This window comes from Cervus canadensis, chromosome 15 (genome assembly GCF_019320065.1).
Source record: "Cervus canadensis isolate Bull #8, Minnesota chromosome 15, ASM1932006v1, whole genome shotgun sequence".
NCBI classification, from domain to species: Eukaryota; Metazoa; Chordata; class Mammalia; order Artiodactyla; family Cervidae; genus Cervus; species Cervus canadensis.
In genome coordinates, this window is record NC_057400.1 from 68158113 (window position 1) to 68384393 (window position 226281).

At 40.4% G+C, this 226281-nt stretch overlaps 4 protein-coding genes and 1 non-coding gene across 13 annotated transcripts; 3 read left to right on the top strand and 2 right to left on the bottom strand.

Annotated features, from left to right (window-relative positions):
* Nucleotides 1–6955: 6955 nt before the first annotated feature.
* Nucleotides 6956–44075, top strand: C15H2orf88 (chromosome 15 C2orf88 homolog). Of its 4 annotated transcripts, none has more exons than XM_043488088.1 (2): nucleotides 6956–7275; nucleotides 40294–44075. In XM_043488088.1, the coding sequence occupies exon 2, from the start codon at nucleotides 40464–40466 to the stop codon at nucleotides 40749–40751; it is 288 nt and encodes a 95-aa protein (XP_043344023.1). In that variant the 5' UTR covers nucleotides 6956–7275; nucleotides 40294–40463; the 3' UTR covers nucleotides 40752–44075. The 4 variants fall into 4 exon arrangements, with proteins under 4 accessions (XP_043344023.1, XP_043344024.1, XP_043344025.1 ...); XM_043488089.1 differs by lacking the exon at nucleotides 6956–7275 and adding an exon at nucleotides 7286–7561; XM_043488090.1 differs by lacking the exon at nucleotides 6956–7275 and adding an exon at nucleotides 7602–7721.
* LOC122453831 (ATP synthase subunit g, mitochondrial-like) lies at nucleotides 16966–17404 on the top strand. Its single transcript, XM_043488087.1, has one exon. The coding sequence runs from the start codon at nucleotides 16981–16983 to the stop codon at nucleotides 17290–17292; it is 312 nt and encodes a 103-aa protein (XP_043344022.1). The 5' UTR covers nucleotides 16966–16980; the 3' UTR covers nucleotides 17293–17404.
* Nucleotides 44076–46511: 2436 nt separating the features above from the next.
* Nucleotides 46512–154438, bottom strand: HIBCH (3-hydroxyisobutyryl-CoA hydrolase). Of its 3 annotated transcripts, none has more exons than XM_043487855.1 (14): nucleotides 154270–154438; nucleotides 143810–143852; nucleotides 129274–129414; nucleotides 127414–127498; nucleotides 122197–122277; nucleotides 110942–110994; nucleotides 81972–82050; nucleotides 72632–72777; nucleotides 69267–69353; nucleotides 64789–64847; nucleotides 64003–64084; nucleotides 54058–54177; nucleotides 49648–49677; nucleotides 46512–46852 (listed from the first exon to the last, which is right to left on the bottom strand). In XM_043487855.1, exons 1-14 carry the CDS (start codon nucleotides 154302–154304, stop codon nucleotides 46847–46849), a joined length of 1047 nt encoding a protein of 348 aa, XP_043343790.1. In that variant the 5' UTR covers nucleotides 154305–154438; the 3' UTR covers nucleotides 46512–46846. The 3 variants fall into 3 exon arrangements, with proteins under 3 accessions (XP_043343790.1, XP_043343788.1, XP_043343789.1); XM_043487853.1 differs by having other exon boundaries at nucleotides 49648–49681; nucleotides 154270–154435; XM_043487854.1 differs by lacking the exon at nucleotides 143810–143852 and having other exon boundaries at nucleotides 49648–49681; nucleotides 154270–154418.
* A 19614-nt stretch (nucleotides 154439–174052) lies between these two features.
* On the top strand, nucleotides 174053–203475 carry INPP1 (inositol polyphosphate-1-phosphatase). Of its 4 annotated transcripts, none has more exons than XM_043488254.1 (6): nucleotides 174053–174076; nucleotides 193129–193396; nucleotides 195578–195638; nucleotides 198491–198691; nucleotides 201207–201381; nucleotides 202742–203475. In XM_043488254.1, the coding sequence occupies exons 2-6, from the start codon at nucleotides 193193–193195 to the stop codon at nucleotides 203301–203303; spliced, it is 1203 nt and encodes a 400-aa protein (XP_043344189.1). In that variant the 5' UTR covers nucleotides 174053–174076; nucleotides 193129–193192; the 3' UTR covers nucleotides 203304–203475. The 4 variants fall into 4 exon arrangements, with proteins under 4 accessions (XP_043344189.1, XP_043344187.1, XP_043344188.1 ...); XM_043488252.1 differs by lacking the exon at nucleotides 174053–174076 and adding an exon at nucleotides 177047–177420; XM_043488253.1 differs by lacking the exon at nucleotides 174053–174076 and adding an exon at nucleotides 177055–177416.
* On the bottom strand, nucleotides 190545–190617 carry TRNAE-CUC. Its single transcript has one exon. It is a non-coding gene; the product is annotated as a tRNA-Glu (tRNA).
* Nucleotides 203476–226281: the final 22806 nt, after the last annotated feature.

Here is a 226281-nt window from a genome sequence, read left to right on the forward strand (position 1 = left end):
TCTTGAATCTGTGGCTTCATGTTTTTCATCAGTTTTGGAAAATCCTCTATTATCTATTCAGATATCACTTATGCCCTATTCTCTATATCTTCTCCTGGAACTCTTAATTTCACCTATAATACATATTTTCCTCTTAGAAGTCTGTTACATTTTTCATCTTTTTAAGATTTGAAGATTTAGTCTGGATATTTTTTGTGGTCCAATCTTTCTCTTCATTACTCCTCTTATTGTTGTGGTTTAGTTGCTAAGTTGTATCTCTTTTGCAACCCCACGGACTAGACCCCACCAGGCTCCTCTGTCCATGGGATTTCCCAGGCAAGAATACTGGAGTAGGTTGCCATTCCCTTCTCCAGGGGATCTTCCTGGACCAGGGATCAAACCCACATCTCTTGCATTGGCAGGCAGACTCTTTACCACTGAGCTACCAGGAAAGCCATTTCTCTTATTATTTGTATCTAATCTGCATTCAGTCTATCTGAGTTCTTAATTTTAGTTATTACCTTTTTCAGTTCTAAAGCTTCTATATGATTTAAAACAAAGATTCTGTGTGGGTTTCTATTTTTTACCTTATTCAGTTCAGTTCAGTTCAGTCACTCAGTAGTGTCTGACTTTTTGCAACCCCATGAACCGCAGCACGCCAGGCCTCCCCGTCCATCACCAACTCCCGGAGTTCACTCAAACTCATGTCCATCGAGTCGGTGATGCCATCCAGCCATCTCATCCTCTGTCATCCCCTCCTCTGGCACCCAATCCATCCCAGCGTCAGGGTCTTTTCCAATGAGTCAACTCTGAGCATCAAGTGGTCAAAGTACTGGAGTTTCAGCTTCAGCATCAGTCCTTCCAGTGAACACCCAGGACTGATCTCCTTTAGGATGGACTGGTTGGATCTCCTTGCAGTCCAAGGGACTCTCAAGAGTCTTCTCCAACACCACAGTTCAAAAGCATCAATTCTTCGGCGCTCAGCTTTCTTCACAGTCCAACTCTCACGTCCATACATGACTACTGGAAAAACCATAGCCTTGACTAGACGGACCTTTGTTGACAAAGTAATGTCTCTGCTTTTTAATATGCTGTCTAGGTTGGTCATAAATTTCCTTCCAAGGAGTAAGCATCTTTTAATTTCATGGCTGCAGTCACCATCTGCAGTGATTTTGGAGCCCAGAAAAATAAAGTCTGATGCTGTTTCCACTGTTTCCCCATCTATTTCCCATGAAATGATGGGACTGGATGCCATGATCTTAGTTTTCTGAATGTTGGACTTTAAGCCAACTTTTTCACTCTCCTCTTTCACTTTCATCAAGAGGCTTTTTAGTTCCTTTTTACCTTATTAATCATAGTTATTTTATAATCCGTGTCTGGAACTCTTGTAGATCTACTTATTTTTCCCATTTTTCTCTTAGTCTTTGGTCTTTGTCCTCAGAATATGTGTGGCAGTAATTAATTGAATCTCAGACATTGTGATTTGAAAATTTTAGGAGTAATTCGAGACTCTGGGTGGTGTTTTGCAGTCTGCTAGACTAGGAAAGACCTACATAATGTATTGAGCCAATCAAGACTAGGTTTAGTCTTTGTGAGAGCTGATTTACTTTCACTTTATTTATGATTTATTCTTGCTATTCCTGCGATGTGCCACTTCATCAGTTCCAACTCCCAAACTCTGTGAAATGAATGAAAGCTTCTCAGTCTCTTGGCTGTTGTTTATGAATTGGCAAAGGCCTCAAGTGGACATGCTGCACAAAACATCAGGTTCACTTTTTAGCATCTATATTCAAATAAGGATCTTGGTTCCTTGAGTCTTGACTGCCCTGATAGTTTTTGGCTACTTCTAGTCAATTTTTTAAGGTTTTATCCAAATTTTATACTTATTTCATGGGGAAAGTTGATATAATATAAACTAGTCTGCTGTAATTGAAAGTAGAACTAGCTTGTTGTTATTTGCTCAAGAAGTATTAATATTTTTAGTGCCTACTGAATCCCAGGTACTATTATCCTGCTGCTGCTGCTAAGTCGCTTCAGTTGTGTCTGACTCTGTGAAACCCCATAGACGGCAGCCCATCAGGCTCCCCCGTCCCTGGGATTCTCCAGGCAAGAACACTGGAGTGGGTTGCCATTTCCTTCTCCGATGCATGAAAATCAAAAGTGAAAACAAAGTTGCTCAGTCCATGGTGTCTTAGTGACACCATGGACTGCAGCCTACCAGGCTCCTCTGTCCATGGGATTTTCCAGGCAAGAGTACTGGAGTGGGGTGCCATTGCCTTCTCCTAGGTGCTGGTAAATAATGGGGGTTTTCTTGTCTTCTAAATTATTTATTTATTTTGGCCACGCTGGGTCTTTCTTGCTGTGCATGGGCTTTCTCCAGTCACAGCTAGTAGGGCGGTATGCAGGCTTCTCGTCATGGTGGCTTCTCTCGTTTGGGAGCACAGGGTCCAGGGATGCAGGCTCAGTAGTTGTGGCACATGGGCTTAGCTGCTCTGTGTCATATGGATCTTCCTGGGCCAGGGATGAAATATGTGTCTCCTGAGTTGGCAGGCAGATTCTTTTCCACTGTACCACCAGGGCAGTCCAATAATATTTAAATGCTATTAAAAGTTACTCTTTTCATGGATCTCAGATTCTAGAGAAGGCAGATAAAATAAAAACAAATAAGGTAATTTCAAGTAATGATAAAGGCTATGAAGGAAATAAACAGTGTAATGTATAAAAGAGTAGCTGGTTATAGAGAGAAGGCTGCTTTAAGAAACAGTCATGAAAGTCATCTCCAAAGAGGGGACACTTGAAATGAGACATGCAAGATGTGAAGGAGACAGCCAAGTGAGAAAGTAGGAAAAATAGAGTAAATGGGAAGTATGAGGGGCCCTGAAGTGCACAGGTAAGTGTGGCTAGGACTTAGTGAGAAAAGGAACCACATGTTCAAGGTAAAATTGAAGAGGAGGTAATCTAGGTAACAGCTAGAAAACTGTATATAATAAGAGGAGGGATAATACAAGTAGGAGAACTGAAAATGACTCCTAAGTTTGATTTTATTAATAGCCACTAGTTACCATTTACTGAGTTGGAGAAGACCAGAGGAGGAACTTATTTGGAGGATAGGTGTCAAGAGTGCTGTTTTTGACATGTTAAATTTGAGGTGCCTGTTAGGCCTCCAAGGCAGAACATGTAAATTTGGGATACTGGCAGAAGGATGATATGAAAGCAGTGCAAATGGATAAGCTCCTCTGAAGAAATACTGCGGAGAAAGCAGAGAACCTACACCAGACCCTGGGTGACAAGAGTATTTAGATTAATCAGAAGACTAGGAGCAGTTAGAGACACAGGGAGGAAACCAGCATCATATAATAGTGTTCCAGTTCTTATGAATGCACTAAAAATTAAGGCCTAAGAAATGTCCCTTGAATTTTATGATGCAGGAAACATTGGTGACTGGCAGGAACAGGCATCTTAAGAGTGGGTGGAAGAGAAGCCAGGCTGGAGTTTGCTGAAGAGCAAATGGGGCCTCCAATTCTCGCAAAAGGAGGACTGAACTGATACGTGACTCATTACTCTCTAAACACATAGCCATGCTAAATTCAAATAACAAAGTGAAATGTAGAGTGGCCTCACAAGAAAGGAACAGAAATTACCTGGTACCTCCCTCCAAAGAAGCAACTGAAATCTAGAGTTGTATGCATAGCAGCTGACATCAAGAAGGGGTGGGTATAAGTGCGGCAAGAAGGGTAGGGTCATCTCAGCCAGAAAGAGACCCTAAAGCTTAGTAGCTTAGGCTGTAATTCACTCATAGTAATAGCAGGGCTGGTCTTGGTCTTCTGCACTGGAGGAAATGGGAGCTGAGATCCATGCATAAAACTGAGATAATGCAGTTGTTGTACAGATGTTCTGTTGTACTTTACTCTAGGTAGATTCACTCTTTTCTGGTCTCTTTAGACTTGTAGAGTCAATCTCAGTTGTTAGATCAGGCTGGAATCAGATTAGGAATCTGTGATGTTGATTGTAGATTATGTGTATTGCACTTCCTTATCCATAAAGACTGAGTAATCCTAGATCTAAATAAGTAGTAATGTCCCAGAAATTGACCTCTTTCTGGAAATGAGCTAGGCATTCTCCTGGGAAATAACTGATGGGCTCCCAGTAACCGCTTTTAATTGGAAGCTAATCCTTTAATTTGAGATGATCAATGTAGCTCAATTGCAAGTAGTACATTAGGTGGAGGAGGGGTCATAGGAGGAACTCTGGGAAGCCAATGAAATTATTTAAAGCATCTAGCTCCTTTGTTTTAGGTCATAGGTTATCCATAAATTGCCTCTTGCACCAATAATTCTAATTTTCTATTACAACATGTAAATTAAAAAATTTTTTAATGTAAACAGTGAAAATACTGTCCAAAATATTTTACTGAAGGTCAAGCAAGGCCTGATAAAGAAGCTAAAACTGTACTAGCTAAAATTTTATTAAAACTAATAGCTAATTCCTAAACAAGGACCCTGTAACATGATCATGGTTTCTTAGAGGTGGCCTATAACTATTCAACTTTTCTTTTCAAACTGTAAATTGTCTTAGTGGGTTTTTTTCTGACTCCAAATGTAATCAGTGTTCATTACAAAAAGGTTGAGTTCTCAAAACAAAAGCCTTTCTCAAATTCCAGTAATTTCAGTCTCAGCTAATAACTGTGTTATTTTTTTACTGAGCAAACTGAGTGATTTCTTTAACTCCACTCTAGAAATATGTATGTGGTAGATACTTTTTATTGCCTGAGCAAATTTCTTATTATTGAAATACTTAAAATTCAGCGTATACTTAAGTAATACTTAAACTCCAGTAAGCTTTAAGTGTTTCAGATCTTGGTAGTTCAGATCTTGGCAAGAATAACCACAGATAAAGTTTATGAATGGAACATAACAAAGCATCTTCTATGAGTATATTTTCATTCTCAGGCATTATAGTAGGCCAGGTCATGGTATTTTTCCATCTGGATTTCTGCAGAATGATTTGCTTGTGCTACAAATCTCTACCTAATGACTTAGAGTTGCCAAATTAACCCTAAATCTATTCTAGTCGAGGACAATTTTTATTACATCACTTTACAATTTAAGAACTTTCAGTGGCTAATTTATTTCTCTAAACAAAACAAATCACTGTTTCTCATGGATTCATTCTCTTCCCATTCATATGTGTTCCAGGCTCACTGCCACCCCTGTGGATATAGCATCAATTACACATCTTCTTGCAGCAATTAAAATTCTATGCTTGTCTCATGACCCTAATCAAAACTTACTCACTTTTCGCTGACCTCTTATGATTTACATTTTACAGTATATTCTGTCCTCTATCCACTGGCGTGTACTTACTGGCTGGTTTGCTTATAGCTCCTCTTTAGTTATTTCATGACTATAGTATATCTGTGGCTGGCTTTATGGAGGTATTGTGTGTACCTTGAGCACATGGTGAACTAACACTGATCTCTCTGTGTGGAACCCAGAGGTCTCTTACGGATCACTGCAGCACAAAGTTGGTAAGCGCTTAAAGTGTGAAGAGGGAGGGCAAACAGTGACACCTTCAGTGAAGAATTAGGCCTAATGGTGGAACCTTGCATTTGATCCTAATTATTTAGCATGATATGCCTGAAATATTTAGAACTAAATACATGTTTTATCTTAGTGTGGTCAACTGGTATACATTAGAAATTAATGCTGATCAGACAAATCAATTAATATAAGTATTTAATATTCTAAAATTGTCAGAATGTGACTACTCCAATTCCATCAATATTATGCTGAAGGAAAATTGTATTCCTGAGCTACCATCTTTGTGTATAAAAGTTACTTAAGTTAATTTAAGCATTGTAATAAGTAGGAATGTTTCATTCATTTAAAGTCTAAAAAAGTCTGAACTATTTAGATTTTGTATAATTTATGCTTCTCCACCACTCTGCAATCTAGACATATTCTTTACTATACCTCTAGAGAGCTAAGCCTCATGTTAATCTACAGACTGTGAGCTGTGTAGGTGCCAGCCTTTCTTTTTCACATTTAGTTTTGCCACTGGACTCTGGGCCTCTGTCCTCACCTGTTATGTAAAGAAGTCAGGTGAAGTTATCACCAAAGTCTCTTCAACCGTGAGTTTTGCATGACTAATCCGTTGTAAAACACAACTAAAATAATGGTTCTTCTGTAGTTCTTTTGGGGCTTTTATTGTTGCTAGGAATCACGCTGGAAAGATAAAGGCATCACGGGGAATGTGCACGGAAATACCACTGGATTATGGCCATGTTTTGAGATGGAGACTTAAGCACCAAAAAGAGCTAGTAAAGGATGCTTTGTTAGTGGTGTTTTAAGGAGAAACATGCTTGGGAAATGTTGAGTATTTCTGGATAGAGAAGTACCAAATGGATGTGTCCGTTTAAATGTTTGATTACATCAAACACTTTTGCTCCGCATTCTCAGCGTGCCCGCTAGTTAGGAAGGGCAGAGCCCCCGACCTAGGCTTGCGCGGTGTGAGGTTCTGAGGTCAAAGTGGGTTTGGCTGCTCAGCCTAGACCGGGGCGCCGGAACCCTTAGCTGGGAAGACCTCGATGAGGCTGCTGCGTTTGTGCACGTGGGCTCCTGTTCTCCCCACAGCCCTACAAGGGACCAACCCCTCTTCTCATCTGGGCAGAGCCCAGAGTGTTAGCAGTCCTGGTGGCTCAAATCAGGGGCCAGGGCAGTGAAGTGACTTGCTCGTTTATTTGTCTTTGAAATTTGGGGGGCTCTCATTCCTGATGGATCGGGGACAGCCGCAGTCTGGATAGTGTACAGGGGGTGGGCACGAGAGCGGTGGCCGGACCCGCCGGCCTGATGCGCTGGCCTCACGGCCCAGCTCCGCCCTTGCCCCCACCAGCGCCTGAGGACGTGATCCCGGCTGCCCGGCCGCCCCGCCGGGCGCTGGAGTGCCGCCCGCAGAGGGCGTGCCCTGGAGCCGAGCGCGCCTCTCCGCCGCCACCTGCGGGCCGGCCGGCCGGGTGCTGGGCGCAAACCCTTCTGGAGCGCACGGCGGGCGCGGCGGCGGCGAGAGGAGGAGCCCCGAGCCGGGCCGAAGGACACCCCGTCCTCCAAACGCTGCCACTTGACTGAGCCGGCCGCTGGCGAGAAGGCGGCGCCACTGCCCGCACAGCTGGACGGCACTCCGCGCCGGGCCCGGCCTCAGCTGCCCGCGCCCTGACGCCCACCCGCCTCGGACGCCGGCTCCCGCCCTGCGCCAGCCAGACGCCCTCGAGAGGCGCGCGCCTGCCCGCGGTCCTGTCGTGTGAGTGAACTCCTGGGAGGTGGGCGACCTGTCCGTCGGCCTCTGCTCCTCCGTTTTGCCTTTTTGATTTTGAGTGACAGAAATCTGAGTTGCAGGAGGCTTTGATTCAACCGGACCTTTCTTGGCCAGCTGCCTGCTAGAGCCTCGCGTTTCCGGCTCCTAATTAAGAACTTAGCCCCCGCCCCATCCCCCTTGTTCTCAGCCCCCAAATTCAAAGCTTTGCATTATGAATTGCAGTTTCACCTTCTTCCCTCCTTCTTACCTGAAGAGTGAAGAAGATTTTCAGGTAAAAGATTTGCCTATGAACGTTTAATTTGTATGCCAAGCTGTCAGGCTTGTGATCCGAATGGCATGTCAGGAGCAAACTGTGAGCTCTCCTTGGAGCTGTGGGAGGCTGAATCTGGAGGTGAATTATATTGCAAATGGGAAGTGAAGCAGAGCTGACGGTAAGATCCTCTGGCTGTTAGCGAAGAGGTCTGGGAAGCAGAGCAGAACAATTAGGTTCTCTCCTGCGTCCCGTCTGCCCGCTCCCATCTCTTATGAAAATAGTAAACATTCTCATCAAAGACCCCATCGTTTTCGGATCGGAGATTTATGGTGTTTATATTAGGGAATATTTTAGTTAAGAATTCAGAGGAATAAAGGGTCTATTTTTATTATGACAGTGTATAAATCACATCAGTATCAACAGTTGAATATACCTTGAATATTTGGATGAGGTAGTTTTCAAGTACTTGATATAGATACCGTATAAAAGTGGGAAATAACTAATGTTTAGATATTCAGCAGAATAGTCTGTTAAAACCATAACTTCAGTTTTTAACTTCTTGGTTTTGCCAGCAAACAAAAACTACTTATTAGGCCCACGGTCTTACAATAAAAGGATACTTTAAGATCGTTGACCAAGCTCCGGTCCGTTTTAGCATTCCCTCTGTTGCTCTCCTGACAGGCTGGCCACACTTTGCAGGGAGCACTTCGGTGACAGGAAGCTCACAGCATTGTGAGGCATCCCTCCTTTCTGTCACTGTCAGCAAGGCCTTGTTGACACTGAGCTGACAACTGCTTCCTCGGACCAGCTTCTCATTAATCCTGCTTTTGCCAGTAGCCCTCTAGTTCGTGAAATTATATATAGAATTTTTCAGCAGAGAAGATCTAAGACTTTCATCCATCTGAAAAAGTTTGCGGCCAAAAAATTGTTAAGAAATGGAAAGTCTAAAATGGTTTAGAGTAAGACTTTTGTCCCCTTTACTTGACAGCTTTGGCTTCCTCATCTGTAAAATAGGAATGATCATATACTCTGTCTACCTATAGGGTTTTTGTGAGAATTAAATTAGATAATATTCATAAAGTACTTATCATAGTTGCCTAGAAGTTAGTAAACATTTGTTATCGTCACTAAATAATGTTCATTTTGTTTCCCCTTACCTAAGACCTGTCTCTGTGCTAAAGATCCTTAGTCCCAAATTGAATTCAAAAATGCAGTCTAGTCTGAACAGTACAGACTGCAATGAGTTCCTATCTTCAAACAAAATCGTCTGATTTTTAATCGGCTTTTGTAGTAAATACAACAAAGTTGACTAAAAAACCCACCTCCAGGACCATCCACCCACCCCGCCCCCTGCCACCCCCACAAACACTTTGTTGTCTAGGTAGGCGTTATTCATTTTTAGATTATGCAATTGATTTCTTGAATATGAACATTTTTTCTCTTGTTGTCTATTACTTTAAGTCTCTCTCCAATTTCCAGCTTGTTGTTGTTGTTCAGTTATTAAGCCCTGTCTGACTTTTTGGAACCCCATGGACTGCAGCACGCCAGGCTTCTCTGTCCTTCACCATCTCCCAGAGCTTGCTCAAACTCCTGTCCATTGAGTCGGTTATGCCATCCAGCCATCTCATCCTCTGTCGCCTCCTTCTCCTCTTGCCCTCAATCTTTCCCAGCATCCGGGTCTTTTCCAATGATATGTTTTAATCTTGATTTGTGGCTTTCATCATGTTCACTCTGCCTCTGGTTTTGTGTTACCTGCACATGTGGGGAGTTTGTTCACTAGATATTTATATCATTGATAATACATGGGACAGGTCCTTTTGGCATGTGGCATCTATAGAAGCCTGTGGCACATAGAAAGATGTGGACTTTTGGATCCTGGTTTTGGAGCCTGGCTGCTAGCTTTGTGACAGTGAGAAACCTCTTTTCCATATCAATAAATTGAGGTTAGGAATTTCTGCCTTTCAGGTAATTATTAGAATTCAAAGTAATGTACTGAAAGTGCCAACTACAGTACTGGTTGGGAAGATGTATTTGGCCTTCAGTAGGTATTGCTGAGACTATTTAATCTGCTGAATTTAGCACTGTCCTTCAGATTAAACTCTTCTAGCCCACAGATCAGTCTTCTTCATACAGACATTATGAGACTAATTTTAATCAAATGCTTTGCTAAAATTAAAGATCCTGCATATTCTCTGATCTACCACAAAAGTAAATGATGTTAGCTTAAAAATGATTGATTCTCAGTAAAGTCCTAGTTCTTTGAAACTCTCAGTATTTTTCCCCGTTTTCTGATTAAATCTTGAATTTTGCTGGAGATTGATATTATATTAACTGGTTTGCCTAGGAATTGGAATTCTTTCCTTCAGTTTTGAATTCTTTTTTAATTAGGGGAGAAAAAGTATGTTTCAGTCTCTAGTCTATTGAGACTTCCTTCCTTCTCCATGTTTTCCTGAGGTTGTCAGAATATTTTTGTGCTTACATTTGCCAATTCTCTCTGGAATGTGATTCACCAGATTTTGAAGACATGAATTCTTTTAAAGTGACCTCTTCTGCTTATGCATTGGTTCTCTCTTAATGAGGTTTCTTCTGTACTTTGCAGCTTAAAGATCATTTGCTTTTAAGAAAGCAAAACAATTGCTGAGCAGTTCTGTTTCCTTTCCCTAACTAATTAACATACCATCTGCCTTGGATTGGGGATTTCTTTTTTTTTTTTTTTTAAACTGGAGCCTATTTTCCATAGTAAGACTGATACAAACAGAATGGTGGTGGGGAAATACTACATTATCATGTTGCAAGTTTAGGGAGTAATAAATTACTAGTCAATATATGATATAGGAAGAGCCTGTACTTTAAGAATTTATTCCTTATAAATTAAGAGTTGTGAAATAAAGGATGTTTCACAAGGGGTGTTGAGGGTAACATAAACTAGGGAAGCGGATGGGTTCCAAACACAAGAGAGCGACAAGAGTCCTGCAAACTGGAGAGTGAGTGCCCAGCTTAGAGCTATTCTAATTCAGAGCAGTTGGAACATTACACGGGTCACAGGAAACACTGGCCCTAACACTGCTGTGAGTGTGTGGCTTCTGCCTGCTGCAAGTGTCCTGAAAGAGGTAGAACTGCATGGAGTTTCACTGTTTTATCCCCAGTATCTAACACACCTTGAAGCACATGGGTATTTGATAAAGAGCCAAACTTTAATTAGCATTCATTAAGTGCCTCTAGGTAGAGAACTGTTCTCTGCCAAATAACAAAAGGAGAAATTGCTCCTGCCCTTGAGGAATGTTTGATCTCATTTGAGGAGGCAGCACTTGTAAATTAATAGGCTGGACACAAGTTCAAGAAGAATTCTGGATAATGGTTTGGGGAATTCCAGGAGGTCTGCACAAAGGAGACAGCGTTTCCTCTGGCCTTAAAGATGGCACAGATTTGGTTTACGCAGGGAAAAGGGAAAGGGTGCTGGAGATACAGGGAAGGTGGTGTTTTTCAACCTAAGAGAAAGTCGGAAGGAGAAAAGAATGATGTGTGTGTGTTTGTGGTAAGGGTAATAGCTTGATGGGGGAGGAAGTGTCCTTGGATTAGTGAGAAATTAAATCCAATAGGTAAAAAGAAGATTTTTTAGAAATGTTTAAATGTACCTCTGCCATACCTTACCTCCACCACCCATCCTGAAATACTGTACCAGCAGCTACAGAGACTAGGGTATAATCACTCTATAATCACTTCTTAGTAGATTGGTATATGTATCATGAGAACGTTATAAAAATTTAAATAGCAAAGCTTTCAGAATTCTTGGTTATTTGACCTAGAGTCCAAGTGGACTTGGATACCATGTTTTCTCATGTCTCTACATAAGAATAATGGTTCTTTTAGTTATTCAAAATTATGTGTACTGCTGCCTGGAATTTAATTCAGTGCATGCAATTAACACTCATTATTTATGCTTCCTACTTGTTCTAAAATATTTGAGGTGGCTTCACTACATAACATTAGGACTAATGTATTTTGACTATGTAGGGAAGAAAAAGAAGATCATCTGCTCTCTTAGGGTCATTGGCTGGGCCTGCAAATCAGAATGGTTAACAGGAGAAAGGAATTAATTGCCTCTGTATGCATGGGAGTTCACAAAAAAACATGTTTCAAGGGGGTGGTTAAAATTGCAGACTTACGAATCATTTTAACAAAGGATGTTAAAGTGTGGAAAGAGGCTAGGCTAAAGAAAAGGGCATGACAGTGAGTTCTGTGAAGGTGGCTAGGAAATATATGATAAATAGGGTTGCTTGTTCTGCAGAGAAGAATTGTCTCCAGAGTGGCACTCTTCTTGGTATAGGAAAGTAAGACACCTTTACAGAGGTGCTTTTGCCCTGCTTTTGGACAAAAAGTTGGAGGGCAGAGGCCTAATTGCCTTTGGCTCAAAACAAGGCTTGGGCAGTGTGGCATATTTTGGGGTGACAAATTCTAATCCTTCTCAAATTCCTTAATGACAATTAAGATAAATAAAATGTAATGGCTCAGAAAAAAATGTCAGTTAAGATTATTTGGTCAATTAAAATGATTAAGATTTAGGTATTTTGGACCAACCTTGATTGGACACTACATATTAAGGTTCAGGCTTGACTAAGGCAAAGTGTCTACCCTCCATGAATTCATAGGTTTGTGAAAGAGCCTGACAGACCCACCGTCCATCCCACTAGAATGGGAAATGCATTCACAGTGAAATGTAATTCCACAAGGACCAGCATTTTAGAATTGTTTTGGAGTATATGGCTTCCACCTTTAAGGGAAGTTTTGAGGTTGAGGAATCTGATGTGTTTCTTATGGGTAGATTTTTGTGGAGGAGATTGGAAGAACTGTTCAGAACCAGGAAATGTGAGTTACCCAACATAATCTACTCAACAGTCATCTTTTCCTTCCTTTTCACAGTGTTTTCTTCCTTCTTTTTACCTCCTTATCAGTTTAGTAATAATAATAGCAAAATAACTGCTGCATTTCTATGGTGCTTTCTGTTTTTCCTTATCACTGTTCCCGATGAATTTGGGGCAGGCATTATTACATTTGGTATAAAGATGAGGAAGCAGAGTCTCAAAGAAGAAAAGAAAAATTCCTGTGGTTGCACTGCTAATTAAATTCCTCTACCTTTTTTTAGACAGAAGTCATGTGAAGAGCTCTCTAGTTAGAATCTATTGGTTTTTCTGACTTTTCTGAGTACAGAATGACACACGTTTGCTGGGCATGATAAATTTCTCTCCTTAAGCTCATGATGTTCAAAGGAAACTCTGTGAGAAAAAGATTTTATGCATTGATTTTGAGGGTAAACTCATTTTGTTTAGTGGAGCCTTTTAGGTTTGATATTTTGTAATATCTAGGTATCATTTTTCAAAAGAACTTCGTCTGGGTCTTGGATGAATGACCTGTCTGCACTCAGAGAAGTGAGAAATGGCTCAACAAAAATTAATTTTACCAAGTCCTAAAATCTGAAACAACTTTCCCCTTCTCCCTATATGTAAAGCTTTAATAGAATACACACTTTATACTGTACAGAGAAAAAATCCTCGAAGTTGATATGGGCTAGAATGTAAGATTCAAGCATATTTGGGTAAATCATGCTGCTGCTGCTGCTAAGTCGCTTCAGCTGTGTCCGACTCTGTGTGACCCCATAGACGGCAGCCCACCAGGCTCCTCTGTCCCCGGGGTTCTCCAGGCAAGAATACTGGAGTGGGTTGTCATTTCCTTCTCCAATGCATGTATGCATGCTAAGTTGCTTCAGTTGTGTCCGAGTCTGTGCGACCCCACAGACAGCAGCTCACCAGGCTTCTCTGTCCACAGGATTCTCTAGGCAAGAATACTGGAGTAGGTTGCCATTTCCTTCTCCGGGTAAGTCATAGGTGATAAATATTGAGTTTATGGGAGATGGAGGAGTTTCTCAGCTCTTTGATGTTCTAGTTTGTTAGTAACCAGTACCGTGGAGCTCGTCTGTAATATCCCCTCACAAATTCATTCCTGCTTCTGAACCCTGCATTAACTCAACTCTCACCTGACTCTCAGCATCGAGGCTACTTGTTCATCTTTTTTTAAAAAAGAAATTTAGATATACTATATTATTGATTTTTTACTTGCTAATTGAGTGCTATCCCCTAAATCTTAATATGGGTTCAGTGCTATTATCCTCTCTCTTCATAAACTGATTGAGTCTTTTATTCACATTAAATCTTGGTTTGAAGCAGTTAAAATGTGTTGCATCAAATTATCAGTTTGACTTTCTTAAAAAAGATGTATTTGATGATAAAAAATAATATATGCATTTGAAAAATTGGGGAGCAGGTAAAAGTGCAAAGAAGAAATTTAAATTACCTATAATTCCACCATCCAAAGAGGAACACTTGTTGTTTTATATTTTTTTAAAAACTCCTTCATGGAATTGAGTCCATCTTTTAAAATTTTATTTATTTATTGGCTGTGCTGGTCTTTGTTGCTACATGGGCTTTTCCTTAGTTGTGGCAAGTGGGCACTGCTCTCTGGTTGCAGTGCTCAGGCTTCTCACTGCTGTGGCTTCTCTGTTGTGGAACACAGGCTCTAGGGCACAGGCTCAGCGGTAGTTGTGGCACATGGGCTTAGCTGCCCCACCACATGTGGGGTCTCCCTGGACCAGGGATCCAACCCACATCTCCTGCACTGGCAGATGGATTCTTTACCCCTGAGCCACCAGGGAAGCCCTGTTTTCTATTCTTTCAAAACCATATGTATTTTAAAAATTAGAATCATACATGTATATTATAGTCTTCTGCTTTTAAAAATTAACTATGATTTCTAGAGACTTAGGAGAATCTTCTAATCTTTGCAAATTTTTCTTTATTTTAGGCAGCAGGCTGTAATATCTTCAATGTTTGGTGTCATTTCTTTAGCAAAATGCTAATTACAAGTAAGATTATATGATATTACAAGGCAGGCTTATAACAGTCTTGAAAATATTTTCAATAAATAGAAATATTATAGGAAATTATTAGTTCAAGTAACAAATATGTGAGTGCACAGTCTGTTTTTAAGCAATATTTTTGTTATTTACAGCCTGAGTTTTTTCATTGTTTTGCTATGGATAAATAACCATTTGACCAGTAATTTAAACAATGAACATATGAACATTTTCTCATGTTACTAAATATTTTTAAAGTTATTTTCATATAATGAATTACCCTATAACTTAATTGCTTAAAATGACAAACATATATTTATTTCACAGTTCCTGTGGATCAGGAAACTGGATATAGCTTAGATGAGTAACTCTGCTTCAAGATCTCTCAAAATCAAGTTGTCAGTTGGGGCTATAGTCTTATCTGAAGGCTTACCTGGGGGAGAGTTCTTTAGAAGATAGGTTTATAAAATAAATTGTTCCATAATTAGGAAATTAATTTGAATTAGCACAAGTCATGAAATATGAAAGGAAAGCGCTGTGATATAGCAAGATCCCTGAAATTAGAATCAAAAGATATGGATGTTAGAAGAGGCAGTGCATTTGAGTATCATCATACAGTATCATCAAGGTCACATGCTTCCCAAGGTAGGATAGTTAAGCTGCTTACTTACAGAATTATACACCAATGTGTTTTGTACAATGAGGAAAAATAATCCCTTTTAGTTCTATAAATTCACTTACAAGATACCAGGAAAAGAAGAAAAGAGAAAATGCAAATGAAATATGCTCAACAGAAATAGAGATAGATGGGTAATTTACTCTGAAAAACTCCAGACACTTGGTTATCATTTGTAACTCAGGACTATACATATTCTGTTGCTAAGAGTATTGGACTTTTATTTAAAATATCTAAACTTAAATTATTTACATCAGTTATGGACGCCCCTCACTGTGCTAGGCATATAAGAGTGAGATACAGAGATGAACAATTACTTATTACCCATCTTCTTTCACAGAGAATTTAAGAAGACTCTTTGTCTGCCTTTAAGAGTCTAGCACACTTATAAACAAGCAGAATAGGAAAAGTACAGTGACAAAGATAACTATGTTATGGAAACCCAAGAGAGGAATAGAGTACTATCAGGTAGTGAGAGGGCCTTTACACTGGAAGTGTACTTGGGATGGACACATAAGAATGGGTCTATCTGGGGATTTCCCTGGTGGTCCAGTGGTTAGGACTCTGTGCTGTCACTGCCAAGGGTACAGGTTCAGCCCATGGTTGGGGAACTAAGATCCCACAAGCCACAAAAGACCTATATATAGAAAACTAAACACTGATGAAAGAAATCAAAGGTGACACAAATAGATGGGGAAATATACCATGTTCATGGATTGGAAGAATCAATATAGTGAAAATGAGTATACTCTCCAAAGCAATCTATAGATTCAGTGCAGTCCCTATCAAGCTACCAACAGTATTTTTCACAGAACTAGCACAAATAATTTCACAATTTGTATGGAAATACAAAAAACCTCAAATAGCCAAAGCAATCTTGAGAAAGAAGAATGGAACTGGAGGAATCAACCTGCCTGACTTGAGACTATACTACAAAGTTACAGTCATCAAGACAGTATGGTACTGGCACAAAGACAGAAATATAGAGCAATAGAACAAAATAGAAAGCCCAGAGATAAATCCACGCACCTATGGACACCTTATCTTTGACAAAGGAGGCAAGAATATACAATGGAGAAAAGACAACCTCTTTAACAAGTGGTTCTGGGAAAATTGGTCAGCCACCTGTAAAAGAATGAAACTAGAACACTTTCTAATACTATACACAAAAATAAACTCAAAATGGATTAAAGATCTAAATGTAAGACCAGAAAGTATAAAACTCCTAGAGGAAAACATAGGCAAAACACTCTCTGACATAAATCACAGCAGGATCCTCTATGACCCACCTACCAGAATAATGGCAGTAAAAGCAAAAATAAACAAATGGGACCTAATTAAACTCAAAAGCTTTTGCACAACGAAGTAAACTATAAGCAAGGTGAAAAGACAGCCTTCAGAATGGGAGAAAATAATTGCAAACGAAGCAACTGACGATTAATCTCAAAAATATACAAGCAGCTCATGCAGCTCAATACTAGAAAAATAAATAACCCAGTCAAAAAATGGGCCAAAGAACTAAATAGACATTTCTCCAAAGAAGACATAGAGATGGCTAACAAACACATGAAAAGATGCTCAACATCACTATCAGAGACATGCAAATCAAAGCCACAATGAGGTACCATCTCATGCCAGTCAGAATAGCTGCTATCAAAAAGTCTACAAACAATAAATAAATGCTGGAGAGGGTGTGGAGAAAAAGGAACCCTCTTACACTGTTGGTGGGAATGCAGACTAGCACAGCCACTATGGAGAACAGTGTGGAGATTCCTTAAAAAACTGGAAATAGCCCTTCCGGGTGGGTGACATTCAGCCAGCCAGTCGGGGCGACGGGCTCTCCATCCTAGCACCATGGCCCAGTTTGTCCGTAACCTCCCGGAGAAGGCCCTGGCGCTGGTCAACACTGCTGTGACTTACTCGAAGCCTCGATTGGCCACATTTTGGTACTATGCCAAGGTTGAGCTGGTTCCTCCAACCCCTGCTGAGATCCCTACATCAATTCAGAGCTTGAAAAAAATTATCAACAGTGCTAAAACCGGTAGCTTCAAACAGCTCACTGTTAAGGAAGCTCTACTGAATGGTTTGGTGGCCACTGAGGTGTGGATGTGGTTTTATGTTGGCGAGATCATAGGCAAGCGTGGCATCATTGGCTATGATGTTTGAAGACCAATTTTTAACATGTGATTATATTTGCTTTATTATTCAAGTGTTCTTGGACCATGTGTGAACAGACTGCTATTTGAATAAAATAAGACAATGTGTCAGAAAAAAAAAACAAAAACTGGAAATAGAACTGCCATATGACCCAGCAATCCCACTGCTGGGCATACACACTGAGGAAACCAGAATTGAAAGAGACACATGTACCCCAGTGTTCATCGCAGCACTGTATACAACAGCCAGGATATGGAAGCAACCTAGATGTCCATCAGCAGAAGAATGGATAAGAAAGTTATGGTACATATACACACTGGAATATTACTCAGCTATTAAAAAGAATGCATTCAATCAGTTCTAATGAGGTGGATGAAACTGAAGCCTATTATACAGAGTGAAGTAAGTCAGAAAAAAAAACACACCAGTACAGAATATTAATGTATATATATGGAATTTAGAAAGATGGTAATGATGACCCTGTATGTGAGACAGCAAAAGAGACACAGATATAAAGAACAGACTTTTGGACTCTGTGGAGAAGGCGAGGGTGGGATAATTTGAGAGAATAGCATTGAAACATGTATATTACCATATGTGAAATAGATGACCAGTCCAAGTTTGGTGCATGAAACAGGGCACTCAAAGCTGGTGCACTGGGACAACCCAGAGGGATGGGATGGGGAGGGAGGGGGAAGGGGGGTTCAGGATGGGGAACACATGTGCACTCATGGCTGATTCATGTCAGTGTATGGCAAAAACCACTACAATATTGTAGTTCAGTTCAGTCACTCAGTCGTGTCGGACTCTCTGCGACCCCATGAATTGCAGCAAGCCAGGCCTCCCTGTCCATCACCAACTCCCAGAGCTTACTCAAACTCATGTCCATCGAGTTGGTGATGCCATCTAGCCATCTCATCCTCTGTCGCCCCCTTCTCCTCCTGCCCCCAATCCCTCCCAGCATCAGGGTCTTTTCCAATGAGTCAACTCTTTGCATGAGGTGGCCAAAGTACTGGAGTTTCAGCTTCAGCATCAGTTCTTCTAATGAACACCCAGGACTGATCTCCTTTAGGATGGACTGGTTGGATCTCCTTGCAGTCCAACGCACTCTCAAGAGTCTTCTCCAACACCACAGTTCAAAAGCATCAATTTTTCAGTGCTCAGCATTCTTCACAGTCCAACTCTCACATCCTTTGTTGGCAAAGTAATGTCTCTGCTTTTTAATATGCTGTCTAGGTTGGTCATAACTTTCCTTCCAAGGAGTAAGTGTCTTTTAATTTCATGGCTGCAGTCACCATCCACAGTGATTTTGGAGCCCCCAGAAATAAAGTCTGACACTGTTTCCACTGTCTCCCCATCTATTTCCCATGAGGTGATGGGACCAGACGCCATGATCTTAGTTTTCTGAATGTTGAGCTTTAAGCCAACTTTTTCACTCTTGTCTTTCACTTTCATCAAGAGGCTTTTTAGTTCCTCTTCACTTTCTGCCATAAGGGTGGTGTCATCTGCATGTCTGAGGTTATTGATATTTCTCCCGGCAATCTTGATTCCAGCTTGTGCTTCTTCCAGCCCAGCATTTCTCATGATGTACTCTGCATATAAGTTAAATAAGCAGGGTGACAATATACAGCCTTGATGTACTCCTTTTCCTATTTGGAACCAGTCTATTGTTCCATGTCCAGTTCTAACTGTTGCTTCCTGACCTGCATACAGGTTTCTCAAGAGGCAGGTCAGGTGGTCTGGTATTCCTATCTCTTTCAGAATTTTCCACAGTTTATTGTGATCCACACAGTTGAAGGCTTTGGCGTAGTCAATAAAGCAGAAATAGATGTTGTTGAACTCTCTTGCTTTTTTGATGATCCAGCGGATATTGGCAATTTGATCTCTGGTTCCTCTGCCTTTTCTAAAAGCAGCTTGAACATCTGGAAGTTCACAGTTCATGTATTGCTGAAGCCTGGCTTGGAGAATTTTAAGCATTACTTTACTAACATGTGAGATGAGTACAACTGTGCGGTAGTTTGAGCATTCTTTGGGATTGCCTTTCTTACGGATTGGAATGAAAACTGACCTTTTCCAGTCCTGTGGCCACTGGTGAGTTTTCCAAATTTGCTGGCATATTGAGTGCAGCACTTTCACAGCATCATCTTTTAGGATTTGAAATAGCTCAACTGGAATTCCATTACCTCCACTAGCTTTGTTCATAGTGATGCTTTCTAAGGCCCACTTGACTTCACATTCCAGGATGTCTGGCTCTAGGTGAGTGATCACACCATTGTGATTATCTGGGTCGTGAAGATCTTTTTGGTACAGTTCTTCTGTGTATTCTTGCCACCTCTTCTTAACATCTGCTTCTGTTAGGTCCATACCATTTCTGTCCTTTATCAAACCCATCTTAGCATGAAATATTCCCTTGGTATCTCTAATTTTCTTGAAGAGATGTCTAGTCTTTCCCATTCTGTTGTTTTCCTCTATTTCTTTGCATTGATCCCTGAGGAAGGCTTTCTTATCTCTCCTGGCTATTCTTTGAAACTCTGCATTCAAATGGGAATATCTTTCCTTTTCTCCTTTGCTTTTCGCTTCTCTTCTTTTCACAGCTATTTGTAAGGCCTCCTTAGACAACCATTTTGCCTTTTTGCATTTCTTTTCCATGGGGATGGTCTTCATCCCTGTCTCCTGTAATATCACGAACCTCCGTCCATAGTTCATCAGGCTCTCTGTCTATCAGATCTAGTCCCTTAAATCTATTTCTCACTTCCACTGTATAGTCATAAGGGATTTGATTTAGGTCATACCTGAATGGTCTAGTGGTTTTCCCTACTTTCTTCAGTTTAAGTCTGAATTTGGCAATAAGGAGTTCATGATCTGAGCCACAGTCAGCTCCCGGTCTTGTTTTTGCTGACTGTATAGAGCTTCTCCATCTTTGGCTGCAAAGAATATAATCAATCTGATTTCGGTGTTGACCATCTGGTGATGTCCATGTGTAGAGTCTTCTCTTGTGTTGTTGGAAGAGGGTATTTGCTATGACCAGTGCATTCTCTTGGCAGGAACTCTATTAGCCTTTGCCCTGCTTCATTCCGTACTCCAAGGCCAAATTTACCTGTTACTCCAGGTGTTTCTTGACTTCCTACTTTTGCATTCCAGTCCCCTATAATGAAAAGGATATCTTTTTTGGGTGTTAGTTCTAAAAGGTCTTGTAGGTCTTCATAGAACCGTTCACCTTCAGCTTCTTCAGCGTTACTGGTTGGGGCATAGGCTTGGATTACCGTGATATTGAATGGTTTGCCTTGGAAACGAACAGAGATCATTCTGACGTTTTCAAGATTGCATCCAAGTACCGCATTTCGGACTCTTTTGTTGACCATGATAGCTATTCCATTTCTTCTAAGGGATTCTTGCCCACAGTAGTAGATATAATGATCATCTGAGTTAAATTCACCCATTCCAGTCCATTTTAGTTCACTGATTCCTAGAATGTTGGCAGTCACTCTTGCCATCTCCTGTCTGACCACTTCCAATTTGCCTTGATTCATGCACCTAACATTCCAGGTATCTATGCAATATTGCTCTTTACAGCATCGGACCTTGCTTCCATCACCAGTCACATCCATAACAGGGTATTGTTTTTGCTTTGGCTCCATTCCTTCATTCTTTCTGGAGTTATTTCTCCATTGATCTCCAGTAGTATATTGGGCACCTGCTGACCTGGGGAGTTTCTCTTTCAGTATCCTATCATTTTGCCTTCTCATACTGTTCATGGGGTTCTCAAGGCAAGAATGCTGAAGTGGTTTGCCATTCCCTTCTCCAGTGGACCACATTCTGTCAGACCTCTCCACCATGACCTGGCAGTCTTGGGTGGCCCCACACGGCATGGCTTAGTTTCATTGAGTTAGACAAGGCTGTGGTCCTGTGATCAGATTGGCTAGTTTTCTGTGATTATGGTTTTAGTGTGTCTGCCCTCTGATGCCATCTCACAACACCTACCGTCTTACTTGGGTTTCTCTTACCTCGGACGAAGGCTACCTCTTCATGGCTGCTCCAGGAAAGCACAGCCACTACATTAGCCTCCAATTAAATAAATTATTATTTTTTTTAAATCAGTCACTTTGTAAAGAGAAAAGATCAATGTGAATTAGAAGGGAAAAAAATAAGAAAGCCCTTTTAGAACAGAAAGCATTTTACAAATGTGATATAGGAGTCCATGGAGTCAGTAATTGACTTAGTATAAAAGAATGAGTGGATCATGATTTTCAGATTACAGTGAATTGAGGACAACATTCATTTTTGTATTTTGTGTTTTATTAGTTTCATGTTCTGATTTGGGCTCAGATTCTTAATTTCAATTACAAGGTCTAAATAATAATCCAGTTGTAACAAACTAACAATATTCTGACATTGTTACCCAGTACCCACCACTCCCCACCTCCATTTAGCAACAGTTGCTTAAGGAACTGCCTTAAGAATTTTACAGAGCTTAATTCATGTGTCATTAGTACAGTTGTGTCATTGAATTAGAACATGACATGACTGGGAAATGAATACAGAATATAAAGTTTTACCATCTTAGTAGTGATCTAGATCAGGTATTCTTCAACTAGTTGATGAGGAGCTACTTGTCATTTTCTACAGGGGTTTAGATTACAGGGCTGGAGACTGAAGTTCAATATTTATAGTCGTAAATAGGCATGGTCAGGTGAAGCAGACTTGCCCCCAGAACAGAGCCTGTTTCCTGTCACCACCTGGAGAACCTGGTCATTGAGATGGAACATTGACACCTGACATAGGTCGATCACCTGATAACTCTTTAATATCCCAAATGACTGTCAACATTCTTGGGCTATAATTCTCTTTCCTAATTATAATTCTGAAACATGACCCTATATGTGAGACCGCAAAAGAGACACAGATATTGTCTCTCTTATCCATTCGTCTAAAGCACTTAAAATAGTTAATAATTTGATTTTTGTAGATTTAGGAGACAATCTAAGAGAGAGAAGGAAAAGAAATCTTACTGAACACCTTCCATGTTCCAAGGCAGTTCTAGATGCTTTAAGTGTAGAAGCGCATGTAATTTTTAGGATTAACATCTGAGGTTGATTCCCAGTTTACAGAAAAAGACACCACATGGCTCTACTCAGGTTTATGAGACTCTCAGATATCATCCTTTCACTTCTCAATGTGGTTTTCTGTGCCTCTCCATGGAGAAGATTTGGCCCCACGTGTGACTTCATGAAGAGTCCCCGTGACAGTCTGCTCAAGACCAGCTGCACAAAGCGTGTGTTCTGCGTGTCTGAGGACGAAACCAGCTACTCAGTCTCCAAGACCGTACAGTGGTGCCCTTCAGGTGACCTTCAGACGGACCAAAATCACATCTGCTAGCTTTTCTAGCCTTTACTTTTTCATCAGAGTATTAAATTTGAGTTCGTTTCTGCTTGCCAGTTTAGCTGGTGTCATTTGATCTGGTTAAGAATTTATAGTCAGTATTACCAATACAGAGTCCTCTGTTAACTGTCTGATTTTCATGGACCTCTACAAGAAGGAAAATATACTCTTAGTATCCCTTATTACAGAACAAACAATGACAAACATGCTGTTAAGAACTTTGTTATTTTTTTTAATGAACTTTATATTTTTAAAGAATTGGCATTTTAATTAACTGCATTAAACTTTGAAAGACAGTATATTCATTCAGCTTTTAAAGACTACAATGTGGTTTTTATTATATAGATATTTGCATTAATTCAGGGCTAGGGCCCATTTAAAGCTATAGCTTGAGATATGAAACCTTAAAACCTGTTTAAAGGCTTAGAATATGATATAAAGTAGGACAACAGCAATAACCATTTCTGTTAATCTAGTATTTAAGAAAGGCTCTCAAGGATTTAGCAGCCTGTTCATTCCCAGGGCAGATTTTGGAAGTTTTTGTGTTCTTTCTTTGATAGAGCTGTGTGTATTGGCTCCACTCATATTCAAGTTGGGTATTCCCCGGTGGCTCAGACAGTAAAGAGTTTGCCTGCAATGTGGGAGACCCAGGTTCAACCCCTGGGTCAGGAAGATCCCCTAGAGAAGGAAGTGACAACACACTCCAGTATTCTTGCTGGGAAAATTCCATGAATGGAGGAGCCTGGCAGGCTACAGTCTGTGGGGTCACAAAGATTTGGACATAACTGAGCGACTTCACTTTCACTTCACTTTCATATTCAAGTTGTAGCTTTTTGGTGAACCTTCCCTGACATATACCCAAGGAGCTTACTCACCAGGCTCAATCTGATGACATTGAATCCAGGATGGAGGGCCACAGCTTCAAGATGAAATATACAGAATGAGCTACTGTAAACTGCATCTTCTATTTAAAGGATCTAAGATCCACTAGAGAAGGGCATGGGTATCCATTCCAGTGTTCTTGCCAGGAGAATCCCATGGACAGAGGAGCCTGGTGGGCTACAGTCTATAGGGTTGCAAACAGTAGGACATGACTGAGCGACTAACATTAACACTACATTAACATGGAGGGAACCAAGTAAGAGGGGCCTTCTTTTCTTTATGTATGACTCTAATGTATGTGTATGTATATGTTGGGATTTGGGGAAGGAATGGTGGGGGGGAAAGGCATCTTTGTATTTTATTTTTGCTGGCAGTGGCATGAACAAATGGCCACTTCACATATTGGGACAAAGATAATGCTAAGGATCCTTTCTGGGCATTTGCACTAATTATAGCCTGAATGAGCTGTCATCTCATTCTCGCTCTATCTCCCTTTGATTTTATTTTGTTAAGTACATTTTGAAAGCACTTATATTGATGGTCCTGAACACAGAGAAACTCACTAAATACTGGCTAGATGGTTGAAGAATGTTCTCACTGACAGCTCTTTATGTATCTTAAGATGTTAAACTATAGTATAAAAGAAGTTGATTTTCAGTATTTTTGAAAAGTGTATTTTAAAAAACATTTTATACTCATACTTCTGTATCAGCCAGTTACAATGACAAGAGAGCCAAACAACTTTTCTTTGCTAACATCCAGCATTAAATATATCACACCTTTTTTTTTTTTTTTTTTATCACACCTTTAACTGATAGCTGTGTTAACTTTCTATCCTGTCAGATGAATAATAGAGTCTAAGAATTAACTTAGGAGAACTCATCGTAAGGCCAGTCCTTAGAAGGCCAATTATATCTGCTCAACTATTGGCATGCATTAATAGTGAACACTGTTGAAACTATTGCTTCATTATGAATCAACTGTCTTATTAGAGGAGACTGAAATTATATAAAGGTTATTCTTCAGTGACATACAGGTTGGGATTTCATTGCCTTTAAGGTAATTTTATTCACATTTCTTTATTCACCTCTGTAATTTTATTTATTTTTGGCCATGACACACAGCTTGGGGGATCTCAGTTCCCCAACCAGGGACTGAATCCGGGCCACGTGGTGAAAGCACCAAATCTTAGCACTACTCGAGACCATCAGGGAGGGCTTCCCTGATGGCCCAGTGGTAAAGAATCCACCTGCAATGCAGGAGACATGGGTTCGATCCCTGGGGTGGGAAGATCCCCTGGAGAAGGAAATGGCAGCCTACTCCAGTATTCTTGCCTGGGAAATCTCATGGATAGAAGAGCCGGGAGGGCTACAGTACACACAGTCACAAGGAGTCAACAACAAGACCACCAGGAAACTCTCTATTTCTGCCTTTTACCATGTCTATCAAGTGTTTGGACAGCTGTTACCATGAACAGAAGTAGCATAAACTTTTTGTTTTTGGCTCTGATTTTCTTTTCAGGATCACTCTTCCAGAAAACCACAGAATTACAGTCTGATTAACAAACATATGAGATTAACAGTCCTGTTCTATCAGGGCAAGTACATCTTTTCTAAGCATGTGACGATAAGAAATTCCATTAGACAGTTACTGGACCAGTTGTACCCAATGACATGAACGTATCAGTGTTATTTTATCCCAGATAGGCCCTGAAGACCAGAGCTGACAGCTGGTCCTGGGTAGTGGTCCCTGGGAGCCTTGGAAGCTCTGAACTGTAATGTCCCTGCTGATGGAGACCAGATCAGACACTGGGCCAGTGAGCAAAGAGAAACAATAGAGCCTCGAAAGGAGCTGTATTGGTCTTTGTCAGAATTAACTTCAAAACTAGAGGTGGGGAGGGAGGCTCTATAAATTCAAGAGGGGGAGGATGTTTAACACTTAAAACCTATAAGTGTTAAACACTTAAAAACTATAAGATAAAGTATTATTGGAGCAACTGTTATTCCCAGAAGAACCTGTAATGAGGAATGGGAGCTCACACTGGGAAGTGTGACCTCTCTGGGTCAGTTTCCTCTGCAAGTGGAAATATCCAGGCCTGTCTGCTTACTGGTTCTATTAGTTGGAAAGAAGCAGATGGTAAACATGATATAAATTAATGAACTGAAGTGATTACTATAGAATATTCTATCCATGATAGAAGCACTATTGCTAAACCTAGTTGGTGGCATAAATATTTTACCACTTAGATATTTTGTGGTCCTGTAGATAATCAAGATAATGTACTCAAACTAAAGACTGTATTGTAGGGAATGGAGTATCACTAATTCATTTCTTTAGAAAGGCTGTCTATTCCTCTCCCCACTCCACTCCCATTAGCTACAAGTTCAGGAACCATACTGTCAAGGACAAAGGACCCTCATATCCAATTTGTAAACTGATTTCTCTTTTATTGACATTATTTCAAATCAAAGCACTTGACATTTCCATCAAGATATAGAACATTTCCATAACCTATACATTTCTTTCATGCCTCCTTCCAAGCAGTCCTTACCAACTCCCACTCAAAAGAACTGCTCTTATGATTTCCATTCATAGGATTAGTACTGTTCATTCATATAAATATGACCAATCTTTTGTATCTGGCCCAATGTATTTCTGAGATTCATCCATGTTGCTGCATAGATTGTATTGATAAGTAGTATTCCATTTTATGGATATCCCAGTTTACTCATCCATTCACCTATTGATAGACATTTGTTTTCAGCTTTCAGTATTATGAATAAAGCTACTATGAACATTGGACTAAAGTTTTTTTGCAGACATGTTTGCATTTGTAATAAATAAATACCTAGAAGTAAAATGGTGAGTTCAGTTCTTTAAAGTGGTTGTACTGTCTTCCACTCACACCACAATATGTGCATTCCACATCGTCACCAACACTAGGCGTTGCTGGGCTTTTTAATTTTAGCAGTCCTAATGAGTGTATAATGGTGGTATTGTTTTGAAAACACCTTTTTAATTTTCATTTTACATACAGCAAAGCTGACTTTATTTTGGTGAATAGTTCTATGAGTTTGGATATATGTATAGATTCATATACCACTATGACAATCAGGATACGTAACAGTTCTCAGTTCAGGTTATCACTCAGTCATGTCCGACTCTTTGTGACTGCATGCATTGCAGCATGCTAGGCCTCCCTGTCCATCACCAACTCCCAGAGCCTGCCCAAACTCATGTCCATTGAGTTGGTGATGCCATCCAACCATCTCATCCTCTGTCATCCCCTTCTCCTCCCGCCTTCAATCTTTCCCAACATCAGGGTCTTTTCAGAGGAGTCAGTTCTTTGCATCAGGTGGTCAAAGTACTGGAGTTTCAGCTTCAACATCAGTCCTTCCAATGAATTTTCAGGACTAATTTCCTTTAAGATGGACTGGTTGGATCTCCTTGCTGTCCAAGGGACTCTCAAGAGTCTTCTCCAACACCACAGTTCAAAAGCATCAATTCTTCAATGCTCAGCTTTCTATATGGTCTAACTCTCACATCCATACATGATTACTGGAAAAACCATAGCTTTGACTAGATGGACCTTTGTTGGCAAAGTAATGTCTCTTCTCTTTAATACACTATCTAGGTTTGTCACAGCTTTTCTTCCAAGGAGCAAGTGTTTTAATTTCATGCCTGCAGTCACCATCTGCAGTGATTTTGGAGCCCAGGAAAATAAAGTCTGTCACTGTTTCCATTGCTTCCCCATCCATTTGTCATAAAGTGACAGGACCAAATGCCATGATCTTCATTGTTTGAATGTTGAGTTTTAAGCCAGCTTTTTCACTCTCCTCTTTCACTTTCATCTTCGCTTTCTGCCATAAGGTGGTGTCATCTGCATATCTGAGGTTATTGATATTTCTTCCACCATCTTGATTCCAGCTTGTGCTTCATCCAGCTGGCATTTCTCATCATGTACTCTGTATATAAGTTAAGTAAGTGTAACAGTTCTAACACCCCAGAAAAGTTCCCTTTTGCTGCCTCTTTGTAGTCACATTCTCCTCTTACCCTGACCCCTAAAGACCACATCAGTTGTCTGTTCCTATAGTTTTGCCTTTTCCAGAAGCATGCACTATACAATAAGTAAATTCATGCAACATAAAACCTTTTAAGACTGGGATCTTTCAATCAGCATCATGCCTTTAAGAGTCATCCATATTGGTATCAGTATCTTTGCTACTTTCAATTTTTGGCAGTCATGGATAAAACTGTGATAAATATCTACATAAAGCTTTTTATGTGAACACAAATTTCATTTCTCTAAATACCTAGGTGTGTTGGGTTATACGATAAGTGGATGTTCCAGCTTTATAAGAAAATGCTAAGCTGTTTCCCAGAGTAGCTGTGCCATTTTGCATCCCCACTAGCAATTATGAGTTTCAATTGCCCTGCATACGTACCAGCACTTGATATTGCATATTTTTAATTTTACCCATTTTAATAGATGTACAGATGTATCATATCATGGTTTTCATTCTTCAGATGGCCAGTATTGTTGAGCATGTACTGGTAGGCTGCATGGGGTTGCAAAGAGTTGGACATGACTGAGCAACTTCACTTTCATTTCATGTACTTACTTGCCATCCATAGATGATGTCTTGCATGAAAATTCTGTTACACATTCTTTAAAAATTGGTTTGTTTTCTTACTGTTGACTTTTGGTGTTTGACCATTCTAGATTGAAATCATTTGTTGGGCAAATGATGTGCAAATATTTTTTTCTCCATCTGGGGATCATCTTTTTATTTCCTTAACTGTGTTATACTCAGAACAAAAGTTTTCAATTTTCACTTACTTAAGTTTATCAGTTTTTTTTATGGTTCATGCTTTTGGTGTCATAGCTAGAAGCTCTTTGTCAAACCCAAGATCATGAATATTTTCTGTAATGTCTCGTAAAAGTCTTACATGTTTAGATTTATGACTCCCTTTGAGTTAATTTTCTATATAAAGGGCAAGGCATAGATCTTTGAGGGGGTGGATATGACTGTCCAGTTGTTCTAGTTCCAGTCATTGAAAACATTAGCCTTTTTGCACTGAATTATTTTTGCACAGTTGTCAAAACTCAATTGACCATATTTCTGTGGGTCTATTTCTGGACTCTTCTGTTCCAAAAATTTGTGTGTCTGGCCTTTCATCAATATAGCACTGTCTTGATTATTGTAGCCTTTTAATCATTCTTAAAAAGTGTGAGTATTCCAAATTTGATCTTTCTCAAAATTGTTTTGGCTATTCTAATTTCTTTGCATTTCCATAGTGAGCTTAGACTTGGTGTGTTTATAACACATCCTGCTGGGATTTTGAATGGAATTTTAGAATCAGTTTGTCAGTGTCTACAAAAAAGCCTCCTGGGATAGTGCTTATATGTAAATTTATATAAATTGGGGGAGAACTGACATCTTAGCAATAATTTGAGCCCAGAGATTTCTTCTTGGGAAAGAATTTCCCAAGAAATTTCTTCTTAAGTTATAAATACAATTTATTTCATTTATATAGGGATGTCAGACTTTCTGTTTTCTCTTGTGCCAGTTTTGGTAATTTGGTGTGTACAAAGTTGCTTATAATATTCCGTTCTTAGTCTTTTAATGGGTAAGGAATATATAGTAATGTCCTTCCCCCAATCACTTCTTGGTTATGGTGTCCTCTCATTTTCTTGATCAGACTAGATACAGACTTAGCTATTTTATGAGATTTTTTTTAAAGAACCACTATTGGTTCCATTGATGTTTCACCATTATTTTCCTTTTCCTTTGCTTTTTTTTTTTTTCTGCTCTCATCTATACTATTTCCTTCCTTCTGTTTACTTTGGGTTTAATTTACTTTTCTTTTTCTACCTTTTAAAGGTGAAAGCTTAGATTACTGACTTAATGCTTTCTTCTTTTCTGTTACAAGGACTTAAGTCTTATCAGTTTCCCTTTAAACTTTCAACAGTGCATTTAAAAATTTTTGATATGTTGTGGCTTCTATTACTTGGTTGAAAATATGTTAATTTCCTTATGATTTCTTCTTTTCCCCATGGGTTATTTAGAAATTTGTTATTTAGTTTCCAAGTATCTGGGACTTTCCTGGGTATTTTATTATTTATTAATTCTGTGATGGTTGGAAAATATACTCTAAGATTCCAAGCTTTTGAAATCTGTAGAGACCATCATGTAGTCTATCTTGGTGACTGTTCTATATTCATTTTATAAGAGTTTATCCTACAGTTGTTGGGTATAATCTTCTATAAATGTCAGTTAAGTCCCAGTGGAATTATAGTGTTGTTAAAAAACTGAATTCCCTACTTTTTTCCTTTGGGTATTCTTATCAGTTACTGAGAGAATACTGTTTCTGCCTTTGTCAGTTTTTCTTAATGTGTTTTGAAGCTTTGTTATTAGTTACCTATACACTTATGATTATCATGTCTTTTCCTCATTGACACATAAAATGTCCCTCTTAATTTCTGTAATACTACTGGTTCTTTGAGGTTTGATTTGTCTGATATTCATATAGCCACAGCAGCTTTTTATACTTCTTGTTTGCATTATATATCCTTTCTCATCTTCTCATTGCAACTGGTATATTTGTATGTAAGGTATATCTCTTATAATTAGCATACAGTTGGATTTTTTAAAGAGACTTCCTTTTTTAGAGCATAAAACTGCTCTAAAATAGGTTCACAGCAAAGCTGAGCAGGAAATACAGTTACCTTCTTCCCACTCCCCTCACACCCTCCAACACACACAGCCTCACCCACTGTCAACATTCCAATCTAAACGTTACAGTCAGTGAATCTACATTGACATATGACCCCTCCAAGTCTTTACTGGACGTTAGGGTTCATTCTTGGTGCTATACATTCTGTGGGTTTGACAGCTGGCACATTATCCATCATTATAGTAGCATACAGAGAATTTCACTACCCTAAAACTTCTCTGTGCTCCACCTAGTCAGTCTTCCCTCCTCTCTACTTGCTGGCGACCCCTGGGCTTTTTAGTGTCTCCATAATTTTCATTTCTTCAGACTGTCATACAGTTGGAAAGATTGTCTTCTTTAGAGCTTAGTAAAATGCATTTAAGGTTTTTCAGTTTCTTTTCATGACTTGATAACATATTTCTTTTTAACACTGAATAATATTCCATTGTCTGATTATTCCACTGTTCACCCATTCACCTACTACTGAAGGACATCTTGGTTGCTTCCAGTTTTTGCAATTATAAATAAACATCCACATATGAGTTTTTGTGTAGACATAATTTTTTAGCTCACTTGGGTAAATTCCAAAGAGTGTAACTGATGGGTCATATGGAAAGAGTACATTTAATTTTGTAAGAAACTGCCAAGCTGTTTTCTGCAGAGGCTGTGCAGTTTTGCATTTCCCCTAGCAATGAATGAGAGGTCTGTTTCTCCACGTCTTCAACAGCATTTTGTGCTGTCAGTGTTTCGGATTTTTGCCATTCGTATAGATTGTACTGATATCATAATGTTGTTTTAAAATGCAACTCCCTAATGATATATGATGTTAAATATTCCTTCACACGCTTATTTGCCATTTGTCTTCTCTGGTAAGTATGTTTGTTCAGATCTAGTGTCCATTTTTTAATCAACCTGTTTTCCTACTAAGTTTTAAGAGTTCTTGTATATTTTGGATAAACAATCCTTTATCAGATATGCTTTTGCAAATACTTTCTCCCAGTCTGTGGCTTGTCTTCTCGTTTTCTGTGAAGTGTGTTACACAGAAATCTTTACTTTTGACAAAGTCCAATTTATCAATCCTTTCTTTCATGAATCATACCTCTGATGTTGTATCTGAAAGGTCATTGCCAAACCCAAGGTCATTTAGATTTCTCTAGATGTAACTCCTGGATTTTATCTTTTAAGTTTTACAGTTTGCTTTATATTTAGATTCACTTTGAGCTAACTTTTGTGAAAGGTGTTAGGTCTGTCTAAACTTTTTTTTTTATAATGAATGTCCAGTTGTTTCAGTACATACTGAAAAGACTGTCTTTGCTCTATTATCTTTGCTCCTTTGTCAAAGATTAGTTGAGTACATGTGGATCTTATTTACCTAGTCTGCCTTTTAATTGAAATTTTTAGTTCATTAAGTAATTTTTGATATCTATGGTCAGCGACTCTGCTGTTTTCTAATTATCCCATTATTTTTTTCCTCCTATGTTCATCCTTTCCTGCCTTCTTCTAGGTTAAATATATCTAATGTCTCATTGTTTTTAAGTTATATTTACATTATCTTTTTAGTGGTTTCTCTGTTCAGTTTTTTAAAATCTTTCCCCCTCTTTTTCAGATTGGTTGTATCTATGGATTTATATTCAAGCCTACTAATCTTTCTTCTCTAATGCCCAATAGCCCATATAATGAGTTTTTCATTTGTTCTTGAATTTACTTCTTGTGTGTTTTGTTACAATTTCTATTTCTCTGCTGAGATACTGTATTTGCTCACTCAGTGATCATTTTTCCTTTATGTCCATGTGTGTGTGTTAGTTGCTCAGTCGTGTCTGACTATTTGTGATCCCATGGCCTGTAGCCCACCAGACTCCTCTGCCCATGCAATTCTACAGGCAGTGATACTGGAGTGAGTTGCCATTCCCTTCTCTAGGGTATCTTCCCACCCCAGGGATTGAACCTGGGTCTTCTGCATTGCAGGCAGGTTCTTTACCATCTGAGCCTTGAAATTATTTACATTGCTGTTTAAAGTTCTATTAAGTTCTGTTAATTACCAAGTGCTCGGTCATCTGTGGATCTGTTTCTAGTAACTTTTATTTCTTGAATAGGCACATTTTCCTGTTTATTTGCATTATTGGTAATACTTTATTATGTGGTAGACATTGTGTATAATTTGTAGGAATTTGGATTATGCCATCTTCCTCTAAATAGTGTTGAATTTTATCCTTTGTTCAGATGGAACTGTTTGTGTGAACTTAGTCCAATATGGCCCATTGGACTGGCTGCCTAGTTTTTAAAATTTAACTTTTATTGGAACTTACTCCTTGCCCATCTGTTTACAAATGATCTATGGCTGCCTCTGCACTACAATAGCAGGCCTGAGTAGTGTAACATAGGCCATATGGCTCACAAAACTAAATTATACACAGTAAGTCCCCTATATGCGAAACTTCAAGTTGCGAACTTTCAAAGATACAAACGTGTCTTGTTAGTTCCCATGTCTGGCCTACATGTGTAATCCTCTGCAAGTAGTTCTCCTTTTGCATATTTTAATGCACAGTACTGTATACAGTTGTAGTACAGTATCTTTATTTCAAGTTTAGGATGTCCAGAAGCAAGCATAAAAGCAGCAGTGATACAGCTGGTATGGTTAAGAAGTACCAGCTATTGTTACTGTACTATTGTACTTTTCAAGAAAAAATGTTTTACTTAAAAATATACATATATTTTATTGAAGTATAGTTGACTCACAATGTTTCAGGTGCACAGCAAGGCGATTCAGTTATACAAATACACATGTATTATTTTGAAATTATTTTCCATCATAAGTTATTACAAGATATTGATATAGTTCCCTATGTTCTAAAGTAAACCTTTGTTGCTTGTTGTATATCTAGTTTTAATTAGAAACCAAAATTATATTCATACTAAATCAAACAGAATCAAAATGTCATAATTAGGCAAAAATTCATAAGTTTTCTAATATATATATTACACACATTTGTGTGTATATATATATATGTATACAAAAGCTTTTCTTCTACACTTGTTAAAGGCTTGAGAAAGAACATCAAATAAAAAGAGAAGGAGAAATTGGAGAACATAAACTAAATGAAATGGGAATGCTGAATATGAAATAGAAAAAGTAAAATAAACTATATAAAAATAAAAGATCATCATATAGTCCAGTTGTTTTTAAACATGACTGCTTTTTAGAAACATAATATCTGGAGCTCTGGAGAAAAAAAGCAATACCCAGCATTGGTATTTTTCAAAAAATTTCAAGATAATTATGATATGCATCTGGATTTTAAAAACTGATTACAGGTTTTTCTATTAGATCCTAGTTTTGGTGATATAAAGTTCTATTATTTTTCTGTTGACCAATCATGATACAGTGGTATTAAGTGAGTAATAGTTACATAATCACAATAGTTAAAGATGTTTATCAGTTTTCACAATCAATAGCCAGACAAAAAATAGAAGATAATTATAACTGTAAGTCATAATGGGAACATGATTAAGTTAACAATATAAAATAATTACATACAATTGGAGGGGGTGTCAAGCAGAGTGATGTGGTAAGTTGAAGTGCATACATCCACATTTTTTCATCCAATAGTCAGTCTAAGTCTTTTGGTTGGTGTATTTAACCCATATATATTTAAGGTAATTATCAATATGTATGATCCTATTAGCATTTTCTTAATTGTTTTGGGTTTATTTTCATAGGTCTTTTCATTCTCTTGGGTTTCTTGCCTAGAGAAGTTCCTTTAGCATTTGTTGTAAAGCTGGTTTGGTGGTGCTGAATTCTCTTAACTTTTGCTTGTCTGGAAAGCTTTTGATTTCTCCATGAAATCTGAAGGAGTCTTGCTGGGTAGAGTATTCTTGGTTCTAGGTTCTTCCCTTTCATCACTTTAAATACGCCATGCCATTCCCTTTTGGTTTTGTATCATTTCTGTTGAGAAATCAGCTGATAGCTTGATAGGAGTTCCCTTGTTGCTTTTAATATTTTCTCTCTGTCTTTAGTCTGTCAGTTTGACTACTATGTGTCTCAGTGTGTTCCTCCTTGGCTTTATCCTTCCTGGGACTCTCTGTGCGTCCTGGACTTGGTTGACCATTTCCTCTCCCACGTTAGGGAAGTCTTCAGCTATTATCTCTTCAAATATTTTCTCAGGTCCTTTCTTTCTTCTCCTTTTGGGACTCTTATAATGTGGATGTTGATGTGTTTAATGTTGTCCCAGAAGTCTCCTAGGCTGTATTCATTTCTTTTCATTCTTTTTTTTTAATATTCTGTCCTCCCAGTCATTTATCTGTTCTTCTGCCTCAGTTATTCTGCTATTGATACCTTCTAGTCTATTATTCATCTGTTTGCTTATTCTTTAGTTCTTCTAGGTCTTTGGTAAACATTTCTTGCATCTTTTCAATCTTTCCCTCCATTCTTTTCCTGAGATCCTGGATCATCTCTACTATCATTATTCTGAATTCTTCTTCTGGAAGGTTGCCTATCTCCACTTCATTTAGTTGTTTTTCTGGGATTTTATCTTGTCCCTTCATCTAGAACATAGCTTTCTGCTTTTTCATCGTGATTAACTTTCTGTAATATGGTTTTTGTTTCAGCAGCTGTGAGGCTGTTCTTCTTGCTTCTTCTGTCTGTCCTCTGACAGATGAGGCTAAGAGGCTTGTGTAAGCTTCTTGATTGGAAGGACTGGCACGGGAAAAACTGGGTCTTGCTCACGGGACAGGGCCTTGCTCAGTAAAGCTTTAATCCAATTGTCTGCTCATGGCGGGGGGTGGGGGGTGGGGGGGTGGGGGGGTGCGTTGCACTCCCTCTCTGGTAGTAGTTTGGCCTGAGGAGACCCAGCCCTGGGGTCTACAGGTTCTATGGTAGGGTTAATGGTGAACTCCAAGAGGGTTTATACCAAGGGGGACCTTCCAGTGCCCCATCCCTGTGGCGAGCCTATGCCGACCCATGCCTCCACAGGAGGCTCTCCAACACTAGCAGGTAGTTTTGGTTCAGTAGTCACTGCTCCTCTCCTGTAGGTATTGGTGCATGCAACATTTTGTTTGTGCCCTCCAAGACTGGAGTGTCTGTTTCCCTCAGTCCTCTGGAAGGCCTATAATCAAATCCCACTGGCCCTGAAGGCCAGATTTCCTGAGGAATCCCAGTCCCTTTGTTGGATGCCCAGGCTGGGGAGCCTGACTTGGGGTTCAGAACCTTCACAATAGTGCAAGGACTTCTTTGGTATTATTGTTCTCCAGCCTGTGGTTCACCCACCCAGCAGGTATGAGATTTAATTTTATTGTGATTGCGTCCCTCCTACCAACTTGCTGCAGCTTCTTCTCTTTGGATGTGGGGTATCTTTTTGTGATGGGTTTCAGCGTCCTCCTATCAATGGTTGTTCAACAGTTATTTGCAATTTTGGTGCTCTCACAAGAGGAGATGAGTACATGTCCTTCTCTGCCATTTTCAAAAATGTTTTATTTTTTATGTATTTTTTGTGTGAAAAGTATTATAAACCTATTACACACAGTACTACATAGCTGATAGTGTTAACTGAGTACCTAGGCTAATTTTGTTGGACTTAGGAACAAACTGGACTTACAAACATGCTCTCAGAATGGAATCTGTTGGTATGTAGGGAACTAACTATATTATCTAGCCCTTTAGTGAAAAGTTTTATTAAACTCGGCTCTAGGGTTCACTCCTAAAGTGTCACACATAGTAGCTAAATGCCTCAAGTGTTCAGTGAGGTTTCTTTACTTTGGCTGGTGTGGAACTTCAGGAATTCCCTAGCACTATTGAACTTATAGCATCACTGTTCAATTCTAAGTCCCAGAGCAGGTATTCGTTTGCTAAGTCTTGCAAATGTTTTCTGTATGTACACACCCCAGCCCTCAACCAAACCAGATTTAGGTCTACTTTTCTGATACACAGAAAAGCTAAGCAACTGACACCAGGTTGTGGTGAAGAAAGCAGTGTTTATTGCAAGAGGCCTAGTGTGGGGCCAAGCAAGGAGAATAAAACAGATCATGGTCAAAATCCCTGAACTCCTTGATGGCTTTTGGTGAAGGGGTTTTTGTTTTTAAGAAGCTTTATTACCCGTGTTCAGATTAATTAAGGCTGCTGTAGCAACAAACACACAGAAACACTGTTTAAAACATAGTCATTAAATAGAAAAGTGTCAAGTTTATTTTTTATAATCATTGAACATTTGTCTTTAAGTTTTTATTTTACATTGGAATAAAGTTAACTAACAATATGTTAGTTTCAGGCATACAGCAAAGTGATTCAGCTAGACATACACAGGTATACATTTTTCAAGTTTTTTTTTAAGAGGCAGGGTGAGGGAGAAGGTCTCGGAATGTGTGATCACCTCATGGACATCCTTCTGATTGGTTAGTGGTGAGGTAACTAGGTGGCACTTTGGAGTTAATATCATCAACCTTCTGGTTCCAACCAGTCTGGGGTCTGCATGCTGGTGGTCAGCAGACAGTTAACTTCCTTCACCTGATGGTTTTAGTATCTGCAAAGCAAGAATATGGCTCAAGGTATTATCTATAGCACTTGAAGAGGAGTTAAAGATCCTTGACTTTGTTTCATGGCTATTATTATTTTGGCTTGCTTGACTGTTTTCCTTTATTTTTGCATTTGTTCTTTGGAACTCAGAGAAGGCCTTGGAAAAGGCAGAGGACCCACGAGTCTCTCCCGAGGAAGGCCCTGCAGGGTCCTGCTTGGTTTTAGTGAGACCTCATGAAAATTTCTGCCTCCCTCCCAACTCCCTTTTCTCTTGAATTCTCCTGTAATTTTATCTGCTTCAGTAATTCAGTCTCTGCCTCTGTAACACAGCAGAGTTGCCACTCTGCTTGGACTCAACCTTCTAGTGTTAATCTTGGAAGATGCCCCAGGCAGAATTTCAAGATGATCCTTTTTTTCTTGGTGAATCTGGCTGAAAGTTTATCAGTTTTATAAGAAAGCCAGCTTTTTTTCCCATTGATATTTCTATTGTTTTCTTTGTCTCATTTATCTCTGGTTTTTATGACTTCTACTAACTGGGTTTTGTTTGTTCTTTCTCTAGTCGCTCTAGCTGTAAGGTGAGGTTTGTTTCCTGATGTAAAATTGTATGGCTATAAACTTCCTCTTAGAACTGCTTTTCCTGCATCCCATAGGTTTTGGATCATTGTGGCTTTCATTTTCTCCGATTTCTTCAGTGATCTATTGATTTTTTAGTACCATACTGTTTAACCTCCACGTGTTTGTGTTTTTTACAAGTTTTTTCTTGTAGTTGATTTGTAATCTCTAATGTTGGGCTCAGAAATGCTGCTTAATATGATTTCCATTTTCCTAAATTTAAACAAGATTTGCTTTGTGGCCCAGCATGTGATCAATCCTGGAGAATGCTCCATGTGCACTTAAAAAGAGTGTGTATTCTGCTTTTGAATAGATTGCTCTATAAATAGCAATTATCTTCCATCAAGTCTGATATGTCATTTAAGGCCTGTGTTTCCCTATTGATTTTCTGTCTGGTCTATTGATGAAAGTGGGCTATTAAAATCTCCCACTATTATTGTTACTGGCAATTTCTACTTTTATAGCTGTTAGGAGCACCTGAATATATAAGGCAAATACTATTTTGGGTGCATACATGTTTATACTTGTTATATCTCCTTGGATTGATCCCTTTATCATTATGTAGTGTCCTTTGTCTCTTGTAACAGTCTTTCTAGTCTATTTTATCTGATGAGTATTGCTCCTCCAGCTTTCTTTTGATTTCTATTTGCATGGAATATCTTTTTCCATCCCCTCATTTACAGACTGTATGTGTCCCTAAATCTGAAATGAGTTTCCTGTAGACAGCATATATAAAGGTCCTGTTTTCTTTTAATCCATTTGGCCAATATACTTCTTTTGGTTGGAATGTTTAATCCATTTACATTTCAGGTAATTATCAATATATATGGTTCTTATGGCCATTTTGTTAATTGTGGTGGATTTTTTTTGTAGGTTTTTTTTTCTCCCCTTCCTCTTTTCTCTTGTGACTTTTCGTACTGTATTTGGATTCCTTTGTGTGTGTGTGTGAGTGAATTTATTGTAGATGTTTGGTTTGCGGTTATCATGAGGTTTTGATATAGCATTCTATATATAAACAAGATTGTCTTAAGTTACTGGTCTTTTAATTTCAAATACATTTCCAGTATCCTGTATTTGTACTCTGCTCACAATCACTGGCTGTGATATTGTATTTGTGTCAGATGATTTCCTGCCTTTACTGTATGCTTGCCTTTACCAGTGAGCTTTTCCATTCATAGTTTTCTTGTTTCTACTTGTGGCCATTTTTTCTTTCCTGCTTAAAGAAGTTCTTTTAGTGTGTTACAAAGCTGGTTTGATAGTGTCGAATTCTTTTTGCTTTGTTTGTCTGTAAAACTTTTGATTTCTCTGTCAAATCTGAATGGAGAGACTTTCTGGGTAGAATATTCTTGGTTGAAGGTTCTTCCCTTTCATCACTGTAAATCTATCATACCCTTCTGGCCTGCAGAATTTCTGCTGAAAAACTTTATGGGAATTGCCTTGTATATTATTTGTTGCTTTTCCCTTGTTTTAATATTTTATGTCTTTGATTCCCACCATTCTGTCTTCCAACTCACACTTATCCATTTTTCTGCCCATTTATTCTGATGATTTATTCTCATGTATTTTCAGTTATTGTCATTGTTCATCTCTTTAGATCTTCTAGCTCTTTACTAAACATGTATGTATCTTTTTGTACTGTGCCTCCATTCTTTTCCGGAGACTTTGGGTCATCTTTACTGTCATTACTCTGAATTCCTTATTTGGGAGTAGACTACCTAGCTTCACTTCCCTTGGTGGTTGTTTAGGGCTTTTATCTTGTTCATTGTCTGGGACATATTCCTCTGCCATCTTCATTGTGTCTGACTTTCTGTGACTGCCCTTTTCATTTCACAAGCTGCAGGGCTGTGGTTCCTCTTGCTCCTGCTGTCTGCCTCCTGGTGCATGAGCCCGGGGTAAGAGCTTGTGCAGGCTTCCCGGTGGGAGGGACTAGTTCCTGTCCATTGGTGGGCAGGGCTATTTCAACGGGTGTGTTTAGCTGGCAGTTATGGGTTCATAAAGACTTTAGGCAGCCTGTCTGCTGATGGGTGGGTCTGTGTTCCCACCCTGCTGGTTGTTTGCCTTGAGGGTTCCCAGTACTGGAGCCTATAGGGTCATGGGTGGGGCCAGGTTTGGGGGAGAAAATGGCCACCTCTAAACTTCCCTCATGGCTCAGCCAGTAAGGAGTCTGTCTGCAATGCAGGAGACCTAGGTTCGATCCCTGGGTTGGGACAATCCCCTGGAGAAGGAGATGGCAACCCACTCCAGTATTCTTGCCTGGAAAATCCCATGGACAGAGGAGCCTGGCAGGCTACAGTTCATCGGGTCACAAAGAGTCAGGCATGACTGAGTGACTTCACTTCTCTCTATGGCCACCTCCAGAAGAGCTCACTGTTGTTCTTCAGACACTCAGTCGTGTCCAACTCTTTGCCACCCCATGGACTGCAGCATTCCAGGCTTCCCTGTCCTTCACTATCTTCTGGAGTTTGCTGAAACTCATGGCCATTGAGTCGGTGATGCCATCCAAACATGTCATCCTCTGTTGTCCCCTTCTCCTCCTGCCTTCAATCTTTCTCAGCATCTCACCTGGCCAAAGGAGCTCATACCAATGAGTTTTCCCCAGTACTATGGCCACCAGTGTTTTTGTCCCTGCAGTGTACTACAACCAAAGGCTATATATCATTTGCTGAACCCTGGTGTACATAAAAAAAACTAAGGTAACAACAGTTTGACTGTTTTCAGTTTTATAAAATTTTCATGATCTTGAAAAAATGTTTTCCTATTTCTTAATTGCCAGTTTTGAATGATTATCTTTTCTATTGGTAAGATAAAGCTGTTGATACCTTAGTAAAGTGGTAAAGATTTGTTTCTACTTGCTACCGAATTGGGCAGTATTTGCATTATATGACTTCAAAATGAAATTTACCTTCTCTTGACAGATAAAACACTACATGTGAAGATTGGTGAAAGGGAATATTGATTTCTGAAGTGTCCTGGAGAGGAAAAACACTGGTCAGTATCAAGTGGACAATGCTTGGTGTTTTCCAAAGATGCTATTGAAGTAGTCTTTGCTACTGCTTTCCTTCACTCAGTCAGAGCTCTTCATAACATGGGCTGCATGAAATCAAAGCAAACTTTCCCATTTCCCACCACACTTGAGAGTGAGAAGAGGCATGTGAGTGAAGAAAACTTTATGCCTGAAGAGAAATTTCTACCCAGGAGACCTTCTCTAGTTAGTGTCAAAGAGGAAGTGAAGGAACCCCCAGGGCCTCAAATTGTGGTCTTCGAATTTGCACAGCACCTGTCCCAGGAAATCTTGAGTGATGCCTTGCAGCAGTGGGCAGGCAACAACCTCAAGTACCATGACATCCCATATATTGAGAGTGAAGGGCCTTGATTCTATGTGTAAGATGACAACACTTTCTTGAACTGTGGATAAAGTTGGTGCTAGTTTAAATACATGAAACAATAACAGAAACTGGTGTGAATAAATACAAATAACTCCATCTGGGTGTAAAGAAAAATATTACAATAGCTTCAAGAGTCTAATACCTAAAATGAAGTGTTTTAAGCAGTTCTACATTAACAGCAGTTTCTCTCTGCGTGGTCTTGGATTTTAGTCACTAAAGGTTTAAATGTAAGTCCTCTGGAGCCACAGGAATCAATCAGCTGTGTGTCACACCACTTCCTTCCAGAGGCAGTAATGCCATCACCAAAGAAATAAGAATTTTAAAAGCACCTTGGGTTTACAACTGGTTATTTTAAAGACATTTCTTTAAAATAACTGTCAGTTTAAACAAAAACCACAAGGTACAAAAAGATTTTTCTTGAAATGCTTGGGTAAGGGAATGGCACTCAAGTCAGAGTGGTTAACAATGGGTTTTGTTTGTCAAAACCTTTTGGGTCAAGGTTTGGATCCCTCCTTAACACAAATGGTCAAACATAAGAAAGCAACCCATGTGGAAGAGGTCTACCATGAACCTTGTCCTTAATTAAATCATTACTTATGTAGATGAAAAGCATACCTATCACCTGGATAGTTAGTCAGGGCCGTAACTAATCACAGCTGTTATTGGATGATTCAGACTTTGCATATAAGCATCTTAACAAGATACAATTTATAGAAGTCATGACAATGTTTACTGCATTGAATTAGGTAGCCCAGTGATATTACTATACAAGAAAACCAGCATGCCTAGCTTTTATAAACAGCAATCCAGAGAACTATAAAGTAACAGAAGCCCTAGCTGACAAGGTGGCAAGAAGAGCCTGATCTCAGCGCCACACGTGTGTTAAGTGTTACTGTCTCACAGACACAAGGGACTGGTACATGGACAGGCACCCTTCAGATTACTATTCGGATTATGCATGAGATGTGCAGTTATTACAAAAGATCAAATATTCCTCTAAAGGGAATACTCACATATGTATTTTTACTGGTAAAAAAGCCCATGGGGGCATCTACAGCCATATGCTATACTATTTTCATAAATTTGGCTTTTTTGGAAAGTTTTCTGAAAAGATAATTAGTTTAAGATAGTGACGGAAAATTCAGGAAAGTAGAAAGAAGATACTGAGAAGACATTAGCTTGCAAGAAAACTGATACATTATAAGATACTTTTACTAAGATACAGTAGACCCTTATAATCAAAAGTGAAGAAAGGCAGAAAAAAGCTTGTGACCTCTAATGACATAAATGTATATGACCTTATGAGCAGGCAGAATTGCCACCTCTAATGTTAGCATTATACTCTGAAGCCCACAGTCAAACAGACTAAATTCTCCACGGTAAATGGGCAAAGAAAATTCTTCGAAGCAACAGGTCTGTCACCTTTCAGTTGCATTTGTACGGCTGGTCATTTAACCTTCACCCACTCCCGGGTTTGTACTGTACTGCTATACTTATAATTAGCAACTTTACAAAAACCACCACCCCGTTCATACAAAGATCTGAAGTCACAAGGCTAAGAGTAGAAAGTTTCCCAAATGTGCAAAACATATTTCTAGCTCATGAAGAAAAATTTAGTTTTATGAGTGTTTATACTAATGACTCAGACAAAAGCCTAGATGTTGTCATTTTCCTTCATTTTATATCTCGCATCATATACTTTCACTACAAGGTCACTGCTGTTTAAAAGATATAAGTATATAAGATAATACATATTATGGTGAGAACACAAAGCCATATGAAAGTGCATTACACTAGATTTTTCAGCATACATAGGGATATAGACTAGTAGGCTTAGATTACACCTAAATATTTAAACCTCAGGTTCCCCCTTTGCCCTAGGCCTTTACTTCCTAGGGGAGTAATACAGGATGTCTGCCAGATCGGAATCTAGCTAGAAGCCTAATCTCTGTTGCCACCCTCTCTGATACTATGGCTTTGTCACTGAGCACCACCCCCTTGCTCCCAACTCATTTTAATAGAGTTATAGTAGCTTGTGACACAGAGACTTAAAGCTTGCATAATCAGTGAGTTAGTGGATAAACCATGTTGGGGCAGGCAGGAAACAGCTGGATCAAATGTACTGCATATGACTGTTATCCAGTTATAGTTTGGTGTGATGGCAACATAAATGAGAACATCTTTGACAGGATAATTCAACTTCTAACCTGCCTTCATGTTTAAAGATCAGATTTCCTCCATTTGAAGGTCTTTCATGAACAAAGTTAGAAAGGCTGTTTTAGAAGGAAGGAGACATACATTATTAATAAAGCAAGACTGAAAGAATTATTAGCTACTGGAATTGAAAACATTTGTTCCAACTTAGATCACGAACATGAAGAAATAAGAATAGTGACCAGATTATAAGGGAAAGGATAGTGGGGAAAAGAGGGACCAAGAAACAACATTCCCATCAGGCTCTAAAAACAAGCTTCCAGTGTTGCCATGTGAGGGCAAGACTCCCCACACTCCATTGGTTACCACATGACACGTGCGAAACCATTCATTCTTTTACCTCAAGAACGTCCAGGGGAGGGGGCGATGAGTGCCAGCCGGTGACGGAGGGTACCTGCAGGGGCAGCTGTGGAAGCAGCAGATGAGCCGAGAAGAGGTGCCACTCCTCACTTAAAACCCACACCCCCACAGATGTGCTTCCGCCGCCGCCTTCCCAGGGCAGTGTCTCTTCAGCGCTAGTTATCACCTTTCAGTCACAGGCCTTTGATCTGAGACCTCTCCACTTTTTGTTGCCTTATCAGTTCTTTGCAAACTACCTGTGGTTATTAGCACTTAAAGCACAATTTTGAAGGGGATAAACGTGATCTTAGTCCCAAAGGAATTGTTTGTGTCAGATTGCCTTATTAGTATTAAACAGAGACATGCTGAATGATCAAGTAGCATGACATGCATATAGCCCACTCGGTATTGGCATTTATGAGATAGGGGAACTATACTTTTGTAATTATATAGTTTTAGAAATCAGAAGTTAAGAGACAAATTATAATATCAAGGAACAGTAATTTAAAAACAAAGCTCTAACAAATAAATGGCTTGATTAATCATAATGCCCTCATCCTGTATCTTTGTGACCAAACTGGACATGTCTTCCCTGGAGCAGTGGGCACGAGCTCAGACGTACTCCCTACATCTTGAAATGATATTTGTTAGCAAATTCTCTTCACTGTAAGACTTACCTATGAAATGGTATATTTTTTCCAAGTATTTTTGTGAAAACACTTTCCCTAACTGTACAATAAAAGTCCAGTTGCAATTAACTAGTTATGAGTTCTTATTTAATTGATGCAAGCAACTGCTTTTTCCCATTGTGTGATTTCGAATTTTTTAACATAAAGGACTTAACATTTTCTGCATTTATAGCAAATACAAAGAAAATAAAAATCCATTTATACAAAATATTTTCTTAGATCATTTGCATCCACATTTAGGAGCTTTAAAAATATAAATGTAGGACTTCCCTTGTGGTCCAGTGGCTAAGAATGCATGCTTCAACTGCAGAGGGCATGGGTTTGATCCCTGGTCAGGGAAGCCCTCATGCAGTGGAGGGCAGCCAAAACAAACAAAGAATATAAATTTAAACATGTTCATTCATTACTATGGCATCTTTTTTCCAAATATGTTCCTAATTTTGGGGGAGGGGAGGGATGATTCATGTTAAATATATTGAGAACAGAAAATGTAAAGCAAATCCTTCTGGACTGCAATTTCCTCATCTATGAAAAGAGTGCTAGATATAATCTTTGTCATTTTCAGTTCTGCCTGCTTTTCAGTTTTCAAAAGTAAAGTTCTCTTAGTTCTGAGGGGTTTGGAATGAAGGAAAAACTGAACCAAGTTATAAAATAAATTATAAGCTGATCTTTAAAAATGATTCTTACCTGGACATTAATGTTCCAAGTCTGGGACATTCACAATTGTGTTGTTGTTCACTCAGTCATGTCCAATTCTTTGTGACCCCATGGACTGAAGCATGCCAGGCTTCCCTGTCCTTCACCATCTCCTGGAGTTTTCTCAAACTCATGACGATTGAGTCAATGATGCCGTCTGACCATCGCACCCTCCATCGCCCCCTTCTCCTCCTGTCATCAGTCTTTCCAAGCATCAGGGTCTTTTCATATAAGCTGGCTCTTCACAACAGGTGGCCAAAGTATTGGAGCTTTAGCTTCAGCATCAGTCCTTCCAATGAATATTCACAGTTGATTTCCTTTAGATTGACTGTTTTGATCTCCTTACTGTCCAAGGGACTCTCAAGAGTCTTTTCCAGCACCACAGATTGAAAGCATCAGTTCTTCGGTGCTCAGCCTTCTTTATGGTCCAACTCTCACATCCATACATGACTACTGGAAAAACCTTAGCTTTGACAGTTGTGTACCTTAAACTTATTTTGTCAACAGTAGCAATTACTGAAGGTATTTCATAGAACAAAAGGGTTTCAAGTATTTTCTTGAAACCAGAAAACCAGAGGGTTTTCAAGTTTTTTCTCCTGATTTGAACTACTGTAAGGACAGATTAGTGTTATCACACCAAAGTCTGAGGTAAATTGCAGAGTGTCTATCTTAAGTGATAAGAATTTTCTAATGTCTCATTCTGCCAGATTAGCAAATATTGCAAGCAACAAGAAATAATGTTTTTACTTTCACCATAGGAAGGGATTCTGATTAACTTCAGGGAAGGCCAAGGCTGAGTTAATAATGAAGAGACAATCTCACAATAACCTTTTCCTCTCTGCTTGAGATTTCTAATGTTATAAAAGGAACACTTCAGCTACAGTAACTCAGAATTCTTTAAAATAGATTTTTAACTAATAAAAATAAATGGAAAAATAAAATAGATTTTTATACTATGAAATTCTATGAAGTGTTAACAAAGTATCCAAAAAACATTTTATAACCTATATATAAGTTTACTTAACATTAAACTTAACATTAAAAGCTTACTCCTTGGAAGGAAAGTTATGACCAACCTAGACAGCATATTAAAAAGCAGAGACATCACTTTGCCAACAAAGGTCTGTCTAGTTAAGGCTATGGTTTTTCCAATAGTCATGTATGGATGTGAGAGGTGGACTATAAAGAAAGCTGAGCACCGAAGAATTCATGCTTTTGAACTGTGGTGTTGGAGAAGACTCTTGAGAGTTGCTTGGACTGCAAGGAGATCCAACCAGTCCATCCTAAAGGAGATCAGTCCTGGGTGTTCATTGGAAGGACTGATGCTGAAGCTGAAACTCTAATCCTTTGGCCACCTGATGTGAAGAGCTGACTCCTTTGAAAAGCCTCTGATGCTGGGAAAGATTGAGGGCAGGAGGAGAAGGGGATGACAGAGGATGAGATGGTTGGATGGCATCACCGACTCAATGGACATGAATTTGGGTAAACTCCAGGAGTTGGTGATGGGCAGGGAGGCCTGGCGTGCTGCGGTCCATGGGGTCGCAAAGAGTCATGCACAACTGAATGACTGAACTGAACTGAACATTAAAAACCAATTTCCAGAGCCAAAACATAAAATTCCCATTTCAGTTAGATATACTAACCCAGGAATCGCTAAAGACCTTCAAATTTTTCCATCTTTTAAAATAGAGGTTGGCAAACTTCTTGTGAAAAGGACCAGATAAGTAAATATTTTAGGCTTTGCAGGCCTTACAATCTCTACTGCAACTACTCAAAGCAGCCATAGATATATAAACAGATGAGTAAAACCATGTTCCAATGAAGTTTTATTTATAGATAATGACATTTGAATTTCATGTAATTTTCACATGACATGCCATACTGGTCTTTGATTTCTTTTCTCCCAAATTTAAAACGGCAAAAACCATTTTTAGCTGAGCGATACATAAAAAAACCGGCAGCAGCTTGGCTTTGGCCCATGTGCCATAGTTTGGCAACCTCTGCTCCAAAATAATATTTAAAAATCCAATCATTTCAAAATATCAAATCATTACTTCCCAGAGATTTGAAGTAATCATTCAAATCTTCATCAGTAACTTCTTTTAGGTCAGCTGGTTTCCACTTTGGACTCTGGTCTTTATCTATTAAAACTGTCAAGTAGAGACATAAGAAATGTTAATTTTTTTTTTATGGTATTACCAGATATTAATTATTGAACTGACACAAACTCCCTTGGACTAGGCATATTTTTCTATAGCACATCTTTTCCTGCAAAGTTGAAATTTTTGTATATGTTCCTTCCCCTACCCCCCTTAAATTGAGTCCCCACAGAATTTGGATGATGACCTAACATGCTAAGCCTGATGCTTCTAACTTGAACATAGCCTACTGAACTAATCCAGTGATTTAAGCCTTCAAACTTTTTCTAATAAAATCATAAATGAAATCTCTGCTGTATAAAGCTAGAGTTGGTGTGGTTTGAAGGGAAGGCAGGGGAGGGTGGAGGGCCCAGATCTGTCTTCTAACCTCTACACTGAACTCAGGAAAATTACTTAAGGTACAGGGAAAGAGACTTTATACATAATTAATATGCATCCTTCTGTTTTGCTGAATCATCTAGCTCACACTGAATTAAAACACCAGACCACCTCAGGTTATCACGAGCTCTACTTCTCTTATTTCAAGTGTAGTTATCACTTAGCATAGCCACACAGTATCCCCGCAGGATTTTAGGTATGAAGCAATCCATAACCTCCTTCTAAAAGGGAGGAAAAGGTCAGTTTCCTGGTTGTGATCACATCCTACAGTTACACAAATGTTACCATTTGGGAGACTGGGTGGAGGGTATGGAGGACCTCTCCATATTTCTCACAACTACATGTAAATCTACAATTATCTCAAAAAAATTAACAATAAGAAAGAAAATGAGGCTATACTTGGTATGGCTGTGGTAGGGAATTTCAACCATACTTAGAATGTGCATAATTTTTGTGAGGAATGAAAATATTTAAACATACAAGGCCAACCGGCCAACTCATTAAAAAAGGAGTTTATCACTAAAAGGCTAAATAATTAAAGAAGCAATCTGGGAACCAAAGGCAGCAAGTTGCCTCAGGAGATAGAGGGAAGGGGGATTTATGCATAATTAAATGTGGATACTTGAGGGTTCCAAGGTTTGGCCGCCTGCCTACAGGATTCCAGTATCTGATCAGTGGTGATACTGAACACTGATGCTATGATCCCAGCCAATTTGAAAATTTTACATTCCCTGGACAGAGTAAATAAAAACAATCCTGGAACATTCTACAAGAATCTCTTTTATGCACTCAAGTCAATGCTATATACCTTCTTAACAGTCTACTGAAGGACAAAAGGAAAGAGAATATTAATCAAATCTTCAAGGTTACTTAATTTCAAACTAACAACATTTTTAATCCAGCACAGGTAAAACATTCTTGCCATGTAGGAAACTCAGGTTTTTCAGAAGGTTTCATGAGGTACCCACTCAAAACTCCAGTTGGTAACTCTCCAGCAAATCTGAGTTAATCCTTTTAAAATTCTTTTCTGTAAATTCTAAAGGAAGAAGTTTATTCTAGATGTTAAGAGCATTTCTGACAACCATTCCTCTAATTTGGTAGTTTAATTAATTTGCTAACATACTTTATAATTAGCAAATTGTAGCAAACATTTGGTTATGCAAGAACATTTTAACAGTTTTACTCAGAATAGATACTGCTTTCTGAATAAAGAGGTTATGCTGAAAGATGAGGCTGCATACTTAGTTTTCATTAAAAAGTAGCTTGATAAGCCCCTGCCCTGTGAATTAGAACTTTGATGTCCCTTGGTTTCAGTCCTTTTTCCTTAAAATATCTAACGGTATATCTAAAAATAATACTTTTCTTTTTTAAGTGAAGAAGGGCTTCTATTAACATACACTGAATACTTTAGCAGCATAACCAAGTAGCACACAGGTCCTCCTCACATCAGAGGTCTAAGCTCTGATCCACACGCAGCAAGTGTCTGCAGGGAATCAGTGGGAGGAATGTATATTTTCTATAAAACATATAACCATCTCTGCTGACTCAGCTCTATGTGTTCCCTAAAAGGACTTTTTACTTCTTATACTATATCATGCCAGAAATGAAGAGAATTCTACCATAGTGACCAGTGTTTACTGAAGCTTACCACTCAGAGAATATAACCTTTTATTCAGATAGAGTATATCCAGAGTCTGTACTATATTAAAGTGATAAATAAAAACACAAGAAACGTAGATATGTAAAATACATGCAGAGGGAAAGAACTCATTTTATACAACATAAATGACATAACATAATGACAGCTATTATTTATAGGGATATGAACTCATACATTAAAAAAAGATTGCAAATTTGCTAGAACAAAAATCAATTGCTTGCTTTTTCTTAATATTCTGACTGAAGATGACAAGCAAAAATAGGAATTAATACCATTTGCAGATGCTGCTAATTATGTCATGCAGTTTTTTCTCAAGGCAATGTTGAGCTGCTAGGTACAGGCAAAGTGGTAGATGGCAGAGCTCAAAATGGCTGGGGTTTCCCCAGGCAGTACAAAAGAAGAACAGGGGCTTCGGGGCTTTTTGCAAGAGAACAAAGGCACCTTTCAGAGGCTGCAGCTGCAGAAAGAGTTGACAAACCCACACTGCTCTCAGCAGAGGTAGTCCATGTGACTGCTAGGAGCAGGATTACTTCTCATAGAAATTAGGGAGTAGTGACAAGGCTACTGGAATTTTTAAAACAATTTTGGTTTCAAAGATTGATCTTCCCTCATATTGGTAATATTAAAAAATTTTTTCAATCTGTACAAAAGTTTGATTTTGACTAATAGAACAACTGTCTTTTTAAAACAATATATGCCCCCAAATCCTATTTCCATAATAGCCAGGAAGGAAACAAGTGTCACTTACCTGCCCTAACGCCTTCATGAAAGTCATGGCCTTTCTGAAAGAAAATCAAGATTCAGTGAGGAATTTCTGGGCATCCTCCTTCCTGATGAGCCCTGCTCTTCCACCCACTTTAGTGCCCACTCTCGTGGCCACACCCTGAGCCACAACATTCAGAGACTGGACCACCTCTGATCACCTCCTCCTATTCTTATTTGCCAAGTATCTCCACTGCTTCAAACCCCCGATCTTACTGAGCTCCAGTGACCCATGACTCTCTCACCATTTGTTCTGGCTTCACTTTGCTCTTCATCCAGCCCGGTTTCCCCAGTTATTTAATGCAGTCATTATTTTCTTGAAATGCCCTCATCTCCCTCAAGCCTTCTTCTCCCATTTACTCTATCCTGCCAAAATCTCAGCACCAGCTAAACCCTACCATTTATCTCTGCCTGTGTCCACACAGCTAAATCTCACTGCAGAAGAACCATACAGCTGTGACTGGCTTCGTAAAATTCATGATCACACATCTCAAAAGGCACAGAAAACTGTGTCACAATCCATGCTCTCTTTCCCACTGCTGAATATGACTTCCACTGTCTTCATCCTCTCAACCTCTACCCCTAGGCAAGTTCTACTCTCTACACTGGATTCTCAACTAATGATTTAACCTCCTACACTAGATTCTCAGCTAATGACTTAACCTTTATTTTTTAAAAAGAGAGATAGAGAAGCCCTAAGACATGAACATTCTCTTATTCCCACTATCAAAACACCTGCAGTCCAACTACACCATGTAGCCATCTGCACCATGCCTTCCGATTCCCAACTAAGGCAGAAGGGACTCTCCCCTGCCAAAGGCCAGTCCTCCCTGCCTTCCCATTCATCTGCCCTCTTCTCGAGGGCTATGCCTGAGGAGGTCTCTCTCTCTCTCTCTTTTCCTGGCATGGTCAGTGTACACAGTATAACTCAGTGGTTAAATGCATGCACTTCAAATAACTGGGCTCATCTCCTGGTAGCTACATGACCCTGGGCCAGTAATTTCTCTACTTCCCAGTTTCCTTATATGAAATGATAATATCAATACCTCCATCCTAAGATTATTTTAATCAATATCCCAACACAACATCTGACGGACAGTAAGTGCTCAGTAAATGTTAACTATTATTAGTAGCATCAACATAATCCTTTTCCCCTGTTGGATCATTCCCAATCATTTACAAACATGTTTTAGTAACTTCCACCTTTCAAAATAAAAAAGGAATCTCACTTGATTTCACAGCCTCAGCTTCTCCCCTGTTTCTCTTTCAAGAAGAAAAGGTTATGAACACAGTCTTAGCTTCTTCACATCCAATTTACTCATTTCCCCTCCCCTCCCCAACTTACCACACTGTAACTTTTGCCTCAACACACCCCTGAAATGGCTTGCCAAAATCACCTGTCACTTCAGTGTTGCCATTGCATAGTATGCCTTTATTCTTGTCTACTAGAGGCGTCGCAGCACTCCTCCTCCTCGGAGCACTCCTCTCCGGCTTTCACGACACCATGCTCTCCTGGTCCTCCCACCTCTGTCCTCCTTCTCTTCCACTGCTCATTTTCGGTCTATATGATCTTGCTGTGGTCATTCAGTCACTAAGTCATGTCCGACTCTGTGACCCCATGGACTGCTCCAGGCTCCTCTGTCCTCCACTCTCTCCTGGAGTTGGCTCAAATTCATGTCCATCGAGTCAATGATGCCATTTAACCATCTCATCCTCTGCTTCCCCCTTCTCCTTTGACCTTCAGTCTTTCCCAGAATCAGGATATGATCTTATCCACTCTAAACTCAACACAGCAGTGCCTAAATAATCAATTCTGTTAAAATATAAGATTCTGGCCCTCCACTGCTCAAAGGCACATCCGGTGCCTTCCCATTTTACTCAGAACAAAAGCAAGCAGTTGCCAGAGCTAAAACAGATGACTACTGCACAGGACATGTTCAGGGAAGATTACTACCCCACCTGCAGCCACATGTTGAGGTGAAGCGAAAAGGAGAGAGAATCAATTACGTCTTCTATGAATTTAACTTCAGCTTCGCAGGAACTCATTCTTCTGCCCTTGGTGCTGTATGGACATGATCCCATAAAAGCCATGATAGCAATCCTACTCCACGTTCCTGCCTTTCTGGGTGCAGGCCATGAGAATTAGGGCACCCCTGCAGCAATCGTATAAAGTCTTAAAAAGACCTCCAAGGACATATATGCTCTGCACAGCCGTTCCCTACCCTGTCAGCTCTGATCTCCTTTCTCTCGCACCCACCGACCACCCTGCTCCTCTCAATCCACAAGGCCTACCTGCATTTCCTAGAACAGGAAGGCCACCCCTCACTCACCTCAGAGCTTTGTACTTAGGTGCCCTCCAGATATGTGCATGACTCACTACCACACTTCTTTCAGGTTTTCACGCAAAGAACATCATCTCAGTGAGGTCTTCTCTGGTCATCCTATCTACAAGTTTAACTTCTATCCTCCTTATTCCATACCCTTCTTCCCAATTTACTTTTTCTCCTTAGTATTTGTAATAATATACTACATATTTAACAAATTTATCTATTTATAGTTTATCTGCCCCACTGTAAAGTAAGTTCCATGAGAGGAGGGAATGTCTGTTTTGTTCACCTATGTATTCATGCCGAGCACATGGCAATAAGCACTCTTATTTGTTAAGTAAATAAGTAAATCTCCAAAGTTTTGCTTGTTTTTAAACTTGTGCTGTCTTTCAGACTTAAATTTCTAACCCACACCTATAAACTCCAGCTCCTAAATGCGTTCTGTCCTTCATATCCATCAAGGCCTATCTATCTCCTTCAGTTCAGTTCAGTCGCTCAGTCATGTCCGACTCTTTGCGACCCCATGAATCACACCAGGCCTCCCTGTCCATCACCAAATCTATCCCCTACATCTATCTCAAATCCACTTATTCCTCACCACTGCCACCGCTTGAGTCTAAGCCACTACTATTCTGCACCTGGATTACTGCAGTAAACTCACATCTGATCTTCACCCCCACTCTGAAACCCCTCCAACCCCATCATCACTCAGCAGGAATAATTACCTTCTTGAAACAAATCAAACCAAATCACTCCCTGCTGAAACCCACAAGGCGTTTCAACATGCTCATGTCTCACCCTTCAGGTCACAGGTGAGCTAACAATCTCAAGATGTTTTCCTGGACCTACTTATCTCTACTTATTCCCTCTTTTCCCCACATCATTCTATCACCAACCTTGTATGTTTCCTTTAGAGCACTTACCACAATTGGTAATTATTTTACTTATTCTATTTGTTCTTTATAGTCTCAGGAAGCTATAAATTACATGAGAACAAGGACATACAACAGCGTAATACGCAGCACAGTGCCTGGCGTTTGGCTAATGCATTTGCTGGAAGAATGAAGGAAGGAAGGAGTCAACCCATCCAGTCAGTGCACTAAATGTGAAAAACAGGGACTGGGTGAGTTGTTCTGGGTGGCCGTCAAGACTCTGCCCACCTGGCTTCACCTGCCATGTCTGTGCCACTTAACAGCTGCATCACCTTAGGCAGGGTACTTTTCTATGCCACTGTTTCCTCAGCTGCAAAGTGGAAACAATAATCATACCTGCTTTCTAGAGACAAGTGTAATATTTAATGGAGAGGATGCATATAAAGTACCAAGCATAGTACTGACTCATAATAAAAGACCTCACTGCAATTTACATCCTATGTAGTAACCTCAAGATATGACTAATAGAGCTTAATTTATGATTGTATGAACTATTTTGAGTATCTTCACAATAATATTCCAGGACATGGAAGTCCATTAGGTATATCTGCTTTCTAGATATTAAACATAATATTTCCTTTAGGCGATGAGTTTATTAATGCAAAGGTTCTCTACACATAACACAAAAGAGATAATTTTGCTTTAAAAGAATTTATCTGGAAGAAGAAATCACTATGACTGAAATATTTCATGAAATCAATAATATTCTATGTGATTATTGCCTATTTTAAGTGTATCCATAACGGTATTTTAATGCTAGTCTATTAACTGAAACATGTAACTGACTAATAACTTCCCTTTGTGCATTTTATATATATTTAGATTTAGAGAATTTATGCTTCTTGCCTATGCCTGAAAATGGCATATAATTTCTGAAAATGGTTATAATTTCTATTTGAATTTCAAGAGGTCAGAGTCCTTCTTACAATTACATGCAAATGTAACTGCTATTTCATAAAGGCTTAACAATCTAGTATTTCCACACACCTTAAGCTAACTGGCCTACTGTATTTTCACAGAGTAGGTTTACAGACAGTTTCAATTTTCTTGTTTATAAATTTTCTATATTTATCATGTTCTATAATGAACATATATGACTTTCACAACTAGAAAATGAAAATAAAGAAAAATTCTTACCATACAAGCTTGACTCAGCCGATATTCCATAGTTAATACTTCCGGCAAGGTCTTTGAAGACCCCTCCAAGAGTTGCCTTAGTGTGATCTTTAGCGAAGTTGGAGACATTTTATTAATTACCTATTAAAGAAAAAAAAGAATTTTTTTTACTAGCTTTAGCCCAATACTCCGTTTACTTTTTAATAATAAACTAGCTGAGTTTTGATACAAATCACATTAAAATTTGCTCCTTAACAATACCTTCATACAACAAAATCTCACAGAAGTAAGATTATGCCTTAGCCTAATCCTGGCAAAGCACCAAACAAAAGATTTTAGTCCAGTACCACAAAGAAGATCATTTTTTCTTTATTAAAAAAAAATATGTAAAACGTTCTCTAAAGTTTAAATTCTGTCAGATTTAATCTCAAAAGAAGGAACACTAACAGAAATTCAAGTAAATTTAGATCATTTTACTCTTTAAAAATGCATTAAAAGTAGAGCTGATACTGACATTAAATAGAGGGTAAAGACAATGAACAGGAACTGAGAGCTTAAGAAGCTAATTAAAGGCAACAAATTGGCTTATTCTTCACCTAACTCAAAAGAATACATAAAGGTATAGGAAAAAATATAAATGCATATAATCCTGCTCTCTTCTGATAAAAGACTACAGAATATTCCCAATCTATTAGCATACTATGAGATGAACTTTCTAATCCTTCCATTAAAAAACAAAAATCACTATTTTAAAGTCTTTGGGGCCTCCCTAGTGGCTCAGCGCTAAAGAATCTGCCTGCCCCAGCCCAGGCTGGATGCATGAGACAAGTGCCCGGGCCTGGTGCACTGGGAAGACCCAGAGGAATCAGGTGGAGAGGGAGGTGGGAGGGGGGATCGGGATGGGGAATACTTGTAAATCCATGGTTGATTCATGTCAATGTATGACAAAAACCACTACAATGTTGTAAAGTAATTAGCCTCCAACTAATAAAAATAAATGAAAAAAAAAGAAAAAAGAGAAGAATCTGCCTGCCAATGCAGGAGACACAGGGTTGATCCCTGATCCGGGAAGCCCCCATGTGCGGCGGAGCAACTAAGTCTGTGTGCCACAAAAGCTGAGCCGGTGCTCTAGAAGGCTGGAAGCCACAGCTACTGAGCCCATGAGCAGCAACTACGGAAGCCCGTGCACCCTAAGCCCACGTTCTGCAACAAGAACAGGCACCGCAGTGAGAAGCCCATGCACCACAACGAAGAGCAGTCCCTGTTTGCCGCGACCAGAGCAAAGCCCCATGGCAACGAAGACCCAGCACGGCCAAAAATAATAAATAATAAATAACTATACAAAAGAAAAAAACAGCTTCAGTTCAATTCAGTTCAGTAGCTCAGTCATGTCTGACTCTTTGCCACCCCATGAATCACAGCACGCCAGGCCTCCCTGTCCATCACCAACTCCCAGAGTTTACTCAAACTCATGCCCATCGAGTCGGTGATGCCATCCAGCCATCTCATCCTCTGTCGTCCCCTTCTCCTCCTGCCCCCAATCCCTCCCAGCATCAGGGTATTTTCCAATGAGTCAATAACTATACAAAAGAAAAAAATAGCTTAAAAATAAATTAATTTAAAAAATATAAAAAAAGAAAAACTTTCTTTGAACTGTTAATGCCATGGAGAAAAGCTTCAGTAAGTCACAGGTTGCAGCTGCTGCTGCTGCTAAGTCGCTTCAGTCGTGTCCGACTCTGTGCGATCCCATGGACTGCAGCCTACCAGGCTCCTCCTTCCATGGGATTTCCCAGGCAAGAGTATTGGAGTGGGCTGCCATTACCTTCTCGAAGTCACAGGCAGTATTCACTTAAGAAGTATTCAATATAGTTTTCAAATTACAGAGGTCAGAGAAGAAGAATAAATCATTTGTTCATACAATAGAAATTATTTAATCATTTAATTTGAATAGCTGATATTTTAAAATACTTGCAAGGCACAAGAGAAATAAATCAGTGCTAAACAGGTCAAAACAAATTATTTGAAAAAATATAGAAACCATTTTGAGTAGAAGTAATGTTTTCTACAAGGGGAAATGACAGAAAATGAAAAGTAAGGAATACTAATTAGAGACACTGTATACAGTTGGATTTTTAAATTTTTTAAGAAAAATCTAAAATAATATATCCAATCACTTTTTAAGAAGTTAGTAAGAATAATAACATAGTTAAAACAACAGATATCAAAACCCCCAAATAACAAACTCCTGTCCTACATTATGGTCGATTAATGTAAAGAGTCTTTAATGAAATCTCCCATTTATGGGTCTGCCCAAATCTTCAGGATACCTTCTTCACACATTTTGAACAGAAATAAATGCCACCATTAAGAGAGAAAAAAGGCAAGTAACAGATAGGAGGAAGATATATGTAGCTTATGTACTGGATAAAGGACTTAATATGGATAGAAACATCCACATCCATAGAAATAACTCCTACAGATTAACAGTAATAATAAAAGATTTAATAGACACTTCACAAGAAAGGATACCACACAGTCAATAAAGGTATGAATTGATACTCAACCTTATTAGTCATCATGAGAAATGCAAATTAAAACCACTATGCAATGCTATTTTACATATATCAAAGTGACTAAAATGAAAAACACAAGTAATCTCAAGTATTGGTGAGAATGTGGAGCAACTTACTATGCAAGGTAAATTGGTACAACCACATTAGAAAACTTCTTGACAGTAACCAACATAAATGTACATACTGTTAAATTAAACAGAGGCCATCCAACTGAAGTGCTCTTAATGCTTTAGTAGCCTGTAAGCAAACCAAATTCTAAGGCTGTAATGCCTCAAGTTTAAAAATCTAAACTTAAAAAAAAAAAAATCTAAACTTAAGGACAACCAATCATAAACAACCAATTCAGGCTTTCCCAAATAAAGCTACTGCTTAAGCGCTACAGCCAATCAAATAAGCTTTGCTTCCACCTCCTTTCCATAAAAGACTTTGCCCATTTGGATCAATTTTTGCTCAAATAAACTCTTAAAATTTTTAATATCCCTCAGTGTATCTTTTAACAACACATGTAATTTTGCAGAACTACTCCTAGGTGTATACAGAAATGCATATCTTTGTTACCAGAAGACATAGACCAGATTGTTCACAGCAGCATTATTTCTAACAGTAAAGACTACAAATAACCTCAAATGTCCTAGAAAAAGCAAAACTGCAGCAAATTTAATGCCCACTTCTATAGCGCAAACTTTAAAACACAATTTGGCATATCATTTTATTTTTTAAATAATTAGCTTTACTGAAGTATAATTTACATATGATAAAATTCACTCATTTTAAGTGAATCTAGGTCTACAAATTTTGAGGTATACAGTTGTACAACTACCTCCACAATAAAGATGTAGAACATTTCCATCACCCCAAAGAGTCTACTTCCCTCAATTCTACTACGGAACAACAGTTTTCTGTGCCTACAGTTCTGGCTTTTCTAGAATTTCATAAAAATACAATCATACATTAAGTAATCCTCTGTGTCTGCCTTCTTTCACTTGGCATAATGCTTCTGAAATTCATCCAAGCTTTTAATGTACCAACTCATCCCTTCTTATAGTTGAGTATAATATTCCACTGTATGAATTTATCACAATCTGTTTACTCATTCAACACTGCCAGGGATTGGATTGTTTCCAGTTTGGGGCAACTACAAAGTTACTATGAACATGTAAGTACAAGCACCTGTGTAGACATACGTTTATATTATTCTTTGATAAATCCTTAGAAGCAGGATTGTTGGATTTTTCCAGTAAGTGTACATTTAACTCCATAAGAAACTGCCAAACTGCTTTCCTGCCAGAAATATGAGATATAAGTGCTCCACATCTTTACCAACACCAAGTGTTGGTACTATCAACTTTTTAAATCTTAGCCATTCTAATAGATGCTCAGCAGCATCTCATCATGGCTTTAATCTGCATATTCCTAAAGATTAAAGATCTTGAGGGACTACCCTAGTGCTTCAGTGGCTAAGGTTCCATGCTCCCAATGCAGGGGGCCTGGGTTCAATCCCTGGTCAGGGAACTAAAAATCCATCAAGCCAAAACTAAAACCTGGCACAGATATATTTTTTTAATAACAATAATAATAATAAAGATGCCGAGCATTTTTTCATGTGCTTCCTAGCCATTTGCATATTTTCTTTGGTGAAATGTCCACATTTCCCATTTTTAGTTGTGTTTACATTCTTATGTCATAAGAGTTCTTCACATATGGTGGATTTAAGTCTTGTTATCAGATACGTGTCTTACAAATATTTCCTCCCAAAGTGTTGCTTCATTTTCCTAATAGTGTCTTTCAAAGAGGAAGTGTTTGACTTTAAATAAAGATTTATCAACTTTTTTTTCTTTTGCAGTTCCAGCTTTTCACATTAAAAGATAATCTTATCTAACCCAAAGTCACCAAGATTTTCTCCTATGCTTTCCTTTAGAGTGGTACAGTTTTAGTGCTTACATTTAGGATTGTAATCCATTTTGAACTGCATCTGGTGTGAAGGACCTCAAAGCATGTTACCCCAAGATATGCCACCTTGGCATACTGATTATTTTGAGTTAAAGGCATTTGGGAAACAATAGGTATAAGAAGGGCACTTTGACCCTCCTTTTCTTCCTGAAAGCAGGAGATGCAACCCCCATGTGAAAGGTACCCTCCCTGTGCCAGGAGGAAGGAAGACATCCTGATCACCAGAAACAGGGAATTTGGGGCCAATGCATGCATACTAATTTGCTTCAGTCATATCTGACTCTGAGACCCCATGGACTGTAGCTCGTCAGGCACTTCTGTCCATGGGATTCTCCAGGCATGAATACTGGAGTGGGTTGCCATTTCCTTCTCCATTGGGGCCAATAAATCTGAACAAATAAGCCTTGCTTACTTCTTCACCATGTACTACTCCTAACCAAAAGTTCTTTGTCTTGTCAATTCTTCACAAATGTATTGTCTTTTTTATCTAAAAGGTATGAAAGCTTCCTGCTCTGGTCATCCCTCATGTCTTCATTCTCGTGTACAGACATCATGTACATGTAAAAATTTAATAAAATCTGTATATTCTTTTCCCATTGATCTGTCTTATGTCAGTGTGATTCCTAAACCAGCCAGAGAACCTAAGAGGATGGAGAAATTTTTCCTCCCTATCAGGGCAAAATAAGAGCCAATAACCGTTTTTTTCTTGCATATGGATATCCACTTGTTTTAGAGCCATCTGTTGAAAAGGCTTTCTTCTCCCCACTGAATTATCCTGGGAGTTCAGAGCAAGTTTCACTCTAGTATTAATTTATCCCCACTGCTCAAGTGTAAACCTTCTGGCTCATGGCAATGTGAACACTTCCCAGACCTGTGTGAGCCTTGCTAACTATTCAAACTATTGTTTTCCTGTGACTCTTTGCCTGGTCTTGTGGAATTTTACCCATAACGTTTACAGATCAATATCCTGGAAATTCCTCCAAGAAGAAAGCTGAGTCAGTCTTAGGGCTCACTTGTTTGTTTCCCTTCTCTCAGGAATCACATGTGCTGCCTGCTTTGTCCGATGTTTATAAATACTTGTTTCATACATTTTGTCCAGTTCTCTAGTTGTTTACAGCAGAAGAACAATTCCTGTAGCAAATTTTCTGAATACAGGTCACTTTATTCTTAAATAGTACAGTGTACAGGTAATTCTCAAAGCTTACAGAAAGACTAGTAACCTTTTAAGTTTCTCTTTTTAATACTTTGCTACTACTCTTTCTTAAAATCTATGCCCTGGTTAATGTTCTCAGTTTTCCTATTTTTCCTCCAATTTTTCAGTGCACGAATTCTTTAAAGAGGCTTGTCATATTGGTGTATGTTAACTTCTTCAAGTAAAAACAGTTTCATTTTATTCTTCGTGAAATGAGCATTGTAAAATAAAAACACACATAAATCTCACATTGGTGATTAGAGAGAAGAAATACCTAAGACTCTAATAAATTTTCTAGTACTAGAAAAGGAACGTACATGCCCTCTCTCTAAGCCTTTTACACAGCAAGCTGTCCCACATCAGTAACAAGAAAACACCTAAAGGACAAGTCAAAAGCAACACTGGATTCCCTGGTCATTTGCTCAGACCACCTTCCTGAACTCTAATCTGACTCACTGCCCCCTGCTCTTGCTTCTCTGCCTCTCTTGGCCATGAACCTCATTCCTTAGTGCTCCTAAGGCTTAGCATTCTTGCTGAGAATTGAGGTGAGGCGGGTAGTCTCAACCTCTTCTGCTTATGATTCCTTTGATTACTGACATCACTTGTAATCCTGGAAAAGAAATACTTCTCTGATTGGCCCCCAAGAACCTTCTTTACTTTGGCAAGCCTGAATGTCTCATTAACAGAAAAGGGAAATTGAAACAGGAAAGCATGACCTACAACTGAACACCAAGAAAACAAACAGCTAATTTAAAAATGACCAAAGAACTTAAACATTTCTCCAAAGAAAATACAAATGGTCAATATGCATAGGAAAAGATGTTCCATATCACCAACCACTAGGGAAACGCAAATAAAAACCACAATGATGTATCACCGCCCAGTCACTAGGATGGTTATGAGAAAAAAAAGAAAGACAAAATAGCAAGCGTTGGCAAGGACGCAGAAGAACGGAAACCTCCGCGTGCTGTTGTCTGTGGTGCACCTGTTCTGGCGAGGAGTACAGAGGTCCTCAACACGTTGAAAATAGAAACCCAGTGATGCAGCAATTCTACTCCTGGGTGTGTACTCAAAGAGTTAAAAGCAGGTATTCGTACACCCATGTTCACAGCAGCATTATTCACAAGAGCTAAAAGGCAGAAGCAACCCAAATGCTTCCAGATGGATGGATAAACAAAATGTGGCATAAACATATGATAGAATATTATTATGCCTTAAAAAGGAATGAAATTCTGGTACCAGCTACAACATGGATGAACCTTGGTATCTCATCATGGTAAGTGAAGTAAACTAGTCACAATAGGAAAAAATGCTGTATGATTCCACTTATGCAAGGTGTCCACTGTAGTCAAATTCACAGAAAAGGAAAGTAGAATACTTGTTGCCAGGGACTGGGAGGAGAGGGACATGAGGAGTTACGGTTTAATGGGTATAATGTTTCAGTTTTGCAAGCTGAAAATATTCCGGAGATTGGTGGCACAACAACGTGAATATACTTAACAATGCTAAACTGTACACTTAAAAGTGATTCAGAAGGGACTTCCCTGGCAGTCCAGGGAATCTGCCTTGCAATGCAGGGGTCACCGGTTCGACCCCTGGTGGGGGAACTAGGATCCCATATACTGTGGAGTAACTAGGTCCTTATGCTGCAACTACTGAGCCCGTGCACTCTAGAGCCCGTGAAGCACACCCAGAGAGGCCACAACAAAAACCTCACATGATGCAGTAAGGATCCCACGTGTCACAACTAAGACCCGACACAGCCAAATAAATTCTTGGCACCATGAACAACATACCCCATAAGAAGGACAGGAGGTTTGATGAATTCCAACCTTAAGCATTATTTAAACAATGAAAAATGGTATACTGGAACTTAAGAGGAAAATCTAAGAAAGCACATTAGAAGCCATAAAATAAGGTACAATGAAAATTCCATCAGTTGTAAAGAATTTACCACTTCCCTATATCATTTTTTAAGCCCATATGTTATCCTATAGTGAAAGTCGCTCAGTCGTGTCTGACTCTTTGCAACCCCATGGACTATACAGTCCATGGAATTCTCCAGGCCAGAATACTGGAGTGGGTAGCCTTTCCCTTCTCCAGAGGATCTTCCCAACCCAGGGAGTGAACCCAGGTCTCCCGCATTGCAGGTGGATTCTTTACCAGCTGAGCCAACAGGGAAGCCCAACAGTGATTAGTAGTTAAAAATCTAAAGAAAGGATTAAATAAAAACCTTATATTACTTAATGATAAACAAGTATGTTGAAAAGAATTCTGTCCTTCCTCATGGACAATCCAGGAGAGAAAAGAACCCCTAAGACAGAGCAGATGTTTGCAACTTCCAGCATCAACACAGCCTAGATCACTAGGGCTTGCAGAAGAAAGACGGGAATCCCGGAAAAGCCCACAGGGTTAGGAGCAATCCTTGAGGTTTACTGACACCGAGTTAGAATCTTCTTTAAAATTTGTTCAAACACATGATCTGCAAACCTGTCACTGAAGCACTAACAACTATCTCCTCCTTCGGGGTTGTTTTCTGGTGTGTGTTCTGGCTGACATAATTAAAAGGAGCCCTATATCTAAACTCTGTCAGGGGAGCCTCAGTGGGAACTTTTGATCCCCATATCATGTTATGCCCAGCAGATACTAATATGTGGAGCCATATTCATTCACCAGAGCAGGTCAACTGAATAAAAATGAACATCGGTCCTTCCAGTGAGAGCGCTCAGCGCTGATCCTAGCTGTGATGGGTGATTTGCCAAGTAGCCTCCTCTGAATGCAGAATAAACATGCTGCCAGAGGAATGGGAGAAAAACTGATCAGAGTTCCATCCCTCAGTTTTGGGGTAGGCCAGCGGTTTTAAAACAATGTGGCTAGTTGCTTTTCTGTACTGCCTTAAAGTGGTACTATATAGCCTATGAGATAATATGCTGCCCCATGACTACTTTCAAATGAAACTGCCGAGTGCATACTTAACGCTGGCGGGGCGGGGCGAGGTGTGGCCAGGAATGCTGGTTTCTGTGTTGCTCTGAAACCAAGAGAATCAACTTCCAAGTCAGAATCCTTGAAATAGAAAATGATTACCAACATTTATGCAAACACTCCTGAGAGTTGTTAATGGTAACATTACTTTTGTGAATTAGGTAAACATATGGCTGTTTGGGGCTTCCCTTGTGGTTCAGCTGGTAAAGAATCCACCTGTAATGTGGGAGACCTGGGTTCAACCCCTGGGTTGGGAAGATCCCCTGGAGAAGGGAAAGGCAACCCACTCCAGTATTCTGGCCTGGAGAATCCCATGGATGAAGGAGCCTGCTGGACTACAGTCCACGGGGTCGCAAAGAGTCTCACATGACTGAGCAACTTCACTTTCACTTTAAAAGTTAATAAAATCCCCATACTAAATAAGATCCTAAGAGACAAATTAACATTCCCTCAAAAATGAGGAAATGTTTTCATCTTTACAGGTAAGATTTAACTTAAACTTTTGTCAGTAAGTTATCTGACAACTGAAATGCTATACCTATAAATTGAAAAATACTATCAGACAATGAGAAACCACCTTGTCTTTTCAGGATAAGGAAACATACTTTTTCTTTGCTTTGTCTAGAAGTCTAAAATAAGTGTAACAGTCACATGATGGCTCCACAAATGTCAGTGTCCAGTGTGCACTCATTTACACAGAAACAGCTTTCTTCTGCTGTCACAAGATGAGTCATGTTGAAGAAAGACCAAAGTGTACTAACATGGGAATACCACTCAGCACTCAGCTACGGCTGAAGATGGAGCCTCTTGCTAGTTTAAAAGGGACCACTTTCTTATTAAACTTTCTGCTAAAAAGACCATATCCTGACATGTTGCAAGTTTAACATAACTTACATTTTAATGTCACAATTGCAATAAATTATAAGGTGACTGTTGTCCATCAATCCAACCCTTCTAATAAAAATGTCCCTAAACATTTCTCCCTCAAGACAAAAAGGACTACTGGAGATGAAACATGCTTATGAAGTCCTTCTCTGTTCCATTAAAAGAACCTAAAAACAGCTTAGCTTTGCTGTCAATATCCAGTGGGTAGACAAGGCACTTGAGTTTAGGTAAAGGTTTTGTGGAACCACTTTCTGATGCTCAATGGAGTTCAGAAAAAACACTGTGCAGTGGGCTACGTCCACACCACAGAGCCCTGACACCCCTCAGAGGCTGCTCTATCACAAGAATTCACCACACTCCAGGCAGAAACAATCTATTTATTACCTTCAGCTGCTCCAGGGCAAAAGATGAACCGTCTTTCTGTAAATTGTCAACAATCTGTTCCACAGTATTAGCTGAGAACCAACTATTAAAAAAAGGAAACATATGACTTCAGTAATATGCAAGCGATTTCTTCTTTGCATGATAGCAATGAAGCTAAACATAGATTTCCCTTAAACTTTATTTCAAAAATGAAAAAAAATTTCCAACCTATACTACAGGATGATGAAATAAAATACTGCCTCTCTGGGTATGTGTTTGCAATCTACCTTCACTAATGTGAATAAAGCCTAAATTTTCTCTTCTGCTTTCTTGAATCTATTATATATACATAAATGACATCTGAACTATTAAAAAAAACTGATGCTTCTAAAGTATAAAGCTGGTTGCCTTACATCCCAGCGGTTTTTTCCCTCCCCCTATGTTTCAGTCAATCTGTCAGTCTCTCAAACATTGCACAAAACTTTTTGCTGACCAGCTTGATAAGACCTTCAGAGAAGATGACTTCACGAAGATAAAAGACAAGTTAATTGTTATTTTCTAGCCTCTCTTCCCCATTAAAGAAAAAGAAAGATGTTTTGCGATAAAATGAAACAGCATGATAGATTACTTAAATATAATGAATTTATTTCCCCCTGAAAGAGTGGGCAGGAAGCCACTTTCAAACACTATGTTATCTGATCTCAGAATTCGGTGCACTGTCAAACAGCACAATTACAGTGTCAGTAAATTCAATTTAATATAGTCTTTCCAAAGGAACAGATATAATTGAGATCTCTCTTTAAGTACCTGTTTATTTTGTCCATGTGTTCCTCAAGCATAAAAGGCTTGTCTTGATCAGTCTTTGACTGTTTGAAAAGAAAACCTTTAATTAATTTGAAGTAATACAAATCCTTTTAAAACCTTTAAAATTTTCACCGTATTTAATGATATATTTTGATGGAAATTATAACTTTCAGTCAAAATTACATCCAGTCTCATAAATAACTACCACTGTATGTTCAAAAGTCAGACTATGTATTATTCCAGACTAGCACTTGATAAAAGTATCAACAGCAAAAAAAACTATTTTTGTATTTTTATTTGTAGGCATTATACATGATGATGTCATCATCAAAGTGTGTCAGTGAATTTAAGGATTGCAAGGGACCTCAGAAGTCATCCTGCCCCAATTTCTGATACAGAAATTCCTACCACATCTCTGATGTCCCCACAGCATTGACCTCCAGGGGAAAAACACTACCTCAGAAAAGAACTCATGAGTGCGTGAAAAACTATAAATAGGATTAAAAAAAAAATTCTGGACCAAAAATTCACCCTCCCCTGTTTATAGTTCTAGTTAATCCCCCTGAGTTAATCTTCTTGCACAGCGCAGCTTTGAGTCCCCTTACAATCCACAGCCACCTTATGTACTAACGGGTATGAAGTTCATTCTCCAGGACTGTGGTACAGTACCTTAGCTGCAGGCGTGGCTGAATCACAGCACAAGGATCTGCATACCCCTGCTTGTTTTGGAAACAATGCTTTATACAACGGGACTAACTGTCAGGGGAAGCACACTAACCGAAACTACCCACCCTGGCCAGGCACCATAGTACCATTTGTGTGAGATGTTTCAGGACAGGAGGTCCTAGTAAGGAACACAGAACCAATAATTTACTACCAACCAGAAGAGTTCAGAAAAGATCAAAAGGAGATGCCACGTGTCTACCATCTCCCAGAATCCTTCTCACTGGCATCCACCTTGGCTGAGCAATGTGGAGACCACCGGGAAGGACTCTGAATCAGAATGACTGACCAAAGACAACCCAGAAGCTAGTCCCATACCATAAAACCCGAGACTGCAAGCCATGGGGCAGGGCAGTTCTGGGCTCCTTTACCCTCCTGCTCTCGTCAGGGCACCCCTTGCCAGTAAAATCTCTTGTTTTGTCAGCACCTGTGTCTCCTCAGTAATGCATTTCTGAGTGTTAGACAAGAGCCCACTCTCAGGCCCTGGAAGGGGTCCCCCTTCCTGCAACAACTCTGGCTTAGTTTGGGCGCAGTCTTATTATGCTTCTGGTTTCAACTGAACAGTTAAGACTTTTTTTAAACTGGTGCCATTGTAGGCTACATTTCTCCCATCCTGTACTTATGAATTTGGTACCCTGGACTGAAATTCAATGAACTCTATTGTGACATTGTGACTTAAAAAATATGTAGCTGGTCTTCACCCATATATTTGGCCATTTATTCCAGGCTCACAGTTCCCAAAAACCCATGGAAATCCATAAGTGGAGCATCTTTTGTTATAATATTTGGTCTTTTGTCCTCATGAAATGGGTGTCTTCTGTTATTCACAACAAGCCCTTTTCAATCATACCTTTGTTTATGTTCCTGAGGAAAGCCCCCAGGTCCCAGGGGAACCAACCAAGGGAACTTTGAGTTGAATCCCTCACTGTCCACACTCTCCCACACCTCCCCCTCCTCCACCTCCAGTGAAGGGAAAGGGGCTGGAAATTGAGTTTGATCACCAATGGCAATGACTTAATCAACTGTCTCTATGTAATGAAGCCTCTGTAAAAACGCCAAAGGATGGGGTCTGGAAAGCTTCCAAGGTGATAAACATGCAGGGAGAGTGGTTCACCCCAACTTCATGGGGACGGAGCTCCTGGGCTTGGGCCCTTCTGGACCTCACCCAGTGTATCTGTTCTTTGAGCGGTGCATTCATATCCTTCATCATATCCTTTATAATAAACCAATAAATGCTATGTGTGTCCCAGAGTTCTATGAGTCATTCTAGCAAATTAGCAAAGCCAAGGAGGGGATCATGAGAACCCCAATTTACTGCTAGTCAGTGAGAAGTAGAGGTGACAACCTGGAGTCTAAAGGACGGTCCATCTTGTGGGACCGGGCCCGTGAGCTGTGTGATCTGATGGTAACCTCAGGTAGGCAGTGTTAGCACTGAAATGAGTCACAAGACACCCAGCTGGTGTTGTGGAGAACTGCCTAATAGGTGGAAAACAAACATGTCTGGCGTCAGACGTGTTGTGAATATGGTAGTAGTGAGAGAATAAAGGAAACACATGGAATGTTTCCCCGTATATCGTTCAAATTTCATATTTTTACTACTAAACATATTACTCTGAACTTTAAGTGGTTTTTTTTCCGCCCACATGTTTACCTAACTATTTTCTTAGTTTCAAATCAATCTGATCAAAATGCCATCAACATTCTTATCCAAATAACTGAAAAAAAACACTGAATAAGGCCAAAATGACTTTACTTACAGACCAACAGCCACACACTTATCAGAACTCTCTGATAAGGCCCTTCAACCTCCACATACTATAATCCATCCCACATTTATCCAACTTGGCAACATAAGAGACTGTCAAATGCTTTCACAAACTCTGATGAAACCCTCACATGCTTGCATTCATATTCACAGCACTAAGTATTCAAGGCCCATGAATCTCTACTCATGTTTTTCAGTTCTAGGTAATTTTAGGGTGAGGGGGAACTATTTCTCTAAATATTTCCTATCCTCTATTACAAATTCCTGACAGTTAAGATATTGGATCTCCTGGAATAATTTTCCTTTCTCTTCATTTTTCATCTTCTGATCCTCTTAGACTTTTCCTCATCCACCAAGTTTAGTCTAATCTATTGTGGGTTTTTCTTCTCCCTTTCACTGTCATATTTTAAATATCTTTTTTATTCTTTAACTATTTCTCTTAGTAACAACTGTTCTTATTTCACAGATAAAATATTTTCCTCCTATCTGAAGACTAAAAAAAAAAAAACCACAGCCAAATCTATAATTATTTAGTTTCCTTTTCCTTGCACTGTCTACTCCCTTCGAGTATCTTTTTTGGCCAATCTCTGGTTTTTAATGCCTGGCAGTCCTTGTTTTTCTGTGTGAAGTACTAAAATTTAGAAGCTTTGTAATGTCAATTGCAATTACAGAACTGTCAATTATGTATACATTATGAGGTGATCACACAAAGGCCCGAATGTTTCTTTCATTAGCGGGGTCCTCGAATGTCAACAGCTACACATTTTCTTTTCCTTCTAATGAACTGCTTGGGAGTGGAATGGCGCTATGGACTAAATGTTTGTGTCCCCACAAAATTCACTTTGAAACCCTAACTCCGATGTGATGGTATGTGGGGGGGTGAGGCCTATGGGAGGTAACTAAGTCAAGAGGATGGAGCTCTCAGGATGGGATTAGTGCCCTTATACGCAGAGCCCTGAGAGAGCTTACTTTCTCTGCTGTGTGAGGATACAGCAGGAAGGCATTCATCTGCAGAACAGAAGAGGACCCTCACCAGGAACCTAATCAGCTGGCACCTTGATCGTGGACTTGCCAACCTCCAAAACTATGAGAAACTTCTGTTGTTTAAGCCACAGGTCTACAGCATTTTTGTTATGGCTGCCCAAACTAAGATAGATAGTATGTAAGAATTCTAGGAGCCAACCAGGAAAAGAGGCCAGCATTCTTCCCATTTAATATGTTCTGCACCTTTTCAGTAGAACATCTGTCCTGCCCTTAGCCAGCGAGGCCCTGTCAGAGGCCTTGGTACCTACAAAGAGTCCACAGCAAGAACTGGTTTGCTTATTGGCTTCCCCCATTGAAGGATAAGTAGCTGCCCTCATCCTTCCATTTTCAAGCTTCCAAAATAGTGACATCTCATACCTGCCACTGTCTCCTCTTTTGTTCTGCTTCTCTTTGTGGATTCCTGCCTTTTCTATCCCTTTATTATAATTTTAGTGGGGTTCAGGAGAGAACATACATTCAATCTATTGATATCATTTTTAACTAGAAGTCATGTAGCATGTTTATAGATTCTCAGTGCTCAAAAGAAAACATAAGGTAGGCTACATAAGCAATTAAAAGAAAACACTGCAACGTACTTCATTATTATATTCAGACATATACCAGAGTTTCACTTTAGCAGCTCCACAAGTGGCATCTACATTGAACCTACATTATAGAAAAGTCACAGTGTGTTGTAAAAAGCCCTTGCAAGGGCCAGTCATGAGGCTGTGCCCTGAAATTCACCAGCAACGAGAAAACAAGCCATGTAGTTGCAGGTAAAGAAGTCATCTTCTCAGATGGCTATCCTAACAATTGTGAAACACTGACACTCCCATCAGGTTTTAACATAAATAAATCCCAGTGTGTTTATTTATATTCACAAACTATAATATTCATCAACTTCTAATTTTTCAGTCACTCCCCCTTTCCCCTGAGTTAAAATCTGAGGTTAGAATACTGACAAGATTACCTTTGCGTGGTAAGTTTCTAAGACATCTGCAATATTTTCTTTTGAAGGAGATTTCAGGGCTAACAAATCTTCTTCTAACATGCCCAACTACAGGTGGAAAAAAAGGAAAACATTTAAAAACCCATAGAAACACATTTTTTTTAAAGAAATCTTATTCTTTAATAAAAATCCTTGTCTTAAAATTATGACACTCTCTTTTCAGCTGAGTCAATGAAGGCAATTTTCACTTACGTTGAAGGCACACACATTCCCACAAAGCAAATGCTGCCTTGCAAGGAATGGATAAAGATGAAAAAAACTGAAGAGGAGAAAGACAGACATTCATCTTTGTTTCCCTCTGGCTATTGAGCACTCGAAATGTGCTACTGCAACCAAGGATCTTAACTGTAAATTTTACTTTAATCAATTTTAATTAAAAACTGCCACATGTGACTAACGGCTACTGGAGTCGGTGCACAGCTCTATAATACAGCCACACTTAACTCTTGAACAGCTGTTAACATAACTGATGCCATCTTGCACCCATACAGTTTCTTCTGTTCTCCCACTGCCCCTACCAGGGCTGTGCTGGGCAGTAACCCCTTCTCTATCAAGTGCTCTGTAGTTAACAGACATCATTTAATAATCATTAAGGCCAGGTGGTCTCCAAGCTCTGTTAAGTCCCCAGACGATGATGAAGACTCTCGCTAACATATTCCCAGTGCCCAAGAGATGCCATGGAACTCATGAGTGTGTGCTAAGTTGCTCCAGTCGTGTCTGACTCTTTGCGACCCTATGGACTGTAGCCCGCCAGGCTCCTCTGTCCATAGAATTCTCCAGGCAAGAACACTGGAGTGGGGTGCCATGCCCTCCTCCAAGGGATCTTCCCCAGCCAGCGATCAAACCCACGTCTTACATCCCCTTCAATGGCAGGCAGGTTCTTTACCACTAGCACCACCTGGGAAGCCCACCATGGAATTCCCCAGGCAAGAATACTAGAGTGGGTAGCCATTTCCTTCTCCAAGGGATCTTTCTAACTCAAGGATAGAACCTGTTTCTCCTGCACGGCAGGCAGATTCTTTATCATCTAAGCCACCAGGGAAGCCCAGAAATGAATTAACCATTCATAAATCCTGATTTAGGAATGCATGTCCTGTTTCTAAGCACACACTCCCATATCCAAAGGTCAACTATAAAACTGTCCCAGTGGCCCATCAGCTGTGAATGCTGCGAGATCCCTGTCCGCCCGATCCCACCCTGAGAGTACATTACCCTATGATAAACTGACCCAATGATTATACGGAGACACTTGCCTCAGTGTTTTGGTCTCAAGATACTGTCCGTATCACAGTTTGGTGGGTACTTTTTGTTCCCTCCATCTTCCAACAGTTCTCCATCTATATCCCTCACATACCTATTCCTAAGCTCAGCCAAATGGACTTTTTACTGTTTCTAAAACAAAGCTAATGCTTTCCTACAGCTATGGGCTTGCTCATTAAAGCTTCCTCTATCCAGAAAACCTTCTCCTGACTTAAGGCCCAGTTGGCCTGTTAAGATTCAAGTTGAACTGCAACCTCTATGAGAAAACTTTCAGTCCTTTTTTATAAGTAAGCTCTTCCTCCTTTCAGTCCATTGAATCCTTTCCTTGTGTTCTGTTTGCAGACTTATCATACTTTACTCTGTCAGGTGATACAGGTGGTTTTTTATCTTTTCTACCTCTAGCTCCATTCCCAATGTGTGTTACTCATTTCTATTATCTGCTGCAGGCCCTGTAAATGGCAGCCGATGCACTGCAGATACTACTGGGCAGGTTGACAAAAAAAGGAAGGGTTGTGGTTCAGTTCTCCCCACCAGCCTTAACCAAATTCCACTATAATCAAGAGTGTCCCTCCAGAGTAGATAATGGAGTGCCCCTGTTTGCTCCCTGTTACAGCTCGGTGAAGAATAAGACAGCCACCTACTCAATGTGACCGAAGATGCCCATAAAGATCTGAAAACTCAGGCAAACATGATGAAAGGCCCTCATGTCAGCGTTACAGGGACAACCTTCAACTTTGTATACTTTCACACATTTTAATAACATTCCCTCCGCTATCTCCTAACACTCCTCCCGCAAGATCAGAAATCCCTGAGTTTCCTGGGAAGCTGACTTTACCCCCACAGTTCCAGGAGCTGGGAGAGATTAGTCAGTGTATTCCACCCACCCACGCGGTTGAGGCATTATACAAGCCAGCTGAATCAGACTGAGCTAAACTAGTTGAAGAATAAATCTCAAATCTCTTGCTGAGAATTCTGAGGCAAAACCAACTTGAACTGTGGTTTCTGTTACATTTAACACAATGAGTTTCAACTGCTATGATAAGACTGCTGTCCTCACTTTGGAGATGGGAAAACTGGAGCTAAAGAGGCTAAATTCAAGCTAGGATTTAAAACCAGACTGTCCATCTGCACATCCTTTGCCACTATGCTATCCCGTGCTAAGAAAACTGACCGTGTGGCTTAAAAAAAATTTTTAAGACAAAGATAAGTTCCTTACAACAAATACCCTTTTAGAAGAGTTTTTAAGATCATATTTTACAAACTTTTAAATGCACTGGGGAAACTAACAGGAGAACCTTTCAAAAATATCTTTACAAAAGCCACTGTTGTCGTTCAGTCACTATGTCCAACTCTTTACAACCCCATGGACACAGCTCACCAGACTTCCCTGTTCTTCACTATCTATCAGAGTCGGTTCAAACTCATGACCATTGAGTTGGTGATGCCATCCAACCATCTCCTCCTCTGGCGCCCCCTTTTCCCCCTGCCTTCAATCTTTCCTAGCATCAGGATCTTTTCCAATGAGTTGGCTCTTCATATCAGGTGGCCAAAGTACTGGAGCTTCAGCTTTAGCATCAGTCCTTCCAATGAATATTCAGGGTTGATTTCCTTTAGGAGTGACTTGTTTGATCTCCTTGCTATCCAAGGAACTCTCAAGAGTCTTCTCCAGTACCACAGTTCAAAAGCATCAATTCTTCAGCATCCAGCCTTCTTCTTTTATAAATTCAGATTTTTATATATTAGACTTTCTTAAAATATTACTTTTTTTTTTTTTAACACAGACTATAATTATTCATTAAAAGATACTCACTGGAGGTACCAGGCAAAACAGCCCTGGATCTAGATATAATTATCTCCATTTTGCATACAAGAAAACTGAGGATTGAAGAGCTTAAGCACCTTCCCCAAGGTCACACAGCTTTAAGGGCAGATGCAGGATTCAGACCCATGTTTGCCAAACACTTATACTGTTATACGGTTAAACTTTTATCCCAAACACTTATACCACCTCCCCATGCAATATGAGTTATTCCAACAACACAAAGTGCAGCCATCCAAGTAATTACCTTTTCAAAATCTACAAAGTGTGTAGCAATTCCTGCTGTGTACACATCTCTTCCTTTCAGCCTGAATCCTGTTAATGCAAGGAAGTACCCAAGTTTTCCTTGAAGTCGTGGCAAGAAATAACCTCCACCCACATCAGGAAACAGCCCTGTAATTAAAAACAAAAAGAGATAATGACTCAAATGAAAGAGATAACTGCAGCTCTCTTACTTTATATCAAAGAGCCATTTTCCTCTGGAGTCTGAATCTATATTATTACTATACCATGGTACTATAACACAACACACGCAACACAATATCACAAAAGACTTGCTATAAACTGTGCTAACTTAACTGGGATATCTTTCAAATTTTTCATGTTTCATTTCTATAGAAGACAATAGAGGATTTGATGACACAATGTTTTTACATGTAACTACTCGATAAATATTTACCTAAATTTCTTATCTCTACTACTTCTTTTTAAGAATCTCCAAGGATTTGAAATATTTGAAAACAAATATTTTCTTTCCAAATGATTAGCACAGAAAAAAATAAAATCTGTGGCTATTATGTGATAAATTATTATTAGCATTTAATCAATTTCTATACAGTCAAATATCTAATAGTCAAGATACTTAAAGTGATGTGAAAACCATTAGTTCTAGTACATGAACAAGTTTATACCTAATCAACAGAACTTGCACCTATTCTTTCCTTAATCATGAGAATTAAAAAAATTCCCTTAAAAAAAAAATTCCCTTATTCTCTCTACTGGCAACAACTAAAAACAGCAGATATGCAAATACTTGCCAATATCCTACTTTTTGGTGCTTAAGAGCTTCTTAAACAAGCTTTACCCTCTAGGTTTAAAAGCTATCTATTTCAAAATCACTTCAATTAAGTAAGCTGAGATAAAAATACAAGCATTCAAAAATTCTTTCCAGGTCTACTTGCCAAAAAGTTCCTAGACTTGAAAGAATCAGTGGCATGTTACTGTAAATAGAAATATCTCTCAACATCTCAAACAACATAGGTCTAAAGTTGAATTCATAACCCCTGCCCACCCCCCCCCAACACCCTCGTCCAGTTCACCCAGCCCAATAAAGGGTGCAACTATCCAGACTCAAACCTCCTCATGTACCACCCCTTAACCCTCCATCAACAACTATGATCTGTTGCTTCCTCCTCTAGACAGTTCTCTACACAACAGCCAGTGATCTTTTTAATAACATAAATCTTTTTTTAATGTTCTTGTCTGACTGAATTTTTTAAATTATCTTAATAACACAAATTTTGATGAGTCTTGCATTCCACTGCTTATAAGTCTTCCATGACTGCCCATTTCTTTTAGATTAAAACTAACGCTTTTATCAGTCTTCCCCAGGCACTTTGGTCATCTTTCTGTTCCTCAGTGTTCATCCCTACTTACCCCTGAACCTCAGGAGCACTCTGCCCAAGCAAACACACCTCTATCCTGAAGCGCTCTCATCTGTTCCAGAGCCCCACATTCTCCCTCGCCCCTTGCGTCAGTGGCTGCCTCCTTCCAGTGCCCCTCCTGGCTTCACTTCCCTTGGGCCTGCACATGCTGCTGTACCTCGGTCTCATCATAGACTATCCGCTCCCCACTACACATGTTTCCTTAGCTCTGACAGCTTTAGATAACATCGATGTGATGAACTGAATTGTATCCCAAATTGTGTCCCAAAATCTTAAGCTGATGCCCTATCCCCACAATGTGACAATTTGGAGAAGGGGACTCTAAAGAAGTAACTAAGATTAAATGAGGTTTGAATGGTGGGGCCTTATCTAATAGGACTGGTGTCTTTATAAGAAGAGGAAAGACTCCAAGACAAAGGGCCGTGTGAGGACACAGAGAGAAGGCAGCTCTCTGCAAGCCTAGGAGAGAGGCCTTGGGTGAAACCAAATCTGCCAATACTTTGATGTTGGACTTCCTGCCTCCAGGGGGAGGAATAAGCAGGAGAAATAAATGTTGTTTAGGCTACCCAGTCTTGGTATTTTGCTATGGAAGCCCAATACAGACCCAAATCTATCTATCTAGTTATGATTTTTCCCCTGGATATGAACTCTCATATCTGCAATTAACCACACAGATAATAAACATCCCAGATACAACCTGGCAAACACAACCCTTGAGTCACATCCCTCCAACCACACTGCTCCTTCTCTAGTGGCCTTACAGCCATCTAGCAGCACTAGCTAAACACCTTGGAATTATTCCTGATTCACTACATCACAAGTTAACTCCAAAACATTTTCCAAATATGTCCTCTCTATTCTAACTTTACAGCTTCTTATCACTCCAAGCCTAAAATTATCTCTCTCTAGACTTGTGCTGCTCAATAGAATTTTCTATGATAAAAATGTTCTGTAATCTATGCTGCCACTAAACAGATATGGGTATTAAACACTTGCAATGTGGCTGGTGCAACTGAGGAACTGAATTTATTTAAATTAAATAGTCATATGTGATCAGCGGCTACAGTATTAGATAAGAGAGCTCTAGATTAATGTAATAACCTTCTAACAAGCCTCTCTGCCATTACTCTTGCACCCCTACAACCCATTTTTCCTTAAAGCAGTCAGAATGGTATCAGAATGTATACCAGACCACATTACTCTCTGCTTTAAACTCTCCCACAGTTTCCCATAATATTTAGGTTTAAATCCAGACTCTTTACCTGAGTTCCCTGTGTATCTCTGGAAGAGCACAGTATATCACTCTGCCCCCGATTCAGGCAGTAGACTCTATTTGGTTCTTTGAGCAAATAAAGTAAGGCTTCATTCTTGCTTTAGACTAACTATTCTTAATGCACAGTGTTCTGTTCTAAAATATATTAATATACCTGCTTGCTTCCTGTTATTCAAATCTCAGCTTAAAGATGTCTCCGTGGACAACTTCTGTAATCATCTAAGCTAAAAGAGACCATTCAGTTATGACCTAAAACAAATCCCTCACGATTATACAGTGGAAGTAACAAATAGATTCAAGGGATTAGATCTGATAGACAGAGTGTCTGAAGAACTATGGATGGAGGTTTGTGACCTTGTACAGGAGGCAGTGATCAAGATCATCTCCAAGAAAAAGAAATGCAAAAAGACAAAATGGTTGTCTGAGGAGGCCTTACAAAAAGCTGAGAAAAGAAAAGACGCAAGAGGCAAAGAAGAAAAGGAAAGATATATCCATCTGAAGGCAGAGTTTCAAAAAATAGCAAGGAGAGATAAGAAAGCCTTCCTCAGTGATCAATGCAAAGAAATAAAGGGAAAAAATACAATGGGAAAGACTAGAGATCTCTTCAAGAAAATTAGAGATACCAAGGGAACATTTCATGCAAAGACGGGCACTATAAAGGACAGAAATGGTATGGACCTAACAGAAGCAGAATAGAAGAGGTAGCAAAAATACACAGAAGAACTATATAAAGATCTTCACAACCCAGATAACCAGGATCACTCACCTAGAGCCAGACATCCTGGAATGTGAAGTCAAGTGGGCCTTATGAAGCATCACTATGAACAAAGCTAGTGGAGGTGAAGGAATTCCAAATGAGCTATTTCAAATCCTAAAAGATGATGCAGTGAAAGTGCTGCACTCAATATGCCAGCAAATTTGGAAAACTCAGCAGTGGCCACAGGACTGGATAAGGTCTGTTTTCATTTCAATCCCAAAGGAAGGCAATGCCAAAAAATGCTCAAATTACCACACAACTGCACTCATCTCACACACTAGCAAAGTAATGCTCAAAAATCTCCAAGTCAGACTTCAACAGTACATGAACTGTAAACTTCCAGATGTTCAAGCTGGATTTAGAAAAAGCAGGGGAACCAGAGATCAAATTGACAACATGCGTTTGGATGATTGAAAAAGCAAGAGAGTTCCAGAAAAATATCTACTTCTGCTTTATTGAGTTTACCAAAGCCTTTGACTGCAGATCACAACAAACTGGAAAATTCTGAAAGAGATGGGAATACCACACCACCTGACCTGCCTCCTGAGAAATCTGTATGCAGGTCAGGAAGCAACAGTTAGAACTAGACATGGAAAAATGGACTGGTTCCAAATCGGGAAAGGAGTCAAGGCTGTATATTGTGACCCTGCTTATTTAACTTATATGCACAGTTCATCATGAGAAATGATGGGCTGGATGAAGCACAAGCTGGAATCAAGATTACCGGGAGAAATATCAATAACCTCAGATATGCAGATAACACCACCCTTATGGCAGAAAGTGAAGAAGAACTAAAGAGCCTCTTGATGAAAGTGAAAGAGGAGAGGGAAGAAGTTGGCTTAAAACTCAACATTCAGAAAACTAAGACCATGGCATCTGGTCCCATCACTTCATGGCAAACAGATGGGAAACAATGGAAACAGTGAGAGACTTTATTTTCTTGGGCTCCAAGATCATTGCAGATAGTGACTGCAGCCATGATATTAAAAGACACTTGCTCCTTGGAAGATATGTTATGACCAACCTAAACAGCATATTAAAAAGCAGAGACATTACTTTGCCAACAAAGGTCCGTCTAGTCAAAGCTATGGTTTTTCCAGTGGTCATGTGTGGATGTGAGAGCTGGAGTATAAAGAATGCTGAGCACCGAAGAATTGATGCTTTTGAACTGTGGTTTTGGAGAAGTTCTTGAGAGTAACTGGGATTGCAAGGAGATCCAACCAGTCCATCCTAAAGGAGATCAGTCCTCAATATTCATTGGAAGGACTGATGTTGAAGCTGAAACTCCAATACTTTGGCCACTTGATGCGAAGAACTGACTCATTTAAAAAGACCCTGATGCTGGGAAAGATTGAGGGCAGGAGGAGAAGGTTGATGATGAGATGACAGAGACGACAGAGGATGAGATGGTTGGATGGCATCACAGACTCAATGGACATGAGTTTGAGTAAGCTCCAGGAGTTGGTGATGGACAGGGAAGACTGACGTGCTGCCATCTATGGCATGCTGCAAAGGGTCGGACAGAATTCAGTGACTGAACTGAACTGAAATGAAGCTAAAATAGCCATCCAAGAGAATTACACTTTGAGTAAGATGCTGTAAGAGGGACCAAATTTACTCTTCTACCTGAAATAAGTATAGAAAAACAACTGCAGTGTATGAAATAAGTTTTCAACATACTGGACCACCAAGCAGTAAAGGAAAGTGATGTCTGAATATCTGAAAACGAATGAGGTAAACCCTACTTAAAAGCTTCCTTGGTGGCTCAGTAGTAAAGAGCCCACCTGTTAATGCAGGAGACATGGGTTTGACCCTGGGTCTGGAAGATCCCCTAAAGAAGGAAATGGTAACCCACTTCAGTATTCCTGCTTGGGAAATCCACAGACAGAGGAACCTGGCGGGCTGTATAGTCCATGGGGTCTCAGAGAGTTGGACATGGCAAAGAGACTAAACAACAACAAGCCCTACAAAGCTCCATCTTAATGCCTGGAGAGAATGTCCAGGCCCAAAACAGTCCTAGATTTGAGGGGAATTAAGCTAAAAATTCAGGGAGACAGAGGCAGAAAGAATTCCCAGAACAGAGTACCAGCGAGGAAAGAGCTGCACAGAGAGAAACCACTGGAGATCTGCAGTGTCTCCCATAAGTCCCCAGCTTGGTACTGATAACTACATGTGTTCAGTGAAGAGACTGTGAGGTTAAGGAAAGAACCACAGGGAAGGATTACAGAGAACGGTACTGGGAACCTACACAGGGCTGAGAACAGCACCTGTTCCCACCAACCAGAACAGGAAAGCTCAGGATTCGTGGAGGCACAGAGCAGAATGCAAAGAAGGGTCTCTTCAGCAGTAGGAAATAATTAGCCCTAGTCTGAGCACTGTTCCAATCCTACATTAAAAACAAACAAAAGACCTAAAAGACGAACAAACTATTTCCAAGTAACTTAACCTCATCCCAGAAGCAAGGTAAAGAACATTTACAAGAATACAGATCTTCCTCAACTTACATTGGGGTTGTGTGTGTGGGTTACATTCTGATAAATCCATCATAAATTGAAAATACCATAAGTCAAAAATGCATTTAATACACTTAATCTATCAAAAAATCATAGCTTAGCCTAGCCTACCTTAAATGTGCTCAGAACACTTACATTAGCCTACAGTTGGGCAAAATCATCTAACACAAGGCTTATTTTATAATAAAATATTGAATATCCCTTATAATTTATTGAATATTATACTGAAAGTGAAAAACAAAATGATTCTAAGTACCAGATATATATCTTAGTGATTAGATGACTGCCTAAGAGGTATGGCTCGCTGCTACTGCCCAGTATCACAAGAGTATGGTACCAGATATGGCCAGCCAGGGAAAAGGTAAAAATTCAAAGAACAGTTTCTGTTACATGTATATTGCTTTTGCACCATTGTAAAGTCATAAGTCAGACCATCATAAAGTAGGAATCATCTATATAAAGGTAGACAGCACCCAACAAAGTAAAGCTTACAATGTCTAGAATCCAATCAAGAAATACCAGGTATCTAAAACCAGGAAGATGTTACCCACAATGACATGACAAAACAATCAAAATTGACTCAGAACTGATATACACATGAAAATTAGCAAACAAGGAGATCAACAGTTATAATAAACATATACCATATATTCAAAAAGTTCAGCAAAAACAAAAAAGATATTTTAAAAAATCACCCACATGATGGTACTACAGATGAAAACTAAGATGAATGTATAAGCTAAAAATAATTACCTAAATAGGATTTAGGACAATTTTAACTTTGCAAAAGAAAGGATTAGTGAACTTCAAGATACAGGCATAGCTAGTATCTTGGCAACTGAACATCAACAAGGTGGAAAAAAGAAAATTTTAAAAAATGAACAAAGCATGAGTGAGCCTAAAAAAAAAAATTTTTTTTGAGAGTCTTCCAAAAAAATTTTAAATGGAGTTCCTGAAAAGGAAACAGTGGGACACAAAAATATTTGAAGAAATAATGCCAAACTTTCCAAATCTGACAAAAACTATAAACCTAACTAGACAAACAAACACAAGCATTAAAAAACATATACAATACACACACAAACATAAGAAACAAGAAGAAAGCTACCAAAAGTACATCAAAATCAAATGATCAATAGAAAATTTTAAGAGCAGCCAGAGAAAGTAAAAAAGAAAAAGAAAAAAAAGACATAGAGGAACCAAGATAAGGGGAAGAACACATTAAACGTCAGAACAGAATTCTATACTTGAGCTCAGGTTTAACCTTAGCAGACTAGAGAAAGAGGTAAAACTTAAAGTACAAGGAAGTAATAAATATCAGAGCAGAAATCAATAAAAGAGAGAATAAATAAAACAAAAAAAAATTTTTGAGATCAATAAAATTAACAAATCTCTAATTAGATTGATCAGAAAAAAACAGAAGACACAAATTATAATATCAAGAATGAGAGACCCAGATACTACTATAGGTTCTACAGATACTGAAAAGATAATAAGGATATTAACTTTATGCTAGTAAATGGACAAACTCTTTAGAAGACTCAAATTACCAAATCTTGTGCAAGAAGAAATAGACAATTTGGAAAGTCTACATCTATTAAAGATTTTGAATTTGTAGCTAAAAAACCTTCCAAGGCCTAGAAAAGGAAACTCCAAGCCTAGATGGCTTCACTGGTGAATTCTACCAAACAGAGAGGGAGAAAAATAAAAAGAACCAATTCTACACAAACTTTTCAAGAAATGAAGCCAGCATTACCCTGTATCAAAATGAAGCAAGCAGGTTTCCAGAAAACTACAGACAGTATCCCTCATGAACTCAGATGCAGAAATTCCAAGTAAAACTTCAGTGAACCAAACTCAACAACATATAAAAAGCAGAACACGTCATACTAGAGTGATATTTATCCCAGCAATGAAGAGTTAGTTTAATGTAAAAAAAAACAATCAAGTAACTCACCATTAATAAGAAACTAAAAAAGAAAAACTAAAAACTAAAAAAGAAAAACCAATGGTCACCTGAACAGATGCAGGAAAAAAAGACAAAATCTAAAATCCGTTCCCAAGCAACAGAAGGAAAGTTCCCCATCCTGATAAAGCGCATCTATGAAAAACCTATACCTAACATTATACTTAATCAGTGAAGACTGAATGTTTGAAGTTCCACTTTCAACATATCTGTTCTAGACTGTATTAGAGGTTCTATCCAGCAGAATTAGACAAGAAAAAATAAAAACTATCCAGATGAGAAAGAAAAAAGTAAAACAGAATTTATTTGTAAAGAACATAACTATCTATAGTTAGAAAATCCAATTCAATCTACAAAAAATCTATTAGAACTAATAAGTGAATTTATCAAGTTTGCAGGATACAAAGTACAAAAGTCAATTTCTATACATTGGTAACTAACAATTAGAACTAGATTTTTAAAATATCATTTATAATATCATTGAACAATATTAAATTCTTAAGGAAAAATCTGACAAAGGATGTATAAGAAATTGAAAACTACAAAATTTGGCTTCAAGAAATTAAAGAAGATCTAAATAAATGCAAAGAAACACCTTGCTCACAAGTTTGAAGACTCAATATTGTTAAGATGTCAATTCTCCCTAAATTGATAGATCCTAGACAAGCCAAATAAAAATTCTAATAGGCTTTCTTGCTGAAACTTACAAAATAACTCTAAAATTCATATAGAAATACAAATGATCTGTATAGCCAAAACAATTTGGGAGGGAAAAAAACAAAGAACAAAATTAGAGGATTATCATTATCAAGATTTACTGTAAAGCAACAGTAATCAAAACAGCAGGGTATTGGCACCACGATCGGCACTTACAAAGGCACAAAGGCAATCAGTGGAGAAACAGTAGCTTTTTCCAAAAAATGATGTGGGAATGATTTAATCTCCCTAAGCAAATAATAAACTTTGATCTATATCTTTGACCTAAACTTTGATCTGTACCTTTGAGCCACACCTCACACCTCATAAAGTTAATTCAAAACAGAGAATAGATCTGAATGCAAGAATATTTCCTCTAATAATTTTTTACCTAAAATCAAGTAAATGTACAGCAGAACTTAGCACAGTTGATTGCAAATCAACTATACTTCAATAAGAATAAATAAATAAAATCAACTACAGTGTGCTAGTTTTTCCAGTTAAATATGCTTGCTTTTGCATTTTCAGATAAAACTATTAGCTAATATAAACTTTAAGGTATCTTCCTATTATAATTTTGTTTTAAAAGTTCTTTCATTGCTGTAGCTCACACAAAATTCCATCAATTCCTTCAATAACAATATAATCTGAAATGTATCAAAAGATGATAACTCTAAAAGTAATTATGAAAATTTTGGTGTTTTTTGTTTTAATTTACCTATTGCTGTTTCAGGCATTGCAAAAAGAGACTTTTCAGTAGCCACTCGGAATTGCCCATGAACTGAGACACCAACTCCCTAGGAAAAAGGCAGAAAATCATTTTAAAATAAAGTGGGGGTAAAAAATAAATATATAAAACTCTCACATTTATAAACATTAAAAGCCAAGTAAATTATCCCTATATATTATATATAAAGATATACATAATATGTATTATATACAACTCCTCATAAAGCGTATCTATAAAGGAATTTCAGGAGACAAATGAGAGGGAAAACCTAAACCACACAATTTCAGAACTTGCTAAGCAAAAAGATACATGGGTGTCCCTGATACCTGGAACAGATGTGTTTTAGCTAAGTCACTTTCCATCAGGGTCCTGTGTTATGCTTCACGTCCTCTCCCCCAATTCCTTCTCGTATCAAACTAGACGGAGCATTGCAGCGTACTGACTGTTTCCAGCACCACTGTTCTCAGTGGAACCAATCATCAAAAAAGCATAACCAAACTATTCTAGCAAATTTCAGTGGCCTTAAATAGAATATTCACACATTTATTCACATTATTTCATCAAATAAAATTAGCAACATTTTTCTCAGACACACAGTTAGTAACTGTTTAACTCTTAAAATTGGTAAGCAAAAATTTTACAAAATAAAAAGATTTGGCTGAAAGTCTATTTCTGATTTGATAAATATCACTGAAAATGACAAACTTAAGAGACATCTCTGAATAAACAGACATATTCGAATAAAATAAGAGGTATACATGTGATAACAAAGAATCCAAGTTTGTGTCAATGCTCACATTTTGACATACATTTCCTATGTTACGTTCTTTTCACAATATTCAAAACATCTACTCATTCTTAATCCTTTTGAACCAGTGTATTCTATCTTTGGCTTCCCTGGTGGCTCAGACGGTAAAGTATCTGTCTGCATTGTGGGAGACCTGGGTTTCAACCCTGGATTGGGAAGATGCCCTGGAGAACAGCTACCCACTCCAGTATTCTGGACTGGAGAACTCCATGGAGAAAGGAGCCTGGCAGGCTACAGTTCATAGGATCACAAAGAGTTAGACACGAGTGAAGTGAGTTGGCATGCACGCATGCACTAGTTTTATTAATAATTTTTTGTATTATTGTAAGAAACCTTGCCTCACATTCTACTCTCCACTTTTGTTTATCACAATGTTTTTGCTGTTGCTCAGTTGTGTCCAACTCTTTGCAACCCCATGCACTGCAGCGCACCAGGCTTCCCTGTCCTTCACTATCTCCCAGAGTTTGCTCAAACTCATGTTCATTAAGTCGATGATGCCATCCAACCATTTCATCTTCTGTCACCCCTTCTCCTCCTGCCCTCAATCCTTCTCAGCATCAGGGTCTTTCCGAATGAGTCAGCTCTTCGCATCAGGTGACCAAAGTGTTGAAGCTTCAGCTCAGCACTGAAGGTGCTGTCAGCACTGAAGCTTCAGTCCTCCCAATGAATATTTAGGGTTAATTTCCTTTAGGATTGACTGATTTGATTTCCTTGCAGTCCAAGGGACTGTCAAGAATCTTCTCCAACACCTCAGTTCAAAAGCCTCAATTCTTTGGTGCTCATCTTTCTTTATGGTCCAACTCTCACATCTATACATGACTACTGGAAAAAACACAGCTTTGACTATACGGACCTTTGTCAACAAAGTGACGTCTCTGCTTTTCAATGTGCTATCTAGGTTTGCCATAGCTTTTCCTCTAAGGAGCAAGTGTCTTTTAATTTCATGGCTGCAGTCACCATCTGCAGTGATTTTGGAGCCCTCAAAAGTAAAGCCTGTCACTATTTCCACCGTTTCCCTATCTATTTGCCATGAAGTGATGGGACCGGATGCCATGATCTTAGTTTTTTGAATGTTGAATTTTAAGCCACCTTTTTCACACTCCTCTTCCACTTTCATCAACAGGCTCTTTAATTCCTCTTCACTTTCTGTCATAAGGGCGGTATCATCTGCATATCTGAGGTTATTGATATTTCTCCCCACAATCCTGACTCCTGCTTGTGAGTCATCCAGCCCAGCTTTTCGTATGATGTACTCCGCATGTAAGTTGAATAAGCAGATTGACAATACACAGCCTTGACATACTCCTTTTCCTATTTGGAACCAGTTCGTTGCTTCATGTCTGGTTCTAACTGTTGCTTCCTGACCTGCACACAGATTTCTCAGGAGGCAGGTCAGGTGGTCTGGTATTCCCATCTCTTTCAGAATTTTCCACAGTTTGTTGTGATCCACACAGTCAAAGGCTTTAGCAAAGTCAATAAAGCAAAGGAGATGTTTTTTTGGAATTCTCTTGCTTTTTCTATGATCCAACAAATGCCGGCAATTTGATCTCTGGTTCGTCTGCCTTTTCTAAATCCAGCTCAAACATCTGGAAGTTCTCAGTTCACGTACTGTTGAAGCCGAGCTTGGAGAATTTTGAGCATTACTTGGCTAGTGTGAGATGAGTGCAATTGTGTGGTAGTTTGAGCATTTTGGGGCATTGCCTTTCTTTGAGACTGGAATGAAAACTGACCTTTTCCAGTCGTGTGGCCACTGCTGAGTTTTCAATATTTTCTGGTATATTGAGTGCAGCATTTCACAGCATCATCTTTTAGAATTTGAAGTAGCTCAGCTGGAATTCTACCACCTCCACTAGCTTTGTTCATAGTGATGTTTCCTAAGGTCCACTTAGGGCCTGTTCTTTCCTGGAGAATTCCATGGACAGAGGAGCTTGGTGAACTATAGTCCAAGGGGTTGCAAAGTCTTACATAACTGAGAGACTAACACTTTCACTTGCTATTGAAAACTAGCTTAATTCCATTGGGACCAGAGAACAGCCTGTAAGATTAATCCTTTGAAATATGCCAAGACTAATTCTGTGGTCAATTTTGGTAAATGCTCCATACACACATGAAATGAACATGAAAGTTACTGAATACATATAAACTGGATCAAGTTTTCTGAACAATTTTCAAATCATGTGCATGCATGTAAAATGAATGTGTATATACGTTTATATACTGTTTATATGTGTTTCATCTGTTATTGAAATTAGTATGTTCAAAACTTCTCCTAGGGTTGTGGTTTTGTCTATTATTCCTTTAAGGACTCTCTAGTTTTTTGAAAGACCACACATTTTTAAATGCTTGAAAATATCACACCAGTAGAGTTATCTCAAAGAGGCAGAGGTTTGTTCCCGCTGTTCCTCAATGTCATATGTTATGAAACTCATTAAGTCTGTTCTGCTTCACTGCTATAAACAGTCTTAGACAAGTATTTATAAAATATCTTTCTATAGTTGATTATAATCCATAAGATTACTTTCAGAATCTGATCTCACTGATCTTAAGAAGAAAGGCTGAACAATTTTCAATGAACTGAACTAAGTCCTACCTGCTGAGAGAACAAGAACTGAAATGTAGGGCTTGCTGAATTGAGCCCCCAAATGTTACACGTTATGAGTTACAGTGGCCTGGATTCAAATAATCCTTCACATGAAGGGAAGATCAGCTTCAAAGCCTCTCATTCCTGACTGAATTGAGATGATCTGGGATGCTAGTGCCTTTAGCCTAGATACTACTAGAAACAAAGGTCGGAAGATTATATCTTAGGGCTCAAATAATACTGAAGTAGAAATAACTCAATCAGAAATAACCAGCACTTGATTAGAAATAATCTGACATACGACCACATGACTAAAGCCTAAGAGAAAAAATACACAATAGGAAAGACTTACAGGACATACAAATTTAGATTTGTTATACCTAACTATTTTTATAACTGTGAAATGTCCTTCTATACCAAGTACAAGTTTTTGCCATAAAATGTACCTTATCTGGGCCTTTGCAGGTGGCACTAGTGGTAAAGAACCCACTTGCCAAAAAAAAAAAAAAAAAAGAACCCACTTGCCAGTACAGGACACGAAAGAGATGTGGGTTCGATCCCTGGGTCAGGAAGATACCTGGGAGGAGGGCAGGGCAACCCACTTCAGTATTCTTGCCTGGAAAATTCCATGAATTGGCGAGCCTGGCGGGCTACAGTCCATGGCATGGCAAAGAGTCAGACACAACTGAAGCAACTTAGCATGCATGCACGCGGCTACCTTATTTGATATAAAAATAACTATCAGCTTTATTTTGTATTGGTATGGTACCTTTTTCTAATATTTTACATTTAATCTTTCTGGGTCTTGTATTTATGATATTGCAAGCATCCTGACATTCTTTGTTTTTCAGTTGGATTATTATTAAATAATCTTAATTGCAGTACTGTAGGAACACTGTGCAGATAAAGTAAAATGAGTCTGATCCATATTTATAATCTCATATAGAGAATACCAATGTGGGTAAGCATGAATACCAAATATATGAATGTACGCAAACTTGTAACCTACTTTAAGTTTCGCATTTTTAAAGGCAAAATTTAGGCAATCTAAAACTTTTTTTTTAAATAAGAGACATAGCTAGATGAGTTTCCAGACTGTTTAATAGAGGGGAAAGGCTGGTGTAGCTTTAAGACTTTTAAAGATCTCATCATAAGTACTTAGAAAAGCACAATTTTGTTGTTGTTTAATCGCTAAGTCGTGTCCAACTCTTTTGCAACCCCATGGACTACAGCCCGCCAGGCTCCTGTGTCCTGTGATTTCCCAGGCAGGAATACTGGATTGCCATTTCCTCCTCCAGGCGATCTTCTCAACCCAGGGATCAAACCCGCATCTCTCACATTAGCAGGTGAATTCTTTACCACTGCGCCACCAAGGAAGCCCCAAATTAAAGCCTTCAAAATGCAAATCTGTTGATCAGCAACTAGAAATAAGCATCGCTTCTGTATTTCAATATTGCTATTCTAGACAAAAAAGCAACATTAATTTTTAAAAACTGATAATTATACAGATATTTAAAGTTAATTTAATAGAGCCAACTGTTCCATGATTTCTACTAAAGACAAGACTAATCCCCCAACACAAGCAAACAAACCAACCACATGTAGAACAATTTAGTTTGGTGCCTGAAAAAGAAATGTTCCAGATATTTCAGTGTTAAATTTCCTGATTTGGGTGTCCTTATTCCAAGGCCACCAAATTGTAAATTTGAATAATTTACAAATAGAGAATTATCATGTCTTCAACATTCACTCAAATGGTCCAGCAATTAGACACATGTTGGAGAAGAGAGAAAATAAAACAAATGTGGATATAACAGGGAATATGGATGAAAGATATATTGGAGTTCTCTGTACTATGTTTGCAACTTTTCTGTAAGTTTGACAATTATTTCACAATAAAACAGTCTTTTTAACCAAAATGAAAATAAAAATAAATGTTCCAGAGTAACCAGTGCCAACAACTGCAGTAAAGAAAACAACGAAGTCAGGAAGGCATACAATGGGGTGATGTAACTAATGCTCACACGAAGAGTCATGAATTTAAATTATAATCAGAGAGAATGAGTAAGCGCCTGTCCAGAATGAACACTGCACCACAGTATCAGACAGTATGTGAGGGAGTCTTCTATCACCATCATTCATGATTATAAATGGTGCTTGGAAATTAGATATTTTTGTTAGAAATTCAAACAGATTTTTCATCACACATTATCTCACTATGGTATGAAAGTTAATATTGTAAATATCATTAAGTTTCATAATGTATCTTCCGGACTACATGCTTTAAATTAGCAGCCTACACAGTAAAAGCAAAGACTTTTTATTACACTTCTCACATTAATATTAACAGGCTAATACTGCATATTAGTAGTAGTAACATATTGATTATGTAACATTAATGTATACTGATAGACTACAGAGATTAGCACCAAACACATTTTTTTATTCTGCTTTGGATGCACATAATTCATGCTATTTTTAGATAAAACATACTCAACAGAAATAATTGAGGTAGAAATATCTAATTTATTTATGAATCAACAATCTAACATCCTTGGAGGTACAGTTCTGCTTTAAATGAAAAGAGAGATGTGAAAGTTGCTAAGAGGATAAATCTTAAAAGTCCTCATCATAAGAAAAAACATTTTTTTCAAGTATGCGTAGTGATGAGTATTAACACTGTTTTACAACACATACATAAATCACATTATTATGTTGTACACCTAAAACTAAAATTATACATTAATTATGACACACACAAAAAAGCCAGTGAGTAGAAATATGAATTTTGGTACATCATGCTTTAAAACATAAATTAGAAATAACTCTTATACACCTCCTAAACTCATACTCAAGGTTTTTACTTCAATAACCACATTTTCCCAATACAACATTATCACATATTATATTTAAATGTCTGTATTTGTGACCGCATGGACTGTAGCCTGCAAGGCTCCTCTGTCCATGGGATTCTCCAGGCAAGAATACTGGAGTGGGTTGCCATTTCCTCCTCCAGAGGATCTTTTCCACCCGGGGATCAAACTCAGGTCTCCTGCATTCCAGGGAGATTCTTCGTCGTCTGAGCCACCAGAGAAGCCCCTATATATTTAATAGATGCTTAAAAAGAGAGGCTCTAAGAAAGCACTGCCTCATATCATATATTCAAACAAAAAGGATTATTATAATAGAGGAACTCTTAATAGACCTCAGATTTACCAAAGATTTCTATTAACTCCATAAAACATTAACTAATATCCATATTAACTAGCATCCTGAAAGCTACTCTCTGATATGCCTGATAGAGGGCTTCCCTGATAGCTCAGTCAGTAAAGAATCTGCATGTAATGCAGGAGACCCCAGTTCAATTCCTGAGTTGGGAAGATCCCCTAGGGAAGGGATAGGCTACTCACTCCAGTATTCTTGGGCTTCCCTTGTGGCTCAGCTAGTGAAGAACCCACCCACAATGCGGGAGACCTGTGTTCGATCCCTGGGTTGGGAAGATCCCCTGGAGAAGAAGGGAAAAGTAACTCCAGTATTCTGGCCTGGAGAATTCCATGGACGGTATAATCCATGGGGTCGCAAAGAGCTGGACATGACTGAGCGACTTTCACCTCTCTGATCTTTTGAGTTCAGAGTTTACCAAATAACAGTCATAAATAAAGAATTGTTTCATGAGAATCAAATACTCTCGGAAAATATGAAAAAGCTAAGTTACTAAAATAAATCGGTATAGGGCAAAGATAGCAATTATCTCAAGTGACTATTCTTCATAATAATGTTGATATTGTTATTCTGAAACTATTACACACATTAGGACAAAGCAAATTTGTCACAATGTTATTTTTTAACTTTTTATTTTCTATTGGGAGTTTCAGGTGCACAGCAAAGAGACTCAACCATATAAATGTTAGTTTTTTAAAAAACAAGATATTCAACATACATGGGAAGAAAGATACAAATATCAAAGGAGTAAGAATCTAAATTTGAATAGGAAGTATTCAATTTAGGATCTATTTTCTCTTAAAAACAAAACACATTCTAAGTTCTCTTCAAAAAAGCCTAGAAAACAATTACAAACTTAACTAGTGCCCAGGCTATTACTGGGGCCTCCCTGGTGCTCCATGGTAAAGAATCTGCCTGCAATGCAGGGCATCTTGCTGGAGAAGGAAATGGCAACCCACTCCAGTACTCTTGCCTGGAAACTCCCAGGGCACAGGAGCCTGGCGGGCTACAGTCCATGGGGTTGCAAAAGAGTTGGACACGACTTGGTGACTAAACACCAACGGCGAAGAGTATTATTGCTAACCATCCTTGGAAAAACCGCTGATTTCTAAGTCTGGTGAGTGAAATTTACCAGATGAGCCTGGAACATGGTTCTTCACCACAGAGTAAACCATCAAAGGTTTCTGGGGGTACAGAAACCAACAGGAAGGTTCCCAGGACAAGTCCATTCTTCCAGTTTCCCTGCAATCTTCTGGGCTCTCTTTTCTCAATGTCTTTTATAGGGTCCTTGTTCTGCCTCGGGCCAATAAACTTTTGTATTCCATTCTGGACTTATTTTGGCTCTCACTCTATTTCATCACATTTCCTTGCACAATCTTTTCTACTGACAAATTTGCAATCCAAGTATCTCTGCTATAACATGAGTTACTGAAAAAATCCTCAGGTTCTACAAAACTGGACAGATCTGATAAGAAAAATAGTTTCAGCAGTCTGCTCAAAGCCTACGCAGCTTTGTAACCTGAGTGCTAATATAAAGTATACATGGTCCCAGGAACTTGATTAGGACTGCCAGCTCAATATGAATACAGAATGCCACAGCAATATTTAAAATGCACAAAAATAAAGTGGAAAGAATGACAAAACTTTAATCAGAGCAGAACTAACAGATAACTGTGACAAAGTGGTGGAAGTGTAGCTATGAGCCAGTGGGCCTGCCATTAAACACCAAGTGCCAGGAGGTGGGGGTTCGCCTGATGGAGGAGGTCCCCCCCCAACTACAGGCATTTGTTTCTGTGGGTTTGTTTTTCTTTCCTTAAAATACAGACAAGAAAATTCCTATTCACTGTACAACGACTGAGCTACTTAAGTGCTCTTTTCCTGTCTGAAGTGAAGTGTTGGTTGCCAAGTCGTGTCCGACTCTTTGAGACCCTATGGACTGTAGCCCACCAGGCTCCTCTGTCCGTGGAATTCTCCAGGCAAGAATATTGCAATGGGTTGCCACTTCCTTCTCCAGGGGATCTTCCCTGACCCAGGGATCAAACCCAGGTCTCCTGCATTGCAGACAGGTTCTTTACCATCTAAACCACCAGGGAAGCTCCACTAGAAGATTATGTATCTACTGCCTATCCTATCTCTCCTTGCCTAGGAAAAAAAAGAAAACTGCACTTGAACCAATCTAATTTTTGCATTATCCTAATATCATTTTCCCATTACCAATCACTTACGACTTAATTCACGCTGCAGAAGCCTACATCATGAAGCATACTGTGCCTGAGTCCTCAAGTTACACTTCCTACCTAGGCAGCACCCCGAGCTCCAGACCTGCAGAACTGATGAAACACTGTTGTTCAGACAACACCCTCCCACATGGATAAGCTCACAGGCATTTCACCCTGAGCTCCAGACCTGGAGAACTGATGAAACACTGTACTTCAGACAACATTCTCCCACATGGATAAGCCCACAGGCATTTCACCCTGAGCTCCGGACCTGCAGAACTGATGAAACACTGTTGTTCAGACAACATTCTCCCACATGGATAAGCCCACAGGCATTTCACCCTGAGCTCTGGACCTGCAGAACTGATGAAACACTGTTGTTCAGACATTCTCCCACATGGATAAACCCACAGGCATTTCACCCTGAGCTCTGGACCTGCAGAACTGATGAAACACTGTTGTTCAGACATTCTCCCACATGGATAAACCCACAGGCATTTCACCCTGAGCTCTGGACCTGCAGAACTGATGAAACACTGTTGTTCAGACATTCTCCCACATGGATAAACCCACAGGCATTTCACCCTGAGCTCTGGACCTGCAGAACTGATGAAACACTGTTGTTCAGACATTCTCCCACATGGATAAACCCACAGGCATTTCACCCTGAGCTCTGGACCTGCAGAACTGATGAAACACTGTTGTTCAGACATTCTCCCACATGGATAAACCCACAGGCATTTCACCCTGAGCTCTGGACCTGCAGAACTGATGAAACACTGTTGTTCAGACATTCTCCCACATGGATAAACCCACAGCCATTTCACACCTAACAAGGCCCAAATTAAATTCATCTCCCTTCACTCTCTCTCCAACCCACTCCCCAGCCATACTTTCTTCCAAATCTTAAACAGTCCATTGTTCATCTCACTGCCCAGTCTAAAAATCTGGGATTAATTCTTGCCTCTTTCTTCCCGTTATCTCTCACACCCAATACATCACTGAATCCCACAAGTCTCCTCCTAAGTATCTCCCTTAAACCTAATTTTCTCCCCCTTCATTATCTCTACCTTAGTGCAACACCACAATCACTCACCTGGATCCCTGCAATAGCTACCTGAATAATCTCTTTACATCTGATCCTACCCATGCCCCCTACACCTGTTCTGTCTAAATTCACCATTCAAGCCATTTCCCTGGCTAAAAGCACTTAAAAATGGCTCTATCTTTTGATATCAGGATAAACAACTTAATATATTTTATACAAGAGGACTGACCTGGATTCTTGCTTTCCTCTCTAACCAAAGAACTGAACCACTTTCTCCTTCACAATCTCAAATCTAGGCACATTTAACTTTTCTCAAACATGAATTTTCTCAGCTTCATATATACCATTAATATTGTCTTCTCACACACTATCTTCTGTACTCCATCAACCTCTTAATGCACCTGCATCAACTATATCACATTTCTCCACTATCCCAACTTGTTTGTTCCTGGTTGATTTTTCTTTAAGTCTCAGCTTAAATAAAGCTTCCTCCAGTATCCTTTCCCTACACCATCCCCATTACTAAAGTGCTTGCACATACATACACAGTTAAGGCTGGTACTCATATATTTCCAGACCACCTTATACCCACCTCACAAGACACATAGCTCCATAAGGAAAGAAAACAGATTTATCCTGCTCACTATCTTATCCCCAAAGCCTAACCAGTACATCCAGTAACTCTTGCTAGTTGTTGAAACAGCTGAGAGCATCCCCATGTTATGGCTAAAGTCATAATGCACCTCTAGTTAGTCTTAAATCTCCTGTGTCCATATATCTTAGAAGAATGAGCTCATTTTATGGGCAAGTGGAGCTCCCCTGCCCCTTTCTTCTCTGGGAAATAATCTGATGCATCAATAAGGCACAAAGCCCTCTAGACCACAAATCATCCCACTCAGCACAGTGAGGGTAAAACAGAGGCAGGATGAGAATGGCACAGAGGGAAGGTGCCTGCCACGTGACCAAGAACCTAGCATGCTTCCCTGGTGGCTCAGGCGGTAAAGAACCTGCCCTCAATGCGGGAGAACAGGGTTCGATCCCTGGGTCAGGAAGATCCCCTGGACAAAGGGAATGGCAACTCACTCCAGTATTCTTGCCTGGAGAATCCCATGGACAGAGGGTCCTGGCAGGCTACAGTCCACGGTGTCGCAAAGAGTTGGACACAACTGAGTGACTAACACTTCCACAGTTAAAAAGGAAATGAACCAAAATCCTGACCATTAGGACCACAGGAAATGGCCAAGGAAAAAGGAAAAGAATTCTCTGTAGATCTGAGAATCTGCAAGTCTACGAAAGTTGCCAAGAATACCCACACTCTTGGAAAGTTAAAAGTCCTACTTCCCAGAAATCAATACCTAAAAATGAGGATAGGGATTGAGCAGAGGGCAAGCAGTAAAGTGAAGTTCCTGGTTAGTAAATGGAAGCACTCCCCAATTCTGTACTAGATATGTCTGGGCTAAAAGCCAAGGTGAAAAGAGTAGAGGAAAGAACAGACTAAAAGGCCCTATCTAATAAGACAGACAATGGGTGACATGGGGTTAAACGATGGAGATACATTTGTTAGAGGGTAATCCATCATGTCTTGAAAAACAGAACCCCATGCTTACCTATGAAAAAGGCTTGCTGAGAAATGAGATAACCCTAAAAATCTATTATGAGAAATTGTGCAACTAAAAGCAATCTTTACTCTTTCCTAAAAAAGCACAACAAAATACAAGTAGAGAGAGTCCTATGGGGGAAGAGTAGGAACCTAACCATCTCTATCAAGAAAAAGATCTCCACCTCTTTGAAGAAATTTCATTAGTGAACACAAATGAAAATGAATGTACAATTTATTCTAAAGACTTATAAATCCAAGGAAAATTTCCTCTCTTTCTTTCATAGATCCTGCCATGTTACCAATCTTCATTCTTTAAAGAGGCTTTTTTTCTCTTTTTTTGGCCATGCTACACAGCTTGTGGGATCTTAGTTCCCTGAGTAGGGATCAAACTCGGGTCCTGGCAGTGAAAGCACCCAGTCTGAACCACTGGACCACGAGGGAATTCCCCATATCCTTTCTTGTCTGATTATTCTTCCTCTCTTAATACACTTTACTGTTTTCTCCATAAGACAACTTTACCTATCAATACAGTTCTTTTAACTTCCCAGGGCAACTTCACTGCAATACCTTCCTTTAGCCTCTGACTAATCATCCTTTATCCTTGCACATTCAAGTCTAGTTCCATCATACTTGCAACTGACTGCTTCCACCCTAAACCCATAAAGGACAATCAGAGTTCAATGCATATTTGTCTCAGATTCATGTGTCTGAAATCAGGTAACCTTGATCTACACAAACAGGCTTAGCAATAAAAATGTCTATCATTCTGATTAGACAGAAACACTATAAGAAAAGAAAATTACAGAACAATATTCCTGATGAACACACATGTGAAAAACAAAATATCAGGAAACCAAATTCAACAATAAAAGAACCATATATCATGATCAAGTGGGATTTATTCCTGAGATGCAAGAATGGTTCAACATATGCAATCAACATGATGTACAACATTAACAAAATGAAGGATAAAAATCACATGATCATCTCAATAGATGCAGAAAAAGCATTTGACAAAATTCAACATTCTTTTATGATAAAAACCCTCAACAAGTTAAAATATAGACAAAATGTACCTCAACATAATAAAGACCATATATGACAAGCCCACAGCTAATATCATACTCAATGGTGAAAAGCTGAAAGCTTTTCCTCTAATGATCAGGAATAAAATAAGGATGCCCACTCTCACCACTTTTATTCATCATAGAAAGTCTAGTCCAAGCAATTAGTCAAGAAAAAGAAATAAAAGGATCTAAAGCAGAAAGGAAGTAAAACTATCTCTGAAGATGACATGATCTTATATATAGGAAATCCTAAAGATGCCACCAAAAAATTGTTTAAACTAGTAAATAGATTCAATAAAGTTGCAGAATACAAAATCAATACACAAAAGTCAGTTGTGTTTCTGTACACAAATAACTTTCAGAAAAAGAAACTAAAAAACAATCCCATTTACAACTGCATAAACAAAAAAATACCTAAGAATAAATTTAACCAAGGAGGTGAAAGAGCTGTATATGCACAAGCATATATATACATATATATACACATATATATACAGCTTATATGCTGTATAAGACACTGATGAAGGAAATTGAAGAAGACACATATTATGGAAAGATATTCTGTGCTCATGAATTGAAAGAATTAACATTGTTTAGATGTCCATATACCCAAAGCAGCTACAGATTCAACATATCTCTTAAAATTCCATTGGCATTTTTCACAGAAATAGAATAATCTTAAAAATTGTATGAAACCAAAAAAGACCCCAAACAGCCAAAGCAATCTTGAGAAAGAAAAACAAAAGCTGGAAGGATGATACTTTCTGACTTCAAATCATATTACAAAGCTACAGTCATCCAAACACTATGGTATTGGCATAAAAACAGATGCAGGTATCAATGGAATCCCACTCAAAACAAAAAAAAAAAAAAAAGGGAAAGGGAGCCTACAAATATTAATAAAGCCACACAATATGGTTGATTAATTTTCAACAAAAAAGTCAAAAATCTACAATGGGGAAAGGACACTTTCTTCAATACATGGTGTTGTGAAAACTGGAATGGGAAAAAATGAAACTATCCACATGGGAAAAAATGAAACTAAATCCCTCACACCATACACAAAAATCAGCTCAAAATGGATTAAAGACTAGAATGGAGACCTGAAATCATCTACCATCTGAAATGGGAGAAATATCATATAACTGATAAGGGGTTAATATCCAGAATACACTTAACTCTCCATACCTGCAGATTCAACCAGCTGAACTGAAAATATTTGGAAGAAAAAATTTCAAAAAGCAAAATTTGAATTTTGCTGTGCAACAGCAACTATTTACATTATATTTACACAGCATTTACATCATATTAGGCATAAGTAACCTAGAGATAATTTAAAGTTTATGAGAAGATATGCATAGGTTATATGTAAATACTATGCCATTTATGTGAGGGACTAGCCGCTCAGTTGTGACTCTCTGTGATCCCACAGACTGTAGCCCACCAGGCTCTTCTGTCCATGGAATTCTCCAGACAAGAATACTGAAGTGGGTTTCTATTCCCTTCTCTAGGGGATCTTCCCAACCCAGGGATCAAAACTGGGTCTCCTACACTGAAGGCAGATTCATTACCATCTGAGCCATCAGAGAACCCAAAGGGGACTGAGGCTGCATGCACTGGGAATCAAACCCAAGCTTCCCATGTGCCAAGCAAGAATTCTACCACTGAACCACCTACACATCAGTGAGCATCCATAGATTTTAGTATCCATAGCAGAGGGGAGGGGGCATTGTCTTGGAAGCAATCCCCTGTGGATACCAAGGGGCAACTGTATACAAAAAATTCACACAACTCAATAGCAAAAAAACAATCCAATTGAAAAGTGGGCACAAGACCTGAACATTACTCCAAAGAAGGTATATAAAATAGCCAACAGGTACATGAAAAGGTATTCAACATCTGTTAATACATATCAAGGAAATGCAAGTCAATACGACAATGAGGTATCACCTCACATCTGTTAGGATGTCTATCATCAAAGAGACAAATGATAAATGCTAGCAAGTATGTGGAGAAAAGGGAACCCTTGTACTGTTGGTGGGAATGAAAAATGGTACAGCCTCCTAGTATGGAGGTTCTTCAAGAAATTAAAAGCAGGGTGGACTCCGGGAGTTGGTGATGGACAGGGAGGCCTGGCGTGCTGTGGTTCATGGGGTTGCAAAGAGTCAGACACGACTGAGCGACTGAACTGAACTGAACTGAACCATATTATCTAGAAATTCCACTTCTGGGTATATATCTAAAGAAAATGAAGTCATTGTCTTGAAGAGTTATCTGTACTCCCAGGTTCACTGCAGCATTATTCACTATAGTCAAGACATGAAACAACCTATGTGCCTGTCCATAGATAAATGGATAAAGAAAATGTGGTGTGTGTGTGTATTCACACATATATATAATAAGAATATATAACATATTACATATAGTAATTATGTAATATACTTATAGTATAAATTACATATATATATAAAATATGGAATATCATTTGATCTTAAAAAAGGAAATCCTGCCATTTGCAATAATACAGATGAACCTGGAGGGTGTTATGATAAGTGAAATAAGCCAGAGGAGAAAGGCAAATACCGGATAATATCACTTATTTTGTGGAACAACTACAACAAAAAGTATGATTCATATACTCAGAGCCTTGAATTGAGGTTGCCAGGACTCGGCGGTGGGGAAAATATGAAGACACTGTTTAAAAGACACAACCGAAAAAAAAAAAATAAAAGACACAACCGAAAAAGACAAAAGTTATAAGATGAATAAGATCAGAGGATCCTTTCATAATATAATCTTTTCACAATGTATTTATATATCATCGAGTTACATACTTTAGTTGTAATTTACCTATCAATTACACCTCATTCTAGTTGCAAGAATTATTATGATTTTTATTTCACTGGAGGAAGGCTGGCCATTCTAAACTCTTTTTTTGTAACACGGCTAGGCCTCTCAATTAGTCTTCAAACAAAACATCACTAATGAATGGTGTGCAAGAGCAAATACACGATCAATTTTCTATGCATAGCCCTTTCTATCTTTATTGCATGAAAAAGAACATTCTTTGGTTGGTGGATGACAGCCTTCACAATGAAAGTCTCAAGCATGAGCAACTGAAATGGCTAAAATGTAAATTTAGAATGTTTTCCAGGCTGTCATTATTAAGTCATTACTAATGACTTAATAATATCTAATCTTTTGAAAGCTTCTTGGCAAAAAAAAAAGAAAGCTTCTTGGCTGGTTTCTCATTTAAAACTGGCATGGCCCAAGAAAGTCTCACTGTTCTCATCCTACTACAACGTACACACATTAAAGAGTATTATAATAATGTTTTTTAATTAAGAGATTTAAATGGCATGGGGGGAGAGGTGTACCAAAGTTAAAAGCTTCTTTAAAAATCTTCTTTAACATAGTTAATAAAGAAGACATACGGATGGCTAACAAACACATGAAAAGATGCTCAACATCACTTATTATCAGAGAAATGCAAATCAAAACCACAATGAGGTAACATCTCACACTGGTCAAAATGGCTGCTATCAAAAAGTTCTCAAACAATAAATGGTGGAGAGAGTATGGAGAAAAAGGAACCCTCTTGCACTGTTGGTGGGAATGCAAACTAGTACAGCCACTATGGAGAACAGTGTGGAGATTCCTTAAAAAACTGGAAATAGAACTGCCATATGACCCAGCAATCCCACTGCTGGGCATACACACCGAGGAAACCAGATCTGAAAGAGACACGTGCACCCCAATGTTCATTGCACCACTGTTTACAATAGCCAGGACATGGAAGCAACCTAGATATCCACTGACAGACGAACGGATAAGAAAGCTATGGTGTGTATACACAATGGAATATTACTCAGCTATTAAAAAGAATGCATTTGAATCAGTTCTAATGAGGTGGATGAAACTGGAGCCTATTATACAGAGTGAAGTAAGTCAGAAGGAAAAACAACAATATAGTATATTAACACAATATATATGGAATTTAGAAAGATAACAATGACCCTATACATGAGACAGCAAAAGAGACACAGATATAAAGAACAGACTTTTGGACTCTATGGGAGAGGGCGAGGGTGGTATGATTTGACAGAATAGCATTGAAACATGTATATTATCATATGTGAAATAGATCACCAGTCCAGGTTTGATGCATGAAACAGCACTCAAAACTGGTGTACACTGGGACAACCCAGAGGGATGGGAGGGGGAGGGAAGGGCGAGGGAGGGGGAGGAAGGGGGAGGGAGTGCGAGGGAGGGGGAGGGAGGGGGAGGGGGGGTTTGGGACAGGGGACACATGTACACCTGTGGCTGATTCATGTCAAAGTATGGCAAAAACCACCACAATATTGTAAAGTAATTAGCCTCCAACTGAAATAAATTAAAAAATGAAAACAAAAAAAACAGACTTTCCCGGTGGCACAGTGGGTAAGAATCTGCCTGCCAATGCAGGGGACACAGGCTCAGTGCCTGGTCTAGGAAGACTTCACACGTCACAGACAGCTAAGCCTGAGCGCCACAACTACTGAGCCAGCCCTCTAGAAGGAGCTCTGCAGCCACCGCTACCGAGCCCGTGTGCCACAGCTCCTGAAGCCCGCGCGCCTAGAACCTTGCTCAACAAGGGAAGCCACCACAGTGGGAGGCCCGTGCGCTGCAATGAAGAGCAGCCCTCATTCACCACAACTAGAGAAGCCGCACAAAGCCAAGGAAGACCCAGAGCAACCAAAAACAGATAAGAAACAAAAAACATAGTTAATGAAACTATTCCATCTCTTCTTTCATAACTGCTCAGATTCTATTAAGTAACTAAATGCCGTTGTATGAAAAATCTAGCATTTCATCATAATAAAAAATGGTTTCTTAAAATGTCATCTATTCAAATCGTCACTAACAGCAGCAAAACAAAGTATCCTTTAAAACCAGTCTTTTGGACTCTGTGGGAGAGGGCGAGGGTGGGATGGTTTGGGAGAATGGCATTGAATCATGTATATTATCATATATGAAATGGATCGCCAGTCCAGGTTCAATGCATGAGACAGGGTGTTCGGGGCTGGTGCACTGGGATGACCCTGAGGGATGGGATGGGGAGGGAGGTGGGAGGGGGGTGCAGGATGGGGAACACATGTACACCCGTGGCTGACTCAGGTCAATGTATGGCAAAAACCACTACAATATTGTAAAGTAATTAACCTCCAATTAAAATAAATAAATCTATTTTAAAAAAAAGTAATGCAAGAAAAAATAAATAAAACAGAACAAAGATGTCTTACGTCTTACAGATCTTTGCAGTACATCAAGCTAATTCAATCTGTGAGACTATTAATTCTTTTTACAAGAACATGTCTCAGTGACATTAATCAGTGGCTAAACTTAATCTGATTCAGCAGATCCCATCTAACTGAGCACTAGTCAGTTTTCTGTGCATCTGGTTTGTGGCCCAAAAAGTCTTTCAGAGATTGTATATGCTCAGCGCTTTCAATCCAGTTCCTACTTCTTCTCTATTCATTAGAATACACCCCCCCTTCTAAAGTATGCCTTGAAACCTTAATTTTCCATTTATATTGATCACAAACCCTTTTGCTGGCAGCATCTTCAGGACACTTTGAGAAACACAAAAGCAATACCATATTGTATACATATTTTGAGTTAGGGGAACTAATTTTGTTTCCAGGGTAAAATGCATTGGTGGAAAGAGAAAAGGGAGGAAGGGAGAGAGGGAGGGACAAAGAAAGGAAAGAATCAAAAGTTCTTTAAATTCAATTCAGCTGGGAAGGAAATGGGGTTAGTACTACATATACAAAATAAAAACGGGTTTTTTTCTCTTCTATATATACTTAAAATTAATTTTAATTTTAAAGCAAGTTTGCCTTCCTGTTATATATTAACTTAAGAAAATATGACTTTAGATGTTTAAAATAAAAGGTAAAGGAACTTAAAATTCTTTCTTCCTGGAAACAGAATAAATTATTCTTTCAAATTGCTATCAGAATAATTTGGTATATTTCAGAAACATTGTAAAGATAATCTTAGATAGTTTTGATTAACCAAGTGGAAAACCACTCAGAAACATTTTATTTTACAGCATATCAAAATATCAAATAAAAATTTGAATTTCTGAAAGCTGAAACGTAATAGGATATAGTCATCCCCTCTGCATAATGCATCCCCTCTACTCTTCATGGTAAACATTAAGAGACTGTAAAACTGTCATTTTCCTTATTGAAATTAAATCTATAGTAAAAAGAAAAAAATAAAAATCAAGCTCTATGGTGCCATCTTTTGGACTGTTCAAGTTTTCTTATAATTCATTCTTATAGGAAACAATTTATTGATCAGAATCAAGATAAAGACAGAGACAAAACTATTTGGCTACCTTTTTTCTAAGCTACATTTGCCCTATCTTATTCTCATACTTTTGTATTAGGATTTAAAACATATCCATAAAACAACTACATATAATACTAAAATTCTACCAAAAATTCTGAAAATAAAAAGGCCTTTTGCATAAAAACTATGTGCTCTCAACACTTTTAGGCAGCAGTTCCAAAAGTGAGGTGCGCTCACTGCCGCCAGCAGCAGCGCAGCCGGGACTTCTAGAAATGCAAATTCTTAGGCCACCCTTCAAACTGACTAAACTGGAATTCGGAATGGGAAATCTACCTTTTAACAGGTCCTTGGATTTTGATTCAAGTGGTAAAGAATCCACCTGCCAGAAGACCTAAACAGACATTTCTCCAAAGAAGACATACAGATGGCTAATAAACTCATGAAAAGATGCTCAACATCGCTCATTATTAGAGAAATGCAAATCAAACTACAATAAAGTATCACCTCACACAGTCAGAATAGCCATAGTCAAAAAACCAACAATAAACGCTGGAGAGGGTGAGGAGGAAGATGAACACTCTTGTATTGTTGGTGGGAATGCAAATCTAGAAAGATGGTATTGATGAGCCTGTGTGCAGGGCAGAAATAGAGACACAGACATAGAGAACAAACCTGTGGCCACAGAAGGGGAAGGAGGGGGTGGGATGATCTGAAAGAGTAGCACTGAAACATACACACTGCCATATGTAAAATTAGATAGTCAGTGGAAACTGCTATATAATGCAGGGGGCTCAAATCTGGTTCTCTGTGACAACCTGGGGGGGGGGGGTGGGGGATGGGGCAGAACATGGGAGAGAGGTTCAAGAAGGAGGAGATATATATATATCCAGGACTGATTCATGTTGATATATGGCAGAAACCAAAAGAATATTGTAAAGCAATTATCCTCCAGTCAAAAATAAGTAAATATGAAAAAAAAAAGAAGAATCTGCCTGCCAATGCAAGAGATATGGGTTCGAACCATGGGTTGAGAAGATCCCCTAGAGAAGGAAATGGCAATTCACTCCAGTATTCTTGCCTGGAAATTCCTACGGACAGAGGAGCCCGATGGGCTACAGTGCATGGGGTTGCAAAAGAGTTAGACACCACTGAGCAACTAAACAGCAACAGCGGAAACTTGTAAGAACCACTGTCTTCGGGGAATTTTGAAAAAAGTCCACAGCTAACACTGAACTACTAGTTAGAAATCACTAGTAGATCAGCAGTTCATTACCTTATGTTTCACGTTGGAATTCCCAGAGAGCTTTAAAAATGCCTCAGACCTGCTCCAATATCTGATTAATGGTTCTGGGAGGTAAGTAAAGCCAGGACACTGGGATTTCTGAAAGTCTCTCAGGTGATTCTAAAAAGCAGCCAAAGTTGAGAGCCACAGATCCAGGGGGTTACATTTTCAAAAGTTAAAAGTTCACTGAGTCTTAGGTTAAGCAATGTTTGTAAATGAGACATGAAAAGTTAGCCTTCAAGAAAAAGCATAGCCAGAAGGAACAACAGAAAAACAAGAGTCCTCAACAAGCTTTCAGATTCCATCTCATGAGTTAGCTAGCCAGAAAGACCCTCAGAAAGACGTAGAGACTAGAACAACAGACTGAGAACACTGCACACGCGTTTTGTTCTCCATTCAAGTCAGGCAGCACGGTGCCCATGACCTTTTATCACTAACTCTGATGGAAAAGTGGACCACAGAGCAAGGATTTCAGTTTCATATTTCTCAGGGTATACAAACATTGATGTCTAATGTTAGTAAGCCATTTAGTGCCAGCGTAAAGACCCCCACAAGCCAGAGTTACAGGAAAGGTCCAAAGTGTGACCTGGCTGGAGGTCTTCTTATGTAATTTTATTTTGAGAACACTGCCATGTTAAGAATAACATAATGCCCTTTCAATGCAACTTTTCATATCTACTTTATTTCCTTGGCGTGATTTTAGCTCTGTGTGTATTATTATTTTCAACCAAAATCAAAGATTAAATAATCTGACATTATTTGAAATGTGAAAAAATATAACAGTTAGCTTTCAAAACCAAGATACATACAAAATCCCATTTTAAGAAGAACTGCTTCATGTCCAGTCTGTAGATTTTACTCTTTCAAAGGCTACAAGATGTTTACTATCTAAAGTAGAATTTTCAATAAATAATTTGTTAAATATTTACTGTGTATTCACTAGTTGCTATGGAAATGTTAAAAAGTAGTTGTTGCCTTTATAAACCATCTAACATACTTAAGCACATTTCATAATAACTGACAACAAGAATAAATGCCATATTTGCAGTAAAGTTTGAATGCACCAAGTCAATGAAGAAAGAAATCACATCAAACCATAGTGGTATTTAAGACTTTAAAAAGATAGGGTAGAACTTCAGTCTTTAAGGATGAATTATATGTAGAGTACATATGGGGTACTGCAGTTGGCAGACCAAATGGAAGAAAAGACATGTTTTTGTTAGTCTGTTTTAAAGGGGCAGGGCTGACAATATGTTGCCGTTGTTCAGCTGCTAAGTTATGTCCAACTCTGTGAACCCAAGGATAGCAGCACGCCAGGCTTCCTTGTCCTTCACCATCCCCCAGAGTTTGCTCAAAACTCATGTCCACTGAGTTGGTAATGCCATCCAGCCATCTCATCCTCTGTCATCCCCTTATCCTCCTGTCTTCAGTCTTTCCCAGCATCAGGGTCTTTTCCTGTGAGTGGGCTCTTCACATCAGGTAGCCCAAGCATTGGAGTTTCAGCATCAGTCCTTCCAATGAATATTCAGAGTTGATTTCCTTTAGGATTGACTAGTTTGATCTCCTTGCTATCCAAAGAATTTTCAAGAAACTTCTCCAGCACCAGTTTGAAAGCATCAGTTCTTGGGCACTTGGCCTTCTTTATGGTCCAGCTCTCACCTCTACATATGACTACTGGAAAAACCATAACTTTGACTATATAGACCTTTGTTGGCAAAGTGATATCTCTGCTTTTTAATATGCTGTCTAGGCTTGTTATACCTTCTCTTCCAAGGAGCAAGCATTTTTTAATTTTATGGCTGCAGTCACGGTCTGCAGTGATTTTGGAGCCCAAGAAAATCAAAACTGTCACTGTTTCCACTTTTCACCCATCTATTTGCCATGAAGTAATAGGACTGGTTGTCATGATCTTTGTTTTTTGAATGTTGAGTTTTAAGCAAGTTTTTTCACTCTCATTTTTCACCTTCATCAGGAGGCTCTTTACTTCCTCTTCACCTTCTGCCATTACGGTGGTATCATCTGCATATCTGAGGTTATTGATATTTCTCCCCACAATCTTGATTCCAGCTTGTGATTCATCCTGCCCAGCATTTCACATGATGTATACTCTGCATATAAGTTAAATAAGCAGGGTGACAATATACAGCCTTGACCTTCTCCTTTCCCAGTTTTGAACCAGTCTGTTATTCCACATCTGGTTCTGTTGCTTCTTGACCTGCATACAGACTTCTCAGAGACAGGTAACGTGGTCTGGTATTCCCATCTCTTGAAGAATTTTCCACAATTTGTTGTGATCTAAACAGTCAAACGGAGGAGGCAATGGCACCCCACTCCAGTACTCTTGCCTGGAAAATCCCATGGATGGAGGAGTCTGGTGGGCTGCAGTCCATGGGGTCGCTAAGAGTCGGACATGACTGAGCGACTTCACTTTCACTTTTCACGTTCGCGCATTGGAGAAGGAAATGGCAACCCACTCCAGTGTTCTTGCCTGGAGAATCCCAGGGATGGGGGAGCCTGGTGGGCTGCAGTCTACAGGGTCACACACGTCAGACACGACTGAAGTGACTTAGCAGCAGCACACAGTCAAAGGCTTTAGCTTAGTCAGTGAAACAGAAGTAGATGTTTTTTTGGAATTCCCTTGCTTTTTCTATAATCCAGTAGATGTTGACAATTTCATCTCTAGTTCCTCTGCCTTTTCTAAATCCAGTTTGTACATGTGGATGTTCTTGGTTCACGTACTATTGAAGCCGAGCTTGAAGGATTTTGAGCATCTCCTTGCTAGCATGTGAAGTGAGTCCAGTTGTACAGTAGTTTGAACATTCTTTGGGACTGGACTGAAAACTGACCTTTTCCAGTCCTGTGACCACTGCTGAGTTTTCCAAATTTGCTGGAATATTTGGTACAGCACTTTAACAGCATCATCGTTTAAGATTTCAAAGAGCTCAGCTGGAATTCCATCATCTCCTCTAGCTTTGTTTGTAGTAATGCTTCCTAAGGCCCACTTGATTTCACACTCCAGGATATCTGGCTTTAAGTGAGGGACCAGATCACTGTGGTTATCCAGGTCATTAAGACCCTTTCGTACAGTTCTTCTGTGTATTTTTGCCACCTCTTCTTAGTCTCTTCTGCTTCTGTTAGGTCCTTGCCATTTCCTTGCCATTTCAGTCCTTCATCATGCTCATCTTTTGCATGAAACGTTCCTTTGGTATCTCCAATTTTGTTGAAGAGATCTCTAGTCTTTTTCATTCTACTGTTTTCCTTTATTTCTGCTCATTGTTCCTTTCTTATCTCTTCTTGTTATTCTCTGGAACTCTGCATTCAGTTGGGTTTACCTTTCCCTTTCTCCTTTGTCTCACTTCTCTTCTCAGCTATTTGTAAGTCCTCCTCAGACAACCACTTTGCCTTCCTGCATTTCTTTTTTCCTGGGGATGGTTTTGATCACCACTTCTTGTACAATGCTATGAACCTTCGTCCGTAGTTCTTCAGGCACTCTGTTTACCAGATTTAATCCCCTGAATCTATCTGTCCCCTACACTGTATAATTATAACGGATTTGATTTAGGTCATACCTGAATCGTCTAATGGTTTTCCCTACCATCTTCAATTTAAGCTTGAATTTTGTGATAAAAAGCTCATGAGCTGAGCCACAATCAGCTCCCAGTCTTGTTTTCGCTGACTGTATAGAGCTTCTCCATCTTGGCTGCAAAGAATATAATAAATCTGATTTCTGTATTGACCACCTGCTGACATCTATGTGTAGAGTTGTCTCTTGTGTTTTTGTAAGAGGATGTTTGCTATGACCAGTGCAATCTCTTAGCAAAACTCTGTCAGCCTTTGCCCTGCTTCATTTTGTACTCCAAGGCCAAACTTGCCTGTTACTCCAGGTATCTTCTGACTTTATACTTTTGCACTCCGATCCCCCATGTTTGGATGTCGATGTTCACTCTTGCCATCTCCTGCTTGACCACATCCAATTTACCTTGATTCATGGACCTAACATTCCAGGTTCCTATGCAATATTGTTCTTTAGAGCATCAGACTTGACTTTCACCACTAGACACATCCACAACTGGGCATCGTACCTGCTTTGGCTCAGCCTCTTCATTCTTTCTGGAGCTATTTCTGTGCTCCTCCCCAGCAGCATATTGGACACCTACTGATCTGGGGAGGTTCACCTTTCAGTGTCGTATCTTTTTGTCTCTTCATACTGCTCATTGGGTTCTCAAGAAGAATACTGAAGCAGTTTGCCAGTCACTTCTTCAGTGGACCACATTTTGTCAGAACTCTTCACCATGACCCATCCGTCTTGAGTGCATAGTATGGCTTATAGCTTCACTGAGTTACACACAGTTGTGATGTATGTGCTCATTTTGGTTAGTTTTCTGTGATTGTGGTTTTTATTCTTGAGACTATGGGATTATAGCTCTTGCTTCTTCTGTCCTGCCCTCTGATGGATGAGAATAAGAGGCTTGTGCCAGCTTCCTGTTGGGAGGAACTGGCTGTGGGGAAAACTGGGTCTTGCTCTGGTGGGCAGGGCCATGCTCAGTAAATCTTTAATCCAATCGCCTGCTGAGGAATTGGGCTGTGCTCCCTCCCTGTTAGTTGTTTGGCCTGAGGCAATACAGTCCTAGAGTCTACAGGCTCCACGGCAGGGCTACTGGTGACCTCAAAAAGGACTTGGGCCAACACATGCCACCCAGGACTGTGGCTGCCAGTGCCCCGTCCCTGCAGCAGGCCACTTCCAACCCATGCCTCTGAAGCAGGCCCTCAACAGTGACAGGCAGGTCTGGCTCAGTCCCTTGTGGAGTCACTGCTCCTTTCCCCTGGGTCCTGGTGGGCACAAGATTTTGTTTTTGCCTTCAAAGAGCCTCTGTTTCCCTAGTCCTGTGGAAGTTCTGTCATCAAATCCTGCTGTCCTTCAAAGTCAGATTCCCTGGGGATTCTCAGTCCCTTTGAGGGGTTCCTCATCTGAACCACAGATCACTACAAATGACCTATTTTCTCAATTTTCCCAAGGACAGTATAAAACTAGAACCATTCTAGAATTATAAGGCAGAAATAGGAATGCAGTTGTTTGTGCTAAGTCACTCAGTCATGACTGACTCTGTTGCCCCATGGACCATAGCCTGCCAGGCTCCTCTGTCCATGGAATTTTCCAGGCAACTGGAGAGGGTTGCCATTTCCTACTTCAGGGAATCTTCCTGACCCAGGGATCAAACCCACATCTCTTGTGTCTCCTGCATTGGCAGGCAGATTCTTTAAACACTAGCACCACCTGGGAAGCTAGAAGGAGGGAAGTTAAGTCACTACATAGATGGCTTGGGTACTAGTTCCCACTTAACATGACTCAGAATCACTTAGATGGTTTATAAAGACACATACTGCTGGGCTCCACCCTTGGAGTTTGACTTGGGGGGTAGACCTCAAGAATTTGTATTTTGGGGCTTCCCTGGGGTCCAGTGGTTAACATTCCATGCTTCCAATGCAGGAGGCACAGGTTCAATCCTGGTTGAGGAGTTAAGGTCCCTTATGCTACACAGAAGAAAAAAAAAAGAATTTGCATTTTAAGAAATTCTATGCTACTGATATTGTTGGTACAGGGTTAAGGCCTTGACAATCTTACCTCAGGGCAGTAAAATTTAATTATATGGTGGTTTTCTGGTTAAGAATAGCGGATATAAAGTAAATTTTCATTTTGAAAGGCATTCATACTTCTCAAAGTAAATACAGAAAACAAAGACCCGTAGGAAGAAGTACCATCCCCGCTTACTCCCTCTATTCAAGACAACGTAATTTTGGTCTGTTTTACTGCAGTCTTCTTTTTGCAAATAAATGGAGTATTCTCGGCTGTTACCTAGGAATGTATGCAAACACTCTAGCAATCTATACATGTCACTGAGGCCAAAAGGCATGGTGAATTCATTTACATGTGGTATGCCAAGACAATAATTTTTCTCAGGTTCCTATGAAAAGAAGTAGTTCTGTCCACTGATAGCAGAAAAAGGGCAGTTCACCAATCCTTTCTTATAAAAACTAGCCTTGTGTTATTCAATTTGAGCAGTCTCTCAGTCACCTAGACCACATATTTTCTGATAATATTTTCAACAGTGGTATGTTAGCAATACATTTTCCTTTCATTTCTGAGAATTTTTCTTTTATACTAAATGATAATTTGGTTGGGTAGAAAATTCTTGGGTCTCAATGACTTTATTTCACAACTTTCTGTCTACTGACTTCTGGCACTTGGTGCAAGAAAGTCTAAAACCAGAATGATTTACGCTCCTTTGTATACGGTTGGCCAAAATTTTCATTTGGGCTTTTCCATAACATCATATGGGAAAAACTGAACAAACTTTTTGGCCAACCCAATACATAACGTATATCCACTAAACACCCATGCATGAGCAGCAGCGCTTGGCCTGAACACCTGCATTGTTTCCTAAAGTATACAATTCAAAAAACCTTACCTGAGTTTTTATCTAGGTGTGGATCTCTTTTCACAGGTTTTTTTTAACCTGAAAAGCTGATTCTCCTTTGATTGTACATATCTTAGGTTTGAGAGGGTTTTGTTGTTGTTTTTAATTAAATAAAAGAAAGTAATCTTTAATTATGTATGATCATTTGTGTGATTTACTTCCCACTGAATAGTTATTTCTTTGTTGGGTTCCCAATATCTTTCTTTCATATTCATTACCTTAAAATATTTGGTCTCATCATTCTTATCCTTGTCCTTTCTTGGTGAGAGCTTGTCAAGTTTGTCCTCCACAGACACAGCTTTATATCTGTAATATTAAATTCAACTCCTAATCTATGGCCTTCAAAGTGGAATGGCAGGTTCTGCTATTGTGTTTTAGTTTCCAGTCAGCCTTCCTTATGTGACCTGTTCCCCTGTGTAACCTGCTGCCCTTTCATCCGAGCCTGTTGTCTCCTTACAGACTATCTTTCCTGTTTTATTGGAGCCACATCATTTACACATTATTAAGTATGCCCAATGGTTTTTTTGTTTGTTTTCATTTTTTCCTAGTTCATTTCACATTCACAGGGGGCTCTTTCTTCAGTGCTTCCAATTATGCTCCTTCCCCTTGTTCTGCAGAATTTTTTCAGAGACTTCTCATTTTTCCCATGGTAACATTTCATTGGCAAAAAAAGGCACAATCAACTCAGGCTTAATACCTGCCACTAACAAAGATGTAGATTGCCCTTGATCCTGTTTCTAACCACATGCGCTAATGGAAGCCCTTTTCCAAAATCATGTACAGAATCTAAGCAATTCCAGTGTATAGGGAGTTTGTGACTAGCAGATGCAAACTATTACATACAGAATGGATACACAAAAAGGTTCCACTGTATGGTACAGGAACTATACTCAACATCCTACGATAAACCGTAATGAAAAAGAATATGAAAAAGAATGTACATATGTGTATAACTAAATCACTCTGTTGTACAGCAGAAATTAACACAGTATAAATCAACTATACTTCAATAAAATAAATTTTTTAAAAATCTGAGCAATTCCAAATGCCCAAGAGACCTCATCTAGTGTGTGGTTTTCCTAGAAGGGAGACTTTTCCCAATGACAAAACCTTTGAAACACTTAACAAGTTCAAACACTGAAATTTCACCCTCCAGCTTCCTACCTTCTTAAACCCTCTTTTCCTGCCATAAAGACCCAGTGTGACTTCTCACTTTAAAAGTTCGTCTTTGTCAGTGTCATACATTTGAACAGTTCTTCTGTAATTATTTCATGTCTTCTCCAACTCCTTATAAAGCTATTCAAGGAAAGTGACATCTAAGACTTATTTATTTTGCATCTGTGTTATTAAAAGGTGTGTCAATTGACAGAAATGTACTTTCTTCTCTGGTGGCTCAGACCTTAAAGCGTCTGCCTGCAATGCAGGAGACCCGGATTCGATTCCTGGGTCAGGAAGATCCCCTGGAGAAGGAAATGGCAACTCACTCCAGTACTCTTGTCCGGAAAATCCCATGGACGGAGAAGCCTGGTAGGCCACAGTCCATAGGGTCACAGAGTCGGACACGACTGAGTGACTTCATTTCACTATAAAGTATCCAAACACTTTCACTAAGGTGAGATTTTGTGCAGTAGATATAATCTAGGTAACTACATCCTATAGAGTCTAAAAAAACCTCAACATTCCAATTTCTTTCATGAAACTGTTGAAAGCAATCAGTTCACTTGTAAGCAGAAAAAGGGCTCTACATAAGAAAAAAGACTCAGTCATTTTTGTCAGCTAAAGCGAAGTGAAAGTTACTCAGTCGTGTCCCACTCTTTGCGACCCATGGACTATATAGTCCATGGAATTCTCTAGGCCAGATTCTGGAGTGGGTAGCCTTTCCCTTCTCCAAGGGATCTTCCCAAACCAGGGATCGAACCCAGGTCTCCTGCACTGCAGGTGAATTCTTTACCAGCTGAGTCACAGGGGAAGCGCAAGAATACTGGAGAGGGTAACCTATCCCATTCTCCACTGGATCTTCCTCACCCAGGAATCAAACTGGGGTCTCCTGAACTGCAGGTAGATTCTTTACCAAATGAGCTATCAGGGAAGCCCATCTGTCAACTAAAAAAACTTACTAATTTAAGAAGCAGAAATAGCATATAACATAGTCTTCTGAATGAAGCAAATATTACATCCCAAACCTGCAAGTCTCCAAATATGATTTTGTTTCAACAAGTTCTATTGTATTACATTCATCATCTCACTTCTGCTTAACAATCAACTTTTTTTGAATACCACTCACATAACAATGATGAGAGTGAGCAGGCTACTTACCCCACCCATTGTAATTCCATGAATAAGTGCAATATACGGTTTCTGGCAAGAATCTAAAAGAAATGGAGTTGTAATTAGTTACAATGTTTAAAATACATTTGATTTTTCCAAAAATCACATGTTACATAAACTGTGAAATATCAAGTAGACTAAATACAAAGCTTATAATACAAACATATTTTTTAAAACACATATTCATATACGATCCTAATCAGCTATTCATTGTTATTAAATAACTCAATACCTCAATTTGAAACAAATGAAAGCCCATATAATTCAGCTATTGAGAAAAACAATGTTTCCCTTATAAGTCATGAATGTATATCTAACACAGTTCAGTTCAGTTCAGTCGCTCAGTCGTGTCCAACTCTTTGCGACTCCGTGAATCGCAGCATGCCAGGCCTCCCTGTCCATCACCAACTCCCGGAGTTTACTCAAATTCATGTCAATTGAGTAGGTCATGCCATCCAGCCATCTTATCCTCTGTCGTCCCCTTCTCCTCCTGCCCCCAATCCCTCCCAGCATCAGGGTCTTTTCCAATGAGTCAGCTCTTCGCATCGCATGAGGTGGCCAAAGTATTGGAGTTTCAGCTTCAGCATCAGTCCTTCCAATGAACACCCAGGACTGATCTCCTTCAGGATGGACTGGTTGGATCTCACTGCAGTCGAAGGGACTCTCAAGAGTCTTCCCCAACACGACAGTTCAAAAGCATCAATTTTTCGGTGCTCAGCTTTCTTCACAGCTCAACTCTCACATCCATACATGACTACTGGAAAAACCATAGCCTTGACTAGATGGACCTTTGTTGGCAAAGTAATGTCTCTGCTTTTTAATATGCTATCTAGGTTGGTCATAACTTTCCTTCCAAGGAGTAAGCATCTTTTAATTTCATGGCTGCAATCCCCATTTGCAGTGATTTTGGAGCCCAAAAAAATAACGTATGACACTGTTTCCAATGTTTCCCCATCTATTTCCCATGAAGTGATGGGACTGGATGCCATGATTTTAGTTTTCTGAATGTTGAGCTTTAAGCCAACTTTGTCACTCTCCCCTTTCACTTTCATCAAGAGGCTTTTTAGGTCCTCTTCACTTTCTGCCATAAGGGTGGTGTCATCTGCATATCTGAGGTTATTGATATTTCTCCCGGCAATCTTGATTCGCTTGTGCTTCATCCAGCCCAGCGTTTCTCATGATGTACTCTGCAAAAAAGCTAAATAAGCAGGGTGACAATATACAGCCTTGACGTACTCCTTTTCCTATTTGGAACCAGTCTGTTCCATGTCCAGTTCTAACTGTTGCTTGCTGACCTGCATACAGGTTTCTCAAGAGGCAGGTCAGGTGGTCTGGTATTCCCATCTCTTGAAGAATTTTCCACAGTTTGTTGTGATCCACACAGTCGAAGGCTTTGGCATAGTCAATAAAGAAGAAATAGATATTTTTCTGGAACTCTCTTGCTTTTTCGATGATCCAGCAGATGTTGGCAATTTGGTTTCTGGTTCCTCTGCCTTTTCTAAAACCAGCTTGAACATCTGGAAGTTCATGGTTCATGTGTTCCTGAAGCCTGGCTTGGAGAATTTTGAGCATTACTTTACTAGCATGTGAGATGAGTACAACTGGGTGGTAGTTTGAGCATTCTTTGGAATTGCCTTTCTTTGGGATTGGAATGAAAATTGACCTTTTCCGGTTCTGTGGCCACTGCTGAGTCTTCCAAATTTGCTGGCATATTGAGTGCAGCACTTTCACAGCATCATCTTTCAGGATTTAAAATAGCTCAACTGGAATTCCATCACCTCCACTAGCTTTGTTCATTGTGATGCTTTCTAAGGCCCACTTGACTTCACATTCGAGGATGTCTGCTTCTAGGTGAGTGATTATCTGGGTTGTGAAAATCTTTTTTGTACAGTTCTTCTGTGTATTCTTGCCACCTCTTCTTAATATCTTCTGCTTCGGTTATGTCCATACCATTTCTGTCCTTTATTGTGCCCATCTTTGCATGAAATGTTCCCTTGGTATCTCTAATTTTCTTGAAGAGATCTCTAGTCTTTCCCATTCTGTTGTTTTCCTCTATTTCTTTGCATTGACCACTGAGGAAGGCCTTCTTATCTACCCTTGCTGTTCTTTGGAACTCTGCATTCAAATGGGAATATCTTTCCTTTTCTCCTTTGCTTTTCGCTCCTCTTCTTTTCACAGCTATTTGTAAGGCCTCCTCAGACAACTACTTTGCCTTTTTGCATTTCTTTTCCATGGGGATGGTCTTGATCCCTGTCTCCTGTGCAATGTCACGAACCTCCATCCATAGCTCATCAGCCACTCTGTCCATCAGATCTAGTCCCTTAAATCTATCTCTCACTTCCACTGTACTGTCATAAGTCATGTGTTATCTAACACATAAAGTCATGTGTTATCTAACACAGCTGTATTGAACATCATTTGTTTTTTATGCATCTAAAGAAGCATCTGGATATAAAGAGAAGCATGGACTGAGAAAAAAAAGCATGGACTGAGAGTGAGAAGACCCAGATTTTAGCCTCTGCTTTGTCATTAACTGGCAGTTCAACAATATTCAATATATATGTTGGTATTAAATCCTTACTGTTGTTGTTGTTCAGTCGCTAAGTCGTGTCCAACTCTAGCAACCCCATGAACTGCAGCATGCCAGACTTCCCTGTCCTTCACTGTCTCCCAGTTTGCTCAAACTCATGGACATTAATGCTGTTATATAACCATCTCTCCAGTGACAAAATGTGGTCCACTGAAGAAGGGAATGGCAAACCACTTCAGTCTTCTTGCCTTAAGAACCCCAAAAACAGTATGAAAAGGTAAAAATATGACACTGGAAGATGAACTGTGGACAAGAATCCCTTAAAAGATATGGAGTAGCCCTCACAGTCAACAAAAGAGACCAAAATTTAGTGCTTGGGTACAATCTCAAAAATGACAGAATGATCTGTTTGTTTCCAAGCCAAACCATTCAATATCACAGTAATCCAAATCTATGCCCCAACCACTAACGCTGAAGAAGCTGAAGCTGAACAGTTATATGAAGACCTACAAGACCTTCAAGAACTAACACCAAAAAAAAGATGTCCTATTCATCATAGGGAACTGGAATGCAAAAGCAGGCAGTCAAGAGATACCTGGAGCAACAGGCAAGTTTGGCCTCGGAGTACAAAATGAAGCAGGGCAAAGGTTAACAGAGTTTTGCCAAGAGAACGCATTGATCATAGCAAACAGCCTCTTCCATACACAACAACAGCTCTACATATGGACATCACCAGATGGTCAATAGCGAAATCAGATTGATTATATTCTTTGCAGCCAAGATGAAGAAGCTCTACACAGTCAGCAAAAACAAGACTGGGAGCTGACTGTGGCTCAGATCATAAACTCCTTATTGCAACATTCAGATTTAAATTGAAGAAAGTAGGGAAAACCACTAGGCCATTCAATGGTATATATAGGTATGACCTAAATCAAATCCCTTATGATTACACAGTGGAAGTGACAAATAGACTCAAGGGATTAGATCGGATAGACAGTGCCTGAAGAACTATGGAGAAAGGTTCATGACATTGTACAGGAGGCTGTGGTCAAAACCATCCCCAAGAAAGAGAAGTGCAAAAAGGCAAAATGGTTGTCTGAGGAGGCCTTACAAATAGCTAAGAAGAGAAGAGAAGCAAAAGGCAAAGGAGAAAAGGAAAGATATACCCATTTGAATGCAGAGTTTCAAAGAATAGCAAGGAGAGATAAGAAAGCCTTCCTCGATCAATGCATAGAAATAGAGGAAAACAACAGAATGGGAAAGACTAGAGATCTCTTCAAGAAAATTACAGATACCAAGGGAACGTTTCACACAAAGACAGGCATAGTAAAAGACAGAAAGAGTATGGAGCAAACAGAAGCAGAAGATATTAAGAAGAGGTGGCAAGAATACACAGAACTATACAAAAAAGATCTTCATGACCCAGATAACCATGATGGTATCACCTAGAGCCAGACATCCTGGAGTGCGAGGTCAAGTGGGCCTTAGGAAGCATCACTATGAACAAAGCTAGTGGAAGTGATGGAATTTCAGCTGAGTTATTTCAAGTCCTAAAAGATGATGCTGTTAAAGTGGTACACTCAATATGCCAGAAAATTTGGAAAACTCAGCAGTGGCCACAGGACGGGAAAAGGTCAGTTTTCATTCCAATCCCAAAGAAAGGCAATGCCAAAGAATGTTCAAACTAGCACTCAGTTGCACTCATCTCATACGCTAGCAAAATAATGCTCAAAATTCTCCAAGCTAAGCTGAGACAGTACGTGAACTAAGAACTTCCAGATATTCAAGCTGGATTTAGAAAAGGCAGAGGAACCAGAGATCAAATTGTCAACATCTGCTGGATCATCGAAAAAGCAAGAGAGTTCCATAAAAACATCTACTTCTGCCTCATTGACAAAGCTCGAGCCTTTGACTGTGTGGATCACAACAAACTGGAAAATTCTTCAAAAGATGGGAATACCAAATCACCTGACCTGTCTCCTGAGAAATCTGTATGCAGGTCAAGAAGCAACAGTTAGAACTGGACATGGAAAAATGGACTGGTTCCAAATTGGTTAAGGAGTATGTTAAGTCTGTATATTGTCACCCTGCTTATTTAACTTATATGCAGAGAACATCATATGAAATGCTGGGCTGGATGAAGCACAAGCTGGAATCAAGATGCCAGGAGAAATATCAATAACCTCAGATATGCAGATGACACCACCCTTATGGCAGAAAGTAAAAAGGAACTAAAGAGCCTTTTGATGAAAGTGAAAGAGGAGAGTGAAAAAGCTGGCTTAAAACTCAGCATCCAAAAAACGAAGATCACAGCATCCGGTCCTATCACTTCATGGCAAACAGATGGGGAAACAATGGAAACAATGATAGACTTTATTTTGGTGGCTCCAAAATTACTGCATATGTAACTACATCCATGAAATTAAAAGATGCTTGGTTCTTGGAAGAAAAGCTATGACCAACCTAGACAGCATACTAAAAAGTAGAGATATTACTTTGCTGACAAAGGTCTGTCTAGTCAAAGCTATAGTTTTCCAGTAGTCAGGTATGGATGTGAGAGTTGGACCCCAAAGAAAGCTGAACACTGAAGAATTGATGCTTTTGAACTGTGGTGTTAGAGAAGACTACTGACAGTCCCTTGGACTGCAAGGAGATCCAACCAGTCAATCCTAAAGGAAATCAGTCCTGAATATTCATTGGAAGGACTGATGCTGAAGCTCCAATACTTTGGCCACCTGATGCAAAGAACCGACTATTTGAAAAGACCCTGACACTGGGTAAGATGGAAGGCAGGAGGAGAAGGGGACGACAGAGGATGAGATGGTTGGATGGCATCACCTACTCAATGGACATGAGTTTGAGCAAACTCTGGGAGTTGGTAATGGACAGGGAAGCCTGGCAAGTTGCAGTCCATGGGGTCACAAAGAGTCAGACACGACTGAGTGACTGAAATGAACCATCTCTTCCTCTGCCACCCTCTTCTCCTTCTCTCAATCTTTCCCAGAATCAGGGTCTTCTCCAGTGAGTTGGCTCTTCACATCAGGTGGCCTAAGTATTGGAGCTTCAGCTTCAACATCAGTCCTTCCAATTTTTCAGGGTTCACTTCCTTTAGGATGGACTGGTTTGATCTCCTCCTGTCCAAGGGACTCTCATGAGTCTTCCAGCACCATAGTTCGAAAGCATCAATTCAGCTCTCAGCCTTCTTTATGATCCAGCTCTCACATCCGTACATGACTACTGGAAAAACCACAGCTTTGACTATACGGGCCTTTGTTGGCAAGGTGATGTCTCACTTAAACTTATATACTAGCATTTCCATATGTGTACACATTTGTATACAAATATACACACATAAGCTATATGTATACATGCCTATCATACATTTGTATATCATGTATATGATACATAGATAAGTTTTCTCATCTATTAAATGAGACTTGCCTCAGAAGTTCCTTCCAGCTCAAAAATTCTGCAAAGTGTTACTCCACTCCTTTCCCTTTTTTGTTTTTCCTTCCTCCGAGAGAGGGAGTTACCCACAACATAAACACATTCATCACTGTACTTCTACTGCAGCTTGTTGCCAATCTAACTTCCTTACCAAAGACCAATATTAAACTTCAGTTTTGATCCATCTAGCAATTCTGTAAATATTCCCAACCTACCAAATGAGCCACCAAACTACAATTCTAACTTCACATAAACAAGCATGTCCATAGCCCTCAATTTTTAACTATAATTCCCTAGAAACAATGGAAACTAATGTCTCTATTGATTGGGGTGGAGATACATACAAATACACCATTTCAGCTACAGATGCATATATTTTAGTTATAAAGTATTAAAAGCTAACTGATGCAAGACACAAGGCCAAAATTTGTCAAATTCCTTAATGATTAAGATAGGTCATTATAATGTACAGAAATTACATCTGCAAGGCTTTCTCTTGTATATTAATATTTTACCAAACTCTTTTCAAACTAGAGGTTTTCTCCCCTCTTTTATTTAGTATAGAACTGCACTAATATACCAGCCAACAGCCAATTGTAGTTAAATTAATTACAATTAAATGAAGGTAAATTTAGGCTTATTGATCACAAGTATCCCCATTCCAAGTGCTTGTTAGTCACGTGTGACTAGCAGTGGCCATATTACACGGCACAGAAGCAGAATATCTTCATCACTGCAGGAAGTACTGTTGGACAGCACTGGCAGGAATTTTTAGAATGAATAAAACATTCTAAGTGAATCTGATCGGTATAATTTTACAGATTATTAAAGAAATGAGAGCTCTCCACTAAAAGTGGCTCATTTAGTTAAATTGGAAAACAGCCCCCTTTCCCCACTGCTACTTTAAAGACACTGAAATTCTAGAAAAAAATTTTTTTCAATGTATATCCAAGTTCAAAGCCAAACAAGGAAAATCTCCAAGTGCCAGAAACATACAAGAAACTCAAAGTTAATAGCTGTGTGGAAGCTACAGCCAAAGACTACGAGTGAAGGTGTGTGTGTCTGTTCTGAGTCAGGAACAAATTCTAGGCCACACAGAACATGCAATGAGCTGCCTACATAAAGCCTTACAGTAATAAGAGCTATGTGGTTTGTAAAACAGAGCTAGGAAAACTATCTGCTGATACTGGGAGTCAGGAAGTTCCTGCCCAGGAGAGAAGAGAAAGAAGTCAGAAAAAGTGGATGCTCAAGTACTGGACCATTGCAATTGAACAAACAAAAGAAAGTACCCCGAACAACTCTGGAATAGAGATAATGTCTGTAACTTGGTGAAAGAGTGTCTACAAAAAGATTATACTAAAGAATGAAATTTTAAAAGCTTTCCCATGTACATCAGAAATAAGACAACACTACAATCATTCAGTATTATAACAGAGGTTCTAACCAAAGGTAACAAGAAAAGTCATAAATATAAGGGCTGGAAAGAGATGGGGGAAAGTCACGTGCAGAGGGTAGAACTGCCTATATAGAAAAGCCAAGATAATCTACAGAAACATCTATAGAACTAGCAACAAATTTCAGCAGGGTTGCTGGTTATAAAAACAAAATACTAAAATCAAAAATATTTCTATATGCTCAAAATAGTCAATTAGGAAATGTAACAAGTAACATAACATAAACTACTTAAGAATAACACTTTAAAAAATATTTTTATCAGCAAGATCTTTATAGAGAAAATTACAAAACGTGAAAGGACATGAAAGTCAATCTGATGAAAATGTGCTAAAACTGGTTTATGGTGATGTCTGCATAAGTTTACTAAACATCGAAATAATTTTAAGGTCCATTTGGAAAATCAAGTCCAAGAGTAGCCAAGACAACCCTAAAAGAAAACAAGGGTAACTTGTCCTACCACATAGAGACGTATCTCAAAGCTATAATAATTTTGACACTATAGTTTCATCGTAAGTACAAACAGACCAGTGAATAAAGTTGTCCGGAAACAGTTCTGATCACAAAGAAGAACTTGATATATGATAGAAGTGTCGTTAAAACCAGTGAGGAAGACAAGGCCTATTCAGTCAGAGACATTACACATCTAGTTTTCTAAAAAGAAAATAAAAGTTAGATTGTGTCACATGCAAAAAAATTCCAAGTACATTAAGGACTTAGAGTATAAAAAACAAACTATTAAAAGAAGATATAAAAGAACATCTTAAACACTCCCATGTTATTGTATTTTTTTTTAGTGCAAAAGAACACAAATCATAAAGGAAAAGAATGCATACATTTCATCTCAAACAAAAACTTGTATATATGAAAAGATAAAGTAGCAGACTGAGAGAAGTGTGTTTATAACACACATAATCTACCAAAGCAGAGAATTCGGAATACATAAAGACCTATAAAATCAATTAAGAAAAACAGTCCATAAGAAAGAAAAACAAAGGATGAAACTGAAAAGAAAATCTAAACGATTAACATAAAACACCTTCTGCCTCATGCACTTACAATGATGCACAAATTAAAACCACAATAAGATATCAAGCATGCAAAGTTTAAAAACAAACAAATGATAGCAACGACATGCAGAAAAAAGTCTTGTACTTTGGAGAGGAATATGGAAACATATTGAAGAGGTATAAAGTATGATCCATCCATTTGGCTTCTGTTATTTCTAGAAACTTTTGCACCTGGGCACCAAGGATTTACATATAAGGATGTAACAATCTGTATTAATAAAAATTTGAAATAATCTAAAATATCCATTAATGTCAAATAGATAAATAATACTGAGTAGCTGAATAATATAGAAGAGTTACATTCCATGCTATTAAAAAAACTTTTGGCATATGCAGTAAGAAAGTACTTATGAAAAGTTCAAAAATATGAAGTAATACTACTTTTGTTCACAAACATGTAGTAAAAATATAAAGTATAGCCTAATCAGATGTGTTAAAAATTAATGGCAATGGTTCCTTCTGAGGAGGAATCAGGCTGCTTCTGGAGAAAGAAACGGCACTGAAGTGAAAAACGAAGCAGATTGGACAATAATTTAAAAAATTCTTAGTATTCTATTTAACTTAAATAAGTTTCAAAACATCAAACAAAAATAAAATATAGAGGTCTATTCATTCTGAGCTGATGGGTATACAAGTATTCACTGTATTATCCACTGTAATTTAACATTTGAAACACATGCTAGATAAAAGTAACTACTACTTCCCTTCCAATGAAATCTGGAATGATGACTATAAAGAAATTTCATCCCAGAGTTTCTCAGGAATTAGGAAATGATACTTCATTTTATAGAGAAAACTGGGACCCTATTTTTTTGTTTTCCAAGAAACCCAACCATATGATCAGAATCCATGATTCCATGTTGGTTGTAGGGTAAACAGTAGCTAAACCTGGCTATAGTCCAAAACAGGCTCCTCTGTCCATGGAATTCTCCAGGCAAGAATACTGGAGTGGGCAGCCATTCCCTTCTCCAGGGGATCTTCCCAAACTAGGGACAGAACCTGGGTCTCCTTCATTGCAGGCAGATTCTTCACCATCTGAGCCACCAGGTAAGCCCATTTAATAATAAAGTGTGAATTGTCTGGAATGAGCAGTCAGACTTTGTCGGCAAAGTGATGTCTCTGCTTGTGAATATGCTGTCTAGGTTGGTCATAGCTTTTCTTCCAAGGAGCAATGCTTGCTTCCAAGGAGCAGGCATTAAAGACATTTCATGGCTAGAGTCATTATCTGCAGTGATTTTGGAACCCCAAAAAATAAAGTCTGTCACTGTTTCCATTGTTTCCCCATCTATTTGCCATGAAGTGATAGGACCTGATGCCAAGATCTTAGTTTTCTGAATGTTGAGTTTTAAGCAAGCTTTGTCACTCTCCTCTTTCACTTTCATCAAGAAGCTCTTTAGTTCCTTTTTGCTTTCTGCCATAAGGGTGGTATCATCTGCATATCTGAGGTTATTGATATTTCTCCCGGCAATCTTGATTCACTTGTGCTTCATCCAGCCCAGCATTTCACATGATGTACTCTGCATATAAGTTAAATAAGCAGGGTGACAATATACAGCCTTGATGTACTCCTTTCCCAATTTGGAACCAGTCTGTTGTTACATGTCCAGTTCTAACTGTTGCTTCTTGACCTTCATACAGATTTCTCAGGAGGCAGGTCAGGTGGTCTGGTATTCCCATCTCTTTCAGAATTTTCCACAGTTTGTTGTGATCTACACAGTCAAAGGCTTTGGCATAATCATTAAAGCAGAAGTAGATGTTTTTCTGGAATTCTCTTGCTTTTTCAATAATCCAACAGATGTTGGCAATTTGATCTCTGGTTCCTCTGCCTTTTCTAAATCCAGCTTGAACATCTGGAAGTTCACAGTTCACATCCTGTTGAAGCCTACCTTGGAGAATTTTGAGCATTACTTTACTAGCGTGTGAGATGAGTGCATTTGTGCAGTAGTTTGAGCATTCTTTGGCATTGCCTTTCTTTGAGACTGGAATGAAAACTGACCTTTTCCAGTCGTGTGGCCACTGCTGAGTTTTCCAAATTTGCTGGCATATTGAGTGCAGCACTTTAACAGCATCATCTCTTAGGATCTGAAATAACTCATCTGGAATTCCATCACCTCCACTAGCTTTGTTCTTGATTACTTTGCCAAGAAAGGCCCATCTAATCAAAGGTATGGTTTTTCCAGTTATCATGTACGGATATGAGAGTTGGGCCATAAAGAAAGCTGAGTGCTGAAGAATTGATGCTTTTGAACTGTGAAGTTGGAAAAGACTCTTGAGAGTCCCTTGGACTGCAAGGAGATCCAACCAGTCCATCCTAAAGGAAATCAACACTGAATATTCATTGGAGGGCCTGATACTGAAGCTGAGCCACCAACACTTTGACCACCTGATGCAAAGAACTGGCTCCATGGAAAAGACCCTGATGCTGGGAAAGATTGAAAGCAGGAGGAGGAGGGGACGACAGAGGATGAGATGGTTAGATGGCATCACCGACTCAATGGACATGAGTTTGAACAAGCTCTGGGAGTTGGTGATGGACAGGGAAGCCTGGCGTGATGCAGTCTTCACCGTCGCAAAGAGTCAGACACGACTGAGTGACTGAACTGAGCAGTCAGACTAATTGAGTTCATTTCTGTCACAAAGTATATAAAAGACTAAATAAAGAGTGTTGACTACATTTTAATAACTCATTCTATGCAGCTTTTGTCTTTATTCCATTTTCAAAGCTCTCAGCAGAGCACACATACCAATGGCGTTGTTCAGAATATATTCCTCTCGGAATAAATCTTGAAGCATTTTCTGGTTTGTATTTCTAGCTTCTGAGAGTGCTAAAATATGAGAAAAGAAAAAAGGATTACAAATATAAAAAAGTGTTTTCCAGTCAATATAGTCAGGTAAATTTAAAACACTGTGATAGAAAGTACCAAGGGGAAAGTCTAGAATGGTTTCTTAAGCTTCTGAAGTCACCCATGCCACAGACATATTATAGTCAGCCCCAAATCCATAGTCTAATGTCAAAACTTCAAGGCAAAAATTCTTATTTAGAACAACTTACAAGGTGTTATAAATTATAAGTTATATATTGGTACCAAATGCATATAATTTTGGCTATTTTCTATGGCACCTGAATAAACATTTGCTGGATATATGTTTTCTTTGGCAACATATCTTAACACAAATACATTATACAGGGAATTCCCTGAAGTCCAGTGGTTAGGACTCCACACTTGCACTGCAAGGGGCACAGTCCCTGGTGGTGGAACTAAGATCCCACAAGCTGTGCAGCACGGCCAAAAATAAAGTACATTATACGTGTACACACAAAGAAATAAATGCACACATAGAGTTCTGTATATTCTAACTAGTTAAATACTTCCTCCATATTCATTTCACGGAACATTTGTTGAGCATCTATGCCGGGAGCCAGCTCACGAGATCCTACCCATGACAAGGTCATGAGAGAGAAAACCTGACGGGCAAGGCGGATCAGGTTTTCAAGGATTCCGAAAAGGCTAGCTCACGAGATCCCACCCATGACAAGGTCATGGGGAGAAAGCCTGACGGGCAAGACGGATCAGGTTTTCAGGGATTCTGAAAAGCTGCCCCAAAGCTGACCCCGGCGCTCACCTTAAAGATGGTATCTGTTCTTCTGATGCTTGCTTTAATAGACTACTCCCTAATTTCTGTAACATAGGCAGAAGGCCTTCCCAGATTTCTTTCCAAATAAGAATCAATTTAGAACTTTAATCTATAAGTTTTTTGGGTGGTGGTATTTTATGAGATTATTTAGGGTGAAAGGAGTGTTTTAATTTAAGCTCCTTTGCTGGTAGTTTGTCAGCCAAATGCATTTATGCGCTTGGTACTAATATGCATGATTGCTTATAATATCCTAATCATAAAATAGCGTAAAGAACCTGATTATATAAAAGCCCTAATAGACACAGAGCCTTTTTAAGGGGTAAAGGAGTCCTATTAGAAAACAAGAAAAATTATTCTATAGGTGGTTATTGGGTTGAGATTTGCTTGCTGTGTTTTGCTTGCTGTGTTTTGCTTGCTGTGTTTTTGCTTTTAATGTGCTAAGGTTGTGTTATAGAAACCATTGTTAATATAGTTAAAGATCTAGAGAAACAAGGACTTAGCCCTAGTGTGGTAACAATGAGATGGTTGTTAATCGTCAGCCAGGAGTGCTAGGCAGAAGCTGCCTCACCAAAGTCGCAGAGTCAGTATGGGGTAAACTTCTTAGATAAATGCAACTGACAACTTTTGCAGAAGGATTAATTTTTGTATTAACAAGGATATAATTCTACTCTGTACTATTTCCCTATGAGACTGCTACCTTTCAGTTAAGGTCACCATAGAAACAGAAAATAGGTTTACATTCACCTGACCTGCATAAAATGTTAATAGGCCCCACGGCCAGAAGATAATGTACAAGACCCTCATAAACAAAGAAGTATGCAGAAAACACCCTGGTTTCGTGAAGGACAAGCTGACGTAATGTTAAGCTATCTTCCCCTTAGAAATGTACTAACTTAGGGTATAAAAGCTATGGTAAAAAATAAAGCATTGCCAGACTCTTCCAGACTCTCTGCACCCCCATCTGGTCATTCTCTCTCTCTCTCTCTCTCTCTCTCTCTCTTTCTCTCAGACTTGGCCCTATCAAGGCTGGTCTCACATGTCTTCTATCTCTCGCCGACGCCGTTCATCCTGAGGGTGTCCCCTGGATCCTGCCGAGGCTGGACCCCGGCACATCTACTAGGTACCATACGCTATTTTCAGTGTTGTTATAAGACAGCTGCCTGGAGTTCAGACTAGTAAAACAGACAATTAAAATATACTCCCTTTGCTATGCCCACTCTAAGGTTAGGATGCGACAGGAATGGAAGCAGAAGAGATATGATTAAAAGAAGGCTTTCCAGAAGAGAGACATCTGAGCCAAATGTGAACAATAGGTAAGGGTTTCCTAGAAAATGATGGCAGTGGGGGGTTGGGGGCTCTGAGTAGACAAAGGAGTACCTACAAAGGCAAGCAGGCAAGAAAGAATAAAATCAAGAAATAAGTAAAGAAAAAGAAGTAGTTTTAAAAGACTAAAGGAGAATGGTAAAAGGTGAGGCTCAAGAGGTAAATAAGATAGTAATATTCTTATTATATTTTCATGGATATTAATAAATAAGGACGTTAAAATCAAATGGTTTCATTTCTGTTGCAATTTTCTATTATCCAGTGTTCACATCCATTACACTCTCACTATAGTCAATGTCAAAACTGCCATCAAAACTCTCTTCCACATACTACCAAGTGCATATGCTTTTCCAGTCTTTAAGTCCTATGAAAATTACCTGCTGCTGCTGCTGCTGCTAAGTTGCTTCAGCCGTGTCCGACTCTGTGCGACCCCATAGACGGCAGCCCACCAGGCTCCTCTGTTCCTGGGACCCTCCAGGCAAGAACACTGGAGTGGGTTGCCACTTCCTTCTCCAAAGCATGCATGCATGCTAAGTCGCTTCAGTCATGTCTGACTCTGTGCGGCCCTATGGACAGCAGCCCACCAGGCTCTTCTGTCCACAGGATTCTCTAGGCAAGAATACTGCAGTGGGTTGCCATTTTCTTCTCCATGAAAATTACCTACTAAAATATAAACTAAATATATATACATGTTTCTTCTTTTATGGGAAAGAGCTACATAAAAATTGGTGACTATTAGATTTTTAGACAAACTTCAGAACTGATACAGCTTCCTTCAAAATGTTCCAACCAAATAGTGACTTCTTTTCCTGTTTTTTTTTTGTTTTTTTTAAATGATTGGGAACTCCCTGGTGGTTCAGTGATTAGGAGTCAGAGTTCACTGTCATGGCCCAGGTCCAACCCCTGGTCAGGGAACTACCCACACGCCATGCAGTGCAGCCAAATTAATTACTTACTTGATCATTAAAAGTGAAATTAAAAAGATAAAAATTTTAAAAAAGGTTTGATTTGAGCCTCATTCTGAGGCTTTCACTGATAAAATCCCTAAAGCTCTTACCTATTATCTTTTTTCATTTCTTACCAATTCTAAAAGAAAAGGAGTGCAAATTGTATTGCTGGTGAAATAAATCTCTTTTACCTCAGAAATCCTCTGAGGCTGCCTTCTAATCTTATTCTAATCAATTATTAACAGTTCCATATAAATTAAATGACATTTTAGTAATATCATTTAAAAATTTTTTTCAGAATGCTCACTGTCTTGGACTATAATGTTTAAAGACACTACATTTCTTGGAATTGAAATCTGTTACTTAATACATGTAAATGAGAATAATTCTAGAATTTGTAAATGTATTTCCAAACAGCAATATAAAGTTGAAATTCATGGGCAAAAATAGAAGGTGCTAAAATCAGCACTCTGCTCATTTGTAAACCAACAGGATCAAAGGCCCAACTCTAGAGCAAAAGTTAATTCTAGGCTGAAGAACAGGGTTTTAAAAATGCTTCAGTCGTAGCAAAACAATAAATTCAAAAACAATCCAGTTAACAAGTCAGTCTAGGACTTCTCTGATGGCTCAGACAGTAAAGAATCTGCTTACCGTGTAGGAGAGACCTGGGTTCTCTCCCAGGGTCAGGAAGATCCCCTGGAGAAAGGAATGGCTACCCACTCCAGTATTCTTGCCTGGAGAACTCTACAGACAGAGGAGCCTGGTGGGCTACAGTCCATAGGATCACAAAGAGTCAGACATGACTGAGCAACTCACACTTTCACTATGCAAAGGACATCAGTTTGATCTCTGGCCTGGGAAGATCCCACATGCGGTGGGACAACTAAGCCAGTGTGCCGCAACTACTGAGGCACAAGAACTACTCTAGAGCCCAAGAACCACAGTTTCTGAGCCCATGTGCAGCAACTACTGAAGCCGCATGCCCTAGCGCTCATGCTCTGCAATGAGAAGCCACCGCAAGAAGCCCCAGCACCACAATTGGAGAGCAGCCCCTGCTCACGGCAGCTAGAGAAAGCCCACAGCAACAAAGACCCAGCACAGCCAAAACTGAATTTTTTTAAAACAGTCTAAGCAGCTGAAAATTTTAAAGTGAGGTTTTAAGATTCAGTTCCTTTAATAGATATTTGAAATTATGTCCTGAATCAAGCTTGTTTCTTTCTATTACAAATGTAATGGTTTACATAAAATAATAAATTTGGTAAACAGAAGAACCCTAACATCATCTTAACACAATACAAAAAAATCAAATATAAAAAAATAAAACACTAAAAAAAAAAAAAACAATCCCAGGAGCCTACAAACTCAACATTTCTTCTCTCTTGTCTTTAATTGTTAAATGTGTACAGACTGACCTAAATAATTAGCAAGATAAGGAAAATTAACCTTTTTGTCTACCTCAACATGTGTATTTAAACATAAAAACATTGATAATATAAATAGGATAAATACTATAATTAAGTGCATCCTTGCTTTGGGATCATGAACAGTGGGAAAGCACAAAGTCATAGATATATATAAGAGTATGTTATATCTGGAGAATGGCAAGTACTCAACATAGCCAGATTGTCAGGCCTATGAGTGTTTAGGGAGAGGAAGCTGAGTTACAACCAGGAAGCATTTCTGGCAAACTGCCTAAAGAAAGGGCTTCCCAGGTGGCTCAGTGGTTAAGAATCTGCCTTTCAATGCAGGAGATGTGGGTTCAGTCCCTGGGTTGGGAAGATCCCCTGAAGGAGGGAACAGCAATCCAATCTAGTGTTCTTGTCTGGAGAATCCCATGGACAGAGGAGCCTGGTGAGCTACAGTCCATGGGGTCACAAAGAGTCAGACACGACTGAGCGACGGAGCACGCTTGCATGCATCCCTGTGATAAACTGGGCTGCTTAATAAGAGCTATTCAAAAATAAAAAGTGAATTCACAGACCAAAAACTAGACATTTTGTTCAAGATGATTCAGGGGAAATAAAGTATTTAGGTGAAAGGGAGAAACGTTTTTACCTCTGATATCACCTCCAGCACAGAAAGCCTTTTCACCAGCTCCCTTTATGACGATCAGGAAAGTTTCTGGATCTTGTTCCCACTTCTAGTCAAATGTAAAAGATGGTATAAGCATATTATAAACACAAACTCATGACCTGTGGCTGATTCATATTGAGGTTTGACAGAAAACAAAAAATTCTGTAAAGCAATTATCCTTCAATAAAAAAAAATTTTTTAAATGAATGATATATATCCATATACACATAAACACATGTGTATATATAGACATATATGAATATATACAAAGCATAAGCTTTATAAAGCATATCCAGAAGAATGGATTCTAACTTCATTTTTTTTTCTGATATAAATTAAAGGCTATTCCAAAGTTGCTAAATGAGTACATTTTGTGATCCATATTTGATAATGACAATTTTGATACCAAGGTGAAAAAAATATGGGCCTAATAATATTATGTTACATAAGCTTATAAATCTGATAAACAAATCAGCCCAGAGATTGCAGATAAACAGCAGTAATCTTTCTACTGTGGTGATAAAGGCTCTGTCCTACTGACAAATCTGTAAATTAACAGAGTGGAAACACTTCTCCTGATCAAATCTGGAAGTGTTTTGGGGTTGGTAAGGACAGCTAATAAATAAGCAGGATGAAAGAATCAAGACCTAATGGATACTGAAAAGGCTAGAACAATGGACTAAATAAAAAATTAGTTTACCAGAGTCAGAAGAATTAACCGGGGTTCCATGAGTTCTACACTAGAGAATGAAAGTATACAAGATAAAGAAGAGATGTACCTGGGAAGAGGTGGTTGTCCAACAGGTTAACACAATACTGGATCACATTAATAGAAATATGGTATTCTAACATGGAAGTTTCTACCTTTCTTCCACTTTAACCTGGAACACCTGATTTATTCCTCTATATCACAGTTAAGTACATATTATAAGGTGGCCCAAACAGATAAAGAAGAATGGAAGAGACTCATCAAATGAAGAATTAACGAACTGGTGAGCAGGGGAGAACTCATCTTTAACCCCTATGTGGCCAAGTGTATCAGGTATACTATTTCACTTCATCTTTACAATAACTCTATGAATTACCATCCCTGTTTCACAGCTGAGGAAAATGGAACACAGAATAATATTCTCAATCTATACAGTTAATAAATAGAAATTCAAAATTTCAAACCCAGGTAGTGTGACTAAGTCATGTTTTTCCACTACACCATGCAGTTTTCTTAGAATAGGAAAGCTTAAGGCCTTCTCCAAGAAAAGGCTGGACAAGCACTTCAAAAACTGTCATCTTCCCACCAAAAAAGTTGTCATATAGAAGCAGACTATATGTGTATACTCATGACCCAAGAGGCAGAACCAATATTACTGGTCAAAAGGCTGGAAAAATGAAGAGCGGCAGAATGTAAGAAAAAACTTGTGTGTGCTTAGTCACTCAGTCGTGTCTCTTTGCGACCCCATGGAATGTAGCCCACCAGGCTCCTCTGTCCATGGGGATGCTCCCGGCAAGAATACTGGAGTGGGTTGCCATGCCCTCCTCCAGGGCATCTTCCCAGCCCAGGGATCGAACCCAGGTCTTCTGCATTGCAGGCAGATTCTTTACTGTCTGAGCCACCAGAACTTGGAGCCATGTAAGTGGAAGAGAATGTCTCATGCAGCAATGAACTCTCGTCACTAGGGATGTGCCAGAACAATCACTAAGGAAAGAATTGAGGGCTCCAGAAACAATGGGGCTTGGGCACTGCGCCCATACACCAAGTGACTCTGTGCGAGGAAACACTAGGAAAGGTCTATAAAGACACACTTTTAAAACGATCCACATGACTGCTTGAAGAAAACGACAAACCTTTAGCTGTGCGTAAATCTGCCGAATCATATTAAGAGTCAGTGTATTCAGAAACCTTGGTCTGTTCAGTGTTATCACTCCTGCACAACCTTTTCTTTCCAACAGGACTTCTGCTGCTGCATCTGTGTGATTAGACATTTTCTGTGTAAACAAAAGAATAACTTTAGGATAAAATTCATTAAGCTTTTGTCACGCGTCAACATCAAAACACACATTAAATGAAAATCTTTCACACAACGTTAAGAGCAGCTAATCAAACGGACAACTTGGTACATCTGACAAAGCGTCCTAAAATTATTTACACAGTGTAGATAAACAATTCCAAAGCAAACAACATATACCTCTTAAATCTCTTAATTTTTATTTGAGTAAACTTAGTGAATTGATTAGAACCCAGTCCTACAATTTCTTAGACTATGAAATACTCTTAACCCTTTATTACTGTATACCAAGCAATATGTTAGGTACTTGGAAATCAAAGATGAATATAGAGGGCAAGTAATTCTGACTATAGTAGCTAACAACAACTTAGAAAAAAGAAAAAACAATGATATTTGAGCTGGACCTTGATGTACCCTAAGAAAAAAAGAAGTGAAAATCCTGGAGAGTAGCACATGCTAAAACATGAACAATGATTATCTGGAAATATTAAGTTGTTAAACAGGGGTGGAATAAAGGCTGACTGAGAAAATGACAGGAAAGTAGGCAGAAAAAGTGCTTTAAGGCCAGATAATAAAATGAGATTACAAGATCATATACAGAAGTAGTGAAGAACATGCCTATACAGAAGGTCGTAGGGCCTCACCCAGGCTTCCCAGGCAGTTCAGTGGTAAAGAATCCATCTGCCAACACAGGAGACTCAGGTTCGATCCCTGGATTGGGACGATCCCCTGGAGGAGGAAATGGCAACCCACTCCAGTATTCTTGCCTGGGAAATCCCAGGGACAGAGGAGCCTGGTGGGCTATGTATAGTCCATGGGGTCATAAAGAGTCAGGCACGACCGAGCGACTAAACAACAAGAAGGGCCTCACACACCACGCTGAGTGAGGCAAGTGCCACATCTTGGGGTGGCGCATTTTGCTCCCCTTCAATACTCACTGGTTCTACTTCCTTGATTAAACCCTTACTCAGACAAAAAAACAGATGATAGACCAAAAGAGTTGCAGTTTTCAGATACCTACATCATTCTAAATTTTAAAGTAATACAGATAAAAGTTTTCATATTATACAACATGCTACATACAAGTATTAATAAATTTTCATCTCTCCACACTAAATTTCTTTACTTAAAACAAGTCAGACTTGCCAGTCCAAAAAAAAAAAAAAGTTTCACTGAACAACAACATAAATTACCGCCTAATATCAGAGACAATCTTAAGACTACTATTTGGTTCTAGCTCAGAGATGCTGAGACTGAAAAGATGCACCTTCTGACCTTCTAACAAGACAAAAGGGGGAAGAGACTGCAAATTAATGGCTTTTGATGAACTCAATCAGATACAGGAGGTCAGAGGGCAAACAGTCCCATAATAAAGTCTGGAGACAGAGGTGTCTTCAGGGAGGTGTGCTGCTGCCAAGTCTCTCCAGGCGTGGCCGACTCTGTGAGACCCCATAAACGGCAGCCCACCAGGCTCCCCCGTCCCTGGGATTCTCCAGGCAAGAACACTGGAGTGGGTTGCCATTTCTTTCTCCAATGCATGAAAGTGAAAAGTGAAAGTGAAGTCGCTCAGTCGTGTCCGACTCTTTGAGACCCCATGGACTGCAGCCTACCAGGCTCCCCCGTCCATGGGAGTTTCCAGGCAAGAGTACTGGAGTGGGGTGCCATTGCCTTCTCCGTCAGGGAGGTGCAGGACCAGTATATTTGCTTACCTCAGGCAGAAGCCCTAAGGAAGATTAACTAGAATGTTTAATGACTTGCTAGAGGGCAAGTCACTGACTCAATGGACATGAGTTTGAGCAAGCTCCAGGAGCTGGTGATGGACAGGGAACCCTGCATGCTGCAGTCCACGGGGTTGCAAAGAGTTGGATACAACTGAGCAACTGAGCTGAACTGAGAGGTCAGTGTGGGCAAACTGATAGTATGAAGTTCCTGGGGGGATGGCGGGGGCAGGGGGGGGGGGGAGTGGTCACATTCATGGGGGAGCTCCTACTCTTGCCGGCTCTTCCTCCTGGAAACCAATCAGGTTCTCCCAGGGAAGACTGGAGAAAGCTCCCCTGTGTGGGGGTGGCTGGGGGAGGGAAACATCAAGCACAGCAAAATCCCCTCCCTCATCTTCCAAACAGAGCAAAGGGCTAACTCTGCAGGGGAGAGAGGAAGGCTTCAAAACCAGGTTCTAGGGGAGCGCTTCCACAGTGGGGAAATAGGATAGAGGTTTACAAAATAACCTTAATCCCAAGGGAGAAGCGTTGCAAAACCACAGCCTACTGATCTTAGTGTTTACCACCCAGAGTTGGAGAAAAGGAACAGGAGTCAAAGGAAAAGTAGGGGAAAGGCAACCCATCCCCAGAGAAGGGACAGGAGCACTTATAAGGACCATACCCTTGGTGTATGACTCAGTGCCTTCCAAACATTAAGGATTAATGGGCCACAACATTAAAAGCGTGATGCACAAAAGAATATAGTGATAAAAAGATACTTCACAAAGTACTGGAGTTTCAGCTTCAGCATCAGTCCTTCCAATGAATATTCAGGACTGATTTCTTTTAAGATGGACTGGCTGGACCTCCTTGCTGTCCAAGGGACTCTAAAGAGTCTTCTCCAACTTCACAGTTCAAAAGCATCAATTCTTTGGCACTCAGCTTTCTTTATAGTCCAACTCTCACATCCATACATGACTTCTGGAAAAACCATAGCTTTGACTAGACGGACCTTTGTCAGCAAAGTAATGTCTCTGCTTTTTAATATGCTGCTAGGTTGGTCAAAGCTTTTCTTCCAAGGAGCGAGTGTCTTTTAATTTCACGGGTGCAGTCATTATCTGCACTGATTTTGGAGCCCAGAAAAACAATCTGTCCCTGTTTCCACTGTTTCCCCATCTATTTGCCATGAAGTGATGGGACCAGATGCCATGGTCTTAGTTTTTTGAATGTTGAGTTTTAAGCCAGCTTTTTCACTCTCTTTCACTTTCATCAAGAGGCTCTTTAGTTCCTCTTCACTTTCTGCCATAAGGGTGGTGTCATCTGCATATCTGAGATTGTTGATATTTCTCCTAGCAATCTTGATTCCAGCTTGTGCTTCATCCAGCCCAGAATTTTGCATGATTTACTCTGTATATAAGCTAAATAAGCAGGGTGACAATATACAGTCTTGATGTACTCCTTTCCCAATTTGGAACCAGTCTGTTGTTCCATGTCCAGTTCTAACTGTTGCTTCTTGACTTGCATACAGGTTTCTCAGGAGGCAGGTCAGGTGGTCTGGTATTCCCATCTCTTTCAGAATTTTCCACAGTTTGTTGTGATCCACACAGTCAAAGGCTTCGGCATAGTCAATAAAGCAAAGGAGATGTTTTTCTGGAATTCTCTTGCATTTTCGATGACCCAGCAGATGTTGGCAATTTTACTGCTGGTTCCTCTGCCTTTTCTAAATCCAGCTTGAATATCCGGAAGTTCATGGTTAACATACTGTTGAAGACTACCTTGGAGAATTTTGAGTATTACTTTACTAGCATGTGAAATGAGTACAAGTGTGTGGTGGTCTGAACATTCTTTGGCATTGCCTTTCTTTGGGACTGGAATGAAAACTGACCTTTTCCAGTCCTGTGGCCCCTGCTGGGTTTTCCAAATTTGCTGGAATATTGAGTGCAGCACTTTCACAGCATCATCTTTTAGGATTTGAAAGTGCTAACTGGAATTCCATACCTCCACGAGCTTTGTTTGTAGTGATGCTTCCTAAGGCCCACTTGACTTCGCATTCCAGGATGTCTGGCTCTAGTTGAGTGATCACACCATCATGGTTGTCTGAGTCATTAAGATCTTTTTTGTATAGTTCTTCTGTGTATTCTTGCCACCTCTTTTTAATATCTTCTGCTTCTATTAGGTCCATACCATTCCCGGGAAAGACTAGAGATCTCTTCAAGAAAATTAGAGATACCAAGGGAACATTTCTTGCAAAGTTGGTTAGGGAACTAGATACTAAATGCTGCAACTAAGAGTTCACAAGCTGCAACTAAAAATCTGGCATGCCACAATGAAGATCAAAGATCCTGTGTACCACAACTAAGACCCCATGCAGCCAAATAAAAATGGAATAAATATTTTTTTTAAAAAATCAGTGGGAGAGATGAGATGATCTCACCCACAGAAGAATTTAAATAATTTATGGAAATCCCTCTTCCAGAAGGTAAAGTGTAGTCCCCCTCACCCTCAACTTACCGACATGCTTCCAAAACACAGAGTAGAAAAGGGTAAAAAACGGTAACTTCAGAGAGCAGTGAAAGTCGCTCAGTTGCATCCGACTCTTTGTGATCCCATGGACTATACAGTCCATGGAATTCTCCAGGCTAGAACACTGGAGGGGGTAGCCTTTCCCTTCTCCAGAGGATCTTCCCAACCCAGGGATCGAACCCAGGTCTTCCACATTGCAGGCCGATTCTTAACCAGCTGAGCCACCAAGGAAGCCCAAGAATACTGGAATGGGTAGCCTATCCCTTCTCCAGCGGATCTTCCTGACTCAGGAATCGAAACGGGGTCTCTGGCATTGCAGGCGGATTCTTTACCAGCTGCTGCTGCTGCTGCTGACAAATACCACCTTAACTACATGATAACGGTCAGCATCACCACCTTAACTACATGATAACGGTCAGCATCACCACCTTAACTACATGATAACGGTCAGCATCACCACCTTAACTACATGATAACGGTCAGCATCACCAGCTTTCATGAGGATGTCCTGTACTCCGAGGCATAGTCCCTGATATGTGATGAGAAGGGGGCTTTCCCTTGTAATATTCTTTCCAAAAACTTTTAACTGCAGTCTAGTTATTAAAAAACAAACGGAAACAACAGATGCAAGCCAAGATTAGAGACTATTCTACAGGCGACCTGACAGTGCTCCTCCTAGCTGCCATGGTCACGAAAAATAAGGGAAGACTGATAAAGTGCACAAACTGGAAGACTAAGAGGACACGACAACGAAAAGCCATGTGACATCCTGTACTGGATTCTGGAAAAGAAAATTAAGGGAGAAACTGGTGACATCCAAAGTCCAAAATTAATACTAATACTAATGTTGCAATGTTCTTAATTTTGACAACTGTAACATGGTAACCATATTCCTTTGCTAGGGCTGTTGTAATAAAGCCCCACAGACTAAGCCTCGGCTTAAACAGAAATTTATTGTGTGGAGACTGGAAGGCTGAGATCAAGGCGTCAGCAGGACCAAACCTCCACTGAAGTCACTAGGCAAGGACCTGTCCTAGGCCTCTCTCCCAGCTTCTGATAATTCCCCGGCTTGTCACAGCCTAACTCCAAATATTCACGTGGCACTCTCCTGTGTGTATCTCCAACTTTTCCCTTTCTATAAGGACAAGCGGAGGACAGAGGAGCCTGGCATGCGGCAGTCCACGGGGTCGCAGAGTCAGACATGACTTAGCGACGGAACAAGTGATACTGCATTACTCCAGTACTTCCTCCTCCAGTATGACCTCTTTTTAACTAACTGCATCTGCAGTGACCTGACGGGCTGTTGGGAGAAGCCACCCACCGTGGGCCCTGAGGTTTCCCTGCACGTTACTGCTGTGTGTGTCATGTATCCAAGGGCCTGACTGCTCTGCTCCTGGGTCATTTTTCAGATTTGTATTTGCTGTGAGAAACTTTGAAGAAAAAGTAAAGTGTCCCTCTGGGACAGACAGTAGCTTGCTTACAGCATGCTACAGACTGGCAGGTTCCCCCCAAATTCAGTAGCACCGTCTTGTAATGCAACTCACTGCATATGAACTCATTCATTTGGGCCTCTTCCTACCCCGTGGGGCTTGGGGAGCAAGGGGAACCATAACTAACCTGAAGCTCAATGCTGCTTGTTTGGTCACTAATAATGATGTTCTCCATCTCTAACTCAAGAGTTTCATATCTTTTCCCAGCATCCATGGAACGCTAACAGGCTAACTACTAGTTACCAGACTATAACCTATCCCAAACTCTGTTATCTTGCCAGCTTCGCTTGCCCCAGCCCGATCATAGGCTCCTCCTTCCCTTCAAAAGTAACTGCCTTGGTTTTTATGATAAACACAGAATATACATCCATAAACGTCATCTGTTCATTTTTTAAAAGTGGGTGTATCTTTCGAGTCTTAAAATCTCAGGTTCAGTCTCCATTCCTTTGTTTTCTCTACAATTTGTTGCGGGGGAGGGAGAAGAGCATTTAACCTATAATATTTCTTAGTATGCATTTTGCCAATTGCACACTCATGCTATCCACTTATTTTTAACAGTTGTTCATTCTTGATATTGATTTAGTTAGTCCCCTACTGATCAGCACTGTGTCTAATTTTTTACTGTTGCTATTACAGTGATGTAGGAATATCTTTAAGCATGGACTTAAGTGAAATATTTCTGCAGGACATTTACACAGGGTCAAACTTCAAACAAAGAATATTACAAAATCTTCTGTTAAAAGCCACTAGAATGATAAAATTAATAAAGGATCCTTTTTCCTATCTGAAAAGTTCATGGCCTTCTTAAAACCTGAAAACAACTATTGGTGCATTAATCAAAAACATTCATGCAAAAGGGAGGAAGGGGAAAAGATGAAGTCCTCAGTATTAGCGTCTTTTATGTATACGTTAATTCTGCAGAAAAAAAGCTCTTTTCCAAAAATATCATTAACTTTTAGCTAAAACCTAGAAAAGGTTTCCTATGAAGAGAAATTTCTCATACTAGGAAAGATTACAGAGAACGAGAGTCAGAAATGAAATTCACATACAACCCAGATCTCGGGGTGGGGAATTTCATTTCTGACTCTCGTTCTCTGTAATCAAGTCTTTCCACATTTGACTCCGGGTAAATTCTCTAGACCCACAGCACTCCTTACCAAGGATACAGAGAAAGCCCTGAGTGTAATCTTCACTCTCCTATCTCACAGTTCTTTCCACAGGAATAAATATATTGTGTAACAGAAAGAAAACAGATTTTGGAGTCAGATGACCTCAAACATTAGTTTCGCCACTCACGACTATACACCCTCAGATAAGTTCATCTCAGAACCTCAATTTCTGCGTTTGTAATAGAAATCACCTTAAGATAGAGAACAAAATCATCCTTTAGTGTTACTATGTAAACTCCCACCACTTCCCATCTCTACCCTCTTGAAACCCTAACCACGCTTCAAGGCTCAGATCAAAATAAATGTTTTTTTATAATACATTATTAGTACGTATTTATACCTCTTTCATTAGATTATTCATTTCTGAAGTCAGGAATTGTCTTTTTCATAATAACGTTCCTAACTGCTTACAAAGCAAACATTTAATGTATGTCTTTTCAAGAGGCATAGATTATAAATTGGTTGATACTGATTCTAGATCATCTGGACATACAGAATACAAAAATGATTGCTGTCATGAAAGTGATATATGCAGTATCAATTCATGCAGTCCAACCAGCATGACTTCATACTGAAAAGAACTACTTTCTGAAGGAAAAAATTTTTTCCATGTCCAGGTCAAACTTATGCGGAAAAAAAATGAGCTTCTGCATTTTAAATTAAATTCTGTATATGAGTTTTAAATATAACATTATGAACACTCATTCAGCCTATGAACATAAATAAGACCTCATTAATAGGTCCCACTGGCTTGCATTAGCTTGACAAACCCCATCTGCAGAGATGCAGAACCTTGACCTCCTTTCCAGGCTCAGTTCAGTCGCTCAGTCGTGTCTGGCTCTTTGCAACCCCATGGACTGCAGCACGCCAGACTTCCCTGTCCATCGGCAACTCCTGGGGCTTGCTCAAACTCAGGTCCATTGAGCCGGTAATGCCATCCAATCATCTCATCCTCTGTCATCCCCTTCTCCTCCTGCCTTCAATCTTTCCCAGCATCAGGGTCTTTTCAAATGAGTTAATTCGTCACATCAGGTGGCCAAAATATTGGAGTTTCAGCATCAGTCCTTCCAATGTATAGTCAGGACTGATTTCCTTTAGGATTGACTGGTTTGATCTTGCAGTCCAAGGGACTCTCAAGAGTCTCCTCCAACATCACAGTTCAAAAGAATCAATTCTTCAGTGCTCAGCTTTCTTTATGGTCCAACTCTCACACCCATACATGACTACTGGAAAAACCAAAGCTTTGACTAGAAGGACCTCTGTCAGCAAAGTAATGTCTCTGCTTTGCTGTCTATGTTGGTCATCGCTTTCCTTCCAAGGAGCAAGCGTCTTTTAATTTCATGGCTGCAGTCACCATCTGCAGTGATTCTGAAGCCTAAGAAAATAAAATCTGTGATTATTTCCATTGTTTCCCCATCTATTTGCCAGGAAGTGATGGGACCGGATGCCATGGTCTTTGTTTTTTGAGTGTTGAGTTTTAAGCCAGATTTTTCACTCTCCTCTTTCACTTTCATCAAGAGGCTCTTTAGTTCTTCACTTTCTGCCGTAAGTGTGGTGTCATCATCATCTGAGGTTATTAACATTTCTTCTGGCAATCTTGATTCCAGTTTGTGCTTCATCCAGCCCAGCATTTCGCATGATGTACTCTGCATATAAGTCAAATAAGCAGAGTGTCAGTATACAGCCTTGATGTACTCCTTTTCCTATTTGGAACCAGTCTGTTGTTCCATGTCCAGTTCTAACTGTTGCTTCTTTTTTGTTGTTGTTGTTGTTTTTTTGTAACTGTTGCTTCTTGAACTTCGTACAGATTTCTCAGGAGGCAGGTAAGGTCCATATAATATTTCTGAAGGGTCAAAAGGAATGTCACACTATTAACACGAGTCAGTTCTATCCATTTCTCATAACTCTGCCTAAAGTTCTGCCATCAGTGACATATTTCCATCATTCCACTATGAAGTCAAAACGGCGCTCAGCCCTGAGGTCATGAGAAGGGTCACAGAAGGACTTCCTGGGATACAGCTTCCCTATTTCTGTGTGCGTATGTGCTCAGTCACGTGAACTGTGCGACTCCACGGGCAACAGCCTACGAGACTCCTCTGTCCACGTGATTTTCCAGGCAAGAATGCTGGAGTGGCTGCCATTCCCTTCTCCAGGGGATCTTCCCGACCCACGGATCAAATTCATGTCTCCTGCACTGGCAGGCAGATTCTTTACCACTGTGCCACCTGGGAAGCTCCTCTCTCCCCAGATCTGAGGACATGTAAAAACCATCACTGGTACCTAGAACCATTCAGCCCTCAGGCCTTGATGAGAGTCCAGTTTACATTCCTTTGCTCAAAGTGGTTTATACCCCAGGTCACACAATCCCAAGACATTTGGATTGCCATGTCTTTCTATTCCACTTGTGGTGGTGGTTTAGTCACTAAGTCGTGTCTGACTCTTGCATCCCCCTGGACTGTAGCCCAGCAGGCTCCTCTGTCCATGGAATTCTCCAGGCAAGAACACAGGAAGTGGGTATTCCACTTGTGTGCGTATCTAAATAAGAATCTAAATATGAAAAATAACATTGTCCTAAATTGTTTCTCCAGGGAACTCCTCAGCCTCTGTGTAAGTCAGCTGACTTAAATAAGCAAGGGTGAGACTCCAGTTTTCACATGCCCTTCTCCACTTAGGCTGGATGGAGAAACGCGCTGCAGTGGTTACTCTGTTCCCAGTCTGCCACAGGCTCTAAAGTGCAGTAGGCAGTCCATGGAGCCAGATAGCCTGGATTCAAATCCCATCTCCCACTGATGAGATGTGGATATTGGGGCACACTATTTAGCCTCTCTGTCCCTCTGATTCTGATTCAGTAAGTAGAGATAAGACCATAGTCTGTTTATCAAAACTCCTTGGGTCCAGATGCATTTCAAAATTCAGAAAATTTTCTAGACTTTGGAAAAGTAAAAGTACATATCACTGAGAGTCTGGGTCAGTACACTGTAACCAAATGCTTTACTACCTCTGCGCCAAACCATGAATATTTACACTAGTTAGGATAAAGACAAAAAGAGTTTCAGAAGTGTGTTCCAGTCGTACTTTGCCACTGTGGGGAAACTAACACGATGGCACCAGTCCGGCTCTCTCACGCCCTGCCTCACACCCTCTCGCCCGTGTCCTGCAAACAATGACTGCGTGCCTGTGTGACGGCTGAGATCACTCCCAGCACTCTGCATGCACCTCACAAGGTGCTCGCTTGGTTGCAGGCTGGAGTGTGCAGTACACCTGTATGAGCTTCACCATCAAAGCCTTGGCTACCGCTGCACCAGGGCTACATTGGAGCAACGCAGTGATTATGTTATGTGAGTCTGCTACGGTTACATCATGGTTATGTTGTGGCTGCTACAGCGGCTGCATCAGCCAGGAGAGAGGCTGTGTGATGGCCACCGTGCCGGCCAGGAGAAAATAAACTTGTCTGCAGTTCCCACAGCTCCTCGAGTCTCCCTCCAGCCTCTCAGCTCACACCTTGCCTACCCTGGGTTCAGCGGACAGTGGGGACAGTGTGAACAGCAAGACAGCTGGTGTCAGGAACAGGATGAAGAGCAACACAAGTGGTGTAATTGGCAGGATACCCAGCAGGAAGAGGAGCCTGAGGCTCCACAGAAGAGGCAGCAGGATACCCAGAAGGGAGAAGAGCCTGAGGCTCCACTGGATGGAGGAAGCCAGTGGCCACCCCACAGCACGTGGTACTGTGTGGCTGCGATCCTCCTGGCGTGGGCTCCGGTGGAAGACCGCGAAGTGGTGGACGTTCACTGGATAGCACTGAAAAGGTGTAACAGGTGGTGAGTTCCCGTCTGCTGGACAAGGCGGCATGGACCGCCACTGGCACCAAATGGCGGATCTCCCCGGCTGCCTTGAAGGCAAATACGGATGGTGCTCTCCGTGATGCCACACCGGAGTGCAATGTGCAGAGATGCTTGGACGAACTGGAGTAGCGTGTACTGGTGTCGGAGCAAGAACCCCGTGGCCCTGGGGAACCCAGCATCTCTGACAGTGAGGCGGTAAGTGACAGTGATGATGAAGGCCATGAGACTGCGGGTCCCTGCTCGGCAGCGAGGCCCACTGTGCAGCAGAAGGTAAACATGAGCAGCCTGTGACCTAGGGGCGGGGGGACATCCTCAAGTGGGCCCCAATGTGACTGAGTTAATGAGGTGTCCACCATATACTCAGGTGAAGTTGGTTGACTTGGGTAAGCAGTTTCAGCAAACGCACAGGGAACCCTTGGCAGTATGCTTTTGCAACTCTGGGATACCAGGGTAGATGGCATCTTGTGTTCCGGGTACAAGGTAGAAAGACGGGCATCTATAACCACTCACCCCTCGTGGAGACAAAGGTTACAGAATGCTAGGTGGCTCACGCAGGGTGCACCTAACAAAACACACACCCTGATGGAATGGGATTAATGTGCCATCTGTACCCTGTGGTCGAACACGGGAGAGCTCCCGGACACTCTAAGAGGCATACCGATCCCGAGTCGACCCAAGTGGCAAGAGAACTGGGCATGCAGCAGTAGATATCTAACCCAAATGCCGAGGCCTAGATGATGAGCATTTTACTGGCAGCCTTTGAGATGCCATTTTGAACAATGCCCCATCTACCACTTTGGATCCCGGACTGCTATTCTTGCGCCCTATGTGGGCCGTCCCATCTGTGCGGTGACCTCGATGGTGGCTAGCTTGGGAGAAATAGGGATGGCCACAGGCACGGGGGATCAGAAGTGTGAAGACTCTGAAGGGGGCTCAAGCTAGTAACAGCCCCACCCAGGTGATAAGAATGCAAATGTGGGCTGATTTGCTGGCAGCAGGAGTTGACAAAAATAAAACTGACAGACAGCCCAAAGCTCTGCTCCTAGAGAGCTATGGAGGCAACTGAGACTGAAGGAGCAGTCGACCAAGTTCGGGAAGCAAGAGAAATAGGTGGTTCGGTTAGAAGATTACATGGCACCCAGGATGTTCCTTTAGATGATGCCCTTTTTCACTGTGAATAGGGCTCAGATCAAGGCACCCTCCCGAGCCCAAACAGGGACTGGAGGCCCCAAGGAGAACTTGCAATTCACTGGTCACTAGCTGGTGTACAAAGGGTAATGGCCCTGGGTGACACTGGTGCTGAGTGCAGCCTTGTTTATGGCAAGCCAGAGCAGTTTCCCGTTCCTAGTGCCTCACTGATAACGGCCAAGTGATGTAGATTCACAACAGTGTGCTACAGAGGCTGTGTCTGTGATGCGGATTGTGCTGCAAAGGCTGTGTCTGTGATGAGTATACTGTAAAGGCTGGGTCTGTGATGTAGGTTTAGAACAGTGTACTGCAAAGGCTGTGTCTGTGATGCGGATTGGGCTGCAAAGGCTGTGTCTGTGATGAGTATACTGTAAAGGCTGGGTCCTGTGATGTAGGTTTAGTAGGACAGTGTACTGTAAAGGCTGTGTCTGTGATGTGCTACTAACCTCTGATTCTCTTGCAGATTTAGAACAGTGTGAAAGCATCTGGAATCATGTGGGTGATCCATGAATACCACACAAAAAAAAACCCTCCTAGAAGGGGTGGGCCTGGCGCCTGCGGGGGAGGTTTGTGGATCCTTAATAAAAAAAAAAACCCAGCAGGGGTAGAGTTGCTCCTGGAGGCTTTCCTGAAATCTCACCAGGACAGATGGTGGACTGGACTCGGCCATGGAAGTAAAAGGCACTCCGCGTGCAGTGGGTGGCTCTTTTGGCCCCATGAGGGCAAGGACTGCAACATGAGTTCCAGGTGATACCTGGCACTGGGTTTCCTGTTTTGGGGATTAACTGTTGTTATCGCTACTGCTGTTGGGAGATGTAACTTGAAAGATCAGCATTACTTGCCAAGGGAATATCGCGGAAGATGGACTGTGCATAGATGGTGAGGTGAGAGACCCTGAAGGGGTGAATGTGGCTTAGTCGCCAAGTCATGTCCGACTCTTGCGACCCCATAGACTATAGCCTGAAGGGGTGGAATGTGCCCTCTTGCCCCATGTCCCGTGGACAATGACTTTGCACGGTGTGTAACAGCTGAGATGCTTACGGTACTGCGCATGCGCATCACGAGGTACTCGCTCGGCCACAGGCTAGTGTGTGCCGTGCACCTGCATGAGCTTCACCAGGAAAGCCCCAGCTGCTGCTGCGGCATCGGGGCTACACTGGAGCGACGTCACGGTTATGTTATAAGAGGTTATGCTATGGCTGTGTCACAGCTGCCTTCTGGTTATGTTACGGCTGCTGCTACGGCTGCTGCATCAGCCAGAAGAGAGGCCGTGTTATGGCTGCCGTGCCAGCCGGGAGAGAATAAATGTGTCTGCAGTTCCTACGGCTCCTTGAGTCTCTTTCCAGTCGCTTAGCTTGTGCCTTGCACACCCTGGGTTCCGCGGTCACTGCGGACAGTGTGAACAGCAAGACAGCCACCAAATGCATTTACCACAAATATCCACAAATGTCTGATTTTGAGGTTTCAGAACTACAGATGACAGATCTATAGTTATTTATCCCATAAGACTATGAGAATCAACTGAACTATTAACAATAAGTATCAGTACTTTGAATAGCACCTGGCATGCCATAAGTGCTACATCAGAGTGACTTGTCATTTTTATGTGCAAGGTGCTTGTCGGGTTGTATGAGGGTGCCTTAGCCCATTCAGGCTGCTATAACAAAAATACCATAGATTGCATAGCTTATACTGCATTTGATTCTCACAACTCTGGAGGCTGGGAAGTCAAGATCCAGACGCCTGCAGATTCAGTGTCTGGTGAGGTCTCACCTCCCAGTTCTCGCTGCATCCTCCCTCAGAAGGCAGAAGGGTGGAGGGAGCTCTCTGGTGTTTCCTTTATAAAGGTACTGATTCTCTCATGAGAGCTCGGCCTTCCTGACCTAACCACCTCTTAAAGGCCCCATCTCCAAATATCAACACATTGGCAATTAGATTTCAACATATGAATTTGGGGGGACAGATTCAGTCTATAGTGGAGATATAGAAAAATGAATAAAAATCATTTCTTCCTTACAACATGATAAACTAAGACCATCTAAGCTCTGGAAGGGTACTATTGGTACAATAGTAGGTAACATGTATTAAATGATTATCATATGCCAAGCAGTGTTAGATTTTTTAATGAATTATTTATTATTCATAAGTGCTCTAAGGTGAATACTAATATCCCTCTTTTTAAAATATCGATAAAGGAGGCTGAGAGAGATCAAGTAATCTGCCCAAGATTAAGTAGTACACCCATTATTTAAACCTAAGCATTCTGACCTGAAGATTCATCCTCTTACCTATAACCTTATGCCACCTCCTACAAGTTATATGTGTCAAATTTGACACTATAAAATTGGAAACCACAGTGTATCATGGTCAACAACATCTGCCAGTATTTCTCTACTTCCTTAACAATGACATTTAAAATTACCCATCATAATCTAATAATGCCAGCAAAACAAAGTCCAAACTTACCAAATGCTGCAGTATGATATTAGTCCTTTTGTATGAATTAAACCTGAAACAAATGTAGAATACAATGAACACAGTAATGTGGGTAGTCATGTTTCAGTGTATAAATACTACATTCCCTTTTGCTTGCTTTAGCTTCTTTGAACAAAAGTTTAAACAAAAAGAACAAAAAGTTAAAAAAAAAAAAAGTTTAATTCTCAGTCATTGTGGTATGAACGCAAGACAATACAGCCATTTTCAAAGAAAGTTTGGTGGTTTTGCAAAAAACTAAGCATACCCTTATCATATGACCCAGCTACTGCACACCTTGGTATTTACCCAAATGAGCTGAAAACTTACGTCCTCCTACATGTGAATGTTGATGATGGCTTTATTCATACTAGCCAAAATGTGGATGTAACAAAGAGGTCCTTCAATAGCTGAATGGATAAACAAACGGTGGTATATATACACAATGAAATACTATTCAGCAATAAAAAGAAACAACACTACTCCATAAAAAAAAAAAAAAAAAATAGAGAGGAACCTTAAATATACACTGCTAAGCAAAAGCAGTCAATCTGAAGAGGCTATATATTGTGATCCCAAGCATAGGACATTCTGAAAACTATGGTAGGGTACAGACATTGTGTGTCCTAACACAACAAAATAGGACACATATTTTGTTTGAAGCTCCTCCTCAATGATTCCAAAGTGCAGACAAGTTGTCACTAAAACCAATACTTCACAAAAATTAACCTGAAGTGACAGATTCTAGCTTTAGAAGTATTTCTAAAATAAATTTCATATAGACTTTTAAAATCTGAACTATACTTACCCTAAAGCACCATTTCTAAAACTTTTTTCAACTTAATTCAAAAACTTCCAGAAAGAAAAATTAAGTATCAAAAAAATTAAGTGCTAATTTCTTTAGATCCAGAATAACACTGAACTCCTTTTTATTTGGTTAATATTTATTTGGCTGTGCCAGTTCTTAGTTGAGGCATGTGGGAACTAGTTTCCTCATCAGGAATCAAATCCAGGCCTCCTGCATTGGGAACCCAGGAGTCTTAGCCACTTGCCCATAGGGAAGTCCCCCAGAATAACTCTGAATTCCTTAATGTTGTTGTTTAGTCACTAAGTCATGTCTGACTCTTTGCGACCCCATGGGCTGTAGCCCGCCAGGCCTCTCTGTCCATTAGACTTCCCAGGCAAGAATACTGGAGTGGGCTGCCATTTCCTTCTCCAGAATTCCTTAATGGCCAGTACCCAAATGTCACTTCAAGGCTAACGCTGCCAGACGGGCAAGTTTTATGTAATAATTGAAGGACTACCTGTAGCATAAAGAATAAACAGAAATACAAGGCCTGGCTTCAAGTCCCAGTTTTATTGATGAGAGAGAATTTTATTTCACTTGGGACTTCCCTGGTGGTCCAGTGATTAAGGCTCTGGGCTTCCACTGCAGGAGGTGTGGGTTCCATACCTGGTTGGGAAGCTAAGATCCCACATGCTGTGTGATGTGGCCAAAAAAAATTGTTTTTAAAAGACAGAAAGACAGGGGGAAAAGTCAGAAAGATGAAAATGAGTATCATATAACATTGCTTATATGTAGAATCTAGAAAAATGGTACAGATGAACTTATTGGCAAAACAGAAATAGAGTCACAGATGCCAAGAATATTATGGTTACAGCAGGGATGGGGGACGAATTGAGAGACTGGGGCTGACATATACACTACTACACATAAAATAGGTAACTAATGAGAACCTACTGTTTAGCACAGGGAACTCCACTCAATGATCCGCAGTGACCTAAATGGGAAGGAAATCTATAGAAGAGGAGATATATGTATACGTACAAATGACGCACTTTGCCGTACAGCAGAAACTAACATAACATTGTAAAGCAACTATATTTCAATTTAAAAAAACTTTTTTTAAAGGAAACTAACCCAAATTTGTTCCACCATTCCAGTATTGAAAAATTCAAGTCCACACTGAAGGGGAAAAGGTGAATAAACCAATGAAGCTCAAAAAAAATTTATTTCATTTGAAGAAAGTTAATATAAACCTATAAAACATCAGTTCAAAGGACTGTATATCACATTTACAGGTCAAAAAAATCTCTGGACCAATTACTATAAAGCAAAATAGAAAACGAACTTAAGTACAACTAAGTTCCCTGCCAGATTCTATATAATCATATTACTTCTATAAGTTCCAACTTATACTCAACTATTATTTAAAATCTGGTATTAACGTTTATAACTCAAAAGTCTATCTACATCTTCAGTCTCCAAGTAATTCTGAATTTATGATCTTCAGATTCCTTCCTATTGGCTACCAGAATGCCATCTGGTGGAAGGGAAGTGGCATGCACATCCCAGCTACTGCTAATTTACTTATTCACTTGATAAGGCTTACTTCCTTCACATGATTATCAACTCTGCTGCTAGCAGCAGTTGTTCCAAAGATGGTTCCTGGGCCTACATCATCAGTTTACCTGGGAACATGGTAGAAATGCAAATACTTGACCCCATCCCACACCTACTGAATCAGACACTGTGCAGAAAGGCTCAGAAACCTATGTTTAACAAACCCTCCAGGTGATCCTGATACATGCTAAGGTTAAAAACAACAAAGAAGAATGAGAAGCTTATCATTTAGATTTTTGATTATCAAAAAAAAAGCACACATGGGCTTACAAAATTAACTTTCAGTGAACCTGTTTAAGATGACCATATAATAAAAACAGTGCTTAATGAAGATTATTATAGCAGAAGCAGGCAAAGTAGAATGTGAATAGAAGATCAAGTACAAGGCCAAGTAATTCAGACATAAACTGATGAAGAGCAACTGTGGAAACAAAAGCATGATTTACAAAGTTATTATGAAGTAAAAACTCAATGGAAAAGAAAAAGAATTATGCCAACAATGACCCCAAGATTTCAAGCCAGGAGAATCGGGAGAAATAGGTACTGAAAAGGTTGGAAAGGAAACTATCCGGTTTGTAGGATGAAATATGAATTCTATTTTTAATTTCTTGAGTTTATAATGGTATAAGTAAAAATATTCAACAGTGAGTGGAGAAGAGACCAGAGTTTGAAAGAAAGGTTAGCTAAAGCCATAAACAAGTTACATGCATAGACAATTAGTGAGGCATACAAACCTCTCAGTTCTCTATGGGGAATAAATTAGAAAGTTGTGGCTGAAACCTGTGGCCTGATGGCTGCCTGTGCCTACCAATGTGTTGTATGGTTACCAGGATTTTAAAATGACAAAGATTTTTAAAATCAAGAGAGTTCACTTAAAAATGCAGTTTTCCAGCCTTTCCAGAAATACTGACTGTTATGGAAACCCTGGGCCTAAGTTTCACAATGGCAACAGTACCCCGGGCTGAACAGCTGTCTCCTTGAGACAGAAGGCTCTCTATTGCTCACTTGTTGTTTAGCCGCTAAGTCACATCTGACTCTCTGCGGCCCCATGGACTGTAGCCCACCAGGCTCCTCTGTCTGTGAGATTTCCCAGGCAGGAATACTGGAGTGGATTGCCATTTCCTTCTCCAGGGGATCTTCCCAGCCCAGGATGGAACCCACGTCTCCTGCACGGGCAGGCAGATTCCTCCCTGCTGAGCCGCCAGGGAGGCCCCCCACCGCTCACTAGTTCCCCGCTCAGCCCCACTGCTGCTCCCAGCCAGCACCACTCACCGCTCCCATCTGAGCACCTGCATCTGAGCTGGTGACCCAGCACAGGAAGGGGCTACAGTGGATGGGGTCCTTCCTCCAACGGAAGGACTGATGCAGAAGCTGAAGCTCCAATACTCTGGCCACCTGATTTAAAGAGCTAACTCACTGGAAAAGACCCTGATGCCGGGAAAGATTGAAGGCAGGAGGAGACGCGGGCAACAGAGGATGAGATGGTGGGATGACATCACCAACTGGATGGACATGAGTGTGAGTCCACTCTGGGAGTCGGACACGACTGAGCGACTAACACTTTCACTTTCAGCATAGAAAAAAACATAACTGAATCAAGTATTGAGTCTTCAGAAACAACTACATAGAAGTAAAGAGAGGTAGACCAAGAAGCAAACCGGAAGAATCCAGTTCAGCAAACCACAGAGGAGATGCAGGAGGGAATGAGCATTACTAACAACTTAAGGAGTCAGGCTCTTTGAAGAGGCTCCCTGATCACCCACTGCCTTCTAAACCTGGTCTTCTTTTCCTCTAAGACATTGATCCCCAGAGTTGATAACTATTACTTTTGTTTAAATATCTGTTTCTGATCTGATCTCCTTGGACTTCAAGGATCTGAAGTAAGAAACAATAAGAACAAATAGTCTAGTTCGGCCACTGGATAACAGAAGTGCCTAGGATACTATCTCCCAGGAGCGGTTAATAGAACAGTAAGTACCGTTGAATTCACGAAGTAAACTGGAGCCAAATCTTTGAAACCCACGCTGGGAAGCTTTAATTCCAGAGGTAAGAGGACAACCTCTAAAAGCTTCTAAGCAGAGAAATGGATGGCACTGAAGTAAACATTAGTAAGATTAATATGGCAGCCATGTACCAAGTAAGATGGTAGGCAAGGAGAGAGGGGATCAGGGGGCAGACAGACTGAAACCACAATCACAGACAACTAGCCAATCTGATCACAGGACCACAGTCTTGTCTAACTCAATGAGACTAAGCCATGCCGTGTGGGGCCACCCAAGACGGCCGGGTCATGGTGGAGAGGTCTGACAGAATGTGGTCCACTGGAGAAGGGAATGGCAAACCACTTCAGCATTCTTGCCTTGAGAACCCCATGAACAGTATGAAAAGGCAAAATGATAGGATACTGAAAGAGGAACTCCCCAGGTCAGTAGGTGCCCAATATGCTACTGGAGATCAGTGGAGAAATAACTCCAGAAAGAATGAAGGGATGGAGCCAAAGCAAAAACAACAACCAGTTGTGAATGGGACTGGTGATGGAAGCAGGGTTCGATGCTGTAAAGAGCAATATTGCATAGGAACCTGGAATGTTAGGTCCATGAATCAAGGCAAATTGGAAGTGGTCAAACAGGAGATGACAAGAGTGAACATCGACATTCTAGGAATCAGTGAACTAAGATGGACTGGAATGGGTGAATTTAACTCAGATGACTACTACTACTACTGTGGGCAGGAATAACTTAGAAGAAATGGAGTAGCCATCATAGTCAACAAAAGAGTCTGAAATGCAGTACTTGGATGCAATCTCAAAAATGACAGAATGATCTCTGTTTGTTTCCAAGGCAAAGCATTCAATACAATGGTAATCCAAGTCTATGCCCCGACCAGTAATGCTGAAGAAGCTGAACAGTTCTATGAAGACCTACAAGACCTTCTAGAACTAACATCCAAAAAAGATGTCCTTTTCATTTTAGGGGACTGGAATACAAAAGTAGGAAATCAAGAAACATCTGAAGTAACAGGCAAATTTGGCCCTCGAGTACAGAATGAAGCTGGACAAAGGCTAATAGAGTTCTGCCAAGAGAACGCACTGGTCATAGCAAACACCCTCTTCCAACAATACAAGAGAAGACTCTACACATGGACATCACCAGATGGTCGACACCGAAATCAGACTGATTATATTCTTTGCAGCCAAAGATGGAGAAGCTCTATCCAGTCAGCAAAAGCAAGACCGGGAGCTGACTGTGGCTCAGATCATGAACTCCTTATTGCCAAATTCAGACTAAAACTGAAGAAAGTGGAGAAAACCAATAGACCATTCAGGTATGACGTAAATCAAATCCCTTATGACTACACAGGGGAAGTGAGAAATAGATTTAAGGGGCTAGATCTGATAGAGAGCCTGATGAACTATGGATGGAGGTTTGTGACACTGTACAGGAGACAGAAATTAAGACCATCCCCAAGAAAAAGAAATGCAAAAAAGCAAAATGGTTGTCTGAGGAGGCCTTACAAATAGCTGTGAAAAGAAGAGAAGCAAAAAGCAAAGGAGAAAAGGAAAGGTATTCCCATTTGAATGCAGAGTTCCAAAGAACAGCAAGGAGAGATAAGAAGGCCTTCCTCAGTGATCAATGCAAAGAAATAGAGAAAAACAGCAGAATGGGAAAGACTAGAGATCTCCTCAAGAAAATTAGAGATACCAAGGGAACATTTCATGCAAAGATGGGCTCAATAAACGACAGAAATGGTGGAACCTAACAGAAGCAGAAGATATTAAGAGATGGCAAGAATACACAGAAGAACTGTACAAAAAAGATCTTCATGACCCAGATAATCACGATGGTGTGATCACTCACCTAGAGCCAGACATCCTGGAATGGGAAGCAAAGTGGGCCTTAGGAAGCATCACAATGAACAAAGCTAGTGGAGGTGATGGAATTCCAGTTGAGCTATTTCAAATCCTGAAAGATGATGCTGTGAAAGTGCTGCACTCAATACGCCAGCAAATCTGGAAAACTCAGCAGTGGCCACAGGACTGGAAAAGGTCAGTTTTCATCCCAATCCCAAAGAAAGACAATCCCAAAGAATGCTCAAACTACCACACAGTTGCACTCATCTCACACTCTAGTAAAGTAATGCTCAAAATTCTCCAAGCCAGGCTTCAGCAATACGTGAACCATGAACTTCCAGATGTTCAAGCTGGTTTTAGAAAAGACAGAGGAACCAGAGATCAAAATGCCAACATCCGCTGGATTATTGAAAAAGCAAGAGAGTTCCAGAAAACCATCTATTTCTGCTTTATTGACTATGCCAAAGCCTTTGACTGTATGGATCACAACAAACTGTGGAAAATTCTTCAAGAGATGGGAATACCAGACCACCTGACCTGCCTTTGAGAAACCTATATGCAGGTCAGGAAGCAAGAGTTAGAACTGGACATGGAACAACAGACTGGTTCCAAATAGGAAAAGGAGTACGTCAAGGCTGTATATTGTCACCCTGCTTATTTAACTTATATGCAGAGTACATCATGAGAAACGCTGGGCTGGAGGGAGCACAAGCTGGAATCAAGATTGCCGGGAGAAATATCAATAACCTCAGATATGCAGATGACACCACCCTTATGGCAGAAAGTGAGGAAGAACTAAAGAGCCTCTTGATGAAAGTGAAAGAGGAGAGTGAAAGCTCAATATTAAGAAAACTAAGATCATGGCATCAGTCCCATCACTTCATGGCAAATAGATGGGGAAACAGTGGACACAGTGGCTGACTTTTCCGGGCTCCAAAATCACTGCAGATGGTGATTGCAGCCATGAAATTAAAAGACGCTTGCTCCTTGGAAGGAAAGGTATGACCAACCTAGACAACATATTAAAAAGCAGAGACGTTACTTTGCCAACAGAAATCCACCTAGTCAAAGCTATGGTTTTTCCAGTGGTCATGTATGGATGTGAGAGTTGGACTATAAAGAAGGCTGAGCTCCGAAGAATTGATGCTTTTGAACTGTGGTGTTGGAGAAGACTCTTGAGAGTCCCTTGGACTGCAAGGAGATCCAAGCAGTCCATCCTAAAGGAGATCAGTCCTGGGTGTTCATTGGAAGGACTGATGCTGAAGCTGAAACTCCAATACTTTGGCCACCTGATGAGAAGAGCTGACTCATTGGAAAGGCCCCTGATGCTGGGAAATACTGAGGGCAGGAGGAGAAGGGGACAACAGAGGATGAGATGATTGGATGGCATCACCGATTCGATGGACATGGGTTTGGGTGGACTCCGAGAGTTGGTGATGGACAGGGAGGCCTAGAGTGCTGTGGTTCATGGGGTCGCAAAGAGTCAGACATGACTGAGCAACTGAACTGAACATGTGCAGAATCTATTCAAATTGCAAACAGATGAGAGATAAATCAGCAGTCATGTACGGATGCGAGAGTTGGAAGGCTGAGCGCCAAAGAATTGATGCTTTTGATCTGTAGTGCTGGAGAAGACTTTCGAGAGACCCTTAGACCGCAAGGAGATCAAACCAGTCAATCTTAAAGGAAATCAACCCTGAATATTCATTGGAAGACTGATGCTGAAGCTGAAGCTCCAATCCTCTGGCAACCTGATTTGAAGAGCTTACTCACTGGAAAAGACCCTGATGCTGGGAAAGATTGAAGGCAGGAGAAGGCGACAACAGAGCATGAGCTGATTGGATGGCATCACTGACTCAGCGGACATCAGTTTGAGTAAACTCGGGAAGATGGTGAAGGACAGGGAAGTCTGGTGAGCTGCAGTCCAAAGGGTCCCAAAGACTCAGACATGACTTGGGGACTGAACAAGAGATAAATCAAGTTTCCACAAAATGAACGCATGATAAGATCATGAGAAGTGTGTTCAAATTCAAATCAGCAGGAAGAGATAAGGATTAGGAGTGTGGGAGAACTTAGATAACTTCAGGAATCTAAAAGGATGGGTAGTACTAAGAAGTTGAAAGTGCAAAGGTGGAACAAGGGTTGCAGTTATGTCCAAATGTACATCTGCAGTGCAAAGAAGACATTCAGGTGGTTGTGAATAGTACTAGAGCTCAGGATAAATTGGGGTTAGTCATACAAACTTGAGAGTTATCTTCAGAGTGAGGTACTCTATTGGGGAACAACGATGACAACAAATTCCAAGGACTGTATTGGCACCAGGGCAAGATAAGTAGTGAAGAATGGTAGTAGGAAAGCAAGGCGCTGGCCGAAAAGCCAAGCGTAGCCAGACTTTAAGGACTGGACAACAATGTCAACCACAGCACAGAGGCCCTACTTTCTCTCGGAAAACTTTGGCACTCTATAACTTAATACATTTGTAGACTACATTGTTATAGACTTGATGAAACTCGCCTCTGTTCTCTGCTTTGCTAGGGTAATACCCATACCAGGCCTAGCCCTGGAAAACGCATCTCTGATCAAAGTCCCCAAATGGGTCCGGGACTTGCCTAATCAGTGCACCTTGCAATTCGGGGCGGTACAAAACCAACCTGAGCTCTGGAAATGATAAAGTCTTTCCCAAGTCATTTAATTTTGTTAATAAATATGCCTTCCCAATTTGTTTCTCAAACAATTTGATATTTGTTCAAAGCTTCAAAAAAGCAGCAGCAGTGATTACATATACTGATTTTCTTTATATCTGCCAAGTCTCTCTGTGAGCTAGTTAGAGTCACAGGGACAACTAATTTCAAGGTATAAAAATAAACAAGTTAATAATTTTTTTAAAAAAACACACGGGGGGAAGGAAAGCAACTCTTCTATTTTTTTTTCAAATACTGAACAACAGGTCCGCAGCGCGCATTCATGCTGTCCTTTCAGTCGTGTCCGACTTTTTGCCACCCTGTGGCCCATAAGCCCACCAGGCTCCTCTGCCCATGAGATTCTCCAGGCGAGAATACTGGAGCGGGTTGCCATGCCCACCTCCAGGGGATCTTCCAGACCCAGGGATCAAACCCACGTCTCTTATGTCTCCTGCACTAGCAGGAGGGTTCTTTACCACTAGCGGCACATGGGAAGCCCCCCAGGCCCATGGATGCCTGTCAAAACAAGACACACTGCTCTAAAGCTGTGCGTGCTAAGTCTCTTTAGTCGTGTTCGACTCTTTGCGACCCTATGGACTATAGCCGGCCAGGCTTCTCTGTCCATGGGATTCTCCAGGCAAGAATACTGTAGTGGGTTGCCATTTCCTCCTCCAGGAGTTCTTCCCCATCCAGGGATCGAACCCGTGGTCTCTTATGTCTCCTGGATAGGCAGGTGGGTTTCTGACCACTAGAGCCACCTAGCAAGCCCTCTCTAAAGCCGTAACTCTCCTTAAATCAAAAAACCACTCCCATCTCTTTTCCCCAAGGCAAAAGCCAAGGTTCAAAACCCCAGGGAATTTCAGCCGTCAAGCTAATTAGCCGGCTCTCCCTTCAAGTGGTCCTAGCTGCTACACCGGGGGCAGGCAAACGGCCTCAGGACTGCTGCAGCCTAACTGCCCTTCTACAGTGATCGCTACCAGATTTTCTCAGCTGAGCTCAAGCTGCATTGGGCAGTACTTTCAAAAGTTAAACATGTCTGCACACAAACTTCCCCAAGGCAAGCTGCGTGTGCGCAACACACGGCTCAAAGTTTCAGACACCTATACCAATGCTGGAATCATGCGACAGATCTGAACAATAGTCGCACCACGAGCACAGAGATACCTAGCAAAGCACGAATGTTTGTTAGCAGCACAAAAAAATGCCATAAAATTCCTCCAAGTTGAAACTCTGCGCGTCCCTCAAACTTACTCAACTCTAAAGAAGGAAAGGAATGGAGGTCAGGCTGCCTAAGAGCCAGAGAGGTAGAAAACGAAGGCGATGCTGAGAAGACGGTGCTAGAAGGAGTAAGGCGAGACTCGGAGGAGGTGGGAGGGGGGTTGATCCGGGCGAGTCGGGTCTGAGCGCTGCGTCTCCAAAGGCGACGCGAAACTTCAAGGCCAGACAGTCCCCACTCCCGACCTTTTTCATCCGGGCAACCGCAAGTGACGAGGCTGTCCTTAGCTGCTCGCGTACTCACCTCGACATGAGTCTGCACAACTCCTGCAGCCCCATTGCCAAAACACCGGAGCCTAAAGCAGCGCTGACTGAGCAGCCCACTCAGCGTGGCTCCTCACGTCAGACCCGCCTACTGGCGCCAGACGCCTCCGGAAACAGACGGCAAGTCCTCCAGAGGGCTAGAGAGGCCCAGAGCAGGCCTTTCCGCTGCGCCGCGCTGAGGGGCAGGGCCAGAGCAACTGCTGAGGAAATTGGCCGAGAGAAGGCAGGTGGGCCGGGGCGGGCCGGGGCGGGCCGGAGCCGGGGGCGGGGCGGGGCCGGGGGCGGGGCGACGCGGGGCCGGGCCGGGCCGGGGCGGGGCGGGGCCGGGGCCGGGGCCGGGGGCGACGCGGAGCCGGGGCGGGGCGGGGCCGGGGCGGGGCGGGACCGGGGCGGGGCGACGCGGAACCGGGGCGGGGCGGGGCCGGGGCGGGGCGGGGAGGGGCGGAGCCGGGGGCGGGGGCAACGCGGGGCCAGGGCGGGGGCGGGGGCGGGGGCGGGGCGGGGGCAACGCGGGGCGGGGGCGGAGGCGGGGCGGGGGCGGAGGCGGGGCGGAGGCGGGGCGGGGCGGGGCCGGGACGGGGCCCAGTTGGAGGCAGAGGTCGACTCGGGGCTGAAGACGCGGTCAGAGAGCAGAGGCGGGCTGATGGGGAGCGTGGGAGGAGATTGCTCGCTATGGGCTCTGTTGGAAAAAGCCGCTTAGTTTAACTGTCGAAGAGTGACAGGAGAGACTTTTCTGGAGCTTTAAGGTCTTTTTTAAAATTAAAAATATAAGCTTAGGACTTTGTTAGCGGTTCAGTGGTTAAAACTGCGCAGCGAGCCACTTCAGAGGACGTAAATTTTATCCCTGGTTTGGGAACTGAGATCGCGCATGCCTGCGGGTGGGGTCAAAAAATTTTTGTTTTTAATTTTAAAAAATATAAACTTACTTCCTATTCTGAGAATCAAATGGATGAAATATATGTGATAAAAAGAGGACATTTATGTAATTTTTTGCTAGCCTAATATTAGAACTTTCATATTAGTATTGAAATATTAATATTTCCAGTTTTTTGGAAAAGTTATAAATTCCCCACTCTTTCTTAATTAATAACAGACAAGAATTGTCTCCTTAAGAGGTGGTAGATATGTCTTCAACTGTACTAAGTTACTGTTATCAGTGAAAGCATAATTGCACTTAGAAAGTAGCCTCCTGTTGAATGAAACCAAAATTTAACTCATCCACTGGTATCCGCTATTACATAGATACAGAAGATTGGTCCTCTGCGACCTGATACACCCAGATGTCCCCCAGCAAACATTTCATCACCACTGAAGCACTGATACATTTATTAAGAAGGAAAAACTCAAGGAAGAATTTCAGAGAGAGGAAATTTGAAAGAGTTAGTCTCAGCAAGTTGACATCTGTGGATATACTGTCAAGGCTTTGGTCCAAAATTACCTTTCTGCTTAACTCAAGTATAATTACCAAATACTCATTGAACAGAGGTCAAACAGGGCAACAGAAAGAACTCCTGACTTCCAGTTCAGTTTTTAACCAGTTGTGGGAAATTGCTATTTGCCATCACCCTCTGACATCACCTTCTTTGGGACTGAAGAAAGCCAATTCCAAAGAAAGGCAATGCCAAAGAATTCTCGAACTATGGTACAGTTGCACTCATCTCACATGCTAGCAAAATAATGCTCAAAATTCTCAAAGCCAGGCTTCGACAGTACTTGAACTGCGAACTTCCAAATGTTCAGGCTGGATTTAGAAAAGGCTGAGGAACCAGAGATCAAATTGCCAACATCCACTGGATCATCAAAAAAGCAAGACAATTCCGAAAAATACCTACTTCTGCTGTATTGACTATGCTACACATCTATTTCTGCTTTATTGACTATGCCAAAGCCTTTGACTGTGTGGATCACAATCAACTGTGGAAAATTCTGAAAGAGATGGGAATACCAGACCACCTAACCTGCCTCTTAAGAAATCTGTATGCAGGTCAGGAAGCAAGTTAGAACTGGACATGGAACAACAGACTGGTTCCAAATAGGAAAGGGAGTGCGTCAGGGCTGTGTATTGTCACCCTGCTTATTTAACTTACATGCAGAGTACATCATTAGAAACTCTGGGCTGGATGAAGCACAAGCTGGAATCAAGATTGCCGGGAGAAATACCAATAACCTCAGATATGCAGATGACACCACCCTTATGGCAGAAAGTGAAGAAGAACTAAAGAGCCTCTTGATGAAAGTGAAAGGGAAGAGTGAAAAAGTTGGCTTAAAGCTCAACATTCAGAAAACTAAAATCATGGCATCTGGTCCCATCACGTCGTGGCAAATAGATGGGGAAACAGTGGACACAGTGGCTGACTTTATTTTTCTGGGCTGCAAAATCACTGCAGATGGTGGCTGTAGAAATTGAAAGACACTTGCTCCTTGGAAGAAGAGCTATGACCAACCTAGACAGCATATTAAAAAGCAAAGACATTACTTTGCCGACAAAGGTCCAACTAGTCAAAGCTATGGTTTTTCCAGCAGTATGGATGTGAGAGTTGGACTCTATAAAGAAAGCTGAGCACTGAAGAATTAATGCTTTTGAACTGTGGTGTTGGAGAAGACTCTTGAGAGTCCCTTGTACTGCAAGGAGATCCATCCAGTACATCCTAAAGGAAATAAGTCCTGAATATTCATTGGAAGGACTGATGCTGAAGCTGGAACTACAATATTGACCACCTGATGCTCAGAGCTGACTCATTTGATAAGACCCTGATGCTGGGAAAGGTTGAGGGCAGGAGGAGAAGGGGACAACAGAGGATGAGATGGTTGGATGGCATCACCATCTCAATGGACATGAGTTTGAGTAAACTCCGGGAGTTGGTGATGGACAGAGAAGACTTTCTTGCTGCAGTCCATGGAGTTGCAAAGAGTCAGACACAACTGAGTGACTGAACTGAACTCTGACATCACCATCAGTTAGTGTGCATAAAAAATGAACAATCATCAGCGTGGTTTACTTTGAAAAGCATGGGGTTTCCCAAGATAAGTCCAAAATTCAAATCCTCCCTATTCCCCAGCTTCATGTGTGTATAATCTGTGGCTCACAGGGCCCCATGCTTAGAAGGACTATGCCTTTGCTTTAATGCTATTCTTTCAATAATTTTTGAACAAAGGAATCTGCATTTTCATTTTGCACTAAGCTCCACAAATTATGTTTTCAGTCCTGACCTGCATCTAGCACACTAAGAGTTTAATGGCCTCGGGCAAATTATGTAACCTAAAACCTTTTTCAGTGTTTGTATTATTTTAGACTAAGAATTCTAGTTGCTGACAATCCACAGAATGGGAAACAAATTTGCAAATGATATATATGGTAAGGAGGTGGTATCTACAATATGTAAAGAACTGTAACAACTCAATAGTAAAAAATGACAAATAGCCTAATTTTTTAGATGGACAGCAGATTGAAAAGACAGTTCTCCAAAGAAGATATTGTTGTTGCTTAGTCACTAAGTCATGTCCAATTCTTTGCCACCCAATGGATTGTAGCCCACCAAGCTCCTCTGTCCATGGGATTTCCCAGTCAAGAATACTGGAGTGGATTGCCATTTCCTTCTCCAGGGGATCTTCCTGATTCAGGGATTGAACCCAGGTCTCTTGCATTGCGGATAGATTCTTTACTGTTTAAGCCACGAGGGAAGACCAAAGAAGATGTACAAATGATCAATAATCATATGATATGGTGCTTGATACTATTGGCCATCAGGGAAATGCAAATCAAAACCATGATGAGATGTGACTTCACACCTAGTAGGATGGCTATAATCAAAAAGACAGATAATAACAGGTGTTGGTGTTGGAACTGGAATCCTAAATACTGGTGGCAATGTAAAATGCCGTGGCCATTTCAGAAAAGAAGTCTGACAGTCCCTTAAACGGTTAAACACAGAGTTACTATGAGACCTAGCAATTCCACTTCTGTATATACACCCAATAGAAATGAAAACTTAGTCCACACAAATCTTTTTTGAAAGCATTATTTATAATCAACAAAAAGTTGGCCTAAGTGGTGCTTTTTTAAGTGATATATGCCCACAATAACATATTATTTGACAATAAAAACAAATGAACTGTTGATATGTGCTATACCACAGGATTGAACCTTGAAAACACTGCAAAGTGACGAGGCCAGTCACAATAGATCACATTTTTTATGATTCCATTGATATGAGGGTCTAGAAAAAGCAAATATAGAGAGATAGAAAGTAGACTAGTGGCTGCCTAGGGCTTAGGAGTATTCTTGCCTGGAGAACCCCAGGGACAGAGGAGCCTGGTGGGCTGCCGTCTATGGAATCGCACAGAGTCGGACACAACTGAAGTGACTTAGCAGCAGGGCTTGGGAGGAGTGGTGGGACAACTGGAGGTGATGGCTAAGTCATATGGGTTTCTTTTTGGTGTAATAAAAGTATTCTAAAGTATGTTGTGATTTTTTTGTTGTTGTTTAGTTGCTAAGTCATGTCTGACTCTTTTTTTGAACCCATGGACTGTAACCTGCCAGCCTCCTCTGTCCATGGGATTTTCCAGGCAAGAATACTGGAGTGGGCTGCCATTTCCTTCTCCAGGGCATCTTCCCAACCCAGGGATCAAACCCGAGTCTCCTGCATCTCCTGCATTGGCAGGTGGGTTTTTTACCACTGAGTTACCGTGGAAGCCCATTGTGATGGTTGCACTATACTAAAAACCATTGAATTACATAATTTAAATTGGTAAATCTGTATTATACATGAATTATATCTCAACCTAAAAAAAAAAGAATTATGATTGCTCCACATCCTTATCAATATTTTGTGCTGTCAGTCTTTTTAATTTTAGTCTCCTGGTGTGTGTATAGTATTATCTCATTGTGGTTTTCGGTTACATTTCCCCCGTAGCTCATGATATTGAGCACTTTTTCATATACTTTTTAATCTTTCTGTAAAGTAGCAGTTTTAACTCTCATGCTCATTTTTAAATTAGATTATCTTTTTATTAGTGCTTGATGTAATAGTTATCAGTTGCTGATACAAATTACCCCAAATTTTAGCAACTTAAAACAATGAACATTTATTATGTCTCTGATTCTGAGGCTCAGGAATCTGAGAGAGACTTAGGCGGGTGGTTCTGGCTCAAAATCTTTGCTGAAATTGCAGCCAGTTCGTTAGCTGGGGCAGTGGTCATTTGAGAGCTCTCCTGGGGCAGAAAAGCCTGCTTCCAAACTCCCTCACATGCCTGTTGGCAGCCTTCAATTCTAGCCTCAAGGTCCTGTCTTTAGGGTTTCTCGCAAAGTAGCAGCTAGCTTCTTCCAGACCAAGTGATCCAAAAGAGAGCCACCAAGACAGAAGCCACCATATCTCTTATAACCTAACCTTGGGAATGAGGCATCATCACTATTGTCTTATTCTATGGGTCACACAGACCACCCCTGGTACGGTGTGGGAGGGGACTTCACCAGGGTGTGATTACTGGGAGGCAGGGGTCATTGAGGGCTGTTTGGAGGCTGGCTACCACTCTTGAATAGTTTTTTCTTCTCTCGTTGCCAATCAGTCATCAAGGCATACCAGTGGTTTCTTTGCACCCTATCTCAGATTTGCCCACTCCTCTTAACACCTCACTGCTGCCATTCTAGTACCCATATTCATGTATGTTCATTCCAGATGTAACTTCTCTCCTCTCAACCATCACATCCTTTACTGATTTTACTAACAGGTCTTCTTAGGATACCCTTTTGACTTATTAGTTAGTTGCCAAAAAATCTCACAGTTGTCTATTACTATGTTGTTCAAGCTTCCCAGGTGGTGCTGGTGGTAAAGAACCTGCCTGCCAATGCAGGAGACGTAAGAGAGGAGGGTTCGATCCCTGGGTTGGGAAGATCCCCTGGAGCAGGGGATGGCAATCCACTCCAGTGTTCTTGCCCGGAGAATTCCATGGACAGAGGAGCCTAGCAGGCTACAGTCCATGGGGTCCCACAGAGTTGGACATGACTGAAGCGACTTAACACACACACATGTTGTTCAACACCAGATGCAAGTGATCCCGAGCACTTGAAATGTGTCTGGTGCAACTGAGGGAATGAATTATTTTTAATTTAAATTTAACAATTGAACCAGTGACTAAAAAATTTTTTAACATTGCTTCCCTTTGAGCCACATTTCTGAGTGCCCTTTGTTTTCAACTTCCTCTGTCTGTGGTCACATGGAATTTCACACACACTTGCGGTGTATCTGCCTGTCTCTTGGTGCTTTGTCTAGTCACTGAGGGCCTCTAATGATTCAGATGCTGAGTTAGGCGTTGGGCCCTGCAGCCTTGGAGTGTACATGGGGCAGTGGGGGAGCACAGGGTGGGGCCACTTGTCATAGTCTAGGAGTCAGAAAAGGCTACTCAGAAGAACTCAGGTTGTTTTGTTTTTTATGCATTTGACTGCTTTGGATCTCAGTTGCAGCACATGGAATCCTCATTACATCATGTGAGGTCTTTCACTGTGGCCCACGGACTCTCTAATTGTGGTTCACAGGCTCAGTAGTTGTGGCACAGGCTTAATTGCTTCTTGGCATGTGGGATTTTAGTTCCCCAACCAGGGTTCAAACCCACCTCCCCTGCACTGAAAGGCAGATTCTTAACCACTGGACCACCAAGGAAGTCCCTGGTTTAACTTTTTTGAGCTATAAATTGGTCACTTTAGATTCAGAGATCATGAGATTTAACAATCTATTTGGATACTGGGGATGTTCATGAGTTCCAGGATTATGTGAATTTGGTAGGCAATGATGGGTTATTTCTCAGATCATCAGCCAGTATCCATGCTCAATGTATTGATTCAAACAGCAGTTGATAGAGTTAGGAGCATGAATAAAATAAGAAATTTCAAAAACAAAGATGGTTTCTGTTAGAAAAAAAATCTGTGTATATATGCACAGAAACACTGTAGAAGAATATACACCCAAAATATTAGCAGCAGTTATCCTTGGGTGGTAGTAGAAAGGGGCATGACTCTCTACTTCTCTGTTACAACTTATATTTTTTATTGTTTCTCTTGAGAGTAAATAATTCTTTTGCAACAAAAAGTGATTTTTAAGGACATAAAAAAAACATTACACAAAACCTACCACATTTTCTTTGTAGGTAATTCCCCAAATACTTTTCGGATGAATTTTCAACATGCACTGGGTTTCTAGTAAGTTGCCACCAGGTGGTGATTATATCACATTAAAGATTGAAAGACATGTTTTTTCCTTAAGGTAGTGACTCCAAATCAGATTTCTTACATAAGAGCTTTCATTTATTGCTTGATTTTGATATATTGCATGCACAATTGTGTCCTTAATAATTAAAATAAAAATTCATGCCTAACCCTTATATATACAACCCAAGATATAACACTGACGTTATGAAGCACTGTCTTTTCAAAAAACATAAGCCTTGGCACATGATAATAGTACAAATGTTTATTTGCATATTTCTAATAATGGGCATGTTTCTAATATGTAATGTCAAATTAGCTTCATTATTTTGAAGTATGCATATTATATACCATCTTGAGGATTTCAGTTTAGCAATAAATATTTTATATTACCACTAAAACATCCCCAAATGAGTAGATGTGTAAATTGACCTGTCCTACCAAGTTTGGTAAGTAGAGTTACAAATACTGTGATGTTAGCAAGGTCAACCGGAAACTATGTAATCAGGAAAATCTTTTGTGATAATTATAGCCTTTAAACTCCTGGAGGTTTCCCTACAATTCCCTAGAATTGTATGCATCTGTACATAGTAATGGGCTGCCCTGGTGGCTCAGCGGTAAAGAACTCACCTGCAATGCAGGAGCCACAGGAGATGGGAGTTCCATCCCTGGGTCAGGAAGATCCCCTGCAGGAGGGCATGGCAACCCACCCGAGTACTCTTTCTTGAGAATTCCTCAGGCAAGAAGCCTGGTGGGCTGCAGTCCATAGGGTCGCAAAGGGTCAGAAACAACTGAAGCAACTACGCACGCACACATACATAGTAATAATAATATGTAAGAAGACTAAAATTTATCTTAAAGTATGCATATACTTCGCTCTTATGAACTTTGGATTTCTTAATATTTGTTATTTCTTTGGGGGAGGAGAAATAAAATCAAATGACTGTCAAAATCATATGCTTTTCCACTTATATGAGAAGACTTGGAGTCCTTTTCAGAGTCACATTTTTATTGTTCTGGTGTTTCATTGGTGAGGTTTGTGACTATTTTTAATGCTACATTCACTTTCCCAAAGATACAGAGGTAACAAAAGAGAAACTTGTGAATATCAGTATTCTGTGCAGCTTCAATGGTCAGAAACCCTCTGAGAGCCCTGCCTCCAAATCTTAAATTAAAAAACCAAGATAATGCATCCCATGTTATTAGTGGTAAGATCAATCAAAATTTGTAAAATTTCTGCCTGTATTTAGGAGCAAAATAGTCACTTAAAAAGATAGTGGAAGGCAAGATCACAATATTTGTTTCGTGTGTGTTTTTAAGATTCAGAGTGGGGACTTCACTGGTGATCCAATGGTTAAGAATCTGCCTGCCAGTGTAGGTAGGGGACACAGGTTTGATACTTTATCTGGGAAGATTCCACATGCCACGGGGCAACAAAACCTGTGTGCCACAACTATTAAACTATTTCCTCGAACTGCAATGAAGACCCAGCACAGCCTAAATAAATAAATGAAAGAAAAGAAAAAAAAAAAAAAAAACGATTCAGAGTGGATGAGGTAGGAAATAATATGCAGCTGATGAAAAATTCATGATAAATGGTAACATCAAAGATTTCTTTTTTTTTCCCCCAAGTTTTAAGTTATGACTTCAACAACAACAAATTAGAGACAGCCGCAGCTATACTCTCATCTCCTCCTAGATCCTGGAGTATGTTGAGGACAAAACCTCCATAATCACCCAGAAGGTAAGACTATCTAAAGTGAAGACAGGGGCTTCCCTGGTTGCTCAGTGGTAAAGAATTCACCTGCCAATGCAGGAGTCACTGGTTCTGTTGCAGGACAGGGGACCCCTTCCAGTGCCCGAGACTGGGCCCTTGTCTAACACTCAGAAATGAGTTGTCCGAGGAGACACATGTGCTGACAGGGCAAGAGATTTTATTGGGAAAGGGCACCCGGGTGGAGAGCAGGAGGGTGAGGGAACCCAGGAGAGCTGCTCTGCCGCGTGGCTCAGTCTCGGGTTTTATGGTGATGGGATTAGTTTCCGGGTGGCCTTTGGCCAATCATTCTAATTCTGTCTTTCCTGGTGGCGCATGCATCGCTCAGCCAAGATGGATGCTAGCGAGAGGGATTAAGTGGACGGACACGTGGTGTCTCCTTTTGACCTTTCCCGAACTCTTCCGGTTGGTGGTGTCTTCTTAGTTCTCTATTCCTTATCAGGATCTCCTGTCATAAAACAATTCATGAAATGGTTACTATGGTGCCTGGCCAGGGTGGGCAGTTCCAATCAGTGTGTTTCCCGTAACAGTTCAATCACTTATGTGGGGGAAGATGCGACGGAGCAACTAAGCTCATGTGCCACAACTACTGAACCTGCGCTCTAGACCCTGGGGGCCGCAGCTACTGAAACCACGTGCCCCAGAGCCTGTGCTCCGCGGCAAGAGAAGCCCCTGCAATGAGAAGCCGGTGCGTGCAGTTAGAGGGTAGTCTCGGCACGAACAACTCAAGAAAAGCCTGCACAGAAGTGAAGACCCAACTCAGCCAAAAATAAATAATTTAAAAAAAAAAATTTTTTTTTTAAAGGGAAGATGAGCAAGAGACCAGAAATGGCAGTGGAGACATAGATGGTGACTGGGAATTAGCGTCCTTTTCTCATCTTGGTGTCAAGCAATAGTCTGCAACTTTCATTAACTCATTGGTGCTCACAGAAGCATCTGCTGAACCAGATTTGTTGCTGTTTCCAAGATAAAATTTAACTGTATATTCAGGTAATATATTTAACTTGCGGGGGAAAAAAAAAAGAGGAAAAATGTGTGTGAAGAAAAGAACTATGTGGGGACTTCCCTGGTGGTCCAGTGACTAAGATTCTGTGCTCCCAATGCAGGGAGCCTGGGTTTGATCCCTGGTCAGGGAGCTAGATCCCACATGCCACAACTAAGTTCGCATGTTGCAACAAAGACCCAAGATCCAGAGTATCTCAACTAAGACCAAGTGCAGTTGAAGAAAGAAACAAGCAAATATTAAAAAATAAAGCTGTGTGAACAATAACAGCCAAAACAGGAGCTAAGTATATGTTCTTTCTAATCTTCCAATGTGTTCTTTCCATTTATGACACTTCATTTGTAGAAATCTGAAATTAATCACAATAAGCAAACATTTCAGTAAACATTTCAGTGTCAGCATATCCCGTAGGGGAAAAACACTTTCCTTTTCATGAAAAGCACTTAGGATCAAAAGTTCAGTAACGGTAAAGACATTATGAAAGCTAAAATTATTTTTAAGTTGTAAAGTGTTAGGATTAATAGTACAGTCTCATGTAGCCAAATATACTTGTTTCCTAATATTACCTAAGTAATGATGAACTTTAGGGATCATAGAAGGAAGTTACTTAACAAAAGAGAAACACTGTATAATTTGCATATGAAAGATCTACTTGTCTCCGCTGGCCTTTCCAGTCTCTTGGCTTAAGGTTTTACCAGAATAATTAGGTAACATGAGGTATGGAGGGTGTGGTTTGGGGAAAGAATTGGATTCTGCATATTAGACATCTTAAACAAGCTTCTTAAAGTTCTATTTTTGAATGCCTAAGAAGTCTAAAGAATTTTAATGCACCTTTCTGTATGAAATTAGTATCATACTCATGCTTGCCATGTAATATCCAAAAGATAGATAATAAAATTAACAGTTCTAAAAAAAAAAAAATGCTGGGCAAATGTATTTCAAAGCAAAAATCAAAAAAGGAAAAAGCAATGAGGATATAAATATTTGAAATATAAGCTAAAGAGTGTCAAGGGGTCTCCAACAAAAGTTGATTTTAGGACTTTCCATGGATAGCTAAAGTAAACAAGAAAATATTGAGGAATGTTTAACAATTGGAGGAAATGACTCATTGATAATACGCTATGCTTGCTCCAGAGGTTAACCTTTGTACTTGAACAACAGAGAATTCTACAGCTAATCAGCAGGGACTGGGCTGGGCAGTTAATTTAAAAAAAGTGTTCAGATGAAACAAGGCAATCCAGTGTCCCTACTCTGAGCATTTTGCTCTCAGTTTCCAGCTTTTAATTCCCTTGAGACAGAGGAGAGCTCAGATCCTAAGTATCCATATATAATACTTCAAGGCTTTGACATTTATTATGTTTCACATCTTGGAATTCAGTAAGCAGCCCTTCTGTGGAAAGGTAAGTGAAAAAAAGATAATTCCCATTTTATGAAATTTAATGCATATATATGTGTGGGTGGGTGTTTGTGTGTGTAGAGTGTGAGAGAGTAAAGATAAACACTCAGGCCTGGTGAAACTCTGATAGAGATAAGCCTATGTTCCTATAGACTGGGAAGTGCCTATAAATATATCTACATGACTTATTCTAGAAATTAACTCTTTGCTTTGGGGGGATTTCAGCTACGTGTAGCCCTCAATCCACACTCAAAGCCCCCTAGTTTATATAGTTTAGTTAATTTCACTGTAATTTAAGAAAAATTCAAGGAGTTTTAAATATTCTATCAAACATGTTAAGGATTCTTCTTCCCCTAAATTCTTCCGTAAACCATGGATATGCTTTGTTTTCATGAGAGTTGTTCAGTCTTTTCTAAGGCAAGTATAAATTATTTATATTAATTAATGATTTTGTTTTGCACTGAGTCTTTATTACAGCATGCTGGCTACTGAGTTGTGCCTCAAGGGCTCCAGAGTACAGGTTCAGTAGGTGAGGCACACCAGCTTCGTTTTCTACCCTAACGGAATCTTCACAGAGCAGGGATTGACCCCCATCCTCTGCATTGGCAAGTGGATTCTTATCCACTCCACCACCAGGAAAGTCCAATCAGTTAATGAGTTTTAAAGCAAAACAAAAATAAGATTGTGTAATATGGTGCTAAAAATCTCTTAACTAAATCAATTCAAGTTTAGTTCTTGTGTGAATAATCTACATTTTTGCCTGTTTGTTAGCTACCAAACATCCTATGGTTGAGTCATTTTTACAGATGCCTAACAGATACGATATAGGTGGCAAATGCTCCAAAACCCATTACAATCCAGCAGATTACAGTCAACACCGATTTCAAGTTTGCAACAGCTGATTTCAAGCTCTGAAGTGTGTCAGTGGCAGGCATGCAACACTGATGCATGTGACAACAACTGGTGACCTCAATGCTAGCTTGATAGGACTGAGTGAAGGATATGACTGAGTCTAGGAGGCTGTGAGCACTCCCTGCTGACACTACTCTATTGACCCTTATGCTAGAGGCCTTGGCTAACATGTCATTAAAAATCATATTTCAAAGGAATATTTAATGATATGGTGAAATGCTCATAAATGATGATCAAAGAGCAGTTTACAAAACAGTATGTTTGGTAATATTTGTGGAAATAATATATATATATATATATACACACACACACAGAAAAAAGATGGAAAGTTATACTCCAAAATGTTAACAGTCACAGAATTTGGGATGGGTTTTGTTTCATTCTTTACATTTTCCACATTTTCTCAAAGATTCCACAACTTGTCTTCATAATGCATTATTTTTATAACCAGAAAAGTAGTTAATAAATTTCATCTGAAAACACAAATATTTTGAATATTTGGAAGAAGTGAATTTTGATGAAGAGTTACCCAGTTTGCTATTAAAAATCTATGCCAGGGACTTCCCTGGTGGTTCAGTGGTTAAGAATCTGCCTTGCAATGCAAGGGTCATGGATTCAATTTCTGGTCTGGGAACTAAGACCCCACATGACGCGGAACAACTAAACCCACAGGCTGCAATTACTTAGTCTGAGTGCTGCAACTAAGATGTGATGCAGCCAAATAAATAAATACAATAAATAAAAAGCTATGACTTTGGCACAGCAATCCAGAGGTGGATGAAGATGAACAAAAACAAATAGAGGATACAGAAATATAGCCTAGTGCATAAAAGAATTTAATACATCATCTATTTGTCATCAAAGATTAGTAGGAAAAGGATGTCTGTTCAATACTGATGTCAGGAAAATTGGCTAGATTTTTGAGCCAGGGGAAGTCAATTTAGAGCTTCCCAAAGTACCTCTAGGGACTTCCCTGGTGGTCCAGTGGTTAAGACTTCTTCCAATGCAGGGCGTGCAGGTTTGATCCCTGGTCAGAGAGCTAAGAGCCACATGTCTCCCAGCCAAAAAAAGACAAGACAAAACAGGAGCAATATTGAAACAAATTCAATAAAGACTTAAAAAACTTACAGATTATTAAAGACTTAAATCTAAAATATCAAATAGTGAAAAATAGCAGGAGAAATAAAGTGATTATTGATCTGATCTTTGGTTGTAAAAGGATTTTCTAGGCATAAACATGAAGACCCATAGATTTGACTACACAAAAAAATTTTTTAATTTGTAATAATAAAAATCCGTCATAACAAATTACAACAAATGTGACAAAGAGTTGCCATATGCACTATATTGTTAATTGAATTAAACAGGACAAATAGTAAGACTACAATATTACTAGTTTGTGAGCTCCATTAGGGCAGAGGCATAATTGTATTGTTTATCATTTATATTCATTAGCATAATACCTAGATACAAGGAATTATATGTGGAAGCTGCTGTATAACACAGCGTCGTCTTGTTTTGGAGTGGATGGGAGGGGAGAGGGGGGTCTCAAAAATGAGGGGATATACATATATGTGGGCTTCCCTGCTGGCTCAGACAGTAAAGAATCTGCCTGCAATGCAGGAGACTCAGGTTTGATCCCTGGGTTAGGAAGATCCCCTGGAGAAGGGAATGGCAACCCACTCCAGTATTGTTGCCTGGAGAAATCCATGAACGTAGATGTCTGGCAAGCTAGAGTCCATGGGGTGGCAAAACAGCAACGAATACTTTCACTTATGACTCATTCACATTGTTGTACAACAGAAACCAGTGCATCGCAAAGCAATTATCCTCCTTATAAATAATAACTAAAGAAGAAATATGTATTGAAGAAATTAAAAACGGTCAAACATGAAAATGCAGCTAAAAACAGGTGGGAAGGAAGAGGATAAAAGGAAATACAAATGGCAAATAGACAAGGGGAAAAAATTCACTAATAATAAAAATGCAATTAAAACTATGATAAGAAACTAGGAAATGTGGGGGGGGGGTTGTATTTCATAATAGATGCAGTAATGAGAAAAGCAAGCTCATTCACAGCGAGGAGGATTTTGAAGGGCAATTTGCAAAATCATATGGTTGACCATGAAATTCTAGGAATCTAACCTAGAGAAATATATATATTTCTGAAGGATATATCTTCCAGACTTGGACTCTCCAAGTCTGTGTTTTTAAACTGTGTTCCAAAGAGCCCTGGGATTCTGCAGGGATGTCCTATGGTCTGGTTCAAAGATGAGAAAGAAGCTTCCCCCAAATCTATATATGACTTTTGTCTCATTTATATGGTATACTTGGTATTTAAGAATATTTTCTTACAGATTCCACTGAAAACATCAAATTTTAACACCACCATACTGTAGTGTATGATGTCTTCAATAAAATGCAACGGAGTGTTTCTTCTCAAAAAAAACGTCTGGAGAAGTGGGGAACAATAGTCAGAGTGTTACATTCCCAAACACTGGCCTCACAGTAATTCAACTTCCTGCTTCAGGAAACTTGTAAATCATCCTACAATTACCTTGACAATACTTGAAAGCTCAGATATAAAATATCATGCATACAAAACAAAAGATTTGTGTTTCACGGTGTTCACCAATGTTCTTTAATCCATCAGTCTGTCTTAACGGGAACGAACTTCCACTTAGATGCTTCAACAGAAGAGATTTTATGGAGCTGACTATTTACAGAAACTGAGGGTTAGGTTCAGGGTTGGGTGAAGGGAGACAATTCAACGTGAAGGTACTCAAATCCTGCAACAGTAAAAAGCTGTTAGCACTGCTAGGACTGAAGGGATAAGGTTGTTTTTAGTTGCTAAGTCACGTCTGATTCTTTTGTGACCCCATGGACTGTAAACTGACAGGCTCCTCTGTACCTGAGATTTCCCAGGCAAGAATACTGGAGTGAGTTGCCATTTTCTTCTCCAGGGGAGTCTTCTCGACCCAGGAATTGAGCCCACATCTCTAGCATTGGCAGGCAGATTCTTTACCACTGAGCCACAAGGGAAGCCCAAGAGGTAAGTGGGAATAAGTGTGTGATGAGGGATAAGTGTGTGTGTGTGCTCAGTTGTGCCTGACTCTTTGCAAACCCATGGACTGTACCCAGGCTTTTCCGTCCACAGAATTTTCCAGGCAAGAATACTGGAGTGGGTTGCCATTTCCTACTCTAGGGGATCGTCCCAACGGAGGGACTGAACCCGTGTCTATTGCATCTCCTGCACTGGCAGGCAGATTCATTTACCACTGCGCCATCTGGGAAGCCCCAAGGGATAAGAGGAGGAGATCAAATGAGCACAGTGGTAGGAAAAGAAATGCAAAAAGGCAAAATGGTTGTCTGATGAGGCCTTACAAATAGCTGTGAGAAGAAGAGAGGTGAAAAGCAAAGGAGAAAAGGAAAGATACTCCCATTTGAATGCAGAGTTCAAAAGAATAGCAAGAAGAGATAAGAAAGCCTTCCTCAGGAGAGGAGCCAAGATGGCGGAGGAATAGGACGGGGAGACCACTTTCTCCCCTACAAATTCATCGAAAGAACAATTGAACGCTGAGCAAACTTCACAAAACAACTTCTGATCGCTAGCTGAGGACATCAGGTGCCCAGAAAAGCAGCCCATTGTCTTCCAAAGGAGGTAGGACAAAATATAAAAGATAAAAAGAGAGACAAAAGAGCTAGGGACAGAGACCCGTCCCGGGAAGGGAGTCTTAATAGAGGAAGTTTCCAAACACTAGGAAACCCTCGCACTGGCGGGTCTGGGGGAAGTTTTCAAATCTCGGAGGCCAACCTAACTGGGAGGAAAAATAAATAAAACCCACAGATTACGTGCCTAAAAGCAACTCCCAGCAGAAAAGTACCCCAGACGCCCGCATCCGCCACCAGCAAGTTGGGGCGGAACGGAGAGGAACGGGCGGCATTGCTTAGGGTAAGGACCGGGCCTGAGTGTCCTGAGGGCAATCGGAGGGAGCTTTTGTGAAAGCCTTCCTCAGTGATCAATGCAAAGAAATAGAGCAAAACAACAGAATAGGAAAGACTAGAGATCTCCTCAAGAAAATTAGAGATACTAAGGGAACATTTCACACAAAGATGGGCTCAATAAAGGACAGAAGTGGTATGGACCTAACAGAAGCAGAAGATATTAAGAAGAGGTGGCAAGAATACATGAAGGACTGTACAAAAAAGATCTTCATGATCCAGATAATCACGATGGTGTGATCATTCACCTAGAACCAGACATCCTGGAATGTGAAGTCAAGTGGGCCTTAGGAAGCATCACTACAAACAAAGCTACTGGAGGTGATGGAATCCCAGTTGAGCTATTTCAGATCCTGAAAGATGATGCAGTGAAAGTGCTGCACTCAATGTGCCAGCAAATTTGGAAAACTCAGCAGTGGCCACAGGACTGGAAAAGGTCAGTTTTCATCCCAATCCCAAAGAATGCTCAAACTACATTTGCATTACAAATGCAAACTACATTTGCACAATTACACTCATCTCACACGCTAGTAAAGTAATGCTCAAAATTCTCCAAGCCAGGCTTCAACAGTACGTGAACCATGAACTTCCAGATGTTCAAGCTGGTTTTAGAAAAGGCAGAGGAACCAGACATCAAATTGCCAACATCTGCTGGATCATCGAAAGAGCAAGAGAGTTCCAGAAAACCATCTATTTCTGCTTTGACTATGCCAAAGCCTTCAACTGTGTGGATCACAATCAACTGTGGAAAATTTTAAAGAGATGGGAATACCAGACCACCTAGCCTGCCTCTTAAGAAACCTGTATGCAGGTCAGGAAGCAACAGTTAGAACTGGACATGAACAACAGACTGGTTCCAAACAGGAAAAGGAGTACATCAAGGCTGAATATTGTCATCCTGCTTATTTAACTTATATGCAGAGTACATCATGAGAAACGCTGGGCTGGAGGAAGTGCAAGCTGGAATCAAGATTGCCGGGAGAAGTATCAATAACCTCAGATATGCAGATGATACCACCCTTATGGCAGAAAGAGAAGAGGAACTAAAAAGCCTCTTGATCAACTTTCAGAAAACTAAGATCATGGCATCTGGTCCCATCACTTCATGGGAAATAGATGGGGAAACAGTGGAAGCAGTGTCAGACTTTATTTTGGGGCCTCCAAAATCACTGCTGATGATGATTGCAGCCATGAAATTAAAAGACACTTACTCCTTGGAAGGAAAGTTATGACCAACCTAGACAGCATATTAAAAAGCAGAGACATTACTTTGCCAACAAAGGTCCATCTAGTCAAGGCTATGGTTTTTCCAGTGGTCATGTATGGATGTGAGAGTTGGACTGTGAAGAAAGCTGAGTGCCGAAAAATTGATGTTTTTGAACTATGGTGTCGGAGAAGACTCTTGAGAGTCCCTTGGACTGCAAGGAGATCCACCCAGTCCATCCTAAAGGAGACCAGTCCTGGGAGTTCATTGGAAGGACTGATGCTGCAGCTGAAACCAGTACTTTGGCCACCTCATGCGAAGAGTTGACTCATTGGAAAAGACCCTGATGCTGGGAGGGATTGGGGGCAGGAGGAGAAGGGGAGGAGAGGATGAGATGGCTGGATGGCATCACCGACTCGATGGGCATGAGTTTGAGTAAACTCCGGGGTTGGTGATGGACAGGGAGGCCTGGCATGCTGCGATTCATGAGGTTGCAAAGAGTTGGACACGACTGAGCGACTGAACTGAATTGAACGGAGGAGCTGCCCTGCAGGAAGGTTAGAGGCCCAAAACATCACACACACACAAAAAGGTGGGGGAAGAAATCCCCCAACCTTCCTCCTTTTTCCTTTTGCTACTCTCCAATCTACTGTTGGGCTTTCCTGATAGCTCAGTTGGTAAAGAATTTGCCTGCAATACAGGAGACCCCGGTTTGATTTGTGGGTTGGGAAGATCCACTGGAGAAGGGATAGGCTACCCACTTCAGTATTCTTGGGCTTCCCATGTGGCTCAGCTGGTAAAGAATCCGCCTGCATGAGGGAGACCTGGTTGCTATCCCCGGGTTGGGAAGATCCCCTGGAGAAGGGAAAGGCTACCCACTCCAGTATTCTGGCCTGGAGAATTCCATGGACTGTGTAGTCCATGGGGTCGCAAAGAGTTGGACATGACTGAGCAACTTTCACTTTCGCTTTCAATCTACTGTTGGTTCACCCATTGGCCAATTCTCAGAGGAAGCCAGCTGGCAAGAGAACCCAAAGAAAATAGTCTCTGAAAGTTCTGCCTTTTGAGGACAGAGTCCGGCAGAGAAGGAAGGAAACCGGATCTGGCAGATAGCAAGTAGGAAATAACCAGCATACTTACAACGGTATGTTACTGGGAACCCACATGTGCAATAACAGCGGAATGCATAGCTAAATAAAGGTACTGACCATTCTCCAGTGAAATAAATAATGGTACTCAAAAGATCATTGTGTATTCAGGGAGTACACAGAGAGAGGGAAAGTGAATTTGGGGAAGATTTTCTCAAACTGACAACTAAAGGCCTTATTGCTACCCAAGCAAAGTTTCTATTTTTACTTATTTCAAAACCAATTACATATTCACTATTGGAAGCATATACATACAACAAAAAGCCCCAGCTATCTACAATCTCACCCCCACCCCAAGACCACTATCAACGCCTTACATTATAGCAACATCTTATAATATTGGCATCTTATATTTTTCCAGTTCTTTTTCTATGCATATATACACATAATTGGGCTTCCCTGGTAGCTCAGTCAGAAAAGAATCTGCCTGCAGTGCAGGAGACCCTGGTTCCATCCGTGGATCAGGAAGATCCTCTGGAGAAGGAAATGGCAATCCACTCCCATATTCTTGCCTGGAAAATCCCATGGACAGAGGAACCTAGTGGGCTTCTATGGGGTTGCAAAAGTTGGACACGATTTAGCAACTAAACCACCACCACCATACACATAATTATGTTGTATCTTGGATAATATAGATATTCTTTGGTAAACTGTATTTTTCCATTTAACAAACCATGAATACTATATCATGCAACAAATATCATTCTGAAAATTTTTTAAACATTTAAAAACTTTTAAAAAACTTGTTTCACACTTGGTTGGAATGAATTTCTATCCTCAGACATTTAGTTGCTTTCTCTTTTTGACTGTTACCAAATTCACCATGATGAACTTTCTTGCAGTCAACTCTTTGCACGCATTACTGACCTCAGGCCAATTTCAGGCCACAACCAGTTTTTCTACAACATTCAAGCTAATGGCTTTCATATTTTTGCAGAGTTAAAAAAAAAAAGCACACAGCAAAGAAGAAAAGCAGGAGAGACGTATGTGGCCTGCAAAGCCTAAAGTATTTACTGCCTGGATTTTTATAGAAAATATTTGTCAATCCCTGCATTATGAATTCCCAGAAATGTAATTTTTGAGTCCAAGGGTGTGAACATTTTTGAGGCTTTTACTGCATTCTGCCAAACTGCCCTCCAGAAACACTGAGGTAAGTTATGCTTTTCTCAGCAGTGAGCTTGTTTATTCGCTACACATCCTGTCTCAAGGGTCGGTGGCCCGGATCATTAGCTCTATTCCCTTATTCTCTTGAAGGTGCGTTATAATTCTACATTTTCACTTCTCTTAAAAATACTTTGGCCATTTGCATTTGACTTTCATGATTTAACTAATTTATATTTTGCCCATTTTTAAAAACAAGATATTTATATTTTAAAGATTTTTTTTAAAGATCTTATTAAATGAGGATGTTACTTTCATCTTTCACATATAATGCACATTTTAAAAATATATTTTAATGTAGACCATTTTTTAGGTTTTTATTGAATTTGTTGCAATATTGCTCCTGGGGTTTTTTTTTGGGCCACACCACATGGCATGTGAAATTCTCTGACCAGGGATTGAACCTATGCCTGCTGCAGTGGAAGTGTGGAGTATTAACCCCTGGACTACGGGAAGTCCTGCTTGCTGCTTCTGTTTTATGTTTTGGGGTTTTGGCCACAAGGTATGTGGGATCTTAGCTCCTCAACCAGGGATGGAACCCACAGCCTCTGCATGGAAGGTGAAGACTCAACCATTGGACCACCAGGGAAGTCCCTATATTGTATATTTTGGAGTGATTTTTACTTTTACCTTATGGGTTTCTTTGATGAAAGAAGTTAAAAATTCCATAGTCAGATCTGTCACTTTCCTTTGTAATTTTATCCTTTCACACTTACTTTGAAGTGAAAAGCAATTCACTTATATTTTCTCTTCGCACTTTTTAAGATTTTTTTTCTTTTCACTTTAAAGATTTTTAAAACCTTTAAATCCTGCTCAAACGTAGTGTCAGAATTTTTTAAAAGTATGAACAGGTAAAATAATGTGAGTCCTGGAGTCATACTGCTGAGTTCAGATGTGGTCTCACCACTCTGGGCTTCCCAGGTAGGGCTAGTGGTAAAGAACCTGCTTGCCAAGGCAGGAGACATAAGAGACTTGAGTTCAGTCCCTGGATTGAGAAGATCCCATGGAAGACGGCATGGCAATCCACTCCAGTATTCTTGCCTGGTGAATCCCATGGACAGACAGTCCATAGGGTCCCAAAGAGTTGGACATGACTGAAGCGATTTACCACACATGCATGCTACATAGTTGAGTAAATTGCTTAACCTCTCTAAGTCACAGTTTTGTTGTTTATTAAATTGAGATTAACAGTAATCCTACCATAGGATCGATACAGGAATGAATAGCTATAAAAGACAAGAGCACTTAGCTCGTGCCATTAGCTATTAACACAGCAGCAGAGAATACTCCACGCAAAATAAATAACATGTATAAAGGCACAAAGGAATGAAACAAATTTATGCATTTAGGAAACTAGATGTGGTGTGGTAAAATGGGGTGTCAAGTGTGAGGGGGGCAGGGTTGACAGATTGGAGGGGGAGAGAAGCTTTGCCTAGAAGCTTGCTCTCCATATGACTGAGGAAGTGGGAGCCAATGAAGGCTTTTAAGCAAGCAACCCACTGAGACGTGGGATGTAGGGTGAGCTCTGTGGTAGCAAAGTGGCAAGCGGAATAGATTCAGTTGTAGATGAACACAGCTTTGTCACAAAAACATCCTGCTCCACCCTTCACTCCCCCAGTTCCTCCTCCCTCAGGGCAAATTCTTTGCTCTCACTATTCTGGTATTCGCTTCTTTACTTCCAAATATCATGTTCAAACTATTTCTTGACTTTTTTCCATCATAGATAGAAATGGGACTAGATAACGATAATGATAAATAACAATAACAAAGGAAATGGACCTAAGGAGCCCTAGGGGGATGGATCTAAACAATGAATCTGGAGAGACAGGAATGAATCAGCTGGACTTGCTAGTGAGTGAAAGCCCAGTAATGGGGTGGGAGTGAAAAGGGGTGGGAAGGAGGGGAAGTTGTCTCAGTCAGACATCACAGAAGCAGGCTGGGAGCAGAAAGATGTGTTGTCTGGGAGACTAACCTTTTAAGCATCATTTCCTGGACTGTGACAAGTTCAGCATTACTCCGGGCCCCTGTCTTGGTGGTTTCCCCACTGCTCTGAGGACCAGGTCTTGACAATTCAGGAGGTTTGGGGAAATGGAGATCAGAAAACCTGGTTGCTAGAACACTAAACAGAGCACTGTAATTTCATGCCAGGGAATGAGTATATAGACCGTGGTCTCCAAGGTGGAAGGGCCCAGTGCCTCCTACATGAGCAGCCTCCTGTTTGCTATTTGGGGTCCTGCAGACGTGACCATTTCTTAGGTGTGCCATGAAGTGACATGATGTGTGAAGGGCTTTAGAAGGCCCAGGGTGCTCACTAACCACATCCAGCCTGCTGGGCCGCCGGCCAGACTCCTTCTAATCAAAACTCTGTAGCCCTTTAAAAATGCCTACCCTTCTCCCGGTCACCACTCATTCCAATCTCCACCCACCATTCGAAACCATCCTTAAGGTCTGCTGAATCCCACAGTTTAAAGCGTTTAAGAGAGAAGAGTTTCCTACCCACGGTGTGCTTCCGGTCAAGGTGGCCTTAGGCCCACACCTTGTAAGTCAAGCGCCCAGGAGAGGCTGCGAGGGTTTGCGGAACAGCCCGCACGCTTGACATTTCTAGTGGAACAATGGGACCCCATTGTCACTCGCAGGAAGTCCATCTTCACAGCTGCCAACCCGTTCGTTAAACCCATAATCCTCACCAAAAAAAAAAAAGGACGGAAGAATGGAGGAGGAAGATACTAAAACCGAATTTGTGGGCGATTGCAAGAACAAAACAATAGCCCTGGATTAGGTGACCCTGGAGCCCTTCTCTTCCTGGCACTCGCCTCCCTCTGAATCATCACGCTCCGCTTGTGACGTTGCAGACTCGGGCAGGCAGGCGTGGGATGCCCGCTTCGCCCCGGGAGCCTCGAGGCGTCACCGCGCCTTTCCACGCCGCGGTCCCGGGGGACGCGAGGGGGCGGTGGCTTGGCGGATGCTGCGGTCTGCGATCCCCGGCCGAGCGAGGCCGCGCGCCGCCCGGCTGCGCCTGGCTTTCAGACGACCACCACCGCGCTCCCCGCTCGGCGCCCCGAAGCCGCGCCGGCGGCCGGACGCCCGGCGCCCCTCGCTAGCCTCGCACGCCCGGCCACCTCCTCCTCCGCATTTTCCGCCTCCTCCTCCCCCGCCTCTTCCGTTTCTGGAGGGAAAGGCTGCAGCCTCCTTCTGGGCTCCGCATCCCGGCTTAGGTAATACGTTTTCCTCTTTACGCGCCCCTCGCCCCGGCGCCGCAACCTCCCTTCCTGCTCGGATCTGGGGCTCCCGGCTGGGCGAACAGCACGCAGCCATCGCCTCTCCGCACGGTAGGTGAGTAAATCTGGGTCGGGAGGGCGCCTTGCCTCTCCGCCCGGCCTGTGATGACCTCTGTCCGCTGCAGCGAGCCCGCCGCCCGGCCCGGCCCCCTCGCTGCTGCTACCAGCCGGGCGGAGGAGCTCGCGAGTCCTCCCTCGGTTTCGCAGAAACTGCCCGAAAGAAATAGACGGAAGGAAGAAAGACTGGCAGACAACTTTTTTTTTTTTTTTCTGATCATTAGCATTTTTAAGTCGTAGAAGCTGATCTGACTGTAGCCGAGCGCAGTGGCCCGGGTTCAACAGGTAGATGGCGTAGCTGTCAAGCGCCCCTTCGTTTTGCTTTGAGAGATGCTTCCAAGTGTCCATCGCTGTTGGCTGCCGCTAGTGACCTAAGATGAGGGTAAAATAAACATGAAGGGACTATATTTAGAAGTCTTTGCCTTCTTGCTTTTAATCCCCTGCATTTTGAAAGGCAGTTTTGTGAGATGTGCATAGTTATTTGGTGTGACCGGAGTAGAGGGGGAAATAGTTAACATGGATTTGGCCGAATTCAGTATCTTGTTAAGACACAAAGAGCATGAAAAAAAAAAAAAAACCAAACCCTAGATTATTTATTACATTCATGAAGAATACATAGAAACGATTAGAGTATTGGGGGGATTTTCCGTTTTAAAGCTACTTTTAAAGTGTTGAATAAGCAGAAGTTTGCCCACTATGTGAATGCGTTCACTTCCACAGAACAGTGGATTAAGGCTGTGTGGATAGATCTCTTGAGTGCATCCCACATGTTGAATAAAATCTTTTTTAAACTTTTTTCCTGTGACTTCTAGCTTTAAAAACCAAAGAAGTTGATAAGGATCAGCCCTACTTAGCCTGATAATAGTCTAATGATGAAAATAATCTACTGAACCACTATTGACTGATGACTTAGCTAAGTGACCTAATTTTTTTACCTTTTAAAATAGGGAATATTAGGGGGAGAAAGGTAATAGAAGAGTTCGTTTTTTCAAGGCAGATATTTGTTTGTATTCTTAGAATCTACTTTTAAGCTCTTGTAGATTTTTAAACTACTCTTGAAGTTAGTTCTTAGTCATAGTCATGAAGAAGATTATGTAAAATGCATAAAGTTACAATTTATTTTTTTATAGAATAAGCTACCATTTCTTTTCAAGCTTTTGGACTAAATCACCACTTGGTTGGAAATTGCAGCTTGGACTCATACTATTTAATGTGAAATGTCTTATTATAGATTTAAATTACAGCTATACTTGTGGTAGTTCTGAAAAAAAAAAGATCATGTCTAATTTGAAATATAAGGCCTATTAAACAAAAGCTATACAGTATTCATTATATATTTATTTCTGCTTTTATTTCTGTCTCTAATACCAATTAGAGTATGTCTTAATCCATTTCATTTTGTAGACAAATTGCCTGAGATAATGGTGTTCTATAAAGTGGTTAATAAAACCATGTGTCTTCATTTATTAAGTGTGAGGATGCTATATATATGAAATTTTTCTAGATATGTGTCCTCAATAAATGTCCTTGTTAAAATATTTTGAATCTTAAATTGCTTAAGCATAATTAATTGCTTAAATTAATGAAGCAAATAAAACTCTCTAGATTGATGTTTTTGTTTGGTTTGGAGTTTAGAGATAAAGGGAGAGCGGAGGGTACTTTGTTTCTCATCTCTCATGATTGGTGAGTTGTAGTCCCCAAACTTGTCTAATTTTTAAAATTACCTGAGGACTAGAGGGCACCTGAGAGGAAGGGAGGATAGCATTGGTTTTAAAAGACTTCCAGTTTGCCACCTGGGATTTCCTGAATCAGAATTCCTAAGGGAAAGAAGATACTTAAAATAGGTCAAAATGATAAAAATTTAAAAGGGCAAACCAAAACAAACAAAAAAGGCAAGATTGGAAATCACAGATGGGCAATAACTGTTGCTGATATAATCTATTAGCATTCCTGAAGATAACATGTGCATAGATGGAAGCTGTGGTTTTGCTAATGTGATAATGTCACACATTGAGGAAATCTGAAACTTTTATATTGCTTTTAGTCAAGCCTTCCAGGGTGATTGAATTTAGCAAAAATTTTTACATAGTCAGTCTCTTTTTTGTGGTAGGCAACCTTAATTCAAGTTCTTTAATGTTATAAGAGCATTTTATTAACGGATATTTAGTGCAGGTTACTGTGAAAGTAATCTACAGCAAAATATTGTACCCCATCATTTCTCTTTCATATAACAGCCTTATTTGTTACTGCTTTTGTGTTCCTAATCAGGCAAGACCAGCATGCAAATTTTAGTAACTTATTTATAACTTTTATTAAAATGACCCAACATCATCTAAAAAAAGAAAAAAAAAAAAACTTGGGCATAAAATGTGGTTAATTATATATAAAAATGAATTGACAAAGTAAAATATTAATTATCTACAAAAGAATTCATTCAGATGAATTACCACATGGAAAGTATTTGTTTCTTTCTGTCTCTTCCTTTCGCACTCTCTCAGTTTTTTTTTTTTTTTTTTCCTTTTGGAAAGGTGGAAAAGGGTTCCTTGCTTTCTTGTTTTCATTTTAATCAACTCAGTATTTAAAATCTCTTAATTATCCAAGTTTAAATTAATGTAAGTATTTGCTAACTTTATCAATAGATACTTAAATTTGTCCTTTTCTTTACAGAGTGATGATGGTAGGTTTCCCTTGATACTAATGAGAGCTGTAATAAATAGCAAAGGATTAAATTCAAATGACTAAAGGAAAATGTTACTTAATATGGTTAAGGTAATCCTAATGTACTTAAAATTTTAAAATTATCAATAGTTTCAAAAATAGGATCTTATCTCCCAAGTTCTAGAAAACCCCTCTAGTTAACTCCTTGGAGTTTGCCGGAATGACATATAATCCCATATAATCTCAGTTTGATCTGGGAATCATGAAAGATCTGTTTTTAAAATATGGCTGACTGTAAGCCTCCATGAATAGCAAAAAATGAGGGAAATAGAAACGGAAAAATGAGATCAAGAAGATAAATATTAACCAGCTTAGACAATTACCTGTGGTTTCAGGATTAATAAGAATGCAAGTGCATTTAGTATATTAATGTATTGGAGTAGATTTAATGAACCTTTTATATCTTTTTAGTATTTTGACCTTTTCAAGTAAAAGGTGCTATTTCTTTGTGTTCCTTAAATATCTGTTAAAAATAAACATTCACCTCTACAAAATGGAAGTAGAATGATAAGATATAGGCTGCCAGAAACCCAGTCTGCCGAAATGACACATAATGTGATCTGTGATCTTTGCTTTCTTGCTATAATATTCAGAGAATATATTTTAGGTCATGTAATTTATCACTGCAGAAATAAATAATAATAACCATCTTCTAAAATGTTGTGTTAAGAACTCCTTTGAATCATGTTTCCTCACAGTTATAATCCTAAAATTTACATAATGAATAAACCCTTACAGATTAATCTTAGTGCAATAAAATCCTTTTAAACATGTTTATCTCAATAAACATGATATTGATATCAGGAATTATATCAGTCAGTTAAATCACAGAATTCCCACTGTGTATCATGAGGAAATGAAAAAATTGTGTGTCCTGCTCTCAAGGAATTTAAAACCTATCAGAGAACAGTGTGGCTCAGACGGTAAAGCGTCTGCCTACAATGCAGGAGACCCGGGTTCGACCCCTATTTCGGGAAGATCCCCTGGAGAAGGAAATGGCAGTCCACTCCAGCACTCTTGCCTGGAAAATCCCATGGACCAAGGAATCTGGTGGGCTATAGTCCATGGGGTCACAAAGAGTCAGACACGACTGAGCGACTTCACTTCACTTCAGAGAGAGAACAATTAGAATTGGGGTCAGGGGCTTAGGCCTTCTTCATAAGGTTCACTAACCCAAACCACTGTAACCCAGAAACACAATTTAATTATAAAAACCAGTGTGGGCACTTCCCTGGCAGTCCAATGGTTAAGACTCCTTGCTCCCAATGCAGGGGGTATGAGTTCAATCTCTGGGGTTGGGGAATTAAGATCCTGTATGCCTCACAACACGGCCAAAACAATAAAACTGGTGTGAGTCAGTGTAAAATCAAATACAAGGCAAAGAGCCTAGTGCTCTTATTCAACTTAATTTTCATGACTTCTCCCCAACCTATTTTTTTTTTCATTCAACCAACAATATTTATTATGCCCTTCCTTATTAGGTTGATGATAAACATCAAAAGCTTTTGAAATGTATGTTTTTTTGAACTTGTAATTTTGTGTTTTACTCTTTAAAAATCGTAGTTAAATACATATAACATAAAATTACCATTTTAACCAGTTTCAAGTGTGCATTTCTCTTGCATTAAGTACATTTCCACTGTTATACAACCATCATCACTATCCATCTCTAGAACTTTCCTATCATCCCAAATTGAGACTCTGGATCCATTAAACAATAACTCCCCATTGCCAGCTTCTCCCAGCCCTGGTAACCACCATTCTACTTTCTGTCTCTATGAATTTAACTATTCTGGGTCCCTCATATAAGTGGAATCATACAATACTTGTTCTTTCAAGCCTGGCTTCTTATAATTGGGCTTCCCTGGTAGCTCAGATGGTAAAGCGTCTGCCTACAATGCAGGAGACCCGCATCCCTGGGTCGGGAAGATCCCCTGAAGAAGGAAATGGCAACCCAACCAGTATTCTTGCCTGGAAAATCCCATGGACTGAGGATCCTGGTAGGCTACAGTCCACGGGGTCGCAAAGAGTCAGACATGACTGAGCGACTTCACTTCACTTTTTCTTATAATTAGGATAATATTTCCAAGGTTCATGCATATTGAGGCATGTGCCAGAAAATTTCATTCCTTTTAGGCTGAATAATATTCCCCAACCTCTTTTATCTGGAAAGTGGATAATTAAAAAGTCAGAATATTTGGAACTGGAACAGACCATAAAAATAATTTCCTCCAGTCTCTCTATCCTTTCTTTCTTTTCCTTTTTTGTGTTTACAAAAATGAGGAAAACAAGTCCCTGAGAGCTTACTCATGTGGCTAAGGTTTTACACCTGGTTGGTTAAAGTCCAGGCAGAGCCTAAGAACCAGCTCGCCTGTGGCCTAAACATGGCTATATAGACCATAAAAGCAAGTGTTAAGTGAGTTGGTGCCAAAAGTAAGTGTAGCAAAGTTCAGAAGAAAAGATAAAATGACTAAAAATGTTTCATTCAAAAGGAAATGTTAAAAATGGATTTGAGGATTAATAAGATTAATGATATGCATGGAGAAAGCAACCTCAGATATGCAGATGATACCACTCTAATGGCAGAAAGTGAAGAGGAACTAAAGAGCCTCTTGATGAAGGTGAAAGAGGAGAGTGAATTGCTGACTTAAAGCTCAACATTCAAAAAACTAAGATCATGGCATAAAGTCCCATCACTTCATGGCAAGTAGAAGGGAGAAAAGTGGAAGCAGTGACAGATTTTATTTTCCTGTGCTCCAAAATCACTGTGGATGTTGACTACAGCTATGAAATTAAAAGACCTTACTCCTTGAAAGGAAAGCTATGACAAAGCTAGACAGCAAAGACATCACTTTGCCGATAAAGGTCCATACAGTCAAAGCTACGGTCTTTCCAGTAGTCATGTATGGATGTGAGAGTTGTACCATAAACAAGGCTGGGTGCCAAAGAATTGATGCTTTCACACTGTGGTGCTAGAGAAGAATCTTGAGAGTCCCTTGGACTGCCAGGAGATCAAACCAGTCAATCCTAAAGGAAGTCAACCCTGAATATTCATTGGAAGGACTGATGCTGAAGCTGAAACTCCAATACTTTGGCCACCTGATGTGAAGAGCCAGCTCATTGGGAAAGACCCTGATACTGAGAAAGATTGAAAGCAAAAGGAGAAGGGACTGATAGCAGATGAGACAGTTAGATAGCATCACTAACTCAATGGAAATGAATTTGAGCAATGGAGGACAGAGGAGCGTGGTGTGCTAGTCCATGAGGTTGCAAAAGACTCAGACACAACTTAGCTACTGAAAAACAACAAGATTAATAATAGGATTAACAGCTACCAAACTAATACTCTGCTGGAAAAGATTCTTTTTACAAGCCATTCTTCTTGTGTCTTTTCTTTTTGCCTTGAATTAGGCATTAAATTTAAAAATATTTTATTTTTTCCCACAATTAAGATAGCTACACTGAATCTAATTTCTTTTTTTCTTTTTAATAGTCTATATGATTTCAGGTTTCATTTCTGACAGCTCGGTTGTATGCCAAAAACGTCTTTTAGCATGTAGAAGTTTAAGTGTGTAGTTAGAAGGTAGAAAAGAGCTTATATTTAGTGAAAATGTTTCTAACTCTGGAGGAGAGGATAAAAAGGAGTCACTATCAAATTTAAAAGTATTTCTAAATGGAATATTTTTCTACTTTTCAAATGCATTCTGAGAAGACGTTGAAATCTATATTTCAATGGCAATGTTATGCTAATGTGGAATACTTATTATGTAGATCTACTTGCTTTCTTTCCAGCACTTGATTTTTGTTACAAAAAAAGTCAATATAGTTGACCCTTAGCCAACCAAGGCAGTTGCAGTAGCTAATAGCCTTTCCCTGTTCTGCTTCTGAATACCCAGTGAGAGACATCGCTGATGGTTGAACCTGGTGTTTCCTTAAATTGTCGAATAAAAATAGCTGAGTGACATTCCCTCTCCTCAACCCAGATCTCCTGGATCAATATCTCCAGGGGAAGTCTAAAACTGTATTTTTAATGAATGTTTCAGTTAATTCTTGATCTTACTCATTTGGAAAACACAAGCTCCCACTTAAAAGCTACCCGAATAACATTTGAGGATAGAGGCTATCTTTGTGATCTATTGCTTTGAGCCACATCAGTGAGCAAAAATGTGGACTAATGTGGTCCAAGAGCAGCCTCAGTAGGGCTAGGGTGAGGTAGACTGATCAGCCCAGAAACAGGCCTGTATGTCAACACTGTTTGAAGAATGGGAAGAGGGAGGGAGAACTGTGAAGGTTAAATAGATGGATTTACATATCCCCAGTTAATGTCTTCACTAACGAAGCCAAATTAAACTTACCATTTTGGGCCCTTTAATCAGTGAAATTAATCAAGATAGGTCACTGCCAGATGACAGAGCAGGATATCAGATTCTTCTTTGGTGCTCAGAAATGTAGTTCAGTTGCTAATCATCCAGATACAGCTTTGGTTTGCTTTTGTAAATGAATATAGGATGTACGTAGTGGTGGTGGTGGTTTAGTCGCTAAGTTGTGTCAGACTCTTGCAACCCCATGGACCTTCTCTGTCTGTGGAATTCTCCAGGCAAGAATACTGGAGTGGTTTGCCATTCCCTTCTCCAGTGGATCTTCCTGACCCAGGGATCAAACCCTGGTCTCCTGGGTTGCAGGCAGATTCTTTACTGACTAAGCTACCAGGGAAGCCCTGATTATATGTAGGCTTTGATGTAAATAAATATGGGCCCATGTGCCTAATGGCACCTGTGGAATGTCCCTTGGGTATAAAACCGAGTGTAATAAACAATATGACAAAGATGAATTTTGTGTTTACAAAGCTAAGAGGAAATTCATAAGCCAATGTTTATTGAGTGCCTCTGAGGTATGCGCTCAGAGTAATAAGAAACCACACACATTTAAATCTGCCAGACAGAGCACAAGGAAGCAAACCAGTGTACAGTGTGTTGGAGGGCTGGGAAAGAGATTTGGCCTGCCCGCATTCTCCCATGGCCCTGGTACAAAAGATGGAGGGTCAGGCGTGGCTCCTGGAGGAGCCAGCTGTCCCGCGGACTCTCCTCTCTCTCTGTACACACATACCCTTTTAAAAACTTTTGTTCAATTAGAAATACATGCAGAAAAGTATACAAGGCCTAAGTGTGTAGCCTGATGCGTCTACACAAAGTCAATCTGCTCACATAAACATCACTCAAATCCAGAATGTTCCCAATGCCTAAAGGCCCCATCATTTACCCCCGTCAGTAAGTAATCCCTCCTCCTTCTCCAAGGGTAACCCCCACTGCAACTTCTAACACCATAAGTTAGTTTTGCCTTCTCTTGAACATCAACTAAATTAAATTGCTCAGTGTATTTTTTTTGGTGTCTGACTTCTTTCACTCAGCAGTGTGCCTTTGTGAAATGAATCCATGTTATTGCCCAAAGTAGTAATTCAGTAATTCTCACTGCTGTGTAGTATTTTCTTCTGTAAGTCTGCCTCAGTTTACTTCATTTTATTGTTCATGGTCACTTGGGTTATTTCTAGTGTTCAGTTCAATTCAGTTCAGCTGCTCAGTCGTGTCTGACTCTTTGCAACCCCATGGACTGCAGCATGCCAGGCTTCCCAGTCCATCACCAACTCACGGAGTTTACTCAAAACTCATGTCTACTGAGTCAGTGATGCCACCCATCCAACCATCTCATCCTCTGTCGTCTCCTTCTCCTCCCACCTTCAATCTTTCCCAGCATCAGGGCCTTTTCCAGTAAGTCAGTTCTTCGCATCAGGTGGCCAAAGTATTGGAGTTTCAGCTTCAACATCAGTCCCTCCAATGAACACCTAGGACTGATCTCCTTTAGGATGGACTGGTTGGATCTCCTTGCAGTCCAAGAGACTCTCAAGAGTCTTCTCCAACACCACAGTTCAAAAGCATCAGTTCTTCGGTGCTCAGCTTTCTTTATATTCCAACTCTCACATCCATACATGACCACTGGAAAAACCATAGCCTTGATTAGACAGACCTTTGTTGACAAAGTAATATCTCTGCTTTTTAATATGCTGTCTAGGTTGGTCATAACTTTCCTTCCAAGGAGTAAGCGTCTTTTAATTTCATGGCTGCAATCACCATCTGCAGGGGAGGCTACTGTTAGCAAATTGCACATTTGCCATCATCAGTTGATCCAGTTGAGCCCCTCTATGTGGGCCCACTTCTGTACACCATCCTTTCTGCTAGGGCAGCTTCCATTCTTTAAACTACTCCCTGAAGCAGCCCTAAGCTGGAAGGGGATCAGGAACAAAGTCTCTGTTCCCCCTACAAGAGCAATGTGAGCTAAATAGAGTTTTGGCCAGCCTCAGCATGTGCCCACCCGGGGTGAGTCCTGGACAGCTGCACCCCGTGAGAGGTCACCAAAAACACTTGTAGTAAAACACCCAGGTATTTCATGGAAGTTGAGCTGTTTTCCCCAACAGCAGTAGCAGTCAGTCAGGGCCACCACACAGTCATTTCAAATTGCCAGTCCTCCAGGGATGAATGAAAGAGTGAATTCAAGTTATGAATGGTGCGAATGGGGTGGAATTGTCTAATGGGCAAGAATGTGGGCTCTATAAAAGGAGTGGATTATCTGCAGGAAGAAATGACTGTCAACAGAAATGCTCTGACCTACTTGCCTATTCATTAGTGAGCACTTCTGTTTTGTTGATGCCCTTATCTATTTTGTCACACTTCTGTCATCACGAACAACACAAGGGCATGGCCAGCTTCAGCTACAACCAGGCTCCTCACACAAGAACAGACACCGTTGGCCTTAGAATCTCTATAGATTTCCTGACAAGATAACCCCTTGACAGAATAATGACCCTCCTGAGCTATCTGTAGATAGCCTACCATGAAGCCAGAGCAGTCTTCAGCATCCAGGAGCCAAGGTTTCTACCCAGACGCCCAGAAACCGAAGCAATCAGATCTGGCCTTCATAAAGGAACTTTTTTCTGGGTCATTCGAATAATAACAAGTAGATTCCAGCCTTTGGGATTTAATAGAGTAGTAAATTTTCAGAAAAGATTTCAGTGACCCATACAAAGCTGCCAATCTCGTATTTTTCAAGTAGGGACTGTGGCTGTGAGTTCTGTGAAACTGTATTTAATAGTCATTGCTGTCATTTGTTATGGGCTTCCCAGTTGGCGCTAGTGGTGAAGAGCCCGCCTGCCAGTGTGGGAGACTTAGAGACACGCATTTGACCCCTGGGCTGGGAAGATGGTCTCCACTACGTGTGAGGCTCTGTGCTTGATCTCCTTTAAGCATGTGTGGTTTCTTATGACTCCGGGAGCATGTCCCGCAAGAGAAGTATTGTCTCCATACGGCAGATGAAGAAAGAGGGTGGCTAAATTACCTAATGCCACACAGCTAATTGATGGCAGAGCCCTGGTTTGCAACCCAGGTTTGTCTGATTCCAAAGCCTGTGTCTTTCCCATTATACTGATTATCTCATCTGAACTATGGGTATATTATTCAGATATGATTTTTAAATATCTGGTCAGAAATTAACACTGAGGTTTGTCTTTGTAGAGAGATTTGGGCGTCCATGAAGAATCTTAAGATTTTTTTTTTCCTTTCTAATTGACCTACTTCAGTTTATTCAGCGTTTCTCTAATGTGAAAATCCCATAGAAACTAAAGAGACTTTCTATGTGGCATTGTGACATGATCTTATGTAAACATGTAGATATACATTTGGTCTGGGGTAGTGAAGAATATAACTTCTTTAAACCTGTTCTGCTCAAATGTGACTTGAAATGGTTGTCACAAAATAAAGCTTATGAGTATTTCAGTGTTCATTGACCATTAATGATTTCGCTGTAAAAGTGAGTGGCTTCTAGTGGGAAAGACTGTCTCACAGAATTAAAGTTATTGACCACATAAACAGGAAAAAGAACCCTGCCCCACTTCTCTGGCCAGAAAACAGAAGACAAAGGAATAGATTGGGATGGTATTTGCTGAGATTATCAAGGTCTCTTTGGGCTGAATCTTATTCCTCTAAATTCGTATGTTGAAGCCCTATCTTCCCCATACCTCATAGTGTGACTGTATTTGGAGGAAGGGCCTTTAGCTTAGCTCAGTAAAGGTTAAGTGAGGTCGCATGGGTGGGCCCTAATTCAGTCTGACTAGAGTCTTTATAAAGAGACTGAGAGACACCTGGGGATGCTCATCTACAGAGGAAAGGCCATCTGCAAGTCACGGAGAGAGGCTTCCGGAGAAACCAACCCTGCCCGTCTTGGACTTCCAGTCTCCAGAACTGTGAGAAAATAAATTTGTTGTTTAAGCCACCCAGTCTGTGGCACCTACTTAGGGTAGCCCTAGCCAACAAGTGCTTGAGGAATTAGATGTTTCGGCATAAGCGGACACCCCCACCCCACCCCTCATGTCAAGATAGCCAGCTAAGAGAGACCTCAGTAGAACATAGAAGGGCTTTTACTGTCCAGCAAAGATGGTTTACATTGAGACTGAGGATCAGCTAGAGAAAAGATTTTCCTGAGAGAAGAGAGGAAATGAGTATCAAAGCGTGATTTTTTTTTAACAGACTACTGACAGCTATCAGGTAGGTATGCGTGTTTCTCTGCTTTTTGCTATATAAAGCACCTTATAATAATAGTCTAGTGATTATTTATCCCGTGATTGCTCATTTCTTCCCTTAGTTAACAGCTAACACTTTATGAAAGGATTTTATTGGCTAGAGCACTGGCTTACAGTGTGGGTTTCTACCAGTTTACTTGGGCTTGAATCTTGTCCTAGCCACTTCCCACCTGTGTGATTTTGGGCGAATTGCTTCACCCTCTTGTGCCTCAGTTTCTTCATCAGTTAAAATAGAGATAATAGTATTTTCTTTGTAGGGTTGTGTGAGAATTAGAGTTAACGCATGTAAAGTGCCTAGAAGGATGCCTGCCATAAAGTAAGCACCTAATGCTATTGGCTGTTATTATTTTAGCTTGGGTCTTTCTCTGTGCATGGATAACTGGTAGCACATGGTTCCACCAAGATACCTCAGCCCCGCTGAAATTACCAGTGTAGTATTAAGGAAGAATGAACAGCCTTAAGAACAGCAGCTATTACATCTCAGTGTTCAGCATCATCTAGGAAGCCGACATACAAATTCCTGGGCCCTGTCTCCAGAGATTCTGACTCGCTAACTTGGGATGGAACCAAGAAATCTGTCTTATAGTAGACACCTTAAGTACTTCTAACATGTGGTTCTCAGAACACCCATTAACCACTAATCCCAGGGAATTTCTTCTATATTCAAGGCTATTAAATTATGGTAAATGCAATTACTTACTTATCATGAGTCTATAATAATTTTCACTTAAAGTATTTGAAATGTTTCGATAAAGCTAATTTAGGTCAGTCATGAGTATATAAACTTCCTTTTTAAAATCATCTAAATGAATTTCCATAAGTGTTAATATGAGCTGTTAAGAAGCTCGAAGAAATTCTGTATTGGATGTACAATTCAGTTTCTTTTAAGACAGTTTCTCTCAAGCTGAGTCCTTCAAAGTGAGGGCACGTTGTCCAGTACGCCCTGAGTGCTGCGGCCTGAAGAGCGAACTGAGTTGAGGACAGAGAGAGACCCGGAAGCAGTTAACGGAGCACAGAGGACGGGGCCTCGTTCGTCTGGACGAAACAGTCCAGTCAGCCAGAAAGCGGCCCGCTAGCTATGCAAATTAATTAGGAAGTCTTGCGTGTAGATGATGATAGCTGGGAGAGATTTTTTTTTTAAGGGGGCTAGGACCCTGGAGCTAAAGACGTTCTGGGGGTGGCTTACAGAAAGCCTTGTACTGAGCTGAAACTGGGTGTTCAGCCTGGAGCTTGATAAGATACCAGTGTTTCCAGGTTGAGAAGAAAGGGTGGTTAAGGTTGAGCGCTGGGCTAACTTTGGAACTGAAAAACCTGATTTACTGTGTTATGATGAATTCTGAAAATCTGTGCCACTGTTAATTATGGGGCTGAAGTTTAGAGCTGAATTTTTTCCCCCATTGGTCAAGTTGCTCCGCTCAGGTGACGTGAGAATACTCATTATTGAGCAAACAAAGATCAGGTTCAAAGGGGAGAAATACCAGATCTCTCAGCTGCTGTATAGAAGCTTATCAGGACTAGGTTGGTGAGTTTTCTGTGTGAGACAAGCGTGGTGGTGGTGCTTGGAGCTTGTAACCTGTGTAACTCACCTGAGTTCTGAGGACATCATGGGGGAGATTTTTGGTTATTCAGCAGTGTGGTGGTACGGTGTTTGTTTTTAAAAAGCTAATCGGTTTTAACAAAGTGGACTAAAATAGACAATACTGGTATTTTTTAATAATATGCATGGGATGGAAGCTTTTATTTCTTTTGGCTGCACTGTGTGGCTTGTGGAATTTTTGTTCCCTGACCAGGGATTGAACCTGGGCCCTCAGCAGTGAGAGTATGGAGTCCTAATCTCTGGACCACCAGGGAATTCCCCACTGGTATTAATCTAGGGGTAAAGAATCTGCCTGCCAATGCAGGAGACATAAGAGATGTGGGTTCAATCCTGGGTAAGGAAGATCTCATAGTGGAGGAAATGGCAGCCCACTCCAGTATTCTTGCCTGGGAAATCCCATGGACAGAGGAGCGTGGTGGGCTACATTACAGTTCATGGGGTCTTAAAGGGTCAGACATGACTGAGCACACACATGCACACACACACTGATTGTTAATCTAGAAAGTTTTCAAATTGGACTCCTTAAAATCTTCATGCTGTTTTTAAGATAAAAAGTTACTTAGATACTATTAGTTCATTGATTCTTTTCCCTTATAATAATTATATAATGCATACTAAGAAATCAAAATTATTGAATTTATATACTTGGGACTTATGTATTCTACTGATATATATGTATCCATGCATGTATATATTATATAAAACTTATAATTAATAGCATATAGATGCTATAAGTTATTTCTAAGTCAAGATGGCTCAGCTATATTAATATAATTATTTTTCTTAATGTTGAGGTTTGTCAACCAAAGTGATTTTTTTTTTAATGTATTTATGCCTTGGGGGAAAAAGCCATTTAAGTAGGCAGGTGGTGTTGTTTAATTTTTAACTCTATCATCTCTGTTATCTGAATTTGTGTTGTTGCCATAGCACCACATTGTTTGGACAGTTATCTTTAGGAATTGAGGAATTCTTTTCCTTTGTGCTTAATTGTCCCAAAGCATTTTAACATATCACTTATTATTATAAAAACAGTATATATTTACTGTAGAATATTTGATAATTACAGAAAAGCATGAGAAAAATCCTCCACAATTCTAGTACACAGTGATAACCACAGTGATAAACATTTAACTACCATTAGAACATCATCTAGTCTTTTAAACTCTCTCTCCATATGTATAAACAGAGTGTATGTGTGTATTAAACACAAATTAGGAGCATACTGTGATACTGTATCTATTTAACATTATAGCATTTTAACATATTCCTATTAAATTTCTTCAAAAATATTATTTAATAACTATATAATAGTTTATCTACATTTCACCAGGATTTAAGATTTTTTTAACTTTTTGCTACAGTCAATAATACTAATCCCTCTTGTGCAGAAATATTTAAAATATTAAAGTTATAAACATAAACATAACTTTCTTAATTCAAAATAAAGCCAACTGGAATTAGCGGCTAAAGGCACCTCTAGGGATTGTGATCCATTTTTCTCAAATTTTCCTCTACAGACCCACATTTTTACGTGCCCATTAGCAGAATATCAGCCCCTGTTTCACCACACCTGCAAGAATGACTGTTAACTTTAGAAACAGTTTTGCCCATTTAATAGTGAAGTGGGCTGTCTCATTGTTTTATTCACTTTGCATTTATTACTATTGAGGTTGGACATATTTTCTTACGATGGTTGGCCCATTATCTTAAGAAAATAGCATATGATTTTTAAAGCAGACTTGCCTAAGACAACACAGCTATAACAGTTCACAGTTAACTCCATTGCATTGACATCTTCACTGTTGTACTAATTGTCAGCCTCCCACAGTCCATTAAAGGATTTTTTTTTAAGAAGTAAAGTATTCGTTAGGATAATAAAGAAAGTGAGCTTCTGTGTACGAGGGAGTCAGAGCCCTGCCGGTTAGTCTTATGTAACCTAAACAAGTTGCTTAACTTCTCTAAGCTGCAGTTTCCTTGACTGTAAATAAGGCTGATAATCCTCACAATAATTCTCATAATAATGAGATAGGAATTATTAAAGCATTCAATAAAATGCAGCTACTATTCAAACAGAGAAATGTTTCTCTGCTATTTACCCAATAGGTATGTCAAGGCACTGTAGCATGCCTCTTAGAAGCCAGAACTTTTCAAATCCCAACAAGTTGCATGTTTTACTTCATTTTATTATTTAAATTTGCTGTCAGCAGCACAGCTAGTGGGACATTTTTAATAGAAAAAAGCGGGGGGGGGGGTTGGTACATCACCTGGGCTGCTAGCTCAAGTGTGTGATCTCAAGAGTCTTGCAGGACACTGAGGTGTCGGCCGGTGTGGTGCTTGGTACTTTAGAAAGTTGCTCTAGACTGATAGGATAAACCCACTTTCCCTTCTTCCTTCTTCCCCCAAAGGGTGAAAGAAAGAGCACTCCTTTAATAATGTTGCCAAGCTCATGTGCTCATTCCAAGGTCATTGCATGAGCTTGGCTTTTCCTTTCAACATTGTGCTCCTGTATCCACCTGCCTGTTGGTCTAGAGTTTGGTAAATACAGTGTAGATTCTCATTTAGAGACTTTCTTTCACCGAGAAATCTCTTCTTTGCCTAGTGGATTTGAGAGGATAAATATGTTGATCTTGAAAGATAAGTTTCAAGTTTTAGATGAAGCTTCCACCTGAGGTTGTGAGTGTGATCTCTACTAGCCACTCAGCCGTGCTGACAGGTTGACTCACTCTCTGAACTGCTTTCTGTTTCACATTCTTGTATTTTCCCAGCTGACAGCTCAGCGGGTGGGTGCCTATTCCACCAGCTGCTGCAACCAAACAGCCAGGTTCAGAAATGTCAGATATCCTCCAAGAGCTGCTCCGAGTCTCTGAGAAAGCTGCCAACATTGCCCGGGCGTGCAGGCAGCAGGAAGCCCTCTTCCAGCTGCTGATAGAAGAAAAGAAAGAGGGAGAAAAGAACAAGAAGTTTGCAGTTGATTTCAAGACCCTGGCTGATGTGCTGGTACAGGAAGTTATCAAAGGGAATATGGAGAACAAGGTAAGGAATGTCACAGCCAAGGTAATTGCAAATTATTTACCCCTGTGGTTTCCCCCCATGAAATAGCTCACCTCCTCCTCCCCACCACCCGCCCCCCAGCACCATGGATTCTAATAAACAACTAGGTTTTCCCCCCTTATTTTGACTGCAATATTACTAAAATGTATGTTACAGGAAAAACATAAATGTTTCCTCCTAATTCTATCACTAGAGAAAACCACAACTGTTTTTGCTAAATGTTAGAATGTTTTCCTTCTGTGTGTGCATGGCAGGTTTAACTTAACTCCAAAGAAATGAGAACATACTATTTTATATCTCTTTTTTTTTTTAACTTGAGAATATTAAGTCCCACCTTTTGACATAGTCATTTACCTAATGGTTGCCTCAGTGATAGCCTCATAGGGTTCTGGAGACTTAAAGTCTCCCTTTATTTTAGTAGGAAAACATTGTTTGTAACTAACAATGATTGTAATTCTAGGTCTTTTAAGCTGACTAGGGTAAATAAACTATATTCATAAGCAGTTATAGCAAACAATAACATTATCAGGCACTTGTAAATGCTTACTGTGAGCCAAGTACTTATCTAAGGGCTTTAAATATATTAGTTTAACTCATAACAATTTTATGAGAACTATTTCAATGTAATGGAAGAGAAAAGGGAGACACAGAGGTTAGATAACCTGCCTAGGGTCACACAGCAAATGAACGGTAGAGCTGGTTTTTTAACATGGGCTGACCAACTCCAGAGTCTGTGCTGTTTGTGATACCATATTACCTTTTATATAATAATCTAATTACTTTTCTTTTAGATTTGGGAGGATAGAATTTTATGTCAGAAAGCCCTACAAAATACTGGAATTCTTTCTATGAAATTCTCAAAATGTTAGGAATTGTTTAGAATCATTTAAGTGAGTCCTTGACCACAGGTAGGAAGAGAGAATAAATGACCCCTTGAAATTTCTACAGACTGTTTTCTTTTTCATGCCCTATACAATCTGGATCCAGTGGAAGGAAATTTATTTTTGTTACTGATCCAGAGAGCTGGGTGGAAGGGATGGTTGAGCAACTAGATTAGAAATGTAAGTTTTGTGGGCTAATATCTGCCTCAGAGCGTTCTAACAAGTTCAGGCAATTGTTTATTCATGAAGTATCTGCCAGGATTTATGAATACATAAATGATATTCACTTTTGGTATGTATAAAATATCGTGACTCTTACGTACTATAGCCTCAGAAAGGGTCTCTAGGCAAATTGGGAGACTGGAGCTTCAGCCTTTGATGACTTGATCAATAGGTTCAGTGCCAGTATGTGTTGACTTGCATTGTTCTTCCAAATAGTTAAAAATAACAAGTAGCTGTGGGCACTGTTATATCTATTGGCCATCTGTGAATAACTGAGCTCAAATATTTGAAGCATTTCCTTGCTTTTATTGCCTGAGAATTGTACTCATACCATAATTCAGCACATATTTTGAGAGAAATTATCTTTACTACAGAGAAAATCAGAAGCAAAATGTGTCTGAAAGCTTCCTGGTCATACAGAGATGAGAGAAGTTTCCCATTCAGCTTGTTTCTTTTTGTTTGTTTTTTCATTCCATCAAAATATTGATGCATAAGTTGTTGGCAAATAAAATATTTCCCCTTTTTTGCTACATTGCCTTCCTAGCCTGATGGCTAATGATACCTTAACATGTGCAGAAAACAACAGTAAATGTCATCCTCTGCTCCTTTCTGTCCAGTCTCAACTAAGCATCTCAGGTGCTTGGGCAGTAACAATAACTTGTACAAGTTACTTGGGTACTTTGTAGGAGCAGCAGTTAAAACATCTCCTTTGTAAACATTCTAGCTCATGGCCCGTAACTAGAAGGATGAAGTTCTAGAAGTACTTCTGCAGACTCAACAGAACATAAGGAAACCAGACTTCTACCATGACTTGGACTTTCTAAAGGGGCAAAGGAGCGGGAAAATGTTAGAAAACTACTGATATTAGAAAAGTGCTGAACCAATCTGACTTCACTTAGTACACTTGGATTGATTTCTGGAATTGTAAACTTCCAAATTTCTGAACTACTTGTGCTGTTTAGTTTGAAATATAAAGTGGAAATCTATTCAGAATTGAACATGAATGTGGGATTTTTTTTTGTTGCTGCTTTGTATTCTTATCATATTCTGAATCATTCAGTTTCCAGGCTTGGGGGAAAAAATTTTTGGAGAAGAATCCAATGAATTTACTAATGATTTGGGTAAGTACAAGAATCTTAATATATTTTTATAACTTAATTATCATATGGTATTTTTATTTTCGACTTACATCGTGAAAGTAATGTTTGGAGGCCTTTCATGTAAATAACATATTTGAATGTTCAACTTCATTCAGCACTTCAGGATAACCTGCCCTGTAAGACAGAGATGTGGCATATTAGAATTATTTAGCAAGTTCACATGTATTCTAGATAGAACTCTGTAGCATTGAAGAATGATTTAATCTTTGGGAAAGTTGCATGGCCCCTTGAGAATCTGATGGAAGTAATAGATGCCCCCCAAAGGATGCAGATCCACACAGATGTACAGACAATCTCAGGTCCAAGTAGACCCATTTGTGGACCTCCTGGAGAGCCCATGGCTTCCCCGGTGGGTCAGCAGTAAAGAATGTACCTGCAATTCAGGAGACCCAGGTTTGATCCCTTGATCAGGAAGATCCCCTGGAGAAGGGCATGGCAACCCACTCCAATATTCTTGTCTGAAGAATCCCATGAACAGAGAAGCCTGGTGGGCCCCAGTCCATGGCGTCACACAGGATCGGGTAGGACTGAGTGACTGACACTTTGGGTAGCCCACAGACCTAGGCTGAGAATTTAGAGGAGGCCCTGTCCCTGAACGACCTCACTGCTTCTCTGGTCTCAGAACCTCAGTAAGGGAGCTGGACAACCTGAAAGGCTCCTTTGAGCACCAGGGTTTAACTCTAATCAGTTTCCTGTGAGCCAAATTCTCCTTTGATGGACCCCCCCATGTTCCCTTGTGGTAGACAGAAAAATACAAAATCTCTGACCCTTTTTTAGAGAAGCAAGTGGTTTTTAGTTTGCCTGGGTTTTGTTTGTTTAATGGTAGAAGATTAAAATGGTGAACTTTAAACAGATCATGTGACAAATAGTTAAACATCTAGAGGCATATTTACAAAGAAAACTAATTTCTGGATTAACTCTGGAAAAAATTTGTCATTTCATGGGCTGTGTATTAAGATACACAGTTAGTTCTGTGACAGTAAGAAGAAAGAGAAATCTCAGTTAAACTTAAGGTTAAAAAAATCACCTGTGACTTACCCGAAGAAATCCTACACTTAAAAAAACCTGTATTTGGCTACATCATAAACAGTTATTGTAATATTTATCTAGAATGATCGGGGCAAAAATGCATTCCACATACATTTTCCTGAGAACTGAAGGAGAGGATGGGTTTAGTATATTGGAGGGCAGAGACCCATGGTGAAGGAGGGGCTTGTGGATGAGGTGAGATGAGATCATGGAAGTTCAAAGGAAGGCGTTTCCTTAAGTATGATGAGAATTCAGTGGTAAATTTTAAGCATAGAGTAACGTGATATGATTTGCTCCTTTGAGTGAACCCATGACTTCTACTGAGCCTAGAGTACCTGCTCAGCAAGTGGTGGTGATTAACATTCCCCAACTTTAACAATCTCATTTAATTTGAATTAAGCTTAATTGACTGATTCTTGCTGTTTCAGAATCATCATTGTGATAGATTCACAGTGTGCTTCCCAAAAATCACAGGAGTCACTGGGGAATCTTGTCAGACCTCAGCAGGTCTGGGATGGGGACTGAAGTTCTGAATTTCTAACAGGTGCTGTGGTGATGGCAATGCTGCTGGTTCTTGGAATGGCTAGGTTAGTTAGGAGTGTTTGTTGAGATACCTCAAGAGCCCCAAAGTGCCATGTTTTCTTAACTTTTAAAAATTTATATTCTGCATTGCTGTCACTTTTTCTTGGTAAAACTTGTAGGAGAGCCTCTTTTCCCATTTGTGCTTCGGGGATTGGAAACCAGATGAAGCAAGGGTCTAAGAAGGATCTTTAAAGTGATGGCAAACACATGGACTTGGTAACTTGGGGGGTTTCAATTGCAGAAGCAGCTTTGCTTACATCCTGATTTCCAGTGGTTTCACAGAGGAGAGCTATTCTCTGTATGTGATTTAGAGTCCTAGAGCTTTACCACATTTAAAGATGAATGTACTTCATCTTATATTTACGGAGCATAGACAGTATTTAGTTAAAAGCAGCATCATAAAGGGAGGTGGAAGCCCTTCTGTGTCCTTATTAAAAACTCTTTTCTTTTCAATCAACATATTCAAACGTGAACAGGGAGACCTCCAGGATATTAAAGGCCACAAGGTAAAAAGCATAGAAGGTTGTTTATCAAAGACTCAGTGTTCAGGATTCTTAACATGAGCTGCCTTAACCTGGTTACAGAAAACTGTGCATGTGTCCATATGGAAACTTTTTTTGGAGAGAAGGTCCTTTGGTGCCTGGAGTTCATTTCTCACTGTGAGGTAGCTGAGTGACCACTAAATCAGCTTTGACTTTATGAAGCCCACTGGACGGTTCTGGCGGTCAGCCAGATTAGGAGACACATCTGGATATCGTGTGTGTGTGTGTGGTGTTGCTCAGTTGTGTCTGATTCTTTGTGACCCCATGGACTGTAGTCCACCAGGGTCCTCTGTCCATGGGATTCTCCAATTTAGAATAGTGGAGTGGGCTATATTTAAAATGGATAACCAACAGAAACCTACTGTATAGCACATGGAACTCTGCTCAGTATTCTGTGCCAGCCTGGCTGGGAAGGCAGTTTCGGGGAAAATGGATCCATGTATATGCATGGCTGAGTCCCTTCACTGTCCACCTGGAACTATCACATCATTGTTAATTGGCTATACCCCAATACAATTGGTGTTAAGGAAAAAGAAAAAATGAATAGTGGAGTGCGCTGGATATGTTGTCCTCACCTAATCTAAGGTGCTTCTCCCAATCTCCTGTTCTTTCTCCTCTGAAACTTGAGATGTAATGGTCTTCAGTTTGTCTTTACTCTAGGGGAGAAGATTATCATGAGACTGTGTCCAACTGAGGAAGAAACAGTAGCTCTTCTCAGCAAAGTCCTTAATGGTAACAAACTGGCATCTGAGGCCTTAGCCAAGGTTGTCCACCAGGATGTTTCCTTCAGTGACCCAGCCCTGGAGTCAGTAGAGGTCAGCATTCCACAGGACATCTTGGGAATCTGGGTGGATCCTATAGGTAAGCAGAGGAGAGTGTTTGCTTTTGTCTCTTTGCTTTTCTTAGTAATCCTTTTTTTGAAGGGGGGTGTTGGAAAAATGAAAATTGAGAGTATGGTTTAACTCTTCTAGAAGTTTTAAATTTTTGAAGTTTTAAAATGACAAATGACTCTCACAACTGGGTTCAACCCCCAGTTGGGAAACTGAGATCCCGCAAGCTACACATTGGGGCCTAAATAAATAAATAAATGAAGAGTTGAGGTGTGTATTATATACATATACACATATATTTATAACACACATGTGTGTATACACACACACACACAGAGAGGCAGATATACAAAACTGAATTAACTCATTTTTGAAAGACCTCAGGGGCCAGACTGCTAAATATGAGAGAAGAATGAAATGATAGCAGCTATAACTAATTGAACACACACGCAGCTTAAGAACATTCAGCTCTGGCAGATTATTACCATCTGGGAGTACAATGCAGATCTTCAGATTTAAAAATAATAAAAACACATCCAGGTTTTTAATGAGCTCTCACAATTTAACTCTTGGCTCCTAATTCAGTTAAGTAAGGAAACAAGCAGAACCACTGTACAGGTCAAGCAAAACATTACTGAATGTGACTCTTAGCAGTCACTTTGTGAGTCCTGTGTATACCTCACCATTATTTTTTTGGTCATGATTATGGTAGAACCATAATCTATAGTTCATTGCTTTAAAACTGTAGGCCTGTCTCAATGATGCCGTTAATATAATGCCCTGGGTCTAAGTCCCACTTTTCCCCAGGTTCTTGGCATAGTCTACCCAATACAACTGGGACCAATCATTAAGCTGAGTAGGAAAACTTCCCTCACCCTCTCCCCTGCAAGCACACTGATACGTGATAGAAATGCCTTTAATCATAGCAGTAGAACATTCAGTCAGTGGAGTGTTACGCAGACTATGAATGTTTCCCAGAATCTTTTATCGCCTAAAGGTAAATCAGCCTCAGTTACGGGTTTTGAGGAACGGAAACCTTGTTTTGTTTTTCTCCTGAATTGATTCTCTTAGCTAGCTCTCTGGATCTTGTGCCTGGCACATCCTTAACTGGGTATTAATTCACTAGATGTTGGCAGTCAGCTGCTGGCAGGTATGTCTTTTAAGGAGAAACCTCACTCCTTAGCTTCTTTTTCCCAGGCTCTTTGTGATCCTATGGACTGTAGCCTACCAGGCTGCTTAGTCCATGGGATTTTCCAGGCAAGAGTACTGGAGTGGGTTGCCATTTCCTTCTCCAGGGGATCTTCCCAACCCAGGGATCGAACCCGAGTCTCCCGCATTATAGGCAGACGCTTTACCGTCTGAGCTTCTTCCTCTTGTGACACCAGCGTCTCTTTCCTCCTAATTTGAGGGACAAAACAAACAAAAAGGCAATTCCATCCATGATGGAATTCAAATGGAGTGGAATTCAGATTCCTGGAAGGAGACTTTCCCACCCACCTTGGTTGGACCTGTCCTCTGATTAGTAAGAACTCAAAGGGATCCCCCAGTTATCCTGAGCCATTACCTTTTAGATGATTTTGACATGGTGATGAATATTTGAGTGCTTCTTACCATTTGCAAGGTGTTATGCCCTTGAGAGGGACTGGCTCCCCACTCTAGTATCCTTGCCTAGAGAACTCCATGGACAGAGGAGCCTAGTGGCTCCAGTCCTATGGGGTCACAAAGAGTTGCTCATGACTGAGCGATTAACAACACGAGAAGGAAGGAAGCCATGCTAGCTGCCATAGGAATTATAGACATGTCCCCTTTCTCCAAGAATTTATGTATAGTTGGGAAGATGAAACGTAAGCAGCTTCAGAGTGAAGTACAAAAGGTCAAATAATAGTTCCATCTAAGTGGCACCTGAAGGTAAAACGTGATTGGTTATTATCTTAGTCCATTTGGGCTGCTACAACAAGATACCATGGACTAGGTAGCTTTTAAACAAGATAAGTTTTATTTCTCACAGTTTCAGAGGCTGAGAAGTCCTGTATCAGAGTGCCAGCATGATTAGGTGAGGGTCTTCTTCCTGATTCATAATTGGCATCTTTTCACTGTGTACTCAGACAGTAAAGAATCTGCCTGCAATGCTGGAGACCCGGGTTTGATCCCTGGAGAAGGGAATGGCAACCCTCTCCAGTAATCTTGCCTAGAGAATCCCATGGACAGAGGAGCCTGGCACGCTACAGTCCATGGGGTTGCAAGAGTCAGACACGACTGAGCTACTAACACACACACAAATGGAAGAGACAATATCTGTGCAACCTCTTTTGTAAGGCATTAATTCCATTCATGAGATTCCACCCCGAGGACTGAAGTACCTCCCAGAGACCCCACTTACTAATACCATCAACTTTTGAGGGTTAGAATTTTGGGGGACACAAACATTTAGACCATAGCTGTTACCAAATTAGAGAGAAATGATCTAGGGCAGGTTTTATAGGGGTCTTCATCATTATCTTCTAAATAATCATTACCTGAATCCTAACAGTTGCTTCATTTTTCAGATTCGACTTACCAGTATATAAAAGGTTCTGCTGACATTAAACCCAACCAAGGAATCTTCCCCAGCGGACTTCAGTGCGTCACGATTTTAATTGGTGTCTATGACACACGGACAGGGGTGCCTCTCATGGGAGTCATCAACCAGCCTTTTGTGTCACAAGACCTAAACACCCTCAGGTAAAAATGGAATATTTTTGGTATATTATGGTTTTCAGAGTTTACAACCTCAGCTTTGTTTATTGTCAGGATTATCTCTCCATGTGACATTCCCATGACTCGATACATTTGGCATTCCTACTAAAAATCTCCATGTTTGAATCAATGGTCCTTTAATTTTCAATCCTGGGTTTCACAACAAAATGTGAAAATAATCTAACGAAAAGACAGTAGGTATGGCCAGGATTAGAACCTCTCCCTATAAAAACAAAAAACTGTCAGTGTCACTTTCTTTTCTGCCTCCTCCTTCCTCACGCTCCCATGGACCGTTCGCAGAGCATAGAGGGTGACCCAGCCTTTGGTTGCTCTGATCCACAGCCTACGGATCAGAGTATGACAGGGTTGACTCCAGAGCCTGACAGGGTTCAAGTAGAAGCAGCTTTTCTCCTGTGGTTTCAGCTTTTTACTGAAATAGATGACATTTTCTCCCACTCATGTAAAATTATTTTTAAATTAAATTTTGACTTGCTTCAAGCAACTAAGAATTGTTTGTTCTTTAATAGTCATAAACTACACCTCTGCAGTATTGATATTTTTCATCTTCCCTGCCTTCTACCAAACTGCAAGTGTTTGTTATCTTTAAAGGGTCGTTAAGAAGTTAAAAATAAGTGGGACTGGATGTTGACATAATCATGACCTAGAAATGGTTGACAAAAGTAGTTGGTGGCACAAATCCTGGATTTGATTGCAGATTCTACCACTGATATACATTCTTAAACACTTGCATTCTCTAAGCCTCAGTCTCCTTCTCCGGAAAGAAACTATCCAGCGTATATAGTAAGTTAAACATTAAGAAATGATAGATGGTATTTTTGTTGTTGCCCTCCCCCGTCCCCCGCCAAAAAAAAAGAGTCCCTCTTTGTTGATGTTAAAGCCAAAGTGGCGCTAGTAAATTGGAGGATGAAAAGGTGTTACCAACTGAAAAAAATTCAGGATTGTGAAGGATTTGCAGACTGAAAATCTTATTTATCTGTTCATCTTTACTCCTGTTAAACTGTAAATGCCAAAAGAGGCAGTGAAACTTTGCTCTGTTCCCAGAGGCTGGAAATCCCTCAAGTATTTTAGCACTGTCCTAGATGGATGTGATAATGCAAAAAAAAAAAAAAAACTGAAAGCATTTCTAACTGGCAACAACACAGGCAGCAACAGGCACAGGGTGTGACTTTTGGAAATGAATTAGCTATTTGGTAACTATCTCTAGGCTGAAGGGCCTTGAGACTCGCTGCATTATGTATTTTTCACCTCAAGTTGGGAAGCCCTGGGAGCAATGAAAAACAAATGTGTTAACTTGCCGCCACAAACTGAACGTTCTCTTCCATAGGTGGAAAGGACAGTGCTACTGGGGCCTTTCTTACTTGGGGACCAACATCCATTCCCTTCTGCCTCCCGTCTCTACAAGAAGCAACAGTGAAACGCAGAGCCACGTGACCCAGAAGCCCAGCTCCGGAGGCTCCCACCCGTTCTCAGCTGTCGTCAGCACCAGCGAAAAGGAGGCCATCAAGGGCGCGCTGTCACGCGTGTGTGGGGAGCGCGTCTTCCGGGCGGCTGGGGCCGGCTACAAGAGCCTCTGTGTGGTGCTTGGCCTCGTCGACATTTACATCTTCTCAGAAGACACCACGTTCAAGTGGGACTCCTGTGCTGCCCACGCCATCCTCAGGGCCATGGGCGGGGGGATGGTGGACTTAAAGGAATGCCTGGAAAGAAAGCCTGACGCGGGGCTTGACTTGCCGCAGTTGGTGTATCACGTGGGAAACGAAGGCGCCGCTGGAGTGGACCAGTGGGCCAACAAGGGAGGACTCATCGCGTACAGATCCGAGAAGCAGCTGGAGGCGTTCTTGAGCCGCCTCCTCCAGCACCTGGCCCCTGTGGCGACGCATACGTAGATGAGCTCTGTCCTCCTGGGCTCCGCAACCCAACTGTGGACCTAGTTTCCACATCTCTGTCTCTTGAAGACGGCTTTGTCCTATTGACAGTCAACATTCACCTTCCTCTTTGGGGGAGCATTTTTCCATTATGTGTTCATAATGTTAATAAATGAATGATATTCATGCAGCAGTTAAATGTGTGAGATTCTTTATAGTGGATTTTGTGTGATGGTGGCTCAGAGGTTAAAGCGTCTGCGGGCAATGCGGGAGACCTGGGTTCGATCCCAGGGTCGGGAAGATCCCCCTGGAGAAGGAAATGGCAACCCACTCCAGTATTCCTGCCTGGAGAATCCCATGGATGGAGGAGCCTGGTGGGCTACAGTCCACGGGGTCGCAGAGTCGGACACGACTGAGCAACTTCACTTTCTTTCACTTTCACTTTCAGTGCTGCTTGAAACGCTTCAGTAAAATATTGAAGACAGGAAAAATTCCTGCTCAATTAAATAAAAGTCTTCAGAACATGAGTTTAGAAGTGGTAAGTTAATGTCACTGAAGTATTAGGGAGAGCAAAGGGGGTTGTGCTTAGTTTTGTTTCCTGTCTGGAACAAAAATCTTCAGCTTTAGCCTTTGGTAGAACATTTAGAACTCTGAATTTGAAGCATAATTTAGCCATTTTCACGTGCTTTCAGTGACACTATGTTTCTTATAAGAATTAAAGCCTGGAGCACTGATGGCTCCATCCTACTCATGCAATCTCACACTCACACACATCCACACTCATATACACATTCTGAAACTCTCGCTCAAATTTATATTCTTATTCTCTCATTCTAATTCTTTGATTCTGCCACTAATTATGTCTCTAGTTCTCTCTAATACTCTCACTTAACATACTCATTTCTGTCGGTAAGACAGGAGAGGATAAAGACATTTCTGTAGTTTTTGCATAGTATTTATTACACTTCAAAAACCAGAGGTAGAGTTAAATATATATAGCCATTGGTCTACTGGAATCCCATGTTGAATGTCCTCTGAGGTGGGTGAGACCTCTTTTTCCTGTCTTTAGCAGCCCTGGTGAGGAGATAGTTCCACCATCTGGAGAGACCAAACTCAGCTATCTCCTTTCTGCCCCACGCCCTCTTGAGGCCAAAAGATTTTCTGCAGCATCCTCTGTTTTCCTGCAATTACAAAGGAATCACAGTAAGTGAAACTTTTATTTTTTTTTAATTTATTTATTTTAATTGGATGCTATTTAAAGGTATCTCACTGCACACAGAAGATTTAATGACTTATTTAGTAAAAAAGTTACATAGTTTTTAAAGTCTGTACATGCTTTGTGATTGATTGTGGGTCCTTGCGCTGTATATTCTAATTTAAAGGTTGATTTTTAAGTCAAAGTGAGTTCATTCTTCACAAAACACATTAGAAACCAAACCCCAGAAACTAGTCATGCTGCCTGATAGTCACCAGAATGGAAAAATAGAATATAGTTCAAGAAAAAGCATGTTGCGCACATAAACATTTTTAGAATATGTAAATTATCAATAACAATGCAGTGAAAAGAGTCCTCTTCAATGTGATCTATTTATTTATGTGATCTATCAATGTGCCAGTTTATTGGGGGGAAAACTGGATAGAACAGAGAATCCAACATATTCTGTAAACATCTATTGCACACATCCATTGTCAATCTGTCGGAAAGCTTGGGCCCTTCCTTAAGCATGTGTGTGCTGGTCTTGCATAAACCACACCCATGGGAGTGTGATCTGTAGCTCTGATTTCTTTCTTTTTGGCTGCACAGTGTGACTTTCCGGATCAGGTTCAGTTCTCAAGAACTGAGCCTGACCTGGCAGTGGAAGTACCAATTCCTCATCACTGTTCCACCAGGGAATTCTCAGGCTCTGATTTCTTTAGAGGAAGAAGTTAAAAAATATTTGCCATGTAGTCTGACAACATAATCATTCTGGATTTTAATTTTTTTCTCCTCTATCTTTATAATTGTCTCCTACTCAGTAAATTTTTAAGACTCATTTCTATCAATACTTTCAAAGCCTTAAATTCTTGGTTTTCAAATTCATTTTACATTATACTTAATCTATTATTAAAGAAACCATTGAAATATGATTTTTGAATGAAGTCAATCAGTCTAAGCAAACATACAACTCAATTGATGAGAGTGGGAGTTAGGGGTTGTGATGGAGGGGTGCTCCAAAGAGTAGCCTGTTGGTCACCAAGATTGTCTTGTGCATCAGTCAGTGGTTTTTTACAGGAGGCTGGCAGACAGATGACTCTGCCAGGTTGCTTAAACAGAGGATGATAAAAAGAGAGCCCCCTGTACGTCAATAGGAGCAGTCTCTGGGAAGCCAGGTCAGCGATGGTTCCTCTCTTGCTCCTACAACCCACATCCACTCATTCAGGAGAGCCTCTTGGCTCAAGCTTCCAAACATACCTGTTGCTCTCTACACGAGCCACATGGTTCCACCTAACCATCACTCCAGGCTCAATTCAGCTGCTCCTGAGGACTGGCAGCCATGTTGAGTAGGGTTCTAATGGTTATTTCCTTTTAATGCACTTTGTGTGTTGCTAATTTTTTGCTCTGGCTTCTAAGCCCCTAGGTATAGGCTCCCTGCATGAGATTTTGACAAGCCAAGGGATACGTATTGTATGAAGGGCTTTTTGCTGTGTTATAAAGATGGGAGTATGAAAAAGCAGACTTTTGAGTCTGAGTGTAAAGTCCCATAGATAGCCCTTCTGTCTAGAAGACGTGCAGCCAGGATAAGTTTGCAGTAATACTTTGCATCAGTAGCATTAGGTTTAACTGTGAGTGACAAAATGCCAAAATAGCAATGGCTTAAATAAGATCAAAAGTATTTGGTGAGCAGTCCAGAGCTGAAAGGAGGCTCCACCCCAAAGTCCTCAGGGAGTCACACTCCTTCCATCTCGCTGCTCTCCCAACCCCAGACCATGACCCTTCTCAGGTTTAAGACAACAGAGTCGGCATTGTGGGCAGCAAGACAGAGAATAAAAAGAAGGGAAGGGCAATTTTTCACGTCACTGACCAGAACCTTTTCACATGACTGCACGTAGAAGGTCTCCATTTGGAGCAGCCATGTACTCACCTGAAAACCAGGCTTTTATCACCCCGGAAGTTAGAAGACAGGCATTAGAGGACATCTAGCAATCTCCATCACCCGGGCCAAATGAGTCGTCCGGGCTTCTGTCTTCTTGTGACCTCTGATCACACATCCTTTGTTCTATTCACTAAGGTCTCATGACATTTAAGAGCAGATTTTTTCAACCCTTAGCTACACTCATCTACTTTTGACGTACTTATCCACTTCATCCCCCAAAGAATGAAGAGTGCATAAGTACATTTGTCAAGATGGTAAGGCTTCCCTGGTGGCTCAGAGTTAAAGAATGTGCCGACCAATGCAGGAGACGTGGGTTCGATCCTTGGGTCAGGAAGATCCCCTGGAGAAGGAAATGGCAATCCACTCAGGTATTCTTGCCTGGGAAATTCCGTGGGCAGAGGAGCCTGGTGGACTATAGTCCATGGGGTTGCAGAGAGTTGGACACAACTCAGCAACTAAACAGCAATGATCAAGGTAATAAAGAAGGGGCACTTCCTGCCAATAAGGCACAGATGAAAATATAAGACAAACATAAAAACAGTTATTGGTGTCTTGAGACTTGTGGGAAATCTCTGGGACTCTTGATCCTGGCAGTTTGCCTAGAGGCCTACTGCCCCCTCTTTTCAGACTCACACTTTTGGCCTCTGTTGAGTGCTCAGCAGGCAGACAAACTGTGGGAGGTCTCTGCTTTCAGTTCCTTACTTAGCCATCACTAAAGGAGTCTGCTTAGCCTAGTCCATAGCAGCTGCTCATAATTCCTTGTCCTGCTTGCTTGGCCCAGAGCATGTAACTGTAACCAGCCTTAGACACAGCTACCACACAGAAATAGGGACTTACCAGGTGGCTCAAGTGGTAAAGAGCCACCTGCTAATTCAGGAGATGCAGGAGACATAGGCTTGATCCCTGGGCCGGGAAGATCTCCTGGTGTAGGAAATGGCAACCCACTCCAGTATTCTTGCCTGGAGAATTCCACGGACAGAGGGGCCTACAGAGGCCTACAGTGCATGGGGTCGCCAAGAGTCAGACACAGCTGAGTGACTAACACACACAGTAATTACTCAGGCTTCCCCAGTGGATCAGGGTAAAGAACCCGCCTGCCAGTGCAGGAGACCTAAGAGATATGGGTTCTATCCCTGGGTCAGGCAGATCCCCTGGAGAAGGAAATAGCAACTCACTCCAGTATTCTTGCCTAGGAAATCCCATGGACAAAGGAGCCTGACAGGCTACAATTTATGCAGTCGTAAAAGAGTTGGACCTGACTTAGCAACTGAGCACGCACCTCACACACGGCACAGAAACAGCCCTGCCCACTCCATGGCAGAAAAAGTCAAACACACATTCCTAAGAGTAGGAAAAAGCAGACAAAAGTTTCTAACAGTTTCCTTCTTGTCCCTCAGTTTTGTTTTATTTTTTTCTGTAAGTGCTAAATGCAAAGGAAGAGTAGAAACAGTAAGTCATAACCTTTCACATCCATAGTTAACACCTTTCACTGTACCTGGCTTAGATTGGTACTTAGGCTGTAACACATGTCCATAAAGCAAGCCTAAGGGACTGTGACTGTCCCCTCAGGGTGGCAGGGAACTCAATTAAGAGCTGGTATGTACACAAATGGATCTTTGAAACTGGTCCAGGGGAAGTAGCTGTGTTTAGCACTGACATCTTTCTTAAAAGGTTTTATATGCTTATAATTTCTATTTGATAATCAGCCTAGCCAACATTGTGACTACTATGTAATAAAATGTCTCTAATTTTAAATATGATTTTTCTTTTCTAGGCTGTATTTTCAATGCTCCTGACCCGCAGGGAGCCATTATCATATAGGATTAAGAGCTTTCTCCCTTTCTCCATTAAAAAGAAAAAAAGACCGTCCTTAGGCTGGCTTCATGGGCTTGTGACTTGTGCAGGGGCAGAAGGCTTCTCACTCAGCAGGGCACCACACTTGGTTCTGTGAGTGCCATCCTGAAATTCTCAAACATTTTGTCTTTGAACTTGCAAATTAAGTTTCTAGGACAGTGGTGCATGCGTGTGAACAGAGGTGTGATGTACGCGTGTGAACAGAGGTGTGATGTACAACGTGTGTTTGCCCTCTTTCCCCGTAACCCCATTCCACTCATGTAGTGTTCACAGTGCCGTGTGAGCACAGAATTCCTACAGACCCCTGATGTATAGGCGTTCAGTGAGACTTAAAGCAAGTACATGGTAAGTGAATTACATTTATTATGACTAATTAGGTGGGATAACAGCCCCCTAGTGGAGAAGGCAATGGCACCCCACTCCAGTACTCTTGCCTGGAAAATCCCATGGATGGAGGAGCCTGGTGGGCTGCAGTCCATGGGGTCTCTAAGAGTCGGACACGACTGAGCGACTTCACTTTCACTTTTCACTTTCATGCATTGGAGAAGGAAATGGCAACCCACTCCAGTGTTCTTGCCTGGAGAATCCCAGGGACGGGGGAGCCTGGTGGGCTGCCATCTATGGGATCACACGGAGTCGGACACGACTGAAGTGACTTAGCAGCAGCAGCAACAGCCCCCTGGAACTAGGATTTGGTTGGAATGCCAAAAGATGGCACTGGCATTTTCAGAAACATAAAAAGACCAAGGAAATCTATTATGCCCTTTCTTATTTTTTTCCCCTGTATAATTACAACAAATCACATAGGCTGAAAATGATGGCATGGAAATAAAGGGAAAGTTAGGGCCACCTAGGGACTTCTTGGCGGTCCAGTGGCTAAGCCTGTGCATTCCCAATGCAGGGGCCCAGGTTTGTTCCCTGATCAGGGAACTAGATCCTGCATGCCGCAACTAAGACCCAGTGCAGCCAAATAAATAAGTAAATATTTTTTTTAAAGATAGGGCCACCCATAATTCTTTTTCTTCTTGTTCTTCCTTGCCAGAAAACTGAAGGTAGAAAGAGTTAGCAGGATGTGTACATATCAAGAATTGAACTAAAAACCAGCTGCGTTACTTCTCTGCATTCTTTCCACTCTTGTAGTGAGGATAATATAAGTATCCATGGGCTTCCTGGTGGCTTAAACAGTAAACAATCTGCCTGCAGTGCAAGAGACCTGCGTTCAGTCCCTGGGTCGGGAAGATCCCGTGGAGGAGGGCATGGCAACCCACTCCAGTCTTCTCGTCTGGAGAATCCCAGGGACAGAGGAACCTGGAAGGCTACAGTCCATGGGGTCCCAAAGAGTCAACATGACTGAAGTGACTCAGCACACACGCACAAGCTATGAAAAATGAAATGTATAATTTTGGTGATTGCACATATGAGTTATACTCATACTTACAACTGGCATTGTGCAATATAAATACAAATGGTAAAATTCAAGCTAACAATTTAAATTTAAAATTTTTCTTATTGACATTAAATAGCAAATAATAGCATGACAGTTTGAAAGAGAATAGAAGGAAGGAAAGCCTTTTAACTTTAGTATCTTTAATGACAATCTTTTCTCCTGCTTTCTGTAAGGGAGCCCCACTATTTCAACTTTCCAGGGTGCTACCAACTATGTAGCCAGCTGTGAACTGGTCCCATTTCTACTCCTAACCTCACTGTCTTTTGTTCTCTCTGAATTTTTATCACATTTGTTGGTCAGGTCCAAACCCAGCCCGTTGGTGAGCTAGGTCTACCCCAACCTGGGAGTAGCAGAATCTTCTCAGTTACTTGGAAGCTGAGATGATAAGGGAACCAAAGTATGTTTTACAAACATTTCTCCCCTGGTAAGTAAGCTGGCCCTCCCTGTTATAATTTCCCAAGCAATTTGAGCACATTGGAACATTTGCTGCAAACTTTACAACACTCTCCACTAGGTGTCTCTAGCGGATTTGCAGAGGCACATATGTAACAGTGAAGGAAAATTGTAGCAAAGTTCTTTTCTGTACTAACCACTTCTGATGGGTCGCCTTTAAAATACATCATCATGTTTTAAAGGCTTCCCAAGTGGAGCAGTGATAAAGAATCTGCCTGCCAATGCAGGAGACACAAGAGACGTGGGTTCATTCCATGGATCAAGAAGATCCCCAGAGGAGGAAATGGCAACCCACTCCAGTATTCTTGCCTGGAAAGTTCCATGGACAGAGGAGCCTGGTGGGTCAAACACGACTGAGTCAGACATGACTAAGCACGTGTGCGCACACACATGCATACACATACACACATCATGTTTTAAGTATGCTGTTTTTCTTTAAAAACTCATTTCTTTCATTGTGTTTTAAATTACATGCTTCTTAAAGAACTACAAAGTATGAAAAAGTAGAAAGAAGGAAAAACTAAATCCAGACAAAACTACTGTTGGCATTGTAGTCAACTTTCCTAGAGTTGTTTTCTTTCTCTGCATAAAAGAATGAAAACATAAGCCGCAGAGTAGGAGAGATATTTGTAACATATACCTAGCAAAGGATCTATATCCTGTAGATATAAAAGATTCCTAAAAATCAGCAAGAAAAAGATACAAAGTCCAATTAAAAAATGACCACAAGCCCCTTTACAAAAGAGAGTATTTAAATGGCTGATAAGCATATCAAAAAGCGTAAACATCACTAACCATCAGGAAAATGCGTTTAAACACTGGAGAGCCACTGCATCCACCACAATTAAAGCTTAACAATCAGTGTGAACTATTAGTGAGATTTGAAACAACTAAGTCTCTTACAGATACTCATTGGGGGAATTATGATTTGTACAAAAATATTTGGCAATATTTAATAAAGAGGAACATATGCTTATTCTATGACCCTTCTCTTGGTACATACCCAACAAGAAATACATGCAAATAATCATCAAAAGACATGTATAAGAATGTCCATATCAACATTATTCATAATAGCCCAAACCAGAAAACTAAGCAAATGCTCAACTATCATAGAATACAGTATGGTACACAGAAATGGAATGAAACAGCATATATTTCACATACATAATGTGAAATGAAAGAGGCAGCACACAAAAAGGTATATACTGTATGATACTCTATATAATCTTCAAAACCAAGCCGCACTCATGGAATACACCATCAAGATCCCCCTTCAGGAAGTCTTCTTAGGAAGTGCCTCAGCTGAAGAGAGCTATTTGACCTCCGATTATATCCCCAGTTATGAGCTGGCTATAAAGGCCCTCACTCAACCTGGGAAAACTCTGAAGAGCTGTCCCAGGTTCAGAGTGCCTTGTAGAGTTAGCTGAAGACTTTGTTGAGACTGTAATTCAGCCCACTTTACTTCTGCCCGATCACGTGTCTTCCCTCTTTCCTTTTTCCTCTGGACCCCTGGCCTTCTACCACCTTCCCTCCCACAAGTACTGGTCCCAGCTGTACAGTAATCTCAGCCTCTGCTTCCCTGGGAACTTGATCTTCAAAGTGAGAGTAACAATTACCTTTGGGAAGGCAGTGATGGGGAAATGCCACTAATGGTCTACACCTCGATGGCAGACACATAGGAGTGTTTACTTTGTAAAAATTCATTGCCCTATAGACTTAAGTTTAATATATTTCACTGTATTTACAGGGCTTCCCAGGTGGCGCAGTGGTAAAGAATCCACATGCCAATGCAGTACCTGCAGGAGCCACAGGTTCGATTCCTGGGTTGGGAAGATCTCCTGGAGGAGGAAATGGTGACCCACTGTAGTATTCTTGCCTGGAAAACCCTATGGACCGAGGAGCCTGGCAGGCTACAGTCCATGGGGTTGCAAAAGAGTCAGGTAAAACAGCACACACACACACACACGTACTATATTAACACTTCAATAAAACATTTACCGGGGGAAAAAAGCCAACGAATATGCTTGATGAATGTGTATATCTGAACAGTCTCTAATTATTTCATTTAGATAAATTCCTAGAAGTGGAACTGCTAGATCAAAAATGGACATTTTAGGGACTTTCCTTGTGGTCCAGTGGTTAAGACTGTGTACTTTCAATGCAGAAGGCACAGGTTTGATTCCCAGTCACGGAATTAGATTCCACATGCAGCATGGCTTGGCAAAAAATAAAAAAATAAAAATGGACATTTTAAATTTTGTTGCCTAGTGACAAACTATCCTCCAGAAAAGATGTACCAGTAGAAATATCATCAACAAATGATCAGAATATTCATTTGCCAACACAAGATAGCATCAATCTTTCAAATCTAATAGGTGAGAAAATTAAATCAGGTTGTTTTAATATTCCATTGCTCTTCTTTAAAACTAATTATATGCTGATGATTAGTTGGCCAATTGTAAGCATTAGTGTAGTCCTTGAATTATACAATTTTACTGTGGAAAGAAGATAAAAGTTTAAATATTTATATTATAAAACCAATGAGCAAAGATTATAGGGAAGCAAGTTTGAACACAATACATGAGGCTTTCAAAGAATTTTAAATTTCCAGCCATGACATAAACTGTGTTCTAACTACCATTAATTTTACAGTCATTAATCAGGTTCAAGTAGAGTCTATGTGACACTTTTCTGGGATTCTAACCATGACATCTAGTTTTCATAATGAATCAGATTATCTCTATTGTGGCTTTTGGGGTGGGAGTAGGAGTAAAATCGTTAATATACCATGCTTAGAAATTCTTTTCTTTATGTACTTATCCACTTAAAGATCTCATCGATATTTACAACTTTATATCACCTATATACTTGACTCCCAAATTTGTAAAAGATGGTAAAGAATAAAGGAACAAATGGATTAGAATGAGGAGAAAACCCCAATCTCTCTTTTAAACTCCAGACCCACATATCTAATTACCTACTGCCTATTTCTGCCTCCATATCTTGCCAGTTGGTGAAACTCAACAGTTCCAAAGTAATCGTCGTTCCCATCCTGCCCACCCCCTTCTTCAGAGACTCCTCCAGCCTTTCAGTTTTCTGATCCTAGCTCTTCTCTTTCATATCCTTCCCTGATGGAAAGCTCTGGGGTCCTGTTCTTATCCTTGAGCTCCTCCTCCCTGCCGTCTCCCCGTTCCCTAGGCTCCAACATCCTTTCATCCTTCAAACTTCCAAGTCACCACGTTCGGCCAGACCTCTCCTTGCCCCTGACCCCCTGCGCACACTGCCAATATGGCTCTGAGGCACCTGCAGTGGTCCAAGAAAACCTAGACCGGGGTCGTGGTCTTGGCTCAGCTGCTGTGAGTGATCCGTGACTCTGGGTGGACACAGCTGACTCTGCTACAGTGTCCTCGTTGGAAGGACACTCACCAGAGACTCTTCCAATGCCTACATCACAAAACTGATTTTCAGTCAGGTCTCCATTCCCTTAAAACCCTCTGGTGACTTTCTATTAGTTCCTGGGCTTTAGCTTGGCATTCAAGCCTTTCTTACAGCCCACTTCCCACCCCTCTTTCCCACCACACATACACACACACACAGGAAATTAAGAAAAGCAGGTGAGACTCTCAAAATTTCATCTTAGATTTTGAGACTCTTTGCACCTAGCAGCTCTTTGCTGAGTTTCTCAGCCTCTTACCCCAAATACGTACAATTTAGAATTTGGAAAAGCCCCAGAAGGAAACTGCAGTCAAAACATCAGTCTCCCTGCTGTATATTCCTCTTTCCTCTAGGATCTTAAGCCCTTAGATAATGGCTGCTAAAGTCTCTAACTGCGATTTTTGTCTTCCCAGCCCAGTAAGGCAGCTGCCAGTGGGTGCTCTCTGTCTCTAAGCCCTACAATGTGAGTTTAAAATACCATGGGCTAGGCAAAGATTTCTTAAACAAAACACTAAAAGTACTAGTTATCATGGAAAAACTGGAAATCACCTCCAAGATCATAAATTAAAGAATGGTTGAAATAAATTGCAATCTATATATGATGTGAAGCACTGACTCATTAGAAAAGACCCTGATGCTGAGAAAGACTGAAGGCATGAGGAGAAGGGGACAGAGGATGAGATGGTTAGATGGCATCACCGACTCGAGGGATATGAGTTTGAGCAAATTCCAGGAGTTGGTGATGGGCAGGGAAGCCTGGTGTGCTGCGGTCCACGGGGTCGCAAAGAGTCAGACACGACTGAGTGACTGAGCTGAACTGATAGGATGGTATATTATGCAAGAAAAAGGAGGAGTTACATCTAAAGGCACTATATGAAAACATGCTTGTGGTACACTGTGTTGGTAAGTGAAAAAAACATTTCACAGAAAAGCAATACAGTTTGTAAATTAAAAATAATTTTTTACACTCTGTAAGTATGTATACCAAACTATTCATGGTAATTCCACCAACCTGTGGGATTACAAAAGAATCTTCCTTTTCTGTATCATCTTTTTTGTTGTTTGTTTCCAATAAACAAGAATTACTTTTTATAACAGGGAAAACAGTGAAACCAAACTTGATACTACATTTCTTTAAGAAAAAACTAACATTTGGGTTACAACTTATATTTTCCCTCTGGAATATAAGCTTGATGGGAATGTAAACTTGATGGGAGTAGGGACTTTGTTTAGTATTCTGCTGTGTTCCTAGCACCTAGAACAGTGTAAGTTCTAGCACCTAGCTCCTAGAACACAAAGTAAGTGCTTAGATTAGATTAAAGTCGCTCAGTCATGTCCAACTCTTTGCGACCCCATGGACCATGAAATTCTCCAGGCCAGAATACTGGAGTGGGTAGCCCTTTTCCAGGGGATCTTCCTAACCTAGGGATCGAACCCAGGTCTCCTGCATTTCAGGCAGATTCTTTACCAGCTGAGTCACAAGGGAAGCCCAAGAATACTGGAGTGGGTAGCCTATCCCTTCTCCAGCGGATCTTCCCAGCCCAGGAATTGAACTGGGGTCTCCTGTATTGCAGGCGGATTCTTTACCAACTGAGCTATCAGGGAAACACAAGTGCTTAGTAAATATTGGTTGAATGAATGAACAATTGAATCAATATGCCCCCAGATATGTGACATGAGTGTTAAAACACTGGAGCTGGTTTCCTATATCTAATTATCTACAAAGGAGTGTTACCCATGGTATTATGGAAGAATATTTTAAGGAGGATCACTTGAATATAGACAAGTATTTTTCCTCAAATACATTTGACCTTTGAACAATGAAGAGGGTTAAGGGTGCTGTCCACTTCTGCAGTTGAAAATCCATGAACTGTCATCTCTGTCTCAAAAACAAAGTAATTGACAAATGACTCACCAAGAGGGCAGGAACAACATTTTGGATAGAATTAGGGCTCAAATACTAGTTTTTTTGATTCCACATATCAGGATCTTTAATTAAATACAAACTTTTCCTCACAGTTAAAGATGTATAAAATGAAAACACAGATACTATATTTATTGGTATTCGTAGTCTCCTGAGAAATCTGTATGCGGGTCAAGAAGCAACAGTTAGAACTGGACATGGAACAACAGACTGGTTCCAAATCAGGAAAGGAGTACGTCAAGGCTGTATATTGTCACCCTGCTTATTTAACTTATATGCAGAGTACATCATGGGAAACGCTGGGCTGGAAGAAGCACAAGCTGGAATCAAGATTGCCGGGAGAAATATCAATAACCTCAGATATGCAGATGACTCCACTGTTATGGCAGAAAGTGAAAAAGAACTAAAGAGCCTCTTGATGAAAGTGAAAGAGGAAAGTAAAAAAGTTGGCTTAAAGCTCAACATTCAGAAAACTAAGATCATGGCATCTGGTCCCATCACCTCATGGGAAATAGATGTGGAAACAGTGAGAGACTATTTTGGGGGGCTCCAAAATCACTGAAGATGGTGACTGCAGCCATGAAATTAAAAGACACTTGCTCCTTGAAAGAAAAGTTATGACCAACCTAGACAGCATATTAAAAAGCAGAGAACTTACTTTGCCAACGAGGTCCATCTAGTCAAATCTATGGTTTTTCCAATAGTCTTGTATGGATGTGAAAGTTGGACTATAAAGAAAGCTGAGCACCAAAGAATTTGCTTTTGAACTGTGGTGTTGGAGAAGACTCTCGGGAGTGCCTTGGACTGCGAGGAAATCCAACCAGTCCATCCTAGAGGAAATAAGTCCTGAATGTTTGTTGGAAGGACGGATGCTGAAGCTCAAACTCAAATACTTTGGCCACCTGATGCGAACTGACTAATTGGAAAAGACCCTGATGCTGGGAAAGATTGAAGGTGGGAGGAAAAGGGGATGACAGAGGATGAGATGGTTGGATGGCATCACGGACTCAATGGACATGAGTTTGAGTAAGCTCCAGGAGTTGGTGATGGACAGGGAGGCCTGGCATGATGCAGTCCACGGGGTTGCAAAGAGTCAGACATGACTGAGCGACTGAACTGAACTGAACTGATATTTATTGGAAGAAAATCCACGTACACAGCCTCACACAATCTAAACTCATGCTGTTCAAGGGTCAACTGTGGCATATATTCTTGAAATAGGCTGTAAATATACCTTCTTCTCTGTTGAGACAGCCAGGACTTTAATATCATGCTTGTTCTGTCTGTGCTCTGTATTACTTCATTTCAGTAAGGACTTTACCAGAACTTTCAGTGCCTAATAAATAGTATTTGAATAATTGCTAAGTTGCTTACATATTATCAATAATAAAATAATGACCTGGTATTAAGAATGTAAATGTCATTCCTATTTTATTGTGGCAATATTAAATTTAACAGAGACTCAACTTTGAATCTAGTTAAGTGATGATAGATAGAATTATGGCTCCTTTTACATTCCCCATGTGCCATATAATAACATTTTAAAAATAGGTTACAAAGAAGAATATTAATATTACAAACAAATGTTCAACAGTAGCAACACAAAGGAAAAGTACAAGGTTTCTGACTTTACAAGACCAGGTCTCTAATACCTGACCTATGGAGCTGCTTTTAGCTATAAAGGGAAACACTGACTGCATAATATTTTAAAAGCAAGACAAAGATGAAAACACTTGAGATGTACAGAATGCAGTTACAAAAATTTTTAGCTAAAGAGGCCTTAAAGATAACCAATTCTCAGTTCATTAATTTTATAGAAGAGACTGTCATATCTAGAAAGTTTCACACAGGGAGGAAACTCAGTTCCCTCCGAACTCAGGGTCCCACAGTGAACAGCTGGTGTATTTAATAATAAAACCTATTTGGTTTTAAATAACCAAAAATATTTTAATTGTTTCATACTTTTACTTTGAGATATATTTAAAACACCATGTAGAAAAAGTAGTAAATTCTATTTGTACAAGTCGGTGAGTACACAAGTATTTGCTTTCATTGTTGTTTATTTAACTAAATCTGTAATTACAAATATGTTGTTTTACCTATGCAGCTCTCCTGAATTAAATGAGTCTATCGTCATATAGAAAAATAACCAGAATAAAAAAATTCAGTATTTACATTTTGTACAATCAATTGATTAGTAAATTCCCGGATACCAAAACGGTAAGACAGATCCTGCCATGGCTGTGGCAGGCAGAATATTGAACAAGGTAGAAACCAAAGCTTTACACTGAATCCAGGGGAAATGATACCACTTTGGATACCACGGTGATGGCTTTTCCAGAAAGGCATAATGACCATAAGTACATTTTAGTTGATTCCTTCCCCCAAATAAAACACTTGAAGAAGGATACAGAAGATTTAGAAAATGTTCAGAAGAAGTGATCAGGATGGAGAAAATGTTTTTGTCTGAATGGAGTCATTTTCCGTCCCATCCTATAGTGTTAGTTTTTAAAGTGCTATCTGGGAAATACTGAATTCTGTATATTAATTTTGTACCTTATCATATTATGCAAACATATTAATTCTAATAATTCTTCAGTTTGATTCTCCCAAATTTTCTAGGTATATAATCAAAGAGTATAAATATTATGATTTTGTTTCTTCCTTTTCCACATGTATAACCCATCTTTTATTTTCATATTGCATTGACTAGAACTTCTGGAAGAATGCTTCAGCAAGCATGTGGAAGATGGGTGTAATTAGGTGTACTTTTCTGGCTCCTCACATGCGTGGATTATCCTTATTAATAACAGTTTATTATTAAAATAAATAGTAATTTTATATATCAAGGGAGGGAAATTTCCTTATTTGCTGTATAGTATCTTGGGTCCTTTGGACCCAAGTATAGGGTGCCTATCAGTATAGGTCACTCCTACCAGGCAGAGTGTTTTCAATCAGGAATACTCTGAGGGACTGATTGCCTTTCATTCTAGTACTGCAGAGTTGCATTTGGCTGATGAAATAAGATGTGGTCCAGGAGGGAAGGGGTGATTTTACTTTGACACAAACATGAGTTGCAACCTCCAGGCCTCCTAAGCTCTGCTGATTTATACCTGACATACAAGCAGCTGCAACTATTTAAAGTGTATACTTTGATAAGCATTTATAAATCATCTCGAAACAGTCACCACAGTCAAGGTAATGAGCATATTAATCATCCTCTAAAATTTCCTCATACCCCTTTATAATTATTCCCTCGCTCCCCTCCCTTCTCCACCCAACTCCATTCCCAGGCAGTCAGCTATCTGCTTTCTGTTCCTATGTATCAGTTTGCATTTTTAGGAGTTTTATAAAAGGAATTATAAACATTTTTTTTGTAGGTGGCTGTTTAGCTTCTTTCACCCGATAATTATTTTTTATATTCATCCATGTATGTTTACATATTCATCAATGCGTGCATCTGTAGTCTGCTTCTTTTAGTTGCTGAGTAGTAATTCCACTGCACGCAAAAACCACAATCTGCTTATCCATTCGCAAAATGATGGACGTTTAGGGTGTTTCCAGGTCTTGGCATTACAAATAAAGCTGCTGTGTGCGTTCATGTGTAAGACTTTGTGTGAACATATGCCTTCATTTCTCTTAGGGAAATACCTAGGAGTGGAATAACTGGGGGTAAGTTTATGATTGACTTTTTAAGAAACTGCCAAATTATTTTCCAAAGTATTATAATGATTTTATGTTCCCAGCAGCTTTGTATGAGGTTCCAGTTTCTCCACATACTCTACAACAGTTAGTATGCTCATTTTTAATGTTACTTACTTATTTAGCTATTCAACAACATGTACACTGGTGCTTTTAATTTGCACTTCCCTAAAGCAGGACTTTTCAACCTATTACTAATGAAGTATATGCATGCTTGCTAAGTTGTCTCAGTCATGTCTGACTCAGCGATTCGATGGACCATAGCCCGCCAATCTCCTCTGTCCATAGGATTCTCCAGGCAAGAATACTGGAGTGGGGGCCCATTTCCTCTTCCGGTACTCCGGGATCAAACCCTAGTTTCTTACATCTCGTCATTGGCAGGGCAGTTCTTTATCACTAGTGTCACCTAGGAAGCGCCAGTTACTATTGACATTTTGGGCCAAATAGTTCTTTGTGTTTGGGGTGGCACTGTGCATTGTAGGAACTTTAGGGGCATCCCTGGCCTCTACTCACTACACACCAGTAGTACTCCACCTCAGTTGCGACAATCAAACATGTCTCCAGATAGTGCCAAATGTCTCTGGTGTGTAGGAGCAAAATTGCACCCAACTGAAAGCATTGCTTAATGACTAACGATATTGGCCATCTCTTCATGGGCTTATTTGCCATGGATATACCTTCTTAGTAAAGTATCTTTTGAAAAGTTTTGTCTATTTTAAAGATGAGTTATTTGTCTGATTACTGAGTTGTGAGAATTCTTAAATATTCTAGATACAAGTCATTTGTTGGATATACGGTTGAAAATAATTTCTCCCATTCTCTGTCTTGCATTTCCATTTGTAGAGCATTGTGTTTGGAAAAGCAAAGTTCCTAATTTTGATGAAGTCTAATTTATTGATTATTTTCTTTATAGTTTGTATTTTTTGTATTCTGTTTAAGAAAACTTGCCAAATTAAATGTAACTATGGTTTTCTCCCATTTTCTTCTTGAAGTTTTTATTTAGGCCTGTGATTAATTTTGAGTTAATGTTAATTTTTATGCATGGTAAGAGGTAAGTCAAGGTTCACTTAAAATTATTTATTTTAATTTATTTTTAATTATCAATGTTCAAATTAAATGAGTGTATTTTAATTAATTATTTAAATTGCTTTATAATATTGTGTTTGTTTCTGTCATACATCAACATGAATCAAGGTTCACTTTTTAAATACAGAGAGCCAATTGTTCCAGCACCTAGGTTGAAAAGCTTATTCTTTCTCTATCGAATTGCCTTTGTAGCTTTGTTGAAAACAAGTTGTATATGCTTGTGAATTTACTTCTGGGCTCTCCATTTTGTTCTATTGGTCTCTATATCTTTATACCGATACCTCAATGTCTTGATTACCATAGGTTTATAGTTAAGTGTAGAAATTAAATACTGTAAATCCTTCAATTTTGTTTTTTTTTTAACATTGTTCTACATGCCAGATCTGTTATTACTGTGATATTCTAATGGAGATTTTCTATTTTCCTCATTACTTCTACATTTATGAATTGGAATTTTTGAACAAAAAAGTTTTCCTTCTTCCTCACTTATTTATTCAGTCATTTATTTATATTAGTGTTGACTCATGGATATTTATTGTATTATTTCACTTAAAATTCAATATTATTATGTATTTTATTTCTCATATTGTTCTATATTTTGCCATTACATATTCTTTCAGGTTGACTTCTGTGTTTTTTTTTTTTCTTTCAGGGTGGAATTTGCATATAATTTATAATATCAGCAGAATGTAAAATGTATAAACAGGATAATTTTGCCATGAACTTTGCCAACATATCTTCTAAAATCAATTCTCATATTAGTTACTTCATAAACTCGCTTTTTTTAAATTATGGCAAAAAATATTACATGAAATTTACCACTTTAATAACTTTTAACTGTATACATGTCTGTTTCAGCCATGCCACATGGCTTGCAGGATCTCAGTTCCCTGTCCAGGAATGGAACCCAGTCCATGACAGTGAAAGCCTGGAATCCTAACCATGAGGCCACCAGGGAACTCCCCAAAATAAGTATATTTTTTAAAAATCACATAACGGAGATCCATTTTAGGTGCCTTGGTTCATACTTGATTGACGTGCAAGGATGGAAACAGCAAAGTCATCATGGAGACTGTTGCGTTAGGGCCTTGGAGTACCGTGTGTAGAGATGGATAAGATGAAACATATTAGTAAAATACCAAGGAGATAAGGTTGGCAAGACTTAGCATTTGATTGAAGGTGGTTAAAGACTGAAACTTTATGCAATAGGCCAGAAATAATGAGAGTGTTATTTTTTAAAAGATAATCTGTGTACCACTCATAGCATATGCTACCTTCTATTATAATCAATCTATTTATAACCAGGCCTTTGCTAGTAAGCTCACAAGCCTCTGATGGAAGGGACCGGATTTTATATTTCCTTCTGTCACCAGAGTTTAAATCTGCCCCACTGCAGTAGATTTATTACCATCTATAGTGAGATAACCACAATTAGAAGACCTTCCTGCGCTTCCTCCTGCTTCTACGGCTATCCCTGCTTGGTTCCTCTTCCTCTGTTGGTGTTGTTGAGTCACTAAGTTGTGTCTGACTCTCTGAGACCCCATGTACTGCAGCCCACCAAGCTCCTCTGTCCATGGGATTTCCCAGGCAAGAATACAAGAGTGGCTTGCGATTTCCTTCTCCAGGGGATCTTCCCGAGCCAGGGATGGAACCTCCATCTCCTGCTTGATGGGTGGATTCTTAACCACCAGCCACCTGGGAAGCCCTTCCTCCTCTTATACCAACTGGTAAATGCTGGCCTTTCTCAGGGTTCTGTTAGCATATTGTCTCTCATGGTGACCCTGTGATTGTAAATAGCACATCAACTTTGATAACTGCCGGGTCCAACCCTCTCTTCTGAGTTTTGTAAACACAGACTTAACTGACTACTTCACAGCTCCACTGGCAAGTCTCACAGGCACCTCCAACTTATGCCAACATGTGAGGTCTTCCTTTCTCCCCTCCAACCTGCTCCTCCCACGGTCTTCTCCCTCTCTCTAAAGGTTGTCACCATCCACCCAGTTGCTCAAGCCAGAAACGTGTGAGTCATTCTTACACCTCCTTTCCCTTGCCTCCCACACCCAGTACATCGCCAAGTGTGCTGAGACACTTTCCAACACACTCTCTCGAATCCATCCGCTTCTCTCCATCCCCGCTGCTCATCACCCTGCCCCCAGACACTGCTAATCTCTTTCCTCACCACTAATTCCTTTCCAACTGAGTCTCACTTCCACTTCTGCCTTCTCCATACCATTCTCCATGTAGCAGCTGCAGTGATTTAAAGGCACAAGTCAGATCTCCTAAGCATCCTTCAATAGATCTCACTGAACGTAAGTTAAAATTCAAGATGCTTGATGTGATGCCCATCACATCAAGGTTGTGCCTGACCTGGTTCTTGCCTACTTCTCCAACCTCATCTCTTGACATTTCCCCTTAGGCTATCACTCCGTCTGCTTCAGTTACCTAAGCTTAGCTCTTTGATGCCTCAGGGCAGCTCCTTCTTAGGGGGAAAGTCTTCCCAGAGCTTTTCACCTGGTCATCTCCAATTATGCCTCAGGTCCGGCTTACTCTTACTTCCTCAAAGGGTCCTCCCTATCTTCCAATATAAGTTACATATTTTTCCCTTGTGTGACACTCTGTTTTCTCTCCCGTGGAAGACTGAGCCTTAACTCCCGGAATCCATTCTCCCTTTCTTCCGTAGCAATAGAGTTTAGCGGGGTCTTTGGCTGCGTGCCTAAAAGTGTGTTTCCCTCCTTTGCACTCAGATATGGACATGCAACTATCTCAGCCAAGGTGCTATGTATGGACATGATGTGTGCAAGTGCGAGAGTTTGAGGACTTCTCTTTAAGTGCCAGAGCTTATCCTCTCCCTGGCCCGTGTGCCGGAAATGGTCACCCTGGACCAAGCATGGAATCCATATTGTGTGGATGGTGGGGTCATGCTATCAATCATGGACTGCCTACTTGTGGATTGCTACATGAGAAAAAAAAAATTATAATCCTATTTAACTACTGGACTTTTGAGTCTCTTTGTTACCGTAAAGGAGGCCTTGGATGGGTGGCTTATTTATTTATTTATTTTTTTGCTGAGCTAGCCAGCTTATGGGATCTCAGGATTTTTAGTGCCCCTGACCAGGGTTCCTGAGTCCTGGCAGTGAAAACGTAAAGTCCTAACCACTTGGATGGGTTTTAAGTAGAGAATGAAGGTCTGCTGGTAGCCCAACCAGGAGGCACAAGACAATGTGAATGGTACCCCATGGTGTTGTGCAACCCTGAGGGACTGCAAAGAAATGACACTGTCTCGTGTTCTTCAGGATTACTTTGGTTGAAATAGGGAAGATTGATTGGGGTGAAAAAACACAGTGAGGCAGAGAGGCCAGAGAAGTGACTGTCATGAGGCAGAGGAGAGAGAACCGCATGGATGAGCACAGCACAGGAATAGAGAGAAGAGGTAAAATTCCAGGAATATTTTCAAAGGTGGACTCCCCAGGGCTTGGTGTTTACTGGGTATGATAGACAAAACCATGGCCTCCTAGAGATGTCCATGTCCTAATCTCAGGAACCTGCGACTCTGTTACCTTCCATTGCCAGAAGGACTTTGGAGATATGATCAAGTCAGGGTTCATGAAAGGAAGAGATGACCCCGGACCAGGAAGGTGAGCTCAGTGTAATCAAAAGGGATCTTATAAGAGGGAGGCAGGGGGGTCAGAGTCAGAAGAGGCAGTGTGGCTGCTGAAGCAGATGTCAGAGTATGTATATGCTGTGAAGATGGGAGAAAGGGGCTATGAGCCAAGAAGCCTAGTCTAGGAGCTGGAGAAGTCCAAAAAGTGGATTCTCCCCCAAAGCCTACAGGTGGAATGCAGCCCTGCAGACATTGCTTCTAGCCTGGAAAAACCCACTTTGGATTTCCAACTTACAGACATGTAAGATAGTAAATTTGTGTTATTTTACTTCACTGCATTCATGGTGGCTTGTTAGAGCAGCATAGGAAATTAATGTGCTGGGTGTGGGGGTTAGGGTGAAGGGAGAGGTAAGTACAGCGCTTTGCGCAACTGGGTGGGGATGATGGTTTGAAAGTGAAAGTGTCAATCGCACAGATGTGTCTGACTCTTTGCGACCCCAGAGACTGTAACCCACCAGGTTCCTCTGTCCATGGGATTCTCCAAGCAAGAATACTGGAGTGAGTTGCCATTCCCTTCTCCAAGGCATTTTCCTAACCCAGGGATCAAACCCAGGTCTCCTGCACTGCACGCAGATTCTTTACCATCTAAGCCGCCAGAGAAGCCCTTGACGGTTTGGGAACCCAGAAGTAAAAGCCAGTGGGGGAGGGCTGGTAGATGGGCATCTGTGAAACAAACAACCTGCTGGAACTGGCCACATGGGTCTGGCACCCAGGAGAGGAACTGCCCTGGAGATAGGGGTTGGGGGGCATCCTTAAATATTCCGGGATTAAAGCCAAGGGCGGGGGTGAGAGCAATCACAGAAAAAAAGGAGGAAAGGCCAAGAACAAAACTGAAGTGGAACCTAAATAGGGGAGTGGCCTGAGAGGAATTGCAAAACCCGAGGCTGTAGGTCACAGAAGTCAGAGGAAGGGAGAGTTTCAAGGTGAGGTATGGTCCATAGTGTCCTATGTTCCTGACAGAGAAAACTGGATGGCATCATTTGGCTTAAAATAAAATCCCCAGTCTGCCATATGTGAATATTCATGTTTGTAAGAGTTTGCATGTGCTAGGAAGAGGGACTGATTAACAGCCTGGGCCCTGGAGCCAGACGACCTAGGTGCGAGTCTACCTCGATGCAGATCTTATCACTGACAAGTGGTGTGGGTTTGGTAAAGTCACTCCACATTTATATGCACCAATTTCCTCTTTTGTAAAATGGGGCGATAACAGTACCTACGTGTATGTGACTGTTGTGAGGCTTAAATCAATAAATACATAAAAAGGGCTCTGGACAGTACCTGGCACAGGTAAGTTCTATGTAAGTGTTAGCTATTTTTTCTCATTATTACCTATTGTAATATGTTTGCTATTTAAGGGGTCAATTCTGCCAAAGGAAATAAGAGAAATGAACACTATAAGGAGAAGAAATGAAATTAAATAAAAGCAAGTAGTTTGTAAGACTAAGTAGTGCATATAACAGCTGAACGTAGAGAGGAAATGTCGGAAAGTCCAAGTAGGCACCAAATATTCTTGGTACAGTAAATATTCATGAGGCTTATTAGCACTCAATATTCAGGCAGGCTTCAAATGACCACCCACTGGTGACAAGAACACAGCTTCCATTTGTTCTCTGCCTGAGAAATGCCGATAAAATCCCACAGCTGCTCATCAGGCTAATTGGTGAGCTGGAACTGTGGCCAGCCATCCTCACTTCTTATCTCTCAATAGAGAAAATATGTGCTTGCTCTGGCCCCAGGTACCCTCTGACTGGCAAGATCGACCTCAACTCTGATCCTTATAATCCCACCATCAGTACAGGAAAACTGACACAGTGTATAAAGGCACAGGTTCTCTGCATATTTCATAAAATATACCATCTGCTTATACCCTAGTCTGTGTGTTAATCTAGCTCCTGATCTCTTCTTCTGCATTTTAAATTGATTCAATTAGCCACATGATTTCAACACCCTAATTGTGTCTTCGAGCCTTTCTGGGCAATGACCTCTGGGACAGCTTGCCTTGTAGTGTAGTTGAAAGCTGATTTCCCAGCCCACAGCCTCTAGTCACCTCACGGGGGTAGGAGATGGGGGAGGAGAGGCAGGGCCCTTTTTGTTTCTGCATGTTTGCATCTTCTCCTTAGTTACACTGATGGGGAAGGGGCTGCCAGGAAAAACCTGGAGTAAGAAATGGCAACCCGCTCTAGTATTCTTGCCTGGAGAATCCATAGACAGAGGAGCCTGGTGGACTACAGTCTCTGGGGTCGCAAAGAATCGGACATGACTGAACACACACACACCAGGAAAAAATCCTGCCCTAAAAA

Bases quoted from the DNA above. Each gene is read 5' to 3' on its own strand.
- LOC122453831 (XM_043488087.1), top strand. From the start codon at position 16,981: ATGGCCCAGTTTGTCCGTAACCTCCCGGAGAAGGCCCTGGCGCTGGTC.
- C15H2orf88 (XM_043488088.1), top strand. From the start codon at position 40,464: ATGGGCTGCATGAAATCAAAGCAAACTTTCCCATTTCCCACCACACTT.
- HIBCH (XM_043487853.1), bottom strand. From the start codon at position 154,304: ATGGGGCTGCAGGAGTTGTGCAGACTCATGTCGAG. The intron at 122,278-127,413 runs GTAAAAACGTTT...CTCATATTTTAG, and splicing joins TGCTGGAGGTGATATCAGAG to CACTCTCAGAAGCTAGAAAT. The intron at 46,853-49,647 runs GTAAGTGACACT...TCTACTTGACAG, and splicing joins TCATGAAGGCGTTAGGGCAG to TTTTAATAGATAAAGACCAG.
- INPP1 (XM_043488254.1), top strand. From the start codon at position 193,193: ATGTCAGATATCCTCCAAGAGCTGCTCCGAGTCTCTGAGAAAGCTGCC. The intron at 195,639-198,490 runs GTAAGTACAAGA...TCTTTACTCTAG, and splicing joins TGAATTTACTAATGATTTGG to GGGAGAAGATTATCATGAGA. The intron at 201,382-202,741 runs GTAAAAATGGAA...TCTCTTCCATAG, and splicing joins CAAGACCTAAACACCCTCAG to GTGGAAAGGACAGTGCTACT.